General features: G+C 43.9%; 2 protein-coding genes, 1 long non-coding RNA gene and 1 other non-coding gene across 4 annotated transcripts; 2 read left to right on the top strand and 2 right to left on the bottom strand.

Annotated features, from left to right (window-relative positions):
• The first annotated feature begins 214 nt into the window (after positions 1-214).
• Positions 215-60,638, top strand: PROSER2 (proline and serine rich 2). Its single transcript, XM_002820525.6, has 4 exons — positions 215-350; positions 28,741-28,959; positions 49,863-50,115; positions 52,819-60,638. Exons 2-4 carry the CDS (start codon positions 28,822-28,824, stop codon positions 53,730-53,732), a joined length of 1,305 nt encoding a protein of 434 aa, XP_002820571.2. The 5' UTR covers positions 215-350; positions 28,741-28,821; the 3' UTR covers positions 53,733-60,638.
• LOC112135247 (uncharacterized) lies at positions 25,814-52,831 on the bottom strand. The gene is made up of 4 exons (XR_008510281.2): positions 52,695-52,831; positions 39,934-40,047; positions 33,997-34,469; positions 25,814-28,502 (listed from the first exon to the last, which is right to left on the bottom strand). It is a non-coding gene; the product is annotated as an uncharacterized LOC112135247 (long non-coding RNA).
• Positions 60,639-103,948: 43,310 nt separating the features above from the next.
• UPF2 (UPF2 regulator of nonsense mediated mRNA decay) lies at positions 103,949-227,044 on the bottom strand. The gene is made up of 22 exons (XM_024253821.3): positions 226,908-227,044; positions 219,500-219,882; positions 213,211-213,990; positions 198,190-198,350; positions 188,707-188,904; positions 185,868-186,017; positions 184,114-184,217; positions 181,907-181,992; positions 163,211-163,319; positions 151,491-151,604; positions 147,843-147,959; positions 142,950-143,135; positions 140,083-140,286; positions 138,981-139,256; positions 135,829-136,012; positions 132,133-132,272; positions 126,850-126,954; positions 126,454-126,552; positions 120,446-120,613; positions 115,235-115,376; positions 113,465-113,585; positions 103,949-105,233 (listed from the first exon to the last, which is right to left on the bottom strand). The coding sequence occupies exons 2-22, from the start codon at positions 219,862-219,864 to the stop codon at positions 105,224-105,226; spliced, it is 3,819 nt and encodes a 1,272-aa protein (XP_024109589.1). The 5' UTR covers positions 219,865-219,882; positions 226,908-227,044; the 3' UTR covers positions 103,949-105,223.
• On the top strand, positions 107,104-107,211 carry LOC112135296 (U6 spliceosomal RNA). Its single transcript, XR_002916598.2, has one exon. It is a non-coding gene; the product is annotated as a U6 spliceosomal RNA (small nuclear RNA).
• Positions 227,045-251,844: the final 24,800 nt, after the last annotated feature.

Genomic DNA, 251,844 nt, shown 5'->3' on the forward strand with positions numbered 1-251,844 from the left:
TTTCTCCGCGTAGGTCGCTCGGCGATGGGGTTGGGGATTTTCACGGTGATGTCCCCCAACTCGAACTTCACACCTTGACCGAGGGCCCCCGGGAGGCGGCCGCGAGGTCTCCCAGCGCGGCGGGGCCTGGCCCTTTAAGCGCCGCGGGCGCGCTCAGTGCGTGCCTGAGGATTGCGAGTCCCGGCGGCGCGAGCGCGCGGCGGCGGTGGAGCGCGCGCGGGTGGGCGCGCACGGGGAGAGCGCGCGGCGGGGCGGCCCGGGACGGTCTGCGCCGGACGGGCGGCGGCGTGAGGGCTCCGGGTCGCTGGCGCCGCGGACACTTGAGTCCCGGGATAGGGGTCTCCTGCGAGGTGAGTGCGGCCCTAGGACTCCGGGCAGGGCTGGAGCGACGGGAGGGCGTCCTGGCGGCGGTGGCGGCGCTGGGGTCTGGCTGGGACGCCGGCGGGTCGGGCAGAGAGGGGGCGCCGGACCCTGCCTTGCGCGCACCTCTCTCTGACTAGGGGAGCCCGGCGCCGCCGCAGAGGCCACCGGGTGCCCGACCCCCGATCCCGGGGCGTCGCTGTCTCCTCGGGGACCTCGGAGTCGGGGCGCGGCGGGGAGCGCGCTGGGTTCCGAGTTTGGGGCTATCCTGGGGGCGCAGGGGTGGAGGCGGGTTTCCCAGCCTTGGGCGGAGAGCGTCCCCGCTGTCCCCGCCGTCCGTCCCCCAACCCGGGACCCCTGTCCTTTGCGCCGTGGGACGCCATGCGGCCTCGGGGAGAGGGTGCGGGTCCGACACGGCGGGCGGAGCCACCTGTTCCACCCGGGCCCCCAGGTCCTGGAATCACGCGGGGATGTGCAGGGTCTGCCCAGCCCAGCGCGGCGGGAGGGACTAAAATAAAGGAGAAAATGTGGCCCGTGTGATGAAATTGAACAAAAGGCAGTAAATTAAACTCCAGTATTTCTCCAAGGCTTTGAAAGTTTCCCAGTATTGTTTTACGGAGTCTAAATTTAAGCATCTAGTTGTTTGGTGTATTTTTTTTTTCCTTAACCGCAGGAACTAACCTCAGAAAACTTTTAACTCTTTACCAGAACCTAGTGCGTGCAAAGCAGAAAAGTTAAAGTGAGTGAAGGAAAATGAGTGTGTGTGTGTTTTTCCACCCTAAACAGAGTAAAACGTTCAGATCTGTAGGAAGAAGTTTCTTTCTGGCTACAATTTTAATGGAGAACATTTTTTAAAAATCGGTATTTCTGAAAGGTATCGAAAGACCAAACCAGGCATACGTGGAAACTTGAGGGAAATACTCATAGGAGAAAACTTTATTAAAAATACCTTTTACATTATTTTTTAAAAACACTACATAAAAGTGCCCCAGCATGGACTAAAAAGTTTGCCCTCCAAGTTCCGTGTCTGAATGTTACTGATTGTTTTTCTAGGTGGAGGAGGTATTTTCGTTCATGAAGCCAATGTGGAAATACAAACAAATGCCCTATTGACTTGGGATTGGGTGGGAAGGATGGAAGTTGTCTAAAATCTTTCTTGCCAAAGTTGACAGCGTATGTATGGAATCTTGTGTGTTTTCTTGTCCAGACTAGTAATAGCCATGTTAAAGCGACTGGATTATATTCCTTGGTAACTGCACTTCAAATGAGCTTTCTTTGAAAATTTTAGATGCTGATGATTTAAAAGTAACACATTTTCTCCATTACTAGAAATCAGAAATCCAAAATTAGAGTGATAGTGGAGCGAAGGCTGGAAAGAGGAGCGATGCTTTTAGGAAGGTCTGAGCGTGTTTGAATCTGTGGTTGCTGGGGGTGGGGGAGTTGCCCATTAATTCATTCAGGAATATTTGTAGACTGACCACCTACAGCGCACAGAGCAGTGACTGGTCATCCAGCATAGTCATTTCTAGATAACAGCCACATGGCCCAAACTGATTAAAACCAGATCAAGCAAGCCTTCATCGGCAGCTGAAGAGATACCTGGCCTTGGTTCCAAAGTTCTTAGACACCCAAGGCGCCCAGAGTTGGCACTGTGTGTTGATTTGGAAGATCATCTCAGATAACTCCAGGAGTGGAGCCTGGAAACCTGAAGCGGGAGAGAGGAAGGGCCTAGGTAGAGCAGAGCTGAGAACAGGGGAGCCTCTAGAACTAGAAGTTCAAGTGCATCTTATCTGCAGTGTCGTGGGACAGCTGCCAGTGGCACAGAGGCCATTCGGAAGGTGCCAGGCGAATCCTAGGAGCATCCCAGAACCTGAGCTCTTTCCTTTGATGGTGAAGGCCATCGTTGCGTTTCACTTTGCTTTGCACTTGGTAGCTTGCTTCCTAGGTGCCTGTGTGCTCTAAGAAGAGGGCCTTGCAACTCCGCCCCTGATTGACTGCAGCCATCCCCGCTCCACTCTGAGGGGTCTCCTGGCCACCATAGGAAAGCCTGTGTTCATGGAGGCACTGCCCTCTGCACGGGTTATGTCCAGCCAGTGGCATCAACAGCCTGTCTGCGGAACCCACAGTGAAGCTGCTGCTCTCCTTAATGCCCTTGTCCCCTTTCTAGACTGGCAGCATTCATCTCGAAACCTAAGAGTATTTTAGGAAAGTTGGTGCTGGGTTTCTAATCTGTGCATTCAGGATTGGCAGGGAAGGACTGTATGGGGTGAGCATTCTGCCTTGTCGGACAGGGATGGGAGAGCTGTTCGTGAACGTGTCTCTTCGGAGTAGGTATTGCCAGAGACTGTAGCACTGTGAAGACTTGATGCTGTTTATCTTTTTTATTATAGTCAAATACATAGAACATAAAATTTACCACTTTAAAGTGCACAAATCAGTGGCATTAAGTACATTCCATTCCCAGTGTTATGCAATCATCACCACTATCAAGTTCCAGAACTTTTTCATCACTCCAAAAGGAAACCCATTAAGTAGATGATTCCCATTCCCCTCTCCCAACCTCTGGCAGCCACTGATCTCCTTCTGTCTCGGTAGACTTGCCCCTTCTGGATGTTTATACAGATGGAATCTTAAAATCTGTGGCCTCTTGTGTCTGGCGTCTTTGACTTATCACAATGTTTTTCAAGGTCCGTGCGTGTTGCGGCGTGTATCATTGCTTCCCTCCTTTTTATGGCCGAATAATGTTCTATTGTGTGGACAGATCGCACTGTATTTACCCATTCATCAGATGAATGACTTTGGGTTGTTTCCACCTTTTGGCTATTGTGAATGGTACTGCTGTGAACCGTCGCGTATAAGTTTTTGTTTGAACACCTGTTGTCAATTCTTTTGGGTCTGTACCTGAAAGTAGAATTCCCAGGTCATATGGTAATTCTGTGATTAACTTGCTGAGGAGCTGCCAGCTGTTTTCTATCGCAGCTGTACCATTTTGTGTTCCCACTAGCAACGTGTGAGGGTTCTAGTTTCTCGACATCCTTGTCAACCACTTGTTATTTTCCCCCGCCTTTTTATTTATTTATTTATTTATTTATTTGAGATGGAGTCTCGCTCTGTCACCCAGGCTGGAGTGCAGTGGTGTGATCTTGGCTCACTGCAAGCTCCGCCTCCTGTGTTCACACCACTCTTCTGCCTCATCCTCCTGAGTAGCTGGGACCACAGGTGCCCACCACCACGCGCGGCTAATTTTTTGTATTTTTAGTAGAGTCGGGGTTTCACTGTGTTAGCCAGGATGGTCTTGATCTCCTGACCTCGTGATCTGCCCGCCTCGGCCTCCCAAGGTGCTGGGATTATAGGTATGAGCCACTGCACTTGGCCTTTTTTTTCTCTGACATAGGGTTTCACTCTGTTGCCCAGGCTGGAGTGCAGTGGCACGATCTCAGCTCACTGCAGCCTCAACCTTCCAGGCTCAAGTGATCCTCCCACCTCAGCTTCCAGGGTAGCTAGGACCACAGGCACATGCCACCACGTCCAGCTGTGTTTTTGTGGTTTTTGTAGAGACTGGGTTTTGCCATGTTACCCAGGCTGGTCTCAAACTCCTGGGTTCAAGCCATCTTCCCACATCTGCCTTCCAAAATGCTGGGATTACAGGCATGAGCCACCATGCTTGGCCTTCCTTTACAAAAAAAAAAAGAAAGAAATTCTGGTCCTCCTAGTGGGTATGAAGTAGTATCTCATGGTGGTTTTGATGCAGTTCTCGAATGACTTCGATGCTGGACATCTCTTCAGATGCTTGTTGGCCACATCTTCTTTAGAGAAATGTCTGCTGAGAACTTAATTCTCTTTTTGTGTTAGCTTTCATATCGTGAAATTTTGCATGTGGGTAAGTACAGTTATTTGTATAGGGCTTGGTTTGTATATTTTGGTTCCTTCCTAAAGCTTCATTCTGTTGTGGGTTTTTTCCTGCTTTCTCTTTTAGGCTGCTGCTTCTTCTCCTCAGAAGCCAGTTGTCTGACTTGTGCTTTGTCATTTTTAATCTTCTGCCTGTTGTAGTTCTTGGAGGTATTGATCAGTTCATCTGGCAGTACGGTATTTATGGATTGACCACGTACAATGTGCCAAGCTGTTGGGCAGGTCATTGGGCATACAAACATGGAAGTCCTCATTTTTTTTTTTTTTTTTTTTGAGACATGGTCTCACTGTGTCACCTGGAGTGCAGTGGCACAATCATAGCTCACTGCAGCCTCGACCTCCCAGGCTCAGATGATCCTCCCCCCTCAGCCTCCAGAGTAGCTGGGACTACAGGTGCGTGCCACCATGCCTGGCTAATTTTTGTATTTTTGATAGCGATGGGTCTCGCAGTGTTGCACAGGATGGTCTTGAACCCCTGGGTTCAAGCAATCCCCCGACCTTAGCCCCTGAAAGTGCTGGGATTACAGGCAAGAGCCACCTTCTCTTTTTGATATATGTCTCTTTGTGATGTACACAGATTACATTCTATTTTTTTTTAAATTAGGTTAATGGGCACATCGGGAAAAAGAACGGTACTGCCCTGGAATTTAAGGGATCTGCGTCAGGTTTTAGCTGTGTGGCCTCAGGGTTCACCCTTCACCCTTCTGGAGCTTGGTTTCCTGGTCTATAAAATTTGGGGTAAGACTGAATGACTTCTCAGACCTTGAAACTGGAGTTTCACTATAGCTTTCCCTTACAAACCTGATTCTGGGGATATTTCAAACCATTTAGTTTGTACATATTACTTAAAGGAACTCTCTGTGTGAAAAAAAAATGTCTATACTGTTTTGTACTAGACTATAAACAGGTGAGTTGGGTCCATTGCTGCCTCCAAAAATAGTGCAATTGGTATTTTCTATAAATATTCAGAGCATTTTGGCCGGGCACGGGGGCTCACACCTATAATCCCAGCGCTATGGGAGGCCAAGGCAGGCAGATCACCTGAGGTCAGGAGTTTGAGACCACCGTGGCCAACATGGTGAAACCCCATCTCTACTAAAAATACAAAAAATTAGCTTGGCATGGTGGTGCATGCCTGTAATCCCAGCTACTCGGGAGGCTGAGGCAGGAGAATCGCTTGAACTCGGGAGGCGAAGGTTGTAGTGAGCTGAGATCACGCCACTACACTCCAACCTAGAGGACAGAGCGAGACTCTGTCTCCGAAAGAAAGAAAGAAAGGAAGGAAGGAAGGAAGGAAAGAAGGAAAGGAAGGAAGGAAAAGAAAGGAAGGAAGGAAGGAAAGAAGGAAAGGAAGGAAGGAAAAGAAAGAAAGGAAGGAAGGAAGAAAGAAAGAAAGATGCCGAGAGTTTAAAGAGTTGTAGTGAAGATTTGAGTTCCTAACATGCTGGGAATATGGAGGTGACTAAGGCAGTGTGGGCCCTGCTCCCATGAAGCTTTGCTTGGGTAAAGGAGACATTCAGTGTCCAATGTGAATTGATAACAGAGACCCACAGGTGTTTTGGGAGCAGAGGACAGACAGTCTTTCTGTCAGGGGTGTCAGAACACCAGCTGGAGAATCATTTGAGCTGGGCCAACAAGGGCAGCGTCAGGGAAAGTTTAGGCCAACATGGCAGAATTGAGGAGTCAGTTATTACGCTGCAATGGGTTAGCCTTCCAGTCGGGGGCATGGACCAGTGAAGGTTTCTGAGTATGTTGCAGTGGCAGATCTTGTTTCCCAGCTCTCCTGTGAAGTAGACATTTACATATGGAGGGATTAACTTGAAGTTGAACAGGATGTTAGGGACTGAGGAAGGCAGCATAGAAAAAGGAAGATATAACATGGTATGAACAAGGGGAAGACACCTGGGGATGTCAATTGTCGAATTGAATTTTAGGTACAAAAAAAAGTTTTTTTAAAAGTATTACATACCCGGGCATGCTAGATCAGGCCTGTAATCCCAACACTTTGGGAGGCCCAGGTGGGAGGATTGCTTGAACCCAGGAGTTTGAGACCAGTCTGGAAAACATAGGGAGACCCCATCTACAAAAAATTAAAAAATTAGCCAGGTGTGGTAGTGTGTACCTGTAGACTCAGCTACTCAGGATGCTGAGGCAGGAGATGCTTGAGCCCAGGAGGTTGAGGCTACAGTGAACTGTGATTGTGCCACTGCATTCTAGCCTGTAAGACAGAGTGAGACTGTCTCAAAAAAAAAAAAAAAAAAAAAAAGTATTGTGCTAGAGTAGAAAGCTGGAACCAGTTCTATCAGACTTGCCGAACTGACTTAGAGGCACTGTACCGTAGTTTCTACATATGCCACAAATTTTCCTCCATCTACACCGGGTAACCAATGAATTTGTTGCATGAGCTCCTGCTAATGCCAGCAGTATCACTTTAAGAATGAGATGGCACTAAAATGTACATGAGGTGAGTCTGCTCTGTTAATTTTCTTTTTTTCTTTACTTCTGATTTTTTTGTTTTTTTTTTAGACCGAGTCTCGCTCTGTCACCCAGGCTGGAGTGCAGTGGCGTGATCTTGGCTCACTGCAGCCTCCACCTCCTGGGCTCAAGCAATTCTTCCATCTCAGCCTCCGGAGTATCTGGGACTACAGGCATGTGCCCCCATGCCTGGCTAATTTTTGCATTTTAGTAGAGACGGGGTTTTGCCATGTTGGCCATGCTGGTCTCGAACTCCTGAGCTCAAGTGATTCACCTACCTCAGCCTCCCAAAGTGCTGGGATTACAGGTGTAAGCCACTGTGCCAGCCACAATAGGCAGTTTTTCAGCCCTCCTCTCCCCTCTCCATGGACCTTCCCGCCTTTTGGAGTCTCTCCCATGTCTCTTATTGCACTCTGTGCATTTATGTGGACCCATTGTTTAGTTCCCACTTGTGAGAACATGCAGTGTTTGACTTTCAGAGTTAGAGTTTGACTTTCACTTAGGATAATGCCTTCAGTTCCATCCTTGTTGCTGCAAAAGACATGCTTGCATTCATTTTTATGGCTGAGTAGTCGTCCGTGGTGTTTATATACCACATTTTCTTTATCCTGTTGTCTCTCGATGGACGCCTAGATTGATTCCGTGATGGTTACTGTGAACAACGCCGCGGTAAAGGTGCAAGCGCAGGTGTCTTTTTATGTAATGATTTCTCTCCCTGTAGGTAGATAACCAGTAGTGAGATTGCTGGGTCCTGTGGTAGTTCTAGGTTTAGTCCCTGAGAAATCTCCATTCTGTTTTCCGTAGCCGACTCCACCCTTGAGCTACTTAAAGGTGTCCTGATTTCTCTGAGAGAGGTTGATAGGCATTCCTTGGACTTCTGAAAATAGTAACATGGAAACTGTTAGTTGGAGTCTTCCAGTTTTTTCAACAAACATTTGGTGGTCCCCGTTGCTTAAAAATGTGCTAAAAACCCCTGCTTTCTTTCTGCCCTATTAAAACTGGGTAATGCCTTTGTGCCCACAGGCTTGGATTGACTTGAGGAATTTGCTAGCAGGTTCCCCAGAGGTATAGGAAGAGCAGGAGGAGAAGCAGCCTCTAGCTCCTCCCCAGGGAGGAGGTGGTTACTGGCCTTACCTTACTGACATCATCCATCATCCGGCTCGCAAAGAGACTGGTGGAAGATGAGGTTAAAAGTTTCATGCTTTGGATTCCCAGCAGGAGGTCTTGTGTGAGCTTGTTCCACCCTGGTGTGGATTTAAATCTGTTCAACTTGAGATAAGATATGTAAATCAGACCACGGCTGCCAGTCTAATCAGGTGTTATAAATACAGTGCTAAATGAATATGATCTAAGCCAGCTTTCTTTTCACTGGGAGCATGGATTAAAAATTCAGCCAAGAATTTTGAGCTTCTTGGGGTGGGGGTGTTGGGGGAACACTGTAGAACCCTATAAAACAATAAGGTGTAATAATTCCTTCCTAGCAAGAAGTACTACATTTATCTCATTAGGGAAGCACATATTGGGTGCTCACTAATATTTGCTAAGCAAATAAAGACAAAGCATACAAACTTGTTTCACAAAAGCAGAATGACTGGAATTTTCTTCTATCCATAAATAATTTGCTCAGGAATCCAGAAATGTAATAGACATACCAACTGTCCGTTTTTCAAAAAAGAGCTGAGTAAAAAATGCACAGTGTCTCTCTTCACAAACATTTCTTTTTTCAATTTTCATTATTTTCCAAAACCTCGGAGATTGATACCGGTTTGCAAACATTGCATCAGTTAGAACTGCTCCCCCAGCTAGGCTAGACTCTGCTCTGTTTGACTTCCCTCGCCTTCCTTCTGGGTCATTCGTTTTTGTTACTAGGACCCAATCAGATGTCTGGTCAAGATTGTTTTCGGGTGAGATTTTACTTTAGGAAAATCTGGTTTGGTATCTTTTTCAGTGATGGCGAACCGACAGTAGGAAACTTCTTCCCTCAGGGCCTGTTAACCCAGCCTTTCTAGGTAAGGCGACCTGGTGAACTTGTTTGCTTTAAGTGTGGGCGAATCAATTACTTCCATGTGATGTGTGGCTGGGAGTAAATCACTGCTCCTTTTAACACAGCTGAAACTATTCACAACAGAGACAGTTTGAAATCAACCTTGTTTTCGTACATTGTTCAGAAAGTGCTTTTTATTTTAAAAAAATTAAATTTAAAATTAAAAAAATAAGTGAAAGCGTGATCATTCTTCCAGGAAGTAGAATTACTAGCTTTTTAAAATCTGTGTTTAAGGTTCTGAGTTCTTACGTAAGGCATTTCAGAAGTAAGGGAAATCCCAATTTGGAGGAAAAGCAGAATCATAGGAAAAGGGTGCTAAACCGTGACCGCATCGACGTTTCAAAACTCCAGAACAAAACTGCCCACACTCCCAGCAGCCAACTTCCACCTGGATCTTTCTTTGATCTTCAGTGCTGGGATATAGTCCTAGTTTGCTTAGGGAGAATTTTTGGAAGCATTCTTTTCTTTCCAAGGTTTTTTTCTTGAAATTGAGAAATAGTGCAGACTAAAGAGTAGTTGCTTCATATGCTTCATATTTATTTTACTGCAGCCTCTGTATTTCTGTGGAGGCCCATTTTTAAGATTAATTTTGGTCATGGATTACACTTGTAGATGCATACACATTCATACTGATATGGATTACCTGTTAATATTGGGAGGCGTTACTGGGTTAGTGTGTGTAATGTTTATTGGTGTCAACTTTTTAATACATCGTTATTTATGAAGCTGGGTTAAGCATCCTTTCTACTGCTGTGTTTAAAGTCACTCCCCTCAACCACCCCATTTCCCGATTTAAATGCATAAATTGGATGAGATTAATTTCTCCTAAACTGGAAGGACTTGATCTATAAATATGGTGGAGAGGGAGGGATAATAACCACACTGATGTTAACATGTTTGAAACTACTCAAGTATTTAAGCTTTTCTTTTAGATCCAAGGTCTGTTTTTAGGGTGCTCTATCTTTTTTTTAATTAAGATGGTTTTAGAGTTTTGTTTTTGAGACAGGGTGTCACTCTGTCACCCAGGCTAGAGTGCAGTGGCTCAGTCTTTGCTTAGGGCATCCTCCACCTCCCAAGTTCAAGCAATTCTCCCACCGCAGCCTCCCGAGTAGCTGGGATTACAGGCACACGCCACCATGCCCGGCTAATTTTTGTATTTTTTGGTAGAGACAGCATTTCACCTTGTTGGCCAGGCTGGTCTCAAACTCCTGACCTCAAGTGATCCACCCACCTCAGCCTCCCAAAATGCTGGGATTACAGGCATGAGCCACTGCACCCGGCTGGTTTTAGAGTTTTTAAATATGAATTTTGGTTAAGTAACAAATAGTGATTAAGTCTGTATTTTGTGACAAGTATTATACAAAATGTTGTGGCTTTTTTTTTTTTTTTGTCTTTGCTGGGTGCAGTGGCTCACACTTGTAGTCCCAATTTAGGAGGCTGAGGCAGGAGGATTGTTTGAGCCCAGGTGGTCCAGGCCAGCCTGGGTGATGTAGTGAGACCCCATCTCCAAACAATTTTTTTTAATTAAAAAGCTTTGCCAGCTGGGTGTGGTGGCTCACTCCTGTAATCCCAGCACTTTGGAAGGCCAAGACGGGTAGATCACCTGAGGTCAAGAGTTTGAGACCAGCCTGGCCAACGTGGTGAAACCGTATCTCTACTCAAAATACAGAAATTAGCTGGGTGTGGTGGCTGGTGCCTATAATCCCGGTTACCCTGGAGGCTGAGGCAGGAGAATCGTTTGAACCCAGGAGGCGGAGGTTGCAGTGAGCCGAGATTGCACCATTGCACTCCAGCCTGGGTGACAAGAGTGAGGCTCCATCTCAAAAAACAAGAAAAGAGCTTTACTTACGAGGAGTTTATCATCTAATGGAGGAAAATAAGAATTACATGCAGAAACCTTATGGGATCAATTGTATCCAAGTGGGAAAAATGGCACATAGAGTGAGCAAGCAGTGGGTATCAACAGCAGGCACGGGAGTCTGGCGGGGAGGCCAGTGATGAGGGAGTCACGAAGGCTTGACCGTGTTCGGTAGAGTTTTTGAGCTAAGCTTTGAAGCCTGGGAGGAGGGTAGCAGGGAGGCAGTGGGAAGGGGTTCCCAAGTGAGTAGCTCTTTCTTTCTTTCTTTCTTTTTTTTGAGACAGAGTCTCACTCTGTCGCCCAGGTTGGAGTGCAGTGGTGCAACTCAGCTCACTGCAACCTCTGCTTCTCGGGTTCAAGCGATTCTCCTGCTTCACGTTCCCATATAGCTAGGATTACAGGCACTCGCCACCACACCCAGCTAATTTTTGTATTTTTAGTAAAGACGGGGTTTCACCATGTTAGCCAGAATGATCTTGATCTCTTGACCTCGTGACTCACCTACCTCGGCCTCCCAAAGTGCTGGGATTACAGGCGTGAGCCACCGCGCCTGGTCATGAGTAGAACTTTCATAGGAGACCTGGTTCAAACTGTGGAAAGGGAGGTGGAAGAGACAAGGCTAGGCCAGATTCTAGAGAGACACTTTTTAAAGCCTCGTGTTCTTACAGATCGGCTCCTTGGCAGTACAGATGAGGAAAATGAAAACTCAGCCACCTGGCAGGGCGTGGTGGCTCACGCCTGTAATCCCAGCACTTTGGGAGGCCAAGGCTGGTGGATCACCTGAGGTCAGGAGTTCGAGACAAGCCTGGCCAACCTGGTGAAACCCTGTCTCTACTAAAAATACAAAAATTAGCTAGGCGTGGTGGCAGGTGCCTGTAATCCTAGCTACTTGGGAGGCTAGGAGAATCATTTGAACCCAGGAGGCAGAAGTTGCAGTGAGCTGAGATGGTGCCACTGCACTCCAGCCTGGGCGACAGAGTGAGAATCTGTCTAAAAAAAAGAAAAAGAAAAAGAAAAATGTTAGTTATTGAAGTATCTGGTAGTTTACACGTGGGTGTGATATGAGTGTTGGTTTCTTTTGATCTTGGAGGAAGAAAACGCTCTAGGAGCCCCAGCTCCTCTTACCGCTGTCTGAGGTAAGCTCTGTGCATTTGTGTCTGAATGTGCAACTTTGGTGCGGCAGGGACAGGGATGACGTGGACATTGGGCTTGGTGTGTGAATGTAGAGAAGGAACCGGGCGTGTGCTCAGAGCTCTCGGCTGTGTCACGATAACTAGGGTAAAATCCTATTTTTACGAAAGTAGTCTGTAAATTATTTTTAGAGTAAAAAGGAAATGGTTAATTTAGTCTAAGAGTTTTTGTTTTTTAAAGCCCTAAGTTGAATAATAGAAAACAAAGAATGTGTGGACTCAGTTTTCTTTAATTTATGAATTGAGTTTAAAAAACTATGCAAGAGTCTTGACATCATTCATTGCTTCCTTTTCCAGTACATTTCCTATTATAAAACTCATTTTTGTTAATACACAATTACATAAAAATAGGAAGTAACACAGAACCAGATAGAAACTATGAAAAAGCAAGACTCTCTTCTTCGTTTGAGTAAAATCAAAGCAAAGTGCCTGTCATATAGAAGACACTGATGCCTGTTCACATGGATGAATGTTGTCAAGATCCACTAGCATTAGGGCCAACAATGGCTGTTTTGTGTTTACTGATCTTTATTTTCACCCACCGCTTGCCCATATGAAGAAGCCCACTCATGGTAATGAGCGGGGTGATTCAGAAAGAGTTCCCACTATGAAACGCTCTCATTCACGGTGCTCTTGAAGATCAAGGAAAACACAGCTTTTTGAAAAGGGCTTGGCTGTTAAGTCACCATATAGGGATTTTTGGGGGATATGGCTTTATTTATTTATTTATTTATCTAGAGACAGAGTCTCGCTCTGTCGCCCAGGCTGCAGTGCAGTGGCACAATCTTGGCTCACTGCAACCTCTGCCTTCTGGGTTCAAGCGATCCTCCTGCCTCAGTCTCCCAAGTAGCTGGGATTACAGGCGTCCACCACTATGCCCGGCTAATTTTTTTTGTTTATTTTTTTGAGACAGAGTCTCACTCTGTTGGCCAGGCTGGTGTGCAGTGGTGTGATCTCCGCTCACTGCAGCCTCCACCTTCCAGGTTCAAGCGATTCTCCCATCTCAGCTTCCCAAGTAGTTGGGATTACAGGTGCATACCACCACACCCGGCTAATTTTTGCATTTTTGGTAGAGATGGGGTTTCACCATTGTTAGCCAGGCTGGTCTTGATCTCCTGACCTCAGGTGATCCTCCCACCTCGGCCTCCCAAAGTGCTGGGATTACAGGCGTGAGCCACCGCGCCTGGCCAGGATGTAGCTTTAAAGACAGTTTCTTTCCTAAGATATGTTTATTCTATATTTTGGAACAAATCTTCACAAAATTCATGGTGTGCACGCCGGCCCTTCCTAGGGTGTAAGTGTGCACTTTGACCCTGCTGTAGTACGTAAGTATGCTCATTGACCTCTGCCCTACTGTGTATCCTGACACAGGAAGGGGGATGTCTTTTAGAAGCTCATTTCTACCTCTTTCCCAGCTCAGCTGTGCTTGTCTTGACTGTATCTTCAAAGTGCTGGTTAATAGTGGGTGTCTGGACAAGGTAGGAGAGTCTATAAACCTATACCGAAGTCCTCTCTTACACACGGTTTTGCCTTCCATAGTTTCGGTTACTTGCAGTCAACCGTGGTCCAGAAATATGCAGTGGAAAATTCCAGAAATAAATCCTTCATAAGTTTTAAATTGTGCACCATTCTGAGTAGTGGGATGAAATGCGTCGTTCCGATCCATTGCCTCCTGCGTGCGAATCCTCCTTCGCCCGGAGTCCCCACCTGCCCATCACTTAGTAGCCAACTCAGTTCTCAGATCAGCTGTCTATGTGACAGTGCTTATGTTCAAGTCACTTTTATGTAATAATGGCCTTGAAGCAGAAGAGGCATGATGCTGGCTGGTAATTGGTATATGCTGAAGAGAAGCTACCAAGTTCTTCCTTTAAGTGAAAAGGTGTGAAAGTTCTTAACTTAGAAAAGAAAAAAAATCAAATGCTGAGGTCGCTAAAACCTACTGTAAGAAAAAATTATCTTCTGTCTGTGAAGGTGTGAAGAAGGAAAAAGAAATTTATATTAGTTTTGCTGTCACACTTCCTACTGTACAAGTTATGGCCACTGTGTGACAAGTGCTTAGTGACATTTGTAGGTAGAAGATATGAACACAAACAAGCTCCGATTGCTGGCAGACAGGTTGGGATCCGTGCTGTCTGCAGTTTCAAGCATCCACTGAGGGTCTTGGAACATACCCCCTCAGATAAGGGAGAACTGCAGCAATATAGGTACATGGGGTTGAGTCTTCAGACCCAGCCTGGACCTGTTTTTGTGAAGTGTTTGCAATGGCAATGAGTTGGGACAGCTCTCTTTTTAAAATGTAACATAGACATGCTAAGCAAGATTGGTTCTACATCACTTGGTTAAGGGGAATAATTTTTCCATTCACATCCAGAACTACCAAAGACAGTAATTACCTTGTGATTTGGTTGAAGCTGTCTGTAGGGAATCCAAGTCTTATAAGACACGATTTCCTTCCTCCACATTTACTCGGTGCAAAACCTAATAGTAGAATGTGAGAAACTTCATATTATTTGTTCCAGCTTAGATTCTTCAGTAAAGTGCATTGGGTTAACCGTTCCCTGGTTAGTTTTGAGCTGAACTGTGATGCTAGAAAAGGTTACCTTCGGGGTTTTTCCTCTTCTTGTTACTACACCCTTGCGGTCTTTGGACTTCCCTCCTGAATTGCCCCAGGGTTTCTAGGTGGTGCCTGTCTTTTCTTCCCTCATTAAATCATAACTTATCTGCCTGTATCATCTCCTGACATACTGGGTCTTTCAAAGGCTCCAAGGTGCTGAAATGACCTGATAAATCATTTCTTTAACCTCCAGGAAACCTTCCTTTTCTGTGTTGGTAGCAGCCAGACTCAGGTGCCCTCCGGTGAGTGAGGTGGGCGGGTGTCTATTTTAGAACAATCAGGTCATGCCCCCAACACACACTCACCCCCCAGACTCACCAGTGGCATTCGAGCCTGGCTATGCATGTAAAATACAGTGCTGGGTTTTGAATGTACATGAATAGAATTGCGCTAAGAATCTAACTCTGACTTTTCATTGAATGCTTTGAAGGTCTGTGCATGGCCTCATCCAGCTGATCTAACTGATGTGCAGTATTCCGTAGTAAGCATTTACCACGTTTCTACTTATAGAAAGTTCATGGTAGGCGAAAAACCTGGACTGCCACCAACTGTTCTCAACAGCAAGCAACACCGTATACCCATCCCGGCACGTGTTTCCGTATGTTCCTAGTAGACATCTCCCCTGGAGTGAAGGCTGAGCAGCGGAATGTGTGGCTCGTAGGACACACTTAGTTTCTCTAAGTACTGCCCAGTTGCCCTACAGAAAGGTCGTGTGAATTCACTCCCAGCAGGTTCACAAAGGTTGACCCACATTCTTGCTGACACTTGTTATTTTTTGTCTAATTTTTGCCACTCCAGTACGTATGAAATAATGTAGTAGTTTTAGCTTACACTTTTTTTGTTCACTAGTGAGGTTGAACATCTGTCTCGTACTTCGTAATCATCTGGTTTCCTCGTTTGTACACTGTCTAATCATATTCCTTGTTCATTATTTTTTTCTGAGTTTCTTATTAGTTTAGAAGGTTTTCTTATATTCTAGCTATCAATTCCTTATACGTGTTAGACATAGTACATATCTTCTATGAGCTGGCAGCTTTTCTCTTAATATGTCTATGGTGTCCCTAATTTTTATGTAGACAGATGCATTGAAATTTTCACCTTATAACTTGTATTTTTTGAGTCCTAATGAATAGAAAGATTAATAGAGCAAAATAGGAAATTCAGAAATAGAACCAAAAATATATAAACATTTAGTACAAATAACATTAGTATTTCAAAACAGTGGTAAAAGATGGGTCCTTCAGTTCTTGGCACTTGAGCTGTCAGGTAACCTTCTTGGCTTGAGGGCAGGGAACAGGTCTCTATTCCACACATTACACTAACGTAAATCTATTCCACACATTACACTAACGTAAATCCAAGGCAGATCAGATATTTAAATATGAAAAGTGGAACCATAAAAATGCTAGTAGAAATTTGAGAGGTATATTCTATATTCTTAGAGTAGGAAAGGCCTAAATTTGCAAAAACACAAGCTATAAACAAAAAGATTGATAAATTCAACTACATAAAAATAAATTCTTTAGGTCATATTACAAATTAAAAAAAAATACTTGCAATTTATATCAAATGATTTCTGTTGGATAGAAATAAAACTTTCCAATCTGTTTCACTGCTGTCTATCCTAGTACCAGTGCCTTGTGTTTTACTTACTGCTACTTTATAGTAACTCCTTGGCCGGGCGCAGTGGCTCACGCCTGTACTCCCAGCATTTTGAGAGGCCAAGGTGGGTGGATCATAAGGTCAGGAGTTCAAGACCAGCCTGGGCAACATGGAGAAACCCCGTCTCTACTAAAAACACAAAAATTAGCTAGGTGTGGTAGGGGGCACCTGTAATCCCAACTACTCAGGAGGCTGAGGCAGGAGAATCGCTTGAACCTGGGCGGCAGAGGTTGCAGTGAGCTGAGATCATACCACTGCACTCCAGCCTGGGCAACACAGTGAGACTCTGTCTCAAAAAAAAAAAGACTTAAAATACAATATGGAATAGCAGTGGTGAAAATAGGAATGGTTTTTAATATTTTCCAGTAAGTGTGGTGTTTGCTGTCATTTATTTTTTTTTTTCATTTTATTTATTTATTTATTTATTTTTGAGACAAGGTCTAGCTCTGTCACCCAGGCTGGAGTGCAGTGGCCACGATCTTAGCTCACTGCAACCTCAGCCTCCCAGTCTCAAGCGATTCTCCTGCCTCAGCCTCCCAAGTAGCTGGGACTACAGGTACATTCCTCCACCCCTGACTAATTTTTGTATTTTTAGTAAAGATGGGGTTTCGCCATGTTTGCCGGGCTGGTTTCAAAAGCCTGACCTCAGGTGATCCTCCTGCCTTGGCCTCCCAAAGTGCTGGGATTATAGGTGTGAGCCACCACGCCCGTCCTCATTTGTTGTCATTAAAAAAAAAAACTCTTATTTAGTTAACAAAAAAAAATCCTCCTTATTTGTGAAGTTTTAAAAACATTTCTGCATAATTTTAAGTTTCTCAAATGCTTCTTTCATCATCTATTGAGATGATTGAATGGCTTTTCTCATTTAACCTGTTAATGTGCTACATCACATTGGAAAATTAATGTTATGCCAACCTTACAATCTTGGGATTAACTCTTCTTTATCATTATTTGGTTTATAGACCCAGGTTACTAATAATTTTATTTGGGACTTTTTGCATCTGCATTCTTAAATGACTGGCTTGTCATTTTTCCTTTCTCATATATTCTTTGGGTTTTGGTGTCAAGGTTTTAGTAGCCTCAAAATTAGATAGTGGGGGCCGGGTGCGGTGGCTCATGCCTGTAATCCCAGCACTTTTGGGAGGCCAAGGTGGGTGGATCACCCTGAGGTCAGGGGTTCGAGACCAGACTGGCCAACATGGCGAAACCCTGTCTCTACTAAAAATACCAAAATTAGCTGGGCGCGGTGGCTCACGCCTGTAATCCCAGCTACTTGGGAGGGTGAGGCAGGAGAATTGCTTAAACCAGGGAGGTGGAGGTTACAGTGAGCCAAGATTACACCGTTGCACTCCAGCCTGGGCGTCAGAGTGAGACTGTCTCAAAAAAAAAAAAAAAAAAAAAAAAAAAAAAATATATATATATATATATATATATATATATGAATGATGGTGGGGGTTGCTGCTTCTTTTTCTCTTCTCTGGAAAAGTTTGTGTAAGGTTGGAGTTATTTGTTCCTTGAATGTTTGGTAGAACTCTACAGCAAAACTTTCTCACCTGCTTTTCACTATTGAAAGATTTTTATCTGCCGATTCATTTTCATTAGTGGTTATAAGACTTCAGATTTTTTATTTTATTCTTGAATAAGCTTTAACGAGATATTCTTCCAGGAACTTGTCCATTTCGTCCATGCTTTCAAATTTACTAGCATAAAATTGTTCATAAAAACCTTTTCAACATCCATGGCACCTACAGTTATGTCCCCACTTTTTATTCTGATATTGTTCATCTATTTTTTTCCCTCAGTTCTGTTGAAAGTTTGTCAATTTTATTAATATTTTCAAAAACCAATTTTTTGTTTTATTTTTCTCTACTGTATGTTTTTCTATTTAATTTCATGTTCTTTTTCTTGTTGATTTTGTGTTTATTCTTTTGGGTTTTTCCTAACTTAAGTTAGATGCTTGGTTCATTAAATTTCAGCCTTCTTGCCTAATGTCACAGGCATTTCAGTGATGTTTCAGCTGCATCCCACAGGTCTCGATAGGTAGCGTTTCTGTTGTTTACTTATGAGTATTTCTCAATTCCCAATATTGTTTCTGAGAGTTATTTAGAAGTATAAATTCCTAGTGCCTACACACATGGGTTCTTCCAGTTACCCTTAGTCTATTGATTTCTAATTTAATTGCTTTGTAATAAACAAATGTATATTTGATACCCGTCTCTTAAAATTTGCTGAGACTTGCTTTCTGGCCCCATGTCATCAGTTCTCCTATGTATTCTGTATGAGTCTGAAAGAATGTGTATTGTGAAGCTGTTGCATATAATGTGTTGTAAGTGTTGATGAGATCAAACTTCCCATTATATTAAGTCTTCTATATTCTCATGCTTGATACATCAGTTGCCAAGAAAGGTGTGCGAAAGGCCAGCTTCCTGGCACTTTGGGAGGCCGAGGCAGACGGATTGCCTGAGCTCAGGAGTTTGAGACCAGCCTGGGCAACATGTGGAACCCCATCTCTACTAAAATACAAAAAATTTGCCGGGTGTGGTGACATGAGCCTGTAGTCCCAGCTACTTAGGAGGCTAAGGCAAGAGAATCGCTTGAACCCGGGAGGTGGAGGTTGCAGTGAGCTGAGATCGCGCCACTGCAATCCAGCCTGGTTACAGAGTAAAACTCAGTCTCAAAAAAAAAAAAAAAATCCTGTGTGACAATGTTTTTCTTTTAACTGGATCATTTTCCATTAAATGTAATTATGCAAATATTTAGATTTTTATCATAATTTGTGCTTTTTATTTGTCCTCTTCTGTTTTGTCTTTTGTCCTTGCCTTCTTTTGGAATGATTTTTTTTTTAATCTTTCATTTATCCCCTCCTCTAATTTAGATGGTAAATATTCTGGGGTTTTTTTTAGTGGTTTCTCTAGAAATTTTAACATGAACGCTTATACAGTTTTAAAGTTGGTCAACATTTTAACTTCCTCCAAAACTCAAATCCCCTCCCTCCCATGTGTGTGCTGTCACTGTGGCGTGTTTCAGCTCTGCCTTGTAGTAGAAAACAAGACTGTTTGATATACTCAGTGTTTGTTTACATTTACTCGCATTTTTAGTCCAAATCTTTCCTCCCTGAAATAGAGCCTTTTTAAAACTGTGCTCTATTGGTAGCAGACTCGCTCTGTTTTTATTTATATAGAAATTTATAACATTTTCCCTTGGTCTTTTTTTCCAGAGACTTTTTTTAATCTGCGGTACAGGTTTTCAGCAGTTATAATCTTTAGCAGTTTTTCCCAAATATATGTATATATACATGTACATATATGTGTGTGAATGTGTGTATTTTTCAGCCTGTCTTGGTTTCAGATGAAACAGAACTCCTAGAAATTTGCATTTTCTATACTATTTTGCCATTGTTCTTTTTTTTGTTGTTTGAGATGGAGTCTTGCTCTGTCGCCCAGGCTGGAGTGCTGTGGCACGATCTCGGCTCACTGCAAGTTCCTCCTCCTGGGTTTATGCCATTCTCCTGCCTCAGCCTCCCGAGTAGCTGGGATTACAGGTGCCCGCCACCACACCTGGCTAATTTTTTGTATTTTTAGTATAGATGGGGTTTCACCGTGTTAGCCAGGATGGTCTCGATCTCATGACCTCGTGATCCACCCACCTCGGCCTCCCAAAGTGCTGGGATTACAGGCGCAAGCCACCACGCCCAGCCTTGCCATTGTTCTTGAAAGAATATTTTTATAGGCCAGGTGCAGTGGCACACGCCTGTAATCCCAGCACTTTGGGAGGCGGAGGCAGGCGGATCACCTGAGGTCAGGAGTTCAAGACCAGCCTGGCCAACATGGTGAAACCCCATCTCTACTAAAAATACAAAAAAAGGTCAGGCGCGGTGGCTCACGCCTGTAATCCCAGCACTTTGAGAGGCCAAGGCGGGCAGGTCATGAGGTCAGGAGATCGAGACTATCCTGGCCAACATGGTGAAACCCCGTCCCTACTGAAGATACAAAAATTAGCTGGGCGTGGTGGCACGCGCCAATAGTCCCAGCTACTCGAGAGGCTGAGGCAGGAGAACTGCTTGAACCTGGGAGGCAGAGGTTTCAGTGAGCCGAGATCGCACCACTGTGTTCCAGTCTAGGCAACAGAGCGAGACTCTTGTCTCAAAAAAAAAAAAAAAAAATTAGCCCGCCGCGGTGGTGGGCTCCTGCAATCCCAGCTACTTGGGAGGCCGAGGCAGGGGAATCACTTGAACCTGGGAGGCAGAGGTTGCAGTGAGCCAAGATCGTGCCACTGCACTCCAGCCTGGGCGACAGAGCGAAACTCCATCTCAAAAAAAGAATATTTTTATAGTACATATAGATTTAGGTTGAGGGGTTTTTTTCTTCTCAATGTGATTGTTTCCATTGTTGCTGTTTCAAGAAGTCAGTCTAATTATCACTTCTTTGAAAATAATCTGTCTTTTCTTTGAGTGCATTTGATTGATTGAGACAGGGTCTTTGCCCTGCCCCCCAGGCTGGAGTCCAGTGGCATGATCACAGCTCACTGCCACCTCCAACTCCTGGGCTCAAGTGATCCTCCCACTGCAGCCTCCCCAGCAGCTAGGACTATAGGCGTGCACTGCTGTGCCTGGCTATTTTTTAAATTGCTTATAGAGATAAGGTCTCACTATGTTGCCCAGGCTGGTCTTGAACTCCCAATCTCAAGAAATGCTCCCACCTCAGCCTCCCAAAGCACTAGGATTACAGGTATGAGCCACTGCACCCAGCCACTTTGAATATTTTTACAGTATCTTTAAGCTTTTCAAAAGGTAATACATTCATATGGTTAAAAAAGAAAAGGTAATTATATTTCTAAAAACTACATTTAACTCTTGTCCTCAACTCACTTCTACCCCTCACACCCAACAATTGTTCTTGACTTGTATATCCTTCCAAAGTTTCTTATGCATGTAATAACAAATACAAATAGACATTCTTAATCTGTAATCTCTCGGTTTTACACAATGCATCGTATTTTATATATAGTCCTAGACTTTGCATTTTTTTGCTCAGTAATATACCCAGAGATCTTTAGTCATCAGTCCATGGAGAGCTTCCTCATTCTTTTTTATTTTTGAGATGGAGTCTCACTCTGTCACCCAGGCTGCAGTGCAGTGGCACGATCTCAGCTCACTGCAACCTCTGCCTCCTGGGTTCAAGCGATCGTCCCACCCTAGCCTCTTGAGTAGCTGTGATTACAGGCATGAGCCACCATGCCCGGCTAATACTTGTGTTTTTACCAGAGACAGAGTTTCACCATGTTGGCCAGACTGGTCTCAAACTCCTGACCTCAAGTGATCCATCCACCTTGGCCTCCCAAAGTGCTGGGATTACAGGCATAAGCCACCACTCCCAGCCTTCCTCATTCTTTATACAGCTGATTAGTATTCAGTTACATGGATGTACTCTATTTAACCAGCCCCTTATGTTAGACACTTAGGTTATTTTGGGGATTTTTGTTATTTCAGACAATCCTACAGTGAATAACATTATAAGGTTGGTGCAAAAGTAATCACGACTTTTGCCATTGAAAATAATGGAAAAAAACCTGATTACTTTTGCACCAACCTGATACATATGTCCCTGTGCGTGTGTGCAATTTCTCGGTAGGATAAATTTCCCCAAATGGAATTGCTGGGTGCGTGGGAATATATTTTACATTTTGATAGATACTATGCGGTTGCCCCCAGAGGGGTTATGCCAGTTTACACTCCCACCAGCGGAGCCTCGGAGCACCTTGTTTGCCCACAGCCTTTTAACTAAGGTTTTGAGGCTGCTTTCAAGATTTGTAGCTGCTTATAACTTTTTCTTGTTTTCAGTGTTCTGTGGTTTCATTTTGATTGTCTAATAGTACATTTAAAATTTTTATTCTGTTTGGGATTCATCAGAATTGCTCTGTCTGTGACTTGATGTCTTTATCTGTAAGCAGGATATAGAGGATACACACAAAAATGAATAATCGAGGAAAGTTTAATAAATAGATTATTTACAAAAAATATAGGCAGGGTTAGGGAAAGCAACAGAGGATGGTTCGGTACCTAGAGGACAGCAACACTCGGTAGCTGTTAGCACCCCTAGGCCCTGGGGGAAAGGGAGGGAGCCGTGGAACCTGGGGAGGGAGCTGAGAGGAAGGGCAGAGGTTGGGGTCCTCGGCAAGACCCACCAGCCTGCAGGGAGCTGGCAGCCTGCCTTTTGTGCCGGGGTCTCATTGGCTGGACTCAACCAGCAGCCCCACAGCAAGGGTGCCCATCTGATATATTCCTGCTCCTGAGGCAGAGTGTGAGGCTAGAGAAAGATGGAGAATGGTTCTGGTGGGGGGACCCTCAGACTGAAGCTATACCACCTAGTATCTTTCATCCATTGTGAAACACGCTCAGCCATTGTCTCCTTAAACATTACTTCATTCATTAATTAATTCATTCATTTTGGAGATGGAGTCTCACTCGTTTGCCCAGGCTGGAGTGCAGTGGCACGATCTCGGCTCACTGCATCCTCCACCTCCCGGGTTCAAGCGACCCTCCTGCCTCAATCTCCCAAGTAGCTGAGATTACAGGCGTGCCCCACCATGCCCGGCTCATTTTTGTATTTTTAGTAGAGACGGGGTTTTACCATGTTGGCCAGGCTGGTCTCGAACTCCTGACCTCAAGTGATTCACCTGCCTCGGCCTCCCAAAGTGCTGGGATTACAGGTGTGAGCCACCACGCCCGGCCTTGAACATTACTTCTGCCACATCAGCTCTCCTCCCCTCTGAGAAACTCCAGTTAAACACAAACCTTAGACATAGACGTAAACCTTCTCAACCTGTGCTGGGTCTCTTAACCTCTGATTGGTTTTCACATCTCTCTGTGCTACAATCTGGACAAATGATAGGTTTCTTCAGATCATTTTTCTTTCTGTCATTCTCTCTCTAGCTATATTTGATCTTCTGTTTACCCCATCTGTCGAGTTTTTTCATTGTTATCAATTTTTTCTTCGTAAAAAGTTGTATTTGGTTGTTTTTCACATTACTCTGGTTATTGTTTAGGATGATAGCATTTCCTCCTGCCTGTCGCTGGAAGCGGGGAGTCACAGGTGTTTTATATTTCATCCAGCACTGAAACAGCTTTGAACACGCCGGCCAGGCCATGGAGTCTGTCTAACTGCCAGAGAGGAAAGTTTCTGGGATTTGGTTTGGTTTTTGTTTGTTTGTTTTAGAGATGGCCAGCTCTGTCACGCAGGCCGGAGTGCAGTTGTATAATCATAGCTCACTGCAGCCTCAGATTCCTGGGCTCGAGCCATCCACCCACCTCACGAGACTACAGGCACGCACCACCACGCCTGGCTGATTTTCCTATTTTTGGTAGAGTTGGGGTGGGGTCGGGGGGCATCTCTATGTTGCCCGGGCTGGTCTCGAACTCCTGGCCTGAAGCAATCCTCCCACCTCGGCCTCCCAAAGTGTTGGGGTTACAGGCGTGAGCCACCACTCCCAGCCTGTCCAGGGTTTTACCTTCTCTTTTCCCCAACTTTTTCCCGTAGCTCATGACTAGGCTCAAGTGTCTCCTATTCTTAAAGGAAAAAAAAAAACCATAAATATGTGTATATATATATGAATCCAAAATGCTTTTCTTCAACCCCATTTTCCTCTACAGCTATTGCCTCATCTCTCTTTTCCCTTTTCACCCCAAATTCAAAAACCACTAACCATCTGCTTCCAGGATTGCTGTTCCCGGCACAGCCCACTGCAGTGATTTCTAACCCGCCTTCACAAGGTCACCTTAGTTGATGGAGTCAGTGGCTGGTTTTTAGTCCTTATTCTGTTTTGTTTTGTTTTGTTGTTGTTGTTTTGAGACGGAGTCTCGCTCTGTCACCCAGGCTGGAGTGCAGTGGCGCAATCTCTGCTCACTGCAACCTCCACCTCCCATGTTCAGGCGATTCTCCTGCCTCAGTCTCCCGAGTAGCTGGGATTACAGGTGCCTGCCACCATGCCTGGCTAATTTTTTGTGTTTTTAGTAGAGATAGGGTTTCACTATGTTGGCCAGGCTGGTCTCAAACTCCTGACCTCAAGTGATCCGCCCACCTCGGCCTCCCAAAGTGCTGGGATTACAGGCGTGAGCCACCGCGCCCAGCCCTTATTCTGTTGTGAATTTCTGTGGCTTCTGTTACTTCTCTCACTGTTGAGATGTTCTCTTCCCTTACGTCAGCCACTAAAACTGCGTGGATTCTTTCTCTTTGATCTCACAGCTTTTCTCTTCTTACCTGACAGCCACTGCAGCTTTCACATCTTCATCGTCTCTTTTGTGAACTGATAAAATAACTTGATAACGGTTTTTATTACCTCTTAAATAATCTGTTGAATAGTTAAGATGTGCAGCATTCCAAAGATAAGGAGATCATTTGGTAAGAGTGCGTGTCCCTCCATTCTCGTCTTCACCCATTTCTCTTCCCAGAGTCAGCCATGGTCATTTTCCTTGTGTATCTTTTCAGAGGTTGTTTGCGCATAAAACCATTCACACGTATATTTTGTTTCCCTGTCAAAGTGGGAGTGTGCCCCACTCTGGTTTGTTTTTTTGTTTTTGTTTGTTTGTTTGTTTTGTATTTTGAGACAGAGTCTCACTCTGCCGACCAGGCTGGAGTGCAGTGGCACGATCTCGGCTCACTGCAACCTTTGCCTCCTGGGTTCAAGCAATTCTCCTGCCTCAGCCTCCCAAGTAGCTGGAATTACAGGCACCTGCCACCACGCCTGGCTAAATTTTGTATTTTTAGTAGAGATGGGGTTTCGCCATGTTGGCCAGGCCGGTCTCGAACTCCTGACCTCAGGTGATCCACCCACCTTGGCCTCCCAAAGTGCAGGGGTTACAGGCATGAGCCACCGTGTCTGGCCCCCCACTCTGTTCTTTCCCTTGCTTTTTTCCACTCACAGAATGTCATGGAGATGGAGGGGCCGCCTCATTCTTTTTTAAGCCAAATGTGTGGTGTTCAGTTAGCCTCACTGCTTTCAGGGCCTTCTCCTGGTTCTGCCCACCCTTCAGACCATGGCCAGAGTCATCTTTCTAAACTGTAAGTGGGTCCTGTCCCTCTGCGGGGCGTAAACCTCCCTTGGTACCCCCCTACCTGTCGGCAAAGTTCAGAAATCAAAGCTGCTTTTACTGAGGTCCAGCTGACCTCATCCCCCCAGTTTGCACCTCTCTACCTGTTTTGCAACCGTATTGTATCTTGTGCTTGAGCTGAGTTCACTGCTTTATCCTGAGCACTCGCCATTTTTCAAACAGGCTTACATTTCCACATCTTTGTTGATTCTTTTTTCTGTTAGGAATGCCCATAGGAGTGGGTGACGTTGAAGTGGTGTTTCAAGAGTTTGTTTAACGAGCCAGGTGTGGTGGCTCACGCCTTTAATCCCAGCACTTTGGGAGGCCGAGGTGGGCGGATCACAAGGTCAAGAGATCAAGACCATCCTGGCCAACATGGTGAAACCCCGTCTGTACTAAAAAGACAAAAATTAGCTGGGCGTGGTGGCGCACACCTGTAATCCCAGCCACTCAAGAAGCTGAGGCAGGAGGATCGCTTGAACCTGGGAGGTGGAGGTTGCAGTGAGCCGAGATCATGCCACTGCACTCCAGCCTGGGCAACAGAGTGAGACTTCATCTCAAAAAAAAAAAAAAAAAATCCAAAAATTAGCCAGGCATGGTGGCGGGCACCTGTAATCCCAGCTACTTGGGAGGCTGAGGCAGGAGAATCACTTGAACCCAGGAGGCAGAGGTTGCAGTAAGCCGAGATTGCAACATTGCACTCCAGCCTGAGCGGCACAGCAAAACTCCGTCTCAAAAAAAAAAACAAAAAAAGAGTTTAACTAGCTGTCTCCTTAAATCTTAGAGCCATGGGCACTCCTGGACTCCCTGTAATGGCGCTGAACATTATTACATATCTGTCTTCCCTTAGAGTTGGTGCTATGTGGCAGAATCACTCGTGGAACTCCTTAAAAACACACACACTCCCAGCCTTTACCCCCATAAATATATCCTGTAGATCTGGGTCTGAGTTCCAAAGAGCTTCTGATCCATTGCCTGGGTTAAGCATCAGTGCATAGATGGGCTCCTCTCTGGAAGGGAAGCCTCTGACTCATCTGCCTTTCTCTAGTACCTGGAATCTCCGCAAGGTGAGGTAGGAAAACAGTAAGCATCAAAGAATATGCTTAGGCTAGAAAGGAAGATGGGGTTCATATGGAAGCAGGTCATGACTGATTGGCTGCAACTTTTATCCTCAAGCCTGTTGGGAATGGGTTAAAGTTGACTGCTTTTGGGAGAGTGGTGACAATTAAGTGGTGTTTCGAGATTAATCCAACTGGAGAATCTGGCAGAAGTGTAGAGAAGAGGGAGAAGGCAAGGAGGACAGCAGGTGGCGGCTGTAGTTGGAACATGTATCCCAAAGCTCATGTGTTGGACACTTAATCCCCAGCATGGCCATGTTGAGGGGCAGGGACAGGAAGAGGTGGTTAACATTTTAACGTTGTTATTGCAGGAGTAGGTTCACTATAAAAGCGAGTTTGGCCCTTTCTTGTGCTCTCTCTCTCTCTGTCGCCAGTGATGCCTCCCGTTATGTTACGGTACAGCAGGAAGGCCTTCAGCAGATGTGGCCCTGGATCTTGGATTTCCCAACCTCCCGAACCACAAGCCAAATAAGTTTGTTTCTTGTACAGCAGCACAAAACAGATGAAGACAATGGCTGTGGCAATAACATAGGCACGTGCTAAAATGGTCCTGAACTTGGGTGTGGGACCAGAAGGGAAGTGGATACAACTGATGTCGTAAAGGAAGAGTCTGCAGGGCTCGGCAGCTGGCCGTTTGTGAGTGGCAGGGAGGGGAGGAGTCGGAGACGTCTCCATGGCTCATTTGTGTGATGAGGCTGCAAGCCCCTGTGTCTAGGGATGGGCGCTGATTAACATAATGTGGCTCTGGCGTTTGGCAAAACCAGCCCTTTCAGGGGAATGGCGGGAAGACCTGGTTGCTTGAGCTGCTCCGTATACCCGAGTGTGGCCATTTGCTCCTGAGATGATGGCGGGATGGGAAAAGGAGGGCTTTGTGTGTAACACCATCTAGGTCATTCTAGGACCTCCTGGAATGTACAGGGAAGATGAAGGGAGCTGCCTTTCTCTCCTGGCTCCACAGCCCACCAGCTCTCCTAGGACCATTGACTTTGTCTTTTTTTTTTTTTACTATTAGGAATAGTGGCAACTTTATGTACATGCATATCATCTTCTGGTTTCCTAGCCTTGCTCTTAAATCGCCATTTGATGTGTACTGATTGAGCAGAAATGTGTTTCTTTTAAAATCTGTTTTACAGAGTTGTCTGTAAGGTTTCTCAGAGGAGGTTTTCATGGTAATGCTTGAAGTCTTAAATGACAGGTTCCCCTAAAGGTGTTCAATGCAGATTGCACTTTCTCCACAAATGGTCATGTTTCCATTAATCAGCAAGAGGCTTATTCCTATGAGTCTTCTTTGGTCTTCTAGGAGGCTTTGTTGAACTGTCTAACATGCCGTTCAGGGGCTGGGCTGGATTTCCTGCTAAAAGGGTCAGAGGACCAGGCATGGTGGCTCACGCCTATAATCACAGCACTTTGGGAGGCCAAGGCAGGCGGATCACTTGAGCTCAGGAGTGACTCCTGAGACCAGCCTGGGCAACATGACGAAACTCTGTCTCTACAAAAAATAAGCCGGGTGTGGCAGTGCACGCCTGTAGTCCCAGCTACCCAGGAGGCTGAGGTGGGAGGACTGCTTGAGCCCATAAGGTCAAGGCTGCAGGGTGTTGTGATTTTGCCACTGCACTCCAGCCTGGGAGACAGAGTGAGACCTTATTTCAAAAAAAAGTAGCCAGGGTTCGGGGGGCGGTCAGAGGACTGTATGAAATTAAGGGGCTTACAGGGGACAGTTTCAGTGTCTTTGCTCCTGGAAGTAAAGATGGGAACTTCCTCAGTTTTAACCTGGGGTACTTTACTTTTGATGTACACATTGCAATAGCATGAGGCTTCCATAGAGTCTTCAGTTTCAGAGATGTCAGCCAGGCTCCCTGTGGTAACATGTTAGCTCTTGTCACCTCCCCTCAAGTCCAAACTGTAACAGAGCTGGAGAAGCAACCACAGTTTATGGTGTCTGAGGCAGAAAAGCCAGGAAGAGCCTGAATGTGAAAGAGCTTGGAAGTGCAGAGGAAGATGCCACATTATTCTGTCATATTTCCAGCAGCAAAGTCATCTTGAATATACCCATCTTTCCTTCAGATTATTCCGGCTGGGCATGGTGACTTGTGCCTGTAATCCCAGCTACTCAGGAGGCCGAGGCAGGAGGATCATTGGAGCCCAAGAGTTCAGTGCCAGCCTGGACAACATAGCAAGACTCTATCTCTGAAAAAAAAAAAAAACAACTTTTAAAAATTATTATTATGTGTTCAGAACGGTTAACAATATAAAGGAGAAGTGGCAGTCAGCATCCTCAAACCAGCTGACTTAGTGTTTCCCAATCCCCTTTACCCTAATGGTCGAGTCTGAGAGTGGAGATGAATCTAAGCCATGTCTTTGAGGGATTGAGGCGTTTTACAGTCCAGGCTTACTGACCATTGTCATTCGTGTTTGGTGTCTCCAGGAGTGAGCTGTTGCCGCAGAATGGGCTGCTGGCTCCTGCCCTGCTTCCTGTGATCGAGCTGGCCCTGAGGACTCTGTGGAGATGCCTGTAACACACCGGAAATCAGACGCATCTGACATGAACTCGGACACGTCCCCCAGCTGCAGGCTCCGAGCCTTCAGCAGAGGCGGCAGCCTGGAGAGTCGAAGCAGCAGCTCTCGCTCCAGAAGCTTCACTTTGGTGAGTGACAGTTTTTCTTTCATGCTTTCCTGTGCCTGGGTCAGTGGATTTTGCCTCAGTCCCTCTCCCTTGAAGGAATATCTTACCAGGTCTTTTTGGGTCAACTAGCTTGATGTTTTGGAATACTTCTTTGTGAAGTGGTTCTTTATTTTTAATCATCTTAAATTTTGCACAAATACAGAGCATTATCCATAGCCATGGAGCAAATCCCTCGCTGTGGCCAGTAACTCATGGCTGCTTAGACCTAGACAGGACCAGGCCTGGGGCAGAAACCAACCCAGGCAGGAGCACTACTGAAGAGCTCACACGATAAACACAGTTCACTCTTTTTTTTTTTTTGAGACAGAGTCTCACTCCGTCCTCCAGTGGCGCGATCTTGGCTCACTGCAACCTCCGCCTCCCAACTTCAAGCAACTCTCCTGCCTCAGCCTCCCAAGTACTGGGATTACAGGCACATGCCACCACACCCGGCTAATTTTTTTTTTTTTTTTTTTGTATTTTTAGTAGAGACAGGGTTTCACCATGTTGGCCAGGCTGATCTCAAACTCCGCCCACCTCAGCTTCCCAAAGTGCTGGGATTACAGGCGGGAGCCACCGCACCCGGCCTCCCAAAGTGCTGGGATTATAGGTGTGAGCCACTGCGCCCGGCCACTCAAGCTGATGTTTCACTCCTGTGCAAGTAAAGATGCTTTTGTATCCTTCTCAGAATCCAGACCCTTGCATAGCTTTGGGAACTTTACAAAAAGAGTTTGTGAAGTTAAGAAGATCTCGTACCTTCCCCAGTGAAGACATTCATCTTTCAGGAGAGGGGAGACCATGACACTCACTCCTAGAGGGAGGAGCACAGGAGAGAAATGGCCCCCTGGGCCTCACTAGGAACCACTGGGGGCACCTCTCAGGTCCTCTCCTTCCAGTGGGAACACCAGTTTCCCTCAGAGACACTGAGCCATAAAATTAGCCTCAGTTATGCTGAAGCTAGATAGACTTGGTATGGGGTAGTTATTAGTAATGACAGAATTTTCTACACCCCTACTTGCATATTTTCTTTTTTAAAACCATTATGGTAATATGCAATAAATATTATTTGATTGGCCGGGCACAGTGGCTCATGCCTGTAATCCCAGCACTTTGGGAGGCCAAGGCAGGTGGATAACCTGAGGTCAGGAGTTTGAGACCAGCCTGGCCAACATGGCGAAACCCCGTCTCTACTAAAAATACAAAAATTAGCCGGGCGTGGTGGCAGGCACCTGTAATCCCAGCTACTCGGGAGGCTGAGGCAGGAGAATCACTTGAACCAGGAGGTGGAGATTGTAGTGAGCTGAGATCGCACCACTGCACTCCAGCCTGGGCGACAGAACGAGACTCCCTCTCAAAAGAAATGCCCAGCACCCAAGCAGCACTGGTGCCGGCTTCTCCTTCCCTGGTGTCCTGTTAGTGTCCAGGTGGGGCGCCATTCCCCTTCATCCTGCCGCTGCCATCTTGTTTGGATCCATGCTCCTCCTTCCATCTCTTTCTCTTCTCCGTAGACGTTTAAATTATTTTTTCTTTGATCACTAAAGGTGAGGTGTTCAAAGGGAACATTCCTTCCTCCTCCCTGTTGCACACATTTCTTAATTCTACCAGTTTTATGGGCATGAGTTTGATTTTAAATTAAAGGATTCTTGTTCTACCCAGTTCTTTCCTATCCAGTAAATCATCCAGTAGCACTCCTGTGGTACATGTGATGTCTCTGTTCCCCGCCGTGTCTGTCCCTGTATATCATAGGGTAGAATAATGGAAACAGCATTGTAAAGCCCACTCATAGGACGCCCATAATTAAGTTACGTCTACATGGTGTGTGTTTGGGATCACAGAATTGTGCTGCATATCCAGCCTTAGACCTGTTCTCCTCCCGATGTTGGAGGAATGTTCTGGTCGCGTGTCCTTGCCTTCCCCTCAGGCCTGTTAACTGTTTTCAGGCATTTTCCTCCAGGGAAGGTTATTGAGCTAAGTTTACTTGTCATCTTATTATTTCACAGTTGTGTACTTTCCTTTAGAACTAGCAAAATGAGAAAATATGGCATTTAACTTTAAATGACAACTAAAGTGGTTTTTTGTTGTTTTTGTTTGTTTAAGACAAGGTCTTGCTCTGTCACCCAGGCTGGAGGGCAGTGGCACAATCATAGCTTACTGCAGCCGTGGCCTCCTAGGCTCAAGTGAGCCTCCTGACTCAACCTCCCAAGTAGCTGGGATAACGGTTGCAGCAGCGCCACACCTGGCTAATTTTTTAAATTTTTTTGTAGAGATGAGGTCTTGCTATGTTGAACAGGCTGGTTTAGAATTCCTGGCCTCAAGCAATCCTCCTGCCTCAGTCTTCCCAAGTGCTGGGATTATAGGCATGAACCACCACACCCAGCCTGCTAAAAGATTTTTTTTTTTTTTTTTTGGCAACCTCTGCCTCCTGGGTTCAAGCGATTCCCCTGCCTCAGCCTCCCGAGTAGCTGGGATTACAGGCATGTGCCACCATCCCCGACTAATTTTTGTATTTTTCCTACTAATGTTTTTTAAACAGTCACATGACACTTGATTTTCACAGAGCCGCACTTAGCAGCCAGTCCCTGTCACAGCATTACAGCGTCTTTAAACGTCATACTCCACTTTTTTGGAAGTGTAAATTCTCAGAGTAGCTATAAGTTTTATTCTAACTCATCAGGTTTTTTTTTTTTTAACGTGACTTTTCTCTTTAAAACAAAAATCAACCGTAGCGGTGTCTTCAATTAAGTGGTGTCCTTTAATTCCCAAGGTCATGAAAGATTAGTCAATCAACAGCGTTTTTAGGCCTCTAGGTTGTACGATATGTAAATGCACCTCTTAGAAGGCTCTTTAAGTAAAACATAACCTAGTTAGGCTGTGGGTTTCTTAAGAAAGAAAGAAAACCTCGTTCTCATTTATAGACGTTTTTTTTTTTTTTTTTAAGCAAATGTTATTCTTAGAAGAAGATAAGGCCGGGTGCAGTGGCTCACGCCTGTAATCCCAGCACTTTGGGAGGCCGAGGCAGGTGGATCACAAGGTCAGGAGATGGAGACCATCCTGGCTAAGACGGTGAAACCCCATCTCTACTAAAAATACAAAAAATTAGCTGGGCGTGGTGGTGGGTGCCTGTAGTCCCAGCTACTGGGGAGGCTGAGTCAGGAGAATGGTGTGAGCCCGGGAGGCAGAGCTTGCAGTGAGCTGAGATCGTGCCACTGCACTCCAGCCTGGGCGACACAGTGAGACTCCATCTCAAAAAAAAAAAAAGAAGAAGAAGATAAAAGATGAATGCCTGATTTTAATTGAGAGTACCCTAAAGTTTTAAGTGCTAGTTGGAGTGTCACCTGGTATATAACAGATCTTTGCTCATTAGAAACTTTTCTCCTGAGCCAGTGCAAGTTAAAAATTTAAAAAGCGTCCAGGTTTGGTGATGCACAACTGTAGTCCAAGCTACTTGGGAGGCCTGAGGCAGGAGGATCACTTCAGCCTAGGAGTTAAAGGCCAGCCTGGGCAACATAGCAAGACCTCTGTTTCCACACAAAACAAATACGTAAATTCTAGAAGATGATCTCGAATATTTTTTAAAGTTAAAATAGCCACTTAAATAGGATTGTTGAGGCTATCCATATGGCCACAGTTATGACTGAGGCTGTTCTAAGAGGGCAGTGAACATGAAGTTTTTATTTCTCAAGAGGCTAGTTGTGTGTGTGCATGTTTTTGGTAAATAATCCTGCCTGTGAACATTTTTTAATGAAAGGTATAGGTAGAACTAGAATGAGTTGTCCAAATCCTAGAATATGTGGCCACAAAGGCCTCCCTTGAATTATGTCTTTTCATTTGAAACATGAGGGCAGCTTTGATGTGTGTGCAAAGCGGTGCTTCCTGACAACGCTGGGAGTGTGCTTGTGGAGCTTACTACCTCGAGAGGTGATGCAGGCACAAAATAAAAGGCCTGAGAAGGGCTGGAGACATCCATATGTGACAGCTCTCCTCTCCATGGCTGCTGCAGGCAGCTCTGGGTGTTTGGTTACCAACGTCACCCTCTAAGGCCTGTGTCTCCAGGGCTCACCTCGTCTCACAAAACCCCCTGGGTGCACGGCGAGGGCACGGTGCTGCCTCACACCAGTGTTCCCAGGCTCTCCCTCTGAATGGAGTCCTGAAGTCGGGTCTGCCTTCACACATCCCGAAGCTTCCTCTAGAAGAACATAGGATTTGGCTGCTCGGAAAGGGCAGAGAGCTCTCCATTTGCATGATTCTCAAGGAGCGGAGCTGGAACACCATGGCTGCTTTTGTGAGGGTGGCCGGGGACATCCCAAGTCTACCTCTTATTTGTTTTTACCTCTGGCTTGGGCAAAAACAGTGATCCAAATTTATGAACAAGTTTTTAGGATTTAATATTTGATGAACTGTCTTGAATCCCCCTCTCCCTACGCCCACAAGTGCTGTGGCCCTGAAGTCACACAGCGGTCTGTGACCAGGCAGCAGCCAGCAGCTCCTGAGCCACCCTGTTGCTCCAGAGCACTTGACACCTTTGGCCCCACACATGGCTCATGGACTAAGAAGGCGCGGCAAGCACTGGGGGACTTCCCACATGGCCGGGCTGGAGCAAAGTCTGAGGAGTGTGCTAGAAATCCGATGTGCTGTTTACTCTGTGACTTCAGGAGGGGACACTGAACCGGAGGAGCCGCCCCGTCAGCCATAACCCCGCCCTTTCATCCTACCTTCTCACCCAGCTGAAATCCAAATGATCCTGGTCAAACAGCTGCTTTAAAACATAACTCAGTAGCTTTTCTAAAAGGCCAATTCAGTCAACATTTCATAAATGCCTACTGCATATAAGAACTGAGAGGTGATGAGATAAGACTCAGTTTGCCCCCTTTTAGGAACTCACAATATAGTGGTGAGGCAGCCATAGAGGACCCAAGCTCATGAGGGTCTCAGAGCTCCTCAAATGCTGCACACTTGGAGTGTGTCTGTCTCAGTCAAGATCTCTGTGAGAGAGAGAGAAGAAGGCAAGATCCTTATTACCTGTTTAAAGACACTGAAGGCAGCCCAGGAGCCCAGCCGTCATCTTGTGAAGCCATTATCCTTTGGTTTTATAATCAAAACTGTACACGTATCTCATTCTTCATGGGCTTGTGTCTCTTTCCTGCCGGAAGTACAGGTTTAAGTGAACCATCTTGAAACATGCCAGTAGTGTCTAGCTAGAAATGACCATAATTGGCCGGGTGCGGCGGCTCACGCCTGTCATCCCAGCACTTCGGGAGGCCCAGGTGGGTGGATCATCTGAGGTCAGGATTTGGAGACCAGCCTGGCCAACATGGGGAAACTCCGTCTCTGAGAAAAATACAAAAATTAGCCAGGCGTGGTGACGCATGCCTGTTATCCCAGCTGCTCCGGAGGCTGAGGCAGGAAAATCACTTGAACCCGGGAGGCGGAGGTTGCAGTGAGCCGAGATCGCACCACTGCACTCCAGCCTGGGCAACAGATGGAGACTCCATCTAAAAAAAAAAAGAAAACATAATTAAACGTTTGTCCCAAAACTGTGAGACGCTCCACCTGCACTTACAGTCTCTTCCGAGGTTGCCGAAGTGGGCGCGGCACTCAAAGCTGCGCAGGAAGGGGCTGCCTGCATTTTCTTCTCTCTGCCCCTATTCTGTTTCAGCTCTGAGGGGGTGTCTCATCAGGTTGGATTATTAAATCAATAAAGCATTGCTCGAGTGTCAGAGAGCTAACTGTGGTGCATGTAAGAAGACATCACATCACACTCTGCCCAATACCTCAGTACCAGCTAGCCCAGGCTGCCGACCGAGGACACGGGGGTTCAGAGACACCTGGCTCATCTCCAGACATTTTCTTAGCCATCGGCAGCTTTTTTATGATTTTTTTTTGGTCTAGACTAGAGATGAGTTCTGCTGCTTCACATTTTTTTAATCCCTCACAGGGAGTTGCCACAATTGTCTTAGTCTGCAGTTAAACTAAATTTTTTTTCCCCCAAGATGGAATCTTGCTGTGTCGCCCAGAGCTGGACTGCAATGGCACAATCTCAGCTCAATGAAACCTCTGCCTCCTGGGTTCCAGCAATTCTCCTGCTTCAGCCTCCCAAGAGGCTGGGATTACAGGTGGGTGCCACCACGCCTGGCTAATTTTTTTTTTTTTGTATTTTTAGTAGAAACGGGGTTTCGCCATGTTGGCCAGGCTGGCCTCGAACTCCCGGCCTCAAGTGATTTGGCCTCTCAAAGTGCTAGGATTACAGGCGTGAGCCAGCCTCTCAAAGTGCTGGGATTACAGGCGTAAGCCACCACGCCCAGCCAATTCAGCTGTTTTTTAGGTAGGGGTTACTTCAGTACACGTATTTTAAGCCTTCTCAGCATTTTTGTTCAACCAACCAAAGATTTTATTCTACCGTTTCTCTAAAAACAAAACTCCTGTCCCAAATCTGTGCTGGTATAGGAATAGCTAGGACTGTTGACTTCTCGACCTGTTGCAGTTTTTTTAAAAAGTTGTCATCTAGCTTTTTATTGGGCTGCTGCCCTCAGAGCTTGAATGGGGCTTGGATAGACCTTTTTTCTGCCATCTCTGTGCAGGAGTCAACAGAGATCAGCTAGACTGGGACTTTGTTCTCTACGTGGGGGCTTGTTCTGGTGCATTATAATTACCTTAGTATGTTCAGCATTTTGAATTTTCTGGTTTGAATGCACTAGAAATTCTCTCTTCAAAATCATATCTCATATATTAGGGTAAAAATACATTGCTCACATTCTTGAAGCAAAGCAGTATTTCCTTCAGAGACTTGTCATTTCTTCAAGTCAGCATGGTAGGATAGGATATGTGAGGGATGGGCCCGGCGCAGTAGCTCACGCCTATAATCCCAGCACTTTGGGAGGCCGAGGCGGGCAAATCACAAGGTCAGGAGTTCGAGACCAGCCTGGCCAATATGTTGAAACCCCATCTCTACTAAAAATAAACAAGTCAGCCGGGAGTGTTGGCAGGTGCCTATAGACCCAGCTACTCAGGAAGCTGAGGCAGGAGAATCGCTTGAACCCAGGAGGTGGAGGTTGCAGTGAGCCGAGATTGCATGACTGCACTCCAGCCTGGGCAACAAAGCGAGACTCCGTCTCAAAAAAAAAAAAAAAGTGAGGGATGGTTTTCTAGCCTGTTCTTTTAACATCTGAAGATGTGTAGCCTTAAGGAACTGCCATTTACTCCAGAATCCAAACTGGTACATTAAAAAACATCATTTGGGCCAAGCACGGTGGCTCATGCCTGTAATCCCAGCACTTTGGGAGGCTGAGGCGGGCAGATCATTTGAGGTCAGGAGCTTGAGACCAGCTTGGCCAAAACGGTGAAACCCCATCTCTGCTAAACATACCAAAAAATAAAAAAGGCCGAGTGTGGTGGTGCAGCCTGTAATCCCAGCGACTTGGGAGGCTGAGGTGGGGGAATTGCATGAACCAGGAGGCGGAGGTTGCAGTGAGCCAAGATCACACCACTGCACTCCAAGCTGGGAGACAGAGTGAGACTCTGTCTCAAAAAAAAAAAAAAAAAAAAAAAAAATTGTGAGAAGGGAATTTTCTTTTCTGCTGTCCGCCTTCTTCTGCCTTTCCAACTAATAGGGATCAACTTAGGCTTTCTCCAACTCACCCTTGCCCAAGAAAGCGACTATTTTTGCTTCTCATTTCCTATCGACATAGTTCTTAGGGACCTGAGTCATTAGCAAACGCCTCTTCCAATAGCACCTAGCCCTGCAGGAGCCTCCACTGTGGGCTCCACCTCTCTCCCGCCGCCACAGACCACCAGGCGATGGCTTGTGCTTTTGGATTTTTTACTATAACAGCTTTATCGGGATACAAGTCACATAGCATACAGTTCACCCATTTAAAGTATACATTCAATGGCATTTAGTGTATTTACATCCCCACAGTCCATTTTAGAATGTTTTCATCTCCTGAAAAGAAATCATGGCCCATTTGCAGTCACTGCCCATCCCTGCCCCTGCCCCTGCCCCTGCCCCTGCGCCTGCCCCTGTCCTCGCCGCCATGACCTGCTCCCCCAGGCCATCTCTTTCTTTTGGGCATCTCCCGAGGGAGAGGTAGACAGATTCTCCCTGCCGAGGGCCACAAGCCTCTTTTCTGACCCTGAGGCCCTGATCCCTTCCCCACCGGCTCTCTCTGCTTCTCAGAGCCTCTCTTCTCCTCCCCTCCCAGGGAAGGCAGATCCGGGTTCACTGTGGAGGGTGGCTTCGTCCCCCAGGATTAGGCAGCAGACAGCCCACAGCATGGCTGGCCCTGCCTTGGGACTCAGGGCACAAGGCCAGGCTGACCACAGAGAAGGTGCTTGGGATACACACCAGGTGCCCAGCACTCACTCCAGCCCCACACCCTAGAGGGGCTCGGGTAGGTTGAGGATGTGAGAATCTCAGGCTCCCAGGACCTGGGAAGCTGCTCACCAACTGGCTCGGTGAAAATGGATTTTTGGGCTGGGCACGGTGGCTCACACCTGTAATCCCAGCACTTTGGGAGGCCAAGGTGGGTGGATCACGAGGTCAGGAGTTCAAGACCAGCCTAGCCAGCATGGTGAAACCCCGTCTCTACTAAAAATACAAAAATTAGCCAGGCGTGGTGGCGGGTGCCTGTAATCCCAGCTACTCGGGATCCTGAGGCAGAGAACTGCTTGAACCCAGGAGGCGGAGATTGCAGTGAGCCAAGATCTTGCCACTGCACTCCAGCCTGGGTGACAGAACGAGACCCATCTCAAAAAAAAAAAAAAGAAAAAGAAAATGGATTTTTGTCTCGTTTTATACAAACAGTAAGTAAGCAGAGGAAGAAAGAACCCTGAGGTGAGACTGTGAGCAGAGGAACTCTGGGATGAAATGTATGAGGCCTGCGTGGGGATCCGAGCAAGGGTCCGTTGATGCTTGTTAGTGTGTGATGGGAAACAACAGAACAAAACCAAAAGCAAGTATGCAGCTGGGTCAAGGCCAGTCACAGTGGCTCATGCTTGTAATCCCAGCACTTTGGGAGGCCAAGGTGGGTGAATCACTTGAGGTCAGGAGTTCGAGACCAGGCTGGCCAACATGGCGAAATCCCATATCTACTAAAAGTACAAAAATTAGCTGGGCGTGGTGGCGTGCACCTGTAGTCCCAGCTACCCTGGAGGCTGAGGCAGGAGAATTGCTTGAACCTGGGAGGCAGAGGCTGCAGTGAGCTGAGATCGTGCCACTGCACTCCAGCCTGGGCGACAGAGCAAGACTCCTAAAAAATAATAAATTGTTTCCCATATTCAGTATTTTCTGCACTATAACCAACATGATCTTTCCAAAATGCTGTGTGGATGACTGTGTCTTGTTCCTTGTTGCTTAACTCTCATCCAGTCCTTTCAGGTTATTGACTGACATATCATTTCCTCTCTGAAGTTTTTCCTGCACAGACCCCTTTCCCTGGAAGTGTGGCTTGGTAACCATGCACGCTGTGTTTCCATCACACCCCAGGCTCACCTTGTCATAGGAGTTCCACACTCTAGGGCAGTGCTGATGTTCTTATCTAAACCCTCGTTGGGTGGTAAGTTCTAGAGAGCAGGAGCATGATTTATACTGTGGTAATGGATTGTGTGCTTAGCAGGTGCATGTGTGGCTGTGATTCAGGGGATGCTGTGGGGGTGGGCTGAGGTTTGAAATCTGGCTGTGAAAGTAGGTGAGATGCAGCCGTGCACAGATGGGCGTCGCTGCCTTAGAAGCCTACATAGGAAGAGCCAGTGATGGACTTGAGTAGGGAGCAAGAAGTGACAAACCATAGCCTGTGGCCCATAGCTGCCCCCACTCCTTGCTTTTGTAAATACAGTTCAATGTAACAAAAGTGAGGCTCATTCCTTACTTTGGTAGAGTTGAGTAGCTGCTACCCTAAAGCCTGCACAGCCCAGAATATTTACTACCTGGCCCTTTACCAAAGAGTTGGCCATGCCTCCCGAGGAATATAAAGGAGAGAATGGTGGAAAGTTAACTGTGAAGGGTAGGCAGAGCCATAGCAAATACCTAGGAAGACATAGGGCAGAAAACGTGCAAGATGTCTACGCTGGAAACTATGAGAAATCATTGAGAGAAATTAAAGAGTCAGGTCTGTGCATCTGAAATGTCAGCGCATCAGACTCCCTGGAGGCTGCGTCCAACACAGACTGACAGGCCCAGCGCCTGAGAGTTTCTAATGCAGCAGGTCTGGGATTGGACCCAAGAATGTTTCTAACAAGTTCACAGATGCTGCTTCTGGTCCAAAGACCACACTTTGAGAGCCACACATCTAAATAAATGAAGCCATGAGCCATATTCATGGGTCAAGAAAAGACTGCAAAGACATCAGTTCTCTCCAATTTGAGAAAGTTTTATGCAAATCCCACCTAAAGTCAGAACAGAGGTATGTGTGTGTTTATGTGAATATGGAAATTGACAAACTGATACTAAAATTTATGTGGAAATAAAAAAGGACTAAGAAAGCTAAACAGACTTAAGGAAGACTTTAAGAACTCCAACAAAACTGGAGGACTTTGCTAGATACCAAGACTTACTATAGAATGGGCACAGTGGCTCATGCCTACAATAACACCACTTTGGGAAGCTGAGGCCAGAGGACTGCCTGAGCCCAGGAGTTCAAGATCAGCCTGGGCAATATAGTGAGACTTTGTCTCTACAAAAAATATATAAAAATTAGCTGGGTATGGGAGTGTTTGCCTGTAGTTCCAGCCACTGGGGAGGCTGAGGTGGGAGGATCACTTGAGCTGGGGAGACCTAGGCTGCAGTGAGCTGTGATTGCACCACTGCACTGTAGACTGGGCAACAGAGTGAGACACGGTCTCTAAAAAATCAACAGAAGGCATATATGAAACATCAATATTTCATTATGTATATGCAAATATTTCAAAATATGAAAAAATCCAGAACACTTCTTATCCCAAGCATTTCCGATGAGTACTCACCTGTATTATGGAGGAAAAAAAGCTCAACATCATTAGTCTTCGTGGAAATGACATTGAAAATCACAGTGAAATATGACTGCATTCCTCTCCTTCGGGGTGCTAGAGCAACCAGCCCTGCTGAAAGCAAGTGTCAGTCAGTACAGCCACTTCGGAAAGCTGTGTCCACCCACCCAAGCGGACACACATCTTCAGACCGGGCCATTGTGCATAGGTTTATATCCAACAGGTACGCATTGCTTATCCTTCCTAGCAATGTTCTGCCTGCCTGCCTAACCCATGCCTAGGTATCTCTCCTTTTCCTGAGCCATCCTTCTTTCAGGATTAAGCTAATAAGACCAGGCTAGCTTGAGAAATTTGCATATGTTCTTGTGTTTTCATCCCCAAAACAACAGTGTACTATGCTTTCAACTATAGTCTCTGAAATTGTTTAGACCACAGGCTCTGTATGGGCCTGGGAGTTAGATGCTTTGGGTAGGTGGGCATTTGAATACCTCTCAGATCACAGTGTGGAAAGCATCGGACTGCACCACATGGATCAGCTCTTAATCACTTCTGATAAGACAAAAAAAATACATTAGCAGAGCACAGACATGCACCTGTAGTCCCAGCAACTCCGGAGGCTGAGGCAGGAGAATCGCTTGAGCCCTGGGGGCAGAGGTTACAGTGAGTCAAGATCGCGCCACTGCACTCAACAGCCTGGCAACGGGAGTGAAACCATCGCCCCACCACAAAAAAAAACAAAGTACAGCAGAAGCAGAGTCCAAGCTCATAGTATTATACAGTCAAATAGTCTATAAGGTTTATAAAAACATGAGTCCGCATGTACCACCTCCATTTCCTACTCAATGGGAGGCAACAGCTCTTAACTCTACCTATTTGTTATTTACCTCCACTATTGACATATTGCTATATATCCTTTCAGTTTTTTTCATGTGTCTGTATTAAGTATGCACAATTTTAATCTGAGACAACTCTGTTATGGTGTCGGTGTGTATATTGCTGTACACAGATGATGATAAATGCTTTCTCTCATTAGTTTTTCTGTGGTTGATCATGGTTTTGCTTTTGCTTGCATGGTTTCCTTCCCCCCCTTGGGCTTGCTGTGAACTAGACTTGCTGAGCGCACAGGTGGCTTCCTGGGGAGCCCTCGTTATTCTGGGATTCCCTGCAGCTTTCTCATGTGGGTGCTCCCGTTGCCTGGCTCCGTGTCTTCTGTCTGGGTTTACTCCGTGTTTAGAGGAGCAGCTACCCTTCCTGACTACCCTGCAGTGGCTTCCTCAGACAGGCTGAAGTGGGAGATCAGATTGAAGACCTTGCGTGACTTAAAAACACCTTTATTCTTCCGTAGTTCTAATTAATAATCGGATTATGTATAGGATTCTAGTTCACAATTTATCCGGGTTTTGAGCCCCCATTTGTCTCCCAGCTTCTGGTGTTGCTGCTGAGAATTCTGTTGCTGTTTTCTGATTCCTGATCTTTTGTTTGTTTAAATTATTTGGAAGTTATTTCAAACTTAATGAAGTTGTAAGAATAGTACAGAGAACTCCCACCTACCCTTTAATTAGATTCACCAATTTTTAAATTTTTTCCACATTTTAACATGCGCGCTCTCTATATACACAACACACGCACACTTTATTTTTTCTGAACCATTTGAATGTAGTTGCTACATAATGCTCCCCTCAATACTGAAGTACATTTTAAAAACAAGGATATTATTCTCTTACATAACTTACACAGGCAGTTATCAAATTCGGATTTCTGATTTTTTTTTTTTTTTTTTGAGACAGAGTATTGCTCTGTCACCCAGGCTAGAGTGCAGTGGTGCAATCTTGGCTCACTGCAACCTCTGCCTCCCAGGTTCAAGTGGTTCTCCTGCCTCAGCCTCCCGAGTAGCTGGGATCACAGGTGCCTGCCACCATGCCCGGCTAATTTTTGTATCTTTAGTAGAGACAGGATTTTACCATGCTGGCCAGCCTGGGCTCGAACTCCGGAGCTCGGATCCACCCACAGTACTGGGATTACAGGCGTGAGCCACCGCACCTGGCCTCTGATTTCTGATCTTTTGTATGTGACCTGCTTTTTCACTCTGAGAAGCTTTCCGGATTTTTTCTTGGCTTGGAATATTCTGAAATGTCACAGTGATGCCTACCTTGGCATGGGTGTGTTTGATTTTTATTCATTAGGTTGTACACGAAGGACCCCTTTCAGTTTGGAAACTCACGTGTTCCTGTTTAGGGGCATTTCCCTGAATTATTTTATTTTATTATTTCTTCCTCTCATTTTCTCTGATTTCTCTTTCTGGAACTCTCATTATTCACATAGTGGCCCTCCCAGATCTGTCCTTTGATTTTCTTCTCCTTTCTTTTCATAAGGAAGATCTATCCTTTGATTTTCTTATCCTTTCTTTTCATAAGGAAGATCTATCCTTTGATTTTCTTCTCCTTTCTTTTCATAAGGAAGATCTATCCTTTGATTTTCTTCTCCTTTCTTTTCATAAGGAAGATCTATCCTTTGATTTTCTTATCCTTTCTTTTCATAAGGAAGATCTATCCTTTGATTTTCTTATCCTTTCTTTTCATAAGGAAGATCTATCCTTTGATTTTCTTCTCCTTTCTTTTCATAAGGAAGATCTATCCTTTGATTTTCTTATCCTTTCTTTTCATAAGGAAGAAAGGAAGATCTATCCTTTGATTTTCTTATCCTTTCTTTTCATAAGGAAGGAAGAAAGGAAGATCTATCCTTTGATTTTCTTATCCTTTCTTTTCATAAGGAAGAAAGGAAGATCTATCCTTTGATTTTCTTCTCCTTTCTTTTCATAAGGAAGATCTATCCTTTGATTTTCTTATCCTTTCTTTTCATAAGGAAGAAAGGAAGATCTATCCTTTGATTTTCTTATCCTTTCTTTTCATAAGGAAGGAAGAAAGGAAGATCTATCCTTTGATTTTCTTATCCTTTCTTTTCATAAGGAAGAAAGGAAGATCTATCCTTTGATTTTCTTATCCTTTCTTTTCATAAGGAAGAAAGGAAGATCTATCCTTTGATTTTCTTCTCCTTTCTTTTCATAAGGAAGAAAGGAAGATCTATCCTTTGATTTTCTTCTCCTTTCTTTTCATAAGGAAGAAAGGAAGATCTATCCTTTGATTTTCTTATCCTTTCTTTTCATAAGGAAGAAAGGAAGATCTATCCTTTGATTTTCTTATCCTTTCTTTTCATAAGGAAGGAAGAAAGGAAGATCTATCCTTTGATTTTCTTCTCCTTTCTTTTCATAAGGAAGAAAGGAAGATCTATCCTTTGATTTTCTTATCCTTTCTTTTCATAAGGAAGAAAGGAAGATCTATCCTTTGATTTTCTTCTCCTTTCTTTTCATAAGGAAGAAAGGAAGATCTATCCTTTGATTTTCTTCTCCTTTCTTTTCATAAGGAAGAAAGGAAGATCTATCCTTTGATTTTCTTCTCCTTTCTTTTCATAAGGAAGGAAGAAAGGAAGATCTATCCTTTGATTTTCTTCTCCTTTCTTTTCATAAGGAAGGAAGAAAGGAAGATCTATCCTTTGATTTTCTTCTCCTTTCTTTTCATAAGGAAGGAAGAAAGGAAGATCTATCCTTTGATTTTCTTATCCTTTCTTTTCATAAGGAAGAAAGGAAGATCTATCCTTTGATTTTCTTCTCCTTTCTTTTCATAAGGAAGAAAGGAAGATCTATCCTTTGATTTTCTTCTCCTTTCTTTTCATAAGGAAGAAAGGAAGATCTATCCTTTGATTTTCTTCTCCTTTCTTTTCATAAGGAAGAAAGGAAGATCTATCCTTTGATTTTCTTCTCCTTTCTTTTCATAAGGAAGAAAGGAAGATCTATCCTTTGATTTTCTTCTCCTTTCTTTTCATAAGGAAGAAAGGAAGATCTATCCTTTGATTTTCTTCTCCTTTCTTTTCATAAGGAAGAAAGGAAGATCTATCCTTTGATTTTCTTCTCCTTTCTTTTCATAAGGAAGAAAGGAAGATCTATCCTTTGATTTTCTTCTCCTTTCTTTTCATAAGGAAGAAAGGAAGATCTATCCTTTGATTTTCTTATCCTTTCTTTTCATAAGGAAGAAAGGAAGATCTATCCTTTGATTTTCTTATCCTTTCTTTTCATAAGGAAGAAAGGAAGATCTATCCTTTGATTTTCTTATCCTTTCTTTTCATAAGGAAGAAAGGAAGATCTATCCTTTGATTTTCTTATCCTTTCTTTTCATAAGGAAGAAAGGAAGATCTATCCTTTGATTTTCTTCTCCTTTCTTTTCATAAGGAAGAAAGGAAGATCTATCCTTTGATTTTCTTATCCTTTCTTTTCATAAGGAAGAAAGGAAGATCTATCCTTTGATTTTCTTCTCCTTTCTTTTCATAAGGAAGAAAGGAAGATCTATCCTTTGATTTTCTTCTCCTTTCTTTTCATAAGGAAGAAAGGAAGATCTATCCTTTGATTTTCTTATCCTTTCTTTTCATAAGGAAGAAAGGAAGATCTATCCTTTGATTTTCTTCTCCTTTCTTTTCATAAGGAAGAAAGGAAGATCTATCCTTTGATTTTCTTCTCCTTTCTTTTCATAAGGAAGAAAGGAAGATCTATCCTTTGATTTTCTTATCCTTTCTTTTCATAAGGAAGAAAGGAAGATCTATCCTTTGATTTTCTTATCCTTTCTTTTCATAAGGAAGAAAGGAAGATCTATCCTTTGATTTTCTTATCCTTTCTTTTCATAAGGAAGGAAGAAAGGAAGATCTATCCTTTGATTTTCTTATCCTTTCTTTTCATAAGGAAGAAAGGAAGATCTATCCTTTGATTTTCTTATCCTTTCTTTTCATAAGGAAGAAAGGAAGATCTATCCTTTGATTTTCTTCTCCTTTCTTTTCATAAGGAAGAAAGGAAGATCTATCCTTTGATTTTCTTCTCCTTTCTTTTCATAAGGAAGAAAGGAAGATCTATCCTTTGATTTTCTTCTCCTTTCTTTTCATAAGGAAGGAAGAAAGGAAGATCTATCCTTTGATTTTCTTCTCCTTTCTTTTCATAAGGAAGAAAGGAAGATCTATCCTTTGATTTTCTTCTCCTTTCTTTTCATAAGGAAGAAAGGAAGATCTATCCTTTGATTTTCTTATCCTTTCTTTTCATAAGGAAGGAAGAAAGGAAGATCTATCCTTTGATTTTCTTCTCCTTTCTTTTCATAAGGAAGGAAGAAAGGAAGATCTATCCTTTGATTTTCTTATCCTTTCTTTTCATAAGGAAGGAAGAAAGGAAGATCTATCCTTTGATTTTCTTATCCTTTCTTTTCATAAGGAAGAAAGGAAGATCTATCCTTTGATTTTCTTCTCCTTTCTTTTCATAAGGAAGAAAGGAAGATCTATCCTTTGATTTTCTTATCCTTTCTTTTCATAAGGAAGAAAGGAAGATCTATCCTTTGATTTTCTTCTCCTTTCTTTTCATAAGGAAGAAAGGAAGATCTATCCTTTGATTTTCTTCTCCTTTCTTTTCATAAGGAAGAAAGGAAGATCTATCCTTTGATTTTCTTCTCCTTTCTTTTCATAAGGAAGAAAGGAAGATCTATCCTTTGATTTTCTTCTCCTTTCTTTTCATAAGGAAGAAAGGAAGATCTATCCTTTGATTTTCTTCTCCTTTCTTTTCATAAGGAAGAAAGGAAGATCTATCCTTTGATTTTCTTCTCCTTTCTTTTCATAAGGAAGAAAGGAAGATCTATCCTTTGATTTTCTTCTCCTTTCTTTTCATAAGGAAGAAAGGAAGATCTATCCTTTGATTTTCTTCTCCTTTCTTTTCATAAGGAAGAAAGGAAGATCTATCCTTTGATTTTCTTCTCCTTTCTTTTCATAAGGAAGAAAGGAAGATCTATCCTCTGATTTTCTTATCCTTTCTTTTCATAAGGAAGAAAGGAAGATCTATCCTCTTGATTTTCTTATCCTTTCTTTTCATAAGGAAGAAAGGAAGATCTATCCTCTGATTTTCTTATCCTTTCTTTTCATAAGGAAGAAGGGAAGATCTATCCTCTGATTTTCTTATCCTTTCTTTTCATAAGGAAGAAAGGAAGATCTATCCTCTGATTTTCTTATCCTTTCTTTTCATAAGGAAGAAAGGAAGATCTATCCTTTGATTTTCTTATCCTTTCTTTTCATAAGGAAGGAAGAAAGGAAGATCTATCCTTTGATTTTCTTATCCTTTCTTTTCATAAGGAAGAAAGGAAGATCTATCCTTTGATTTTCTTATCCTTTCTTTTCATAAGGAAGAAAGGAAGATCTATCCTTTGATTTTCTTATCCTTTCTTTTCATAAGGAAGAAAGGAAGATCTATCCTTTGATTTTCTTATCCTTTCTTTTCATAAGGAAGAAAGGAAGATCTATCCTTTGATTTTCTTATCCTTTCTTTTCATAAGGAAGAAAGGAAGATCTATCCTTTGATTTTCTTCTCCTTTCTTTTCATAAGGAAGAAAGGAAGATCTATCCTTTGATTTTCTTATCCTTTCTTTTCATAAGGAAGAAAGGAAGATCTATCCTTTGATTTTCTTCTCCTTTCTTTTCATAAGGAAGATCTATCCTTTGATTTTCTTATCCTTTCTTTTCATAAGGAAGAAAGGAAGATCTATCCTTTGATTTTCTTATCCTTTCTTTTCATAAGGAAGGAAGAAAGGAAGATCTATCCTTTGATTTTCTTATCCTTTCTTTTCATAAGGAAGAAAGGAAGATCTATCCTTTGATTTTCTTATCCTTTCTTTTCATAAGGAAGAAAGGAAGATCTATCCTTTGATTTTCTTCTCCTTTCTTTTCATAAGGAAGAAAGGAAGATCTATCCTTTGATTTTCTTCTCCTTTCTTTTCATAAGGAAGAAAGGAAGATCTATCCTTTGATTTTCTTCTCCTTTCTTTTCATAAGGAAGAAAGGAAGATCTATCCTTTGATTTTCTTATCCTTTCTTTTCATAAGGAAGAAAGGAAGATCTATCCTTTGATTTTCTTCTCCTTTCTTTTCATAAGGAAGAAAGGAAGATCTATCCTTTGATTTTCTTCTCCTTTCTTTTCATAAGGAAGAAAGGAAGATCTATCCTTTGATTTTCTTCTCCTTTCTTTTCATAAGGAAGAAAGGAAGATCTATCCTTTGATTTTCTTCTCCTTTCTTTTCATAAGGAAGAAAGGAAGATCTATCCTTTGATTTTCTTATCCTTTCTTTTCATAAGGAAGAAAGGAAGATCTATCCTTTGATTTTCTTATCCTTTCTTTTCATAAGGAAGAAAGGAAGATCTATCCTTTGATTTTCTTCTCCTTTCTTTTCATAAGGAAGAAAGGAAGATCTATCCTTTGATTTTCTTATCCTTTCTTTTCATAAGGAAGAAAGGAAGATCTATCCTTTGATTTTCTTCTCCTTTCTTTTCATAAGGAAGATCTATCCTTTGATTTTCTTATCCTTTCTTTTCATAAGGAAGAAAGGAAGATCTATCCTTTGATTTTCTTATCCTTTCTTTTCATAAGGAAGGAAGAAAGGAAGATCTATCCTTTGATTTTCTTATCCTTTCTTTTCATAAGGAAGAAAGGAAGATCTATCCTTTGATTTTCTTATCCTTTCTTTTCATAAGGAAGAAAGGAAGATCTATCCTTTGATTTTCTTATCCTTTCTTTTCATAAGGAAGAAAGGAAGATCTATCCTTTGATTTTCTTCTCCTTTCTTTTCATAAGGAAGAAAGGAAGATCTATCCTTTGATTTTCTTATCCTTTCTTTTCATAAGGAAGAAAGGAAGATCTATCCTTTGATTTTCTTATCCTTTCTTTTCATAAGGAAGGAAGAAAGGAAGATCTATCCTTTGATTTTCTTATCCTTTCTTTTCATAAGGAAGAAAGGAAGATCTATCCTTTGATTTTCTTATCCTTTCTTTTCATAAGGAAGAAAGGAAGATCTATCCTTTGATTTTCTTCTCCTTTCTTTTCATAAGGAAGAAAGGAAGATCTATCCTTTGATTTTCTTCTCCTTTCTTTTCATAAGGAAGAAAGGAAGATCTATCCTTTGATTTTCTTCTCCTTTCTTTTCATAAGGAAGAAAGGAAGATCTGTCCTTTGATTTTCTTCTCCTTTCTTTTCATAAGGAAGAAAGGAAGATCTGTCCTTTGATTTTCTTCTCCTTTCTTTTCATAAGGAAGAAAGGAAGATCTGTCCTTTGATTTTGTTCTCCTTTCTTTTCATAAGGAAGAAAGGAAGATCTGTCCTTTGATTTTCTTCTCCTTTCTTTTCATAAGGAAGAAAGGAAGATCTATCCTTTGATTTTCTTCTCCTTTCTTTTCATAAGGAAGAAAGGAAGATCTATCCTTTGATTTTCTTATCCTTTCTTTTCATAAGGAAGAAAGGAAGATCTATCCTTTGATTTTCTTATCCTTTCTTTTCATAAGGAAGAAAGGAAGATCTATCCTTTGATTTTCTTATCCTTTCTTTTCATAAGGAAGAAAGGAAGATCTATCCTTTGATTTTCTTATCCTTTCTTTTCATAAGGAAGAAAGGAAGATCTATCCTTTGATTTTCTTATCCTTTCTTTTCATAAGGAAGAAAGGAAGATCTATCCTTTGATTTTCTTATCCTTTCTTTTCATAGTTTTCTGATTTTACAACTTTATCTTTTAGGCTTTTATTTAGTTTTTCATTTTTTTCTGCTGTTAGTATTTTTTTTTATTTCTAAGGCTTCTTTTGTCCTGTAAAGAAAAAAAATCATGCTGTTTATGGATTCAGTATCCCCTCTTATCTGACAACTGATGATAACCTTTTTGAAGTTTTCCATCACTCCACATAGTTCATTTCCTGTAAGTTGCTTTTTTTGTCCTTTGATTTTGATAGCTGTTTCACGTTAACAGTTTTCCTCAGATGCTCGGTGGTTATTAGATAGCTGCGCGTACTCCAGAATAGGACAGTAAGAAACTGCTGCGCAGTTCTGCACTGGGATTCATTGACTGTAATCTTTACCTGTGGATTGATCTTGCTGGGGAACCCTTGGGATCAGCCTTTTTTGGCTCTTGGATTCCTCGGGTTCCCCAGAGATGACGTGCACGGTCCTCCATCTGGAGGGCGGTCACTTGGCTGCACTGACGGCCCATACTGTTAACACAGCACTCCACTGTCAGCTCTGCTCCGTGACCCCACTTCAGGGTTCCTCTGTCACCTTTTTCGAGAGTAACTGGCGAGTTTTGTGCCGGGATGAGCTCATTGCTTCTGAAAGAGACTTTCAAACAGTTCAGCTCTCTTCACCGTCACCTTGCCCACACTTCCGGAGCCGCCCAGCACCTCCAGGGCCTGAGCTTCTGGGCAGTTCTGCGGGACGCAGCGGGTGGGTCACTGGCTTTCCTGGGCCTTCTCAGTCAGTTTCCACCTGTCCTGCTCTGCGGCTGCCCTGCTTTTGGCTCTTGGAGTCTTCAAGTTCCCCAGAGATGACGTGTGCTCCACCATCTCTCTTCCTGTTATTTTGTCGTCGTGATTTGTGCCTTAAAAAAAAAAATCCCTTTGTTTTAGTAAGGTTTCTGGTGAGAAAGGAGATAAATATGTGAGTTCAATCCACCATCTTTAAGCAGAGGTTTCCCGTGATTATGGAAAAACAAGTGTGTCGGATAGCAGTAGGCTGACTGCAGCTCTCCAGTGTGCTCCCAAAAGGGTGCTTTTTGTCATTGACTTGCTAGGAACCCCAAGGCGAGGGCCCGTTATAACAGATTTGAGGCTCTGTTATTTGCTCTGCCTTTCGGAGCACGTTCTCTTCCGTCTGGGTGATGGAGAGGCACACACAGGCACTGTGTGGCAGGGTACTCTCGGGACACAGTGAGTTCCGCCCTGGGCTATGGACCAACCCCAACTTTGCTTCAGCTTTTGTCTCTTTAGTGAAGCCACTGTTTGTTTTCTTTCTTCCATTCCCAATCCCCAAACCTGTACTCTAGGATGATGAGAGCCTGAAGTACCTCACCCATGAGGAAAAGGACGTCCTCCTGTTTTTTGAGGAGACGATTGACTCCCTAGACGAGGACTTTGAGGAGCCAGTGCTGTGCGATGGGGGAGTGTGCTGCCTCTGCTCCCCGTCTCTGGAGGAGAGCACCTCCAGTCCCTCTGAGCCTGAAGATGTCATCGACTTAGTGCAGCCAGCACCTGGCGCTGGGGAAGCCGAGGGTATTCCAGAAGGGACCCAGGCAGCAGGTGAGGGAGAAGACAGGCCATCCCTGGGACGTGGTTTGCTGGTGTCTGTGAGACCCAGAGATACTTCTTTTGTGCTCCCCTGTGTTTGCCAGTAGAAGTTGTTGAGTCTTACCAGATTTTTATAGGGGAAAATAATCCTTGGCAGTTTCATCTTCCAGCAAAGGGAAATGCCAGAGGGACTAGAATAAAGAATGGAATGGGCCGGGCATGGTGGCTCAAGCCTGTAATCCCAGCACTTTGGGAGGCCAAGGCAGGTGGATCACGAGGTCAGGAGATCGAGACCATCCTGGCTAACACAGTGAAATCCCGTCTCTACTAAAAAATACAAAAAATTAGCCGGGCGTGGTGGCGGGCGCCTGTAGTCCCAGCTACTCGGGAGGCTGAGGCAGGAGAATGGCGTGAACCCGGGAGGCAGAGCTTGCAGTGAGCCGAGATTGTGCCACTGTGCTCCAGCCTGGGGGACAGAGCGAGACTCCGTCTCAAAAAAAAAAAAAAAAAAAAGAATGGAATGAACTGGGCACATAAGCGGAGTTTACATTTTTTTAAATACACAATGCATACATGCACAGAAAGAAAATTGGAAATGGCTTCCAGGTAATTATTCTGTTTTACAGGCTGGGCGCCATGGATCACTTGAGGCCAGGAATTCAAGACCAGCCTGGCCAACACGGTGAAACCTCATCTCTACTAAAAATACAAAAATTAGCTGGTGCACACCTGTAGTCCCAGCTGGTCCGGAGGCTGAGGCATGAGAATCGCTTGAACCTAGGAGGCGGAGGTTGCAGTGAGCTGAGATCATGCTACTGCACTCCAGCCTGGGTGGCAGAGCGAGACCCTGTCTCAAAAAAAGAAAGAGAACACCACTGCTGACGTGGCAGGAGGTGGAGCTCGGTAATGCGAGCCATGGGTAGAGGCTGTAGATACAAATGAAGCTTCGCTCGCTCACCACTCACATCCTGCTGTGTGCCCCAGTTCCTAACAGGCCAGACCAGTACCAGGGTTGTTGGGGATCCCTGAGCTGGAGGGAAATGGGCAGAGAGAAATATCTTCCAGTTTTTTTCCCCGATTGGAAAGGATACTGGAAACAAATGTGGCCAAGGGGTTAACATTGGAAGGGATGAGGAAAAATTATTTTTGCTCTGGTAAGGATAAAATACTGTCATTTGTCTTGAGCCACTAGAAATAAAGTGTGTGCATGTGTGTACACATATATGTCTTTTAAGCAAGGCTATGTATTACTCAGAACTTCACATACTACGGTTATGGATTCCATGTAAATATGGAGCTTGGTTTGCAGCCATCTCTTCAAAGAGGAGAAGTAATGTACTGTACATTTTTACTGTACTTCTGCTTTGAAATAGAGTTCCAAAAGTAATTTGAACCAGGCGATCCTTTTAAAATGTGAGATCACGTAGTCATGCCAAGGAAAACACTCTTTGAAAAATCAGCTACACCTGTCCATCAGTTCGCTAACAAACATTATATTTTCATAACAATTTTTCTTTCATTTTTCTGAGACAGGAACTTGCTCTCTCACCCAGGCTGGAGTGCAATGGCACAGTCCTGGCTCACTGCACCCTCCAACTCCTGGGTTCAGATGAGCCTCCCACCTCAGCCTCCCAAGTAGCTGGCACTACAAGCATGTGCCACCATGTCTGGCTAATTTTTTATAGTGATGGGGTCTCACTATGCAGCCCAGGCTGGTCTCAAACTCTTGGGCTCAAGTGATCCTCCCACCTCAGCCTCCCAGATTGCTGGGATTACAGGTGTGAGCCACCACACCTGGCATATTCGTAACAACTTTAAGTGCCCACAGAGTACAGCAGAACATAAAAAGATATGAATTTCAGGTTTTTTGGTTTTTTTTTTTTGTCTTTTCCTGAGACAGAGTCTCACTGTGTCGCTCAGGCTGGAGTGCAGTGGTGCCATCTCAGCTCACTGCAACCTCCACCTCCCAGGTTCAAGTGATTCTCCTGCCTCAGCCTCCGGAGTAGCTGGGACTATAGGCACACGCCACCACGCCCAGCTAATTGTTGTATTTTTAGTAGAGACAAGGTTTCACCACGTTGGCCAGGCTGGTCTTGAACTTCTGGCCTCACGTGATCCACCTGCCTCGGCCTCCCAAAGTGCTGGGATTACAGGTGCAAGCCACCGAGCCCGGCCCAGTGTTGTATTGAGAGACAGATGCATAAGTACAGCAGTGCCAGGTGATCTGTGACTGATACATGCTATGTAAGGACTCAGAGGCAACCCTGTTAAATTCTCTGTCATAGAGGAAAGTGACACAGCTACATGTCCTTCATCCAGAAAGACCTGCTGATGTCGGTGTGTGCCACACACTTTCTAGCCTCAATTTCCCCTTTGTAAACTCCCCTGATGAGTTGGTCACTACTTGCGGCCTGTCCCAGCCTCAGGGGCTGGAGCCTTAGCAGCCCACATGGATGGAATGTCTCCTAGGTGTGGACTGTCTGACTTGCAGGGCTATCGTGATTTGTCCCTTATCAGCGTGAGGTCATGAGCATGACATACCACCTTCTCCTTCCCTAGTCCCGGGAACAGGGAGAGAGGAGTTGACTCACAGGCAGCACCGGGGAAGTTGGTGTCAGGTCCGGGTTGAGGCTGTTTTCAGTTCAGCGAGAGGGAACTTCACGCATTTACTTTCACGTGGGCCGGTGGCTCACAGGCTCCTCCCTCGTCTTCCAGGGCCTGCACCTGCTGGGAAGGAGCACAGGAAACAAGATGCTGAGACTCCACCTCCGGACCCCCCGGCTCCGGAGACCCTTCCTGCGCCACCACCCCTGCCCAGCACCCCCGATACCCCCAGGAGGGAGCTGCGCGCCCCCTCCCCGCCGGTGGAGCACCCCAGACTCCTGCGCTCTGTTCCCACGCCCCTTGTTATGGCGCAGAAGATTTCCGAGAGGTTGGCGGGGAACGAAGCCCTCTCGCCCACCTCCCCGTCCAGGGAGGGCCGGCCCGGGGAGTGGAGGACACCGGCCGCCCGGGGGCCCCGCAGTGGAGACCCCGGCCCGGGGCCCAGCCACCCGGCGCAGCCCAAGGCACCCCGCTTCCCCAGCAACATCATCGTCACCAACGGCGCGGCCCGAGAGCCCCGCAGGACCCTGTCCAGGGCGGCCGTCAGCGTGCAGGCGCGCAGGGCGCAGGTGTTGGCCACCATCCACGGCCACGCCGGCGCCTTCCCCGCCGCGGGGGACGCGGATGAGGGGGCCCCGGGAGGCGGCTCCTCCCCGGAGCGGGTGGCGCGTGGCCAAGGCCTGCCGGGCCCCGCTGAGAGTCTCCGGGCAGGGGGTCAGGCTCCGCGGGGCCCGGCGCTGGCCAACGGCTTCCCAAGTGCGCACGAGGCCCTGAAGAGCGCACCCAGCGCCTTCGCGCCCGCCGGGAAGTCCCTCTGCTTCCGCCCCGGCCCGGCCCTGCCCAGCACACGGGCTCGCCAGAGCTTCCCCGGGCCCCGGCAGTCCAACGGCGCCCAGGACTGGCGCCGCGCAGACTCCCTGCCCCGGCCCCAGGGCATCACCGTGCAGTTCGCGGGCCGCGGCTCCTCGGAGGAGGCGCGCAGGGAGGCCCTGCGGAAGCTGGGGCTGCTCAGGGAGAGTTCGTGAGGGCCGCGCGGGCTCCGGTCCACCCTGTTTCTCCCCACCCTGAAGAGAGGGTGAAAGAGTCGCTGCACCCAGGAGCTGTTTGGCCTAAAATGGAAGTGACAGCGGGAGCCCCTGCCCTCTGTGGCTCATCAGTCTAGAGGTGCCAGACTGGGGCCTCCTGGCTGAGCCCGCACCGCAGGCTCCAGCCACCGGAACAGAGAACTCTTCCCTAAAGGAATCTGGCCGGGGGCTTGTCTCCCTTTTTCCAAGAACTGAGAGAGAGAATAACTTGTTATACCCACAGGTTTCCGTGATGTGTAAATGCCATCTTTTGGGGGTTGGGAGGAGCAGGACTGGCCTGATTATCATTCTTGAGTCTCATCTACCCTTTTCTCGAAGTACATGACATGAAAGTTCAGATCCTCCTACTCAGGATTCTCGCCGCCTTTTCTAAGAAAATAATAAAAATGCTTGTTTCATTTTGTAATGTCTTAATATACTTGCTTTTGTTTTTGAAGGGTGAGGCATCATGGTACTTTGCTTTTGTTTCTTGACGTACTTTAGTTTGCCCAGTTTTGTTTTTTACTGAAAACTGAAATGAAACCTTTAGATTTTGAGTTTTGGGAGTGAAATGGAAAGGTGGTAATTTTGAGAAAGCAAGTCTTCTCAGACTCTGAGGTCAACACATACATGCATAGGTATCCTGTGTGTCCACATGCATCATTATTACATAAATAGAAATTTCAGAACACCCTCCTAAGTCACTACAGGATGCCAGCGCTTCCTATTCTTGGGTAGACAGAGCCACCTCAGCGTCCTGATGGATGGTACAAGAAATTGTTACTTCCTAGTATGGAAGTGTCTTAAGGACACGTCTCCATGATATTTTGGTGAACCCAAAGTGCTTTTTCCTCAACAAAACGTTCCTCTGTTCCCAATTAAAGTAATATTCCCTGCTTCCAAGTAAGCAAGACTGTTCACTAAAGGAGGAACTTTTTAGAAAACTAATCTCCTTTATCATCTAATTTTAGTTCTGCATGTTCCAAGGTAGCCAGTCAACAGAAGGAAGCAAAAGATTCTTAAAGATCCACCAACTGTCATGTTCCACAAGCAAGATCTCAGAGTAGGGAAAAACCAGTGAACAAGGTTACACAGCAGGAAAAGAACCGGTTTCCTCCCAGACTATGTCTTACACGCTGAGTTATGCCACAAGCGTTATTATCAAAACTATTTAAGGCTGGAGTCTTAGACCTCTAAAAATAGACAGGAAGGGCTGCCCTGAGCAGTCACACCCTTGTGTTTTTATGTCTCCACCAGCGCCGTAACAGAGCCTGTTTCTTTCCCATTGAGTATTACTTAAATTCAGACTTAAATGTGCTGTGAAGGGCATTTTTCATAGTATTCCATTTGCCTTGTAAGTTATATAAAGTGCATGACTATATTTTTTTCCTTAGAAATGCAATATTTAGTTTCATCCAGCTCTTATTCTCATGAATAATAACCTCATAGATTCTTGATCTTAATTTAAATAGGTGCTTTAATTTTACAGCTTTCAAAAGTAGTTACTGTAAATTTTACTCCTGTTAATGCTGGATTGGTTTAAAGGATTTGTAAGGGCTGTGTTTTCTCTTTACAAAGCAAGATGCCATACAGTGTTCAATAATAGAAGGTCTTGATACAACCGGCATTTTAAATATTCTTTATACACGAGAACTGCGTGTTTTTCACTGACCCTATGATTTCACTGTGAGTAGGGTGAACTGGACTGCATATTAGTTTATTTGTTGCCATAATCACATTTTTGAAAAATAAATTTAAGAGTTTTTTCTTAAGTAAGCTTGTTTTTGCATTGCATGCTATATTCTCAGATACTTTCTTTTAAATGGTTATACCCTTTCCTTCTATTTATTCATAATTTCTTCTCTTTATTCATAGTTACACTGACTGTCACTCTGGTCATTTCTTGTGTCTAAAACCCTACTAATTATAGCCATATGTTTTGTACAAAGTTCAAATTATAGCTGCTGCTAAACTAACGTTTAGGTGCACTTACGTCAGCAAACCCAGTTTGTGGAGAGGCTTTAGTTTCCTTGCCGTAATTACATGATGTGATTTCTTCAAGGTCATCTGGTCCACGGTAATTTGAAGGACCATGCATATCTCAAAGCAAAACCATAATGGAAAGGAAAGATGAATTGTTAAATGCCCCACTTTTTTCCCCAAGTGATGCTTGAAATCATTCTCCACTTTTACAAAACTCTTTATCTTAATGCTTAAATCAGAAAAAAAAAAAAATTACCCTTTTTTTTTGAGATGGTCTTGTCTCCCTCTTCCCAAGAACTGAGAGAGAGAATAACCTTCGCCCAGGCTGGAATGCAGTGGCGTGATCTCGGCTCACTGCAACCTCCGGCCTCCCGAGTAGCTGGGATAATAGGAACGTGCCACCATGCCAGGCTAATTTTTGTATTTTTAGTAGAGATGGGGTTTCACTATGTTGGCCAGGCTGGTCTCAGACTCCTGACCTCACGTGATCCCCCCGCCTCGGCCTCCCAAAGTACTGGGATTACAGGCGTGGGCCACTGCCCCAGCCATATCTTTTCCATTTCAAAAGCTGTGTGCAAATGGCCAAACCAGAGTCCCATCGGCAGATGGCAACACCAAACACAAGATCACAGCATCAGCCTCAGTCCTCTCCTCCTCCTCCCCTGTCTGATACTTGGTTCCTAGCATGCACACCCAACTTCGTGAGATTGGCAGAAATGTTGATCTTTGCTTCTCCCCTGCCCACATTCTCCTGTAAGGCTGGCTGAGGAGAGAAGGGACAGGAAAGACAGAGACACAGATCCTGGGATGCTTTCATCAAGAATTCGGGGGACAACTTCTCCATGGTGTTTAATGATAGAGCCCTCGGCTTCATGCATTATTGACCAAACTCACAGGCATCTGAGGGCGGCCCCAGACACCGGGCTCACAGCCTATACTGCCTGCCTGCTCTTCAGCCCCTCCTGGGCTATACAAGCTGTCTTCTGACTCTAGGATTCCTCACTCAAAATTCCTGGTGCAGAGTTCCACTGTAGGACACCCATTTGAAACCAGCTGTAAAGAGCTGAGCAGAGGTGATGAGTAAGGCCTTATGGAAACCTTAGGATTGACTGTTTCATTAAAAAACAAAAAAATCGGAAATACATTTTCTTGGCCGGTGGCTCATGCCAGAAATTTGGGAGGCCGAGGTGGGGGGAATCGATTGAGCCCAGGAGTTCGAGACCAGCCTGGGCAATATAGTGAGTTCTTATCTCTACCAAAAAAAAAAAAAAAAAATAGCCCAGCCTGGTGGCATGCAGCTATAGTCCCAGTTACTAGGAGACAGAGGTGGCAGTACTGCTTGAGTCTGGGAGGTCAAGGTTGCAGTTAGCCGAGATCTTGCCACTGCACTCCAACCTGGGCAACAGAGCGAGACCTTGTCTTGAAAAAAGAAAAAAACGGATTCTCTTTAAATTTCCACACCTCTGGCTGTGAGGATTCTGACTTGTCAGAGGATGTGGTGGGGTTTTTTTAATATAGAATAGGTAATCTAAGGAGATCAGTTATTTAATGGTTAATAAAGAGGAATGAAAGAGAAAGATAAAATATGACAACAATTTACTTTTATCGAGAAACTCCTGCCGGGCGCCGCAGCTCACGCCTGTAATCCCAGCACTTTGGGAGGCCGAGGTGGGCGGATCACGAGGTCAAGAGATCGAGACCATCCTGGCCAACATGGTGAAACCCCGTCTCTACTAAGAATACAAAAAGTAGCCAGGCGTGGTGGCGGGCGCCTGTAGTCCCAGCTACTCGGGAGGCTGAGGCAGGAAAATGGCGTGAACCCGGGAGGCGGAGGTTGCAGTGAGCCAAGATCGCGCCACTGTACTCCAGCCTGGGCGACAGAGTGAGACTCTGTCTCAAAAAAAAAAAAAAAAAAGAAAAGAAAAGAAACTCCTAACTGCTGTGCTGTTTTCCCAATGGTGACTCCCCTAAGGAAGGCACTGTTTCTCTGCGTGTATTTATCGCTGTGACGTGGTGAGATTAATAAACTTGTTTTCCCCTAAACTGCTTCCCTGGGTTCTTAAACTTCTGTCATCAAAGAATGGTGAACTCTGAGGGAGCAGTCGCCTTGTTTTCCTGTTTCTTCTCATCCTGCCTGTTGTCCCCGCCAGGGCTGCTGGGGGGAGGAGGAAGGGGAGGAGTTGGGAGTGCTCACCTGGAGAGGTTTGTGTTTTCATTGAAACGACAAGTCACCAAACAGGTTTTGTGTCTTCTCTTCACAAGGCTTTTCTCTCCCCTGCTTTTAAGTAGGGGGAACAAGTTCCATCTCCTTTTCTAATCTGCTAGTTGGACAAGCCCTGCTTTCAAATAGCTGAGGAACGAAGACAGAGCTGCAAGCTGCCGTTTCCTGGGAAATCACGTGCTCTGTCATTGAATTTGAAGCGGAGGCGTGGCTGGGAACCCAACTCCACGTGGCCCACCTCCCCCAGGCCTCTGGGGCTTCTCCCTCACCGCTAGAATCACCACTTTCTCTCGGCTTGAAAGCTTTGTTGGGGGATCCAGCCTTCCAGAGAAGAAAAGGCCCAGGGGCCCTCCCACCCCACGCTTTTCACCATGGCAACAGTCCTCCCTGGCGTTTGACAGATAAAGGCTTTCTGAAAGGCCTCTTCCAAACAAGATAGCAGAACTCAGCCCTCTGCATTCCAAATTCACAAGACTTATGAAATGCCCATCACTCAGCAAAGCAGGCTTCATGCTTCCTCCTGGGTATTGTCCTGGGGGGAGACGGGGAGCCAACTCCAGCCAGCCCAAAAGGGTGTCCTCCAGGCTTGCTTTTTATGTAGACTGTAGGAGCTTCCTATGCAACAACCAGCTAAGAAGGGGCTGCATGGTGACTCCCAGTAATGACCTAAACAGCCTCAAAACGGCAAACTCCAGACTAGGGGAGAAGTACCCCAATCACCCTGCAGAATGCAGTGGGGTCACAGCGCCCCAGCGTTGCCTGGATCCCACTGCAATCCCCAGATCTGAGTGCAGGGTCCACAGACAGACCTCTCTGCCCTGGGCACAGGAGGATCTGGAGCCAGGCAGGGTTGGGCTGGGTCCCCTCTAGCTTCACTGCTTGGGTTTCATGCAGGTTTTCCTGGCTCCTAAGGCTGCTTTAAAGCCCTGGTCGCCCTGTTCCCCACTGACCCTTGCTTTTGAGGTTCGGGAGCATCTGGAAGTACAACCCGCTCTAGGCATTCTCAAAGCCCCAGGTCTCTCTGCTGCAGCCTGGGCAGATGGCAGGAACCCCAGGCCAGCATGCGACCCCCACCCCCATGTCCCCTGCTGCAGTGAGAGCAGTCGCTGTGACCAGCCCACCCTAGCCCAAGATAAGAATTCACATTTGCAAGCAGAGGCTGCTGGAACTCAGCGGTTGATAAACAGGTCACCCTTCATAAACTTTAACCTCAGAGTGTTTGTGTATGAAGCAACGCTGCCAACAGTAGTGACCTAAATTCTGGAAATGCCTTTCAGGGGTGGGGCTGAATGAACAAGGGAGCTGCGTGCCGGGCCTCCACAGCCTGTGCGCATGACTAAGGGACAGCTCCCATTCAGGCCCAGGCCCCTTTGGCTGTGGGGCCGGCGCGTTGCCTTTCACCCCATGAACTTCCTGTGAGTGTGAGGATGGCAGCAAGGGACTGCCCTTGTTCCTAAAGACACCCTGGCCCTCTGTGGCCCTTATGCAATGGCCCAAGTCCTCATGCAACCCATGTCCCTGACAGGTTACAGTGCCGGCAATGCCACCTGGCCACCTTTGGTTTCCAACCGGTTCTCGGACTGTACAAGTTTCCTGGTCCTTGAAATCAGACAGACTGTATCCCTTTTACCTGGCTATTCACTTGGTGTCTGGCATATTGAATTTGGGGAAAATAATCTCTGCTTGGGAAGATGGTTTTCAAAGAGTAAGAAGGCTTAAGAAGGCCTGGCCGTGCCCAGATATCGGAGCAGCTGAGGTGCCCCATCTCCTGCGCCTGCCTTCCCAACTCAGGGCTGAGGGGCTCACGTGGCCGTGACTTCCCTAATTCATCACCCACGTGACTGTGAAGCTTTCTGTGAGGCTCTTCATTCTTCAGCCCAGTCTTTGTTTTTTTTTTGGTTTTTGGTTTTTTGTTTTTTTTTGAGATGGAGTTTCTCTCTGTCATGCAGGCTGGAGCGCAGTGGCGCCATCTCACCTCACTGCAATCTCTGCCTCCCGGGTTCAAGCAATTCTGCCTCAGACTCCCTAGTAGCTGGAACTACAGGCGCCCACCACCATGCCCAGCTAATTTTTGTATTTTTAGTACAGACAGGATTTCGCCATGTTGGCCAGGCTTGCCTTGAACTCCTGACCTCAGGTGATCCACCTGCCTAGGCCTCCCGAAGTGCTGGGATTGCAGGCGTGAGCCACTGCGCCTGGCCCTTCCGTCCAATCTTAAAAGCCGCAGGAACTGAATTTAAACATCTATCATGTAAAACAGTTGGTGGCAGTGGGGAGATGCCAGATATGACAGTCTTATTCGTTCATTCATGCATTCAGCCAATCTTTGTGTGCCTTCCATATGCTGACACCAAGGGTGCTAGATGGTGACTCCTTTCTCCCTACGGCCACCTGGCAGGTGGGGCCGTCCCAGCAGCTTACACATGGAACAGGGAGGCTTCACTTCTCTCCTCGGGTCCTCTGGGGGCTTGCTGAGGGTGCCCTGCCCTGGCGGCCAGGCTGCACCCTCCAGTGTGTCCTGCCCTCTTGCTTCCCTTCTTTCCTTGCCACCCACGGAGTCACTTCCTGAACGAACCTGGCCCCCTTCTCCCTATAGTTCCTCCTGATCTTTAGGTAGGCTTCAGGGGCATAGTAATAGGGACGGGGCCACTTAGAGGGGTGACAAGAAAAGGCAGCTGAAGGCTGGGCCATTTGAGGGCAGGCTTGGCAGGAAGAGGGAGCGGGGGCAAAGGGCAGCTTCCAAGAGGAAAGGGAGGTGGGGGGTGAGTCTGGGCCTGAGAAGGGCCCCCAAGGCAGTGGGTGGGGGAGGTCCTTGATATCTGGTGCCTGTGACCTCGGCCTTGGGGACCCAGCTCCAGGCAGATCCTTTGGTGGCCTCTGTCTCCCTTCCCCCACTTAGGAGCTGGTTCTAGAACCTGGAATTGCCTGTAGGAGTTTCCAGCGCCCTGACATGCAGGACTGCCATGCACAACACGGCTATACAAGCTCCCGGGGTTGCCTGATCCGCTCCTTGGCAGGCCTTTGAAGCCGTGGTTGCTGCTAGAAAGGCAAGGAGGCTTCCGTGGAGAGTCCAGGGGCCTGGCTCCGACCCAGCAACTGGGAAGCACTGCGCTGCCCTGGCCTGCCTCTGCCTCCACCCCAGCCCCAGCTCAGGGGGCAGCAGGGACCAGGTGGTATTTCGCCTTACACGTTTCCAGCTACAGCTCCATCGTGACACAGGTACCCTACAAACTGTTGGCCCCCTCCTGCCCTGTCACAAGTTATCACAATTCCGCCAATATTCCTCAGTGGCACTGCTGACATTTTTGTCTCCGTTTTATTGGGTGTGCCGGCTCTTAAGGAACTGAGGTCTCCTTGCCTTGGGAGGCCCCACACTTTAGTAACCTTGCTCTCATTTCGATTATCTTTTGTACATTTCTCTAGGAATAACTACTTTCAGTGCCAGTTTAGGCCAGGTTTGTTTTTTTTTTTTTGAGATGGAGTCTCACTCTGTCGCCCAGGCTGGAGTGCAGTGGCGCAATCTCTGCTCATTGCAAGCTCCGCCTCCTGGGTTCACACCATTCTCCTGCCTCAGCCTCCCGAGTAGCTGGGACTACAGGCGCCCGCCACCACCCCTGGCTAATTTTTGTATTTTTAGTAGAGACGGGGTTTCACCGTGTTAGCCAGGATGGTCTCAATCTCCTGACCTCGTGATCCTTGGCCTCCCAAAGTGCTGGGATTACAGGGGTGAGCCACCACGCCCGGCTAGGCCAGGTTTTTAAAATCACTCAAGTTTTCCTTTTAAACCAGATTTTTGTTTTTTTTCTCAGCTCAGTCATCCACCTCATACAGTTTTGATTCCAAGGGACTGCTTGCTGTTTGTAAAAACCAGATCCTCCTGGTTTCAAAGATACATTTTGCTGTAAGTGTACCCTGCTGGATTTTCAATTCCACATTGAAGCCTGCAGCTTCCAGAGGAGCCCAGAGCCAGTGGAAAGCACAGAGCACACTGACCCAGGAAGTACAGACAGCTGGGAGGTTCCAAAGGCTGAGGGGCCGTTACACTAGATCATTCTGTGTGGCCACAGAGACGACAGGTGGAGAGATTTCGACTCAGTCCGGGGAACTGCAGAGCACTCAGACTGCCTGGGATGGAAAGAGCCGTTCATAAGAACATGGTCTCCCCTCCCTATGGCGCACAGAGCCAGGGCCAGGGCTGGGGAGAGAGACTGTCCTCAAGGACCGGCCTCAGCAACACCAGTGTCAGGTGCTTGGCATGTGCCTGGCTCACACCTTCCTCATCCCCATCATCACTGCAGGGAATTCCTACATGGCCCTGGGAACTCGGGAGCAAGACCAGACACAGGAGTGAAAGCCCATGGGCCTGGCAGCCCCAACCAGGGACAACCAGCCAGTCCCAACCAGGGACAACCAACCAGCCCCAACCAAGCACAACCAACCACCCCTGACCAGGCACAACCAACCAGCTCCAGCCAGGGACAACCAACCAGCCCTGATCAGGGACAACCAACTAGCTCCAGCCAGGGACAACCAACCAGCCCCTGCCAGGGACAATCAACCAGCCCCAGCCAGGCACAACCAACCAGCCCCGACCAGGCACAACCAACCAGCCCCCAGCCAGGCACAACCAACCAGCCCCGACCAGGGACAACCAACCAGCTCCAGCCAGGCACAACCAACCAGCCCCAGCCAGGGACAAACAACCAGCCCCGACTAGGTACAACCAACCAGCCCCCAGCCAGGCACAACCAACCAGCCCTGACCAGGTACAACCAACCAGCTCCAGCCAGGCACAACCAACCAGCCCCAGCCAGGGACAAACAACCAGCTCCAGCCAGGCACAGCCAACCAGCCCCAGCCAGGGACAACCAACCAGCTCCAGCCAGGGACAACCAACCAGCTCCAGCCAGCGACAACGAACCAGCCCCAGCCAGGGACAAACAACCAGCCCCAACCAGGCACAACCCATCAGCTCCAACCAGGCACAACCAGCCAGCCCCGACCAGGGACAAGCAACCAGCCCTGACCAAGGACAATCAGCCAGCTCCGACCAAGGACAACCAACCAGCTCCAATCAGAGACAACCAACCAGCTCCTACCAGGGACAACCAGCCCCCACCAGGAACAGGCAGCCCCAGCCAGGCATAACCAACCCCAGCCAGGCACAAGCATCTCCGGCCACCCTGCATTGTGGGCCCCTCCCTGATAGTGAGGACTTCAGCAGAGCAGCCAGTTTTACATTTAAATTTCACCACCCCCTGAGAAACAGAGCTTTCCCAGTTTCCACAAATATGTGTCCAGAGTTTATTTTCCTTCTCTGGGGCTGGGCAGGCCTGGCTTCCTGCTCAGAGACAACACGGGAGGAAGCCGCCCACCCCAGCACAGGTTTTTCCACGTTCCCTTCCTTGCCCGTGGAAATACGGAGCTCTTCTTGGAGCCGGCCCCTCCCTGTGCCTCCCTCCCAGCCTCCTTCTGATGAGACGGCACTGAACCTGGACCAGCCTGGCCCAGTCCAGGGACACTGGAGACTATGAGGCCCAGAGTCCCACGGCCACCTGGGCTGGCACAGAGGAGGTGATTGTGTGAACTGCAGGGCCACAGGCCCCAGCCTGGCCATCACGCACAGCACCCTCAAGCCAAGGCTGCCCTGACCTCCCACTGAGGCCTCCCCAGCCGCTGAGGGAGAGGAGGACCGCCCAGGAGGGAGCGCCACCTGCTCCTCCTCTGCCTTCTAGGTAGGGGTCTCGGGCCCCGCCCATGAACTGCTCTGCCTCGGCCCATCCTGCCAAGCTAGTGCTCCTTCCAGAACGGAAGGCAACCCGCCACACTGCCTCCCAGACATGGCCTCCTCTGGCCTTTCTCCGGGAAGCCTCCACCAATTCCCCACAGCTTCCCCTGGCCGGGCCCCACAGCTCTCCTAGAACTCTGATGGCACCGGAAACTGTTCCTGTACCACCCGGTGCCACTAGGAGAGGGCAGCGTCCAACAGGAAGACCTGGGCCCAAGACACAATGCCGACTCTCCCCTGCTGTGTGCACTGAAGTTACCAAGGAGAGGGAGGCTAAAAGACTAAATGATTAGGTCATGGATGTGCAGCACTCGTGAAAACTTCCAGCCTAGGACAGTCTAGGGCAGGGCTTCCGAGTGCAGGCCCCTGATGGCAGAGTATGCACCGGGGAATCTGTGAGACACACACACGATCAGACTCGCCTCATGCCTGATGGATCAGAAACTCTGGGGTGGGCCCCAGGAAGGTGGGATCTCAATGCACTGGGCTGGCAAACAGAACCCAGCGCGCTCCCCCGAGGTGCACAGGAGGAGATGCATGCTCAGGCGCAGCACAGGCATGGGGCTGTGACCTCCTGGAGGCGGGGCCCCACTGTGCTAATCTCTGCACCCCCAGTACCTAGCATGGCATCTGGCACATAGTAGGTGTTTAATAAGTAGCTCTTAAAGTGAATCACTGTGTGAACACTGATAAACAAGAGGGGCTCAGAAGCGTCACTGTGAGCATGTGTCACAATTTAGGAAGCAGAGTGTCCAGCTCGGATGAGAGAATAGTAGACCCAGGCTACTTTCTAGTCCTGAGCATGACCACTGATGTCCGGGGCAGCTTCAACCTGACACGGAGCCAGGCCACACTTCCTGCACACCCGTACATGACCTCCGGGTGTCCCTCGAGTAGCTCACAAGGCCACACCTGGCTGTGGCCAGCTATTCCTTGGTTCGTCCTTCTAGCATGTGGCGCCTGTTATGCGTGTCCAAGGCCATCCTGAGGATACGGTGGGGAGCAGGACAGACACGGCCCCACACTCCCCAGGCTCGAAGTCCAGGGGAGGGGAGAGGACAAGTGATCAAGCTACTTGCAAGAAGGTGTGGCAGCACTGTGACAGGGGAGACATGGGGCTGGGAGACCGAGTATGGGGCAGTGGTTAGGGAAGGCTGGAAGGACGCCAAGAGGAATATTCTAGGTAGAGGGCACAGCCTGTGCAGAGACCTAGAGCCAGTCAGGAGTCAGAGGCGTGAGGAAGGGGGGGCTACCCACGTGGCGCTGTCAGTCTCTACAGTCCCTGGATAGAGCACTGTGCCATGAGTGGGGGCACCCTGCCCACACAGGCCTCGCAGTCTAGCAGTCATTCAACAAACACTCAGGCACCATCCTAGACGCTGAGGATACAATATAACAAAAGCAAAACACGAAGCAAGACTCTTCTCTCGAGGAGCTTGCGTACTCTCGTGGTAAAGACAGAAAGCAAAGCCAAGAATGGTGCTTCAGGGTCAAGCAGAAGTCACGGCTGGAATCCCTGCCCAGAAGAGGCTGCGTGGGGCCAAGGAAGCTGAAGGCCAGTGTCATCACCAGGTAATCAGGAGTTAGGAATGTGCCAGCTCACCCAAGTCACAGCCCTGATCTGGCCTGTGTGACTTCAACCTGATGGTTTCAGCCTCCCCGTTTGCAATCAAAGGGAAGGTAGCCAGGCTTTCAGGAGAGGAAGGAACAAGGCAGAGAAGACTATGTGAATTAAGCTTATTATACTGTACCACCATATTGTACCATGAATATTACGCATATTGTACTGATCTATGACATTATACTGGACATATATTAGACTTACACTGTACTACAATTATGCTACACATATTGCCCTATACTAGGCTACACTATATGTACTGTACTACAGTAAACAGCCTAATGCCTGACTCGTAATCCACATTTAAACTTTCTGCAACTAAGCTGAGGTTTTTTTCAGCTGAGAATAAGGAGCCATTTGTCCTGCTTGGCATTTGGGGCCTGAGAGAGTGTCATGTCCAAAGCTGGTTTTCCATCCGCCCAAGTACCAGATCTGGTCTAGATAAACCAAAGGAAGTGGTAAATGACAAGGCCAGGGAGGCTGTTTGTGGGTGAAACCTCACCGAGGCTAAGGCTAATAACACTTAATGGGAGCCTGAATCCCAGACATCAGCCGCCCCGGCTGATCCTCTAATGACAGGCTGTGTGGTGAGTGTGCCTCCTGGGTTGGCTGCCATTGGAGGCATCACCATGCGTGGGTCCTAACCAGGTATTGTCTGAAATAGGGCTTAGAACAAAACCCACCTCAGATTCACACTTTATTCTGTATTTCCAAAAAAGTGTTTAGGAGGGAAGAAATGGCCAGAGGTAGGAGGTAGAATGACAATGAAGATGGGCTCTGGGCTGGGCCTGCCACTTAACAGAAGGTGAGCCTGGCCCAAGTCACCTCCATCGCTGGGCTTCAGCGTCATTGGATTAGTCAGGATGGATGAGGCTATGCAGTGGTAACAAACAGACCCTGTGGTCTCAGTGGCTTAACAAAATAAGCTTATTTTACTCACACTTTGTGGGCCAGGCATCCTTTTTCTACCCTGTAGCTACACTAGCAGGAACACGTGGCCTCTGATGCTCCCAGAGACTGCAGGGAAGGAGAGGGATTTGGAGGGTCTCATGGATTCACTGGAGGGCAGGCCTGAAGCTGGCTGGCATCACCCTTCCACGTATCACTCACCACACGGCCACACCCACTGCAGAGGGACCAGGAAATGCAGTCACCTCTCCAGGAAGCAGCAATGCTATAAGGGAGAGCATGATCCAGTCCTCACCCACTCAACTGTTCAACCCCTTCATTCACTCAGTTTGGGGAGGGCACCTAATATGTGCCAGGCATCATGTTAAGTGCTGGAGCCACAAGGTCACTCTGTCCTCAAGAAGTTCAGTAAGTGAGACACACGAAGTGGTGCCACATTAGAGTTCTCGACAGGTTTCTGTGGGAGCAGCAAAGAGAGGCACCAACCCAGCCCAGGCAAAGGAGGTGGGCAGCAGTGTGCTGGTAACTGTTCAGCAGCTGGCTCTCTGAAGAAACATGTTTACTTATAAATTTATAAATTCTAATGATACAAAGGATACAGAGCACACAATTTACAAATAATGTTAAAAATCCAATTTCACATAACAGATTGATGCTCACAGAATTTTTATTTTTTGCCAAATATATTCAGCCATGCTTTGATAGAGTCGCATCTTACTCTGCTCTTTCCCCAAGAAGTGTCCTTAAATCCAGTAAGTGAACCATTCTCGCCTTCGTGTTAATTATTTTTATTAAACTGAAGCCTCTTTTTGGCTTTGACAGCATGTATTTCTGAACTTGTCAATGACACAAGCAACTTCTTTGCTGAATCACAGAATAATTTCCAAATGCAAGAAAAATATTTCCTCCACTTTTTGTGTTATTCACAATGGAATGGCTACAGGTACAATGCACTGTTAAGTTTAATCTGTATTACTAACATCACTGTGAAGAATAATCAACAGAACCATAAATCAAGCCTTGATTTATAGCATTTGCCAATTGCAATGGTGTAAATATTCTCACCGTGGCCCATTTCCAGCTATCAACCTGATGGTGTCGAGCTCAGAGTCAGGAAGAGACACGCACGAGCAAACCATCACGTGGTGGTCTCCCTCCATATAGACACAGTGGACATACGTAACATCCAAAGTATAGAAAATAGTGATATTGGCCAGGCACGGTGGCTCATGCCTATAATCCCAACACTTCGGGAGGCCAGGGCGGGCAGATCACTTGAGGTCAGGAGTTTAGACCAGCCTGACCAACATGGTGAAACCCCGTCTCTGCTAAAAATAGAGAAAAATTAGCCGGGCATGGTGGTGCACGCCTGTAATCCCAGCTATTCAGGAAGCTGAGGTAGGAGAATCGTTTGAAGCCAGGAGGTGGAGGTTGCAGTGAGCCGAGATCATGCCATTGCACTCCAGCCTGGGCAACAGAGAGACTCCATCTCAAAAAAAAAAAAAAAAAGTGGTATGATTAGGAAGTCATTAATTTAGAGTACTTATTACCTTTGTCTTATTGTTTGATTGTACATTTGCCTAATTTTAAAATGATGGCTGTGTTTAACACCTGGCTTGTAAAATTCCTGAAATTGTACCCATCAGTTTGGCCAGCCTGGACAAGCTAGCTCCAGCAGTCAGAGAAGACAGGGCCCGGCCTACGCTGAGTGACTGGATGCCTTGGAGTTAGTGATTCCGGAAGGAAAAGGCAGGCCAGTGCAGATCCAGCAGCCAGGGCTAAGCCGAAGGGCAAAATGTTCCAGGCTTGAACAGGGTGACCACACAGCCTACTCACAGACTGGCCAGGGCAGTCCTGGTTACGCTTGGTGTCCCCCAGCCCCTTTTAGTTTCAAAAGCATCTGTTTAGGATGGACATTACATACTTTCCCTGTGAGACTTGCAGAGCTATGGCCCTCTGGGTCCCTAGAACTGGCTGAAGAGGGGATGGGCCGGGCTGGTGAGCAGAGGCCAGACTGGGAGGGCAGGGGTGAGTGCAGACGTAGGAGGCTGAGCTGGGAGGGGATGGGTGGGTGGGGATGGAAGAGGCCGAGCTGGGAGGGGATGGGTGGGTGGAGATGGAAGAGGCTGAGCTGGGAGGGGATGGGTGGGTGGAGATGAAAGAGGCCGAGCTGAGAGGGGATGGGTGGGTGGAGTTGGAAGAGGCCGAGCTGAGAGGGCAGGAGTGGGTGGAGATGGAGGAAGCCAAGGGAAGGAAAAGGTGGTGACAAGAGTGGCAGGCACTTTCTGGGAAGCTGGAATAAGGGAAGGCTCTGGGAGCCATCCGCTGGTGCCAGGGAGAGTTCTGTTACAAGGAGCAGCTGAACTCAGCTGTCTCCAGAGCCAGGGGCTGGGTGGGCGGCTTCTCCAGGGGAACAAGGGTGCCCCCCTGTCCCTGATCAACTAGGGTGTCTGTCATTCATTGCTGGCCTCACAGAGCTGGTGAGGGAACAAGAAAAAAAATGCACACGAAGTTCAAGTGCTTCTCACCTAGCTTTCCAACACATGGGAGGAGACAGCAGGAGGGGTCAGAATCCCCCACCTGTGGGAGGCCTGGGACTCCTAGGTCTCAGCCGGAGCCCCCCAGATAAGAGCCCCCTCGGAGACTGGCGGGGGGGTGGGGTTGTTCTAGCAGCCAGTTCCTGTCACTCTCCCCCAAAGCCAGCAGCCTCCTGAACGCCCAAATCCCGAATCTCTCCTGGCATCCTTTTCCCCCCAGTGGGGACAGGGCATAGCTGGCCCGTCTCCTGGAGGACAGAGCCAGGACCAGGCCAGCAGGCCCTTCACTTCCTCTGCTGCCAACGTGCGAACACACCCGTGTGTGGTGTCCAAAGCCAAGCCACTCTCTGGCAAACCAGCGAAAGACAGAAGATCCCCAAACCCAAATGTTCTGAAATCTTTTCCAGGCTTTCAAACCTTAGCTAAACAAGGCAAAGGAGCTAGGGAACAGTCTTTGGCCTTGAAAGATGAGAAGGTCGAGGGCTCTCCAGGATGCAGGGCAGATGCCTTTGATGGCAGCATTTTATAGAGAGAGAAATAGAATACAGCTAAGTGGTGCTCTGAAGACCCTCTCTTTGAATATCAGTATTAGGTTATTTCCTCTTCACATGGAGCCTGTGGAGTAGGTTCTACTGCAGGAAACTGAGGCACGGAGCAGGTAGGTAACTTCCAGATCCCATAGCTGATGAATGTCAGAGCTGCGACATGGACCCAGGCTGCCTCGCTCTCAGCTGCGACGCTGAGCCGACCCCTGCACAAGGGCCTTGTTCTCAGTCCTTTCCTGCTGGGAACTGGGAGCCTGGGAGTTACACTGTATGTGACATCAGAGCCAGAGCTGGCCCAGGTCACAGGGCCTACAGCTTAGATGCTTCGAGGGACACTTCTTAAGGTCAAGACTATAAAACTGTGACTGTGAAGAGCTCAGGCTTCAAAGCAGCCCAGGCCAGCCAGGGAGGCTGAGCTGGAGGCTTCTCTAGCCTCGTGGTAGATGGGCCCTGCCTCAAGGGACCTCCCCGCTGATCTACGCCAGGGCTTCCCAGAGCCCCTTCTCCTCCAGGCAAGAGAAGCCATTTCCCGAAAGCCCCGCAGGAGGGGTCTGAGGGGAAATCCAGAAGCAGCCCGGCCTCTTGTCACGCACCACTGAGGCCGACACCCGGGTGTGGCCCGGATGCCGAGTGATTCAGGGGAGGCCCTGGCAGCCCGCCTGCCCCCAGACACTCGAGTAACCAGGGCAAGATGTGGAAAACCCCCTGACCAGAGCCGAAACCATTGGGAACGTTCAAGTTTAACCCACCCAGGGTCGGGAACATGGCCTGAAGCCAAAGTAGAAGCCCTGGAGGAGAAAAGGGCCCATTTCTTTCCTGGGCACCGCCAATGGCTTTTCCTTTTTAAGAGGCATAGACAGGGTCACAGATGGCCCCAGGCAGATGCCTTGGTGTGGAGGGACCAGTCCACTGCAGGCCCTATCTTGGGTTTTGAAGATTCAACCACCACCAGCACCACCGACTAGAATGTTCTGTGCCATCGAAGGCCCTTATTGGCCACGTCCCTCTTGCTTCCTGAACAACGGCTGGGCAAGGCTGGGGTCTGCGGGGCAGGATGGCCTCTGCAGAGGAAGGCATCAGGGCCCAAGTGAGGGAAGCCTGGGTCCTGGGTCCAGAGGCCCGGTGTGGCATGGCAGAGTCCAGGTGGGATGAGGAGAGCTACTGGGCAGCATGGGGCCTGGTGCTGGGTCTCAGAGCCGGGGGCAGTGTGGGGAAGGCAGCGCCCCCAGGGAGGAGGCAGCATGGGATGAGGCCAGTCACAGACGAAGGGAGAGACCCAGCACGTCCAGAAGAACAAATGAACTCACCAGGGCGCAGCTGCTCACGCCTGTCATCCCAGCACTTTGGAAGGCTGAGATGGGAGGATCGCTTGAACTCAGAAGTTCCAGACCAGCCTGGCCAATATGGAGAAACCCTGTCTTCACAAAACAAACAAACAACAAAAAAACGAAAAATTAGCTGGGCATGGTGGCACACACCTGCAGTCCCAGCTACAGGTGGGACACTGATAGATACAGAAGCAAGCATGGATGTAAAACACATACATGCGTGTGTATCCCCAGCTCAGTCCACTCAGGGCTGAGGGCTGGGATACCCAATATCCACGAGCACAAACGGCACCCAGACACTGACTTCTGAATTTCCATCCTCCACTAAAAAAGAATCAGGGAGGCCGGGCGTGGTGGCTCACGCCCGTCCTCCCAGCACTTTGGGAGGCCGAGACAGGAGGATCACTTGAACCTAGGAGTTTGAGATCAGCAGGGCAATACAGTGAGACTCCATCTCTATAAAAGATGAAGAAATTAGTTGGGCAGGGTGGTGTACACCTACGGTCCCAGCTACTTGGGAGGCTGAGGTAGGAGGATTGCTTGAGCCCGGGACTGCACCACTGCACTCTGGCCTGGGCAACAGAACAAGACCATGTCTCTGAATAAATATATAATTAAATTAAAAATTAAAATAAAAGAATCACAGCTCTTGAGAGAGATGGTTGACTCCAGAGCTTGGGCAGGGAAATGACAAGATGAGCCTGGAACATATTTTTGGGCCAGAAGGTAAGGAAGTGCTCAAAGAATGATGGAGACAGGTCAAAATAACACAGAAGTCAGCTTGAAGGGACTCCCGCTGACCAAATCTGGCCTAATTTGAGCATAAAATAAATAATATAACAACAAATAGATTGTAACCCATTACAACCCCATTGAATAAAATGGGACACCACATAAGGCCACACCTGTATTAATTATATCCATTAGTTATATTATTAACTATAATTATTTCATGAGCAATGAGATATTTATATAGTTCCAGAGTACCTCTTCTTGAAACATTTAATTACAAAGGAAAAATAACATTAACTGGAGAAGCCTGGCCAGTTCTACCTTCATCGAGTGATGGAAGTGACACCAGGGAAGGGGCAGATGAAAATGGTGTGCCTGGCTGGGCGCGGTGGCTCACGCCTGTAATCCCAGCACTTTGGGAGCCCAAGGCGGGTGGATCAGAAGGTCAGGAGATCGAGACCATCCTGGCTAACACGGTGAAAACCCATCTCTGCTAAAAATATAAAAAATTAGCTGGGCGTGGTGGCAGGTGCCTGTAGTCCCAGCTACTCAGGAGGCTGAGGCAGGAGAATGGCATGATCCCGGGAGGCAGAGCTTGCGGTGAGCGGAGATCGCACCACTGCACTCCAGCCTGGGTGACAGAGCGAGACTCTGTCTCAAAAAAAAAAAAAAAAAAAAAAAAAAAAAAAGGAAAAATGGTATGCCCGTGGAGAGGACCCCATGACAACACACTACTACTTACTACTGTTCCTACCAGAGACGAAACCTGCCTCCAAGCACAAGAAGACCTCAGAAAACCCCACTTGAGGGGCATCCCATAAACACCTGAATTTCAAAGCTTCAGACTAAGATCATGCAAGTCAGCTGGGCGTGGTGGCTCACACCTGTAATCTCAGCACTTTGGGTGGCCAAGGTGGGCATACCACCTGGGGTCAGGAGTTCAAGACCAGCCTGACCAACATGGTAAAACCCCGTCTCTAAAAAGAAAAAAAAAAAAAAGAGTATTAGCTGGGCATGGTGGTGTGCACCTATAATCCCAGCTTCTTGGGAGGCTGAGGCAGGCGAATTGCTTGAACCCAGGAGGCGGCGGTTGCAGTGAGCTGAGATTGCGCCACTGTACTCCAGCCTGGGCAACAGAGTGAGACTATCTCAAAAAATAAAATAAAATAAAATAAATAAAGATTGCACAAGTTAATAACAGACTGGGGCCCTCTCCCAGGCTGAAGGAGTCTAAGGAGATACATCTGCATGAAACTACAGGCGACGCGTTTCTACACTGGATTCTGTTGTGAAAAAGGACATCATGGAGAAGACTGGAGAACCTTGAATAGGCTGTGAGGAGTGGCTGGTGGTGATCGAGCAACACTAATTTCCTACCAAAGATAAAACCTGCCTCCAAGCATTAGAGCACAGGTTTTGTCTCTGGTAGGAACAGCAGGAAGTGCTGTCACGTCCTCATGGTGTCCTCTCCAGGCGCCCACCATTTCTGTCGGTTTTTTATACTGGTATTGTAGTTCTACAGAATGTCCTTCTTTGTAGGAAACACACACCAAAATAGTTGGAGGTGCTGGGGCACCATTTCAGCAATTATTTCCCAAATGATTCTGGTGGGGGGATAGGGTGCGGAATGTTTACTGTACTTGTATCTTCTCTGTAAAAGTTCGAAGTTGTTTCTAAATCCATCTATCAGTCTTCCATCAAATTCTAGGTCTCAGAGATGGCAGGGAACTCAGGAGAACCTTCGGGCATGGAAGGGTTTTATTATTCCCATTTTACAAGAGAGATTGTTGAGACAGAGTGGGTAATGCAGCAGGCCTTTGGCCACTTATTTAATAAGTGGGCTGAAGGTGGAGATGGCAGGAGCCTGGCATAGAGTGGCCCAGGTTCCCAGACAGCCCTCTGCAGGTGTACCTCCCACCAGGACCTGGTGCTTCTGCAGTGGAGGCCATTCCCAATTAGGTCATTTCCACCTTAAAAGATCAATGCTGGCTGGGCATGGTGGCTCACGCCTGTAATCCCAGCATTCTGGGAAGCCAAGGCGGGTAGATCACCTGAGGTCAGGAGATCGAGACCAGCCTGGCCAACGTGGTGAAACCCCGTCTCTACTAAAAATACAAAAATTAGCCAGGTATGGTGGTGCATGCCTGTAATCCCAGCTACTCAGGAGGCTGAGGCAGGAGAATCGCTGGAATCCAGGAGGTGGAGGTTGCAGTGAGCCGAGACTGCGCCACTGCACTCCATCCTGGGCGACAGTGAGACTCCATCTTAAAAAAAAAAAAAAAAAATCAATGCCATCCCAAGCAGAAAAGAAAAAGCCATAGAGTATTAGGCATGGACTTGATGATCAGAGCTAAACTGGGATAGCTGGGCCCGTCTATCTATTTATAAAGTCCTCTTTATAAACAAAATCCTCCCTCGCAGCCCCTTCAGTTCCCCTGAGGGGAGAGGGCAGGGCAGGTGGAGAAGGAATTCATCAAGTAAAGCTTTCCCCAGGAGAGAGGTAGGGGCCACTCATGAAAGCACAATGAGACAAAGACATTTATTTTAAGGGAGCGAGTCCCTTGCTCAAAGATATGAAGATGAAGAAATAGAAGGTAAGAGCAGGAATTCTGTGGGAAGCAGAAGCGGCGCTTGTTCTTGCCCTTGAAGGTCATGAGAGATGCTCTCGTCTGTGCCTGGACAAGTAGGCCCCAGGGGACCACCTACCCTCCCCACAGCACAGCACAGACCCAGCTGGACACCAGAAGGCCAAGCTCATCACTGAGGTGAGAAATCAGGAAGGCTGCCAAGCTCCCCTGGTGGGTGTGTGGCAGCACCAGGGCCTAAGCGTAGGCAGGCTGTCCCTTGGGACACAGAACTGACGCCATCTGAGTGGTTTTCCACTTAAGTCAAACTACGAGACATCAAATCAAAGATGGTCGCCGTCTCTGAGAAATGCAATCCACCACAGACTTGAATTTAAAAGTTTCCCCAGGTTCCTGAGCATTATGGAGGGACAATGATGTTTGTTTTTACAAACAGAGAAACTGGTCTAGACCCACTCCGTGACAGAATCTTTTCCCCCTGCCCTCAGTTTGAATGAAAGAACCAGGGTCAGCTCCCCTTTCTAGAAGCACTGGCCAGTCTGCCCACCTTCAAGTGGCCACAGGCCCGCAAGGAAGGAGGCTGCCTGGAATAGCTTTCTTTTGTTTTCCTACAAACTGACCCCAAGATGTAGTCCCTGTGACCCCAGGCAGATGAGACCCAGCATATGCTGAGCCCTGTAGCGTGGTGTTCCATATGCATGAGGAATTACAAAACCACTGCACCCAGAGCGAGAGCATCCGGAGCCCCGCTGAGCTCTCAGCTGCGGTAGTAGCATCGCAGCTTACCTCTGTAATAAACAGACCCGAACAACACTGGCTTAGACAGAATCGGTACCACTGCCATGCTGAAGTTCCAGTGGTGGACAGAGCCAGTATGGCAGCTCCACAACCATCAGGGATTCAGAACCCCTCAACTTACAGTCTTGAGCTGCATAACGATGGCACACTGGCGACAGACTGCATATACAACGGAAGTCCCGTAACATTAGAATACCGTATTTTTACTGTACCTTTTCTATGTCTAGATACACAAACACCACTGTGTTACAACTACCTCCAGTATTCAGTGCGGTCACACACCGCCCAGGTTTGCAGCCCAGGAGCAATACTCCGCCATATAGCCTGGGTGTGTAGCAGGCTCCCCGGTCTAGGTGTGTAAATACATTCTATGTTGTCCTCACAGCAAGAAGATCGCCTGGTGACTCATTTCTCAGAACTCATCTTCGTCATTAAGTGAGGCGTGACCTTATTTTCTCCGCCATCCTCAACACGTACTTCCATGTTGGGACCCAAAATAGCTGTTCCAGTTCCTGCCATCATATTCAGAGTCAAGCAAAAGGAAGGCAGCCTAGAAAAAGGTGAGGGCACACCACTTCCTTTCAAACACACCACCCAGAATTCATACACATCTTGTTCATTCCCACTCCATGAGCCAGGATTTCTGTCACACGGTCACAGCCAGCGGAAGGTGAGGCTGAGAACCTAGCAACTCTAGCACTATGTGAAAGGGTGAGAATGCACAGTAGGGCATCAGTTAGCAGATTCCAGCACAAGAGTTGTGCATTTTATTATTATTTTTTTATTTTGAGACGGAGTCTCGCTCTGTCGCCCAGGCTGGAGTGCAGTGGTGCGATCTGGGCTCACTGCAAGCTCCGCCTCCTGGGTTCACGCCATTCTCCTGCCTCCGCCTCCCGAGTAACTGGGACTACAGGCGCCCGCCACCAGGCCTGGCTAATTTTTTGTATTTTTAGTAGAGATGGGGTTTCACCGTGTTAGCCAGGATGATTTTGGTCTCCTGACCTCATGATCCACCCGCCTTGGCCTCCCAAAGTGCTGGGATTACAGGCGTGAGCCCCCGCACCCAGCTGAGTTGGGCATTTTAGCTGCTAGCATCAAGAACTTCCTTTTCTGCCACCCTAGCACAGCCAGGTCTAAACTGGAGCCAATTTTCTTGGCTAAGAAGTGCACACTGGACCTGATCCAGACTAGACCACAGTGTCCCCTCAGCCTCTCAGGAATTTTTTTTTTTTTTTTTTTTTTTTAAAAAAAAGACAGTCTCACTCTGTTTCCTGGGCTGGAGTGCAGTGATATGATCTCAGCTCACTGCAACCTTCACCTCCCAGGTTCAAGCAATTCTCCTGACTCAACCTCCTGAGTAGCTGGGATTACAGGCGCCCATCATCACACCTGGCTAGCTTTTGTAGTTTTAGTAGACAAGGGTTTTCATCATGTTGCACAGGCTGGTCTGGAACTCCTGACCTCAGATGATTCGCCCGCCTCGGCCTCCCAAAGTGCTGGAATTACAGGCCTGAGCCGCTGCCGCCCCAGCCCAGAATCTACTATTCCACACTCTCTTGCCTGTTGGCTGGGTCCGTCCCTTCTGCTCAGGAGGATCAGGCCTCCCAGCCTCCTGCTCTGTCACTGGGGAGTCAAGCTCCTGGGCATCCACCTCTACACGGTGAGCCTCAGTCTGGCCAGCAAGGATGAGAAAGGAGGGTAGGAACAGGCAGTGGGCCCCCAGGAGAACCAAGGCTCTCTTGGCCGAGGTCAATTTTCAAGCTCATCAACCAGTACCAGCATTGCCTACAGATGTGGAGGTGAGGGCAGCCCGGGCTGCGGGCCCAGCCTGAGCCAATGCTGCTGGCAGACAAAAGGCAGAAATGCCTCATGCCCACCAGCAGACCCAATGGGGGAGTCCCGAGAGACTGGGTTATGGTCCTCCAGTAGCCAGGCTGCACGTGTCGCTGGCAGTGGCATCCCTGGGGCTCCTTTCAACCCAGCTGGCTTAAAGCAGCTCTAGGGCCCACAGGAGGGGCCATCTGGCCTGGGCATTCGGGCAGCTTCAGCAGGCGGCAGGGACGGGGAACTCAGCCCACGCGTCTAACAACTCTGCAGCCTGGAAGGGCCACGGAGCCTGGTGATAACATAAGGCTTCAGTGTCGGAGTTACTAGACTGGGTAGCTTGTGGCGGGCGAGTTACCTGATGCCTACACGTCCTGGTTTCCCATCTATGACACGGAGACGGTCGTTCCTGTGTGGTGGATGGCAACACGTGGCGCGGAGGGAGCCCTTGCTATACCCGCCGCTGGCATAGCGCATCTCTGTGCCTCAGTTTCGTCACGCAGACAGGCGAGCCGACTGTCCACCCGACACGGCAGACGAGGAGGGCACCGGGCCCAGCATGCCTCCTCCTTGCTTCTCCTCTGCGGTCCCAGGTCTCGGCTTAGCTGTCTCCTGCGGGGAGGCCCGTGCTGGCCCGCCTGCTCCCGGGAGGTCGCACTGGCCTTCGGTGCCGAGGTGGGCGCGCCATCTTCTTTGCGTGTCTTGTCCCTTCTGCTGCGTCCTGGCCGATGTCGTGACCCGCCGTGATGGCAGGGGAGGCAGAGCCGAAAGGCCCAGGCAGGGTGCTGCGCTCCGTGCTAACAGCAAAGGCTTCTGGCAGTGGAGGGCCGGGTAAGCAGGGGGCCACCAGCCCAGCAGCCGCACGTGGTGCTGTCCTGCATGCGACTGAGGCCCACCGGAAGCAGGGAGCACTTCAGCTTAAGGGGAGGGAGGAGGCCCGCCGGAAGAAGGGGGAGGGGGCCCACCGGAAGTGGGGGGAGCTTGTCCTCCGGAAGGCGGGGGAGGAGGCCCGCTGGAAATGGGGGGAGCACGCCTGCTGGAAAGAGGGGGAGGAGGCCTGCCAGAAGTGAGGGGAGCATGCCCACCAGAACGGAAGGCGGCGGCCCAGCAGAAATGGGGGAGCACGCCCACTGGAAGGGAGGGAGGAAGCCCAGCAGAAAGCGGGGCAGGGAGGGGGCATACCTGCCGGAAAGCGGAGCACACCAGCCGGAAGGGGGAGGAGGCCCGCCAGAGAGCCAAGAGGACGCCGCCAAAACAGGGCAGTGTGGAGGAGCATCCCCACCAGAAGTGGGGAGCATGTCCAGAAAGAAGGAGCACTTCAGGAAGCCAGGGGACTGACAGGGGAAGAAGAATTCACAAGGATAACACGACAGTCACCCTATGTAGCAATGGTCCAGTCACTGGTCACCTTCCAGAAACAGGGCTCCCATGACCAGCGAGAGGCGGAATCCCCAGCAAAGCCACAACACGTCTCGCCCGCTCATTCCCCATCACCGTTCAGCTCACGGTCCAGGGGACAGTTAGGAACCGCGGGTTCTGAGGTCTCAGAGCAACAGACAACCGCCTAAGAGCAAACAGAAGTCTCAGAAAACAGAAGCAGATTCTGTCAAAAGTCTGTTGACGTGTCTTTGACACCACCAGACATTAAGGACCTTGTGTTTTTATTTTTATGTATTTTCTTTTCAGATGTTATTTTAGGTTCAGGGGTTAAATGTGTGGGCTTGTTACATGGGAATTAGGTATACAGATAATTTTGTCACCCAGGTAAGAGCACGGTACCTGTAGTTTCTCGATCCTCTCCCTCCTCCAACCCTCCACCCTCAAGTAATCCCCAGTGTCTGTTGTTCCCTTCTTTGCATCCATGTGTACTCATCGTTTAGCTCCTACTTATAAGTGAGAACGTGCAGTATTTGGTTTTCCTTCCTGTGTTATTCATTTAGGATAATGGCCTCCACCTCCATCCACGTTGTTGCAAAAGACAGGATTTCATTCTTTTTATGGCTGCATAGTATTCCATGGTGTATACGCACTGTATGTTCTTTATCCAGTCCACCATCCATGGGCATTTAAGTGGATTCCAAGTCCCTGCTATTGTGAATGGTGCTGCAATTAAGGCAAGTGTGCATCTGTCTGGTTTTTTATTTATTTTTATTTTTTTGAGACAGTCTCACTGTCGCCCAGGCTGGAGTGCAGTGGCACGATCTCGGCTCACTGCAAGCTCCACCTCCCGGGTTCACGCCATTCTCCTGCCTCAGCCTCCGAAGTAGCTGGGACTACAGGTGCCTGCCACCACGCCCAACTAACTTTTTTGTATTTTTAGTGGAGACAGGGTTTCACCATGTTACCCAGGGTGGTCTCAATCTCCTGACCTCGTGATCTGCCTGCCTCGGCCTCCCAAAGTGCTGGGATTACAGGCCTGAGCCACAGTGCCTGGCTTTTTTTTTTTTTTTTTTTTTGAGACGGAGTTCCACTCGTTGCTCAGGCTGGAGTGCAATGGTGCAAGCTTGGCTCACTGCAACCTCCACTTCCCGGGTTGAAGCCATTCTCCTGCCTCACCCTCCTGAGTAGCTGGGACTACATGTACCCACCACCACGCCCAGCTAATTTTCTGTACTTTTAATAGAGACGGGGTTTCACTATGTTGGCCAGGCTGGTCTCAAACTCCCAGCCTCAGGTGAGCCACCCACCTCGGCCTCCCAAAGTGCTGGGATTACGGGTGTCAGCCACTGCCCGCGGCTGCATGTGTCTTTTTGGTAGATGGACTTATATTCCTTTGGATATATACCCAGTAATGGGATTGCTGGGTCGAATGGTAGCTCTGTTTTAAATTCTTTGAGAAATTTCTAATCTGCTTTCCATAGTAACTGAACCAGTTTGCATTCCCACCAGCAGTGTATACGTGTACCCTTTTCTCCATAACCTCCCCAGCATGTCATTTTTTGGCTTTTTAATAATAAGTCTTCCGACTGGTATAAGATGGTATCTCATTGTGGTTATGATTTGCATTTCTCTGTTGAGCATTTTTTCTTATGTGTGTTGGCCGCATGTGTGTCTTCTTTTGAGAAGTGTCTGTTTGTGACCTCTGCCTGTTTATTTCTCCTTCTAAATATGAGAAGTAGCTTGGAGCAGATAAGGGTGCAGAATGAGGCCTCAAGCAAGGGTCAGCACAGGGTCCCTGGTGGTGAAGTGGGTCCCGCAGTGTCTGTGACAGCTGCTGTACCCTCCCATCAGCTCCTGGGCATGACCTATCTGATGAGCATTTCTCCTGGCTTCCAGGCACTTTTTTTTTTTTTAATAAAATATTCTTAGTCCCCCTTCATGGTCCTTGTAGAATTTTGTCCTTGTGGCATGGGCTCTCCCCCGCTATATTTTGCTGACTTTTTCTTGTGATTTCTCAGAGTTTTATGCTTGGTTCAGTCCTGTCTTTACTTCTTAAAACTTTAAATCTTTTAGGTAAACAGATGCAGAACATTCTGCGGAATGCCCTTTGCTCCGGGTTAGGTTCATAATGAGTAACATGGGGTAACACTGATAGAAATTTTAACATTTGATCTTTGTTTACTGTGAGGTAAGCAAAAAAATGTTTAATTAAAACAATTTTAAAAAGAAATTCTAACCTTAATTTCAAAAATATGATGTTAGTGTTTAGAAAAGCTTATGTCTGGTATACCAGCAGTCACTACTAAACCGGCACCTGTAATTCAAGATTACAAGTGACCAGCCGGGCGTGGTGGCTCACGCCTGTAATCCCAGCACTTTGGGAGGCTGAGGCAGGCAGATCACCTGAGGTCAGGAGTTCGAGACCAGCCTGGCCAAGATGGCGAAACCCCGTCTCTACTAAAAATACAAAAATTAGCTGGGCATGGTGATGCATGCCTGTAGTCCCAGCCACTCAGGAGGCTGAGGCAGGAGAATCACCTGAACCTGGGAGGCAGAGGTTACAGTGAGGAGAGGTCATGCCATTGCACTCCAGCCTGGGCGACAAGAGCAAAACTCCGTCTAAAAAAAAAAAAAATTATAAGTGACCTAGAGGGCTGTCATAGGATCACAGGATACTTCTACCCATCAGGGGCTGACGTGATCTGGAGTGATCGTCGGGGAGCTGTGTTCTTCCCAGCCTGGAGGAAGCAGATTTAACCGGCACATAGAGAGAAAACTTTCTGTTTTGTCTTTCCGATGATAGCAACTTCTCTCTCCTCTATAACCTGCTTGTGTTTGTTTTGATAATTGTTGTCTTAGCTAATAAAATTGATGTTCAGAAAGGTGCACCGTGCTATCCTATGGCTTTGTCTAGCCCCCAGCACATCACCAGGTAACCCTAGAGATTTGTGATCCTAGTTTCAGAAGTCCAAGACGAAGGCCATGTCAAGCTTGTTAAAATAACAGAAGAAAAGGGATGGCAGAGCAGCGAAGTGCTGTCAGTCATTTACACTACAGTCTAAATGCACCCCCTTTCCTAAGGAAAGGTTTGAGATGAGGGGAGAAGAGAAAGACCAGGATGAGTGAGGGCAGCAGCAGATGAAAGGGAGGGAAAAAGCTGGGGTTAGCCAACTCAGCCTTCACCTCTGTGCGTCTGGCCCAGGGCCAGCCCTGATTCCTCTGACATCACTGAGCAAGCATTTGTAGCACTCATTACACACCTGTTGGTCCCAGAACATTCCATTCTGAGTCCCGTTGCCGGGAAAGGACTGCATTCTCTGACCGGGAATGAAGCCCCAGGGAGACAGAGACCCCACTGGGACCTGGCTGGAGTTCGTGCCACTGTAATCACAGGGCTGGGTGGCTTCCGCTGAGGGCCGCCTTTATCTCTCATCTTTCATCTCCAGGCTCTTCACGCTCTTCAGTTAGTCCGCCCTCACAGCTGCCTGGACTCCACCCTGGGGGAGGAAGAGGCCCTGGGATGGGGTGGCCAGGAGGTGACTTACAGGCCAGGCTGGAAATGGCATCATGGCCCCCAGCCTTGTGAATTCGTGGTCTCCTGCTCCCACCCTCACCTTATCCTCAAGGCCCAGACACCAAGGCCCACTAAGGCCTGGAGGAGGGGAAGCCCGAGTGTCTCTCCCCTATCTCTGCATCACCTCTGCCCGCCCCTGGCGCCGCTCCGGGGGCTGTCTGCCTTCTGTTTGGAGGTGTCTTAGGGAAGTGGGTCAAGCAGGCTCTGCCCAGGGCTTGTCTGAGTTGAGAGCAGCCGAGACCCCAGGGAGCATTTGGCTGAGGGTGTCTTTGAGCCTGTGGGGAACTGGTGGGCTTTCCCTAACGCCACATGGCCTGTGTCTGCTAAAGGTGTGGCCATGGAGTCCACAAATCCAAGCCATGTTTTCCCCTTACGGAAAATGAAACTCTCTGTAAGGTAAGATGGTGACTGACAAAGCCAAGTCCCCGTGACTCAACTTGACAAGGCGTTGTGGCCCCCTCATGTCCAACAGCCCCAATCAATGCACTCGCACTGTTTTCATCACCAAGGAGAACAGCGGGCCTCTGGGACTCCGGCCGACTCCACCTTGGGATGAGCGAAGGGGGAGGCTCAAGACTGACAGTCAATAGAGGCAAAGCGTGGACCTCTGCGCAACAGTTACCTGGCCAAGGGCCGTGTGCTAATTACCAATTCATTCAAATGACAACTTCATGAAGTAGCTCCCATTGTCATCTCCGCTGCAGGATGAAGAGGCTGAAGGTCAGACGCCACAGAGAGAAGGTATAAACCAGTGGCCCCACTCTACCAGCCCCAACCCCATCTAGACCATCTAGATCCAGCCAGGTACAGCGAGCACACCCCAGGACCACGCAGTAGGCTAAAGCCCACTGTGTTGTTGAGTCGCACGGCCACTGCCCAGGCCAGACAGCGGGGTCCCGTCCCTGGCATCGTCCACATGCCCTGTGTTCATCTGGGTAGGCACTGAAGAGGTGATGAGAAGCCATCCTGCTCTCCACCCTCACAGCCCACGACCCTCAGCCAGTGCCCCAACAGGGAGGTGAAGACTCAGGGGCTCACGGGAGCCTGCAAGTCCTAAAGCATCCTTATTGAGCCCACGGCCACAGCAAGTCCATCCTAAGAACAGGAGCAGATCCTGCCCTGCCAGGAGGGAGATCGGCTGCCTTCTACAAGGCCATTCAGTTCTTTTTTTTTTTTTTTCTTTTTTTTTGAGACAGAGTCTTGCTCTGTCGCCAGGCTAGAGTACAGTGGCACGATCTTCGCTCACTGCAACTTCCGCCTCCCAGGTTCAAGCGATTCTCCTGCCTTAGCCTCCTGAGTAGCTGGAACCACAGGTGCACACCGCCACCATGCCCAGCTAATTTTTGTAGTAGAGACGGTTTCACCATGTTGGTCAGGATGGTCTCGATCTCCTGACCTCATGATCCACCCGCCTCGGCCTCCCAAAGTGCTGGGATTACAGGCGTGAGCCACTGCGCCCAGCCTGCCATTCAGTTCCTAAAGACTCATTTCCTGAGTGAGCCCAGTGCCTGCAGAACGAGGCCTACTAACCACATCTCCCAACTCAGCCATCTCCAACCAGGAGCTGCCTCCAGGGACAGCAGAAGTAAGTGTCTCAAGTTAGGACCAAACAAAGCCTGCGTCCTGTGGTCCCTGGACATGACACGCTCCTTCCCTATTTCCACTCACTTCACCCACCCACAAGAAGTGGGCATGGCCAAAATGCACAGAAGCCACACTCCTGCCAGCCCCAGCTCTTCCTGGTGCGGCACCACCACTGGCTGGCACAGGAGCCACACTCCTGCCAGCCCCAGCTCTTCCTGGTGCGGCACCACCACTGACTGGCACAGAAGCCACACTCCTGCCAGCCTCAGCTCTTCCCGGCGTGGCACCACCACTGGCTGGCAGGGGCGCAGGAGTGGCACCTCTTTGCAGGTGTGATTTGAGGTGGAGTCGCAGAGATTCTCACAACCCAAAAAGTCGGAGCCAGCTGGGTGCAGTGGCTCACGCCTGTAATCCCAGCACTCTGGGACGCCGAGGCGGGCAGATCACCAGGTCAGGAGATCGAGACCATCCTGGCCAACATGGTGAAACCCGTCTCTACTAAAAATACAAAAATTAGCCAGGCATGGTGGCAGGCACCTGTAGTCCCAGCTACTCAGGAGGTTGAGGCAGGAGAATCACTTGAACCCGGAAGGCGGAGGCTGCAGTGAGCCGAGATCATGCCAATACACTCCAGCCTGGGTGACAGAGCGAGACTGTCTCAAAAGAAAAAGAAAAAAAGAAAGAAAAAGCCGAAGCCCAGGAACTGATTTGTATTTTGTAAAATGCCTTTTGGAATCTCTAATGAGACGATGCTGTTCACTGTGGCTGTGGAGGCGCAGGCGTGGGTGCTGGGGGTGTGACCACGGTAGCAGGCAGCCGCCCAGTGACAGCCTTCTTGACTTTCCCTTTCTTTCCTAGCGTTCTGAAGTGGGGCAATGGCCTTATTACACTGAGCCAGAAAATACCCAGCAAAGGTCACAATAAGGCTATGTCGAGAACAAACCAGCTTTATTGTTACGTGTTGATGTGGCTTCTCCAAAGACCATGTTCTGTTGCCAGTGGGGCGCGGCCGCGCCCAGAAAGACAATAGCTACTATTACACTGCCAAGACAGGTCTCAGAAGTTCCATTTTCCTAAAAATGACATTTCTGGCTCTGAAAGGGATTGCCCAAAATTTGTTTTTTGATAAAAACATGTTTTAATAAGAACGTTTTTCTTGGGGTTCAAAAACATGTCTTTTTGGCCTGAGGCAGCCCAGAAACAGCAGGGGGGCGTGCAGTGGGGAGGGAAAGAGAAGTTCCAGTAGGTGGAAGGCAGAGGGAAGAGGCCCCTGCAGTGGAGATGGGCTCTTGCCCACCCTCCCCACCCCTTCGAGAACCGTCTCCCAAGGGCGGATCTTGACCAAGGTTGTGGTTCCTGCTGTCTGCTCTTACCTTGCCCACCAAAATTTTGGCCCCGTCTGCAAATAGAAACAGAACGGATGCCTTATCTGTGTTGCCTAATGAAGGCAGGCTGCCCTTCACATGCCCAGGTTCCTGCCCTCACCCCCAAGGCCGAGCTGCTGGCCCACACATGTGCCCAGGGAGATTGTTTTTCTGGCGGCTGGTTCCTCCTGTCAAGACTTATCCCGGATTCAGGAAGTTCCGTTCAAGAGTTTCCTCACTGCCATCATAGAAACCTAAGTCTGGAAGGATCTCTAAGCAGTTACGAAGTCTATTCCCAAACATCGCCAAACTCCCTGCCGTTTTCAGAGGCAGAACCCCCCATCCCCCGACAGCTGCCAGCCACGCTGTGACTCACTTCTTCCACCACTTCGTGAGGTCTTAGCTAAGCTCTTCAGGTTTCTGGGGGGCCCTGCTCCCGTCGGCTCTTGTCTCTCAAGTGAACAGAACTGTTTCTGAAGGGCACACGTAGGGCAGGTGTCCCCACCCACACTGTCCTTCCAGTTCTGGCTGGGCCAGATTCTCAAAGCCCACCCCAGACCCACTGAGTCAGAATCCGCATTTTAACAAGATCTCAGGTGAGTCGCGTCCTCATGAGAGCCTGGGGATCACTGCTGTAAGGGGGCCCAAAAGCGCCTGTCAGGCATCTGCTGTCAAAATCCTATACGTCTTTTAGGGCTCAGCTTGACTGTGCCCTGCTCCATGTCACCTCCCACTTGCCCTAACCGCACCCTATGTGCACGTGTGCGCACGCACACACACACACACACACACACACGCACACACACACACGCACACACACACACAGATGTACTGCTGCCTTTCCTGCAGTGACCAGATCGCTGGGTCTCTTTTAGCCCAGAGCTCACCCTCTTTCCTGAAGTGCATTTGAGACTCTCCCTCTGCTGTCAATTATAGCTGTGTGCTGAGTGAGGGCCTTGTTAATCTATCGAATCCCACGCCATGCCTCGAGAGATGCCGTGGACAGAGCCTGAACAGCACAGATGCATGAAGCAAATGAATGGAATAATGGAGGGAAGAACAAACAGAGGTCAGGCTCTTAACACAGGAAGGTCTGCAGGATTCCACTGGCAGCACTGTACCGGACACCCTGGGGTGAGAGTTTCACAAGCTTGGACCCAGCTTTCTTCCCTTCAGCAGTGGGGAGCACCTTAGTTTACCTGTCCCCATCTTGGAGTGACAGGAAACGAGACACACCCTGGGGTGTGCCCAGGAGCCTCAGAGGCCATTGAGGCTGTCCCTGTAGGACCAAAGAGGACAGGGGCATCTGCCTTGCCAGAGGACGCACAGCAAAGCCTGCATTTGCTGCAGGAGCCCGAGCCTACCCTCTTCAGTGGCCAGCTCCAGCACTGGGATGTGAAGGCAAACTCACAAAAAGCTGTCTTCCTATCTGCTCATCTTCTAGGAAAGCCTTCCTGGACCGCCTTACCCAATCTCCCTTTTCTCAGGATCCTGGCACTTAGTGGGTATATGATTTTCTCTGTTGATACTGCAGGGTAAAAAAGAACACTTTCCTTCTAAGACTGGAAATGAGGCAGCCGTATCACCCCCACCACTTTCATTGATTATTGTGCTGGAGAGTCTAGCCAGTGCAGTCAGGTAAGAAAAAGACATAAAAGACATCCACATTGGAAAGCTGGTACAGCTGCCGTGATCCCGGATGAAGAAAATCCTAAGGAATGTACAAAACCACCACTAGAACTAATGAAAGAGTCCAGCAACATCACAGGATACAAGATCAGGGTAGAAATATCAACTGCATTTCTACGTATTAGCAATGAACAATCTGAAAATGAAATTAGTGGCTGGGTGTGGTGGCTCACGCCTGCAATCCCAGCACTTTGGTAGGCCAAGGCGGGGGTGGATTATTTGAGGTCAGGAGTTCGAGACCAGCCTGGCCAACATGGTGAAACCCCGTCTCTACTAAAAATACAAAAACTAGCCAGGTTTGGTGGTGGGTGCCTGTAATCCCAGCTACTCGGGAGGCTGAGGCAGGAGAATCACTTGAACCCAGGAGGTGGAGGTTGCAGTGAGCTGAGATTGCACCACTGTACTCCAGCCTGGTGACAGGGTAAGACACTGTCTCAAAAAAAAAAAAAAAAAACGAAGAAAATGAAGTCAGTAATTCCATTCATAATAGCATCAAAGATAATGCTATTCCTATCAAAATCCCAGCAAGATATTTTGCAGAAACAGAGAAGCTTATTCTAAAATCTATATGGAAAGGCAAAGGAACTAGATTAGGTAAAAACAAACCTGATGAAGAAAAAAGAGGGAGAAATCACTGTCCTCAGTCTCAAGGCTTACTCTACAGCCACAGCAACCAAGTCAGTGTGGTATTAGTGGAGGACTAGACAGACCAAAGGCACAGAACCCAGACCTAGGCCCACACGAGCATGTTCAGATGATTTTTTGAGATGGAGTCTTGCTCTGTCACCTAGGCTGGAGCGCAGTGGCATGATCTCAGCTCACTGCAACCTCTGCCTCCTGGGTTCAAGCGATTATCCTGCCTCAGCCTCCAGAGCAGCTGGGATTACAGCAAGCGCCACCACACCCGGCTAATTTTTGTATTCTTAGTAGACACGGGATTTTGTCATGTTGGCCAGGCTGGTCTCAAACTCCTGACCTCAGGTGATCCGCCTGCCTCAGCCTCCCAAAGTACAGGGATTACAGGCATGAGCCACCGTGCCCAGCCTGGTTTTTTTGTTTGTTTTTAATCCAGCAAAACTCTATTTCAAAACTGAAAACAAAATGATACTTCCAAATGAAAAAAAGCTGAGAGAATTTGCTGCTGGCAGACCTGCCTTATAAAACATACTCGTGTCACCTGATTTTTGCCAATGGTGCAAAAAGCAATTCAACAGAACAAGGAGAGCTCTTCAACAAACGGGATGAGACTGGACGTCCACAGGTGAAAGTGATCCTCGACCCAAACCTCATACCTGATACAAAAAGTCGGCTCAAAATGAATCATGGACCTAAATGTAAAACATAAAACTATAAAACTTTTAGGAAAGAAAACAGAAAATCTTTGAGACTTAGAGCTAGGTGAAGACTAGAGTTTTTTGTTTTTTGTTTTTGAGACAGTCTCGCTGTGTCGCCCAGGCTGGAGTGCAGTGGTGCAATCTTGGCTCACTCTAGCCCCTGCCTCCCAGATTCAAACAATTCTCCTGCCTCAGCCTCCCAAGTAGCTGCGATTGTAGGCATGCACCACCACACCTGGCTAATTTTTGTATTTTTAGTAGAGACAGAGTTTCACCATGTTGGCCAGTTTGGCCTTGAACTCCCGACCTCAGGTGATCCACCCGCCTCAGCCTCCCAAAGTGCTGGGATTACAGGTGTGAGCCACTGTGCCCGGCCAAGAGTAGAGTTCTTAGGCATGATATCAAAAGCACAATCCATGAAAAAAAAAATAGATTGGACTTCATCAAAATTTAAAACTTGCTGAGTGAAAGAACTGTTAAGAGGATGAAAAGACAAGCTACCTACTGGTGAGAAATGTTGAAAAACCACATAACTCACAAAGGACTTGTATCTAGAGTACATAAAGACTTCTCAAAACCCAATGGTAAAAACACAGATGAAGGTCCTGCTTCTAATTAAATTAGAAAGCCAGGCCGGGCGTGGTGGCTCAAGCCTGTAATCCCAGCACTTTGGGAGGCCGAGGCAGGCGGATCACGAGGTCAGGAGATCGAGACCATCCTGGCTAACACGGTGAAACCCCGTCTCTACTAAAAATATTTTTAAAAATTAGCCGGGCGTGGTGGTGGGCGCCTGTAGTCCCAGCTACTCAGGAGGCTGAGGCAGAAGAATGGCATGAACCCAGGAGGCGGAGGTTGCAGTGAGCCAAGATCACACCACTGCACTCCAGCCTAGGCGACAGAGCGAGACTGTGCATAAAGCACATTCAACATCCTAGCCAGCAGGAAAATGCCAATGAGAACTACAAGAAGATGCCCCCAAGCACCAGTTAGAGCAGCTACAATAAAAATACTCCTAACAGCAGGTGCCAGCAACGTCAGGGAGAAACTGGCTCTCTCAAACACGGCTAGTGGGAATGTAAGACAGTACATTTACTCTGGAAAACAGCTCAGCAGCTTTTTCTTAGAAGACAAAACAGGCACTTTCCATGTGACCCAGCAATCATCCTCTTGGGTGTTTGTCCCAGAGAAATGAACACTTTTACATTTACACAAAAACCTGCACCTACCCAGAATTGAACACTTAAAAATGGTTACAGGCCAGGCACAGTGGCTCACGCCTGTAATCCCAGCACTTTGGGAGGCTGAGGCAGGAGGATGACTTGAGCTGAGGAGTTGGGACCAGTCTGGGCAACATAGTGGAACCTCAGCTCTACAAAATAATAAATTAGCCAGATGTGGTGGAACACGCCTGTGCTCACTTGAGCCCAGGAGATCGAGGCTGCAGTGGGCTGTGGTTGTACCACTGCACCCCAGCCTGGGTAAGAGAATGAGACCCCATCGCAAAAATCAAACAAAAAAGGCCAGTCATGGTGGCTCACACCTGTAATCCCAGCACTTTGGGAGGCCGAGGCGGGCAGAGTGCTTGAGATCAGGAGTTTGAGACCAGCCTGGCCAACCTGGTGAAACCCCATCTGTACTAAAAATACAAAAATTAGCCAGGCGTGGTGGCAGGCGCCTGTAATCCCAGCTACTCAGGAGGCTGAGGCAGGAGAATCGCTTGAACCTGGAAGGTGGAGCTTGCAGTGAGCTGAGAACACACCACTGCACTCCAGCCCGGGCAACAGAGCAAGACACCATCAAAAAGAAAAAAAAAAACTTATCTTTTCACAAAAACCTATATATGTACTAAATTGTATACTTAAAGGTTACTGGTGCCCGGGCACAGTGGCTCACGCCTGTAATCCCAGCACTTAGGGATGCCGAGGCAGGTGGATTACCCAAGGTCAGGAGTTTGAGACTAGCCTGGCCAACACGGTGAAACCCCATCTCTACCAAAAAATACAAAAATTAGCTGGGTGTGGTGGTACCTGCCTGTAATCCCAGCTACCTGGGTGACTGAGGAAAAACAAAAACAAAACAAAACAATAAAAGGGTTACTGGTAAATTTTATATTACATATATTTTACCACACAAAATCTGTACATAAATATTCATAGCAGCTTTATTCAGAAGAGCTAAAAACCGGAAGCAACCCAAACGTGCTTCCGTGGGTGGATGGTTAAACCAGCGCTGGTCCATCTAGCCACAGAATTCTACTCAGCCATAAAAAGAAACACACAACACGCACAGCAGCTGGCGGGGCTCCCAAGGCCATCGCAGAGCCACACTGTACGACCCCATTGACATGAACATTCTCAAAATGACAGAAGAGTAAGGATGGAGACCGGATTGGGAGTTGCCGGGGGACAAGGACAGTGGTACTGTGAATACAGAGGGTTCCTCTATGGTGGTAGAAGTTCTGTATCTCAACTGCACGGAGTTACAGGAACCCATACATGGGATCATGTCTCATAGAACCACACACACGCACGCACGCACGCATATGTGAAAGTGGGTGGAACTGCGTAAGGTTCGATGTCTGATCAACAGCACTTGAACCAATGTCACTTTCCTGGTTGTGACGTTGGGCAGTCGTCCTGTAAGATGCCACCATTGGGAAAAGCTGGTTGAAGGGTTTGTGGGACTCTGTTTTATGTTTGCAACTTCAGGTGCATCTGTAAGTCTTCCTAAATCAACAGTTTTTTTTATTTTATTTATTTATTTATTTTGAGAGGGAGTCTTGCTCTGTCGCCCAGGCTGGAGTGCAGGGGCGTGATCTCGGCTCACTGCAAGCTCTGCCTCCCGGGTTCACGCCATTCTCCTGCCTCAACCTCCCGAGTAGCTGGGACTACAGGTGCCCGCCACCACGCCTGGCTAATTTTGTTTTTTTTTTGTATTTTTAGTAGAGACGGGGTTTTACCATGTTAGCCAGGATGGTCTCCATCTCCTGACCCCGTGATCCGCCCACCTCAGCCTCCCAAAGTGCTGGGATTACAGGCGTGAGCCACTGCACCTGGCCATAAATCAACAGTTCTAAGTTGTAAATGTGATCAGGAATGTTCATCCTTATTTTGCGTCTCCTCGCCCAGTAACACAGGGTGTTGCTGCCTTCTGTGCATTTGACCCCCACGCTTGGATCCGATCGGGGACGGCAGGGCTGGGTGCTCTTGGAGCCCAGGTGGGGCGCACTGGCTGATCGTGGAAGGAGGAAGGACACCAAAGCCCCACAGGGCTGGCACCAGTGATGTAAACACCCCCCACCTTCAGCCTCTGTCCCGCCGGGCCCCAAAGAGGGACCTAGATGGCTTTCTCCTGAGGGGCTGAGTTAGGGTCACTGCCACGGAGCCTCAGCAGGCGTTTCTCTGCCCCTCCTGCTGTGGGCGGTGAGGCAGGCGGCAGGGCAGGGGTCAGGGCCCCGGCCCAAGTGGGCGCTTCTCGCCTGCTGCTGCGGGAAGGAAGCTTGCTTCCCAAGCCTCGGGTCTCAAAGAAGACACAGCGCAGCAGGCTGTGGCCGGGCGCCCTCTGGCCTCCCCAGGTGTGCGACGTTCTCCACTGTCCAATGCCAGCAGCCCGGACCACCACGGTCACAGCTCCTGGGGCTCGCTTAGGAACAATGCAAAGCACATGCCCAGCAAACAAACAAAGTCAAAGCAGAAGGAAAGGAAAATCCGGCCAGGCAGAACAGAGGGAGGCACCAGCTCACAGCCAGCCCCTCTCCCCAGCTCCTGTCCCTGCTGGGGCGCTCCCTGCACTCCTCAGACCCCAGCCCCAGGCCTGAGGATCCCAAGTGGCTCTGGAAGCATCTTCGGTTACCGCGGTTCTGGAGGGGAGCCTCCGTCCCACACACCCCAGTGCCTCCTTTGCCCTTCCCAGAGCAACGTGTGACCTCCTCAGCTCCCTGGCCAGACCTCTGCCTGCCAGCTGCAGACCGGGGGCCTCCAGAAGCCAGGTCCACCTGGCAGGGGCCATTCTCCCTGGCAGCAGTAAAGCCATGAGGCCATGCCAGGCACGCAGACCAGGAGCGGTACACGGCACTTAGGCAGCTCATCCTCGCCCTCCTCACAAGTGGCACCACTGGGGGTTTCCCACACTCTACCACCCACCCAGTCGCCAGGCCAGGAGCCCTGAGTCCCCTCACCCCACCTGCTCCTCCATGGAGCCCATTGCCCAGGCCTGGCTGCTCTGCTGGGAACACACGCTCGAGCCTGTCTGCTCTTTTCCTCCCGTCCACCATCCCCGCAGCGTCCCATGTCCAGGGCCTCGCCCTCCTGACTCCACCTCAGCCCCTACCATCTGCTCCCCACCCCACAGCCAGAGCGAACCTTCAAGTCAGATCCAACCAACCCCGTAACACTTAAAAGGAAACGTAGAAGTCCCACTGGCGACCAAGCCCACTCCAGCACGGGCCCTGCCCTCACACCACTTCCACTGCCGGCTGTCTCCACCTCCCGCCGCATCCTCCTCGTTCCTCAAAGGGCCACGCTCAGTCCTTTCCTTCCGTCCTCTTCTCCTGCACTGTGTCCCCCAGTCTGGGGCTGACCCCCTGTCAGCTCTTAATTCTCTCTTGGCCTGGAGGACTCCTCCTCCACATATCCAACCTGGAGTAGCCAACAAGCCACTGAGCTGTGGTGGGTACGATGGCTCAAACCTGTGATCCCAGCACTGTGGGAGGCCAAAGCGGGAGGGTTGCTTGAGGCTAGGAGTTCAAGATCAGCCTGGCCCACAAAGTGAGACCCTGTTCCGCAAAAAATTTTTAAATAGTTAGCTGGGCTGGGTTGCATGTGCCTGTAGTCCCAGCTACTTTGGAAGCTGAGGTGGGAGGATCACTTGAGCCCGGTAGGTCCAAGGCTGCAGTGAGCCGTGATCATGCCACTGCACTCCAGCCTGGGCAACAGAGCAAGTCACTTACTCCAAGAAAAAAAAAAGTCACTAAGCCGTGACATGGGCCCAGCAGCAGCTCCCAGGAACCCTCCAGTGAGGACAGCCCTTTCAAGTCACCTTGACTTGGGCAGAGGCATTGGCCCTCGTGCTCCCACACTGACCAGCGTTCACATGGGGTGTCCCCAGGCCACCCCCAGCCACATCTGCAGCTGAGACCATCCCAGGAGCTGACAGCTGGAGGCTGCCTGCCAAGAGCACTCCTGGCAGCTCCCAGCATGAGTCCTCCAGGGAAGGCAGTCTGGGCAGCAGGCACAGTCTCCATCAGCAGTGACCTCTGTGAGACACTGTCCTTAATCACTGTTTATGTGTCTCACCCTCGGAAAACATAAGCGCCACAGAAGCAGGACTTTCTCTGCCCTGCGTATCACTGTAACCTCGTTTATTACCCATAACTAGCACGCAGGAGGGCTGAAGGAATTTTAGCTGCCCAGGACTGGAAGCTTTTTCCATTCTATTTTCACCATCACCCTAGAACTTTCAAAAATTTATTCTCATTATACAAATACTTTAAAGAGGCTTCAGTTATGAAACTTACCTGGTAAGTGGCAGGAGCAGAACTCACATCCAGCCTTGCTTGACCCACAGCCAATGTTACCGAGGGACACGCTTGCTGCCCCACACGCAGAAAAGCCAGTACTGTGGCACCGGTGTTTGCGAGTCCCCGGCATGGAGACAGAAAGCCACACTCCCACCCATCTCCCCAGTGTGAGGTGGGTCAAGCCCACCTGGCTGTTCTAACTAGTCTCAGCTGATGGCAATGCAGCCGGTCCGCCAGGCTTGTGGTGTTAACAATGAGGATGTCAAACTCTTCCTGCTGTGCGTGCCTGGCAATTTTGGCTCTGTCACCTGTAACAACTTAAGAAAAAGTGAATCGGTGTGAGCTGGTCCTGCGGGTACACCGGCATCCCTGCCACTGTACCGGAAGGATGGCAAAGGAGCAGTCAGTGGTCAGTCCTGTGTTGAAGGATGAGGGTACACATTCCAGATGGGTAAGGATTTGAGCAAATCCCTACAATTCCTCATCCTCTCAGTGTTGAATGCAATGCTCCCGGTATCATAGAAGTCATAGTAAATGTGGGCTCATTGATTTGAGAACCGACCCCCGCATCCGCTTGTTCTAGGCACACAAGCCAGGGGTCAAAACTGATTATTCAAATCTTCTTCCTGCTTTGCTTCCTTCACTTATTCTTTGCCAATCCTGTCTCATCGAAGCCCTGCAAAAATCCCACCTTCAGTCTCAAAATGATTCTGGAGTATTGTTCTGGCCCCACTCTACTGAAAGAAAAAGTCACCAGCCTGTGGGGTTTAAGAATTCCCATCTTGCTGGGCGCGGTGGCTCACACCTGTAATCCCAGCACTTTGGGAAGCCGAGGTGGGCGGATCACCTGAGATCAGGAGTTCGAGACCAGCCTGTCCAACATAGTGAAATCCCGTCTCCACTAAAAAATACAAAAATTAGCTGGGCGTGGTGGCAGGCATCTTAATCCCAGCTACTTGGGAGGCAGAGGCAGGAGAATCGTTTAAACCCGGGAGGCGGAGGTTGCAGTGAGCCAAGATGGAGCCATTGTACTTAAGCCTGGGGGACAAGAGCGAGACTTCTCTCAAAAAAAAAAAAAAAAAAAGAATTCCCAAATTCCCATCTTTTCAGCCAGGCGTGGTGGCTCACGCCTGTAATCCTAGCACTTTAGGAGGCCGAGGTGGGTGAATCGTGCGGTCAGGAGATTGAGGCCATCCTGGCCAAGATGGTGAAACCCCATCTCTACTAAAAATACAAAAATTAGCCGGGCATGGTGGCACATGCCTCTAATCCCAGCTACTCGGGAGGCTGAGGCTGGAGAATCGCTTGAACCTGAGAGGCAGAGGTTGCAGTGAGCCGAGATCGCGCCACTGCACTCCAGCCTGGCGACAGAACTAGACTCCATCTCAAAAAAAAAAAAAAAGAATTCCCATCTTTTCCAAAGGGCACCTTGGATTTTGTTGGTCCTGACCACCATCCACGATATATCTCAGAAACTAACACCTGGGGTGGTTTGACTGATGCCAGTTCCTGTCCAGGCCCTTTGCAGGGCTCAGAAGCTGCCATGATACTTTTTGGATGAAGGAATCATATAAACTGGGAATATCACGTATTTCTCCTTGATATTCAATAGCCTCCCAACATTATTGGGAGGGAAGAGCATACAGAAGAAACATTAATGAGAATAAAAGATCTGTGCCTGAATTTAAGTGTTCAGTGGTCTCTGGGGAGGTGGGGACATTGTCTCTCTACTTGGCAAGGCCATATTCCCTGAAGAGTGGCATTCTCGTGGTTCCCACCACTGTTCAGGTAGTTTCTACGCACAATAAAGCATAGTTGTTGAAAGTCGTGTGTGTGATTTAACTGCCCAGTTCTGAACCTGATATTGACTGTGTACACCTCAGGGGTTTCTGAGGTCTTCAAGGACAGAGCCTGCTTGGTCCACTGTGCGTTCAACACTGTATCTGACACACAGACACTATGATCATGATAATACTAATAGTTAACCTTCCTTGAGCACTTACGCTATAACAGCCACTGTCCCTGGCCGGGCGCGGTGGCTCACGCCTGTAATCCCAGCACTTTGGAAGGCCGAGGCGGGCAGATCACGAGGTCAGGAGATCGAGACCATCCTGGCTAACACAGTGAAACCCCATCTCTACTAAAAATACAAAAAAAATTAGCCAGGCATGGTGGCGGGCGCCTATAGTCCCCGCTACTCAGGAGGCTGAGGCAGGAGAATGGCGTGAACCCGGGAGATGGAGCTTGCAGTGAGCGGAGATGGTGCCGTTGCACTCCAGCCTGGAAGACAAAGTGAGACTGCGTCTCAAAAAAAAAAAAAAAAAAAGCCACCCTCTCATGTCCTTTATCCCATTAACTCCTCATACAACCCTACTAAGTTATCCCCATCTTACGGATAAGAAAACTGAGAGTCAGAGGTCAATAACTACCTAAGGTCATAATGGTAGGAAGTGCTGAAGCTGGGGCTCAATGTGCATCTAATGAGGGGCCCTTCGCTCTCCTCTGACTGTAGCAGGTATTTCTTGCCTCTGGGCTTCTGCTGCAACAATGTTCCACAGCTGAATGCTCCCTAGTGGCAAGTGTACATGAAGCTTGTCTGTTCATCTCATAGATTACAAACAAAGCTAACAGTTTGTGGCAGTAGGACAGCGTTCTCTGCCCATCAGTCCAGGCAAGCTATTTCCTGCCAGCACTGACACCAGCAGGCTCTAAGTGACCGTGCCGCCATCCAGAGTCCATGTGAACTGGGGACGTGGTGACTAGCAAGACCTGCCTTTATTTCCCAAATTCCTGAGCTCCTCTGGTGGAGCCAGACTAGACAAGTGACAACTCACCAGCAAGCCTGAGGTCAGGCAGCGTTTGGGTCAAGCATGGAAGCCCTGTTCCAAACCAGGGCAGGGCCGATTCCCTCCAAATCTCCATAGTCCTGGGAGGTGGGAGGGAGCATTTGTTGAGCATTTCCCAGGGCACCCCCATTCCTAACCTTAGACTCCTGTACATAGGTCAAGCTTGTTTCTTTTGCAAGACAGCAGCCAACTAACCACCCTCCCTTTAAATTCATCCCTCCGCCAGGGCTGCGGGCAGGCAGAGAGACACCTCCTACAAAGCTCAAGGGAAGGAGCCCCTAAATCACGCAGGGGGCCCAGAGGACGGCCACGCATTTCCAAGAGGTGGTGCTTGAACTGAATCCTGAAAGGCAAGGGGCATGAGCCTAGGAAACAGCACACGCAAAGGTGTAATTACAGCAGCGGCCACTAAAGGAATCCTTCCTACGTGCCAAGCCTTGCTCTAAGCACTTCACAGATACCATGGCTTAAATTCACTGAATTGTTCACATTTCTCGTCTGTTTCCCCTGCTGGAAGGATGTTAGTTCCTCCAGGGCAGTGACTGTCCCTCCACCTCTATCCTCAGGGCTTATAACAGTGCCTTAGCATATAGAGCGAGATCAATAGGTATCTGTCCAATGAATCTCTGTTTTCCCTGGGTCTCCAAGTATTCATATAAAAGTTTAAATCCGGCCAGGCACAGTGGCTTATGCCTGTAATCCCAGCACTTTGGGAGGCCGAGGCGGATGGAGCACTTGAGATCAGGAGTTCGAGACCAGCCTGGCCAACATCTCTACTAAAAATACACAAATTAGCCAGGCATGGTGATGCACGCCTATAATCCCAGCTACTTGGGAGGCTGAGGCGGGAGAATCGCTTGAGCCTCGGAGGCAGAAGTTGCAGTGAGCAGAGAACATGCCACTGCACTGCAGCCTGGGCATCAGAGTGAGACTCTGTCTCAAAAAAAAACAAAAACAAAAAAATCTACAAGACACATTGGGCTCCCAATAGCTGAAAGTTTACCTCTGAATATATAAAAACTTGAAAACAATTTTTTTTTTTTTGGAGACATAGTCTTGCTCTGTCGCCCAGGTTGGAGTGCAGTGGCGCGATCTCAGCTCACTGTAAGCTCCGCCTCCCGGGCTCACGCCATTCTCCTGCCTTGGCCTCCAGCTGGGACTACAGGCGCCCACCACCACGCCCGGCTAATTTTTTTTTGGATTTTTAGTAGAGACGGGGTTTCACCATGTTAGCCAGGATGGTCTTGATCTCCTGACCTTGTGATCTGCCCGCCTCAGCCTCCCAAAGTGCTGGGATTACAGGCGTGAGCCACCGCGCCCGGCTAGATGAAAACGATTTTAGAAGGGAACCTAAGACATGTTGCATCTCTGCCTTTTCCAAAGAATATCTTGAGTTTTTCACTCTGAGTATCATGAAGATATTACATGATATGGTTGGAGTTAGGAAATCTGCGGTCTCACCTCTCTATCGTAGGCCTCACTACTCCAGGACTACAGTTGACTCTTGAATAACACAGGTTTGAACTGCATGGGTCCACTTATACATGGATTTTCTTTCACCTCCACCACCCCTGAGACAGCAAGACCAACTCCTCCTCCTCACCTACTCAACGTGAAGACGACGAGGATGAAGACTTTTATGACGATCCACTTCCACTTAATAGTAAATATACTTTCTCTTCCTTATGGTTTTATTTAATTATTTATTTATTTAGAGACAGGGTCGCACTCAGTTGCCCAGGCTGGAGTGCAGTGGCACAATCTCTGTTCATTGCAGCCACAAGCTCCATGGCTCAAGTGATCTTCCCACCGCAGCCTCCAAAATGCTGGGATCATAAGCATAAGCCACCATACCTGGCCCATGATTTTCTTAATAACATTATCCCTAGCTTACTTTATTGTAAGAATAAAATATGTAACATATAACATACAAAACACGTTAACTGACTACTTATGATATTGCTAAGGCTTCCAGTCAACACCAGGCTATATTTGTAAAGTCTGTGGGGAGTCAAAAGTTATATGCAGGCCGGGTGCGGTGGCTCATGCCTGTGAGCCCAGCACTTTGAGAGGCTGAGGCAGGTAGATCACCTAAGGTCAGGAGTTGAGACCATCCTGGCCAACATGGTGAAACCTCATCTCTACTAAAAATACAAAAATTAGCCGGGCATGGTGGCACATGCCTCTAATCCCAGCTACTTGGGAGGCTGAGGCTGGAGAATCGCTTGAACCTGGGAGGCAGAGGTTGCAGTGAGTCGAGAGTGTGCCACTGCACTCCAGCCTGGCAGCAGAACTATACTCCATCTCAAAAAAATAAAAATAAAAAATAAAAAAAATTTCCCATCTTTTCCAAAGAGCACCTTGGATTTTGTTTGTCCTGATCGCCATCCACAATGTGTCTCAGAAACTAACACCTGGGGTGGTTTGACCCAGGCCAGTTCCTGTCCAGGCACATTGCAGGGCTCAGAAGCTGCCATGATACTTTTTGGATGAAAGAATCATATAAACTGGGCATACTACATATTTCTCCTTGATATTCAAATGGCCTCCCAACTTTGGGAGGGAAGAGGCATGCAGAAGAAACATTAATGAGAGAATAAAAGGTTTGTGCCTGAATTTAAGTGTTCAGTGGTCTCTGGGGAGGTGGGGACATTGTCTCTCTACTTGGCAAGGCCATATTCCCTGAAGAGTGGCATTCTCGTGGTTCCTACCACTGTTCAGGTAGTTTCTACGCGCAATAAAGCATAGTTGTTGAAAGTCGTGTGTGTCGGCCGGGCGCAGTGGTTCACCCCTATAATCTTAGCACTTTGGGAGGCTGAGGCGGACGGACGACCTGAGGTCAGGAATTCGAGACCAGTCTGACCAACATGGAGAAACCCTGCCTCTACTAAAAATACAAAATTAGTTGGAAGTGGTGGTGCATGCCTGTAATCCCAGCTACTCAGGAGGCTGAGGCAGGAGAATCACTTGAACCCGGGAGGCAGAGGTTGCAGTGAGCCGAGATCACACTACTGCACTCCAGCCTGGACGACAGGGCAAGACTCCGTCTCAAAAAAAAAAAAAAAAAAAAAAAAAAAAGGCTAGGGGCATGAGCCTAGGAAACAGCACGCGCAAAGGTGTAATTAGCGGCCACTAAAGGAATTCTTCCTACTACGTGCCAAGCCTTGCTCTAAGCACTTCACAGATACCATGGCTTAAATTCACTGAACTGTTCACATTTCTCGTCTGTTTCCCCTGCTGGAAGGATGTTAGTTCCTCCAGGGCAGTGACTGTCCCTCCACCTCTATCCCCAGGGCTTACAACAGTGCCTTAGCATATAGAGTGAGATCAATAGGTATCTGTCCAATGAATCTCTGTTTTCCCTGGGTCTCCCAAGTATTCATACAAAAGTTTAAATCTGGCTGGGTGCGGTGGCTCACGGCTTGTAATCCCAGCACTTTGGGAGGCCAAGGCAGGTGGATCACCTGAGGTCAGGAGTTCAAGACCAGCCTGACCAACATAGAGAAACCCCACCTCTACTAAAAATATAAAATTAGCCGGCGTGGTGGCGCATGCCTGTAATCCCAACTACTTGGGAGGCTGAGGCAGGAGAATCATTTCACTTGAACCTGGGAGTGAAGAGGTTGCGGTGAGCCAAAATCGCGCCATTGCACTCTAGCCTGGGCAACAAGAGTGAAACTCTGCCACAGAAAAAAAAAAAAAGAGTTTAAATCCATAAATCCAACATAAAACGGACTATACACCCTGAAAACAAAAAATTTTCCACTATCCTACCGGAGGCCAAACAGTAAAAACATTAGCATTTTCACACATACAAACGTACACTCAACAGAATCTGATGTGCTTTTCCCAGTAACTATACAATTAGAACAGCTTCTAAAGAAACTAACATTTAAGTGATAATCCAACAATTTTCAAGGTTACTCCTCCAGAAAGAAACATGTCTATTGAGACAACAGAAGATGACTGAATGCCCTTTGTACTTCCAAAGGTTTAAAAAAACTCATTTAAATTAAGAATGCATGTATGTGGGTTACCAGAAGGAAAAAAAAAAACCCAGAATGCCAAAAATGTGCTTTTACTCATAGCATACTAAGTCTTAAAATTTTAAATTGATTTCACCTCTTTTTTTTATTTTTATTTTTATTTTTTTTTGAGACGGAGTCTCGCTCTGTCGCCCGGGCTGGAGTGCAGCGGCGCGATCTCGGCTCACTGCAAGCTCCGCCTCCCGGGTTCACGCCATTCTCCTGCCTCAGCCTCCTGAGTAGCTGGGACTACAGGCGCCCGCCACCACGCCCGGCTAATTTTTTGTATTTTTAGTAGAGGTGGGGTTTCACCGTGTTAGCCAGGATGGTCTTGGTCTCCTGACCTCGTGATCCGCCCGCCTTGGCCTCCCAAAGTGCTGGGATTACAGGCGTGAGCCACCGTGCCCGGCCTAACTTATTTTTATTCAAAACAAGCTTGCTGGCTGGGTGTGGTGGCTCACGCCTATAAACCCAGCACTTTGAGACACCAAGACGGGTGGATCACTTGAGGTCAGCTCAAGACCAGCCTGGCCAACATGGTGAAACCCCAGCTCTACTAAAAATACAAAAACTAGCCAGGTGTGGTAGTGTGCACCTGTAATCCCAGCTACTCGGGAGAGTGAGGCAGGAGAATCGCTTGAACCCAGGAGGTGGAGGCTGCAGTGAGCCCAGATCAGCCACTGCACTCCAGCCTGGGCGACAGAGTGAGACTCGGTCTCAAAACAAACAAACAAAAAAGAAGTTGCTAATTGGATACCTTCCACTTAAACTAAGAAACACATTGGGTGGTAGGCGCCGTGGCTCATGCCTGTAATCCCAGCACTTTGGGAGGCCAAGGCAGGCAGAGCACTTGAGGTTAGGAGATCAGCCTGGCCAACGTGGAGAAACCCCATCTCTACTAAAAACACAAAAATCAGCCGGGCGTGGGGGTGCACGCCTATAATCCTAGCTACTTGGGAGGCTGAGGCGGGAGAATCACTTGAGCCTGGGACAGGGAGGTTGCAGTGAGCGGCATCATGCCACTGCACTGCAGCCTGGGCTACAGGGTGAGACTCTTGTCTCAAAAAAAAACAAAAAGAAAAAAATCTACAAGACACATTGGGCTCCCAATAGCTGAAAGTTTACCTCTGAATATATAAAAACTTGAAAACAATTTTAGAAAGGAACCTGAGACATGTTGCATCTCTGCCTTTTCCAAAGAATATCTTGAGTTTTTCACTCTGGGTATCGTGAAGATATTACATGATATGGTTGGAGTTAGGAAATCTGCGGTCTCACCTCCCTATCGTAGGCCTCACTACTCCAGGACTACAGTTGACTCTTGAATAACACAGGTTTGAACTGCATGGGTCCACTTATACATGGATTTTCTTCCACCTCCACCACCCCTGAGACAGCAAGACCAACTCCTCCTCCTCACCTACTCAATGTGAAGATGAGGATGAAGACTTTTATGACGATCCACTTCCACTTAATAGTAAATATATTTTCCCTTCCTTATGGTTTTCTTATTTATTTATTTATTTATGTATTTATTTATTTATTTATTCAGAGACAGGGTCTCACTCAGTTGCCCAAGCTGGAGTGCAGTGGCACAATCTCTGTTCATTGCAGCCACAAGCTCCATGGCTCAAGTGATCTTCCCACCGCAGCCTCCAAAATGCTGGGATCATAAGCATAAGCCACCATACCTGGCCCATGATTTTCTTAATAACATCATCCTTAGCTTGCTTTATTGTAAGAATAAAATACATAATACATATAACATACAAAACATGTTAACTGACTACTTATGATATTGCTAAGGCTTCCAGTCAACACCAGGCTATATTTGTAAAGTCTGTGGGGAGTCAAGTTACATGCAGGCCGGGTGCGGTGACTCATGCCTGTGAGCCCAGCACTTTGAGAGGCCAAGGCAGGTGGATCACCTGAGGTCACGAGTTTGAGACCATCCTGGCCAACATGGTGAAACCCCATCTCTACTAAAAATACAAAAATTAGCCAGACGAGGTGGCAGCCACCTGTTATCCCAGCTACTTGGGAGGCTGAGGCTGGAGAATCTCTTGAACCCACCAGGCGGAGGCTGCAGTGAGCCGAGATCACACCACTGCACTCCACCCTGGGGACAGAGTGAGACTCCATCTCAAAAAAAAAGTTCTTTGTGAATTTCTGACTGCACGGGGGGTCATAAACCCTAACCACCAGTGTTCAAGCGTCAACTGTATTCCTTCCTATAATGAAGTTACTAATATTTCTGCTCATTATAAAAATCCTGAAACCATCAATTACTCATTGTACTGTACTGAATGGCATTAACACACCTCTCAGCATGATTCCTTGACTATAAAATGAATGTTTCTTCCAATCCGAATCTTCTATGTTCTAGGGTTAAGAACATACTGAGCTTCTCAGGTTTTTGCTCTTTTGTGTGTTTGTGCCTGGCTTCTGTTTGGGTTTTTGTTTTCTCATCATGATCCTTGCTTCGCTCTCCTAGCCACTGTGCACTTTCTGCACCCTCTGTCAGGCTGCTTGGTTTTGCACACCTCAGGTCTGCAGTAGCTGTATGTAAACGCAGAGTGTCCAAGGGCCTGTGAGGCTCCCATAGGGAAGTAAGGGGACTGACCTTGAGACAGATCCTGAGGCTGCCGGGATGCCTTTCCAGCTTATCACTCCCCCAAAAAGAATCAAAGGCTCAAAGGAAGAAGTCTGACAGCCAGATGTGTTAACACCTGCTTACCTCTGCTGATCATGAGGGGGAAAAAGGAGGCCCAAAAGACTGACAGTTATGAGAATCATAAACATTTCCAAAATTCAGGGGGCTTGTCCTTTCGAACTGAAGATGCAATGTTGTGAAGAATCTAATTTGGCCCACTTTCTGGTTCCCAAACATATTACACCTGCTAGTGACTTTATTCTTTCTAGATGAAAGGTGAATAAAGGTAAATCATCACCATGCACCTGATTTTCACATTGTCTGCCTGTGTATGACATGAAATTTAAAGGGTGAATTTAGAATTATCCTGGCTCCCTGTAATAAATAATCTGACACCTAGAAGTAATATAAAAATGATAAACTTGTAAACCCAATAAAAGGACAGTGAGTAACAGTACACAAGTCAGTGATGAAGATGGTGATAAGGGCTGGATGATAAGCTTCCAAGTAAGTGAAATCTGGAAAGTTTTTTAATAAATCCTTGTTTTTTTTCAAATGATAATAACTCTCAGATCAATTTTTGAAATTTTAGCAATGGTGATTACAGTAACTCCGTTTGGAGTGTGTAAATCAGCCTTAAAATTAACACCTGGCAAGAGATGACCAAGAGTGGTTCTTGCTGTTCCTTTGTGTTACCTGCTTTGCAGAGGCTCTACCCACACAAATCACAAATGCTGCCCCAGGCTGAACCACGCTGTACCATTTCCCATCTTCACCAGTATTCGGCCTCTTCTAAAAATGTGCATTCTATTGGTCTGTGTAGGCTACTTTTTTTTTTCATTAGCCCCAAAGGTACATTAACTCCGGCACCTAAGAAAAGCCATGCAGAGATGGAATCCTTAAGGTGAACACAACACTAGTCGTCTGAGAATGTATTTTTTTTTTTTTTTTTTTTGAGACGGAGTCTCGCTCTTTCGCCCAGGCCGTAGTGCAGTGGTGCGATCTCGGCTCACTGCAAGCTCCGCCTCCCAGGTTCACGCCATTCTCCTGCCTCAGCCTCCCGAGTAGCTGGGACTACAGGCGCCCGCCACCACCCCCGGCTAATTTTTTGTATTTTTAGTAGAGACGGTGTTTCACTGTGTTAACCAGGATGGTCTCGATCTCCTGACCTCGTGATCCGCCCGCCTCAGCCTCCCAAAGTGCCGGGATTACAGGCGTGAGCCACCGCACCCGGCCGAGAATGTATTTTTAAAGCACAAAGATTTAAACTGGGAGATACCAATTTACCCGTTCAATCGGTTTCCAAAACCCAAACCAAATAAAACAACACCACGCCAAATCTAATGACAACACTTTATTGCAGCATTGGCAAAGGTCAGATTTCTGAAGCTGGTGAAGATTGGGCAGCATTTCCATGTGAAATGTTACAACTTTACAAGTTTTGTTTCTTATTTAAATCTACATGCAGAAACTGAAACATGGTAAAAGAAAAAATGCAAAATAGCTAGAAAAAAAGATGTAATCAAGTTGTAGCATACAGATGTGCTCTTCAACTAAATGTACTATGCCTACTGGAAAGCAAACGAAAGACAACTATCCTAAGAAATTAACAGATTGTCAGAAACAGACTAAGAACCCTCATTTCTATTTAGTGGGGGAAAACAAAATGAAACAAAACAAAAACAAAAGCAAAATAAAAGCTCTACTTGTTTCCATACTTTGTTTAGAGACAGAGGCTGTAAACCCATGAAGGTCAACAAAATATTCTCATCCACTTCTTCTTGTCCTTCGTTCGTTTTCTGTGACATGCTGACTGGCATGTTTTGTTTTCAATGATACTTACAATGGGCTCAACTAGATCCCTGTTCTTGGGCTGGTATCACTTTTCTAAGCCATCTGAATTAATGCTCTCTGTATACTAAAATAGTCTCCACATTTTTCTTTTACCTTAATAGGCAATTTTATATCACTGACTCTGATGGATAAAACGGATTTTTCTCCCTCATCCCTTGTTCCTCTTGAAACAAATTCCTAAACAAAAGCCTTCCTGGTGGATTATCTGGTATTTGGATATCTTTCATCATTTTGTTGTCCTGCATGTAAGTTTTACTAGAAGATTTTCCTGCTTGCTCTATACTTTTCTACTGTAGTCCTGGAGCCCCCAAATGTATCTTCTTCCAACGTGGGATGTTCAATTCAGAGACACTGAAACTCAAATCAAGTTTAAAGCTCAAGTTCATTTCCCCCACACCATTACCATCACAACCCGTTTCTTCTCTGGCTCAATCATCTCCTTCACGCTCTCCTTGGTGTAACTGCTCAGTAGTCAAGTGAACCATCTCATTTCTTGACTGCCATTCTCAAGAGAAGATTAACCCTCGCGAGATTTCCATTACAAAAGGCCTTTTCCGCCTTGTCTGGAAGCGTCGGCTTGTTCCGGTGTTGGCAGAGGCTGGTGTTTCTGCCTCCTGGCCCCAGCCTGTCCCAGGTTTAGATTCGCAACTCTCTAGACCGACCTGCTGAGATGTGTCCACTGCTCTCATTCAATTGCTGGAGGACTCCACTATCCACAACATCAGATACAGGACCTAATGAAATGACACGTGCTGCTGGATCAACGTCTCCTAAAGGAACAAACAGGGTCACATCAGAGAGCTTACTGCCACAGGACAAAGTCCAGCAAGACGGCGTCTGCAGCACCACCCACCACCACCAAGTAACTCCCCCAAGTTACAGTTGGCCCTGGCATCTGCGGGTTCCACATCCATGGATCAAAAATATTCAGGAAAATAAAAACCCAAACAATAAAAAATAACATAAATATTAAAAACAATACAGTATATCAACTATCTCCACAGCATCTACACTTTATTAGGTATTACAAGTAATCTAGAGATGATTTAAAGTACATGGGAGGATGTGCATATGTTATACATAAATGCTACACCATTTTTTACCAGGGACTTGAATGTCTGTGCATTTTGGTGTCTGAGGGCGTCCGGGAAGCAACCCCCTGTGGATACCGAGGACAACCGTAGTGCTTTTTTGAGAGCATTCGTGCTCTCTACTGGACTACAACTTAACCAGAGCCACTGGAGCAATGGCTGGAGGGGTGGCTCTGTTCTCTTCTACAACTAATTCTTAAGATGCTAAGAATTCACAGTTTGTGTTATGGTTCAGTTGTGTATCCCCAAAATTCACATGTTGACACTGAACTGCAGACCTCAGAATGTGACCGTATTCGGGAACAAGGTTGCTGGAGATGTAATTACTTAAGATAAGGCCATACTGGAGCAGGGTGGAGCCCTAATCCCATATGACTGCATCTCTATAAAAAGGGAAATCTGCACACAGACACACACAGGCAGAAAAGGCCAAGTGAAGACAAAGGCGGAGACCAGGGTGAGGTATGACAGGTATGGAAGCCAAAGACTGCCGGCACCCCCAGCAGCTAGAAGGCAGGCCTGGAGCAGTCTTCCTCCAGGCCTCAGAAGGAACCAGCCCCGCTGATTCCCTGACCTCAGGTTTCCTGCTGGCGGCCTCCAGTGCTGCGAGACAACAGACATCTGTTGTTTAAGCCACTAGGGCTGTAATATTTTGTCATGGCAGCCCAAGCAGATAAACAGTTTGTTTTTCACAGAGCAAGCTACCTTAGCAAGAAACTTTCAAAGCGTTAAGACGCAAATATGGAAAAGTATATCCTCAGCTGGATAAGATCCATAACTCTTCCAGAAATGAACTGATGGAAAGAACACAAGTATTCCCTGAGAGAATGAAAGAGAAGATTTAAGCATCTCTCCTGAAGTCAAGAAAAGGCAGCTATCTAACCTAGAATACTTTAAATAAATGCAGTAAATGACAGGAAAAAATGTTCAAAATCTTTGCTAAGTAAGGTACAGTTATATCACTAGTTATAGTGTAAGGTGTCATTCGACTGGTTTATAGGCAAACAATCATCCTGAGTGACTCAAAAATCTATCAGCTCAAAAACTGTTTATTAATACAATATACACTTTGGATTAAATGCAATTCTACAACGGACTCTATTTTATAACAAAACTATCACTAATTTAATCTTACTTAAAGATATAAAAAAAAAATCTGATGAAAAAATGCAGACTCTACTTAAGATAGGTTTACAGGAGTTCAAGACCAGCCTGGGCAACATAGTGAGACCTCGACTCCACTAAAAATAAAAAAAATTAGCCATTTGTAGTGGTGTGTGCCTGTAGTCCCAGATACTGAGAGGCTGAGGCAGGACTGCTTGAGCCCAGGAGGTCGAGGCTGCAGTGAGCTGTGATCACGCCACTGTACTCCAGCCTGGGTGACAGAGCAAGACCCTGTCTCAAAAACAAAATAAAACAACAACAAAATCATTTTTAAAAAGATGGGTTTAAAAGTCAGATAGTAACCTCCTATGCCGCTAAGTGTAGGCCACACACCAGCAGCTCTGACATCACTGGAGATCTTGTTTAAAAGTAACCAGAGCTTGTTGTGCTCACTTCAGCAGCACATATACTAAAAATTGTAGTGATACAGAGAAGATTAGCACGGCCCTGTGCAAGGATGACACGCAGGTGGGGTGCAGTGGCTCATGCCTGTACTCTCAGCACTTTGGGAGGCTGACGCAGGCAGATCACTTGAGGTCAGGAGTTTGAGACCAGCCTGGCCAACATGGTGAGACCTCATCTCTACTAAAAATACAAAAATTTGGCTGGGCGCGGTGGCTCATGCCTGTAATCCCAGCACTTTGGGAGGCCAAGGAGGGTGGATCATGAGGTCAGGAGTTCAAGACCAGCCTGGCCAAGATGGTGAAACCCCATCTCTACTAAAAATACAAAAATTAGCCAGGCGTGGTGGCAGGTGCCTGTAATCCCAGCTACTCGGGAGACTGAGGCAGAGAATTGCTTGAACCCGGGAGGTGGAGGTTGCAGTGAGCCAAGATCAGGCCACTGCAATCTGATATAGTGACACTCTATCTCCAAAAAAAAAAAAAATTAGCTGGGCGTGGTGGCACATGCCTGTAAATCACAGCTACTTGGGAGGCTGAGGCACAAGAATTGCTTGAACTCAGGAGACAGAGGTTGCAGTGAGCTGAGATCCCGGCACTGCACTCCAGCCTGGGCAACAGAACAAGACTCCATCTCAAAAAACAACAAAAAAGAATGACACGCAAATTCATGAAGCATTCCACAATAATAAAAAAAAGTAATAATAATAAAAGAAACTAATCAGAACTTGCTTTTTATTAGTTAATATGTATTTTAAAGTTTAAGTTTGAGAAGCATTGAAATAACCTGTATGAATTACTAGCATCTAAGCCATATAAGTAATAACACTGGCCAAAAATGTTAAGCTTCACAGTTTTTCAATACTAGTGCATTAGAAAAACAACCTTGCTCTGCAATACAGAAAACCCTACATAATCGTTTTACTTACAGCACTGCTGCTGTTTCAACTCATTGTAAGCAAATGCCTCTTATTTGTTAAAGGGCTGAAATTTTAATTTATGTCCTTATTTCAAGGATCTCCTGGTTAGAAAATATACAAATACAAATTAAAATCTGGGAGTCCATCAAAAGCTACAGAGAAAAATAGTTTATGCTGGGCGTGGTGGCTGACACCTATAATCCCAGCACTTTGGGAGGCCCAGGCAGGCAGATCACCTGAGGTCAGGAGTTCAAGACCAGCCTGGCCAAGATGGCGAAACCACGTCTCTACTAAAAATACAAAAATTAGTCAAGGGTGGTGGACTGCACACCTGTAATCCCAGCCACTCGGGAGGCTAACAGGAGAATCACTTGAACCCAGGAGGTGGAGGCTGCACTGAACTGAGACTGCGCCACTGCACTCCAGCCTGGGTAACAGAGCAAGATGTCGTCTCAAAAAAAAAAAAATTTTTTTTTTAACTACTTTTTTTTTTTGAGACAGCGTCTGGCTCTGTCGCCCAACCTGGAGTGCAGTGGTGTGATCTGGCAGTCTCTGCTTCCTGGGCCCAAGCGATCCTTCCACCTCGACCTCCCAAAGTGCTGAGATTACAGGCATGAGCCACTGCTCCTGGACCTAAACTACTTTATAATCAGTTTCCAAATAAATTTCCCTTTATCTGCCATATAACATTACCAATATTAATAACTGTTTTTTTTAATAGAGTTTCGCTCTTGTTGCCCAGGCTGGAGTGCAATGCGCAATCTTGGCTCCCTGCAACGTCACCTCCCAGGTTCGAGTGATTCTTCTGCCTCAGACTCCTGAGTAACTGGGATTATAGGTGCCCGCCACCACGACCGGCTAATTTTTCTATTTTTAGTAGAGATGGGGTTTCACCATGTTGGTCAGGCTGGTCTCGAACTCCTGACCTCAGGTGATCTGCCTTCCTCGGCCTCCCAAAGTGCTGGGATACAGGTATGAGCCATCACAACCAGCCTTAAAATGTAAATTTTAAAAAAGGCAAAGAACATCTGGTCCTCTAAAGGGTAAAATCTCATGTTTCCATGTTTGTTAGTCTACCATGTTTATTGCACCTATACTTTAGGAGCACTGACTATAAAAATTCCATTCGTGATACTTTACAGAGTGCTATTCTTAAGACTGATGGACAAGTTAGGTTTTCTTTTTTTAAGGTGCTATTTAAGAAGAGATTTTAAAACAGGTTGAGTGGCTAGCTCAAGAGCTGGGACTCTTACAAAAAAGAAAAACAGAGGGAAGAGCTAGGGAACAGAACTGGAGTGAGAATGTTTATTCAGTGACTGAACACAGACTGTGAAAAGTTCTTTTGTCCATTCACCAAGTATTTACTGAGCATCTACTAGGTGCCAGGCACCAAGAGCTATGAAGGAGACAGAATGGAAACAACATGAGACTTAGTCCCTGCCCTCATCGCCTGTAATCTCATGGGGAATAGAGACAAGCTAAGCGGCACTTAAGGAGGACAAGGTCTGCAGAAATACCGTAAGTCACGGCAGCAGATCCGCACTGATCTATGTCAGACTCGGGAACACCAAGGCAGACCTGAAAGAGCAGGAGTTCTCCAGGGAAACAGCTGGAGACTGTTCCACACAGAGGAGGCAAAAAGAACACAGAACTAAAGGTCAGCTAGGCTGCAGCACGGGAAAGAACAGCAGGAGATGAAGCCAGTAACGTATGTCCACCTGCACCACGGGGCCAAGTCTAAACTTGAGGAGTTTAGACTTTTTATCCTACAAGCCACGAGGAGTCATTGGATGATTTTAAGCAGAAGGGCACATGCAGACACCAAATTTATATTTTAGAAAGAACACTGGGTCTGTAGGGAGAGAATGAATTGGAAAGGGTTGAAGGGTTGAGACGGAGAGGCTGATGAGGAGGCTGAGGCAGCAACAGCAACCCAGGCAAGAGGCGACGGTGGCTTGACCCAGGGTCTTGGCTATGGGCAGAGAATAGGACAGGCAAGAGTGAGGGCCATTTGGGAGCAGAATGCAGAGGATTTGCTAGTGAACTAGATCTAGGGATTGAGGGAGGAGGAGCTGTCAATAACACAACTTCCTCTTCTTTTGTGGACAAGGGGGCAGACAACGCTTCCTCTCCCTGCACTGGAGACCCTAGGGAAGAGGGGTCTGGGGCAGGGGCACGAGTCTTCCATCTCTGAGTCACAGGTGGGTGGAGAGTCAGAAATGAAAATGTGAGATCTCGGCTGGAGACCTGGATGGAAGCCAGGCCACTGGGAGGGATGACACCTCCTTTGAGAGTGCAGAAGGAGAAGAGGGCCCAGGCTGAGCCCAAGGAACACAGACATCCCTAGGCAGGGCAAGTGCAGAAAGGAGGCAGCATCAGCAGCAGGAGCTGCAGTGATCAGGGGGAAGGGAAAACCCAGAAGCCAGCAGAATCACAGACGCCAAGGAAGGGTCTGTTGGGAGAACAAGGAGGGCCCACAATGCAAAGTGCTGCTGAGATGAGGCCAAGAGATGGCAGGTGGGGATGCCAGCGACGGTAGAAGCTGCCTAGACCTAAGGACTGAGAAGGTTAGAGGAGTCAATAATGAACCTTTCTTTTCTAGCATAGCCACTGGGGTGGGCAACGCCTCCCACTGCCAGCTGTGAATTGGCAGGGGTAAGCCACCCAAGTGGGAGCAAGGAAGAAGGGGCAAGTGTAGCCGATTCTTCAAAGGAGGAATGGAGGGAGGAAGGGAAAATAGAAAGTGAAGGAACTCTGCAAAGTGACTAATACGGTAACCAGGTTAAGAAAGGCTTACCTCTGTTCACACGCACGTCGATGACAGCACACATATGCTTACATATCTCCTGCCTGGTCCTTAACAGACTCTTACCCAAGGTGTTTGAAACAGACAAATGAAGAGGGTGGAATTATCTTTCAAGTACCTGTACTTGGCTTCCCTATTGGACCATAACTTTGCAGGTAAAGACCCTGTCTTGTACTCCATCTTCCACAGTGCAGTCCTGGATGAGTGTACACTGAGGGAGGCAAATCCTACTGGATGCCCCTTATGTCATCCAACTCCACAGTGAGTCTACACAAATTACTAAGACACTATACTTGCAATACATGAATTGTGAAGGGGTTAGGGATTAATAAAAACGTGCTATTCAGAGACGTTAGGCTGCAATATGAACAGGTGAAGATGATGAAAACATCAAGATATTATGCTGGTGCAAAAGTAATTGCAGTTTTTCCCATTAATTTTATTGGCAAAAACTGCATTACTTTTTACCAACCGAAATACAAATATTCTAATAGTTTTGGTCTCTGATGATGAGACAGGAGGGAATAGATGTTATCAAGAACACTGTGGCATATATTTAAAGCTACTCTAAGAAAATGCAAAAGCAGGAAATGAACATTTTTCATTGCCTGTTAACCTAGCTAGTGTCTACATTTTAGCAGCAATAAAACAGGCTTAATTAAAGGACTTTAATAAAGTTTGGATAATTAAAAATAACCTAATATCTTATTATGCCTAATTAGATGGATTTACAGGTCATTTCCTACTTGGATTTTTTTTTTTTTAATTATACTCAAGAGATGCTAAAGAACAGATCTCTAAACTGTCTTGACAAGCCAATTTTCTACATTACAATTTGATTAGTTATCTGAGCAAACAGTTCAAAGAAAGATGCCACCAGAACACATGAATATGTTCAGTGATGTCCAGCGAGTAACAAACACAGGCTCTGATGACTACATTTTCCCCCATGCTACCCTCCTGAATCATGATCTAATTCTGCCATCCCCAGCACACTCCCCATCTACACCTGCTCCCCTGCTCCCAACAACAAAGTGACATCTTGGGCTGTTGTATTGTAGAGCCTCGGTGTAAACACTAATCCACTAAGTGAGATCGGTAAGGGCAGCAGAAGCCACTGTCACTTTAACTTAACCGCCAGACAAAATTAATTGAGGTGGGTGGACCACCTGAGGTTAGGAGTTCGAGACCAGCCTAGCCAATATGCTGAAACCCCATCTCTACTAAAAACACAAAAATTATCCGGGTGTGGTGGGTGGGCACCTGTAATACCAACTACTTGGGAGGCTGAGGCAGGAGAATCACTTGAACCCGGGAGGTGGAGGTTGCAGAGAGCCAAGATCACGCCGCTGCACTCCAGCCTGGGTGACAGAGTGAGACTCGGACTCAAACAAAAAAAAAAAAACAAACAAAGAACAAAATTAGTTGATGATATGGATCTTTAGATCATGTCCCAGAAAAACTTTAAATTACTTACCCTTAAAAAACATAAAAGAGGTCTTATTAGGGAATATCTTCACTTTCAAATTCTTTATAGACTTTTAAATTATCTTACATTAAACAATTTAACTTTAAATGGAACTGGTAGGAATTCCATCAGGAAATTTTATAATTTTAAAAAACAGGCTGGGCGTGGTAGCTCATGCCTGTAATCCTAGCACTTTGGGAGGCCGAGGCAGGTGATGACCTGAGGTGAGGAGTTCGAGACTAGCCTGGCCAACATGGTGAAACCCCAACTCTACTGAAAATACAAAAATTAGCCAGATGTGGGGGCGTGCCCTGTTGTCCCAGCTACTTGGGAGGTTGAGGCTGGAGAATCGCTTGAACCAGGAGGCGGAGGTTGCAGTGAGCCGAGATCACGCCACTGCACTCCAGCCTAGACGACAGGGCAAGACTGTGTCTCAAAAATTAAATAAATAAATAAATAAATAAATAAATAAGAGCTTAGGAACAAACTCTACTTACATGGTTGAAAGTCTAGAAAATAGATTTTTAGTTTTTGTAAACATCGGTATTAATTAACCCTGACCTGAGAACTTCTAACACAAAGCCTATGATGTCTCTCTTGCTCATCTATAACAACTCCTTCCTATTAAAGCAAAAGAAGAAAAAAGAAGTCCACTCAGAGAGGGCAAAAGCCAAGATCTAGCTGAAACCAATGTCTTTGTAAGAACAGCCACATGGGCAGATGGTTTGAACTCAGGAGTTCGAGACCAGCCTACACAGTATGGCGAGACTCTGTCTCTACAAAAGACATACAAATTAGCCAGGTGTGGTGGTGCATGCCTATAGTCCCACCTACTTGGGAGGCTGAGGTGGGAGAATCACTTGAGCCCAGGTGGGTGAGGCTGTAGTGAGTTGCGATTGTGCCACTGCACTTCAGCCTGGGCGACAGAGCAAGACCTTGTCTCAAAAAATAAAAATAAAAATAAAAAAAACAGAACAGCCATAACTATAGTATAAAGCAGGTTTTTTCCCCTGAAATATCTATAATTCAAAGATTTTTCTATTTTGCTAAAAATCAGGCCTTTGCCAAAAACTATAATCCAGAATTCTCTAATTTATTCTTATGGACATCATGAAAACAAACAGCTAAGGAAGAAGTAATGACTGCTTTACCTCCCACCAGTCTTAAAGATTAGATCTGCATTAGGTGCTCCCTTCGGATGTTGGTAGCGAGGCCGCCTCTCACGATTGGTGTTTGCTGGAGCTGGGCGCTGTGCAAGAGACTGCAACATTTCTGTAATTAGGAGCAAAAAAAGAAAATGCTGTTAACTCTTAGAAATGTACTCCTCCTACAGAGTGAATGAAATGTTGGGGAGATTAAGTTTATTAGTCCTGTCAGGGAGCTGACTAAAGAAAAATAGCCATTATACAGACTAAAATGATTAAGAAGTTTTAAAAGAGCATTAAGAGAGGAGACTCTTTTAATACCCAATGTTCCCTTTACTATGAATTTGGCCACCACATAGCTATCTTATGAGGCAGTAAAAAAGCCTAAGAGGCAGTGCATTGCAATAGCTAAGAGTATCGTGTGTAGAGCGAGACTACTGGTTAATATCCCAGCTCTGTCACTTTCTAGCTGTGGGACTTTCGGTTCAATTTCCCTCAATGTAAAATGAAGATAACAACACTTATCTCAAAGAATTGTTATGAGGATTATATGCTTTGAAAAAGTACATAAAACAGTATCTGGCCAAAGAGTAAGCACTCAGTGTTAGCTATTATCATTAAGAATGTTGGAGCCGGGTGTGGAGGCTCCCGTCTGTAACCCTACCACTTTGGGATGCAGAGGCGGGAGGACTGCTCAAGCCCAGGAGTTCAAGATGAGCTTGGGCAACATAGCAAGATCCCCTCTCTATAAAAAATTAAAAATTAGCCAGGTATGGTGGCACATGTCTGTAATCTTAGCTACTTGGGGGGCTGAGGCAGAGGCAGGAGGATCACTTGAGCCCAGGAGTCTAAGGCTGCAGTGATTGCGCCACTGCACTCCATCCAGCCTGGGTGACAGAGGAAGGCTCTTAAAACAAACAAAAACACTGTTGGGTATCAACTGGGAGAGAACATTCTACAAGTGAGATTAGAAGATTAGAAACCACAAATACTGATTTACACACACTCTCCTGCACAAACAGCGGTTTGTTCAGTACAGTGCTGTATAAACAACTGTTATGGCTGTAAAATCTGCATACCACAGGAACACCAAAACGCTAGCTTATTAAGTCTCCATGGCCTCGATATGTAAGGTTCCAATTAACCGAAAAATGCTGGGTATGTATGCGTAAAACAAGAATCCTAATTTGAGTATTTCCTCAAATCTGAAGGAACACAGGTTCCTCAAGACCAGGACTCCAAATAGACAAAAGGAGGTAAATACAGTCGTGTACCGTGTGACCATGTTCCAGTCAATGGACAGACACTATACAATGGTGGTCCCATCAGCTCATAACGGCTACACCATACAGCCTCGGTGTGTAGTAGGCTACACCATCTAGGTTGTCAAGTACACTCTATGATGTTTGCACAATGATGAAATTGCCTAATGCCACATTTTTTAGAATGTATCCCTATCATTAAGCAATGCATACTGTTTGTTAAATGAATCTGCACACAACTGGCTGGCAATGTGAAGCAATTAAAAATTGATTATCACCTTGTTTGCAACATAGCCAGCAGTTTGTACTCTAATTTAATTAGAGCAAAATATGGTGAAAATTACATTATTGTTATTTTACAAATAAGTGAAAGAAAAATAAACACGGTGGGATACAAAATGAATTTCTCAGCATAAATATGGAAAAATATGACATGAGAAGGTGAGACAAAATAACAATTTTGATGCTCAAAAGGCAACAAAAATTTCCACTTCTCTTATAGATGATTTTATACCTTGATAATCTTCTTGTTCTTGCCGTTCATTGATATCTAGTGTGAGCTTTTTCATTCTCATCCTCTCTTCTTGTTCTGCCTGTTGCTGGTTCCAATGATTTGCAGCAAGTTGAGAGGACATGGGTACATTAAGGATCTTAAACTGGGAGAAAATAACAAAGGAGTTACAAATAGTTCGAGAACACTGAGAGAAAGAAAAAACAGACTTCAAATAAAATAGCAAGTAGAGGCTGGGCACGGTGGCTCACGCCTGTAATCCTAGCACTTTGGGAGGCCGAGGCGGGCGGATGATGAGGTCAAGAGATCAAGACCATTCTGGCCAACATGATGAAACCCCGTCTCTACTAAAAATATAAAAATTAGCTGGGTGTGGTGGCATGCACTTGTAGCCCCAGCTATCCGGGAGGCTGAGGCAGAAGAACTGCTTGAACCCGGGAGGCAGAGGTTGCAATGAGCCAAGATTGTGCCACTGCACTCCAGGCTGGGCAAAAGAGCAAGACTCCAACTCAATTAAAAAAAAAAAAAGTAGACAGATAATTTCTTAATCATCATGAACTGGAAGTTGCAACTCTACGATGTTTTTATCTAAACACTCAGAAATAAAACAGGGTGGCCATTTTTCCCCCTTTTTAGATTCTTGACAATAAAATTTGAAATTTCCTTCATAATCCACTAATAATAAGCCTAATGATGATGGTACTAATCACAATAATAAAATAGTATAAAACATTGTAAAGAAAATTTCATAATATGATCAAAAAAGGTGAAAAATACAGGCTTTCTTATTCATTTGTAAGATTAACAATTTCTTCGTTTAGTTCTTTTTTTTTTTTTTTTGAGACGGAGTCTCGCTCTGTCGCCCAGGCTGGAGTGCAGTGGCACGATCTCGGCTCACTGCAAGCTCCGCCTCCCAGGTTCACGCCATTCTCCTGCCTCAGCCTCCTGAGTAGCTGGGGCTACAGGCGCCTGCCACCACTCCCGGTTAATTTTTTTGTATTTTTAGTAGAGACGGGGTTTCACTGTGTTAGCGAGGATGGTCTTGATCTCCAGACCTCATGATCCTCCCGCCTCCGCCTCCCAAAGTGCTGGGATTACAGGCGTGAGCCACCGTGCCCGGCCTCGTTTAGATCTTCCAAAGGGAAACAATTATAAATAAAAGATGAACAAAAACACATTTTATGAACTCTGAGACAAGTTCTACAAAAGGCAAAGTTCTCAAGTATTATGTACTTAAAAAGAACATAAAAGAGACAGTAATAAATACAGGGAAATGAAGAGACAAATTTACTGATGGCCACCTTTGCCTACTGCCTTTACTGCAGAGCTGCTAAGATACTATTAACAGAGACACACTACTTTATAGCAAATTAGATGATAAAAATATTGAAGTCACTCAAACTAAATTTCCTGAACATAATAGCAATGAAGGTGATTTAGCTGATATTTTGCAGCTACTCCATGACTGTAGCTAAAATTAAAAAACATATAATCCCAAGTTACTATGGCATGTAACTATCAATTATTCTAGTCAAAATATAACAAATCATAACTCCTTATGTAAATATTAATTGCAAAAATGGTTTGTCTGCCAGTATTAAACTATACCATGTTATGCATTTGTTTGAATAAAAAAGCTTTTTAAAGCATTTTATAACATTTATATTACATTAAAACTTGTTTTAATTGAAATTCATTATTCTAATTCATAAATATTTAAATCTAGAAAGAAATAAATGGCTAAAAGCATTATCTTTTTCTTTCTCTGCAACTACTCACTTCATTCGTGCAATTTTGTTTCCCCTAATGACCACAACAGAAAGTTATTTCTGAGTACAAATTTGATGCACAAAGAGGTCTTTCACTTAAAAACCAAAGATTCCTATAAGGCAAGACATTTCACATTTGTAGAAAAACCGTTGCACCAGAAGGACCAACACCCGAAAGCCAAATAAAGGAATAAAAATCAGAACAAAATCTACTTTCTTTTTCAGACCACAACATACCAGCGATGTTTCTTCAAATAATGTTCCAAAAACTGAACATTTTCCAAAATTCCAAATAAAGTTTAGAAGCATTGAAAATTTACTTAATAACCAAGTACACTGAGTTTTCATTTCATGTCTGCTAATATTTTTAAAATTTAGTAACAATATATCCTTAAAAATTAAAAATTAAACTAAATGCTACATTTTAAGAAACAAGGACTTCAAATTCATTTACATAAAATTACATAAGCCACCCAGTTTATAACCTACCTACTTTGAACCAAAAATATTCCTTCTAAAATACACATAATCTTATTTTGACTCATACAATTTAGAATTTCAGACTGTTGGGGTATACTTATTTTCCAAAGCCCACAAGTTTCTTTTAAGTAGGCATTGATTAATTTATTTTCAATTCCTACACGTTCTATAAGGGCCAGATGGGGTGTAGAGTTTACAAAGGTGATAATGAATATTCATGTACTTCATGAAAGGGAGGAAGAAAAAAAACTCATTATTTACTGTTGTGCAATCTGACCTTCAAAAAGAGATATTCCTAAGCTCTCCTCTAGTTAACAAAAATCATGGCCTTAGTGTGCTGAATTAACAGCATCATCTAGCAGCTGTGCAGGGATAGAGACCAAAGGTATATGTAGCTGAAGCTGCCATGTACTGCCCTCCACAATTCAACAGACAGATACGTGCACATGTGCATGCCTTCCAACTTTACAGCCTAATTACCTTTAGAAACTGTGTGCCAGGAAAGCTGGTGATGGGGGGAATGGAGGAGGAAGCTAAGAGCTTTTAAAGACAAAGAGAATGAAGGAGATCTAAAATGTGATAACTGAAATAGTAAAGTCTAGTTCAGAGAACTAAATAGTCCCTAGAAAAGCAAAAATGCTGGGATTTGTGAATCCTCGTAACAGTGGCGAATTAGCATTTCCAGGTGCTCTGAGGACAGCAGTCTTGGCAAAGATCTCAGGACAATGCCAAATTTAGGGCCTGATTTTTTAAAAAGCTCTCATTTTCCTCACAGATAGAGAATGGAGAGTAAAGGAATGGGGATGTGCCAGAGCCCAACCCTGGTCGAAGGTGGGGAGGGGTGTGGCTCTCCTGAAAGCACCAGGAGGCCTGACTGGAGCCTGGACTGGAGGCAACGCCGGACATGGCAGTGTCTGAGGAAGATTCAGCAATGCTCTGATCCTGTCAAAGTTAACTCTCAATACATGAGTCATGCCGTGAAGTCTTTGCCAGCTCCATACTCCATGATTATTTTATTTATTTATTTTTTGAGACGGAGTCTCGTTCTGTCGCCCAGGCTGGAGTATAATGGTGCAATCTTGGCTCACTACAACCTCCACCTCCTGGGTTCAAGTGATTCTCCTGCCTCAGCCACCTGAGTAGCTGGGATTACAGGCACATGCCACCACGCCTGGCTAATTTTTGTATTTTTAGTAGAGACGGGGTTTTACTATGTTTGTCAGGCTGGTCTCGAACCCCTGACCTTGTGATCCACCTGCCTTGGCCTCCCAAAGTGCTGGGATTACAGATGTGAGCCACCATGCCCGGCCACACTCCACGATTCTAATTGGTATATAGGTGGTATCACTGCAGCAAAAAGTAGTATACTGCTCAAGTATATCACTTTCATGCTGCACAATTATATCATTTGAATACTGCACAAGTATACTGCACAATTTTGATCACGGTGTACATGAGAAGTTGCCTGACAAATGCAAGGATAAAATTTAGGCATCATCTGTTTGAGGTTGTGCTAATGGGGAGGACGTCTCAGATGCAATTTATTGTAGGGTCTTCCCTGATCATCCTACCTAAGAGGCAGCCTCCCTCTCCTGGCATCTCATCATCCCTGTCTCTTTCCATCCTCTTACCCTGCTTTATCCTCCTTGGTAGCCACCCCAACATGACTTGGTGTATTTCTCATATGCCTCCCAACACCAGAATGAAAGCTCGCAAGAGAGGAGGGACTCTGGCTAACTGCCTCTATGTTCTGCACACAGAAGTGCCTGGTGTGTAGCAGGTAAATAATAAATACTTGTTAAATGACTGTATAGATGAATGTGGTATTGGACTTGTCTAAGATAACTGTGGCAGCTGCCATATACAACAAAATCTAACATTCTATTAATTCTAAGATATACCATTATTTTACTTATCACTAAAGCAGAAAGAAATGCTGTCAATTATCACAGGATTTCATGGACTCTAAGAAGCAACTTGATCTCAGAAATGTTGATGTAAAAAATTTTTACAGAATTGACCTAAATACACCTAAAGGTGTATCTGAGAGCTGGTCTATATTCTCTTCATACTATGTTTCACTATCTGCAAATATGTGCATGTGTCTCTCTCGCTCTCTCAGTAGGAGATAAGTTCCACGAGGGCAGGAACATTGTTCTGTTTATCACTGTAGCCTCAGGACCTGAAATAGAATAGTACCTGGCACGTGGTAGATGCTCAATGTTTGACAAATCAACTATGAATCCCTAGATTAACAGCCTGGTAGAGGGGGAAATGGTTTTGAGGGACCATCTTGTATGAAGGGGGAAAGAGCAAACAACAAGAATGGAGAGGGATATGGAGAAGGGTTGGTGTGATTTTCAAGTGACGGCAGCCGAGCCTCTTCCTGAGCTGCATCAGTCGCCATCCTCCTTTCCTTCCCGGCCTGGGGCTTGCTTGTGGAAGTTTGTGCTAGAAGTCAAGGTACTTACATATTCTTACAAATATATATGATTTAAAACACAGAAGGGGCCAGGCACAGTTGCTCACGCCTGTAATCCAAGCACTTTGGGAGGCCGAGATGAGCGGATCACCTGAGGTCAGGAGTTCGAGACCAGCCTGGCCAACATGGTAAAACCCCGTCTCTACTAAAAATACAAATATTAGCCGGGCGTCATGGTGGACGCCTGTAATCCCAGCTACTCGGGAGGCTGAGACAGAAGAATCAGTTGAACCTGGGAGGAGGAGGTTGCAGTGACCCACGATCCTGCCACTCCAGCCTGGGCGACAAAGTGAGACTCCATCTCAAAAAAAACCAAACCAAACCAAAACAAAACAACAAAAAAACCATATAAGGGATGAAATTATTCTACCACTGAATGCTTTAAAACTGTCCAACCCTTATCCCCTTGTAGGTCAAAGATAAGTTAAAACCTAACTGGATAACTCACAATCAGCTATAATTACAGGGCGGGCAGTTTCTTACCTGCTGTTTATTGCCTTTTCTTGTTAACATGACAAACGGCATTGTGTCTGCAGACTCAGCCTCTCCTTCCCCACCTCCCAGTGGGGGCCCTTTCCTCAGCTGGCTTTTGAGATGCAAAGGAATGGCAACATCTAGTTGGTGCACTTTAACAGATTCACCACTTCGTTGCTAAAGGAAATTAAAAAAGATATAATAAACACTCCAAGATATATACGGATATATGTCAATATAAATTGCAAACCCATCCAATGCTGTATTTCTTAAAACACAACAATCATAAGAGCCATAACAGTCAACAATTACAATGACCATAATACTCTTTCTGGAACGTGGATAAATCTAGGGAGTATTTCTCCCTTCACCTAACACCTCTGCCTATGACATGGAAGGAAATGTGGGACTTGGCTGCTGTTGACTGCTCTAGCCTCTCCCAAGCAGGCAGTGCTGCAGGTTCTACCGAATCCCCCTGCTCCTCAAATACACTACACCCTTCTATTCATCTTCCTAGATCACATCTTCCTTCATAATCACCAGGCAAGGTGGGCTCATCACTGCATCCCTTTCTCCCAAGGCTCCCCAGCAGGGCGTTACCCACAGCAGGCGCTCAGGGAGTACTGAAGAATGAATGGAATCTATGACCATTTGGATTAATTCCTTGGTTGGTAATATCAATTATTTTTAACATTTACACTGAATTTTCCAACCAATGAATTAAATGAACCTTCACTGAAGACTTGCCATGTGTTACAGGTTTGGAGATAGTAATGTTAAAAATACTTAGCCTCTACCCTCAAAGAACTCATAAGTTTGTTAAGACAGATACAGAAACAATTATGATGATACATCATAGGTGTATAGCACCTGTGGAGGAGATGAAGTGACTACCTGTACCTGGCTGGGAGTGGTTGCGTGCCTTTCATGAAAGGCTGAATAGAAATGGCACGTTTGAGAATGTTAAAGACTTCATCAACTTCTTCCAAGCAGATGGTAAAAGAGCAGTTTGGGGGATGTGGAGGGAATCGAGGCAGGGGAAGAACAGGTGCAAAGCAAGGACATGAACCAGCATGGTACACTTAGGGAAATGCAAACACATGACTGATGAATGAGCAGCAAAGAGGGACGAGCTGAATGTTCCACGAAGGTAGGCAGGTCATGCTGAAAGGCCCTCAATGTCTTGGAAACTGCTCTACCACCATTTAAATAGTCTTCTGATATAGGCCCCATATATTCAAGAGACTTGCAAATCAAGCGAAATCTTGTTTTATTGTTTCTTTTTTAAGGTCTAGTTTATCATAATCTGCTTGAAGTCTTCCCAGGTTCGTAAGATTTATAAAGACTTTTTACTTAAAATTCAAAAGGATCACAATAGACAAATCTTGATTTTTCTCCCTGATTATAAAATTAACAGATTCTCTTCATAAAATATTTAAATACAAAAACGTATTGGTAAGTATGTCCATACTAACTCCTCCAGCGACTTCCCACTGCCCCAACCCCAAGATGCAATAATTATTAAGAATGGAGTATTTTTTTTTTTATTTTTTCAACTATTAACAATGGAGTATGTTCTTTCGGATTTTTTCTTGCATATACTAATAATATATACATATAGACACAAGCAACCACTATGCATATTGCTGTATACTCAACATACGTATTTTTTCTTATGTTTAATCCTATATCTTAGTTATCTTTCTCTTTGAGTATATACAGAGCTAATTACATTGATATGCCCTTATTATGTAATTATTGACAGGCAATTTTTTTTTTTAATGCTCATTCCCACACATGGAAGGACTTTCTTTCCCATCACAATGTGACATCTTTGTATATTTAGCTTTATAAAGAGAATTACTAACTAGGGGTAAATTTTTAGACCAACTGGCAAGCCCATTCGGCAGGTTTACTGAATTTCCCTCTAAAAAAGCTGGACTGATAGACATTTACAAATACGTTTACTCAAACAAAACCACACTGGATATTATCACTTAGTAAATCCCAATATCTGATGGTCTGATAAGTGAAAAGGCTCATCTTAATTTGCATACTATTTTATTACTCATGACCTTTGGCATGATTTTGCCACTACCTTTCCCACAATAAAAAAAAAAAAAAACTAGATCATTCATCATTTCTCATTGATTTGCTATAGCAGAAGCAGTAGGCCTTTGTGTAGACCATAAATATTTTCTTCCTGGCCTGTCATTTCTTCAAGTTTCTTACAGCATCCTGTGCTAGAAGGCAACACAGTAAAATAGTTGAGAACAGACTCCACCACGTCCTAGCCATGTGGCCGTAAGCAAGTTTTTTGTTTTTTGTGTTTTTTTTTGGAGATTGGAGTCTCACTCTGTTCCCCATGCAGAGAGATTGTGCAGTGGCACAATCTCAGCTCACTGAAACCTCTGCCTCCTGGGTTCAAGTGATTATCCTGCCTCAGCCTCCCAAGTAGCTGGGACTACAGGCGCCCACCACCACAACCAGCTAATTTTTTGTACTTTTACTGGAGACGGGGTTTCACCGTGTTAGCCAGGATGGTCTCGATCTCCTGACCTCATGATCCTCCCACCTCGGCCTCCCAAAGTGATGGGATTACAGGCGTTGAGCCACCGTGCCCGCTCAGCAAGTTTCTTGTCTTTCCAAGCCTCTGTTTCTTTAGCTAAAGCAAAGGAATACTAACAGTATCTGACAGCACTAAGCAAAGAATAGATATAAAGTGCTTGATGCAGGGCCCAACAGTCTTCAAAATTATTGGAGTGTTTGATAGATTTGCAATTAATCCTGCTGTGGAAATAAAACAGAACGTCAACTTTATTTTTGTTTATTGTCTGTTTTCCCTTAACTGATTTGCAACGTTATCTTCATCACATTACTAAACGGTCATGTTTTGGGTCTCCCCAGGCTGGAGTGCAATGGCGTGATCTCGGCTCACTGCAACCTCCGCCTCCCAGGTTCAAGTGATTCTCCTGACTCAGCCTCCCGAGTAGCTGGGATTACAGGCGCCTGCCACCATGCCTGGCTAATTTTTTTGTATTTTTAGTAGAGACAGGGTTTCACCATGTTGGCCAGGCTGGTCTTGAACTCCTGACCTCAGGTGATCCACCCGCCTCGGCCTCCCAAAGTGCTGGGATTACAGGTGTGAGCCACAGTACCCGGCCATGTTTTCATATCTTGTAGAGCATTTCACTCATTTCCTGAAAATCTGTTAGCTATTTTGCTTATTCTTACAGATATTTTAAGAAATAATTTTAAATTCATTCTGCATTGATCTCCCTGCTCTTCTCTTTCCCTTGCAAAAACAAAACAAAACACCTTCCTGGTGTGATATAATTAGGATTACACCAAGTTTAAGGGCTTGATTTATGGAAAATTAGTATCTCTAGGATATTGCATCTTCCTATGACAATTTCATCAAAACAAAGAGACTCTGTACGGTTGTTCAGTATTTTGATAATGCTTAAAAACTAGGGCCTAATATAGAATTAAGTTTTTCTCCAGCACAAAAAGCACATCTGCAAAACTGTGAATCTGAACTTCCCTCCTCGATTACATCTTCCCATCCTTCCAGCTTGCTTCTTCAAGAACTGTCAATAAGCAAAAATTATTGGACCATATAAAAAACTTCTATTCCTTTGACTTCATCAGCTTTTCTACCTTATTTCTAAATGTTAGGGTTCTTCAGGGCTCAATCCTGACCCTGCTTCTCTTCTCTGTCCACACTTTACACCGGGGATGAATCATTTGTTCCGATGCTTTCAATATACTCTACCCATCACATTTCTGTTTTCACTCCACGTAGCCCTCTGATCTCCATACATTTCCATTTGGACACCTCAAAGGCTTCTCAAGTGGAACATGGCCAAAGGGGAACTTTTGCTCCTTGGTCCCTTGTTTCCTGTCCCACAGATTAGCCAGTGGCCCAATCTGGAAAACCAACTATCATCTTTGATGCCTCGCCCGCTACACACCCATATCCAATCCAGCACCAAATAAGCTAGGTCGTTCTACCTCCGAAATAGCTCAAATCCAGACTTCTCTCCATGTGCCTTGCCATATGCTAGACAGCTGACCATCATCTCTCACCTGAGTCACTACAACAGCCTTCTGTCCAGGCTCCCTGCTTTTAGTCTTGCCCTGGTGGGTACCTCTGCCCTCCCACACAAGATCGTGCCCCGCCCTCTAGTAGTGCTGGCCTTCTTTTAGTTTTTTAAATACAGGTTCTTTTCTCCCTCAAGACGTTTGACACATTGTTCCCATCTTCCCTTAAATTTTCACCTGGATGGTTGGCTCCACTTTACTTTGCCCTGTTTGAAATTCATGACCTCAGAGACTTCTTCCCCATTATCCTATCTAGGAATGTCCTTCCCTTAATCTCTACCAAAGCATTCTGTTCTTAGCATTTATCACAATTTGAAATGATACATTTGTTTAGTTGTTAAATATCTACCTTCTGTTAGAAGAGGAACCACCTCAGTTGTATTTATCACTTTATACTTAGCCCGATGCACACTGTTAAGCACACAATAGGTACCCAATAAACATATCTGCTAAAGAAATGAGTGGCTGAGTAAATGGCTACTGATTCATGTAAGATGGGAAGTTTCTCAAAGAAGTAAACTATTCTCTCCTCCAAGGGATTATAATGATTATGTTTTATTTGATTGCTTGTGCTCCTAAATAACATAAATGTAAGACTGATTTCATAAATTAGGAGCTTTCTGGATATATGAAGACAGGTTATTTTAATATATAAAGAAAGAAGATCACCTAAGACACCTATAACACTAATTTGTACTTGATCATACCTTTGGCTGTAGCAGCATCAAGGAAAGTAAAATCCAATATTTCAACTCTAAAGGACTGCTCCATGAGCATATAAAGATTCCATAATATCTTCTACCTTTAAAAAAAAAACCCTGTCTTTTAACTCTATTCTATGACCTTCTCTAGCTACCTCCCCGTTTCTCTTCCCTTTCTGGCAAAACTCCACAAGACTTATCTATATCTAGTATCTTCACTCCCTCCCTTCCCATTCTCCACCAAACCCACCCCAATGGGGCCTGCATCCTGCCATTCGAACAAACCCACTCGTCACATCACCAAAGGGTTAACAACAAGTACATATAGGGCTGAAGTAAGCAGTCTAAGATTTTGCCTCTAACTCTAGAAAAATATAGTTACTTGAAATTACTGTGGCATTCAAAAAACTGCTAGATAGTGTTTTTTAGAAAATCCAGTTTATTAATGTTATGAATACATTAAACAACTAGCATTTCTTTAAACATTAAATAACAAACATTTTTCCATTAACATAGAAGCTATTCAACTAATAAATGTAAGAATTTACTGAATTAAATGACCCCAAATGTCTATCTTCTGCACAGTTTGGCTTCCAAACAAACTGCAAGAAAGAAGTCTTAGAAATATGACTTAATAGGCCAGGCACGGTGGCTCACGCCGTAATCCCAGCACTTTGGGAGGCCGTGGCAGGAGGATCACCTGAGGTCAGGAGGTCGAGACCAGCCTGGCCAACATGGTAAACACCGTCTCTACTAAAATACAAAAATTAGCCCGGGGTGGTGGCACATGCCTGTAATCCCAGCTACTAGGGAGGCTGAGGCACAAGAATCGCTTGAACCCAGGAGGCAGAGGTTGCAGTGAGCTGAGATCGTGCCAATGCACTCCAGCCTGGGCAACAGAGTGAGACTCTGTCTCAAGAAAAAAAAAGAAAAGAAATACGACTTAAGAAATAAAAGGCAAAGATTGGCACAATGAAATTATTCTGTTCCAAATCTTGTGTGTGTTGCATTTTCACCGACTCTACCTCATGCAAATCAGGATGTGGGATGCAAGAAGAACAAGAAGCTGGCTGCAAGCTGTCTACACATGATCTAGCAAAAGCTGCTGCAGAAGAGACACTTAGATAGGAGAGGCCTTCACATGAACCACAATGTAATGGGCTGCAATGTTTTGTATTGAGAAGAGTCTTTGAAACAAATGACATTTAATACCTGTAGATTTTCTAGCATCATTTTATCCAGAGCTTGAATGAAGTCCTCATCTTCTACACAAGGTACATGCTTAAGTCCACCTCCTTTAATCATTACCTCCTTATTAAAACAAAACAAAAAAATCAGACCGGAAATTTTAACTGTAATGTTTTCTAGGGCAAAGCCTTTTAGTATTGACAACTTGTTTAACATAACTCAAGGAGTAAAGTGAGTAAAATATCTAACATTATTCAATGTTAAAAGAATTTAAAGAAAATGGTTAGGAAAACAAATTGAAAATGAATTTCTAAAGAAATATTTTTCATAATCAAAAGAAACAAAAGTTTAGTGACTAAAATTCAAATACTATAAAAGTGTTGCACAATTTCAAAAAGTATATTTTTCAGCCATACGTACAGTATTCTCTTCATCGGTTTCATTTTCCTTATTGGAATCTGTAAGGTAATCTGTATTCTCTTCCTCCTCTTCTTCTCCCTCATCATCATCATTATCAGAACCCTCCTGAAATTATTGAACATTAGAAGATTAAAGAACTTTTCGAAGTGTAACCATATTTTACATGCCTTAAAAAGATTTCAAAACTTCCGTATAATTGTTTATTATTCTCAAGTTTTAGCTCTTTATGTAGTTGGTTTCCAATGGGAGGGCAAAGTCAGCTAGCAACATTTAAGACAAATCAGTAGTTGAAAACCCATCTCACTACCTTCAACTGTCTAACAATACAGAGATCTATTGTAGAAGCTCTTCCTTGAATTCCACAATGAAGAAGTTTCCTGAGCCTTTTGTGTTCTCCTCCTCCTGAAACAAATCTGGAGAGGCTGAATGTCTCACAGTAGTTCTTTAATACCCATCTAACTGCAATGGAAACCAACAAAAGTTCAAATGTAACAGCATTACCAGCTGAAAGCAATGATACAGCATTACCTTTTACAAAGCACTTCGATTTGGAAGGTGTTCTCATACACTTCATTTTGTTTGCTCTACCCAAGTCTGAGGATGGAAGGACAAGCTTTATTGTTCCTATTTTACACATGAAAAAACTGAGGCTCAGAAAAGTTAAGTGACTTGCCTAAGGGCACACTGCTATTAAGCAGAAGACCTGGCCGTTCAGCTCCCCTAACTGGTAGTTTTCAAGGACTACTTCACCCCATCCTCACAGTCAGTCCCTGCCCCCTCCACTTCGATCAGCTGAAATTTCTTGTCAAACAGAAGATGGGGCAGAGCTCCGAGAGATTTTCAAAGGGCACAAAGCACAGAGTGGAGCTTCATTTACCTCCACTCCAGTATCCCAAGTCACCCCCACATGGTTCCTTAAGAGTAAAAAAAAAAACAACAACAACAACAAAAACCAAAACCCACTAAACCCAGCTGCTTCTCACTGTGCCAAGATGGCTGAGAAATAATTCCTGGAACAAATACTTAAATGTGTTACATTATCTTTAGTGTATGTAGCAATTAATTCCAAAACCTCAACAGTGTATAGACAGCTGATGATTCTGAGTTCTTAAAATGAAAACGTTTCAAAAATGTATACCAATGGCCCGCGCCATGGCTCACGCCTGTAATCCCAACACTTTAGAAGGCTGAGGTCAGGGGATCACTTGTCAGGAGTTCAAGACCAGCCTGGCCAACATGGCAAAACCCCGTCTCTACTAAAAATACAAAAATTGGCCAGACGTGGTGGCAGGCACCTGTAATCCCAGATACTCAGGAGTCCGAGGCAGGAGAATCACTGGAACCTGGGAGGCAGAGGTTGCAGTGAGCCGAGGTTGTACCACTTCACTGCAGCCTGGGCAACAGAGCGAGACTCCATCCCCCACCAAAAAGAAAAATGTACACCAATACATTACCTTTTTCCCCCCAAATGCATTAATGTTTTCTGAATTAATTTTATAATTCAAAATTAAATTTGCAATAGAGGTGCTCTTAAATTTGCTCTTGAAAAAATGAATCCTTTCTCAACAGTTAGAAGACACTTCCCATTCATAAACTAAGCTAAAATACATTAACTTTTCCCCTCTCTCCATCCTTTATGTTTCATATTACTCAGGGAATGTAGCATGCATTAATTTTTCAAATTAAGATTTTGAACAAGAATTTCATTTGTCCTAATCCCAGTGTACACTGATATAATAATGGGTGGAATTAAGAAGTGCTTGTCAATGGACCACAAAACCTAAGCAGGCTAGGGAAAGCAAGAGGAACAGTGTAGCAAAAGGCAAACTGCCTGAGTTCAAATACCGGCTCTGCCATCACCTGCTCTATGATCTTGGGCAAATTATTCAACCTATCTGTGCCTTCGTTTCCCACCTACTGTAAGGGTAGTATGAGAAATGGTAATACAAATACAGCACTTAGGGCAGTAACCATGAACAATAAATGCTCACTAAATAACTATTATTGCTATTTTAAGAATGAATCTTGTACTTTCTGTTGATAAATTACATAATGCTAGAGAATATTGGAGTTATCACAGAAGAACATTTAATTTAAACAGTTATCTTTAACTTATAGAGCTGATATTTAAGAGAAAATGTTCAGGTTGTTAGGTGCTCAAAGTCACCCCCACTCTTCAAAAGGTCAAATAGAACTTTAAACAGCTGAAGACCAAGATACAAACAGAACACAGCATTTGTTTTTAAGAGCTGAATTCGAACCCTTCTGTCTCAAAATAAATAACTGGAGAATATCCACTGCTCTTATTACTCATTACTAAATTTCTTCTCCTTGTGTTTGCAGGGCGGTCATGGGAAACTGGTCTCGGGGTGAAAGAAGTGAACTATTCCAACCCCCTTTCTCACAAAGTGAACCAGAGTCCCAGTTCACTTCTCCCACACACAAGCACTTGGAACCTCCCTCTGCACATTTTGCTTGCATTTTACGTAGCAAACACACATGTATCCTGTGCAATATGCATTCTCCAACTGGAAAAGTAAGTAATGGTTACAAATGATATAACTATCAAAATTATAAAGTTCATGTCTAAAAAGGAGAAAATGCCCTTAGAGGAGGAAACATATCAGAACTCTTCAAATGAGAAATTAATAAGAAAATGAGCGCTCCTTAATATCGTATTTACCAACAATGCTGGATTTATTAGATACTGCTCATGTAATTAGTACAGTAGCCAAATCCAAGACAACCATAAGATTAGTCTGAAAACATGAAATGGAAATACTTTCTCATTTCCCTTTGTTGTTATAAAATACTTAATAAAGTCAACTTGAATTCTATTACTGAATGTTTCTATTACAACCTCATTTTGAAAACAAAGCAATATAATGTTTATCTAGTATACTGAAGCCAATTAAAGAAACATATTCCAGCTCTGAATTTTTACTCACTTATTTGTATCTAAGGAAGTTCTAAGGTTGTCAAGAAAAAGTGGTAGCAAATAACATAAATACTTCATGGTGCATTTCTCCTGCCTATGAATACTAGCCAATTAGGAAAACCATACATTATTGCCTATACAGTCTTTTCACAACCAATCCTTTTTAACTAATGGCAAAGCAATTTGTTATGCAGTTAAACCATTCCAAATATCCAATAAGTTACAAAGCTTTAGGGCTAAAGGAAACACAGCCTTATAGATTTTTACATCTGACCGTAGAAAACTTTAATCACCTTAAATTATGAGTCCTTTCTCTTTAATTCTAAATAAAGCTTTTTAAAAATCCAGTTTGCAAATCTGTCTTATGAATGTCATAAACAATTAACATTCCTTTAAACATTAAACCCACATTCTCAAAATATTTACATCCCATTTACTCAAATAAAAACTTTAAAAGTGAAATTAAATTTCCCCAAAACACTTAAGTATTGACTGCAAATTTAAACTTTTTTCAATATTTAATTAAAATCATACTTCCAGTGAAAAACTGCTAATTTCATGACTTACATTTTAATTTCATCAGTATTCTAATCGCAACTTTACTCATTCTAACTTTTTAAACTCTCATTTTGTTTCTTCTATACCCTAACCCATTCCCCAATCTACCTCGAGATTATAAAGCAAATCTCAGACATCCTTTTATTTGACTTTTTTTTTTAATTTAAAGAAACAGGGTCTCACTATGTTGTCCAGGCTGGACATGAATTCCTGGGCTCAAGCAATCCTCCCACCTCAGCCTCCCGAGTAGCTGGGACTATAGATGTGCACAGCTTCATGGAACATTTAAACGTAAGTGAGTTTGGAAGAAAAAACTGAAGAATCATGGGCCAAACGTGGTGGCTCACGCCTGTACTCCCAGCATTTTGGAAGGCCGAGATGAGGGGATCACTTGAGGCCAGGAGTTCGAGACCAGGTTGGCCAACATGGTGAAACTCCATCTCTACCAAAAATACAAAAATTAGCTGGGCATGGTGGCACACACCTAAAATCCTAGCTACTTGGGAAGCTGAGGCACAAGAATCACTTGAACTACGGAGGTGGAGACTACGGTGAGCCGAGATCATGCCACTGCACTCCAGCCTGGGCGACAGTGAAGACTGTCTCAAACAACATCAACAAAACCCAAAGAATTAAAACTGCTAGTTTTAATCACACAGAAATGACATTTTGCTAAGTCAGAAACAGTACAAGAATAATTTCATATGGTTTAACTTAATAGTCATAGATACAAAAAGGGTGTATCAATTACTATCGTATATGTTGAATTTCAGATTTCACATAACCATGAGATCTGGGAAAAATAAAGCAAAGCTCATTAATATCTAGCCAGTAATTTTGTTTTGAAGAGTATAAAATCCACTGACTAAAAAGTCCATATTCAACAGCGAGATTAAGATACACAAGAAGTGGGGTGCAATGGCTCACACACATAATCCCAGCTCTTTGAAAGGCTGAGGGAAGAGGATTGCTTGAGCCCAGGAGTTTGAGACCAGCCTGGGCAATATAGCAAGATCCCCATCTCTACAAAAAAAACCAAAATAATTAGCTGGGCATGGTAGCACGTCCACGTGGTCTCAGCTACTGAGGAGGCTGAGGTGGGAGGATTGCTTGAGTCCAACAGGTTGAGGCTGCAGTGAGCTACGATCACACCACTGCACTCCAGCCTTGGCAACAGAGAGAAACCCTGTCTCAAAAAAAAAAAAAAAAAAAAAAAAAAAAGACGTGGAGAGCAAACAATTTTTTTCTTTAAATTGCTTATTAAATAAAAATGCTATAATCAGTATTTTATTACTTTCTTTAAAAACTTTTAATTAAACAAGGGGTTTTATGATAGAAACATACTGCTAGTTACATTTACTATAATAAAACTAAGGAGAAGGCCAGGTGCGGTGGCTCCCGCCTGTAATCCCAGCACTTTGGGAGGCTGAGAGGGGCAGATCACCTGAAGTCAGGGATTCAAGACCAGCCTGGCCAACATAGTGAAACCCCATCTCTACTAAAAATACAAAAATTAGCTGGGCGTGGTGGCACACGCCTGTTATCTCAGCTATTCGGGAGGCTGAGGAAGGAGAATCACTTGAACCCAGGAGGCAGAGGTTGCAGTGAGCCGAGATTGCGCCACAGCACTCCAACTTGGGCGACGGAGCAAGACTCTGTCTCAAAAGAAAAAAAAGAAAAAAAAAAAAAAACAACTGAGCTCTTATGTATTAAAAAAATTTTGGCTCATATAATCAAAATACTCTTATACAAATGTACTCTATGTTGCTATATATAAAAGTCATCACCTCTTCTTCTGGCTCATTTACTTCACTTTCATTTCCAGACTGTTCTTCTGTTTCAGCCCCACCTTCTTCTTCTTCTTCATCCTCTTCAAGATTTTCTCCTTCTGTCATAGACTCTTTTGAGTCTTTGTCATTTACTAGGCCTTGAAATGAGAAGGTGGAAATGGAAAAATACATTAAAAATAGATACAGGCTAGTTTTCTATACTATACCAATTCATGTAAAAGTATGCATTAAGAATTCAACAGCCATTTTCTCAGAACAAAGGTAAAAGAATTAAAAAATATGGTGAGAAACATTTTAAAAACTAAATGTGTAGGCCTACATTTCAACAAAGAAACACCACTAACAAAAAGCGAGAAAAAATAAGTGTGTGTGTGTGTATACTTTTCCCTCTTTTCTTACAGCTTTAAATACTTGGATGATCTTGTATATCTCAGTCTTGGACAAAGGTAGAAAACAGTAACAGATGAGGTACAGTCTCAGCCATACGTAAGATAGAGCGTTCGCCACACTCTTTACCAAATGAGATTTACAGAGTCTCCAAAAACTCAAAGACATGAAAAAAATCGTGCCACTTTAATGGAGAAATCATATTTGGCTATCAATTTGAATGTATGCAAATTAAGACGGGGGGAATGGGGCAAAACGCCATAGCAGCTTTGTCACCATACAGACTAAATTTTTTTCTTCAATAACAGCATTCTCCTCCTAAGCCTAATGGAACTCCCTGGCCTGAATTTGCTTTCACCTCCTGTGTCCATCCCACATTTTACTGCCCAGTCAATTCTTCTTCCTGTTGGAATTCCAATCTACCCTCTCTACTTTTGGTATGCACACAATGTGGTCTCATCTGATCCCACTGATCTGCTACCCACTCCTCTCTCCTAAGCCCTCCCCTGAAGTTGCCTCAGACGTCTCCTGTCACAGAACACACTGCTTTGAGATCTTGCTTGCCCAATATCCTTCTCAATAGAGAATACCCTTCAATATGCACTTTCAAATCCCATCCACTCTTCAAGTTCAGTTTCAGTTTTACTTCCTGCATGAACTGTCAATGAGTACTTCAATCTATTACTCTTTCTCCTGTTTGCTCCTAAAGCATGTGGAGAACTTACAGCATCTTACATTTGATGATATACCACGTTGCTATTTTTTCCTAATGATCTCATAAATATTACATCAGATTATAAGACCCTTGAGGACAAAGAACTTGTCTTAAATGCTCAAAACTTAAGACAGCCCATATATTAATAAATACACAGTAGGTGTTAAATAAATACCTGTTCATGCATAGAATATTAGAGGATTCAAGCAGGAAGAAACTTTAGTGATAATGTGATTTAACCCTCTCATTTCATGAATACTGCTTTGGACACTTCCAAACCAGAATTAAATAACATTGCCTATTACCATTTTAGTTTTGTTCTTAAATTAAAATAAAAATCGGAGCTAGTAATCTTATCTATCCTGAGAAAATCAGAGGTACACTAAAAATGTTATTTACAGTGGTATAAAACTAGAATCAACCTAAGAGTGAAACAGCTGTATTAAGTAAATTATGGCACACAGATACAAATGAATACAGCCAATTAAAAAACAAAAAATAAAGCTTTAATAGAATATGTGTAATGTCAAGATAAAATTTCATAATTTATTAAGTATAACCAACTGGTTATAAAATCACAAACACATAAAAAATTTAAAAAGAGTAGAAAAATATGTATCAAAATATTAACACACGATTATCATTCTGTATGGAATATTGGTATTGTTTTCTTGGTTTTTAAAAATTACTGTCATGAACACACTACTTTCAATACTATTAAAAGTTATTTTTAAAATATAATAAAATGGTTTTAGTGTTTTCCTATTAACTATTATGTTAATATTGGGATACTATAAAACTAACATGAGACAATGAATTTTCAGGTGTCTGAAAACAAAAAACTACCAAAGGCACAATACTGTATTATCTTCTGGTTTATCAGTAGGAAACTGATTTAATATCGATTTTTCTGCATACGTCTTCTTCCTCAGCCAGGAAGCAAATGGAGACGGGAGTGCACTGATTGCGGCTGCTACCATCTTTAGAGTTTCATTCATAAACAGCGATCTATTTTTACCTCCATATTCTAAACAAGGACAGAGTCCTCACAAGAAGCCTGCAGTCCTTTAGTCTAGCCTTTTGATCTACAAAGGACAAAGCACAACTGTTCTCTTTTCTGTCACCAAACTAGGTGTCACACTAATATTTACTCATGTCCACTATACAGAGAGTACCATTCGTGAAGGTTTTTGGGAAACAAGGCTAAGACTTAACAATTTTCCAAGGATCCAAAGCAAGTGAAATAAGTTCATAAATACTCTGCTTGATATGAGATCATGTATTCAATTAGAAATTTCAAAAGGAAAAGAAAGTAGGTAACTTGGAAAAAGGTTCAAAGAACAAAAAGAATCACATATGCCTTCACGGGTTAAGTTGTAGAAAAAGTTAATACTTGCACAATCAGTAGCAGCACTTATAAAACCTTTACCATGAAAAGTGGTTCTTCAGATATGCGATGTAGTAAATTTATATAATTTGCATAACTGGTGAAAGTAAAGATCCCTTAATGACAGACAGGAATGTACCAAGTTCTAGTGGGAAATCAAATACTAGCTTAATAGTCTGAAAACGCATCACTTTTTATTTATTTATTTTATTTTATTGAGATGGAGTTTCGCTCTTGTTGCCCAGGCTGTAGTGCAATGGTGTGATCTTGGCTCACTCCAATCTCCGTCCCCCGGGTTCAAGCGATTCTCCTGCCTCAGCCTCCTGAGTAGCTGGGATTACAGGCGTGCACCACCATGCCTGGAAAATTTTTGTATTTTTAGTAGAGATGGGGTTTTGCCATGTTGGCCAGGATGGTCTCGAACTCCTGACCTCAGGTGATCTGCCTGCCTTGGCCTCCCAAAGTGCTGGGATTACAAGCGTGAACCACCACACCTGGCCAAAACGTGTCACTTTAAAATGACTACAATAAAACATGCTAATAACTATCAGCACATAAACCAGAATGGTATGGCTATACCTTGTACTGGTTATTTCTGAAGACATACAGGTTCCTGCAGCTCTGGCGGAAGCTGTTCAGGAGTTAACTCTTCTCCCCAAAACAACCTCAGGATACTAAAGTATATAGAGAACCTTCTAATTATCTCTAGATTTTCTCTAGTCCTTAGAAACAGAAGCAACTCTGCCAGTGGGTAAGCTCTGAAATCCTGTAGGGTAGTTCCAAACTTATGACAGGTACTCCCTTCTACAGTTTCTTTGCTTGCACTTTTTAGGAAATAATGCCTGTTGAAAATATACACGCAAAAATGAGAAATGCTTTAATAAAAAATAGATTTTATATTAGCAACCAAAAATTCTAAAATTAAGAGAGGTAGACAGGATTGTGGTGTTTTTTTATTCCCCCATCACTGTCACTTGCTTCAAGTCCTGTCCTGTGAGTCCTGCATAACTGTTGTCCTCCAGTTTGAAATTACTTAGTGAAATCAAGCACACCACACAGGCATTACCTAACACTACTACATAACACTCAACACTGAAAATAGAAAAGATACAATGTAAACTCTGACTGGTAACATTATAAAGCAAATTCCAGAAATAATCTGCCAAATATCACCTTCATTTTCTGTCTGCAATCAATTGCTTACCTAGTTTTATTAAGAATTCTCGTTCCAAGTCTTGTACCTGCCTGATGGATTCTTCCAGAGAATTACAGAGTTTGATCTTTGGTCTTAGCAGTTCTAGTGTATCACTGATCATGTAATCTATATCAATAGGAAATGGATGGTCTTTTGTCCAAACCTCCAAACTTTTCTTCCACCAAACATAACGCTGATAACAAATGAAAAATAAATTTAGCTATAAGAAATTAATAACAAAATATTTAAAAATAATAAACTATATTGTGCTGTTTCCTAGTTATAACTACTAAGCTAAAAGGTTGTAAAAGACACCTACCATTTCTATTAATGGTCAACAGCAATGATCCTATTCCAATCATTTCCCTCTGTCTATACAGGTTTTGAGCTATTTGGTGAATTTATTAAATATCTTTTTTTTTTTTTTTGAGACGGAGTCTCGCTCTGTCACCCAGTCTGGAGTGCAGTGGCGCAATCTCAGCTCACTGCAAGCTCCGCCTCCCGGGTTCACGCCATTCTCCTGCCTCAGCCTCCCGAGCAGCTGGGACTACAGGCGCCTGCCACCACGCCCGGCTACTTTTTAGTATTTTTAGTGGAGACGGGGTTTCACCATGTTAGCCAGGATGTTCTCGATCTCCTGACCTCGTGATCCGCCCGCCTTGGCCTCCCAAAGTGCTGGGATTACAGGAGTGAGCCACCGCGCCCGGTCCTAAATATCTTTTCATTATAACTGTCACAGTTTTTTAAAGGCAAGGAAATATTATAAATAAAATACCAAATAAATTTTCAGGTACTCCAAAACAAGGCACTGTTTTCCCACATTTAATTTTACAAATTTAACCAAATTCAAAGCCATCATTGTGATAAATGTTCATTATTTTCTCTGTGCTACTTGCTTTGATTTTTGAAGAGTTAAAGTATCTGAAGATATGGTGTTTGAGAAATATATAAAAATCACTAATCATCAACAAGCATTTATTGAACATCTACTGTGTATATGGCATGGTGTGGATATTTTCCCTCTCTACTCCAAGTCTGGTTCCCACATTCTATTTTATACTTGTTTTAATTCCTAAATTTACATTAACTGAAAGCACAACCCAAGAATTTACTAGTGTATGAACAGGTATTCCTCTGGGAGTTTTACTCTTCCTCTCCAGTTTGTTCCAGGTCCTTGCTACTCCAAGTGTGGACCTCATCTGGGAGCTTGTTAGAAATGTAGAATCTCAGGCCTCCCCCTAGGTCAAATGAATCAGAATCTGCATCTTTACAATGTCCCCAGGGGACATGGATGCACAGGAAAGTTTAGAAGCACTGCTCCAGGTGATCCTTTCTTCCTGACCTTCTAATACTAAACTGTACACACCATGTTCTGGGTGGAACACACAGACCTCATCACCCAGGCCTCACTCACTTCTGACTCCAATTCCTAGGTATGGCTCTGCTACGCATTTTTGTCTGTTAATCAGTTTGGAAAATATTTTTGTCTCTTTTGGCTCCTGAATATTTCTGAGTGTTTCTTTTCTCTCAGCCTAAGATGTCAGAGTGAATCCAAAGGAATCTCTTCTGAGAGATATTCTACTTTGGATGCTGTTATAGCTGCCATTTTGCAGCAAAACTCTGGCTTTTAATACAGTATCCAACTTAAGATGGTCCTTACATACAACAGGGACTCCAACCCTCAAATCTGCAAGTCCTTTTCCCCACTTATTGCTCATCAATTCAGAAAGTAAGGGAGTAAGTTTCCCTCTATTGCAAAAGAATAGTGGTAGGAGCAAGCTAACAGACCGCAATTCCCCAAGAAAATTTACCCCCAACTTAACACATGCCACCATGTGGATGTATTTTTGATACTTCAAAGTTGTAACATTAAACTTATTTTCTTCATAATGGGTAAATGAAAATACTAACAATTGTGATTATATAGAATCGAATGGTACTATCACCACTTAGTAAAACTTAAAGCACTTGATAGTGAGTTGTTCACCCTAATTGGCACTTAGAAAATTGTATTTTATGGGAAATAGTAATTGGGCTCCAACTAATCAACCTATAAGTTAACGTCTGAAATATAAACTTTATAGAGGTTGTAGTACTGTCCCTATATTTGTGTATGAATTTAATTTATATTGTGCTTGGTCTAAATCACAAGTTTATATAATTACCCAAAATTAAGATATGGAAAACACAACCCAAGAATTTACGAATAAATGAACAAATATTCTTACTGTATTAAAAATAACACATTTTCCTCAAAAATGATAGGTTTTCTTTTTAACAAAAAAAATTAGGCTGGGCACAAGTGACTCACGCCTGTTAATCCCAGAACGTTGGGAGACGGAGGTGGGCAGATCACCTGAGGTCAGGAGTTCAAGACCAGCCTAACCAACATGGTGAAACCCCTTCTCTACCAAAAATACAAAAATTAGCTGGGTGTGGTGGAGTACACCTGTAATCCCAGGTACTCTGGAGGCTGAGGCAGGAGAATTGATTGAACATGAGAGGTGGAGGTTGCAGTGAGCTGAGATTGCACCACTGCACTCCAGCCTGGGTGACAGAGCAAGACTCAGTCTCAAAAAAATATATATATATACATATATATATCTTTTAGAAACAAGAATTTGGGCTGGGCGTGGTGGTTCATGCCTTTAATCCTAACACTTGGGGAGGCTGACGCGGGAGGTTTACTTGAGGCTAGGAGTGCAAGACCAACCTGGCCAACATAGCAAGACCCCATTTCTATTAAAAAAAAAAAAAAGAAAGAAACAAGAATTTGAGATGTAAACCAGAATATATATGAGTGAGAAGAGAACATTAACAAATGTATTACAAATCACAAGTAATTTAATTAATAAATTACTGTATTAAATATCACGGTCCATAAATTACTAAACCATATTTATAAACTGTATGAAAATGACTCCCAAAATTAACGAGTAATCATTATCAATCATAAAAGTTACATGCAATGAGAATGTTCATATAATAGAATCCATCATATATCTTTAAATTTCCAAAAGCATTCTTACATGAAGAATATAATCTAATTATGAACATATATATAGTATATGAATACCATAACGTTTCTTCTCTAATAGTATTCTTTTAAAACACATGCAATGTGTTAAATGATGCCAAACTGAATATTTCAGCTTATATACCTGAAAATATACAAGGAAACAATCAAGTTTTCGTTTACTGGAACCTCTGTCAAAGTACTGGCCACATGTGTCCAGAATAGTGCATACGAGTCTAATTCTGAAAAGATGCTCAGGTGGGTCCAGGGAACTTGGAGAGCCATCAGGATTAACACCAAATGAGGTAAAAGAATACAGAGTTCTGAAAATAACAGCTGATTCCACCATTCGGTAATTGTAAAGTTCTCCTAAGAACTTGGCACTGCTGATGCGCCTCTGATTAAATTTAGGTTGATTAACCTAAAAGGCAACAAAAACACAGATTTTCATTAAAGAGGAGTACTGTATATGAAAACAGGTTAAACTTGTCTCTGTAACTTGAAAATATCAATTACTGAAAGAACACTGAATAGAGAAATGACAGATCTTTTCTAATAAAGTGGTCACTTCTAGGTGTCCTTTTCTCTCTCTAGGAAATGGTTATCTTTAAAGTGTTTTCATAAAAAGAACATGTTAGGTATTAAATTTAGCTATCATTACATGAATTGTTTCTAAAACAGTTAAAATGTAATTCTACCCTTAACCTATTTTCTCTGCCATCAGTGAATTAAGGAAACAATAAATCTGGGTTTTACAGTAAGAGGAAACTGTTAGGCCAGGCGCAGTAGCTCATGCCTGTAATCCCAGCACTTTGGGAGTCCAAGACAGGTGATCACCTACGGTCAGGAGTTTGACACCAGGCTGGCTGACATGGCAGAGCCCCATCTCTACTAAAAATACAAAAAACTTAGCTAGGCGTGGTGGCATGCACCTGTAGTAGTCCCAGCTACTTGGGAAGCTGAGACAGGAGAATTGCTTGAATCCAGGAGGCAGAGGTTGCAGTGAGCAGAGATTGTGCCAGTGCACTCCACCCTGGGTGACAGAGCGAGACTCTGTCTCAAAAAAAAAAAAAAAAAAAAAAAAAAAAGAGGAAAGTGTTTACAGGAAATGCTTATAAAATGATTATCAGCTTTTTTTTTAATTAATAAATTTACAGATTCCTATAACTTGGGTCTCAATAGTAACCTAGAAATAATAAATTCTCCACAAATTCCAGTTGTGTGACATTAAAGAAAGTCTTGTTTACCTCCATTCCTAATCGAATATCTTCTAACACTCCATCCACAACGTGGATCCCAACATCCTCTTGGTAGAGCACTAGTCCTGCTAAGAGGTTGGCTACACAATGAATACTATTATATTTCACATTCCAGATGTTTATCATACAACAAATAACATAGTCTTTCACTTCTTGGTCCTGCCAGGGCAGCTTTCGCATCTGTCTCAAAACCTAAATAAAGAGAATTTTGTTTAAATTATTAAGATAAGTACACAGTAGTCTGACCAAATAATATAGAAATTTTGCTATGATTGTGCAGAGAACTTTTGAAATAGAAAATACATTAGAAATCCTCTATCAGCCTCTTCAGAAATAGAAAAAATGAGACTTTCTAATTATGATAAAATGTATTATCATCTTTCCTAAATCCTTCCATAGTGCTCTCAAATTATCTAGAGTTTTCAGGTCTTCAATCTAGGTGACTGTTCTCAGGTCATTAAAAGAAATATCCAATCAGGAGTCTGGAGTAGGTTTTTTTGTTTTCCCAGACACAGTCTCCCTCTGTCGCCCAGGCTGGAGTGCAGTCGCGCAATCTCGGCTCACTGCAAGCTCCTCCCTCATGGCCCCAGCAATCCTCCCACCTCAGTCCCCCAGACAGACGGGACTACAGGCACGCAATAACGCAACAGCATGCCTGGCTAATTTTTGTATTTTTTTGTAGAGGCAAGATCTCCCTATGTTGCCCAGGCTAGCCTCAAACCCCTGACCTCAAGGGATCCCTGTGCCTTGGCCTCCCAAAGTGTTGGGATTACAGGCGTGAGCCACCATGCCCAGCATGGAGTAGGTCTTTAAAAACAAAAACGGGCCAGGCGCGGTGGCTCACGCTTGTAATCCCAGCACTTTGTGAGGCCAAGGTGGGTGGATAATCAGAGGTCAGGAGTTCGAGACTAGCCTGGCCAACATGGCAAAACCCCGTCTCTACTGAAAATACAAAAATTAGCCAAGCACGGTGGTGGGCAACTACAATCCCAGCTACTACGGTCGCTGAGGCAACAGAATCACTTGAACCCGGGAGGCAGAGGTTGCCGTGAGCCAAGACCGCGCCACTGCACTCCAGCCTGGGTGACAGAGCGAGACTCCATCTCAAACAAAAACAAAAACAAAAACCCAAGGTTTATGAAAAATAACATGTTCTCTTTGGTGCATCATTTGACATAAATAATCTCGCTTTGTTTCTTTCTTTTTTTTTTTTTTTTCTTGAGACGGAGTCTCACTCTGTCATCCAGGCTGGAGTGCAGTGGCATGATCTCAGCTCACTATAACCCTCCGCCTCCAGGGTTCAAGCAATTCTCATGTCTCAGCCTCCCGAGTAGCTGGGATTACAGGTGTGCGCCAACACACTCGGCTAATTTTTGTATTTTTGGTAGAAATGAGGGTTTCGCCATGTTGGCCAGGCTAGTCTCAAATTCCCAGCCTCAAGTGATCTGCCCATCTCGGCCTCCCAAAGTGTTGGCTCATAGGCATGAGCCACTATGCCAGCTAATAATCTCACTTAAAAAATAAAATCATTAATTTCCAACAAATAAACAAACCCAAAGTCAACTGGCTAAAAGATCCCTTAAGGTGGAGGACACTGTATCAAGACTGACGCTGTACAACCTCAATTTCCTCATGTGTAAAACGGGGGATAACAAAAAAGTACTTACTTCCTAGTTTATGGTAAAGACTAGACAAGTTAAAAATACGTGAAGTACATAGAAAAGTGTCCGGCACATTATAAAAATGTTCGTGGCCAGGTGCAGTGGCTCACACCTGTAATCCCAACACTTTGGGAGGCTGAGGTGGGAGGAGGATTGCTTGAGCCCAGGAGTTCCAGACCAGCCTGTAGAACATAGCAAGACCCCATCTCCATGACATTAAATTGTTTTAAAAAGTTAGCAATTACTATTTCAAAGCCTCTACTATAACAAGATAATCAGCAGAGCTCTAAACCATAATCAAAGTCTTTCCATTTCTCTCCTTATATAAAATGGATACTATTAGCCAATTGCAAAGTAAGCCTTTCATCTCTACTCTCTATTATCATCCACAATTCATCTTTCAAACACTAAACATGACTCTGACATTTCCAATGAAGATGGTATGAGAACTCGTTTAACCATTCTATGCTTTTCAAACTTTTAGCCAATTCCAAAACTATTTGAAACAACTACTGCCTCTGACTGAGGAAGCTGGTTTCAATTTTCAAAACTGCAACATCATTCCTTATCACCTTCCATCCTAAAAAGAAAAAAATTCTACACTGTATTATATCTCAAGTTGTAGAGTTCACCAAGAAATGTTTTGTTCAATATATCTTACTTAAAAGCAAAGTTTCTAACATGGTAACTACAATTATTAAGATAATAGGTCAGTGATTCTTTACCTTCACTGAAAATTAACCCCTGTTGAGAATCTAAAGAAAGCTGCAGACCCTGTTTCCAGAAAAATACAAATAGCCAGAGACGTTCAAAATTATGAGATTTCAGAGGGATCATGGGCCTCTTAAAAAGTCTACTAAAGGTTAGGATCCTGTGTACTGATGCAAAATAATATTTAAGTACAAATTTATTATGGAATACCAGAGAGAAAGTAATAATTTCAAATATATACATAAAGTCAAAATTTACTAGAGTTACTATTTCAATTAAAACAAAAAGTTATCATAAAAGGAAAACAAAACCTATGTCCCAAATATTATATATCATCATAAGAATTCCTTCTTAGGGTGACTTACACAGAGCCGATTGTAAAGGAACTTGAGCTCTACCCCCACTTCTCCTAGACTCTACATAAGCTTAGCACTACCACAAATCTCACGTTAACTATTAACTACATGATTTCATAAGACTTACCTTCTCGGTGGTAACCTTAGAGAGATCTTTGTACAAAAGTTTCCGGACATATTCCTGGAGAGGAGGACGTTTCTTTTTCACGGTTTTTTCAGCTGGAGGAGGGTTGCAGTAGTAATATGCATTCTCTACCATTGTGACGTATCTCGCATCAAGATGCATTGCTTGCTTCTTTCTCATCATTTGCTCCTGAAATAAAAAGTCCAAATTAATCAAAACACTTTCCTCCTTCTAAGATTCCTTTACTCCTAACTAAACTTCTATTCTCAGTGATTTGCTATTTCAAAGTAATGGGTTAGAAAGGCAAAGAAAGGACCGGGCACTGTGGCTCACGCCCATAATCCCAGCACTTTGGGAGACTGAGATGGCAGGATCACTTGAGCCCAAGAGTTCAAGACTAGCTTGGGCAACATGATGAAACCTCATCTCTACAAAAGATACAAAAATTAGCCAGGTGCAGTGGCGCACACCTGTAGTCCCAGCTACTCGGGAGGTTGAGGTGTGTGGACAGCTTGAGCCCAGGAGGTGGAGGCTGCAGTAAGCCATGATTGGCACTGCACTCCAGCCTGGGCAAGAGCAAGACCCTATCTCTTAAAAAAACAAAACAAAAACACACAGAGAGGTGGGGGTGGCGACACAAAAACAATCAACGGGCATATCAAAGAGCATGTAAGCACACTAACTGTTATACTACTTATCATTTTTAGAACATACTAGCCCATGACTACTTAGCCTTAGGTTTCATCCAATAAAATACTAGAGAACTTTGCTACCAAGGGAACTTCTTTCATAACTTTGCCAAAAAACGTGAACTTTAAGGAATGCAAGGCTCGAATATACAAGTAAGTGACGATAAGGACTAAAAATATAAATAAAGGGCTGACTATAGCTATTCAAAGTACAACTAAGAATTCATTTCTCAAGGCTCCAATGTTGTATCAGATACCTGACATGTCTCTACAAAAAGCTAAAAGTCCCCAAGGTCTTATAATGTGTCTAGGGTTGCTCAGTATCAGCTCAGAAGAGGTAACTAACAAATACAGATCTAGTCACTCACCGTCTACTTCATGGTTTCTCAGCCTCAGCACTACTGACATTTTGAATTGGATAATTTGTTGTGGGGGATTATTCTGTGCCTTGTGGAATGTTTTACAGCCACTCTGGCCTCTACCCACTAGATGCCAGTTGAGAACCACTGACAAGCTGAAGATCTTTAAACAGCACACCTAATTCTTAAAACAGCATCATACCAAGCATTAAGATTACTGAATAATTAAGTCATTTTAAAAACATCTGCTGGGCGCAGGAGCTCAAGCCTATAATCCTAGCAACTCAGGAAGCTGAGGTGAGACAGTCCCTTGAGATCAGGAGTTTGACACTAGCCTGGGCAACAAAGTAAGACCCCATCTCTACATTAAAATAAAATAAAGTAAAATAAAATAAAATAAATAGCTGGGCACAGTAGTAGGTATCTGTAGTCCCAGCTACTCGGGAAGCTGAAGCAGGAGGATCACGTGAGCCCAGAAGCTCGAGGCTACAGTAAGCTATGATCATGTCACTGCACTCCAGCCTGGGTGATGGAGTGAGACCCCATCTCTAAAATAAAAAATAACAGAATAAAAGAAAAGTAAAGTAAAAAATTACCCAGGCAAGGTAGTGTGCACTGTCATCTCAGCTACTCAGGAAGCTGAGATGAGAGGACTGCTTGAGGACTGCCTGAACCCAGGAGTTCAAGGCCGCAGTGAGCTATGATCATGCCATTGCACTCCAGCCTGGAAGACAAGCTTAAGACCTTATCTCTTAAAAAAAAAAAAAAAAAAAAAGAAAGGAAGGAAACTAGCCAGGTGCACTGGCTCATGCCTGTAATCCCAACACTTTGGGAGGCCAAGACAAGAAGATCACTTGAGGCCGGGAGTTCGAGAGCAGTCCTAGCAACGTTGTGAGACCCTGTCTCTATAAAATAAAAAAATTATCCAGGCATAGTGGTGTGCATCCATAGTCCTGGCTACTCGGGAGGCTGACGTGGAAGGATCACTTGAGCCCGGGAGTTGGAGGCTGCAGTGAGCTATAATCACACCACTGCACTCCAGCCTGGGAAACAGTGGGAGACCCTGTCTCAAAGAAAAAAAAAAAAAAATTACTTGGTACTTATTAGTGTTATGCACTATGGCAGGTGCAGGAAACTCATCAGTGAACAGGACAGACATGATTCCTACTTTCAAGAAACTTAACAGTCTGGTGTCAGAAGACAGAATAAAATCAACAAATAAATCAACTACTATTCTTTTCAATAATAATTGCAACAATAGTATGAACAGTAAGTACTGAGATCCAAAACAGAGAACCTACTTTAGTTTGGGGTGGGTTAGGGAAGGTTTTTCTGAGAAAGTGACACTTAAACTAGGATCTGAAGGATAACAAAAGGCTGAAGAACCACAGGAAGAGCACGCATGCAGAGGCCCAAGGAGAAAGAAAGGCAGATGTGGCACGGAACAGAAGGCCAGTGTGTTCCTAGCAGGGAGCAGCAGAAAAGGGAAGAGGAGGTAGGGGCCAGGTAATAGAGAGCACTGCACACCAAGGTGAGAAGGCTGGGTTTAAGTGTGCAGAGGGAGCTCACTGAGGAGCTTCAAGCGGTGTTGTGGACTGGGGTGCTGGGTGGTGGTGGATTTCAACTTCTGTGTGTATGTCAGCTCGAGGAGGGCGGGGGCTGTATCCTTTCCACTGTCACATATGTAGCACCTAAAACAGTACCTGACAGACATGCAATTCATATTTAACGCATGAATAAATGAATTAATTTTTAAAAACATATTCACTCTTTCCTATGGACTGCTTTTCTATCTGCTCAAAATCATCATATACTAGAAGAAAATTTTGCTATTTATAAGTTCAACTGTGAGTATACCGAGTTTCGAAACTGTTTCTCTTGTCTCCTAGGATTTCTATAGTACACTGACTGTAGCTAAGCTCCTATACTGACGAATCTTTGTACTATAATTAGTGAATGCCTGTTAGATATTCAGTCTTCCAAACAGACAAGAAAACACTCCCATGTTTAAAAGAGCTAGAGATTTAACGACCACACCCTATAAGTTCTTTGGACAAAACAGAATGCATCATTTAACTTATCACTCATACACAGATAATCCAGCTTTTAATCTCAATTAGTCTCAACCTGTTAGCTGGCCTGCTTTAGAACCTTTTCCCCCTGATGTGCTTCAAACCAAACTCATCATCTGTTCCCTCCCCTTTATTCCCTCATGTCTGTGACTGGCACCATCATCTGCTCAGATGCCCATGGCAGAATTTTAGTCTTATCTTAGAGTACTTTCTGTTTCCTCATCCCTTATATCTCACCACCAAGTCTCCTCAGTTCTACCTCCTAAAAATTTTCATATAGCGAGTCAGAATTCTCCAGCTTCTCCCCAACCATCCATACCCCAATTCATTTCTTCATTGTTGTCCCCCTAGGTTTCTGAAACAGCCTTTTGACTGTTCTCTCTACTTCTGGTCTCAGCAGTTATCACCTCCATACTAATCTTTCTAAAAACGTGAATCTGATCATATCCACCCTATCTGCTTAATTAAAATCCTTCAACAGTTATTCACTGCCACCAGGAAAAAAACTCAAGCTCCTTAGCATGGCACTCTGGGCTACTTATAAGCTAGTGTGTGCCTACCCTCCTCTCCAGTTTTACCTGCAGCTGTTTTATTCAACTGGTTTCTCTTTTCTGCCTTTAAGACTCAGCTTAGGTCTCTAAAATAAAAACTGCTTTTTCCAAGAACCCTTTCCTGATATAGTAAATTAGGTGCCTCTTCTACCTACACCCAAAATACCCTAGGCTTATACATTTACCATAATGTATTTTTTTTTAATTTCCCATAATGTATTTCAATTCTCTATTTATTTGTCTGACTGTCCTATTAGGCTATAAACTACGTAAGGGCAGAAACTCTTCCAACTTTATATTCCAAGGGTCTAGCACAGAGTTCACACCCCATAAATACTATCAAGCCATTAGGGGAGACCTTTCCTACTCTCAGTCTGGTTTAAGTACCTTCTCCATGAGCCCACAGTATCCTCTGCAGCCCTCCATTACAGCACCTACGACACTGTATTAGAAGTACGTAGTTAACTCTCACCCATTAGAGGTGAACCACTTTGAAGATGATAATTATATTTCATTTCTTTTTATCATCCCTCCTATCCAGCTGTGTGAGTATTCATTCATTCACTCATTCATTCAAAACAGGGTCTCATTCTGTCGCCCAGGCTGGAGTGCAGTGGCGAGATCACGGCTCCTGCAGCCTTGATCTCCCAAGTTCCAAAGATCCTCCTGCCTCAGCCTTCTGAGTAGTTGGGACTACAAGAAAGCGCCACCACGCCTGGCTAGTTCTAAAATGTGTTTGTAGAGAGGTCTCACTGTGTTGCCGAGGCTGGTATTTTGTAAGTGCTGGGAATACAGGCGTGAGCCACTGCACCTGGCCTTAATTTTAAAATTTAATATATTTAAGCTTACATTTTGTGTAATTACATGACACATGAATAACAGTTTGAGATGCACCAAAACATTCATAACATAACAAAAACATTCATAAACATGGCTCTAACAAAACAGTATTGGGTGCCTGCTCATCTGCATCATTTGTTAAAAGTGTTACAGGTTGAACTTAATTACCCCTTGCAATACTGTGAACTCGCTGGTAGCCAAGTGAGAAAAATGTCTACAGCTCTCCAGGGATGGCAACTCATATGTATGGGATGTTCCAGTTTAGGTAGAAATATTTGTATTCATATGAAAGAATAAGATAACCGGCACTGGTCAATATTTTCATCCTCTGAAGCACAGGTAAATCAAGAACCTCTAGCTCTTACCAGCATCCTCAAGCCCTTACCAAAAGTACACTGGTCCTCAGGTGAGATTCTGGTGATCTGAAAAGAAACCGTCCACATGTCTCCAGCAGGGTGCATGCCATTTCAATATGGTGATGAGAGAAGTCTGACAGAAGCATCTGCAACAGGAAGAATGATGAAAACTACAAAGGCAACTCTTCAATCCTAGTAGAGAAGAAATTATCATACATCTAATGTGTGTAACAACTTGGAAAATGTAAAAAACAGAAGTGAGTCTACTTGGGTTCACTGCTGAGCATCTTTTGTGTTCTGCCATTAATTTTTATTGAAAAACTTCATTATATTTGACGTCTTTCACAGAAAGATATGTGGAAACGAATGTCAAAGCCCTTTCTATATTTATTATTAGATGTTTTGTATTTAAACACATGCCACATACACAGCAGACATTTTATCAATGCCTTTTGTCTTGGTCTATATATTTATTTTCCAAAATTCTCACTACAAAAGTATTATTTGCTCATTATATGAAATACAGATACAACACATCACTAGAACATTTTAGTATTTACCCTCCTAATCATTTACGCATATTTCTAAACTAAAACAGATTGAGACATTTGAGAACTTGGTTTCTATTGTATCATTTAATCACTTGGTTTTTCTGGCTTACTAGGAAAATTTTTTTGTGTCCTTTTTTGTCCTTCTATGGCATGATTTGCAAAGTATATAGTACTACATAATATGAACTAGATTAAAACTTACTTGATTCTTATCCATTACCCCAATTGCCTTCCATTTCTTGCTACAGGTGAAGTATCCCTTATCTGAAATGCCTGGGACCAGAAATGTTTCGGATTTCCAATTTTCTGAGATTGTGGAATACAGTATTAGCACATATACAATGAGATAGCCTGAGGATGGGACCCAAATCTATACACAAAATTCATTTATGTCTCATATAACCTTATAAACACAGCTTGAAAGTAATTTTATACAACACTTTATATATTTTATATGAAATAAAGTTTTGACTGTGTTTTGACTGTGACTTGTCACATGAAGTTAGGTGACATGTGTCATAATGGTACTCAAAAGTTTTGAATTTTGGAGGATTTCAAATTTTGGATTTTCAGATTAGGAATGCTCATCAACCTGTATTATAAAAATGGTGGGACACACATCATTGTAGAGAAATCTGTGGACATATTTATGATTATTTCCTTAAAATGAATTCCTGGGAAAGAAATTTCTGTGTCAAAAAAATGTATATTCTTCCTATATATTTTTAAGAATTAGTACAAAGAAATACACCAATACACTTAAACAATTCACAGCATATTCCTTTCAATTTCAGAACTCAGAACATTTTCATAATCCCTTCTATAATGCTATCTGGAATTTACCTAAATATACTTATCAGTATACTAGTTTCCAGAGATGCTCTAAGAAGGATTAGGAAACTTATCCTTTCAATATTTACAATACTTATTAGTATTTTATTTATTTATTTATTTATTTTATTATTTTTTTTTCTTTCTTTCTTTTTTTTTTTTTTTTTGAGACAGAGTCTCGCTGTTGCCCAGGCTGGAGTGCAGTGGCGCGATCTCGGCTCACTGCAGGCTCTGCCCCCTGGGGTTCACGCCATTCTCCTGCCTCAGCCTCCCGCGTAGCTGGACTACAGGCGCCCACCACCTCGCCCGGCTAATTTTTTGTATTTTTAGTAGATACGGGGTTTCACTGTGTTAGCCAGGATGGTCTCGATCTCCTGACCTCGTGATCCGCCCGCCTCGGCCTCTCAAAGTGCTGGGATTACAGGCGTGAGCCACCGCGCCCGGCCTGTTTATTTATTTTTGAGACGGAGGCTGGCTCTGTCGCCCAGGCTGGAGTGCAGTGGCGCGATCTCGGCTCACTGTAAGCTCCGCCTCCCGGGTTCACGCCATTCTCCTGCCTCGGCCTCCAGCTGGGACTACAGGCGCCTGCCACCACTCCCGGCTAATTTTTTGTATTTTTAGTAGAAACGGGGTTTCACCGTGTTAGCCAGGATGGTCTCGATCTCCTGACCTCATGATCTGCCTGCCTTGGCCTCCCAAAGTGCTGGGATTACAGGCGTGAGCCACTGCGCCCGGCCTCTATTAGTATTTTAAATACTCTAAGAAGTCACGCATTAAAAAAAAGCTGTTTAATTTTGTTTACCTCAGGATGTTCCAAATGTATTTGAATCCATGAGACCTATTTTGTGTGATATATCTATTAAGATCTCAAGGAAATCAAGTTGATGAAAAATTTGTTACAGAAAAAAACAACCTTAGTAATGGAATGGTCAATTTCAAATACAGAAGAATTATTCCATCTATTCTCCACCAGCTTTACCACATATAATTAATTACTGTTACTAATTAATTTCTACTTTAATTCTATTTGCACAAAAAACTTAATCTGAGTAATTTCAATCTTCTAAGACTTTATGACTGATTTTGGTAAATAATCCATAGGCATTTGAAAAGATTGTAAATTCTGCTGCTGTTGGATATAGTATAAATTAGATCACCATTGGTAACTGTGTTGTTCCAATTCTGTATATACTTACTTATTCTGTCTGCCTGTTGTTTCAGCTATTGAGAGGTGTTTTCAAGTCTCTCACTATGATTGTAAGATATTTATTGTTACTTGCCAATTTTTGCTTTACATATTTTGAAGCCATGTTATTGGTTGCATACTGATTCAGAAAGGTAATCTTTTCCTGTTAAAATAACCTTTTTATCATTACAAACCAGCCTTATTTCTTTTTTTTTGGAGACGGACTTTCACTCTTGTTACCCAGACTGGAGTGCAATGGTGTGATCTTGGCTCACCACAACCTCTGCCTCCTGGGTTCAAGTGATTCTCCTGCCTCAGCCTCCCGAGTAGCTGGGATTACAGGTACGTACCACCACACCTGGCTAATTTTGTATTTTTAGTAGAGACGCGGTTTCTCCATGTTGGTCAGGCTGGTCTCGAACTCCCAATCTCAAGTGATCCGCCTGTCTCAGCCTCCCAAAGTGCTGAGATTAAAGGCGTGAGCCACCATGCCCAGCCCTTTATTTCTAATAATACTTCATGCCTTTGTCAAAAGTGTTACAGGTTGAACTTAATTACCCCTTGTAATACTGTGAACTCACTGGTAGCCAACTGAGAAAAAATTTCTACAGCTCTCCAGGGATGGCAACTCATATGTATGGGATGTTCCAGTTTAGGTAGAAATGTTTGTATTCACATGACAGAGTAAGATAACTACCACCAGTCAATATTTTTAACCTCTATGATAATACAGAGAAACCAGCTTTCATTTTATTAATATTTCTATAGCATATTTTCCCCATCTTTTTATTTAATTTTTCTCATATTTAACGGTAACTCTGTTGTAGATAGCTCCTAGTAGTTGTTTCAATCAAGTTTTATATTTTTAAGGCTTTTACTTGACGTATTTCACCCTTTTTAGATTTCATGTAATTACTCGTAGAACTGCATAAGTATCTAAGATCTTACTACTTGTTTTGTATTTTGCACACCTGTTTAATGTAACTTTTTCTTCCTTTCTTGGTCTTCTTTTGGATTAATCAAATATTAAATTATTTCACTTTATCCACCATTTATAATTAAAACTTTAAAGTTTTCAATTAAAAACAATCAACTAATTCAGCACTAACCTTTAAACAATGTAGTGTGTCATTTTTGGTGAACATCTTAAACTTAGTTAGTTCTCCTATAAAACGAACAGTTTTATTCTTTGTTTCAATATTGATCTGGTCCTTTTTCCGTACCTAAAAATTAAGAGAGAAAAGATAATGCTTAATCAACATTTTGAATCTCTGTGATAAAAACTATTATTTTAATGCACTCTAATTCACTCCTCCAGATTTTTTTTTTTTTTTTTTTGAGATGGAGTTTCGCTCGTCACCCAGGCTGGAGTGCAATGGTGCAATCTCGGCTCACTGCAACCTCCACCTCCTGGGTTCAAGCAATTCTCCTGCTTCACCCTCCCCAGTAGCTGGGATTACAGGCACCCACCACCACACCCGGCTAATTTTTTGTATTTTTAGTAGAGATGGGATTTCATCATGTTGGCCAGGCTGGTCCCCAACTCCTGACTTCAGGTAATCCACCCACCTCGGCCTCTCAAAAAGTGCTGGGATTAGAGGCGTGAGCCACCGTGCCCAGCCCACTCCAGATATTTTTAATACATATGGGTAAAATTTCTTGCTATAGGCCGGGTGTGGTGGCTCACGCCTGTAATCCCAGCACTTTGGGAGGCCGAGGCGGGCGGATCACGAGGTCAGGAGTTCGAGACAGCCTGGCCAAGATGGCGAAACCCTGTCTCTACTAAAAATACAAAAATTAGCCAGGCATGGTGGCAGGCGCCTGTAATCCCAGCTACTTGGGAAGCTGAGGCAGGAGAATTGCTTAAACCCCGGAGGCGGAGGTTGCGATGAGCCAAGATCGTGCCACTGCACTCCAGCCTGGGTGACAAGAGCAAGACTCCATCTCAAAAGAAAAAAAAAAATTCTTGTTATATTCAAACTATTGTAAGTTAAAAAAAAATTGCTCTGTATAACACCAGTCCTAAGATGTGCTCTGCAAAACAGTTCCACGGTCAAGTAATTTGGAGAAAAAAATGAATTTTACCCGGCCTAAGGAGGCTCTTAAATAAGGAAAACTTTAAGTCAATGTTTTTCAAATTTATTTGGCAACACGAACCTCCTTTTTGAAATGTTAACTATTAGTTAACATCCCATTAAATTAATACTATACGGAACACACTTCAGGAAATGCTGCTTTAAAAATAAGAATGCCAAGTGCTCACCTAAGCAAAACTGGTATTAAGGCTGGCTAGTGCATCGTAATTATAAACTATGCTGCATTTTTATTATAAATACATTACAAGGAAAGAGCCAATATAATCACTGTTCTTTTTTATCACCAGTCATGGTTGTATGTCAAAGTTTAAGTCCTTTGCACATGTAAGTCCTCTAGTTAGGCACAAATTTCAAGAATTATCAGACGCAACAAAATCCTGCTGCAACAGTACAATGCAAACAGACACATCAAGAGAAATGTAATTGGATTTAACCTCAGAATTCCATTTTCATCGGAAAACCAAACCTACAGTCTAGAAAACTTTCATTTTAACACCAGTGACCATAATATGGTGCCCTGAATTAGTTTAGCGCTTTCTTTTCTTGTTTTCTGAGACAGTCTCACTCTGTCGCCCAGGCTGAAGTGCAGTGGCACAATCTCGGCTCACTGCGACCTCCACCTCCTGGGTTAAAGAGATTTCTGTGCCTCAGCCTCCCGGGTAGCTATGATTACAGGCATGTGCCATCACGCCCAGCCAAATTTTTGCATTTTTAGTAGAGATGGGGTTTCACAATGTTGCCCAGGCTGGTCTCAAACTCCTGGCCTCAAGTGATCCATCCGCCTACGCTTCCCCAAATGCTGGGATTACAGGCGTGAGCCACCACAATCGGCCTAGAACTTTTTTTTTTCTTTTTTTGAGACAGAGTCTCACACTGTTGCTCAGGCTGGAGTGCAATGGCACGATCTCAGATCACTGCAACCTCTCTGCCTCTTGGGTTCAAGTGATTCTCCTGCCTCAGCCTCCCGAGTACCCGGGATTACAGGCGCCTGCCACCACGCCCGGCTAATTTTTTGTATTTTTAGTAGAGACGGGGTTTCACTATGTTGGTCAGGCTGGTCTCGAACTCCTAACCTCGTGATCCGCCCGCCTCAGCCTCCAAAAGTGCTGGGATTATAGGCGTGAGACACTGCTCCCAGCCAGAACTTTTTTTTTAATGACATCATTTAAGCATACAAAATAGTTTTGCAATTAGAGACAAATACAAAATAGAATGTCTCATTTTCAATATTAAACAAAATGATACTGAATAAACTTGACTGCTTATTATTAGCCTTGTAATTTAGAAAGTACAGCCTTCATAAAGAAAGAAGCTTTCACAAATAAATGTTTCATATACATGCACATAAAAAACTTCTCTTATTAATTTACCTTATTCTCTGAGCTTCGAGGATTGATTGAGTGTGCACTGTGGACCAGTTTTGCTGGATTTCAATCCCAGCACTATTACTTACACTTACTGCCTGTTACTTAACCTTTGTCTCAATGGCCTTATCTGTAAATTGGATCTAATAGGGTTGTGAGTCTTAAATAAGATAATACTTGTAAAGCACATAAAACAGTGCTTTGGACCAGTAAGGGTTCACTAAATATTAGCTATCACTAATTTTATCCTTCATTGTATATTTGTATCTCTAATACAAGGGCATTAAATAAATGTTTGCTGAAAAATAACTGAAAAGCTAAAGCTTAATATACATATTGCAGTGACATGAAAGAGCAAAAGTTCTAGAGTTAGAATGTCTGTGCTCTTAAGATCACTTTATGGGATATATTATCTTGAGCAAGTCATATAAACTCCCTGAGCCTGTCTGCCCACTTGGTAAAGTAAGGATAATGATGATGATGGTAGTGACTACACATCACTTGGTACTAAGCAATTAATGTACAGGACAAAAGAAGATTATACAACTTTTAAAATGATGTTTAAGGAGTATTTTAATGACACGGTAAAATGCTTCTGAGAAATAACAGAAAATTATACATAAAATATAATTCATTCATGAAAAACTATAGAGAAAAAAAGATAAAAATAAAACTAAAAAACAAAAAACCACCAAAATGTTAAGAGTTTGCTACTAGTAATGAAACTGGGATTTTTCTTTCTTTTTTTTTTACTTTAAATGTTTTCTAAATTACACTGACCTTGTGTCTTTGTTTGGGAAAACACATAAGAAAGCACATCAAAAACTACACACTAAAACTGGCTAGGCATGGTGGCTCACACTTGTGATCTCAGCACTTTGAAAGGCCAAGGCGGGTGGATCACTTGAGGTCAGGAGTTTGAGACCAGCCTGGCCAACATGGTGAAACCCTGTCTCTACTAAAAATACAAAAATTAGCCGGGCATGGTGGCACGTGCCTGTAATCCCAGGTACTCGGGAGGCTGAGGCACAAGAATTGCTTGAACCTGGGAGGGGGAAGTTGCAGCGAGCTGAGATCATGCCACTGCACTAAAGCCCGGGCGACAGAGTGAGACTCGAACTCAAAAAATAAATAAATAAATAAATAACAAAAAACTATATACTAAAACTAAGTCTTTAGGGTCAGAAGGGTTGGGAAATACATATATATATGTATTTTTTAAATCTCCTTGGATGACGTTGGATGCATATCCTCTTCATCATCTGCTATGGAATATCACACCATTTTAAGCATTACTAAGCATTCTAGTTTTCAAAACATGTTAGCATCCTGTATCATCCACATCATATATTTACATTAATTCTAATTATTCTGAAATATTATAAAGGTTAAGGAGGTTAGATCTAATAAAAATGATAAAATTATACAATATTTAAATGAAGTGTTATAAATCAATGATCTCACTCCCTCATTTTCAGATGAGAAAACTGAAGGCTTTTTAAAAGGTTGTAACTTATAAAAATGGCTAACATTCTCACTCCTCATTCAACATTTTTCACTCTCATTTCTTTTTTTTTTTTTTTTGAGACAGAGTTTCGCTCTTGTTGCCGAGGCTGGAGTGCAATGGCACAATCTAGGCTCACCGCAAACTCCGCCTCCCGGGTTCAAGTGATTCTCCTGCCTCAGCCTCCCAAGTATCTGGGATTAAAGGCATGTGCCACCATGCCTGGCTAATTTTGTATTTTTAGTAGAGATGGGGTTTCTCCATGTTGGTCAGGCTGGCCGAACTCCTGACCTCAGGTGATCCACCCACCTCGGTCACCTGCTGGGATTACAGGCGTGAGCCACCACACCCGGTCTTCACTCTCATTTCTTAAAACCTTATGATCAAAAATATGTCAAAACACTTCTGGATGAATTCACAATGTAACATTTTCTATATATTTGTAGCTCAATAATGCCTCTTGTAAGATTTTACTTATATAATCAATCATCCATATCAAAAATGTGGCTTGCAACTCCGCTAAAGACAACTAAAATTTAGATTAATTGAATAACAAAGTTTGTATATACTAATTAAAACTCTTCAGGCTGGGCACAATGGCTCATGCCTATAATCCCAGCGCTTTGGGAGTCCAAGGCAGGCGGATTACTTAAGGTCAGGAGTTTGAGATCAGCCTGGCCAACATGGTAAAACCCCGTCTCTGCTAAAAATACAAAAATTGGCCAGGTATGGTGGCCTGTGCCTGTAGTCCCAGCTACTTGGGAGGCTGAGGCAGGAGAATCACTTGAACCCAGAAGGCTAAGGTTACAGTGAGCCAAGGTTGTGCCACTGTACTCCGGCCTGGATAACAGAGCAAGACTCCATCTCAAAAAAACAAAAATAAAACAAAACAAAAAAACACTCTTCAGATATGTCAACACACATGAACTGTAAGGATTTCCTAAGGCCTATCATTTACCACTTTCCTACAGAAAGAACCCTCTGTTCTAGTCAAGCTGGCCCCTCTAGAAAGGCCAAATAGATATTCACCCAAATAGAGATTTTCTATCCTCCATAATTTGCTCACTTTGTTTTACATGAAGTTTATTCATTCATCAAACTTTTCTGAAAACCTACTGTAGGCTAAACATAAAATCAGTACTGATTCTATAAATAAGTAAATTTGCCTTGGCATAAAACTCTTTTTTTTATTATTATTATACTTTAGGTTCTAGGGTGCATGTGCACAATGTGCAGGTTTGTTACATATGTATGCATGTGCCATGTTGGTGTGCTGCACCTGTTAACTCGTCATTTACATTAGGTATATCTCCTAATGCTATCCCTCTCCCCTCCCTCCACCCCATGACAGGCCCCGGTGTGTGATGTTCCCCTCCCTGTGTCCAAGTGTTCTCATTGTTCAATTCCCACCTATGAGTGAGAACATGCAGTGTTTGGTTTTCTGTCCTTGCGATAGTTTGCTCAGAATGATGGTTTCCAGCTTCATCCATGTCCCTACAAAGGACATGAACTCATCCTTTTTTATGGCTGCATAATATTCCATGGCATACATGTGCCACATTTTCTTAATCCAGTCTATCACTGATGGGCATTTGGGTTGGTTCCAAGTCTTTGCTTTTGTGAATAGTGCCACAATAAGCATACGTGTGTGTATGTCTTTATAGCAGCATGATTTATAATCCTTTGGGTATATACCCAGTAATGGGATGGCTTGGTCAAATGGTATTTCTAGTTCTAGATCCTTGAGGAATCGCCACACTGTCTTCCACAATGGTTGAACTAGTTTACAGTCCCACCAACAGTGTAAAAGTGTTCCTATTTCTCCACATCCTCTCCAGCACCTGTTGTTTCCTGACTTTTTAATGATCGCCATTCTAACTGGTGTGAGATGGTATCTCATTGTGGTTTTGATTTGCATTTCTCTGATGGCCAGTGATGATGAGCATTTTTTCATGTGTCTGTTGGCTGCATAAATGTCTTCTTTTGAGAAGTGGCTGTTCATATCCTTTGCCCACTTTTTGATGGGGTTGTTTGATTTTTTCTTGTAAATTTGTTTAAGTTCTTTGTAGATTCTGGATATTAGCCCTTTGTTAGATGGGTAGATTGTAAAAATTTTCTCCCATTCTGTAGGTTGCCTATTCACTGTGATGGTAGTTTCTTTTGCTGTGCAGAAGCTCTTTAGTTTAATTAGATCCCATTTGTCAATTTTGGCTTTTGTTGCCATTGCTTTTGGTGTTTTAGACATGAAGTCCTTGCCCATGCCTATGTCCTGAATGGTAATGCCTAGGTTTTCTTCTAGGGTTTTTATGGTTTTAGGTCTAACATTTAAGTCTCTAATCCATCTTGAATTAATTTTTGTATAAGGGGTAAGGAAGGGATCCAGTTTCAGCTTTCTACATATGGCTAACCAGTTTTCCCAGCACTATTTATTAAATAGGGAATCCTTTCCCCATTTCTTGTTTTTGTCAGGTTTGTCAAAGATCAGATGATTGTAGATGTGTGGTATTATTTCTGAGGGCTCTGTTCTGTTCCATTGGTCTATATCTCTGTTTTGGTACTAGTACCATGCTGTTTTGGTTACTGTAGCCTTGTAGTACAGTTTGAAGTCAGGTTGCATGATGCCTCCAACTTTGTTCTTTTTGCTTAGGATTGTCTTGGCAACGCGGGCTCTTTTTTGGTTCCATATGAACTTTCAAGTAGTTTTTTCCAATTCTGTGAAGAAAGTCATTGGTAGTTTGATGGGGATGGCATTGAATCTATAAATTGCCTTGGGCAGTATGGCCATTTTCATGATATTGATTCTTCCTATCCATGAGCATGGAATGTTCTTCCATTTGTTTGTGTCCTCTTTTATTTTGTTGAGCAGTGGTTTGTAGTTCTCCTTGAAGAGGTTCTTCACATCCCTTGTAAGTTGGATTCCTGGGTATTTTATTCTCTTTGAAGCAATTGTGAATGGGAGTTAACTCATGATTTGGCTCTCTGTTTGTTATTGGTGTATAGGAATGCTTGTGATTTCTGCACAGATTTTGTATGCTGAGACTTTGCTAAGTTGCTTATCAGCTTAAGGAGATTTTGGGCTGAGACGATGGGGTTTTCTAAATATACAATCATGTCATCTGCAAACAGGGACAATTTGACTTCCTCTTTTTCTAATTGAATACCCTTTATTTCTTTCTCCTGCCTGACTGCCCCGGCCAGAACTTCCAACACTATGCTGAATAGGAGTGGTAAGAGAGGGCATCCCTGTCTTGTGCCAGTTTTCAAAGGGAATGCTTCCAGTTTTTGCCATTCAGTATGATATTGGCTGTGGGTTTATCATAGATAGCTCTTACTATTTTGAGATACGTCCCATGAATACCTAATTTATTGAGAGTTTTCAGCATGAAGGGCTGTTGAATTTTGTCAAAGGCCTTTTCTGCATCTATTGAGATAATCATGTGGTTTTTGTCTTTGGTTCTGTTTATATGATGGATTACGTTTATTGATTTGCATATGTTGAACCAGCCTTGCATCCCAGGGATGAAGCCCACTTGATCATGGCAGATAAGCTTTTTGATGTGCTGCTGGATTTAAAGAGTTTTTAAACTCTTTAAAAACTTTTGTGAACCAGTGATCTCCAAAGTAGAGTGCATAAGACTATTTACCTACTTGGAGTAGGGAGGGGAAACTGAAAATTCTATTTACATGTTTTATCTCACACATTTCTATTTGTTTTTGTATGGTTTATAATGCACAAAAATATTTGGTACAACTGCCAAGGTATATAATTTTGAAATAAATATACCTATAGTGGGGGTATGTAGTCAACTTATTTTAACAAATAAAACTTAATCAAAAAGTTGGAAGATGATTAATTTTTTAAATGTCAATGACTGTAATTTGCTTAGGTTAAATAAAAGTTGTCTCCCCAGTCAGGCGTGTTGGCATGCGCCTGTAGTCCTAGTTACTTGGGAGGCTGAAATAGGAGGATTGCGTGAGTCCAGAAGTTTGAGGCTGCAGTGAGCTATAATCATGCCACTGCACTCCACCTTGGGTGACAGAGTAAGATACCATCTCTTAAAACAAAACAAAAACAAAAAGCTGTCTCCTTCATCACTAAAGAAGTAGGCCGCACTGAAACTTTAGAGAACACAGAAAATTAGAACGGAAAAGAATTCCTCATGTTCCCACCATCCAAAGATTGCCATGTTAACATACTGATACGTAATTGTTTTCTCTTTTCTACTTTCTAAGCATTTTAAGTGTACGTTTATTATATGTAAGATTTTATATCTCGCTTTTGAAAAAAAGCACTTTCTGATATAAAAACTTTGTTGCTGTTGTTGTTGTTTTTTGAGATGGAGTTTCACTCTTGTTGCCCAGACTGGGGTGCAGTGGCGCAATCTCAGCTCACCGCAACCTCCGTCTCCCGGGTTCAAGTGATTCTCCTGCCTCAGCCTCCTGAGTAGCTGGGATTACAGGCATGTGCCACCACGCCCGGCTAATTTTGTATTTTTTTTTTTTTTTTTTTTTTTTAGGGAGACGGAGTTTCTCCATGTTGGTCAGGCTGGTCTCGAACTCCTGACCTCAGGTGATCCACCCGCATTGGCCTCCCAAAATGCTGGGATTACAGGTGTGGGCCACCGCGCCCCGCCCTAAAAACGTTTTTGTAAACATCAATTCTAATGGCTCTCCATCATTTCAGCATTGTGATTAGATGGCCATTTTATTAATCCACTGTTGGGCTTTCAGATGATCAGTTTTCCCTATTAGAGTCATACTGTGAATCACGCTTTTCTGGTACATAGATTTGTTTACTTAGGACATGTCCTCATAGCTGTCCAATGTGTGAATGCCTCTAGGGCTCTTGAAATCTAGTGCCAAACAGCTTCACCTGAAGTATTCCCACCTGAAGTATCTGAGAATGTTGGTTTCTCATTTCTATTACCTTTTCTAATCGTCAGTTAAATTAGCAAACCCATTGTTTCAACTAGAATTTCGTTAACTGCCAGTGACATTTCATACGGCTTTGTTAACCTGCTTTATTTCTCAGCTGAGGTTCTTAGGGGGAAAAACATACCAGACTGCAGAAATATACTGGATCTAGGTAGAAGACAGAGACAGGAAAAGCTTGTTAAAAATCTACTATCATAACTCCAGGTATGGAAAATGAAAGACAGTAGCAGGAGGTATGAAGAGGAGATGCTAGATTTTAGCTGTTTTAGAAGACAGCAACAAATGAATTTAGTAAACAATGGCTCCTAAATGTCTAGGTGCAAAAGTAGAGGTATTTATCTCAGTAGTTGGATAAAATGCATTGTAAATTTACATGGGAAATACAGAAGCAGATTCAAGGAAGTAAAAGACATTTTTAAGAAGAAAATAATGAATTTGGTTTGGGGACTAATTTAGCTCAAAGTACATGAAAACTTTCTAAGTATCATAAGAGAGATTCTGGCAAGATATGTATATTTGGGGTTGTTGAGAAATGATGTGAATTAAAGGCCAGGTAAATGCATCCCATTAAAAAGGAGGCTGAAGGAAGAAAGCTGAGCCAATCCCAACAAAGAAACTCAGCTAGGAAAAAAGGTGGAGGACATTAAGAATAGTAACACAAGTAAGAACCAGGAGACAATGGTGGCATAGAAGGTATAATTATTATTAAAATAATATTTATGTACAGATGCTATGTGAGGAGCTACATGTGCATTATTTCATTTAATCCTTAAGAACAATCCTATTTTAAAAGATGCAATTATTAACCCCACTTGGTAGACATGGAAACCAAGGTTTAGAACACTTGAGTAAGTTGGCTAAAGTTACGATGCTAGCATGTGGTGGAGCCAGAGGCAGGCTTCCTAAAAAACCAGAGTCCGGCAGTTTTGAGTCTGCAGAGACACCAACAGGCAACTGGAAAAACACTGGTGGTCTCTGCCAGGGTGCTGCTATGATGGCGAATCAAAGAATAAATGTCAGGAGAAACAGAGACAAGTATACTGTAAAATATTTCAATAAGAAGGAAATGAAATAGTTGCGGCGGGGGGAGGGGCAGGGGATGCTCAGAAAAGGTGTTTGTTGCTGTCACTTTGATTTAAGGATGTTGAGTGGTGAACGTGTTTCTGCCTAATAGAAAATCGTTGGCAAAGTCTATAGATCCTGGAGGAAGCAGAAGGTGATCAAGTATGTAGAGTGCTCTTTCTTCTCTCCTCCGAGAGCCCTGGGTCCCAAAGTATGCTCCTGGAGTTCTGATATTCTTCCTTGTAATGAAGCATTGCAACAGTACAATAAAAATGCCAATTCCCCAGCTCTCACCCCCATTTTCAAATGAGAGAGTACATATAGACAGAATTTTCTTAATTTAAGTTTTTCACCAAAAGCGCTAATTATGCTTGGTCCAGTAACTTGTGTTTTAATTTGGGGATTGGCTGAGGGGTATAGGCATATAACCAATATAATAACTCATACTGTCCACTAGTAAAACAGTTCCTTCTTTGTACAATGGGATTAAACATATCAACAAGAATATCACAGCTTCTGCTACATCTGTCTCTGAACTAGCAGCATTTATCAAAGTGTGTTCTTTGAGGGGTTCCATATTCATGCCCCTCCAGGAGATTCACAGAGCACATTACCATATTAACGCTTTGAGAATTCTTACAACAAAACAAAACAAAACCATTTAACTTTATTGAGTTCAGTGTTTCCAACCTCTAAACACAGAAACCTTCCCTTAGGTACTACTACCTATGAAAATCTGAAAAACACTTTAGCAAAAGTTGGCCCAGAAAAATCTTAACCACAAATCTCTTAATAACAAGAAGTGCTTACAGACCATTCTCCTCTGCAAGAGACTCTCTCCTTCCTTCGCACTCAAAGCACCCACTCTCCAATAATTCACTTGGCAATTCAGCAGGCAATTCCTTACAGCTATTATATTTAAGGATTAATTTTTATTTAAACCTTATGTCCTCAACTACATTGTGAGTTCCTGACCTCGGAATTGTGTCTGTTCTTCAGAGAGCTTAGCAATACTACTGACTGGTGCATAGTGAGTGAGAGAAAGCACGTGCGGACATTTCCCGTTTTTATTTGCATTCTGAGCAACTTATGATAAAGTGAAGTTTTGTAAACACCACATTTCCATTGGCTAACAATTGAATTTCATGTTTTTTCACAGTCTAACAATGTCCACTTTCAGTCACCTCTGGCGGTATCATTTCCCCACTATCAAGCCTGTATTTGCAGCAGAAGCACCTCCGTGAAATAACTGGGTAACATGGGTTGGGAGAACTACTAACACATAGTTTGTTCATACTTCTAGGGTTAGAGAGGAAGGGAAGCCATGTGGTAACAGGCCCCTGTTATTTCCCAGGGTGATCTTTAAAAAGCTCACCACGATCCAAGGTAAAATTTCTTAAGGCAAAATCAAAGAAACACAGGCTATGGCAGCACTTGCTAGTATCAGAGTATTGATGGAAACTTGCAGACGCCACACATTTGGACCCAAGCACCTAAAGAAGCATATCCTATGCGGCACCACACCCTGACTCATGGCAGCCAATGATGTTTCTTTTAGAAACACCAGTTAAGGCTCTGGCTGTCTTGACCTTGGAGAATCATTTCTACCTTAGATAAGCAAAAAGTGCTGTTCCTGCAATGGGGGAACAAGGTAGCAGCAACGGCTCACCTCCCAACCGGAATATCACTGATCAATTTCAAGCTTCGTTAAGTAAATCACATTTCAAAAATTTAGAATGCCGTAAATTCTAAACTGTTATACCACTATCAAATTTCAAGAATATGCTTACCAACAATTACATTCTTAAAGAATCCTCACTCAATGTATAAGAATATATATATTACAAAATAAATGCTTAAATACATACATGAAATCTGAAATCCCCCCTCAGCATGGAACAAAGATCCTCTGCTACATCAGACATGCAGGGATGCAATGTAGCAACCAATCTTGCATAAAATGGTAGCAAATCCAACCTGCAAAAGTTATATGTGATATGTGTCAAAGGAAAGACATATCAAAAATAATTCATTTTAAAATTTAAACTTTTCAGATGTATTCACACATTAAATGATCTTAAAACTCATAATCATACAGACATGCCTATTTATTGCCATCATAAAGAAGTGTTTGAAAATTCAATGAGCCTTCTAAAATTTTATTAATATTCTGGCATTTTCCATTCCGTGAATTTACCGCACATCTGTAATTTTCTTATGTAATTTTGATGAAATATGAAACACCACGCACAAAAAAACAGTATGTTTTGACACGACTTAAATTTTTAATCACATAATCACTGAGTAACTGCATATTTACAAATCTCAAGGTAACTTCTTTAGTGCAAGACAAAATCCTTTAAAGCCATTTCCTTCATTTATCTCAGGGCAAGTTATTTGGAAACCTCAAGGTCTAAAGCAAAACGGTAATCAATAGGCTGGGCGTGGTAGCTCACGCCTGTAATCCCAGCACTTTGGGAGGCCGAGGCAGGCAGATCATGAGGTAAAGAGATCAAGACTATCCTGGCTAACATGGTGAAACCCCGTCTCTACTAAAAATAAAAAAATTAGCCAGGTATGGTGGCATGCGCCTGTAGTCACAGCTACTCGGGAGGCTGAGGCAGGAGAATTGCTTGAACCCAGGAGGCGGAAGTTGCAGTGAGCCCAGATCACGCCACTGCACTCCAGCCTGGGTGACAAAGCAAGACTCCATCAAATAAATAAATGAATGAATGAATGGTACTCAATAACTGAAAAAACCTCTACAAAGGCAAAACAATACTACAAAATCTAAATACTAATTTATGGATTTCACTCATTACAGAACCCACTCAGATCTTCATTCAGGATCTTAATTTGGACAGTAAATGGCAAATATGTGGCACTCACACTGCCACCCTCTTCCATTGTCAGAGCACTCTTTCCCATTACACAGGAATGATGCTCCAGAATCCTGCTTAGCACAACACTCCAGGTGGCCACTACTAGCTGGAATCAACACACAAGCTAAAATTTATTTTCCATTCCTGCCATAGATGTTATTTTGTAAAACCTGATTAATCAATGATTCAACACTCAGCAGATCAGACTCTGAAGATGAGAAGTAATGAGCAACTGATAAAAGCAGCTGAACCGACAGCAGCAAATAATGGAGCTGACAGTGAGAGAGGAAGCTAAGAACTATAAAATTACAAGAGCTTAAAAATTATGACAGCTTGAAGCCAATTAGAACAGAAACAAATAATCATACAAGTCTTAATTATCGCTGAGTGGAGGCCGGGCACGGTGGCTCACGTCTGTAATTCCAGCACTTTGGGAGGCTTAGGCAGGCAGATCACCTGAGGCCAGGAGTTTGAAATCAGCCTGGCCAATATGGTGAAACCCCATCTCTACTAAAAATATAAAAATTAGCCGAGCGTGGTGGCAGGTGCCTGTAATCCCAGCTACTCGGGAGACTGAGGCAGGAGAATCACTTGAACCCAGGAGGCAGAGGTTGCAGTGAGCCAAGATCGCACCACTGCAATCCAGCCTGCGCAACAAGAGCGAAACTCCATCTCGAAAAAAGATTATTGCTGAGTACATCACTGTACCATACAATAATATATGAAAATGTTTGATCATCAGGAAAAAAACCGCATAATTCGATCTGGAAAGCTCCTCAGATGGATACATTAACCCTTAGCTAAAGGGACACAGTGAAAAAAGAAGGATGGAAATAAATTTGAAAGGTATGGTTAGGCTGGGCATGGTGGCCAGTAATCCCAGCACTTTGGCAGGCTGAGGCAGGTGGATCACCTGAGGTCAGGAGTTCAAGACCAGCCTGGCCAACATGGTGAAACCCCCATCACTACTAAAAATACAAAATTTAGCTGGGTGCGGTGGCACCTGCCTGTAATCCCAGCTACTCTGGCCTGGGAGGTGGAGGTTGCGGTGAGCCAAGTCCATGCCACCGCACTCCAGTCTGAGCCACAGAGCGAGACTTTGTCTCAAAAAGATTTTTTTAAAAATTGAAATAAAGAAGAAAAGTATGCTTAAAGGGAGGAAACTGGCTAAATACATACCTAAAAGCCTCAAAAACATGGTACTCCTCAAAAACTTGGGCTACTATAATTTCTAAGCAAGTTAGTTTTTACTAATGTGCTGGGCCCTGTCCTAGGCCTCTTACATATATAACTCAACTTGTTAAACCTAATAACCACTCTATAAGGTGGATATTACACTCACCATTGCAGCAATAAGGGAACAGATGCTGAGAGAAGTCGGCAATATGATAGCTTTGTAGTAATACCGCAATTTTTTTTTTAAATAAATCATATCTTTCTTTAAAGAATCAGCGAAAACTACAATCCATTATATAAAAACATTTAATGATAAAATTTAAATGTTGATTTAAAATATTTTAAGGTTTTATCAATTAAAGTCTAAGTTGCTGTCACATGGAAAATGCACATAAGTAGGTCCCACCACTCTCTAAACATATTACAAAAATAAGCTGTTCTTGTAAGGTACTCTTTTTTTTTCTGAGTCGGAGTCTCGCTCTGTCGCCCAGGCTGGAGTAGAGTGCAGTGGTGCAATCTCAGCTCACTGCAACCTCCGCCTCCCGGGTTCAAGCGATTCTTCTGCCTCAGCCTCCCAAGTAGCTGGGATTACAGGCGAGCACCACTGTGCCCGGCTAATTTTTGTATTTTTAGCAGAGACAGGGTTTCGCCATATTGGCCAGGCTGGTCTCGAACTCCTGACCTTGCGATCCATCCGCCTTGGCCTCCAAAAGTGCTGGGATTACAGGCACGCACCACTGCGCCCAGCCCCTATAAGTTACACTTATAAACATGTAATAATTTCCCTACTGTTCCTAGTGTTAAAAATAAAAAAAAAAAGGCCTGGAGCAAATGAACATTTAATGTTCTTACATAATAGATTAATTTACCTTAATATTAAATTTACAAATTTTAGTTAGAATATTAGGTTCTTCATTCATTTTCCACATCCATTTCAACAAATAAAGTATTCTTTTTCAGCTCATGATCAATTATCAAATTCAAATATAGGATTTAAATCTATGCGGAGGTTCTTTTGCTGCCATTGCCACAATTTCGGGTCAGAAAAGTACAGGTACAAGAGCAAAGGTAACAAGATGGCAAAGCAACGCACTGGGAGTGAGGAGGCCCAGGTAAAAACCTTACAGCAGCAAACAGCATCTCCATGACCTCAGGGACTGATCCACCCTTTTCTCCCATACCTCCCAGCTTGCCTGCACCAGGCCCATTGGCTCCTCACTGATGCTCTGACTCAGGGCCTCTGCAATGGTCCTTGCCTTGGGCTGGAATATGCTTTCCCTAAACATCCATATATTTACTCCCTCCCTAAAGGGAGTCCCAGTCTCTATGTTTTGACCCGTTCCGAATACTCCAAGGAAACTGCACCTAACCCATCATACCCCTCCCAAAGCATTTTGTTTTTTTTTGAGACAGAGTTTCACTCTTGTTGCCCAGGCTGGAGTGCAATGGCGCCATCTTGGATCACCACAACCTCTGCCTCCCAAGCAATTCTACTGCCTCAGCCTCCCAAGTACCTGGGATTACAGGCATGCACCACCATACCCATTTAATTTTGTATCTTTAGTAGAGATGGGGTTTCTCCATGTTGGTCAGGCTGGTCTTGAACTCCCGACCTCAGGCGATCCACCCCCCTCAGCCTCCCAAAATGCTGAAATTATAGGCATGAGCCACTGTGCCCAGCCCTACCTGCACTACTTTTAAAAATGGAATTTACCACTTAACATAGTAAATAATTGATTTGTTATGGTTAACTCATTTGTTACTCCTCCCCACCAAAATTGTTCAGTTCCGTGGCAGACAGTTCACCAGCACTCAAACAGTGCCTGGAACATAGGCAGGTGCTCAATATATACATTTGTTAGATAAATGAATATCTCTGGTAACTCACTCTTAAGTACACTGTTAGCATTTAGTCTAAGACATTCTTCCCCATATTAAGGAAGTAGCATCTTATTGTTGTAATAACATTACATTTTATCAAGCAAAAGCTAATTTATCAAATATCTTTTAGCAGTTAATGGGACATTCACATAGTTACTTACTCTCCTACTGATGTTATATATATTAATAGATTTCCTATGTTAGAGTATCCTTCCATTCCTAAGATCAATCTTCTTTGGTCATGCTGGATTCTTATTTACTTATTTTTTTTTTTTAGATGGAGTCTCGCTCTGCTGCCCAGGCTGGAGTGCAGTGGCATGATCTCGGCTCACTGCAAGTTCCACCTCCTGGGGTCATGCCATTCTCCTGGGTTCACACCATTCTCCTGTCTCAGCCTCCTGAGTAGCTGGGACTACCAGTGCGTGCCATCACGCCTGGCTAATTTTTTTGTATTTTTAGTAGAGACGGGGTTTCATCATGTTAGCCAGGATGGTCTCGATCTCCTGAACTCGTGATCCGCCTGCTTCGGCCTCCCAAAGTGCTGGGATTACATGCATGAGCCACTGTGCCCGGCCTTGGATTCTTATTTTTAATATACTATGTATTAAATATGATTTGCTAGTGTTTTACTCGGAATTTTTTTATTGACATTCAAAAGTGAGATTGGTCAATGCTTGTGATTTTCTTGCTCCTTCTTCTTAGAATTTTTAATGTATGAAATAACAAGTTTCCTATGCTCGGGAACAAGTGATATTTCCTCCTTAAAAGGCTAAAAATACTCAGTTAAGCTTCCTAGTTTTATTCTATTTAAGATGAAATTAATTGATAACTTTTTTTTTTTGAGACGGATTTTCGTTCTTGTTGCCCAGGCTGGAGTGCAATGGTGTGATCTCGGCTCACCACAACCTCTGCCTCCCGGGTTCAAGCAATTCTCCTGCCTCAGCCTCCTGAGTAGCTGGGATTACAGTTATGCGCCACCACACCCAGCTAATTGTGTATTTTTAGTAGAGACAGGGTTCCTCCATGTTGGTCAGGGTGGTCTCGAATCCTGACTTCAAGTGACCCGCCGACTTGGCCTCCCAAAGTGCTGGGATTACAGGCGTGAGCCAGTGTGCCTGGTCAATTGATAACTTTTAACGCTTTCTTCCATGATTACTGTTCTATGTAGGTATCTTATCTTGAATGAATTTTGAAAATGTGTATATTTTTCAAAAAATTATGTTTCACTTAGATTTTGAAGTGGTTTTAAAATATTTTAAGCATATCATCTGCTCATTTCTTAAACTTTTTAATGTTCTTTTTCTTTAAAATATATTTTCTACACACTTCTCTATTTTGATTTTTCCAAGAACCAGATCTTGAATTTCTAAAACTTTTATCTTAGTTGTCTTTTTCAATGTATTTTTCAACAAAGTTTGTGACAAAACAGCATCAAATATTCTTAAACGATGTCATTTCACTTTTCTTCTTTTTTTCCTTCCTTGTGCTACCTAGTCTAAGATCGTTTCACTTTTCTTCCACTTGTTGGTCTGTCCCTTGCACTTCACTTCATTTTCTTCTAAGTAGCCCAATCTACTTTGAGACTTTTTCTGAGTCCCCCACAAAAAGGCAGATATAGCCATTTTTTTTTTTTTTTTTTTAAGAGACACAGTCTCACTCTGTTGCCCAGGCTGGAGAACAGTGGCAGGATCTCAGCTCACTGCAACCTCCGCCTCCCAGGTTCGAGTGATTCTCCTGCCTCAGCCTCCCGAGCAGCTGAAACTACAGGTGCCTGCCACCACGCCCGACTAATTTTTGTATTTTTAGTAGAGACAGGGTTTCAACATGTTGGCCAGGCTGATCTCGAACTCCTGACCTCAAGTGATCCACCCGCCTCGGCCTCCCACAGTGCTGGGATTACAGGCGTGAGCCACTGCGCCTGGTCCAGCTATGCATTTTAGAGCAAGACAGTTTTGTGCTACCTGTTCAGGCACAGATCATGAAGTAACAACACGGGAAAATGGTTTCAGCTTTAATAGGGACTTTTAAAATGAGTTAAGGAAGTTATGAGTTAAGGAGTTACGGAAGTAAAGTTAGATACTCCATTTTCTCGGGATCCTCTACCCCTAATAAAAAGGATAGTTGATACAAAATACCTCCCTGCTCTATTTAAATCTTGAAGTCCTGTGTCTGTTCATCCATTACTTCACAAAATAAAATCCTTTATGTTGTAAATAATCAATTACATAGTTGTTCAATGCTAGTCCTGCTTAAGAATGCTTTCTGCTGGCCGGGTGCAGTGGCTCACGCCTATAATCCCAGCACTTTGGGAGGCAGAGGCTGGCGGATCACGAGGTCAGGAGATGGAGACCATCCTGGCTAATACGGTGAAACCCCGTCTCTACTAAAAATACAAAAAATTAGCCGGGCGTGGTGGCGGGCGCCTGTAGTCCCAGCCACTCGGGAGGCTGAGGCAGGAGAATGGCGTGAACCCGGGAGGCGGAGCTTGTGCCACTGCACTCCAGCCTGGGCGACAGAGCAAGAGTCCGTCTCCAAAAAAAAAGAATGCTTTCTTCGTGTTCTGCCTTCCAAAGGGCACACAAGCTCAAAAAGGGGATGGAGTGCAAAATGTCACATCAGTCACATGAAAGTTATTAATAACACAAAATAAAATATTTTCATCAACATAAACTGCAAATTTGTGCTAAAATTTAAGCCAGATGGATATTTCATCTAATTTGAGTGTTCTGAAAAGCAACTGAAAAATACTTAGATCCTTCCTTTTTTTGAGACTTAGTCTCGCTGTGTTGCCCAGGCTGGAGTGCAGTGGCGCGATCTCCACTCACTGCAAGCTCCACCTCCCGGGTTCACGCCATTCTCCTGCCTCAGCCTCCCGAGTAGCTGGGACTACAGGCGCCCGCCACCAAGCCCGGCTAATTTTTTGTATTTTTAGTAGAGACGGGTTTCACCGTGATAGCCAGGATGGTCTCGATCTCCTGACCTTGTGATCCGCCCGCCTCAGCCTCCCAAAGTGCTGGGATTACAGGCGTGAACCACCGCGCCCGGCCTGGATCCTTCCTTTGAAAACAGAATTCTATAATCTTATAAGATGGTCACAATTACGTTTACTAGCAATGAACAATGAACCACTTTAAAAGAATGCTATTTTCCCTTAAATAATAAAATCTTGTTTATGTTTTTAAGGTCTCCTGAATCACACATTTAATGATTATGAAGTTAGTAAACAGTCTCTAACTACAAGTAAGCAGAAACAACAAGAACGCAGAAACACACAAACACTTTTGTTATTGAGAGGGAAAGAAGAAATTCTTATGGGTTTTTATCTCCTAATCAATTGGCTTTCTAAAAGAAATGTCTAGCTCTCTTTTTCTCTTTAAAATCTAAAGAATTTGACTGTTGAAAGCTATTTAATTTTATCTCCGTGCTCAAAAATGCCTGGAAAAAAATGAATGTGAAAGAACGCTGTTATGGTGCAATTAAAGAATACAAAGGATTTCATAGGAAACACTAAAGCAGAAGATGATTCCTAAACAATGAAATATAATAAGCAAAAGACTGGGGTCATTTACTCTGAAATCGACAACCAAATGCCCTGTTGACATTTCCACAATGTTGCTGTTTCCAACACAACAGCGCCACCAAGTGGTGCAACATACTAACAGATTTCACGAAAACATTCTCTCACAGTTCCAAATTGAGTGAAAGAGGAGGTCCAATCAGAAAATCTCTTACAAAAAGTCCAGCAAACTCTCCTAAAAGCTAGATAGGGGAAGAGCTGTTCAAGAATCAAGGGCAGCACTTCACCTCTGAAGAGTATTCTGTTTACATGAATCTAAAGAGCCAACAACACTTGGCTAAAACAATACCAAGTGCATCTATACTTTAAACATAAGGAAAGAAGAGATTCTTACGTACTTTCCCTGATATTGATTGACTTTAAACTTAAATTTTGGCTTAGGTGAGGGGCCTTCTGGGATGCTGGGAATGTCATATATCTTGATCTGAGTGATGGACACATATGTATACTTTAGATACAAACACCTCAGGAAGAACAGTTAGTGGAGGCTGGGTTTAATACCTAGGTGATGGGATGATCTGTGCAGCAAACCACCACAGTACATGTTTACCTATGCAACAAACCTGCACATCCTGCACACGGACCCTTGAACTTAAACTTTAAAAGTTGAAGACAAAAAAAGATATAAACACTTAATGTGAAATCTCAATTAGCTGTGTGTATAGCTATGTTATAAATTACCTATAAAATAAAATGCAAATATCTAAGGGGATTTCTACATCTCAGTGGAGTCCAAATTAATAGGCTAAGAGAGGCTGGGCGTGGAGGCTCCTGCCTGTAATCCCAGCACTTTGGAGGCCTAGGCGGGTGGATCATTTGAGGTCAGGAGTTCATGACCAGCCTGGCCAACATGGGGAAACCCCGTCTCTACTAAAAAAAATATATAAAAATTAGCCAGGAGTAGTGGTGCATGCCTGTAGTCCCAGCTACTTGGGAGACTGAGGTGGGAGAATCACTTAAGCCCAGGAGGCAGAGGTTGCAGTGAGCTAAGATCACACCACTGCACTCCAGCCTGGGCAATAGAGCAAGACTCTGCCTCAAAAAAAAAAAAAAAAAAAAAAAGGCTAAAGGATATAATGATAGTGTTTTGAGATTTTTTTCATCATTATTTATTTAATGAAGGAAGAATGCAACTGAAAAACACTGCTTCAGATCAAACCTTTAAGAACTGTAAAGATGAACTACATCAAACTTTAAAAACTGTGCTGCAAATTATACTACCAAGCAAGTGAAAAGACAACTCAGAAGATGTGAGAAAATACTTCCAAATTATGTATCTGATAAAAGATGTGTGCCCAGAATATATAAATAACTCTTAGAACTCATTCATAAAAAGACAAATACAATTTTAAAGGGGCAAAGGCTGTGAATAGATACTTCTCCAAAGAAGATATGCAAATGGCCACTAAGCACATGAAAAGATGCTCAACGTCATACGTCATTAGGGAAATACAGTCGTCCCTAGGTATCCGTGAGGGACTGGTTCCAGGAACTACTACCGCCACCCAAAAGATACCAAATTACTTATAATGCCTAACACAACGTAAATGCTATATAAATAGTTGTTATGCTGTGTTTATTTTTGTAATTTTCTTAGAGACAGGGTCTCACTGTCACCCAGGCTGGAGTGCAGTGGTGAGATCAGAGTGCACGAACTTCAAATTCCTGGGCTCAACTGATCCTCCCACCTTAGCCTCCCAAGTAGATGGGACTACAGGCACATGTCACTATGCCTGGCTTATTTTATTTTTTGTAGAGGATGGGGTCTCACTATGTTGTCTAGGCTGGTCTCAAACTCCTGGCTTTAGGCCATCCTCCTGCCTTGGTCTCCAAAAGTGTTGGGATTACAGGAGGGAGGAAGGAGCATGCCAGAGAGGAGGACGAGAATCTGACTAAAGGAGTCCCAAACAGGCTGGGTGAGTATGGGTGCAGGACGAGGCCAGGATGCCAAAAGGTGACAGTATTTCCTTGCCCCCTCTCCCAAAGTGTTCCAGCCTGCCCCAAGTGTTCCAAAGACTCAAAGTAACTAGCTACCTCCAATACCACTTCACTGCCTACCCAGAAGAATATCCCAGCCTGCTTACTCTACACTCAACTCTCTTCACTCCCCTTATCTCCCCACTTGAGGGCTATCAGTCATCACTATCACTCAAAGGATAGAGAAAGCTGTGTGAATATATGGGGTCTGGAAGAATCAGAAATGGGATGACAGGGAATTGATTGGCACTTGATTACTATCTTTCTACTCCAGGCTCCGTAGGGATCAAGCCGTCCCCATCAGGGATAAGCCAAATCCTGCAGGTAGGGTAGAAATGCACCTGGGAGTGAAGGACAAAATAAGACCTTCAAAATGAAAGGCTTTTCTGATCAATAAAAATATACAGACAACCAGGAAATGTCAACCTGGTCCAAGTCCCTCCCTATTACCTCATTTTACAGATCTGTAAACAGAGGCCTTGGCTTTCCAAATCCCACAGTAATGAACTTTAAAAAGACTGAGAAAGTTTAATTTAAACCTGAAAAGACTACACAGAGTACTATTAACATGAGAAATGTATAAAAATTAGAAATCTACTTGAACAAATTATAGCTCAATTGATTAAAACCTATATAAAATATAAAAATGTGCCAGGCATGGTGGCACGTGCCTGTAATCGTAGCTACTCAGGAGGCAGAAGCAGGAGGATTGCTTGAGGCCAGGAGTTCAAGAGCAGCCTGGGCAACATAGCAAGACCTTGTATCTTAAAAAATAAGTTAATAGAAATGTAAAGAGTAACAGTCAAAGCTATGTATAAATTACATCCTTCAAAAGACTGTCCACTACCAGACAAACCATGAGTATTTCTTTTATTGTTTTCAACAAGGTAACTTACTAGAGAAATATTAACACAAGTCTACTGACTGAAAACAAATACCTGTATTTCCGTAGCAAGGGACGCAATGTTACCCCAATGCTTCACATGCTTCTCTACATTTTCTAAATGCTCTTGTTGTCCTAGACAATAGGCTAAGAATAAAAATGACATGGCACTTCTTGTCCCAAGTATCTAGGACTAAGCTGAGTTCACACGCTTGCCTCCCATGCCACGGCCACCTAGAAGCCATGCTAGTGACATAGATGAAAGTGGTCTGGATCCTTGAGTCACCTCCTGAAAGGGTACTCTAGGGAGCCCACCAAACCCAGAGAACTTCGAGAACCTCAGATTTCAGAGGTTTGTTGTTCCTTCAACATCCCTAACCTATCCTGGCTTATCCATTTTCTCAGGAAAAGTAATAGCCCACACCAATAAAGCTGAAAATAGTTTTTCTGTTATAGGAAGCTAGAATGATATTAATGTAAGAAAACATGAACTTCGAAAAAAAAGTCTGACTGAAGCCACCCAATCTGTCCAGATTTGCTTCAAGGTAAATTACAGCAGGATACACAAATAAAAAGAAAAGGGAAAGCTGGCCCAAACTGCCAAAAAAAAAGGGCAGATCATCAAATATGCAATCAACATGCTTCTTTCAATGATAAACACATATTGTTTCTCTATAGTTTGACCACTTATCCTCAAGTTCTACCTTTCAATGATAAACCCATATTCCTGACATACAACAAACGCTTAGCATCTGGAAAGGCAGGGCAAAGACTGAGCAAAAGCTCCATGAGGAGATGCAATGCCCATGCAGAACAGGGAAATGGCCCCCAAAGCAACCAACATCAGAAACAATAGCAAAAACACGACCTTAAAAAAGGTTAGGAGGCCGAGGCGGGTGGAACACGAGGTCAGGAGATCGAGACCATCCTGGCTAACATGGTGAAACCCCGTCTCTACTAAAAATACAAAAAATTAGCCGGGTGTGGGGGCGGGTGCCTGTAGTCCCAGCTACTCGGGAGGCTGAGGCAGGAGAATAGTGTGAACCTCGGAGGTGGAGCTTGCAGTGAGCCGAGATCATGCCACTGCACTCCAGCCTGGATGACAGAGCGAGACTCTGTCTCAAAAAAAAAAAAAAGGAAACCTGTTGGCTGGGCCCAGTGGCTCACACCTGTAATCCCAGCACTTCGGGAGGCTGAAGTGGGCAGATCACTAGGTCAGGAGATCGAGACCATCCTGGCTAACATGGTGAAACCCTGTCTCTACTAAAAATACAAAATATTAGCTGGGCGTGGTGGCAGGCACCTGTAGTGTCAGCTACTTGGGAGGCTGAGGCAGGAGAATGGCATGAACCCAGGAGGTGGAGCTTGCAGTGAGCCAAGATCGGGCCACTGCACTCCAGCTTGGGCGACAGACAGAGCAAGACTCCATCTCAAAAAAAAAAAAAAAAAAAAAAAGGAAACCTGTTAATAACAAAGCTGAGCAAATCTAACTATCTAACTCATGATACGTAATAAAAAGAGGGTAAGTACAGCATCAATGCAAAGGTACTGTCAATTTTTTTTAATTAAAAAAATAAGAAAGAAAAGAACAAAGTCCTCAAAACCTACCAAACAAAATTCTCCAGAAACATACTGCCATGAAACATATGAAAATTCTGGCCAGTTTTCCACGCATTTTTTAAAGAACTGAATGAACTGAAAGAAGAAATGAGAAAACGAGTAGTAGAGGGAAAAGACTTTGCAGAATGCTGAGTAAGAAAAAGACAACACTGAAAAAAGTGATTGGTAAGAATAAAATAGCCAGAAAACAACCAAAGCACAGTCAACATATGCATCATTGGGGTACCTAAAAAAGAAAGCCAAAACAAGAATAGAACTAGTATTTAAATATATTTGAGGAAATAAATAAATAAATAAAATTCCCTGAATTTTTCAATATGAAAATGGAAAGGGCATGAAGAAGGATCCAGAATGACAGAATGATCAACACCAAGAACTCTCTATCCTAGGAAAGTTATTGGATTTACTTGATTAATTGAGAAAAAATTACTTGGGCAGCCATTTAAATGACCAAGTCAATTTTAAGAGACGAAAAAAAAAAAGGCCAGCTTGCCTAGATTTCAACACAGTAATGGCAAATGCCAAATGACCATTGAGTGACACCTACACGATATTTAGGGTTAAAAGGTATGAGCTGTGGATTCTCCACTATAACCAGTCAAGCAGCCATTCAAGTAACATAGCCCCAATTCTGAACATAGAGAAATTCAAGGCATATTTTTTCCCCAAGAACACTTTTTGAGAAAACTATTAGAAAATGAACTTCAGGCCAGGCGCGGTGGCTCACACCTGTAATCCCAGCACTTTGGGAGGCTGAGGTGGGCGGATCACCTGAGGTCCAGGGTTCGAGACCAGCCTGGCCAACATGATGAAACCTTGTCTCTACTAAAAATACAAAAATTAGCTGGGTGTGGTGGCGGGCGCCTGTAATCCCAGCTACTCAGGAGGCTGAGGCAGAAGAATCGCTTGAACTAGAGGCAGGGGTTGCAGTGAGCCAAGATTGTGCCACTGCACTCCAACATGGGCAATAGAGCAAAACTCAGTCTCAAAAAAAAAAATGAAAATGAACTTCAGCAAATAAGGGCATTAGAGCAAGAAATTTTAATATAAATGTTTTATTCCCTATCAGGATATGTCATCAACATAAAAATAAGTGAAGGGAGATGGAAAAGCAGACAGGAAGTCAGGTGTGCCGCTTGCCTACTTGTAATGCTGAAAGTTAAATATCACTCAAATACAAGAATAAGTACATTTAAACGTAAAAAGGAAAATATTAAGGAAGAAAACATTCTTAACTAATATCAGATGAGTGACTAAAGAGAGTAAGAAAAGAAGATACCACAAACTAATCTTACCATTGCTCATGGTAGAAAACAACAGAGACTGTCTAAATAAATAATCGCTAAGCAAACTTACAATCATAAAGTACTAAAATAATAATGCAAAGCTTCCTAAAACCAAGAAACACACACTCATGCAAGCACACTAAATTAAAAAATATAAAAGACCACATAATGAAAGACTTTTAGGAATTAAACCAAAACGGAAAATATTACAGAACTCAAGCCAATCATAAATAGCCTAAATTACTTTCATTAAAAGAAACATACTTTCAGAATATGTCTGAGAGTAAAATTCAATTCAATTGTACATAAAAGAGACTCAACTAAAATAAAATGATTCTGAAAGACGGAATATAAAATAAAGGGCACAGGTATACCAAACCAAACGCAAATAAAAAGAAAGCAGTGGTCAAGCGCAGGTGGCTCACACTTGTAATCCCAGCACTTTGGGAGGCCAAGGTGAGTGAATCACTTGCGGTCAGGAGTTCAAGACCAGCCTGGTTATTATGGTGAAACCCCGTTTCTACTAAAACTACAAAAAATTACCCGGGCGTGGTGGTGCACACATGAAACCCCAGTTACATGGGAGGCTTCGGCGGGAGAATCGCTTGGACCCAGGAAGTGGAGGTTGCAGTGAGCAGAGATCACACCACTGCACTGCAGCTTGGGTGACAGAGTGAGAATCCACCTCAAAAAAAAAAAAAAAAAAAAAAAAAAAAAAAAAAGGGCAGCAATCATAATCATTAATATCAGATGAGTTGGAATTCAGGCCAAAAGGCATTAAATAAGACCAAGAAGAACACTTTATAATGATAAAAGATGTATGTAATTCACAATTAAGTTTTATCTATACAACAAATAGCACAACAGTAATATACAGAAAGCTGGAATCATAGTAGCTATTAGGAGAAACGCAACACATCGGGAGTCACAGTCTTTAATCCACCTCTCAGGCCATGACCTCTGGGCAAGTGGCCAAAAATGTAAGAAAATAGATCTGAATCATTATTTAATCATGTAAACCTGATCGGATACATTTACTGACTATATAATTAGAGACAAAGTAAACTTCAAAAATTCCAAAAAAAAATAAAAATAGTATTCTCTAATCAAAATGCAATAAAAACATGAATTATTGACAAAGCCACAAAACAAGAAAAAAGCCCCTGTACCTGGAAATTTTGAAACTCCTTGGGTCACAAAGGAAATAAAACTAAAATTACCATGTCAGAACTAACAGATGGCTGGGCACAGTGGTTCATGCCTGTAATCCCTGCACTTTGGGAGGCCAAAGCAGGAAGAGCTGCTTGAGCCCAGGAGTTCAAGACTAGCCTGGTCAATATAACAAGACCTTGACTCTACCAAAAAAAAGAAAAAAAAAATTAATTTAATGTAAAAATTAGCCAGACATAGTGGTTCATGCCTATGGTCCCAGCTACTTTGGAGGCTAACATGAAAGGATTGCTTGAGCCTGGGAGGTTGAGGCTGTAGTGAGCCGTGATCTCACCACTGCACTCCAGCCTAGGCAACAGAGCAGGACCCTGTCTCTAAAAAAAAGAACCAAGAGACATGGCTTAAACTATGCTCAATGGACAACTCATATACAAAGTGCCAGAAAAGAAACAAAATAAATGGAAGAAACCCAAAAGAAGAAATTAATAAAGAACAAAGCCAAAAATAACAGTAAGAAAATCAATAAAGAGAATAAATAATAAATCTAAAAGCTGAGTTTTTTTGGTAGGAAAAAACTAGGTAAACCACTAGCTATCATAATCACGAGGAGAAAAGAGGAAGTACAAATTCAAATATGGCACTGTTTGTAACGGCAAGACTGGAAAGTCTGAAACGGTTAAATATAGTACATTCATCAAAAGAAACACTGCAGCTTTAAAATAACGAACAAGGGAAATCTTTATGTCCTGAGATGAAAAGATATGTATCAGCTGCCCACTGTGTTAAAAACAGGAAATAAGAATCTATAATTGTATTTTCTTGTACACGCAAAAGAATCTTTGGGAGAATACATAAGCATCAAGATACTGATTTCCTACTGAAAGGAGTGGAAATTGGGTAGATGGGAAAGCAAGGATAAGAAGGATAATTTTCATCATATAATGTTTTCTACTTCGGGATTTTGAGCTATAGAGCCTTATCATTTATTATTTAAAACTGCATATGACCAAGATTAATTCATCAAATATTTTAAGCTTGAACTATATGCCAAACACTATACTTGGTGTTGGAAATGCACAAAATGAAAAGATCGAGTCCTCTTTCCTAAAGAGTGACCATTTCCGCCTATAATCCCAGCACTTTGGGACGCCGAGGCGAGTGGATCACGAGGTCAGGAGATCGAAACCATCCTGGCTAACATGGAGAAACCTCGTCTCTACTAAAAATACAAAAAATTAGCTGGGCGTGGTGGTGGGCGCCTGTACTCCCAGCTACTCGGGAGGCTGAGGTAGGAGAATGGCGTGAACCCGGGAGGCGGAGCTTGCAGCGAGCCGAGATCGCGCCACTGCACTCCAGCCCGGGCGACAGAGTGACAGAGTGAGACTCCATCTCAAAAAAAAAAAAAAAAAAAAAAAGAGTGATAGTTTCAAGTCTGGCAGAGAGACAGGAAGCAAACCAACAATCGGAATATGATGTGCCTAATTCTTCGTAAGAAGACATGAGGTACTATAAAGAACATCTCTATCTACACAAGGGAAAAAAGGAAGGCTGTTCATAGAGGATAGCTCTTGTTAAAGACCTAAAGGTGAGTCAAAGATTTGGACATCCAGATAAAATATTTGGACATCCCAGATAAAAGCAGAAAGCAGCGGCAAAGGCATGGGAGTAGAGAGAGAAAACAGTATTCGAGAAACCATTACAGATCAAGATTCTGCAGGAGGAAGAATGGCTAGAATTAAGACTGAAGAAATTGAAAACCAGCTAGCTAAGAAAGGGCATTACATATCATGTTACCTAATTTTATCACCTTTTACATGACAGGCATTGTGCTATGTGCCGGGTATAAAGCAGTAAACATGGCCTCCTTCCTGCAGTTTACAGTCTAGAGGACAATGTCAAAGAATTTAAGAAAGAGGTTTGGCTGGCGCGGTGGTTCACACATCTAATCCCAGCACTTTGGGCGGCTGAGGCGGGCAGATCACGAAGTCAGGAGTTCAACAGGAACTGGAACTCCTCTTGGCCAGCAGCCTGGCCAACAGAGTGAAACCCCGTCTCTACTAAAAATATAAAAATTAGCCAGGCATGGTGGCGGGAGCCCATAGTGCCAGCTACCCGGGAGGCTGAGGGAGGAGAATTGCTTGAACCCTGGAGTCGGAGGTTGCAGTGAGCTGAGATTACACCACTGCACTCCAGCCTAGGCGACAAGTGAGACTCTGTATCAAAAAAAAAAGAGGTTTTACCAAGAGTTTGATGCCATGACCTTTCCTGTCTCTGACTCCCTGCACATACTGTTGCCTCTGTCAGCAATGCTCTCCCTACATTCCCAATCCCCACCCATCCCTTATCTAGTCCATTCTTCTCAGGCCTCAGATTAAATGACCCTTGTTCCAGGCAGTCTTCTCTGACTCCTCAGACTCAATCAGTCAGTTCCACTTGGCTCTATGCTTCAAAGCATGCTGCACTTCTTCTTGACAATGGCACTTAGAATTACTCCTCTGTCTTCCTCTCCAAACTGTAAGCTGTATGAATACAAGAACTAATATGGTCTTGTTCACCCCTGTACTGTATCTCCAGCATGGATCACAGTACACAGCAGACCCGTAATGAATTATTTAATGAATGAGTAAATTTTAGAATAATATAACAATCTTTCCTGATTATCAGGCTGATTATAATACACTTAATTGTATTTATATACTGCAAGTATATAAGACTATGAGATCTATTTCTCGTGGCTCTAGAATTCTCGCATCTTTTTAAATACTTACGATAAACTGTCACTTCATTCGACCTTTTTTTCTGAGATGGACTCTTGCTCTGTTGCCCAGGCTGGAGTGCAATAGCATGATCTCGGCTCACTGCAACCTCTGCCTCCTGGGTTCAACCGGTTCTCCTGCCATGGCCTCATGAGAAGCTGAGTAGGGGCATGCGCCACCACACCCAGCTAATTTTGTATTTTAGTAGAGATGGGGTTTCACCATGTTGGTCAGGCTGGTCTCGAACTCCTGACCTCAGGTGATCCACCCGCCTCAGCCTCCCAAAGTGCTGGGATTACAAGCCTGAGCCACCGCGCCTGGCCTGAAGTATGTAATTTTACGTTATAAAAATATTCACCCATATGACTTCTTCAATTACACAATTCTTAATTACCTACTCACTACATGAACACACTCCCTCTCCCTTGCCCCACTAAAATGAATAATGCTAACAGGAGATTAAAAAACTAATATGAAAGAAGAAAGGCAAGTAGTGATTTGGTTTCACTGAGAAATCTTACCATTATCAAGAGATCATGGACTTCCATCAATGAATGAACCACATTAAAATTCTGCTCAAGAAACCTTCAATGAAATCCCTCAGAATCCTTATCTTTTGGGGAGAGTATCTGTCTTAGCTATGTCATATGTAATCACCTTAATAGTTAACAAAATTATTTAATTATTTATTGTTAAATAAACAGAAATAGATCTCCTCCAGGATTCTAAGGTCAACAGTCTATGAGTGGTCCTGAAATGTTCAGGTGAAGTAGAAATTTTAATTTAATGTAATATAATGCGTCAGAATTCTCTAAAAGTGTTATGCAACTGAATGTGTGTCTTGAATCACTAGCAACATAATCATTAATGTGATTTCCAATTCTATCCGATGAGTCTCTAGGCAGGCTATCATACCTCTAAACTATCATAATTACCTAAATAACTTGAAATTTTTCATTTAAACATAAATCTGAGAACTAGATATATTACATTAGCCTGATCTTTGCACAAAATAAAAACTCTCCAAAAAAATTATGTTCCATTTATTACTTTTTCCTCAGAGGCAAAAATGCAAAACAATTGTTTCTAGCAATTCTTCTTATTCTTCTTAAGCTACTCTTAAACATTTTCTTTTAAAATAATTAGATAGCAGAAGAAATATTCCCATTAGAGCTAACAAGCAATGAACAAACATTAATGGGAAACAAGTTCTAAAAAATATGCTAATAATGCTAATGACCTACAGAGTGAATAAAATCAAAAGCAATATTTTTAAAGAGGTAAGTAAGAATTTTGATCTTACAACCAGCACTACAGAGTAAAAACACTAATAAATTTCTCTTTTATTACACTTACCTTTGTCTAGGAACTATGAAGAGTGCCCGTACCAACTTCTTCCTGTTTGCTTTTGTGTTCATGTTCATGCAAAAATCCATTGCTGCCTATTGGGAAAAAGTAAACTTTTTCTTTAAAAACCTCTATTTAGTTACGGAGAGCAGAAATCCTGCCTACTACAATATTTTTATTTGTTCTTAAACATTTCAAAATGGTTTTAAGAAACTAGTATTGTTAGTATCAGGAAAGTTTTCTGATAGAACTCAAAAGTAGCAAGAATAGTTACCAAGAGCCAAGAAAATTACTAATGCTAATAAGGATAACCAAAAAGCAGTAAAGGTGGAAGACACAGGCACAAATTATACCCAAGAAGATGGAAGAAGAAGTATGCTCCCACATTCACTAAAAAAGCTGAGTGTCGACAGTCAGATATGGTAATGTTAGGGTTTAGAAAACAATACCCCAAAATATGGCTCTTTGGATGCTGAGTACTTCATTTGAACTAAGAAAACTGGAAAGCCTGATAAGCAGCCTCAGTCAAGGTCTCTCTGACCATCCCTTGTTTCTCTTCACAAGTGCAGGAAATGGCGCTCAATCTCTCTCCAAGATGCCTTAACTGACAGAGGAGAATTCTTCCAAAAGAAACTCAACTGCCTTCAATCCTCTGTCTAAAATTTCATAAAACAGGGAATTTATCTAGATGACCATTACCACCTCGACAGACTCTTATTTTGAGACAAGGTCTCACTTTGTCACCCAGGCTGGGGTGCAGTGGCGCAATCATGGCTCACTGCAGCCTTGCTCTCCCAGGCTCCAGGGATCCTCCTGCCTCAGCTCCCGGCCAAGCAGCTGAGACTACAGGCACGTGTAGTTAAGGTTGAAACATAATAAAATTCGCTCCTTGGCTGGGCACGGTGGCTCACGCCTGTAATTCTAGCACTCTGGGAGGCCGAGGCGGGCGGATCACCTGAGGTCAGGAGTTCAAGACCAGCCTGGCCAACATAGTGAAACCCCGTCTCTACTAAAAATATAAAAAATTAGCCGGGCATGGTGGCGGGCGCCTGTAGTCCCAGCTACTCGGGAGGCTGAGGCAGGAGAATGGCGTGAACCCAGGAGGCAGAGCTTGCAGTGAGCCGAGATCATGCCACTGCACTCCAGCCTGGGCGACAGAGCAAGACTCCGTCTCAAAAAATAAAAATAAAAAAATTAGCTGGGCGTGGTGGTGCACGCCTATAGTCCCAGCTACTCAGGAGGCTGAGGCAGGAGAACTGCTTGAACCTGGGAGACAAGAGGTTGCAGTGAGCCAAGATCGTGCCACTGCACTCCAGACTGGGCAACAGAGCAAGACTCCACTCAAAAAAAAAAAAAAAACTCATTTGCATGGACTCAACAAGGAGACTTAAGTGAAAGTGGCACTGTTTTTTTAATTGCAAATGCATGGTGAAAATATAATGGTACTAGTATAATTTGGTACCACTACCTTGAATCATGATAAAATGCTAGTAGCTCTACCCACCATCACTTTTGCAAATGTCAAAACAATAAAAAAGAAAAAAAAATCGGCCAGGTACGGTGGCTCATGCGTGTAATCTGAGCACTTTGGGAGGCCAAGGCAGGCGGATCACAAGGTCAAGAGTTCAAGACCAGCCCAGTCAATATGATGAAACCCCGTCTCTACTAAAAATACAAAAAAATTAGCCAGGCGTGGTGATGCATGCCTGTAATCCCAGCTACTCGAGAGGCTGAGGCAGTAGAATTGCTTGAACCTGGGAGGTGGAGGTTGCAGTGAGCCAGGATCACACCACTGCACTCCAGCCTAGGCGAAAGAGTGAGACTCCATCTCAAAAAAAAAAACCACACACACGAAAAAAAAAACTTAGTATTATCATCAAAAGAATTTTTGACCTCACAGAACCCCAGGAAGTGCCTCAAAGCCATTAAAAATCCAGAAACCATACTTTTAGCACCTTTGATCTAAAACAATATTTTCCAAACTATGGGATCCATATATGAACAGGACAGGATGCTACAGCCAATTCTATACCCAAACAGAGCATCTATGAATTACATCCAATTTTGTCTGCTTATGCTGAATTCCCATCTAAGACTTTATTTGAAGAAATGGTGGACTTTATAGCTCAAATAGTCTAAAAACCATAGACATTCCTTATGAGAGGACTCTTACAAGGTCCATGTGCTTGAATAAAGTTACACAGAGATACCAATACCTTGTCTATCAGATCTCGGTTGACACAGTTGGGCAACTGCTGTAGGAAAGCATCTACTATGAGCTTGAGATGAGATCCAGTGCTGGCTTCCTCATCTTCTTGTTCTAATGTAAAATTAGTTTTTAAATAGGTTAAAAAAAATACACAGAGAACACAGAAGAAAAACATCCAATGATGAATTATTTGGAAAATAGATAATCTAGACCAATTTTTGTGCCCAGGAAAACATTAGTCATTTTTTAGAATATTATCCTAGAAAGTTTAGGTAACTCTAGAATCATAACATCAATTCACTACAGTCTTTCAGGTATCAACGATAAAAAGTCAAACTTTTTGCATTAGGCACAAAAACTTGGTCAGAAAAAGCATGCAGTGTTATGGTAAATGTTATTTGTGTCTGCCCGGCATCCCTTCCCCTATGTTCTTCAATTAACAGCACTCCCAATTCTTGCCTTTGAAGAACTAAGCCTCCCTATTCCATGTGATTCTAAGGAGGGTGGCTGGTTTACATAGAGAAAGAATCTGCAGTAAGATAGGGTAAAGCCAACAGAGAGAAAAGCAATATTGACAGAAGGTATCCTTCTAATAAAGAATCTTGGCCAGGTGTGATGGCTCATGCCTATAATGCCAGGGCTTTGGGAGGCTGAGGCAGGAGGATCACTTGAGGCCAGGAGTCCAAGACCAGCCTGGGCAACATAGCAAGACCTTGTCTCTAAAAAATATAAAATAAAATGAAATAAAATAAAATAAGCTGGGTGTGGTGGTGCACGTCTACAGTCCCAGCTACTTGGAGGTTGATGCAGGAGGATGACTTGAGCTCGGGATTTTGAGGCTGCAGTCAATTATGATCATGCCATGGCACTCCAGCCTGGGCAAGAGTGAAACCCTGTCTCAAAAAAATAAATAAATGAAGGAATCCTAGCTAATCAACTCAAAACTCGATAGGAAGCATTTAGGGAACAAATGTAATATTTGTATTACTGAATACAAAACACAACTCAATTATAAAGACAGATAAAATAAATAGATGAACTGATAAGCTAGTCGTATTCCCACCTAGTAATCATTTCAGAATAACTTTCAAATACATTTATGTTGTTTGTAAAGATTATGTCATAGTATTAAATCAATCAGGAGAATGCTATCAAGTTCTCAGAAAAGTGTAAGTATCTTTATTCCATCATAGAAGAGGTAGCGAGAAAAGTATATTTTAAGATATTTAGGGCCGCGTGTGGTGGCTCATGCCTGTAATCCCAGCAGTTTGGGAGCCAAGGCTGGCGGATCACCTGAGGTCAGGAGTTCGAGACAAGCCTGGCCAATGTGGTGAAACCCCATCTCTACTAAAAATACAAAAATTAGCTGGGCCTCGTGGTGGGCAGCTGTAATCCCAGCTACTCGGCAGGCTGAGGCAGGAGAATCGCTTGAACCCAGGAGGCAGAAGTTGCAGTGAGCCAAGATCGTACCATCACACTCCAGCTTGGAGGACAACAGTGAGACTTAGTCTCAAAAAAAAAAAGATTATTTAGAACTAAGGTATTTAAAATGTAGATGATCATTAAAGTTTGTAGACACATAATACTGGGTATGTAGTGTCCTGTTATAAATCAAATTCCAAAAACAGTGATGGACTGAAAACAACAGAAAAACAAGGGATTAAAAAATACAGAACTAAGGAGAAAAGATCTATATTCTTAGGCAAGAGCTCTGTGTGTAAAAACCAATTAAAAATGAAAGCTGGTAAAACAGTTCTTTACCTTGTTCATCAAGAAGTTTCTTTGTAAGATCTTCAGCTTCATCTCCACCCTCTAATTCTAAGGTGTCATCATTAATTTCTAGATTCTCCAACTCAAGTTCCAAATCATCGGGACTTGATACCTCCTTATTATCCTTAGATTCTTTTGCCTCTGTTGAAAAACAAACAAGTATACCTAAATTCAAAGTCATATTAAAATCCTGCTGCACAAAAGTAGATTAAGACTCACAAAATCTGCATCACTTCTTTCAGAACCTGCATGTATACCCGGCAACTGAAGTTAATATATTTAGATTTTATAAAACACATTATACTCGGCTGGGCATGGTGGCTGACCCCTGTAATCCCAGCACTTTGGGAGGCCGAGGAGGGAGGATCACCTGAGGTCAGGAGTTTGAGACCAGCCTGACCAACATGGTGAAAACCCATCTCTACTAAAAATACAAAAATTAACTGGGCATGGTGGCGTATATCTGTACTTCCAGCTACTCAGGAGGCTGAGGCAGGAGAATCGCTTGAACCCAGGAGGTGGAGATTGCAGTGAGCCGAGAGAGCACCACTGCACTCAAGCCTGAGCAAAAAGAGCGAAACTCAGTCTCAAAAAATATATACATTATGCTCATTGAGAACGAAGGCTATATCTTCTCTGATTATGTATACCATTTGTTAACTGAAAAGATGGATGGATGACTGGATGGAGAGAGATATACGTGGACAAGGACTTACATGGCGTGAGGATCTATCTATGCTAAAGATGAGGGGGAAAAAAGGCTGATTAAAGTGGACTCACATTAAGAAGGGTGTCAAACTCCCAGATGAGGAGTTGAGACTTTCTCCTTTATGCAAGGGATAACATTTAAAAGGGATCTGATGTGAAAATTAACTTAGCAGCAATATATAAAATCAATTAGAAAGTCAGAAAAGGGTAGATGTAGAAAGACCAATTAGGAAAATATCCTTATCATTTCAATGTGAAGGGTTAGAGAAAACCAAAAAATGAGACACAACAAAGGAAAATGGCCATTAATTGGTAAAAGGCAAAATAGGAAGAATAAAAAAGAAAGAGAAACCAAACCTTAACTGAATAAGACTGACAAAATATTAATAATTGAAGTTGAGTGATAGGTAAATGCAAGTTCACTATACCAGCCTTCTTTTGTGTTTTTGCAAATAAAATAAAATTTTCGTAAATAAAAAACAAAAGCCAATAAAACCTGAGTTCAAGAATGTATACTTAAATTGAAAGTATGGTATTTCTCAGCTTCATCTCTTATAGTCTCTAATCTCCTAATTTCTGCATTGAACACAGAAATGTCTTACTGATACTTGATGTCATATCTTATTTGGGAGGATGAAAACTCTAACTAGTATGAATCAGTTTTGCTACCTCTAGATGAAAACAGACTACTACTTTCTCATTCATTCATCTTTTCATTCTACTTTTATTGAATTCCTACTATGTGCTAGGTATTGTTCTAAGCACCAGGAATATACCTGTGAGTACAGCAGAGAAAAACTCCTGCCCACATGGAGCACGCATTCACTCCCCAATGTCCCCTGATGTCTGGCTACTAAAACATCTACTAATCAGCTACGTGTTCAGAATGATGCTAAGCTGTCAAACATTCTGAAAAAAGTTTAAAATGTGACCCTTGCTCTCAAAAAACATACAATTTATCTGAGGAAATTAAACTAATATGCATAAGGTAGTCAAACAGGGTATGGTGGGAGAGGGTTCCAACCAGAAAACAGAACAATGCAGGAAGGCAAGAAGGCAAGAAGATGGGCCCATTTCAGAGACTGAGAAGGATGGCAAACTAAGGGTAATAGAGTTGTAATGGCAAACCTGAGAGAAACTATGCAGGGTCCTAGAGACAATGTTAACAATTTTAAATTATATTCCAAGTACATGTAAAGTTATTCAAGGACATTAGGTAGGCAGGAGAGTAAAATTAATGTTTAGGAATGCATAGGCTGAGCGCAGTGGCTCACACCTGTAATCCCAGCACTTTGGGAAGCTGAGGCAGGTGGATCACTTGAAGTCAGGAGTTCAAGACCAGCCTGAACAACATGGTGAAACCCCATCTCTACTAAAAATACAAAATTAGCCAGGTGTGGCAGCACACTTCTGTAATCCCAGTTACCTGGGAGGCTAAAGCAGGAGAATCACTTGCACCTGGGAGGCGTAGGTTGCAGTGAGCCAAGATCACACAACTGCACTCCAGCCTGGAAGAGCAAAAACTCCGCCTCAACAAAAAAAAAGAATGCATAGAAGGAAACAGAGCAAATACAGGGCAACCAGGTAGGAGGTATTACAGTAACCCAGGTGAGAGAGGATGGGAGTTAGATTAGAATAGCAGCGGCAAATATAAGACAAACCTGAGAAACACGATGTAACTGGCATTCAGAAACTCCCACTCTGTTAACGACCTAAAAGCTCTGACTTCTCTAAAGTCACTCTTCTTCACAGAGTTGGTTCTATCTAGCCTAGAAAGGGCAGTACAGGTAACGAGCATCATAGAGCTAACACCTGCCCTAACAATATGATACCTGGGGGAAATGTGTGTCTTACCAAGACCTCACTTGAATTCAATACAAGACATTATAAACAAACACTTTCAAATTAATTCACATTAACTTAAATGTATTAGCACTGTTAAAAGTATGTCAATTATCATCCTTTAATGCTCCATCATTCCATATAATTCTGTCACTCATTTACTCTAATGACTCAATGTTCATATTACAAAACTAGTAACTACAACTTTTTTTTCCACAAATACTATTTTGAAGCTAATTCTTGTAGCACTTAATGTAAATATTTTTTCTCTAGAATTTACCTTTGGTATCATCTTTGTTGGACTCTTTATTCTGACAACTTTTTTCATTGTCTTTAAACAAGATGGCTGGGACAAAAGCCTTCAAATCAATGAGGTTCTCATAAAAATTCCGAGCATCTTCATCTTCCCATATACCACCTTCCAAATCATATTCTCCAGGTTTACCAGGTGTGAATATATCAATTCCAGGCCCATGTTCTACAATAAAATAAATCACAAGTAATTAACATAACTTGAGGTTATAGCATGATAAACACAACATAAGTTATTTTTTCAGTTTTACATCTATTGAATCTTGAGTGTTTCAACTGACAGGAACTTCTTCAATTAACAAGCACATGTGACCGTTTTCAACACCAAATCACAAACTGTGTTTTAAATAAACCCCTAAAATAAAACAGACTAGAGAACAACATAAAGAATTTTTTCTCTTACATTTGTTTTAAGCAATTAATATGAGATTAAGTAGCCATTTGATAAATCAGGTCTACTTTCATGAAACTTAAAATAAAAAAATAAAATATATAAGCCTGGCCACTCCTAAGACATCCGTTTAAAGTCCCACCTCCCCCATGAGTATTTTTTTTTTTTTTTTGGCAACTCATAATCCTCTATACTATTTACATCATACTTATATACCATTTATATCTCCAAAAACAGACCATAAACCTTTAATTAAGAAGCATCCCTCCTTTTGGCATAATCCTTGGCACATGGTAGATTGCCACTGTCAACCTAAAATAATCAAAAAGGTCAGAATCTAGTTTTAAAGAGTTTATTCAATTGCAAAGTTTGAGGACAGCCTCCCAGGAAGCAGAGATTCCAAAGAACAGAAGTCAGTGTTCCAAAGTGTAGAAGTTTGAGATTGTTTATCTAGAGAAAGTTTAGGTAATTTCAACAGCTTTCCACATAAGGTGTAATGCACAGTTACAACAATCTGATTAGTAGAAGTCATCTTTTTTGGGAAAGATATATACAGGATATGTACTTCAGTCTCCAAGGCTTAATTTCCCCCTTGCTATAATAAATTTAGAGGGTCCTGAAATTTTATTTTTTTTAAACAGTCTTACTCTGTCACCCACGCTGGAGTACAATGGTGCGACATCAGCTCACTGCAACCTCCACCTCCCAGGTTCAAGTAATTCTCCTGCCTCAGCCTCCCAAGTAGCTGGGATTACAGGCACCCGCCACCACACTTGGCTAATTTTTTGTTATTTTTAGCAGAGATGGGGTTTCGCCATGTTGGCCAGGTTGGTCTCAAACTCCTGACCTCAGGTGATCCACCTGCCTCAGCCTCTCAAAGTGCTGGGATTACAGGTGTGAACCACCATGCCCAGCTTTTATTTTTTATTTATTTTTTTGAATTGAGACAGGGTCTCACTCTGTTGACGAGACTGGAGTGCAGTGACATGATCATAGCTTACTGTAGCCTCGAAATCCTGGGCTCATGCAATCCTCCTGCCTCAGCCTCCTGAGTAGCTGGGACTACAGGCATGCATCATCAAGCCCAGCTAATTTTTCTATTTTTAGTAGAGATGGGGTTTCCTTATGCTGCCTAGGCTGGTTCTCAAACTCCTAAGTTCAAGGGATCCACCCGCCTCAGCCTCTCAAAGTGCTGGGATTACAGGCATGCGTGACCACACTCAGCCTTTATTTTCTTTTATGCCATAAATGTCAGTCAATTGATAACTGGAAAAGAAGGGAAGAAAGATGAAGTGTACAGATCTCTTATTAGAGAATGGAAAGTATGTACCTATTTACACACATGCAGTACATACAGCCATAGATCATAAACTCAGAACACTGAAAGTAATTAACTTCCTACTTTATGACTATGAGCCCATTCATGAACTTATCTACTCTCACATACTTCTCTCCAAATGAAAATTATAAATAGAGTGATTATGTAAATTAAAATTAACCCTAAGTTAGATTATTCATTAAATGTGATTTATGAAAATAATAACACCAAAAACAAAACACTGGCTCCTTCAAACTCCTTACTTTCCTTACAGAAAATATATTTAAACACAGACTTATTAGGACACTAAACCCATACACCAAAAAGAAAAACACTGACATATTTACAACTTCCATTTAATGAAAAGTATAAACAAAAGCAAAAAACAAACTAGAAGACAAAATTGACAATATTCAAAGAATACATCCACAATATATAGAGCATAGTATAATAAATATATTTGGTGTTTGTCCTTGGTTCCTGGCAGACCTCCTAAAACCCTTGGAATTTCCTGAGTGAAAGGAATGTATTTTGTTATTCATAACAAGCTTTTTGATCCTACCTCAGCTGATGCTAATGGGGTGACTTAGGGTGGAGTCTCTGGATAGTCTCAGGATGGAGCCAGTCACCAGAAAGACCAAGTGATTACAAGATTAGAACTTTCAGCCCCACTCACCCACCCATCTATGAAGCAGAGTCCTTGCCAGACACCAACTTGGCTGGCACCTTGATCTTAGACTTCCCAGACTCCAGACAGGAGGAATAAGTTTCTGTTGTTCATAAGTTGCCCGGTCTAGGGTATTTTGTTACAACAGCCTGAAAAGACTAAGACAACTATGTAATATTAATCAGGTGTTAAAAGGAATGAGATGTATCTACAAGAACTGACTCAGAAAGCTCTCAAAATAATAATTGAAACAATAAAGGAAATCATGCAAAATATCTCACCTAAGTTAATGAAGCTAGAGATATCTGATTATATATACTTTGTGGAAAAAAGTAAAGTCTGGACACATTACTATCAAGCTGTTAAGAGTGGTTAACTTGGAGAATGTAACGCATCTGACAGTAGACTTTCACTTTTTAATCTATAATATGCATAAATATTTTGTGTATCTAAAAAATAATGTAAATCATAAAAAAGAAATTCAACTTTTGAGAGGTAAAAATACTACCAAATCAAAAGTAATAAAAAATAGGAATATCACAGGCACAGGACAAGAGAAAAACAGAGGAGTGATAGTTGCAATGCATATAAAAAATATAATTTCCGTCAGCCGGGCACAGTGGCTCACGCCTGTAATCCCAGCACTTTGGGAGGCTGAGGCGGGTGGATAACGAGGTCAGGAGATGGAGACCATCCTGGCTAACACGGCGAAACCCCGTCTCTACTAAAAATACAAAAAATTAGCCGGCCGTGGTGGTGGGCGCCTGTAGTCCCAGCTACTCAGGAGACTGAGGCAGGAGAATGGCGTGAACCCGGGAAGCAGAACTTGCAGTGAGCTGTGAACGCGCCACTGCACTCCAGCCTGGGCAACACAGCAAGGCTCTGTCTCAAAGTAATAATAATAATAATAATAATAATTTCCTTAATATACAAAGTGCTTTTTTTTTCTCTCTGATATGGAGTCTCGCTCTGTCACCCAGGCTGGAGTGCAATCTCAGCTCACTGCAACCTCCGCCTCCTGGGTTCAAGCAATTCCCTCACTTCAGCCTCCCAAGTAGCTGGCATTACAGGCGTGCTCCACAATACCCGGCTAATTTTTGTATTTTTAGTAGAGATGGGGTTTCACCATGTTGGCCAGGCTGGTCTAGAACTCCTGACCTCAAGTGATCCACTCACCTCAGCCTCTCAAAGTGCTTTTATAAATCAATTTTTTAAAAAGATACAGGGGAAAAAGGACAGGGGGTGGGGGTATAAAAGATTCAAATAGGAATTTCACAGGGAAAATAATACATTTATAAAACAGCCAATAAACTTAAAGATGCTAAAACCTGACTTCAAATTTAAAAATTAAGAACTGCAATGTGGTAAGAGTGTAAAGAAACAGTCATTCTCGGGCCAGGCACAGTGGCTCACACCTGTAATCCTAGCACTTTGGGAGGCCGAAGTGGGCAGATCACGAGGTCAGGAGATTGAGACCATCCCGGCTAACATAGTGAAACCCTATCTCTACTAAAAATACAAAAAATTAGCCAGGCATGGTGACACATGCCTGTAGTCCCAGCTGCTCAGGAGGCTGAGGCAGGAGAATCGCTTGAACCCAGGAGGCAGAGCTTGCAGTGAGTTTAGATCGCACCACTGTACTCCAGCCTGGGTGACAGAGCAAGACACCATCTCGAAAAAAAAAAAAAGAAAAAAAAAAAAAAAGAAACAGTCATTCTCATATACTTAGTGGCATGTAAATTTTTTTAAGTTTAAGTTCCAAGATACATGTGCAGAAGGTGCAGGTTTGTTACATAGGTATACATGTTCCATGGTGGTTTGCTGCACTTACCAACCCGTCACCTAGGTTTTAAGTCCCGCATGCATTAGGTATTTGTCCTAATGCTCTCCCTCCCCTTATCCTCAACCTCCCAACAGGCCCCAGTGTGTATTGTTCCCCTCCCTGTGTCCATGTGTTCTCACTGTTCAACTCCCACTCACGAGTGAGAACATGTGGTATGTGGTTTTTTTCCTATGTTAGTTTGCTGAGAATGATGGCTTCCAGCTTCATCCATGTCCCTGCAAAGGACATGAACTCACTCTTTTTTATGGCTGCATAGTATTCCGTGGTGTATATGTACCACATTTTCTCTATCTAGTCTATTATTGACGGGCATTTGGGTTGCTATAAATTTCTTTAATAGAAAATATGGCATCATATATTGAAACTTAAAATGCATATATCCTTTTAACCCAAGAATTCTACTTGTAGGAATGTACCCTGTAAATACTAGCACACATACAGAAAGAAGCAGGTTCAGAGATTTTGTTACAGCACCGACAATAACAGCTAAAAGCCAGAAATATTAAGTGTTAATCAACAGAGGACAAGTAAATTACAGAACAACCATACAACACGATATTACTATGTAGCAATTAAAAATAATTAGATGGCACTAATGTATTAAAATGAAAAAAAATCTAAGACATGTGATTAACTGGAAAAAGTGGCTATAGAATAAAGGATATTCTGATCACTGGACAATGTAAGCCTCTTCTGGACAAGATGAAGTACTATATCAGTGACCCAAAATAACTAAAGATTCAAGCAAACAATATTAAAACAATGATTTTCAAACACTGGACATCAGGCAGTATAGGAAAATAATCCGATAGAGAGCAGACAAAAAACTCAGCTCTACAATTGCCCCAGCTTACTTCATAAAGAGATTTTTCCAGGCTGTGGCCAAGTAAGAGAGAAGCCAGGCAGTCTTCCTGAGTTGAGGATGAGAGCTGAGGGTCTGGTAATACTCTACCCAAGGCAGGTAGAGTTCCCAGGACACAGTACCAGAGAGGAGAAACCAGCACAAAGACAGACTTCAAAAGATTTGCAGAGTCTCCTTGAACATTCAGCTGAGTACTGATCAGTTCCTATGTATACGGAAACAAAGTGTTCACCTGAGTACTGATCAGCCTCTATGTCTGAGGAAACTAGGTGAGACTGGGAAAATAACTACTGAAAAGAATTAAGACTCACAGAGAGGCTCATGGGACCAGGAACAGTCTGTATACCCACGAGGCTGACTGGAAGAATCTTCTATGACTCTACTTTATCAGAAAGAGTCCAGAAAGATACTGCCTTAATATTAGGAAAAATTAGCCTTAGATTAAAGGCTGCTCTGGTACCTCCTAACAAAGCATCCTTTCAAAGATGAAACTGTTTCCAAGTAACTTAACTGCACCCCAGGATGACACTTAATGATATTTGTAAGAATACAAAAATATCCAGGACACATCCAATAAAACATGAGCAGGCAGCCAAAGAAGTAGAAAAATGACCAGACATGCAAAGGAGGTCAAGCAACTGTAATCAACTGAAACCAACTCGGAAATCACACAGATGACAAGATTTGTAGACAAGGACTTTAAAACACTTATTGCAACTGTATTTCATATGTTCAACAAGCTAGAAGATTGAACATGTGAGATACAAAGAAAGTATGACAAGATATAGAGATAAAAAACGACTTCTCTAAATGGAATTAAGTTATTAGACCCCGTAGAAGAAAAGATTAGTGAACTTGAAGACGTAACAACACAAACTATCCAAAAGGAAAGGCAGGAAAAAATAATGAAGAACAAAAAGGACAGGACATCAATGAACTGTGGGACAACTGAACAACCTAAAATATTTGTAATTGAGTCCCTATAGGAGAGGTGACGAAGGAGGAAAAGAAAACACAATTGAAAAATAAAGGTCAAGATTTTCCTAATTTGATGGTAACTATGCACCCATAGATCCAAGAAGTTCAAGGAACCTGAAGTACAAGAAACGAAGAAAACCATACCAAGCTACACCATAACTAAGTTGCTTGAAATCAGCGATAATGAAAAAATTTTAAAACAATGAGAGAAAAAAATATAGATTATATAAATAAGAACAAAGGTAAGAAAGGTAGGAGCATTCTTGATGGAACAATGCAAGCTAGAAGACAGAGAAGTAACATCTTTAAAGTACTGAAAGAAAAAAAAAAAACTCTCGCCCTTAACTTCTATGTCTGAAAAAAAAATTTTTTTTAAGAGATAGAGTCTCACTCTGTCACCCAGGCTGGAGTGCCTGGTGTGATTATTATCTAACTGTAACCTTGAACATCTGGGCTCATGCAATCTTCCCACCTCAGCCTCCCAAGTAGCTAGGACTACCGGTTTGTGCCACATGACTGGCTAAATTTGTTTTATTTTTTAAAATTTTTTGTAGAGACAGGGTCTCGCTATGTTACCCAGGCTAGTCTCAAACTCGCCTCAAGCAATCCTCTGCCTTGGCCTCCCAAAGCCCTGGTATTACAGGCATAAGCCACCACGCCTGGCCAAGAAGATCTTTTAAAAACAATGACAGGGCTGGGCACAGTGGCTCATGCCTGTAATCCCAGCACTTTGGGAGGCTGAAGCAGGCAGATCACTTGAGCTCAAAAGTTCAAGACCAGCCTGACCAACATGGTGAAACCCCATCTCTACTAAAAATGCAAAAATTAGCCGGGCTTGGTGGCGCATATCTGTAGTCCCAGTTATTGCTTGGGAGGCTGAGGCACAAGAACTGCTTAAACCTGGGACGCAGAGGTTGCAGTGAGCCGAGACTGCACCATCGCATTCCAGCCTGTCTCCAAAAATAAAAATAAAAATAAAAACAATGACAGAATTTTTTCAAGGTCTATTAATTCTGGAAAATGTCTAAAAATACATTTAAAGTCATGACAGGGTGCAGTGGCTCACGCCTGTAATCCCAGCACTTTGGGAGGCTGAGACGGGCAGATCACCTGAGGTTGGGAGTTCGAGACCAGCCTGACCAACGTGGAGAACCCTGTCTCTACTAAAAATACAAAATTAGCCGGGTGTAGTGGCACATGCCTGTAATCCCAGCTACTCGGGAGGCTGAGGCAGGAGAACTGCTTGAACCTGAGAGGCAGAGGTTGCAGTGAGCTGAGATCGCGCCTTTGCACTCCAGCCTGGGCAACAAGAGCGAAACTCTGTCTCAAAAATAATAATAATAATAATAATAATAATTCATTTAAAGTCATTTAAAATGAAAAGAAAAATTAGCTTAAATTTCAGTATGACAATTAGAGAAAAAGGGTAAAGAAACCAACTAAATCAATACCCAAGTATGCTAATTTTTTTTTTTTTTTTTGAGACAGAGTCTCGCCCAGGCTGGAGTGCAATGGCGCAATCTTGGCTCTCTGCAACCTCCGCCTCCTGGGTTCAAGCGATTCTCCTGCCTCAGCCTCCTGAGTAGCTGGGATTACAGGCGCACATCACCATGCCCAACTAACTTTTGTATCTTTAGTAGAGACACGGTTTCACCATGTTGGCCAGGCTGGTCTCGAACTCCTGACCTCGTGATCTGCCCGACTTGGCCTCCCAAAGTGCTGGGATTAGACGCGTGAGCCACCGCGCCCAGCCATATGCTAAATATTATAAAGAGATTTTGGTTCTAAAATATCTTAACAAATATACTGAGAAAGTTCTGAGAAACAAGCCAGGGTCAACCAAAACACAAATTCTATGATGAAACTTTTTTAAAACATTTAAAAAGTTTGGCCAGGCGCAGTGGCTCACGCCTGTAATCCCAGCACTTTGGGAGGCCAAGGCGGGCAGATCATGAGGTCAGGAGATCGAGATCATCCTGGCTAACACGGTGAAACCCCGTCTCTACTAAAAACACAAAAACTTAGGCGGGCGTGGTGGCGGGCACCTGTAGTCCCAGCTATTCGGGAGGCTGAGGCAGAAGAATGGCCTGAACCTGGGAGGCGGAGCTTACAGTGAGCGGAGACCGCGCCACTGCACTCCAGCCTGGGCAACAGAGCAAGACTCCATCAAAAAAAAAAAAAAACATATTTAGAAAGTTTGAGAATGAGTTTTGAGATACTGAATAGGAGGCTGGGTGCAGTGGCTCACACCTATAATCTCAGCACTTTGGGAGGCCAAGGCAGGAGGACTGCTTGAGCTAAGGAGTTTGAGACCAGCCTGAGAAACATGGTAAAACTTTGTCTCTCATTAGCCAGACATGGTAGTGCATACCTGCAGTCCCAGCTACTTCGGAGAATGACGCAGGAGAATCATTTAAGCCCAAGAGGCAGAGGCTGCAGTGAGCCGAGATTGTGCCACTGCACTCCAGCCTGAGCGACAGAGCAAGGCTCTGTCTCAAAAAAAAAAAGTGTAAGAATTATGTACATTATTACATATAAATATAATAAATGCATTCACAGTATATAATAGGTATTTCTTACTGAGGATATTAAATATAAATTTTTCTTTAATTATAAAAGGATATTTTACAAATACTTCACCCTTAAATTTTTTTTTTTTTGAGACAGGGTCTCGCTCTGTCATCCAGGCTGGAGTGCAGTGGCACATCTCGGCTCACTGCAACTTTTGCCTGCCAGGTTCACGCAATTCTCCCGCCTCAGCCTCCTAAGTAGCTGGGACTACAGGCACGTGCCACCACACCCAGCTAATTTTTCTATTTTTAGTAGAGATGGCGTTTCAATGTTGGTCAGGCTGGTCTTGAACTCCTGACCTTGTGATCCTCCCGCCTTGGCCTTCCAAAGTGCTGGGATTACAGGCATGAGCCACTGCACCTGGCCACCCTTAAGATTTCTAAGTAAACAGAATTGCCAGGCAATTCAAAGATATCTATCTATTACACAAGAACCTGAATGAACTCATCATATTACCATATGAGTTAATTATTATTTTCTATGTCCAGAGACTCTTCCATTCAGGGATCATTTCAAATAGCTTTTCAAGGTTATCAACAGGTTTTAATACCATTTCTTTATTTAAAAAAAATTTTTTTAAATAGAAATGGGGTCTCACTATGTTGCCCAGGCTGCTGTCAAACTCCTGGTCTCAAGCGATCCTCTTACCTTGGATTCCCAAAGTGTTGAGGTTACAGGCATGAGCCACCATGCTTGGCCCATTTTGAAAATGTTGAAGCCATTTTAAAAACTTAAATTCTCAATACTGCACATCTGACAAGCCTAAAGGTAAGTGACAGTGCTTATAGAAAACACAATGTTTGTCTTTAAGGATATCTTACCTTCTGGTGTTGGTTTGTCTTGAGGAAGATCTGGCATATTTTCATCCAAAAGGTCTGCTAAGGATTGAGAATTTGCCAGCAGCTTCTGGTAAGACATAGCAAATTCCTCATACTGTTTATGTCTATCTTCACTGAGCTCCCCTTTAGAATGTAGAATGCGCCTATAAACAAATGAAATCATCTGACAGTCTTATCAAAATAGATGTGATCACAAATCGTTATATATGGGAAACATTCCATAATTTGATTTTCTCATATAAATTTAGTATAATCTTCATTTTTATTTAACATTTGAATCTAATATTTTCAAAATGTATCTGAAATGTATAATCAAATTCACCTGAACATTTAAATTTTAACACTGGTTCCTCAAAGACTATGAAGCATGCTTGCTGAAATACAATATTTAACAATATATATCTAAATAATTTTAAATTATTCAGTATTTTATTACAGTCACACTCTTCTCAGATACAGTTAACCAAAACTAGCACAACTACACAAGCCAATTTTCAAAAGCAACAGGTTATACAAAGAATCAATTATTCTTAAACCTCCATGATTTGAATCAGAAATATCATATTTAACAATATATCACAAAATAATCAAAAATTATTTGGTTTTTTATTACTGTCATACTCCCCTCAGACATACAGAGCTAACCAAAAATATTTAACACAACTACACAACTCAGTTTTCAAAACCAACAGATTTTGAATAGGTTCAAAAGCAACAGAATCAGTTATCCTTAAACTTCCATAATGATTTGAATCAAGATTATCTTTTGAAAAAGCCCACAATCTTCCCCACAGCCAATTCTCAATCTACTGTGCAAGTACTGGTTATTTATCCAGGTAACAAATACTGAGAAGTCTACTTACTCAGGCCAGCCCTTATCAAGGAACTAAGGACATAACCACTCTTCTACTTTGCAAGAATACACCAATAAGCCCCTAACTACAAATGCAAAACTACTGAAAACACCAAAATGTACAGAGTAAAAGTCTTATTATATTCCTATAAATCACTGAGACTTATATAGCTGGATCCAATTTTTTACATACAAAATATCCATGTGGTACTATAATATTTGAAATTTATAAACCATAATGCAAATACATTGTGTTTCAAAAAGTCAATTATAAATTATAAATAGTTATTTTTACAAGTAATACTTAGAAGTTTTTTATTTCTTGTTATTTGCGTTGTCTTATGAACAGTGAAGAAAACGAGGCTTTCTGTAATGCCATCTTCCATCTTCCAAAAGTTACAGAGAAAAAGGCAGAAAAATAATGCCTATACTTATTCTTCCCAGATTATTTGAAACAATGTCAAAACTTTCCCATTTTACCCTATTTCTACTCACATAAGCTTTTGTTTAAGTACTATAACAATTCAGCCGGGCATGGTGACTCACGCCTATAATCCCAGCACTCTGGGAGGAGGAGGCAGGCAGATCACCTGAGGTCAGGAGTTTGAGACCAGCCTGGTCAACATGGCAAAACCTCGTCTCTACTAAAAATACAAAAATTAGCCAGGTGCAGTGGCGGGCGCCTGTAATCCCAGTTACTCAGGAAGCCAAGGCAGAAGAATCGCTTGAACCTGGGAGGCGGAGGTTGCAGTGAGCTGAGATGGTGCCATTGCACTCCAGCCTGGGTGACAGAGCCAGACTCTTGTCTCATAAATAAATAAATAAATAAATACTATAACAATTCAAGTAACAATATTTTCAATTTTCCGAATATTAGTTCCCATTACAAATCCATCAGTGCATAGATTCATGAAATCCAGTTACTTCCTCTTTTCAAATCTGGTCTATTAGGGTCTAAAATGAGAAATTTCATTTTCTTATGATTTAAATATACATTAGGTATCATTCTACCAACACATTAGTAAAATGTTGAAATAGTTTAACCATAATAATCCAGGCTAAAAAGTGCTTCTCTAAAACTATTGTCATTAGAGAGCATGTTTCCCCCTCTTCAAACATGTGTTTCAGACTACTGTTACAAACACAAACAACATTTTTTCAGTAATTTTGCGAATGAATTTTAAAAATTAAAACAAAAACCCATATCATTTTAACATATTCATACCTATGAAAGACACAACATTAGCACTCTGAATGAGCTTATTAAAACTTTTAATCAGAAGTTCTAATAGAACTCATCTTGGAAATGAAAAGTCATTAAAAAAAATTTTTTTAAATTTACTTTTATTTTTCGTAGAGACAGGAGTCTGGCTATGTTGGCCAAGCTGGTCTCAAACTCCTGGCCTCAAGCAATCCTCCCACCTCAAACTCCCAAAATGTTGGGATTACAGGTGTGAGCCACACACTCGGCCAAAATTAAATAAAATACTCAAATAAGTAATGCTCAGAAGTAGGTTACTTAGGCTGGGCACGGTGGCTCACACCTGTAATCCCAGAACTTTGGAAGGCCGAGGTGGGAGGATCACAAGGTCAGGAGTTTGAGACCAGCCTGGCCAATATGGCAAAACCCTGTCTCTACTAAAAATACAAAAATTAGCTGGGTGTGGTGGCAGGTGCCTGTAATCCCAGCTACTTGGGAGGCTGAGGCAGGAGAATCACTTGAACCTGGGAGGCAGAGGTTGCAGTGAGCCAAGATTGCACCACTGCACTCCAGCCTGGGCGACAGAGCGAGACTGTCTAAAAAAAAAAAAGAAAAAGAAGTAAGTTACTTAAAAATATCTGCAATGTAGGGCCGGGCACGGTGATTCATGCCTATAATCCCAGCACTTTGGGAGGCCGAGGCAGGCGGATCACCTGAGGTGAGGAGTTCAAGATCACCCTGGCCAACATGGTGAAAACTCGTCTCTACAAAAACATAAAAATTAGCTGGGCACGATGGTGGGTGCCTGTAATCCTAGCTCCTTGGGAGGCTGAGGCAGGAGAATCATTTGAACTCAGGAGGCTGAGGTTGCAGTGAGCTGAGATTGCACCACTGCACTCCAGCCTGGGCAACAGAGCGAGACTCCATCTCGGAAAAAAAAAAAAATCTGCAATGTATTAAGAAAAATGTTAACAGGTAAAAATTGAAGAGTTTATTCCATGGCACTTTAGTTTGAAAAAAAATTAAAGAACAAAAACTGAAGAGTTTATTCTGAAGCAAATTATATTAAAGGGATAATAATGGTTCTAAGAGATTTCAAAACCCCTAATGACAATTACTATGCAACATTATTTCATATTTGAAATCAGAAAATATATCTCAGAATAACATAACCCAAAACTTTATTTCTCCTAACAAGTTCTGACATTCTGGTCATCCAAAGAACAAACATCCCGTCCATTGAGATACATAATAATCACACTAAGGATTTCCAACATATAAGCAGTAGCAAGGTGATGACTACCTTATGAAAACAAAAATGAACTGTCCTTTACCTCACTTTCACATGTGGATTTGCCTGTGACTTTGCGCTGAGTCCGTTAAAAGTGATTTCATTCTATGATGGTTCCCTGAGTCTGCTTTCCAGTTCCTCTCCAGTCCTGCTGGAACCAAACTAAAACTTTAAAGCTTCACTGATACGCCTTACCCTCCCCTTGATTCCATGATCAAATGCATTAACAGCACTAACTTACCTAACTAATGAGTGTGTACTTAAGTTACCATTCAGTGAGAATAGTCCTCAAGAAAAGTTTAGATTTTGGGTTTTGTTTGTTCATTTTATAGCTCCATAAGCCTTTTACTCCCATTTTTTTTAATATTATTATACTTTAAGTTCTGGGATACATGTGCAAAACGTGCAGGTTTGTTACATAGGTATACACGTACCACGGTGGTTTGCTGCACCCATCAACCTGTCATCTACATTAGGCATTTCTCCTAATGTTATCCCTCCCCTAGCCCTCCAACCCCCAGATTTTTTCTTTTGTTTTGTTTTGTTTTTAATGATATCTTATACTGAGCCCTCGGTTAGCAGGACAGAATACCAATTAATACAATATGACTTCTGTTATATATAAAATTGACATATGTAGCCATATATCCTTTCTTTGACATCTAAGTAATACACATTTACTGAACTGACTAAATCCACAGCATGCAGTAAGACAATATACAGACGAAGCAGAGAAACAACTCATTATAGTGCCTGAACATTTAAAAACCCAAGGATCAGCCAGGCACAGTGGCTAAAGCCTGTTATCCTAGCACTTTAGGAGGCCAAGGAGGGCGGACTGCTTGAGCCAACAAGTCCGAGACCAACCTGGGCAGCATGGTGAAACTCCATCTCTACAAAAAATACAAAAATTGGCCAGGTGCTATGGCTCACACCTGTAATCCCAGCACTTTGGGAGGTTGAGACAGGTGGACCACGAAGTCAGGAGTTCAAGATCAGCCTGACCAACATGGTGAAACTCCATCTCTACAAAAAATACAAAAATTGGCCAGGTGCTATGGCTCACACCTGTAATCCCAGCACTTTGGGAGGCTGAGGCGGGTGGACCACGAAGTCAGGAGTTCAAGATCAGCCTGACCAACATGGTGAAACTCCATCTCTACAAAAAAATACAAAAATTGGCCAGGTGCTATGGCTCACACCTGTAATCCCAGCACTTTGGGAGGCTGAGGCGGGTGGACCACGAAGTCAGGAGTTCAAGATCAGCCTGACCAACATGGTGAAACTCCATCTCTGCTAAAAATACAAAAATTAGCCAGGCATGGTGGCATGCACCTGTAATCCCAGCTACTCAGGAGGCTGAGGCAGGAGAATCACTTGAATCCGGGAGGCGAAGGTTGCAGTGAGCCAAGATCGCACCACTGCACTCTAGCCTGGGGGACAGAGCAAGACTCCGTCTCAAAAACAAAAAAAACAAAAATCAGTTGGATGCAGTGGTGGGCACCTACAGTCCTAGCTACTCAGGAGGTTGAGGTGGGAGGATCACCTGAACCCAGGAGGTCGAGGCTGCAGTAAGCCATGACTGTGCCACTGTGCTGCAGCCTGGGTGACAGAGTGAGACCCTGCCTCAAAAAATAAATGAATAAATAAATAAACCCAAGGATCATTTAGAAATTCTAATGAAATTAAACATGTTTAAATGTAGGTACTAAAAATGTCAGGGTATTTTTTGTAACTTTATGAAACTCATAGGAAAAGGTTTTCAGTTTAATTGTTTTTGAAAACCCATGTGAGGGAACTAAATATTACACAACACATCTGACCAACAAGTATCTCTGCTTTACATCAATGTTATCAAAAAACATGACCAAAATTTCTCATGTGAATTCCATGGGAATGTATCACTGAAAATATAACCAAAATCAAGCTGAAAATATGATCTCATCACATATTTTAATTATTGCCTTTTTAGAAATACATCAATTACATAAAGCTGAATTTAAGCCATTCTTTTGAGAATGTCATAAAGTAGAGGTCAGCAAACTTTTTCTGTAAAGGGCCAAACAATACATATTTCAGTCTCTGCAGACCATTTGGTCTTTGATGAAACTACTCAACTCTGCTAACGTAACACAAAAGCTGCCACAGACAATATGTAAACAAATGAGGGTGACTATAATAAAAATTTTATTTATGAACACTGAAATTTGAACTTCAAATCATTTTCATGCTTCCCAAAACATTCTACTTTTGACTATTTTTCAACCATTTAAAAAAGTAAAAACCATTCTTAGGTGACAGGCTGTAGAAAAACTAGTCATAGGCTTAATCTGGCCCACAAGCCATAGTTCGCCAATGCCTGTCACACTACTACATGTCTTATAAATTAGTGCATTCCCTCCTGCAGTATCATTGCATACTAGAGAGGTACTTGTCCCCTTTTACAGATATAAACAGTAAGTAATGAGAACAAAATTAATGCCAACTCTTACGCTTTGTTATAAAAATACAAAAAAAAATTGCCCTCCTTTCTGCAACATACGTGAGACATCACTGTCCAGAAGAATCTCTAAAATACGTCAGTCCTTGATTTTATGGAGTGTTTCTTTTGTTTTGTTTTTGAGATGGATTCTCACTCTGCTGCCCAGGCTGGAGTGTAGTGGCGCAATCTCGGCTCACTGCAACCTCCGCCTCCTAGGTTCAAGCAATTCTCCCTGCCTCAGCCTCCCACATAGCTGGGATTACAGGAGCCTGCCACCATACCCGGCTAATTTTTGTATTTTTAGTAGAGACGGGGTTTTGCCACGTTGGCCAGGCTGGCCTCAAACTCCTGACCTCAGGTGATCTGCCCACCTCAGCCTCCCAAAGTGCTGGGATTACAGGCATGAGCCACCATGCCCAGTTGAATGTTTTTTATATTACTAATTTAATATTATAAAACCAACCAAAAAAACCAGTCAATTTTTGAGTCAAGCATTATACATCATAAATAAGAAAATTCATTAATGCCTAAAAAATTCTAATATTAAGAGAACTTTTTTCTTCTTTTCCATTTTTTCATTTTTATTATTGACTTTTTAATATTTCCTTCATTTTATTAATTTTTGCTTCGTATTATCCTAAAAAATAAATTTTTATTTTTTTAAATTTTTTTGAGACGGAGTTTCGCTCTGTCACCCAGGCTGGAGTGCAATGGCATGATCTTGGCTCACCGCAACCTCTGCCTCCCGGGTTCAAGCCATTCTCCTGCCTCAGCCTCCTGAGTAGCTGGGATTACAGGCATGCGCCACTACGCCCGGCTAATTTTTTATTTTTAGTAGAGACGGGGTTTCTCCATGTTGGTCAGGCTGGTCTCGAATTCCCGACCTCAGGTGATCCGCCAGCCTCAGCCAAGCTACTAAAGTTTAAGAAGTTTAACATAAAAATGTATAAAATCGTAAAAAGACAGAAAGAGAAATTCTCATTCAAATGTCTTTCAGAAAGGTCAGGCAGGCAATCTATTAATAAAAGCTAACTAACATTTACTAAATACTTACAATGTGCCAGACACTGTTATTAAGTGCTTTTACACATATGAATTCACTACATGATTCACATTTACCTCAGCGTTACAGAACTATTGTTATGCCCATTTTACAGATGGGAAAACTGAAGTGCAGAGATGCTAGGCAACTTGACCAAGATTGCAGAATGTGCAAATGACAGTGCTCTATCTAGCTCCAGAGTCCACGCTCTGAAATATTGGACTATGCTGCCTTTCAAATTATAATTATCCACTTTGTACGTTATAGTGAAGTTAAAATGTCTCTCAAACACGTCCATGAAGGCAAGCCTTCACCACAGAACTGCTTATTTTATTTCCTCTTTTGGGTCCCTCTCTCGTTTGGATTTGACTTGGTAAATACTGAGCGGCTAACATATACACTGTACACTTCAAAAACAAGTGCTAAATGTAAATATGGATGGATATTAAATAATTGTGAAAAGTACAGTATGAAGTGGAAGAAAAGAACCTGACTGTATCACTCACTTTCCATGTTATATTGGGCAAGTCCTTTAATACCTTTGTTTTACCATCTTCAAAGTATAGGCATTTATATAATATAGGTACTGTTAGGATCAATTAAGATCACATAGGCCAGGTATGGTGCTCATGCCTGTAATCTCAGCACTTTGGGAGGCCGAAGCGGGAAGATAACTTGAGCCCAAGATATCAAGAGCAGCCTGGCCAACATAATGAAACCAAGTCTCTACAAAAAAAAAAATTTTTTTTTAATTAGCCAGGTGTGGTGGTGCATACCTGTGGTCTCAGCGACTTGGGAGGCTGAGGTGGGAGATATCGAGGCTGCAGTGAGCTATGACTGCGCCATGATACTCCAGCCTGGGTGACAGAGCAAGATCCTGTCTCAAAAAAAAGGATCATATGTGTGATTTATTATGTTAATGTAAAATGGTATTTTCATGAGAAAAAAAGTGCCAAAGCCTAATATAGGAAAGGCAAGAACTTCAATGCCAAATTCTATTAATCATTAGCCAAATTAAAAAGGAAAATAGTCTTGACAAACATACAGAACATTCATTTTAACTTTGCCCTTGTGCAGTCATACAAAATTATATATAACACATGGACATAATCTTTAAAAGAATGATCATGAAGAAGATCCCAGAAAAACTGCTGGGTTTTATATCTCCTCCAGCGTTCTGTCAAATTTTAATAAAAATTGGCCTTAGAATTATCTTAGATTTTCTTGGCTGGACGCGGTGGCTCACGTCTGTAATCCCAGCACTTTGGGAGGCCAAGGCGGGCTGATCACTTGAGGTCAGGAGACCAACCTGGCCAACATGGTGAAACCCTGTCTCTGCTAAATATACAAAAATTAGTCGAGTGTGGTGGCAGGTGCGTGTAGTCCCAGCTACTCAGAAGGCTGAGGCAGGAGAATCACTTGAACCCAGGAGGTGGAAGTTGCAGTGAGCCAGGGTCGTGCCACTGCACTCCAGCCTGGGTGACAGAGCGAGACTCCAGCACAGTGGCTCACGTCTGTAATCCTACCACTTTGGGAGGCCGAGGAGGGCAGATTGCATGAGCTCAGGAGTTCGAGACCAGCCTGGGCAACACGGTGAAATCCTGTCTCTTCTAAAACATAAAAAATTAGCTAGGCGTGGCGGCATGTGCCTGTGGTCCCAGCTACTTGGGAGGCTGAGGCAGGAGAATTGCTTGAACCTGGGAGGCGGAGGTTGCAGTGAGCTGAGATCATGCCACTGCACTCCAGCCTGGAGACAGAGGGAGACTCCATCTCAAAAAAAAAAAAAAAAAAAAAAAAAAAAAATTATCTTAGATTTTCTTTTGGTTTCATTTTAGAATTAATTTGTTTATGGATGTCTCATAATCTTATAAAAAGACTCTAGAACATAGCAAAGCAAAACTGTACCCATTAAAATGGGTACTACTACAGCAAAGTCATTTAAACACAATTAGAATATCTAGGAGATAATTTTAGAGCTCTTAGAACATTACAGCTATAACACTAAATCTAAAGTACAGAGAAGTAACATCTTAATTGTGCTTAAATACTACCACTTAATTAAACAACCTACCTGTGAAGCAAGGTACAACTCACCTGGAAGGAAAGTGAAAGTAAAAGCAGTACCATTTCATTATTGGCTGATGTGTTTTTAAGTTTCAGTATCAGTCAATAATGCCTCAAGAATTAGCATTCATAAAAGAAACTTCTGACTTTTTTTTTTAACAACAGGCAGACGAAAAAGTCTGCATTCTACTTAAATGTTTTTTCCTGAACTTTGTCAACTCACTGCTGTTAGACTAAGCCTGCAATCATGAGGGTACTAAGTCAGGGGTGCTGAAGAGAAACTTGTTACCACTTCCACCAATTAGGGAGAAAAAAAGGAATAAAGATATTTTGAGATTATTCAAACAAGAATTCTGGCCTACTACCTGAATTCATGATTTCACTATACAGAAAGAAACAAATTCTGTAACATAATTGAGTTATAGCCATGAAAATTAAATCATTTCTTCATCCAATTAAATGCCCAAAATATACTAACAGGACCTCTACAATATTTCAAAGTACAAAGCATTTCAAAGCATACAAAGAGCACTTAACATTATAAAAGGCAAAACTCACCGAGAAAGTAAGGCTATTAATTCCAAATAGGCAAACACTACTGGATGACATTTTTAAATTTATAATAATTATAACTCACCAAGTCAATCACTTAACCAAAATGTATAACAAAAAATAATATTCTGCTGGGTGTGGTGGATCACACCTGTAATCCCAGCACTTTGGGAGGCCAAGGCGGGCAGATCACGAGGTCAAGAGATAGAGACCATCCTGGCCAACATGGTGAAACCCCCTCTCCACTAAAAAAAAAAAAAAAAAAAAAAATACATAATTAAAATTAGCTGGGCGTGGTGGTGCATGCCTGTAATCCCAGTTACTCGGGAGGCTGAGGCAAGGGAATCGGTTGAACCCGGGAGGTGGAGGTTGTGATAAGCTGAGACCGTGCCACTGCACTCCAGCCTGGGCGGCAGAGCAAGATTCCATCTAAAAAAAAAAAAAGATATTGGCCAAGCACAGAGGCTCATGCCTGTAATCCCACCACTGTGGGAGGCCCAGGCAGGCGGGCGGCTTGAGCTCAGGAGTTTGGGACCATCCTGGGCAACATGGAGAAATCCCGTCTCCACCAAAAATACAAAAAATTAGGCAAGTGTGGTGGCTCGTGCCTATGGTCCCAGCTACTCAGGAGGCTGATGGAGGAGGATTGCTTGAGCCAGGAGGTGGAAGCTGCAGTGAGCACTTCAGCCTGTCACTGCACTTCAGCCTGGGTGACAGAGTGAGACCTTGTCTCAAAAAAACAAAATAAAATAATAAAAGATATTGAATAAAAGGCTTAAAGAAATTTAACTACGTAGGAATCTTAAATATCAGCTAGCTTAGTTTTCTTGCTTTATCACACCTCAGCGAAACCTTACTGGAAGAACTATTGCCCATTATTTAGTCCTATGACGTAGAAAAACCTCAAAACACCTACTAGATGAGAAGTGCAGTGGCTCACACTTGTAAACCCAGAAGTTTGGGAGGCCATGGCAGGAGGATTGCCTGAACCCAGGAGTTCGAGGCAAGCCTGGACAACAGTGTGAGACCATATCTCTATGTTTACAAAAATTTTTTTAAAGGTTGGGATGGGGGCGGGCACAGTGGCTGATGCTTATAATCCCAGCACTTTGGGAGGCCAAGGCAGGCAGATCATCTGAGGTCAGGCGTTCTAGACCAGCCTGGGCAACATGGCAAAACTCCGTCTCTACTAAAAATACAAAAATTAGCTGGGTGTGGTGGCATGTGCCTGTAGTCCCAGCTGCTCAGGAGGCTGAGGTAGGAGAATTGCTTGAACCCAGGAGGTGGAGGTTGCAGCGAGCCGAGATCACGCCACTGTACTCCAGCCTGGGCAACACAGTGAAACCCTGTCTCAAAAAATTTATTTATTTATTTATTTATTAATTAAAGGTGGGGTGGCACCGAGCACAGCGGCTCACACCTATAATCCTAACACTTTGGGAGGCCAGGCGGGAGGATCGCTTGACCCCAGAAGTTTGAGATCAGCCTGAGCAACATAGGGAGCTCCCTCTCTGTAAAAAAATTAAAAAATTAACCAGGCATGGTAGCACATGCCTGTAGTCTCGGCTACTTGAGAGCCTGAGGTAGGAGGATCCCTTAAGCCCCAGGAGGTCAAGGCTACGCTGAGCCATGATCACACAACTGCACTCTAGCCCAGGTAAGAGGGAGACCCTGTCACACACACACACACAAAAAAAAAATTAAAAAAAAAAAAAAAACAACACAGCTACTGGATAATGACTGGGAGGGACAAAATGATCATTTTAGCAGAACACCATAATGTACCCTCGCAGAAGGTAGGAAACTATCATTAGGCCAAGTAGGGATTGTGCACTAATCCATTCCTCACGTCTTTTTCACTCAGTCACGTATCTGCATCTTCTCTATAGTGGCTGCTCAAGTTGAAGCTATCCTAAGGCATGAGTGATTTATTAAGCCATATGCCAATTATTTTCTACATGGTGATTAAGATTCTCACATCCTCAAATCATTACATCTAAATGAGCAAAGTCTCCCATCATAAAAAGGCCGTGATGGCTGGGCACGGTGGCTGACACCTGTAATCCCAACACTCTGGGAGGCCGAGGTGGGCAGATCACCTGAGGTCAGGAGTTTGAGACCGGCCTGGCCAACATGGCGAAACCCCATCTCTACTAATAATGCAAAAATTAGCTGGGTGTAGCGGCGCAGGCCTGTAATCCTAGCTACTTGGGAATCTGAGGTAGAAGAATTGCTTCAACCCGGGAGGCAAAGGTTGCAGTGAGCCAAGATCATGACACTGCATTCCAGCCTCGGAGACAGAGCAAGACTCCATCTCTAAATAAATAAATAAATAAATAAATAAATAAATAGGCTGTGACCATACTAAGGTCAGTTTACACTACGTAAGTAAACTTCTCAAATAACTGTGGATTAATAGTTCTGTATCAAATGGATAAAAGTTTCTAAGGAAAGGCCACAAAGCTGTATTCTTAACTACATCCTTTTCAAATTTTTATCAATGACTTGAATAATAAAATAGAAAAGCTGCTTATCAAAGCTGAATGTGACCAGAAGATAAGCACTATTCAGTTTTTGTTTCGAGACAGGGTCTCTCTCTGTTGCCCAGGCTAGAGTGCAGTGGTGCGATCATGGCTTACTGCAGTCTCGACTTTCCAGGCTCAACTGATCCTCCCACCTCAGCCCCCAAGTAGCTGAGACTACAAGCGCATGCCACCACACCCAGCTAATTTTTATATTTTTTGTAGCAATGGGGTTTCAGCATGTTGCCCAGGCTAGTCTCAAACTCCTGGGCTCAAGCGATCCTTCTGCCTCAGCCTCCCAAAGTGCTGACATTACAGGCGTGAGCCACTGCACCCAGCCAGTACTATTAATAATACACATGTATTCAATATCCAAAGCTTTCATAAAGCTAAAATAATATACCAAAAACATCTAAATAAAGTTTAACAGAGATAAGCAAGTACACATTTAGGCTTTAAAAATTGTATTTCACTAGTTTAAGGTGAAGAAGAAGTAGCTTGTCAGCAGTTCATATGAGAAATAAAGCTTTAGTGCAAATAAGTTTAACAAAAACCAAAAGAACAACAAGGTAGCTATAAAAACTAAGGCAATTTTAGGTCACAGATAGAAAAGAATGCATCCAAAACACGTATCCTAAGAGTAGTGAAGTGTCTGGAAATCATGGAGCAAACTGAAATAACTGGAGGTTATTTATTTAACATGGAGAAGAGAAAAGGGAAACATCACGGCAGTCTGAATATCTGAGATACTGTCATGGGAATAAAAGTGGACACATATGTCCTCTACCGGTGTTCCTCAAACCATCTGTGGTAAAGGGCCACCTTTCCTTCCCCAACCATTGGACACTTCTGTAAAAATACAGTAAGAATACCATGACCACTGAAAATTCCTATAAACTTTATTTTATTTTATTTTTTTAGGACGAAGTCTCGCTCTTGTCCCCCAGGCTGGAGTGCAATGGCACAATCTCGGCTCACTGCAACCTCCGCCTCCCGGGTTCAAGTGATTCTCCTGCCTTAGTCCCCCACAAGTAGCTGGGATTATAGGGGCCTGCCACCATGCCCGGCTAATTTTTGTATTTTTAGTAGAGACGGGGTTTCACCATGTTGGCTAGGCTTGTCTAGAACTCCTGACCTCAGGTGATCCACCCGCCTTGGCCTCCCAAAGTGCTGGGATTACAGGTGTGAGCCACCGTGCCCAGCCTGAAAATTCCTATAATAATTTCTAAATGCTCACTCTCACTTTCTGTGTTTCATTAAATTGTGAACAGGTTAAAAGTTCATAGATTTCCTACTTCAAGTACCTGTATTCCATCCAGACCAGAAAAAAGAATCAAATCAAAGGGAACCATTTTGTGGCAAGTTAAATTTCCACCTGATGTAACAAAGAATTTCTAGCCCATAAGTGTTTGGCACCAACAGTACAATGGCACCGAGAGAACTGAGCTCCTTTGGGAAGTATTCAGAGGAAAAATAATCTTATCTGTTAGATAATCTATAAAATGTATTCCTACTTTGGAAAGGCGAATGGATTGGATTAAAACATCGTAGAATCTCTCCGCTCTCCAAGATTCTGAGTCCAATCAAAAGCAAATACACACACATACACCCTCAAAGTAGCCAAGAACTAATCAATCATTAGCATACTATTAGCATATTCACAAATCAGTTATGATGTATTAGGTAGAATGTATGAGCAAAGGACTATGAAATTCACAAAGCATATGGAAATCATAATTAAGCCCTAAGTAAGTGAGAAGTATGAATAAAGCACCACCATAATCCTTTTTAGTCCATTACTGATGGTACAAGTACACTCTCAGGTTGCCTCTTCAAAGTTTAAACCAGTCCTCGCAAATCAAAACACAAAACAAGGATAAGCCTTTTCCTTTTTCCTAAAAGAACTACTGATAACACCACTGCCATTTTAAATTCTCACCTCTGAGTGACCTTAGCCACAAAGATGTAACCACACAGTCTCCACCTTGAGCCTGCCCTAACTGTACTACTGGCATACACTATTCCTGTTCAATCTTCAGGTCAATCATCTTCTAGTGGTAACTACTTAAACCACTCCTCCCCTACCACAGACTTATGAAACTAGAAAAGGATCTCCTCCTACACAAATTTCTGATCAACAGTAATTTCAGATTCTCAACCATGCAATATAACTAGTTGTAGAAATATTAAAATAGTTTAATACTCAGCCACGTGCTATGGCTATTACCTCTTTTCTATACTCCCTCAGCCCCCCTCCAAATCCATCCTCCATAGAAATTGACCTAATGCCCAGCAACTCCATCAACTTCTAGCTTCTTGTTGCTCCTCAGGTACAAATACTACACAGTAGTCTACAATACCTTGTAACAATTAAAATTGGCCCCAAAGTCAGGTCTTTTCACCAATTACCACAGGCACAGTACATTCCTCCTTTAGAATTTTAAATGAATGCCCCCAGGAAGAAGACTCCTACAAATGAGTTTTGTAGTTGCATTTAAGAAATTTTTTCACAGCTAATTTTGTGCATTATTTCCCAAAACTCTAATCTGAAATACCACTGGTAATTAATGACTCATTTTAAGAGCAACAGTGACATAAAGAACTTAAAATACAAAACAATGAAAGCAAACCTGTTGTAGAGAGAACGTTAAAGCACACAGAAAAATATTAGCAGGTAAGTTTAAGTGACAGAAAAGGAAAATTTACCCCTCAATTATTAAGAAGTGTTTAAAATCACAGAAAGAATACACATCCACAAAGCGAAAATCACCATCTACTTGGCAGATTTTTTTTAAATCAGCAACAAAATCTATTGTAGACTCACATTAAAACATGAGTACTCAGACTGTTCTACTTTGAAATTTTCCTGGAATGTTAAGAAATCACCTGTAAGGAGCCCTTTTCCATAAGTTCTTTCAGTGGCATGAAGACTTTAAACATTTTTAAGTATGAGCTCCAAAATAAATTCTCAACTCTGAGAAACATTTGAAAATCACCTGTTTTGTCTCTCAGTATTCTGGAGCTCCCTGTGGTCCCTTTTCAGGTGTTTGGTCAAAGATGTAAAGTACTCTTTTAAAAGATTCTGGAAGGGCTGTTGTTTCTCTGGACTAATTATCTCACTAGGAGGAAAACTCAAATTAAACTTCTCTGCAGCACTCTTTACTTTCCTTGGTACAAGTCCAGCAATATCATCTCCACAATGTCGACAGAAACTAATCACTACAGAGACATGAGTGTGGGACTCCCGATCAGCATTAATAATATTTTTTAGCTGTTCATAGATTAAGGAAAGACCTTCCTTGTCAGTGAAAATCCCAACTATTGTCAATTCTGCAATAAAACGCAAATCTGTTCTTAACTTGGTGATGTTAGGTGTTTTCTCCTCTTTCCTTGCTTCAAAATGTTTCTTCCAGACCTGAAGAAGTGATGGGGCAAAGTCAGCATAACGCTGGTGAAAGAGAGAGCAGAGGTGCACAGCACAGTTCACATCAGAGATTTTTAGTTTTGCTTCCACGATAGAAGCTACAGCTTCTGCAATGTATTTGCTTAAATTTAGGCCATTAAAATCATGGGACAAGGAGTCTCTCTGTTGTTCCGTAATAGTTTTTAGTTTCTTGACAAAAGCAGTATTTTTCTTCAAACTTGAGTCAAGGCGGCTAAAGAAGTTTTCCTCTGGCCGGCTGTCTGGAGCATTTTGGTTTTTGCTACGAAGTTCCTTTCTTAAATGATGTCGTTCCCAAGCTTCCTGATGAAGCTGAACGGATTCTTCTTTTTCTCTATATAAAAACAAACAAATAAATAAAATACTCTCTATATTTTGAAGCATTATACACAAATCCCCTAAGAGTAAAAAGCCAATGAAAAAAATTATCTAAGTATAACAATCTACAAGATTCAAAAGGCCTTTCACTACTTTTAAAGACATTTTACTGGCCGGGCATGGTGGTTCATGCCTGTAATCCCAGCACTTTGGGAGGCCAAAGCAGACAGATCACCTGAGGTCAGGAGTTCAAGGTCAGCCTGGCCAATATGGCGAAACCCCACCTCTACTAAAAATACAAAAATTAGCTGGGCGTGATGGCGCTCAGCTGTAGTCCCAGCTACTCAGGAGGCTGAGGCACAATGCTTAAACCCAAGAGGCAGAGGTTGCAGTGAGCCAAGAACGGGCCACTGCACTCTAGCCTGGGTGACAGAGCAAGACTCAAAAAAAAAAAAAAAAAAACACATAAAGACATTTTACTAACGACTAACGATAACAAGTATTATCTTAATGAGAAGCCCAGTACTGTAGGTTGATAACAAATGTCGTAGAGCAGAGGATACTGACTAGATTAAAATTAAAAAACATTCTGCCAACTGGCAAGCTAACTAGGTAAGACATATAATGCTACTATGAAAAATATAGTATGTTTGGGAAGGATATAAAATGTGAAACAAATAAAAGCAATGGGCAAAGAGAAAAAAAACAATTATACACAAAGAATTATTTAAAGAATTAGCACTATAAGACCAGCTGTGGTGGCTCCCAGCACTTTGGGAGGCAGGTGGATCACCTGAGGTCAGGAGTTCGAGACCAGCTTGGCCAACATGGTGAAACTCCGTCCCTACTAAAAATACAAAAATCAGCCAGGCGTGGTGGTGGGCACCTGTAATCTCAGCTACTTGGGAGGCTGAGGCAGGAGAATTGCTTAAACCTGGGAGTCAGAGGCTGACGCTGCAGTAAGCCAAGATCTCGCAACTGCACTCCAACCTGGGCAACAGAGTGAGACTCTGTCTCAAAAAAAAAAAAAAAAAAAGAATTACACTATAAAAGAACGCATTAAAGATGTTTTGAGGCCCGGGCAGTGGCTCATGCCTGTAATCCCAGCACTTTGGGAGGCCAAGGCAGGCAGATCAGGAGGTCAGGAGATCGACACCATCCTGGCTAACATGGTGAAATGCCGTCTCTACTAAAAATAACAAAAAATTAGCAGGGCGTGGTCGCACGCTCCTGTAGTCCCAGCTACTCGCGAGGCTGAGGCAGGAGAATCGCTTGAATCCGGGAGGCGGAGGTTGCCATGAGCCAAGATCATGCCACTGCACTCCAACCTGTGCGACAGAGCAAGACTGTCTCAAAAAAAAAGGCCGGGTACGGTGGCTCACGCCTGTAATCCCAGCACTTTGGGAGGCCGAGGCGGGCAGATCACGAGGGCAGATCTGTTAGCCAGATCGAGACCATCTTGGCTAACACAGTGAAACCCCGTCTCTACTAAAAATACAAAAAATTAGCCGGGTGCAGTGGCGGGCGCCTGTAATCCCAGCTACTCAGGAGGCTGAGGCAGGAGAATGGCATGAACCCGGTAGGCAGAGCTTGCAGTGAGCCGAGATAGTGCCACTGCAGTCTGGCCTGGGCAAAAGAGCAAGACTCCGTCTCAAAAAAAAAAAAAGTTTTGCAACGTTAGATATTGTTTTTCCATACTCAGCACACTAGCCAAACCTTTAACAAAGTACCTTGCTAGGTTTGGGCTCTTAAAAATTCAAGTGATTTAGAAAATTTGGAAAGGAACCAGAAGACAACTATCAAATAAGAAACTTAATAAAAAGTTAGTAGACTTAGTTTATACTGAAAAGAATAACCAAAAACAAATATACCTGTTTTTTCACTAAAAAGACAGAACAAGTTTAAATTGAAGAAGTAATAAAATAGGCAGGAGTGAGGGGTGACAATCTGATTTTGAAGTTTATTGAAGTTTTTGAGATAACAAAATATATAACTTAAATCTCCACTTTGTGAAGCTGAGGTAGGAGGAGCCCAGGAATTAAGACCAGACTGGGCAACACAGTAAGACCCAATCTCTACAAAAAATTTTAAAAATCAGCTGGACATGGTGGCACATGCCTGTAGTCCCAGTTACTTGGGAGGCTGAGACAGGGGGATCGCTTGAGCCCAGGAGGTTGAAGCTGCAGTGAGTCATGATCACACCATAGCTCTCCAGCCTGGGTGACAGAGTGAGGCCCTGTCTCAAAAAATTATACACATATCTATAAATCTCTAAAAAAGTAGATTTTCATCTTTCTGAGATAATCACCCGAGTTACAAGATAATTATTTGATTTTTCCATTAAAAGCTACAATATATTAACAGAAAGGTGGCCTCTATCACTAAGAACATGGACAGCTGAGTATCTCTTTGAAGTCTCCCAGCAACACACAAATACAAAATGAGCAGTGAAAGTACATTTTAAGAAAGTATGTACAAGGCCGGGTGCCGTGGCTCACGCCTGTAATCCCAGCATTTTGGGAGGCCAAGATGGGTGGATCACCTGAGGTCAGGAGTTCGAGATCAGCCTGACCAACATGGAGAAACACTGTCTCTACCAAAAATACAAAAATTAGCCAGGCGTGGTGGCGCATGCCTGTAATCCCAGCTACTCGGGAGGCTGAGGCAGGAGAATGGCTTGAACCTGGGAGGCGGAGGTTACGGCGAGCCGAGATCACACCATTGCGTTCCAGCCTGGGCAACAAGAGTGAAACAACTCTGTCTCAAAAAAAAAAAAAAAAGAAAAAGAAAAGAAAATATGTACACACATTAAATAACTCAATTTTCAGCTGCACTGAAAACACTTTAAGATATATAACGGAGTTTTTATGGGTAAACGCTATGATGCTTTACAATACTCCAGGGAGAAAAAGTGGGTAATTACTGATGCTAGGTAGATGGGAGACTAGTTCACTATACTATTCTATTTTTGCATATATCTGAAATTTTCCCAGGAGCTCAGGAGTTCAAGACCAGCCTGGGCAACACAGCAAAACCCCATCTCTACAAAAAATACAAAAATTAGCCAAGTATGGTGGTATGCATCTGTAGTCCCAGCTACTCAAGAGGCTGAGGCGGGAGGATCGCTTGAGCCCAGAAGGCAGAGATCGCAGTGAGCCAAGACCAGGCCACTGCACTCCAGCCTGGGTGACAGAGCAAGACCCTGTCTCAAAAAAAAAAAAAAAAAGAATCTCTTAAGAATCATGGTTCTGAATATTCCAAAACTAGGCACTACTATAGCTTTGCAGACCTAAGGCTTCTGTTCTTTATTAAAAGAGGTCCTGGCCAGGGGTGGTGGCACGAGCCTGTAATGACAACTACTCAGGAGGCAGGAGGAATCACTTGAGCCCAGGAGTTGGAGACTGCAGTACGTTATGATGGAACCTGAGAATAGCCACTGCACTCCAGCCTGGGTAACAACAGCAATGCCCCCATCACCCCCCCAAAAAAGGGAAGAAAGTAGAAGTCCTAAAGAACAACTCTGAGAAGAAAGGCGGCTGTTCTAGAGATCTATACAAAATTGTGCTTGCAAAAAGCTTTTCAAATTATATATTTGGCCATGCACAGTGGAGTAGTCCCAGATACTAGGGAGGCTGTAGTGGGAGGATCGCTTGAGCTCAGCAATTACAGACTAACTTAGACAAAACAGAAAGACACCGTTTCCAAAAAATGATTTTTTAGTCCAGGCATGGTGTCTCATGCCTGTAATCCCAACACTTTGGGAGGCTGAGGCAGGAGGACTTCTTGAGTCCAAGAGTTCAACACTAGCCTGCGCAACATGGTGAAATTCTATCTACAAAAAGTACAAAAATACCCAGGTGTGGTGGCATGCACCTGTAGTCCCCGCTACCAAGGAGGATGTGGTGGGAGGATGGGTTGAGCCTGGGAGGTCAAGGCTGCAGTGAGCCGGCATTGCACAACTACACTCCAGCCTGGCTGGAGTTTGTTGAGCTCTTGCTACGTTACCAGGCACTGTTCAAAATGTATTAGCAAATATCCTTAAGACAGTACCAATGAAGTTAAATTCTACAAGCCTCATTTTAGAGATCAATAAAATGAAGCTTTAAAAGGGTAAGTTGCCCTCTTAAATTAAAAAAAATTTTTTTTAATTAAAAAATAAATAAGTTATATATTTATTCTTTCCCTTATTTTTCTTCACAGAGACAGAGTCTCGCTATATTGCCCAGGCTGGTCTTGAACTCCGGAGCTCAACCAATCCTGCCTCAGCCTCCCAAAGTGCTGGGCACCATGCCTGGCCTAATAAGTTTTATATTTAGAGAAGAGCTTATACTATTCAACAGTAGTCACTGCTGATGCATTTCTGGTGTTTCTCCTATAAGAACTACATTTTTCACTAGTTTATTATTTACTTGCACAGATTTACAAGCTTAAAAATAGATTTAAATAAAGATAAGAATGGAAGGCACTGTGGAATTGTGCTTAATGAATAGTCAAAAGTTTTAAAGCCAGACCAACCTAGCTTTAAATCCCAACAGCTCTACTATTTGCCGTGACCTTAAGCAACTCACCCTCCTTAAGCTTCATTTTATTAATCTGTAAACTGAGGATCATGAAACTCACTTCACTGGGATTGTCCTAAGGATAGATGCTAATATATTCTGTACAACGCCTGATAGATAAGAACTCAACAAACATCAGCCAGCTAAAGGGTTTCCATTTTTTTAAAAAACGGAGTATTATCACACCATGAAAAAAAGTTTTATTTTATTATTATTATTATTTTTTTTTTGAGGTGCAGTCTTGCTCTGTCACCCAGGCAGGAGTGCAATGGCACAATCTACACTCACTGCGACCTCCACCTGCTAGGTTCAAGCAATTCTCCTACTTCAGCCTCCCGAGTAACTGGGACTACAGGCACGCGCCACCATGCCTGACTAATTTTGTATGAAAAAAAGTCTTTAAAAAATAACAGCCAGGCGCGATGGCTCACACCTGTAATCCCAGCACTTTGGGAGGCTGAGGTGGGCGGATCACCTGAGGTCAGGAGCTCAAGACCAGCCTGGCCAACATGGTGAAACGCCATCTCTACAGAAATACAAAAATTAGCTGCATGATGGCAGGTGCCTGTAATCTCAGCTACTCGGGAGGCTGAGGCAGGAGAATCACTTGAACCCAGGAGGCGGAGGTTGGAGTGAGCCGAGATGGCGCCACTGCACTCCAGTATGGGCGACTGAGCAAAATTCCGTCTCAAGATAAATAAATAAATAATTAATTAAAAAAAAAAAAAAAGATTACCCAGTACCTCAAACAGTACTCATTAAAGATTGTTACTATTATTTAATTTGAATAATTAACGCACCTTAAGCATGCCTCTAGTCAGTGAAACTAACAGAACAAGTAAATTAAGATACTCCCAATTCTTAAAGAGCTGCACCCAGGACGCTATATTTCAAATAATGTTTTTTTCACAAAATATTCCAATCTTCCCATTCCCTCAAATCAATAAATACGATCAACTGCCTTACTTCATCTGAGCAGCTGCTTCTTCTTCTTGCTGACGTTTGGCCTGCTCTTCTTGCTTCTTTCTCTCTTCCTCTTGATGTTTCTTTTTTTCTTCCTCTTCTTTTTTCTTTGATTCTTCCTCTGCCTTCACCTTTTCTTCGTCTTTTTTCTTGCGTTCCTTGTCTTCCTTTTTTCTCTTATCATCTTCCAGTCTCTTCTTCTTGTCTTCAGGGGCCTTGCTGACCTCCTTCTTGGCAGTGAGCTTGATATCGTCTTTTGGCCTCTCCTTGCTGCTCACTGGCCGCCTTTCACTGCAGTCTTTTTCCTTGTTGTTTGGTAAAGAGTCTTTTTCTTCCATACTTGCTGGCTTTTTACGCTCAGCTGGCATTATGTGACCCAGGACAATCTGTAAGAGGGAAAGAATGTCAGTACCATAGATGCAGTGACTTTTTTAAATGATATCACACTATTTTTTTAAACAGAACATATTAATGCAACTTGGCAATTGTAAAAGCGTAAATAAAGGCATGTAAAATGAATACTATTTCTGTGACAAAATAAGTTATTCGTCACATTCCACATCCTATCATTATTAGTTAGGCCTATGTCTAAGTACTTGTTTTTTACTGTTTACAAGGAAAAATCAAAGCCCAGACAGAAGTAGAGAGCATAATATAAGGAACCTCCATGTACCCATCACTCAGATTCAGCTACTATCAACTCCAAAACAATATGTCATTTAATTGTAAATACTTCAGAATGTATCTGTGAACATTTTGAGTCAGCTTTAACCCTAGCATTTGACAACCGTGAAAGATGGTGGTTCACTATTTCATATAATATTCAATGTCAGTATTTCAGCTGAGAAAGGAAACAAAAATAAGCCCTTGCCTCCTATATGTCAACGGACAAAACAGAACAGCGGACTCACGAATCTCACTTCATTGCTCTAACCTTACCATCAAACTTTCAGATACAAAAACTATTATCTCAAACTAGACTTTTAACTTCTTCATCTGTATTAGTTAAAGTTAATTTATAAATAAACATGAACCTAAAATCCATATGTTCTGTGTTATATCTGTCAATACAGAGTAGCTATTAGCCCAGGGTTTCTAAAGTTCAGCACCGTTGACAGTCTGGGCAAAATACTTCTTTGGTTTTAGAGGGAAGGGGTCACCACGTGCTCTGTAGGAGGTTTAGCAGTGTCCCTGCCTGCTATGCAGTGCATACAAGTAGCTCCTCCCTCATTTTGACAACTAAATATAACTCCAGACATTGCTAAATATCCGTTGGAGAAAAAATTATCACCCAAAAACTGCTACACTGGTCATATGCGGTTACTTAAATGTAAATTAATTAAAATTAAATAAAATTTGAAATTCAGTTCTTCAGTCAGTATCTGTATTTCAAGTGCTCAATTCCACATGTGACTAACGGCTTCCATACACAGCAGGGCAGATACAGAACATTTCCACAGAAAGTTCTATTGGATAGCATTGGCCTATAGTACAGGCTTATAGTTAACCGAAAGTAACTGTGGAACAAAAAACTATACTTTGCAAGAAAACTCTGAATTTTTCTTTTCTAAAAATATATTTCTCTACTCAGAACTAGTTGTCTAATTTCTTTTAGGCACGGTGTTTCACGTTTTAACTCCTAAATTATCTAAGAGTTGTATATAAGAAAATCAAAATTCGGCCGGGCACAGTGGCTCATGCCTATAATCTCAGCACTTTGGGAGACCGAGGCAGGTGGATTACCTGAAGTCGAGAGTTCGAGACCAGCCTGATTAACATGGAGAAATCTCATCTCTACTAAAAATACAAAATTAGACGGGTGTGGTGGCGCATGCCTGTAATCCCAGCTACTCGGGAGGCTGAGGCAGGAGAATGGCTTGAACCCGGGAGGCGGAGGTTGTAGTGAGCCAAGATCACGCCATTGGACTCCAGCCTGGGCAACAAGGACAAAACTCCGCCTCAAGAAAAAAAGAAAATCAAAATTCTATTTTAGAAGTAGAAAATTACCTAAATTTCTTAGTTTTATGTTTTCTTTTTGAAACAGGGTCTCACTTTGTCGCCCAGGCTAGAGTGCAGTGGCATAATCACAGCTCACTGAAGTCTCGACCTCCCGGGCTCAAGTGACCCACCTGCCTCAGCCCCCCAAGTAGCTGGAACAGTAGGTGCTCAACACCACATCCAGGTAATTGTATTTTTAGTAGAGATGGGATTTCCCCACGTTGACCAGGCTGGTCTCGAACTCCTGAGTTTAAGTGATCCATCCACCTGGGCCTCCCAAAGTGCTGGAATTACAGGCATGAGCCATTGTGTTTTTGAGACTTAGTGTTTTTGTTTTTCTTTTTTTTTTTTTTTGAGTCTCGCTCTGTTGCCTAGGCTAGAATGCATGCAGTGGTGCGATCTCAGCTCACTGCAACCTCCACCTTCCGGGTTTAAGTGATCTTCCCACCTCAGCCTCCCAAGTAGCTGAGATTATAAGTGTGTGCCATCACACATCACACTCAGCTAATTTTTGTATTTTTAGTAAAGACAGGTTTCGCCATATTGGCCAGGCTGCTTGAATTCTTGACCTCAAGTGATCCATCTGCCTTGGCCTCCCAAAGTGCGGGATTACAAGCATGAGCCACAGTGCCCGGCCAGCCCTTCGTTTTTTTTTATTAAAAGCAATAGTATCCTTAAATATTTACTCTTGTTTACTCCCTTGTTCTATGCATTTATTTTGACAGTGACACCTAAAAGCTGTAGTTAACCCCACTGGTAAAACTCAGAACAACCACAAAAAAGCTGTTGGTCCTATTTTTAAAATCGTCATTAGGGGCTGGGTGCGGTGGCTCATGCCTGTAATCCCAGCAATTTGGGAGGCCGAGGTGGGCGGATCACCTGAAGTCAGGAGTTCGAGACCAGCCTGGCCAACATGGTGAAACCCCATCTCTACTGAAAATACAAAAATTAGCTGGGCATGGTAGCAGGCGCCTGTAATCCCAGCTACTGGGGAGGCTGAGGCAGAACTGCTTGAACCCAGAAAGCAGAGGCTGTAGTGAGCCGAGATCGTGCCACTGCACTCCAGCATGGGCGACAGAGTGAGATTCCATCACACACACACACACACAAGTTACCTTTAATATATGAAAAAGCAGGCTGGGCACCGTGGCTCATTCCTGTAATCCCAGCACTTTGGGAAGCCAAGGCAGGCGGATCACTTGAGGTCAGGAGTTCAAGACCAGCCTGGCCAACATGGGGAAGCCCCGTCTCTACTAAATATACAAAAATTAACCAGGCATGGTGGAGGGTGCCTGTAATCCCAGCTACTGGGGAGGCTGAAGCAAGAGAATCGCTTGAACCCGGGAGGCGGAGGCTGCAGTAAGCCGAGATAGTGCCTCTGCACTCCAGCCTGGGCAAAAGACGGAGACTCCGCCTCAAAAATACAAAAAACAACAACAAAAAAATAAAAAGCATTTCTACACCAAGACAACATTAGCATTTATATTATCTATTGTTTTACTTAAAAAAAAAAAAAAACTGTTTTAATAAAATACAGACAAGGTCTCAGTACGTTGCCCTGGCTAGTCTCACACTCCTGGGCTCAAGGGATCCTCCTACCTCGGCCTTCCAAAGTGCTAGGATTACAGATATGAGCCACTATACCTGGGCAGCATTTCTATTATCTAGAAGTGTAGTTATTGATTCTTATACATTTTCAATTAAATATCCAACTTTAATGTGAAAACATCATGGCCTTAAAGCAAGCAAACTTTCAAAGAGACTATAATACTAATACACTACTCATGGTACCATACTAAACATTTTACATATATTATCTCATTTAATACTAAAATCTTTATGAGGTGGGTATTATTTTCCCTATTTTATAAATGAGTAAACTGAGACTTGACCAAGTAACTTGACCAAGGCCTGCACAGCTGGTGACAGAACGGGAATCTGAACCCATTCTCTGAACCAAAGAATCCTAAGAGTACCAAATTGTGAGATGGGAGACTTGCTTGTAAATACTGACTATAGCAACCCATAGAATTATGAATCTCAAGACTAGAAAGAATCCTTCATAATGGTTAAGCAGTTCTCATATAATGTTTTTTTTTAACTTTTAGCAGACTCTGGCTGAAACATATGGGGACAATTTAATATCTAAGGTAATAACATGATCTTATTGAGGGATATTAATCATTAAATGAAAAAAAATTTATATAGATTTCACATTTTCTGATGTGACACATCAACAAGTAACATTTCAGGACCACAGGAATCTACAAAGAATGGCATCAGAACTTACAATTCATGTTTTTTTTTTTTTTTTTTTTTGAGATGGAGCTCACTCTGTCACCAGACTGGAGTGCAGTGGCACGATCTCGGCTCACCACAACCTCTGCTACCCGGGTTCAAGCCATTCTCCTGCCTCCGCCTCCTGAGTAGCTGGGATTACAAGCATGTGCCACCATGCCCAGCTAATTTTGTATTTTTAGTAGAGATGGGGTTTCTCCATGTTGGTCAGGCTGGTCTCAAACTCCTGACCTCAAGTATCTGCCCGCCTTGGCCTCCCAAAGTTCTGGGATTTACAGGCATGAGCCACCGTGGCTGGCCTTATGTCTCATTCTACAGATAAAATAAAATCTTAAATTCTTCAAAGAAAAGATTAAGAAATTCATGTAGTATCTGACAAATTACAAAGATCATCATTTATTAGTTCAACAAAGTCCCAAACTTTTATGACTCTTTAATAAGATTCATTTGTTCATTAAATTTTAAGTACTTAGTATATGAAATAAAGCTATAGTAGGCATGTAAGAATTAGACTCGGGGCTGGGTACGGTGGCTCATGCCTGTAATCCCAACAGTTTGGGAGGCCGAGGCAGGCAGATCGCGAGGTCAAGAGATCGAGACCATCCTGGCCAACAACATGGTGAAACCCCATCTCTACTAAAAATACCAAAATTAGCTGGGCGTGGCCGCACACGCCTGTAGTCCCAGCTATTCAGGAGGCTGAGGCAGGAGAATCACTTGAACCCGGGAGGCGGAGGTTGCAGTGAGCCGAGATGGCGCCACTGCACTCCAGCCAGGCAACAGAGCAAGACTCTGCCTCAAGAAAAAAAAAAAGGATTAGACTGTACCCTACAGCATAATAAAACAGATTATCCATAAAACCCTTAAGTCCTGATACTGGTATCTTCTTTCAGCCACTTCATCCTTACATTACAAGCATACACCCAAAGTATACTTGGAACTAAATTTCTGCAAACAAAAAAATAAGACAAAAATCTAGAAGTTCATGAAGAGGCAGCAATGCAACTTGTGAAAACGACATACATGGGCTTGGAAGTCGGACTGATTTTAAATCTGCATCCCAACTCTACAGCCTGATAGCTACAGAAATCAGGCAACAACTTCTCTGAGTCCACATATTTATCAGTAAGATGGATATACTGCTATCTATCGTAGAGTTCTTAAAATTCTAGCATAGTAACTAGCATGAGGGAGGCATTAATAAATGTTCTGTCACAAAGAACACCGAGAAGTTCAGCATACAATGAAAGATTTGTAAAGTCAGATAAAGACTATTAGATCTTATCTACTTCTATCCTCAATTTTTACATTCCAAGGATAGCAGCAGAGTCACCTCCCCAAGATTACAAGTACAGCTAGTTTCCGTGGCTGGACCAACACTCACTACCCAGTGCTCTTTTTCACTACCTACACTAAAACGAATAAAATATACAAACACCATGATTCACCTCAATACACGTTTGTTTTATGTCGACTTAAAAAACTGAGCACTAAGTGATATTTAATAAAATGCTAAAATTCTTATTTCAATAACTTCAAGCTTTAACAGCCAAACTTTTCATCTAAAGTGTTTCCAAAAGTTTTTCAAGTCCAAATACAATTTGAAATAGGTCCTTTCTCAAGATAGTAAGGAGAAAAAGTCGTGATCTTTTCACTGGAATCCGATTAGCTGTTACAAATTAGTTTGCTGAATACAATTATATTCAGACTACCCTTAAAAGGAAACCATGCTTTAAAACCACCTTCCTAGCTCCCAAAATAGTGTCCTGTCACTTGAACTGTATATTTTATTTGGTATTCTAAATATATTCTGAACCTCCAAAAGAAAGTAAAACTAATTTACTAGCAAAAGTACCAATGGAGTGTATTGGGGGGAAGAGGGCACAAAAGGGGGTGTTTCCCTTTTAAAGACATTCCCTTGCAAAGTACCATATGGATTATGTATGAAATCCCAATCAGAGTGCTCTGAAAACACCCCAGAGTGAGAGAATGCGGTTTTACCTTTCAATTCTCTTATTCAAAATGCTGTAAGGACAGAACAGCACAGGAACACTATCTCCCAGTTTCTGACTTTATTTTTTAAACAACATCCTTAGTATAAAGGACGTGTTAAGAACTGTTAGAAATTGTACCAGCTCACAAATGAGGAGACTGACGATGTTAAGGAACACCTAAGAACTATGGAAATGAGATAAAAGCGTCAGTGAGGGTTTCACTTTGATCTGATGCATCACTTCGTGTCGTGTAAGTCCTCTAAGAAGAGCAACAGACCTGAAGGTCCGATCACCCCAGCGTGGACCCAGCTGGCTCTGCTCTGCCAACCTGGGGACCAAATATCCTGTGATCACTTCCTTAGTCCAACAGTCCTAGCAAGAAGAGAGTGCTTGGAGCCTTGAAGAGGTGAAGGTAAAGTGAAGAATCAACCAGCCTATGTAATTAAAAGGAAGTCAACCAAACAGCCCATGCCCACCATCCCCAGATACACCCCAAGCCCCTTCCCCTACACACACCTCTCCTACAAACCCCTGCTCTGATGATGCAGGAACCTCTACACCCACCACACTTCCCCGCCACAACTCCCCTTCCCACAGGTATCCACGGTCACCTTCGCGGACCGTCGCTGCCCCAACCCCAACTTCTCGCCCCACACTCCCTCGCCACAGAAGCCTCCCCGGCCGGTCTCCCCACTCCGCAGCCTCCCACACACGCGCCCTCCCCACTTTCTCGCCCTCGCTTCCCTCCCGGCTCTCGAGGAGCTTCCCCCGACCTCCCCTCGCTCTCCTCCACGCCCCCGAACACCTTCGCCCCTCCACCGCGGGCTCCCCGCCTCCAGCCCCGAGGCCCGGCCCAGGCATGTGGGGCAGGCACCTCCTCCACCGCCCCCCAAGCATGGCCCGGCCCGGGGGCTCCCGCGTTGATGGGAGCCTCGGAGACAGGGAGTCTGAGGAGAACGACGCCGGACCCGCGGTCCCTCCACTGCTCGCCGACCCCGGAGAGCTGGAGTGTGGAGTCGCCTCTGGGGTCCCCCAGGGAGTAGGAGTCTAGGCCGGTGCCCCCCAGCCCCGTTTCCTCCCGATCGTTGGAGCGGAGGGGAAGGAGGATCCCCGGGACTCACCTCGAGCCTGTTGTCAACATTAGCCCCGGGTTTCCCAGCACCAACTCCAGCGCTCGGGCTCTCCCCTCCCCTCCCCCCACCTATCTCGCAGCCGAGGGCCCGCCTTCCCTCAGCTCCCCCTCCTCCCTCCGCCCGCCGGCCCTCCCGCCCGCCACTCACCAGCGCGGCCGGGCTGAGAGTGGGGGCGGGGCGGAAGGAGGCGAGAGGGAAAAGGCCGTCCACGCGACTGCCCGATTAAAAACAGTCCTGATCGTCTTCCCCGCTGCATGACGATGCCCTCGGCTTGACTCTGGGGTGGCGGATCCGGGGCAAAGGCTCATGTGAGTGCCACCCACTTAACGGTTCTTCCAAATTCTCCAGTCTATGAGAAGAGCGAATTTTTCAGACAGGCAATGCGTAAGGTAGCCACTACCAGTACCTCAAATCAGGGCCACAGCGGAGGGGTGGAGTGTTCCGAGGACCCGAGGCAGGAAGTGGATTGGTCGCCAGGAAAGGGAAAGCTCCTGAATTGGAGCTGCGCAGGCGCAGGCGCTTCGCGGGGGATGGGGGTGGGAAGCGCGAATGGGGCGGGGCGGAGCTCACGGGAGGCGAGGAAGGGTGGTGGAATAGTGGGAGGGTTACGGAGCGCCATTAAGGACAAGCCAGGCCACGTGATTCTCCTGGGAGTTTCCTGGTGCGAACCTAAGGAAGAGGTCTAAGAAGAGAAAGTTTGATTGGACTAATTCGAGGGGAGACGTTGAAGATTTAGAAAATTGGAAACTGGAGAAACTAAAGCATATGGCTTGTTTGGGAGGTGGGAGTCGCTTAGGAATGGGTCTAGTTTTAAGAATGCCCTAAAAGACATCGAAAGTCCTGCGGGGGGGATTTCCAGAAGCCCTTCTAGATGTTCGACGTAAAAACCACCCAGAGCGAAGAATCAAGGCTTTTTCCATACACTTCTTAGAAAGTACCCGGTTCTAGCAAGCAAATTTTTAAAAATTACAGTGGCAAGACCTCCCTGAGTTATCAAATCACCCATTTAAAAAAAAAAATGGCTAGCGTCGATATTTCTTCTGAATGCGAACCCAGGCCGACTTTCAAAAATGGGTATCAGTTTATCCACACTGCTTATTTCCTCCTGAATTGCTGAAATGGTGCATCTGGCCTTGAAACAGTACTGGGTTCTGCCAATATGATCCGAGTAGGTGGCTCTGGCTGGTCCGGAGCTAGAGGAAAAAGGGTGCGAAACTGGTCTTGACGTTTGCTTGACTTGAGGGGGCTCCACCTGGGGTCCAAGCCCACGTAATGAACTACTACCAAGCACAAATACTTCAGGCAAGTCTAGGTTCCCTATGGCTCAACCTTTGCCCATTTGCCTCTATTTACTGTTTGCTTCCCCATTTACTCAGCATGCAAATTATCCTCTCATACTGAGTGTTGCTGCTTCCTGTATTTAAAAATATAAATTTTTTATACACTACACATAGGTCAGTCATTTAAAGGATAGTAAAAGAGAACGATGAATACTGCTATTCTGCAGCATTGATAAACAATTATGAGAACTGCCCCAAATACCATATTGGTGATAGCCACCCACGCTTCTCTTCAAGGTTTCCTTTTTCCATTTCGTCGGATTACCTTAAGAAGCTTTACTTCTGGCTGGCGCGGTGCCTCATGCCCGTAATCTCAGCACTTTGGGAGGCCGAGGCTGGTGGATCACCTGAGGTCAGGAGTTCCAGACCAGCCTGGCTCCAACATGGTGAAACCCGGTCTCTACTAAAAATACAAAATTAGCCAGATGTGGTGGCGAGTGCCTGTAATCCCAGCTACTCGGGAGGCTGAGGCAGAAGAATCACTTAGAACCCGGGAAGCAGAGGTTGCGGTGAGCCGAGATAGCACCACTGCACTCCAGACTGGGCAACAGAGCGAGACTCTGTCTCAAAAAAAAAAAAAAAAAGAAAAAAGCTTTACCTCTTTGTTAATAAATATAATAAATCCTTCTCATCCTAAATCAAGTCAACCTTTGCCTTTAATCAGGTGTTAAAAGGAAATCACTTAAAATCAAAAAACAGGAGGGCCTTTTTGTTGAGCATTTGCTATTTTACATTTGTGATTTCAGTTAATCGCAATCACCGTTTTATAAAAATTGAGTCAGATTAATTTACTATCACAAAACTAATAAGTATACTATCTGGTATTCTACTCAAATCTAACTCCAAAAACCCAAGTTCTTTCTGCTATGTCTTTACGCAAACTTTTACATAAACTGAGAATGCTGCCAATCATTTTACTTCCAAAGACCGATGTCAAGCTAGCCACCAAAAGCCTGATGTGGGAATATCATTGTAATCTCTTAACTAGAAAAAACACCCCACTCTGAAGAAGCCATCATTTTTTTATTCGGATAGTAATTCAAACTTCATGATTTTCTGAAAATACATTCTCAAGATGAATTTTTGAGAAAAGTCTCAAAAATGTTCATTGTTCTTTTTGCCTGCTCCAGTTGACAGAACTGTTCTATATGGGGAAAAAAGAGAATGAAACTATTTAGTTTTTATTTAGACCTACACGATACTACTCCCTACTTAAAACCTACCTAGTGGCAGCTTCACAGACGAAAGCAAAGGCCAGGCAAAGAGATTACAATTACAGAGCAGGACAAATCCTGAGTTTAAGGAAAAGAAAAATGCATCAGATGAGGCCAACCAGCCATAACTACAGCCTCTGCCCACTGACCTCAGAGAACTGGGAGTGTTCTGTTCCATGAGGAAATCCAGCTTTGATCTTTTAGAAGCCGATGTTTAACTAACCTAGTTTAAGCTGCTTTTTAAAAAATACCCACCTCTTGGTATATCTCTGGTAGAAATTTTTTCAGCGTTTCCTCTATCTGCTTAACAGTTTCCAAAAATAAATGTGTTGAGGTGTGTCCCTTCAATATGAAACATAAGCATTGGCCGGGCGTGGTGGCTCACGCCTGTAATCCCAACACTGGGAGGCCGAGGCGGGCGGATCACCTGAGGTCGGGAGTTCGAGACCAGCCTGGCCAACATGGTGAAACCCTGTCCCTACTAAAAATATAAAATTAGCCAGGCGTGGTGGTGTGCGCCTGTAATCCCAGCTACTCGGGAGGCTGAGGCAGGAGAATCAGTTGAACCCAGAAGGCGGAGGTTGCAGGGAGCCGAGATCACTCCATTGTACTCCAGCCTGGGCAACAAGAGCAAAAATCCGTCTCAAAAAAATAAAGAAAAAAAAAGAAATGTAAGTATTGAGGGTGCATTTAAACAAATATAAACATATGAAACATATTAGTACTTATTACCAAATCATGTTGGAATTTCTTGTGGAACTGTAAGATGAAAATCAGTTTACTAACACTGGCTTCTCTGAATTCCACCAAAATAGAACACAAGCAATGTGAGATTAAGCTGTCTTATTTTTCACTTTTAATATGGCTAGTCAAAAAAGTAAATTAATATTGGCTTGGCTGGGCGCCATGGCTGACACCTGTAATCCCAGCACTTTGGGAGGCCAAGGCGGGTGGATCACCTGAGGTCAGGAGCTCGAGACTAGCCTGGCCAACATGGTGAAACCCTGCCTCTACTAAAATACAAAAATTGGCTGGTCATGGTGGCGGGCGCCTGTAATCTCCACTACTCAGGAAACTGAGGTAGGAGAATTGCTTGAACCAAGCAGGCAGAGGTTGTAGTGAGCCAAAATCGCGCCACTGCACTCCAGCCTGGGCAACAAAGCGAGACTCCCTCTCAAATAAATAAATAAAATAAACAAATCAAATGATAAGACTTATAAAGTGCTTTGAACAGCACTTGGCAAGTAGTGAAAGTCCGATGGGATGAGATTACAATCTAATGCAGGAGGTAGATCGTAAATAAACAGATAAAAACTGTGATGGTGAATAAATGCTCAAAGGGAAAAAGGGTAATGTAATGCAGAGTAGCAGGAGAGAGGGAAGAGGGTGGCTGTTTTATAGTCAGGAAAAGGCTCTTGAATGATGTAAAATTTGAGCTAAAACCTGGGGAATTGGAAGTTCCTAGTTATGCAACTAGAAATGTCAAATGGGCACTTGGAACAGAGGAGAGAGCTCCAGCCTAGAGATGAAATTTTGAAAGTCATCCATACAGACAGTATTTAAAGCCATAAGAGTGGATGGGTTCAGGCCAGGCGCAGTGGCTCACGCCTGTAACCCCAGCACTTTGGGAGGCCGAGGAAGGCAGATCACTTGAGGTCAGGAGTTTGAGACCAGCTTGGCCAACATGGCAAAACCCCATCTCTACTAAAAATACAAAAATTAGCCAGGCATAGTGGCACACACCTGTAGTCTCCACTACTCCAGAGGCTGAGGCAGGAGAATGGCGTGAACCCGGGAGACAGAGGTTGCAGTGAGCCGAGATGGTGCCACTGCACTCCAGCCTGGGGAACAAGAGCGAGACTCTGTCTGGAAAAAAAAAAAAAAAAAAAAAAGAATCGATGGGATCACCCAAGAAACTGCAGCAAAAGAAAAAGGTCCAGGACTCAGCCCTGAGAAACTTCCACATACAGAGGTTAAATATCTAAAAAAGAGACTGAATAAAGAAAGGGAAAACCAGGAGATTGTGACGTCATGAAAGCCAAGAAAAGAGGTTCTTCAAGAAGGGAAAAGTGGGAAGCTGTCTTCTGTGTTACTAGGACAGTGAAGAACATGAGGACAGAGAAGTGCTTGTTGCATTAACAACGTGGGAACCGATGCTTACCTTGCAGATGCAGGTCAGTGACGTGGTGGGGACAGATTGGAATGGTTGAACACTAAGTTGGAGATGGAAACAGTGGAGTAATATTTGAGAAATTATGTTGAGAAGAGCAGCAGAAAAATGTAGCCATAGGAAAATGTGAGAAAAGGGAGGAATCTGTTTGGTTTTGCATCTTTTACTTTTGTATCTTTTTGGTATTTTTACATGACAGATAAAGAGGATATGTGAGGGTTTTTTTGTTTGATTGTTGATTTGTTTGAGACAGAATCTTGCTCTGTCACCCAGGCTGGAGTGCAGTGGCACGATCTTGCCTCACAGCAACCTCCACCTCCCAGGTTCAAGCGATTCTCCTGCCTCAGCCTCCCGAGTAGCTGGGACTACAGGGATGTGCCACCATGCCCAGTTAATTTTTTTTTTTTTTTTTTTTTTTTTTTTTGAGATAGAGTCTCACCCTGTCATCCGGGCTGGAGTCCAGTGGCACGATCTCAGCTCACTGCAACCTCTGCCTCCCGGGTTCAAGCAATTCTCCTGCCTCAGCCTGCCCGGTAGCTGGGACTACAGGTGCACGCCGCCACGCCTGGCTAATTTTTTGTATTTTAGTAGAGATCGGGTTTCACTGTGTTGCCCAGGCTGGTCTCGAAATCCTGAGCTCAGGCAATCCACCCACCTGAGCCTCCCAAAGTGCTAGGATTACAGGCGCCCGCCACCATGCCCGGCTAATTTTGTATTTTTAGTAGAGACTGGGTTTCTCCATGTTGGCCAGTCGGGTCTCGATCTCCTGACCTCAAGTGATCCCCCTGCCTGGGCCTCCCAAAGTGCTGGTATTACACAAGTAAGCCACCACGCCTGGCCCTGGATTTCGTTCTTAATCATTACAATTTTTCAGTGAAATTTGAGGCACGGTCATCAGCTAAGAGTGAGATGAGGGAGACAGTTGGGCAGGTTTGAAAAGAGAAGAGAAATGTGAGAGAGACTGAAGAGTGTTGAAAGCCAGTGAGCTGCCTCTTAGGGATTTCCAGGTTACGCTGAGCAGCTCCTTCAGCTCTGAGGTCATGAGTTGAAAGTAAAACCAGGGCCAGGCACGGTGGCTCACGCCTGTAATCCCAGCACTTTGGGAAGCCTAGGCAGGTGGGTGCATCACCTGAGGTCAGGAGCTCGAGACCAGCCTGGACAATATGGTGAAACCCCATTTCTACTAAAAATACAAAAATTAGCCAGGCATGGTGGTGAGCACCTGTGGTGTCAGCTAACCAGGAGGCTGAGCTAACCAGGAGGCTGAGGCAGGAGAATCACTTGAACCCGGGAGGTGGAGGTTGCACTGAGCGAGATCATGCCACTGCATTCCACCCTGGGCAACAAGATGGAAACTCCATATCAAAAAAAAAAAAAAAAAAAAAGGAAAGTAAAACTATCCAGCCTCACATGCCAGTTTCTTTGTTTTTTTCTTTTTTTTTTTTTTTTGAGACAGAGTCTCAATCTTGTCACCCAGGGTAGAGTGGGATCTCAGCTCACTGCAATCTCTGCCTCCTGGGTTCAAGCAATTCTCCTGCCTCAGCCTCCTGATAGCTGGGATTACAGGTGCCCAATGCCATGCCCGGCTAATTTTTTTGTATTTTTAGTGGAGACAGGGTTTCACCATGTTGGCCAGGCTGGTCTCAAACTCCTGATCTCAGGTGATCCGCCCACCTCGGCCTCCCAAAGTGCTCGGATTACGGGCGTGAGCCACCGCGCCCCGCTGGCACATGCCAGTTTCTCCAGAAGATATGGAAAGTTAGGTTTAATCACAGTTGGGCTTTTTTTTTTTTTTTTTCATGACGGTAATGACAGACAAAGAGTAAGGGAATCGAGAGTGTTTGCAAGAGAATGATTAGAATGGAGGATCATGGAACCTAAGCTGGGCGAGGAGGGAGGTGAAGGGAAAGGAGGAATGCATGAGTGTGGATAGGGAAGATGGACAGACTGGAGTAAATAAAAGCTGCAAAGAGGCCGGGTGTGGTGGCTCATGCCTTTAATCCCAGCATGTTGGGAGCCCAAGGCGGGCGGATAACTTGAGATCAGGAGTTTGAGACCAGCCTGGCCAACATGGTGAAACCCCATCTCTACTAAAAATACAAAAAGGTAGCCAGACGTGGTGGCACAGGCCTGTAGTCCAAGCTACTCGGGAGGCTGAGGCAGGAGACTCGCTTGAACCCGGGAAGCAGAGGTTGCACTGAGCCAAGATCATGCCACTGCACTCCAGCCTGGGCGACAGCAAGACTCTGTGTCAAAAAAAAAAGAAAAAATTCTGCAAAGAAGACAGTAAGATCCCAGCTACTCGGGAGGCTGAGGCAGGAGAATTGCTTGAACCTGGGAGGCAGATGTTGCAGTGAGCCAAGACCGTGCCACTGCACTCCAGCCTGGGCAACAGAGTAAGCCTCTGTCTCAAAAAAAAAAAAAAAAAAAAAAGAGAGACAGGAAGGAGCCAAAACCTTTAGTGAATGAAAGGGGACAGAATTGGACACCAGCAGATGATTCTGAAGAGCTATGGGAGTATAGGGAGAAAGAACGAGTCCAAAGGACCCAAGGTTTTTGAAAGAGGACAGAAATGACCAGGTCAGGAAGCGAGGAACAGGCAGCTGTGCACTCAGACTGCACGAGTTCAAACTCTGATTCCAATATTTACTCACTATTTGAACTTGGGCTCATTATTCAACCAGTTTAAATAACAGCTTTTTATTCTTAACAATCATGATAATAATAGTACTCTTTTGTGGGGTATTGTGAAGAGCAAAGGAGGTAACTGAAATAAAAGCACTTAGCACCATGTTCTAGAATGTGCTCTGTAAGTGTTGGCTATTACTAAATCATGCTGGAAACCACAAACGTGATCCAAATAGCTTTGCAATTTGAATAAATACTACTTCAACAGCCCTTTCTTTGCGTTTACACTGTTGAGAAACCAATGCATCTGAAACCTTTTACTTCAAGCATTAGGAATCTGTGCCAAGACATTGACGATTAAATGAAGATTAAAAAAGAAGGGCTTACAGCTGGGTGCAGTGGCTCAATGCCTGTAATCCCAGCACTTTGGGAGGCCGAGGTAGGTGGATCACCTGAGGTCAGGAGTTCAAGACTAGCTTGGCCAACATGGTGAAACCTCGTCTCTACTAAAAGTACAAAATTAGCTAGGCATGTTGGCACATTCCTGTAATCCCAGCTCCTCGGGGGGCTGAGGCAGGAGAATCGCTTGAACCCGGGAGGTGGAGGTTGCAGTAAGCCGAGATGGTGCCATTTTACTCCAGCCTGGAAAACAAGAGCAAAATTCCATCTCAAAAACAAACAAACAAACACACACAAAAAAGAAGTGGTTACAAATGAAGATGAAAAAGAAAGGGGAGAAAAGAGGAAGAGTTTTCTTAGCTAAGCAACTGATAATGACAGAGGTTTGTAAACTCTTTCTGCCAAGCCACTTTGGAAGCCACTGGCTTACAGGGTACAATTCAGAGTCCTTAGCAGGAGCTCTTAATCATGGGCTCTTGTCTATACATCTGGTCTCATTTCTTGCTACTTCCCCACATGTCTAATTTCCGGCCATAACAAATAACCTGCATACACAGGACTTCCTCTTCCCTTAGTGCACATTATGCCTTTGCCTAGAATGTCCTTTCTCCCATGAATATTTCCAGACTAGTTAAGTCAAGCATTATTTCCTCAGGGAAGTCGTTTTTTATCACCACCAGCTTACAAATACTGAGGTCCCAGCCCCCAACTGGGTTCCTGCAGCAGCCTCTGATCACCCATCTTACAACATTCATTATCTTATATTGGAATACTCTTTAAAATATCTGTTTTCGACCTGGTGCAGTGGCTCATGCCTGTAATCCCAGAACTTTGGCAGGCCAAGTCTGGCGGATCACAGGGTCAGGAGTTCGAGACCAGCCTGGCCAACATGGTGAAACCCCGTCTCTGCTAAAAATACAAAAATTAGCCGGGTGTGGTGGTGGGCGCCTGTAATCCCAGCTGCTCAGGAGGCTGAGGCAGGAGAATCACTTGAACCTGGGAGGTGGAGGTTGCAGTGAGCCGAGATCACGTCACTGTGCTCTAGCCTGGGCAACAGAGCAAGACTCCATCTCAAAAAAAAAAAAAATCTGTTTTTCTCATGAGACTGTAAGCTACTTGGGGCTATAATTTGTATCTCACTAATCCTTGTGTCTTATGGAAAGCACTTTGTAACATTTTGGTAGAAGGATTAATATAAATGAATGTTTTCTTTGGAGAGGATGAGAAACTTGTGTACTGAAGCAGGAATGTGTAGGATTTTTTTTTTTTTTTTTTTTTTTTTTAAAGACAGGGTCTCACTGGCCTGGCGCGGTGGCTCACGCCTGTAATCCCAGCACTTTGGGAGGCCGAGGTGGACAGATCACGAGGTCAGGAGATCGAGACCATCCTGGCTAACATGGTGAAACCCCATCTCTACTAAAAAATAGAAAAAATTAGCTGGGCACGGTGGTGGGCGCCTGTAGTCCCACTACTCGGGAGGCTGAGGCAGGAGAATGGCGTGAACCCGGGAGGCGAAGCTTGCAATGAGCTGAGATCACGCCACTGCACTCCAGCCTGGGCAACAGAGAGAGACTCTGTCTCAAAAAAAACAAAAAAAAACAAAGACAGGGTCTCACTTTGTCACCCAGGCTGGAGTGTAATGGCACCATCCCAGCTCATTGCAGCCTCAACCTGCCAAAGTTCAAGCAATCCTCCTGCCTTAGACCCCTGCCCCCCACAAGTAGCTGGGACTACAAGCTTATACCACCATGTCAGGCTAAGTTTTATGTATTTTTTGTAGAGATAGAGTTTTACCATGTTGCCCAGGATGGTCTCGAACTCCTGAGCTCAAGCAATCTGCCTGCCTTGGCCTCCCAAAGTGCTGAGATTACAGGCATGAGCCACTGTGCCTGGCCAAGAAAGGATATTTTGGAGGAAACCATTATATTATAGCCTAGAGTTTCATTTTTATTTACCAAGTGATATACTAACTCTTAACAGACTAAACACACCCCTTTTGGTGATTTGCATGAAAGCTATTCAAGTTTTTATCAGTGAGAGGTTGAATGGACACCTCTATCTTAGTATGTGTCAGGCATTAATCCATCTAATGCTTCTATTTCATAGGTGCTATTTTCCCTATTTTTACAGATGGGGCAAACGCGCTTAGCATAGTTAAATAGTGTGCCCAGGATTACACAGCTACTAAATAGAATCTCAACTCAGGGCTGTATGATGACAAAGTTCACACTCTTATATAAGATTTCCTTCCATTCTAAGATGTTTCCCCCACCTTATACAACTGACTACTACATACAGTGGTAATACAGATATCCCCATTAACATAATCAGAATATGGAATAAGAAAAGACACGATTTTACAGCATTCTGGGAGGCTGAGACGGGTGGATCACGAGGTCAAGAGATCGAGACCATCCTGGCCAATATGGTGAAACCCCATCTCTACTTAAAAATACAAAAAATTAGCCGGGTGTGGTGGCGGGTGCCTGTAGTCCCAGCTACTCGGGAGGCTGAGGCAGGAGAATGGCGTGAACCCGGGAGGTGGAGCTTGCAGTGAGCCAAGATCACGCCACTGCACTCCAGCCTGGGCGACAGAGTGAGACTCCGTCTCAAAAAACAAAACAAAACAACAAAAAAAGAAAAGACCTGATTTTATAATCCAGTTCAAACAAGACAGACCAATATATACAATAAAACAAGAATGTCTGCCTGGGTCACACCAGTGTGTTGCTAAATCTATAACCATGATAATAAAAAGGAAAGAAGGCTGAACTGGGAGTGAAAGACGTTTGTCTAGGCTTAGAGCCCAGCCAGGGCACGTGCAACCCAGCGAAACTAGGGCAAGTCATTTGTAACTGCTCCGTGACTCAGAGCCCTCATTTTATAAATCAATGGACTAGACTTCACCGTCCCTAACCTTATTACTTTAATTTAATTTTGGGATGGAGTCTCACTCTGTCCCCCAGGCAGGAGTGCAGCGGCAGGATCCTGGCTCACTGCCGAGGCTGGAGTGCAGTGGAACAATCTCAGCTCATTACAACCTCCGCCTTCTGGGTTCAGGCAATTCCCCTGCCTCAGCCTTCCGAGTAGCTGGGATTACAGGTGCCTGCTACCACTCCTGGATAATTTTTGTTATTTTTAGTAGAGACGGGGTTTCACCATGTTGGCCAGGCTGGTCTCCAACTCTTGACCTCAGGTCATCTGCCCCATTGGCCTCCCAAAATGCTGGGATTACAGGCATGAGCCACCATGCCCAGCTGCTTCCAAACATTTCAGAGTCCAAGTGAAAAGTGGTTGCATGGGTAGAGTGCGGCTCATGCCGCTACTTCCCCACATGTCTAAGTTCCGGGCATAACAAATAACCTGCATACACAGGACTTCCTCTTCCCTTAGTGCACATTCACTTCTTGTGTCAGTTGCTAAGAGTAATAATGTAAAGAAATAGGTGTCATTTCTAGCTGATTCTGGAAGTTTCTAGTTTCTTCTGGAAGGTATACTGCAGACATAATAATATATGCATAATATATCCCTAAAGTTTCTCCATGGAAGCTTGAACCTAGGAGGCACAGGTTGCAGTGAGCCAAGATCATGCCATTACACTCCTGCCTGGGCGACAGAGTGACTGCTTGGTTCGCTGCAACCTCCCCTCCCAGGCTCAAGTGATTCTCCTCTCTCAGCCTCCCAAGTAGCTGGGATTACTGGCACGTGCCATCACGCCCGGCTAATTTTTGTATTTTTAGTAGAGACGGGTTTCACCATGTTGACCAGGCTGGTCTTGAACTCCTGACCTCATGATCTAACTGCCTCGGCCTCCCAAAGTGCTGGGATTACAGGCGTGAGCCACCACGCCCTGCCGGCAGTTCTATTTTTTTTTTTTTTTTTTTTTTTTTGAGACAGAGTCTCGCTCAGTCACCCAGGCTGGAGTGCAGTGGCGCAATCTCGGCTCACTGCAAGCTCCGCCTCCCAGGTTCATGCCATTCTCCCGCCTCAGCCTCTCGAGTAGCTGGGACTACAGGCACCTGCCACCGTGCCCGGCTGATTTTTTGTATTTTTAGTAAAGACAGGGTTTCACCATGTTAGCCGGGATGGTCTCGATCTCCTGACCTCATGATCCACCCGCCTCGGCCTCCAAAAGTTCTGGGATTACAGGCGTGAGCCACCGAGCCCGGCCATTCAATTCTATATTTTTAAGTGACTTAATTATGTAATCCTCACAATAAGTTATGTGGTAGGCACTTTTTTTTTGAGCCTGAATTTCATTGTCACACAGGCTGGAGTGCAGTGGCTCAACTCAGCTCACTGCAACATCTGCCTCCCGTGTTGAAGTGATTCTCCTGCCTCAGCCTCCAGAATAGCTCTGACTACAAGTGCGCACCACCACACCTAGCTAATTTTTGTATTTTTGGTAGAGACAGGGTTTCACCGTGTTGGCCAGGCTGGTCTCGAACTCCTGACCTCAAGAGATCTATCTGCCTCGGCCTCCCAAAGTGTTGGGATTACAGGCGTAAACCACCTCGCCCTGACGTAGATACGATTATGAAGCCCATTTTACTGATGTGAAAAATGAGGGTTAAAGAAGTCAGGTAACCTGCCTAAGCTCACACCTAAGTGCCAGAGCTAGGATTAGGAATCAAGTTCTTTAGATTAAAAGTGACTTAGCCAGGCGGGGCACGGTGGCTGACACCTGTAATCCCAGCACTTTGGGAGGCCGAGGCGGGTGGATCACCTGAGGTCAGGAGTTCTAGACAAGCCTGACCAACATTGAGAAACCCCATCTCTACTAAAAATACAGAATTAGCCGGGCCTGGTGGTACGTGCCTGTAATCCCAGCTACTCTGGAGGCTGAGGTAGGAGAGTCGCCTGAACCCAGAAGGCGGAGGTCGCAGTGAGCCGAGATAGCACCATTGCACTTCAGCCTGGGCAACAGAGAAAGACTCCATCTCACAAAAAAAAAAAAAAGAGTGACTTAACCACAACCTTATGTTAGCTTTCTCTAAGATAGGCTTCTTTATCTCCATTTTACAGCTGGAGACCAAGATACGATCCCAGGTCACATAGCTGAGAACTCACAAAACACATTCAAACCCTCATATTTCTCTCCCAAGCCCTGTTTCCTAAAAGTTATGTTGCTCCTTCTCATTCTCCTTTGCTGGAACTCCTCATCCCAACCTTTAAACTTCTGAGTTCTTCGGCGTTACGAGTCTAGGCTCTCTCTTTCATACTGAGGACCTCAAAAATATCTTTATTTTATTTTTTTGAGATGGAGGCTCACTCTGTTGCCCAGGCTGGAGTACAGTGGCGTGATCTCAGCTAATTGCAGCCGGGAGGTGCTCCCAGGTTCAAGAGATTCTCCTGCCTCAGCCTCCCAAGTAGCTGGGATTACAGGCAGTCGCCATCATGCCCTGCTAATTTTTGTGTTTTTAGTAGAGACGGGGTTTCTCCATGTTGGCCAGTCTGGTCTCTCGAACTCCTGCCCTCAGGTGATCCGCCCGCTTCGGCTTCCCAGATTCTTGGATTATAGGCGTGAGCCACCGCACCCGGCCAAATTTTTTTTTTTTTTTTTTGAGACGGAGTCTCACTCTGTCACTCAGGCTGCAGTGCAGTGGCATGATCTTGGCTCACTGCAACCTCCGCCTCCCGAATTCAAGCGATTCTCCTGCCTCAGCCTCCCGAGTAGCTGGAATTACAGGCACATGCCACCGCACTGCTAATTTTTGTATTTTTAGTAGGGGTGGGGTTTCACCATTGTTGGTCAGGCTGGTCTCAAACTCCTGACCTCGTGATCTGCCCACCTTGGCCTCCCAAAGCGCTGGGATTACAGGCAAGAGCCACCGTGCCCAGTCTCTCTCTCTGTCTCTCCTTGCTTGCTCTATCTCTCTCTCCTTACTCTCCTGTCTCTGTCGTCTCTCTCTCTTCTCCCTGACCCCTCCCCCCTCCTTTCTCTCTTCTCTGAGGAAAGCAAGCTTCCATGTTGGGAGCTGTCCTTTGGAAAAGCCCACATGGCAAAGAACTGAGGGTGGCTTCTGGCCAACAACCAGTAAGGAACTCATGCCTGCCAACAGCCATGTGCCTGAACTTGGAGACCAGTTCTCTCCCAGCTGAGCCTTCAGATGGAATCACAATCTCACCAGAAGTGCAACTGCCTCCTGAGAGGCCTTGAGCCGGAGGCCCTAAGCTAAGCTGTCTGGCATACTGACCTGAAACTGTGTGATAACATATGGCTGTTGTATCAAGGCACTAAGTTGTGGGGTCATTTGTCACACACCAATAGATTACTAGTACAATGATAATCATTATTTTAATATTACCTATCAGCCGGGCATAGTGGCTCATGCCTATAATCCCAACGCTTTGAGAGGCTGAGGCAGGAGGATTGCTTGAGCCCAGGCGTTTGAGACCAGCCTGGGCAATATAGTAAGACCCTGTCTCTACAAAAAAATACAAAAATTAGCTAGGCGTGGTGGTGCACGCCTGTGGACCCGCCTTCTTGGGAGGCTGAAGTGAGAAGATTGCTTGAGCCCCGGAGGTCAAGGCTGCAGTGAGCCATGATCATGCCACTGCACTCTGGCCTGGGCAACAGAGCAAAATCCCATCTCAAAAAAAAAAAAGAAAATTACTGTCATATACATGTACTTATATTCATATATTTTTGTAAGTATGATACATTTCACAATGAGGGTGTTTAAACGAGGAAAAAGAGATGATCATGGGTATAAGCCAGAAGAAAGAAAAGAAGTCATCATTTAAAAAATGTTATATATGTATTTTAATTTTATTTTGTGAAATAGAGACAGGATCTTACTATGTTGCCCAGGCTGGTCTCAAACTCTTGGCCTCAAGCAGTCTTCCTGCCTTGACTTCCCAAAGTGTTGGAATTATGAACAGGAGCCATCACTCTTGGCTGAAAATAAGTAGTTTTTTGTTTTTTTGTTTGTTTGTTTGTTTGTTTTTTGAGACAGAGTCTCACTCTGTCGCCCAGGCTGGAGTGCAGTGGCTCTATCTTGGCTCACTGCAACCTCCACCTCCCGGGTTCAAGCGATTCTCTTGCCTCAGCCTCCCGAATAGTTGAGATTACAGGCAACTGCCACTAGGCCCAGCTAATTTTTTTGTATTTTTAGTAGAGCCGAGGTTTCACCATGTTGGCCAGGCTGGTTTCCAACTACTGACCTCAAATGATCCGCCCGCCTCAGCCTCCCAAAGTGCTGGGATTTCAGGCAGGAGCCATCATTTTTTAAGGAATTTCTATCAACCAAGGAAGAAATGAGAATAAGTAATAGCAATAGCAAAAGGATGTTTTTGTCTACCCTAAAGAGTTGATTTGAATAAATCCCATCTTCTCGCCCTTCTGAGTCTGAATAGTTGGTCATGTATACCCTACTCTTCTTAAAACTCTAGTAAGCCGGGCGCAGTGGCTCACGCCTGTAATCCCAGCACTTTGGGAGGCCGAGGCGGGCGGCTCACGAGGTCAGGAGATCGAGACCATCCCGGCTAACACAGTGAAACCCCATCTCTACTAAAAATACAAAAAATCAGCTGGGCATGGTGGCAGGTGCCTGTAGTCCCAGCTACTCGGGAGGCTAAGGCAGGAGAATGGCGTGAAGCCGGGAGGCGGAGCTTGCAGTGAGCCGAGATAGTGCCACTGCACTCCAGCCTGGGCAATACAGCGAGCGAGACTCCGTCTCAAACAAAAACAAAAACAAAACTCTAATTAAAGTGGGCAGGGGTAAGGAAAGCAAGTGAAATTAGTCCTCTGTTGTGATAAATAAATTTTGAGTTACATATCAAATTCAATAATACATGTACATGCCCCATCATCATGATCATTTGAGAATTTCTATTAACAAAAAGTTGTTGGTAGAAAATACGGTATGTGGCTGGGCGTGGTGGCTCACACCTGTAATCCCAGTACTTTGGGAGGCTTAGGTGGGTGGATCACCTGAGATCAGAAGTTCGAGACCAGCCTGGCCAACACAGTGAAACCCCGTCTCTACTAAAAGTACAAACATTAGCTGGCCGTGGTGGCGCGCACCTGTAATTCCAGCTACTCAGGAAGCTGAGGGAGGAGAATCGCTTAAACCTGGGAGGCAGAGGTTGCAGTTAGGTGAGATTGCACCAGTGCGCTCCAGCCTGAGCAACAGAGCGCGACTCTGTCTCAAAAAAGTTTTAAAAATAAAATAAAAAAGTATAAATTCTAGATGGGTGTGGTGGCTGGCAGGTGCCTGTAGTCCCAGCTACTCAGGAGGCTGAGGTAGGAGAATCGCTTGAGCTCCGGAAGTCAAGGCTACAGTGAGCCATGGTCATGCCACTGCACTCCAGTGTGGGTGACAGAGTGAGACCCTGTCTCATAAATAAATAAATAAATGTGTTATCTTATTTTATTTTATTTATTTATTTATTGAGACAGAGTTTCTCTCTTGTAGCCTAGGCTGGAGTTCAGTGGTGCCATCTCAGCTCACTGCAATCTTCACCTCTCTTGTCCAAGTGATTCTCCTGCCTCAGCCTCCCAAGGAACTGGGACTACAGGCACATGCCACCACACCTGGCTAATTTTTGTATTTTTAGTAGAGACGGGGTTTCACCATGTTGGCCAGGATGGTCTTGAATCCTGACCTCAGGTGATCCACCAGCCTTGGCCTCCCAAAGTGCTGGGATTACAGGCGTGAGCCACCACACCCGGCCGTTAATTTAAAAAAGTGTAAATTTTAGCATGCTCAGTGCTTTAAAAAATAAATCAAAGAGTCCAAGCAAACACCTTTCTTCAAAAATAAAATAGTCCTGTGTCTAGCCTAGTGAACTGACCATTCGCATATTTGAACACTCTATTAATGAGGAAAAATAAGCCAATACCTAGAATATTCCAGCCCAGACGAGTGCAGTGGCGTGATCATGGCTCACGGCAACCTGGGCTCAAGTGATCCTCCGACCTCAGCCTATGGAGTAGCTGGGACTGCAGGTGTACACAACCACGCCCAGCTAATTTTTTTTTCCTTCTTTGCTTTGAGATGGAGTTTCACTCTTGTTGCCCAGGCTGGAGTCCAATGGCACGATTTCGGCTCACTGCAACCTCTGCCTCCCGGGTTCAAGTGATTCTCATGTCTCAGCCTCCTGAGTAGCTGGGATTACAGGCACATGCCAGCACGCCCGGCTAATTTTTGTTTTTTGTTTTTTGTTTTTGAGATGGAGCCTCGCTCTGTCACCCAGACTGGAGTGCAGAAGCGCTATCTCGGCTCACTGCAAGCTCTGCCTCCTGGTTTCACGCCGTTCTCCTGCCTCAGTCTCCCGAGTAGCTGGGACTACAGGTGCCCACCACCACGCCCAGCTAATTTTTTGTATTTTTAGTAGAGATGGGGTTTCATCATATTGGTCAGGCTGGTCTCTAACTCCTGACCTCATGTGATCCACCCGGCTTGGTCTCCCAACGTGCTGGAATTACAGGCGTGAGCCACCGCGCCAGGCCTTAATTTTTGTATTTTTTGTAGACACAAGGTTTTTCTGTGTTGCTTAGGCTGGTCTGGAACTCCTGAGTTCAAGCGGTCCACCTGCCTTGGCCTCCCAAAGTGTTGAGATTACAGGCGTGAACCATCATGCCTAGCCTCATATTCCTATTCTTACACCCAGTCATTGCTAATTGTCTTGCACCCTGACATACAGATTTGCTCACGGGGCCTCGTCCATGTTCAAGATCATTAAATCCCAGGAATCATGCCAAGGGCCACTGTCGTGAATAAGACCTTGTTATAATAATAGTTAATATGCCTTAAGTACTTACAATATGCCAGGGACTGTTGTAAAGTGTTTTACATATAGTTACACCAAACCTATCAGGTAGGTACTATTACAACCCCATGTTACTTTTTTATTTATTTATTTATTTTTATTTGCTTATTTTTGAGACGGAGTTTCACTCTTGTTGCCCAGGCTGGAATGCAGTGGTGTGATCTCAGCTCGTTGCAACCTCCACCTCCCTGGTTCAAGCAATTCTCCTGCCTCAGCCTCCCAAACAGCTGGGATTACAGGTGCACAACACCACACCTGGCTAATTTTTTGTATTTTTAGTAGAGATGAGGTTTCACCATGTTGGCCAGGCTAGTCTGGAACTCCTGACCTCAGGTGATCTGCCCACCTCAGCCTCTCAAAGTGCTGGGATTACAGGCATGAGCTACCGTACCTGGGCACAATCCCATTTTACAAATAGGGAAATTGAAGCTTAGAGGGTTTAAATAACTTCCCAAGGCCCCACAACCGTAAGTGCTAGCATCAGTACTTGAATACAGGCAGTCGGGCACTGACATCCATACGTTCATTGGGCAAATATTTACAATCCACCTATTTTGTGGCAATCACTATTCTAGGCACTTGGTTCTTCAGTGATCATCTAGGCACAGTGATCAGTTCATCCAGGCACTAGGCTCATAAGCTCATCAGTGAGCAAGTCCTACAGAGATCTTTACCCTCATGGAGTTTACATGTTAGTCAGGGGAGACAGACAAACAATGATAAGCAGATTATGTAGTATATTAGGAAATAAGTGTGATAATAAAAATAAGAAGTACAGCAGAGGCTGAGTACAGTGGCTCATGCCTGTAATCCTAGCACTATGGGAGGCCGAGGTAGGTGGATTGACTGAGCTCAGGAGTTCAAAACCAGCCTGGGCAACATGGCAAAACCTTGTCTCTACCAAAAATACCAAAAATACCAAAAAAAAAAAAAAGAGCTGGGCATGGTGGCGAACACCTGTGGGTCCCAGCTAGTTGGGAGGCTGAGGTGGGAGTATCGCTTGAGCCTGGTAAACTGAGGTTGCAGTGAGCCAAGATCACATCGCTGCACTCCAGTCTGGGTGACAGAGTGAGACCCTGTCTCAAAAAATAAAAAATAAAAATTTAAAAATTAAAAAAAGTACAGCAGAATCAGGAGACCAGGAGTATAAGGGGTGAGACAGCTAGTTGCAATTTTAGGAAGAGCAGGTAGACCTGGCTGAGAAGATAACATTTGTTTCTTTTTTCTAATTTTGGTTATAATTTTAAAAATAATTTTAAAATGCTGAAAAGCACAGTAAATAAAACAAATACCCATGTTCTGTCTACCTACAATGTGATAAATGTTAACATTTTGCTATATTTGGTTCAAAATATTCTAAAGAAACTAAAGCAGGAGTGTCCAATCTTTTGGCTTCCCTGGGCCATAATGGAAGAATTGTCTTGGGCCACAGATAAAATACACTAACACTATTGATAGCTGATGTAATATACACATATACATATTTATGGAGTTTTTTTGTGATTTTTTTTTTCTCAAGTATATATATTTGAGATGGAGTCTCCCTCTGTCGCCCAGGCTGGAGTGCAATGGCTCAATCTGGGCTCACTGCAACCTCCGCCTCCCGAGTTCAAGCAATTCTCCTGCCTCAGCCTCCTGAGGAGCTGGGACTACAGGTGTGCACCACGATGCCTGGCTAATTTTCGTATTTTTAGTGGAGAGGAGGTTTTGCCATGTTGGCCAGGGTGCTCTTGAACTCCTGGACTCAGGTGATCCTCCCGCCTTGGCCTCCCGAAATCTTGGGATTACAGGTGTGAGCCATTGCGCTCTTTTCTCTCTCTCTGTCTTTTTATTTTTATCCCTAGTCCCGCAGTCCTTCTTTTGTCTGACCACTTGATTTCCCAACTGTTACCAATGCATTCATCAGACAGGGATGTACTGATGGCTTATTATGTGCTAAGACCACAATACCAGAGTCATTTCCTAGAAGGAAGGAATGGTTTTAACATCTGTGCTTCATCACTTTCAATCCTGAAATACTTAATTTTGTGGAGAAAAAGATTAAAAGAAACTATTTGTAGTAGCACTAATATAAGACCTTGACTTCGGTTATGGTAAGTAATAGAGAAAGACCATTTCGACGGATTTTGAAATCTTTACATTCTTTTCTGAATCCTAGACCCAAAAACCCATCTCTGTTGAATGGAGCAAGCAGATGAAATGGAGTGTAACATGAAACTGTGATACTGTGTATGTCAGCGGAAACTGATGGGTCTTACGAGTTCAAGATTTGCAAGTCTAAACACTTGAAAAGTATGGCCACCTTAATTGTTTTGTGATTTAGCTCCTAATCCTCCTCAAGCAGTATTTATGCAAAAGCATTGCCAGCAGCAGTTGGGAGTTCTTAATTTTCATCCTGTTTTGCTTTATCCTAAAGTACGAATGAACTCATGTAAGAAAGAGGTTTCTCAACCAGGCATGGTGGCTCATGCCTGTAATCCCAGCATTTTGGGAGGCCGAGGCAGGCATATGACTTGAGCCCAAGAGTTCAAGACCCGCCGTGAGCAACATGGTGAAACCCCATCTCTACAAAAAGTACAAAAATGAGCCTGGTGTGGTGGCATGCACCTGTATTACCAGGTACTCGGTGTAAGGTTAGCTGAAAGAAAGGACGAGAGAGAGACCCAAGGTCAGGCGAGTAATTTTATTAACCTGCCGGGCTGCTCCACCACCATCAGAGGAGGCAGCCCTGAGCTTACAAAATGAGGGGTTCGTATGGGGGAGACAGACCCTGGGGTTGTTTGTTGGTTAACTTTACCAATATCATCTTGTGAACGGCTTACAATACATTATCTTGTGAAAATAGGAATTTACAAGAGGGTGTAATTTAGGTTTATCCATGTTTCTTGTGACCTTCCCCATGCTGCCTGCAGGGCTGTAATAGCAAGTCTGGTGACCTTGCTGTGGTGCCTAGATAAGGGTTCAGGAATGCAGCTGCAGAGTATTCAGGGTAAGGGCCAGCTGCATTGAGGTGGGGGGTTCCTGGGGCAGCTTGTCCCTAACACTCAGAAGGCTCAGGTGGGAGGATCACTTTAGCCTGGGAGGTTGAGGCTGCAGTGATCACGCCACTGCACTCCAGCCTGGGAGAAACAGCAAGACCCTATCTCAAAAAAAAAAAAAGGAAGCAGCTCATTATTTATTGAATTGGAACAATTCCTAAGATATATATATGTGTGTGTGTGTGTGTTTGTGTGTATGGCTATATATATATATATATATTTTTTTTTTTTTTTAAATTTAATTTTTTTTTTTTTTTTGAGACAAGGTCTTGCTCTGTCTCCCAGGCTGGAGTTCAGTAGTGTGATCATGGCTTACTGCAGCCCGGACCTCCCGGGCTCAACTGGTCCTCCCACCTCAGCCACTTGAATAGCTGAGACTACAGGTGTGTGCCACCACACCCCGCTAATTTATTTTTATTTTTTATAGAGATGAGGTCTCCCTATGTTGCCCAGGCTGATCTCGAACTCCCGGCCTCAAGTGATCCTCCCAGCTCAGCCTCCCAAAGTGTTGGGATTATAGGTGTGACCCATTGTACCCGGCCATGCTTTGTTCTATTTTACAACTCTATAGTATTCCATTGTATAGGACTTTTATGTAATCCCCTATTTTTGGATATTTAGGTGCTCACAATCTTTTCTTTTCTTTCTTTTTTTTTTTTTTTGAGACGGAGTCTAGCACTGTCGCCCAGGCCGGAGTGCAGTGGCACGATCTCGACTCACTGCAAGCTCCACCTCCCGAATTCACGCCATTCTCCTGCCTCAGCTTCCCGAGTAGCTGGGACTACAGGTGCCTGCCACCATGCCCGGCTAATTTTTTTGTATTTTTTTAGTAGAGACGGGGTTTCACCATGTTAGCCAAGATGGTCTCAATCTCCTGATCTCGTGATCTGCCCGCCTCAGCCTCCCAAAGTGCTGAGATTACAGGCGTGAGCCACCGCGCCCGGCCTCACAATCTTTTCTTTCAATTATAGACAATGCTACAATGAATATGTACAAAATTGTGTGTGAATGTATACATGAGAGTCTGTTCTTTGTATGAATTCCTAAAGGTGGAACTGCTGGGTCAAACAGAATGTATTTTATTAATTTTGTAAGATATTGACAGTCTGCCCTCTATATAGTTCGTACCACTTTACATTTTTACCAACAATGTATGAGAGTACCTATTGCCCATACCTTTACCAACACAGTGTGCTATCAAACTTTTAGAAACATTTTGAACTCTGCCAATCTACATCAAGTTTTCTCACCTGAGGTCCATAGGCCTCAAGAAGAGGTTTCTCTCCCTGTAGTACCAATGTCCGCCTTCCATACAAAATCTCAGTTTCAAGCATCCCACTATCTCACCACCAGTTCACTCACACTAGTGTCTGCACTTCAAACTCTCTGCCTCTTGTTACCCACAATCCACTGGTCCTATCAGTTTTTCAGTGTCAACCTCCCTTTTGCTTGTCCCCTTACCCAGCCTAGTTTCTATGGCTCAATGCTGTGAACACTCCCTTGCCTAATGTCTTCATCAAACCCGCTAAGCAAAACCCTGTTCTTGGGTAAATTCATCTCCATTCTGCTCTGTACCTGCAAAGGGAGCTGAATATATCTGGAGAAAACTCGCAATCATTCTGACTGGTCTTGAAGCCTCAGTGGGCTGTTGGCAACCCCCAAATCATGACTGTTCCCAATAAGTACACTCTCTCAGCCCATTGTCTCAAAATTTTTTCTTCCCTTTCAAACCTCTTCCCATATCTCCTCACTCCCTCTTTCAGCTGCTGATCTTGCTTTTTCACCAAAATTAGAAGCAGAAAAGAACTCCCATATCCTTCCATGCTCAAATCTATCAATGCACATGAGTATGTGTCTGATTCTTTACCTTTCCTTCTTTTTTTTTTTTTTGAGACGGAGTTTCATTCTTGTTGCCCAGGCTAGAGTGCAATGGCAGGATCTCGGCTCACTGCAACCTCCACCTCCCGGGTTCAAGCGATTCTCCTGCCTCAACATCCCGAGTAGCTGGGATTACAGGCGCCTGCCACAACGCCCAGTTAATTTTTTTCTATTTTTAGTAGAGGCGGGTTTTCACCATGTTGGCCAGGCTGGTCTCGAACTCCTGACCTCAGGTGATCCACCTGCCTCAGCCTCCCAAAGTGTTGGGATTACAGGTGTGAGCCACCGTGCCCGGCCTTCTCTTCTTATGTCATATAAAATGTCCATGCCCCTGACTAAGATTATCTTTTCGTTTGTGGATCAACTCGAGGGACATTGATCCTGTAATTACCCCCTCCTTTCTACTCAAAGCTCTTTAGATCATCCAGTTATCCCATATCTACTTTTCACTGCCATCTCCTTGGTGTGCTCTTGTCTTTGTACATTTGCCGAACTCCTCATGCCTCAAGATTCTGTTCTAATGTCCCTTCCACTTGCAGGTTCCCCTAACACACTCAGATCTCAGAAATTTTCTTTTCCCACAGCTCCACCTGTCCAAAGAGCTAGGTTCCCACAAGTTCACAACCAAGGAATAAAAAAGACAAGTCCGGCCAGGCGTGGTGGCTCACGCCTGTAATCCTAGCACTTTGGGAGCCTGAGGCAGACTCATCACTTGAGGTCAGAAGCTCAAGACCAGCCTGGCCACCATGGTGAAACCCCATATCTACCAAAAATACAAAAAATTAGACAAGGCTGGGCATGATGGCTCACGCCTGTAATCCCAGCACTTTGGGAGGCCAAGGTGGGTGGATCACCAGAGGTCGGGAGTTTGAGACCAGCCTGACCAACATGGAGAAACCGTGTCTCTACTAAAAATACAAAAATTAGCTGGGCGTGGTGGTGCATGCCTGTAATCACAGCTACTTGGGAGGCTAAGGCAGGAGAATCACTTGAACCTGGGAGGCGGAGGTTGCAGTGAGTGGAGATCTCGCCATTGCACTCCAGCCTGGGCAACAAGAGAGAAACTCTGTCTCAAACAAACAAACAAACAACAACAACAACAACAACAAAAATTAGCTGGGTGTGGTGGCAGGCGCCTGTAATCCCAGCTACTTGGGAGGCTGAGGCAGGGGAATTTCTTGAACCCGGGAGATGGAGGTTGCAGTGAGCCGAGATAGCGCTACTGCATTCCAGCCTGGGCAACAGAGTGAGACTCCTTCTCAAAAAAAAAAAAAAAGAAAGGCCAAGCCCTTCAAAAACCAGATCCAAACTAGCAAGATGGGGAGGCCACCACAGTGTGGACCTAAGGGGTCCCAGCTATAGTAGCTGTGCTGGATGACGCTCCCGTGCTTGCAGGGGGCACTTACATGTGCCTACATTAAATAATCTATCATCCTGTGTGCTGAGTTCTATCTACAGCTAGACTGGGAACTAAGGGCAGAAACTGTGCCTTATTAATCTTTGTAACCCAGCAGAGTGCTTTATGAGTGTACTGGTTGAATGAGTAAGAAGGAGGATGTCTTGGGCTTGTATGTATAATATTCCTAGGAGTTTGGGGTATAGCTGCACAGTTTACTGGAACGAAGGATGACTGACCAGGTAAGGATGCAGACTGTCTCCCCTACCATACTGGCAAAGTTAAAAGTAAGCCACAGAAAAAAATCATTTGGGAAACTCACTCAGAGGCAGACCAACTAATCGTTCATGTCCAATTTCTTTTGACTCTTATCCCTTTCTTCCCTGCTCCCTTTACCCTATTTCCTTCTTTCTCTCTTAATGTTTTTTGTTTGTTTGTGAGACAGAGTCTCGCTCTGTCACCCAGGCTGGAGTGCAGTGGGCACGATCTTGGCTCACTGCAACCTCTGACTCCAGGGTTCAAGCGATTCTTCTGCCTCAGCCTCCCGAGTAACTGGGACTACAGGCACCTGCCACCACACTCGGCTAATTTTTGTATTTTTAGTAGAGACGGGGTTTCACCATAGTAGCCATGATGGTCGCGAACTCCTGACTTCGTGATCCGCCCTCCTCGGCCTCCCAGAGTGTTGGGATTACAGGCGTGAGCCACTGCGGCCTGTTTTTTTTTGTTTGTTTGCTTGTTTTTGTTTTGTTTTTTTGAGACGGAGTTTCGCTCTCGTTGCCCAGGCTGGAGTGCAATGGCACCATCTCAACTCACCGCAACTTCCGCCTCCCGGGTTCCAGCGATTCTCCTGTCTCAGCCTCCCGAGTAGCTGGGACCACAGGCACCCACCACTATGCCCGGCTAATTTTGTATTTTTAGTAGAGACGAGATTTTTCCACGTTGGTCAGGCTGGTCTCGAACTCCCGACCTCAGGTGATCCGCCCACCTCGGCCTCCCAAAGTGCTGGGATTACAGGCCTGAGCCACCGCGCCCGACCTAATTTTTGTATTTTTAGTAGAGATGGGGTTTCGCCATGTTGGACA

The sequence above is a fragment of the Pongo abelii genome, chromosome 8 (genome assembly GCF_028885655.2).
Source record: "Pongo abelii isolate AG06213 chromosome 8, NHGRI_mPonAbe1-v2.0_pri, whole genome shotgun sequence".
Classification (NCBI taxonomy): Eukaryota; Metazoa; Chordata; class Mammalia; order Primates; family Hominidae; genus Pongo; species Pongo abelii.

Excerpts from the sequence above, each read along its gene's own strand:
- PROSER2 (XM_002820525.6), top strand. The coding sequence starts at position 28,822 with ATGCCTGTAACACACCGGAAATCAGACGCATCTGACATGAACTCGGAC. Across the intron at positions 28,960-49,862 it reads GCTCCAGAAGCTTCACTTTG|GATGATGAGAGCCTGAAGTA; the intron begins GTGAGTGACAGT and ends CCTGTACTCTAG. Across the intron at positions 50,116-52,818 it reads AGAAGGGACCCAGGCAGCAG|GGCCTGCACCTGCTGGGAAG; the intron begins GTGAGGGAGAAG and ends CTCGTCTTCCAG.
- UPF2 (XM_024253821.3), bottom strand. The coding sequence starts at position 219,864 with ATGCCAGCTGAGCGTAAAAAGCCAGCAAGTATGGAAGAAAAAGACTCT. Across the intron at positions 213,991-219,499 it reads GAAGCAGCTGCTCAGATGAA|AGAAAAAGAAGAATCCGTTC; the intron begins GTAAGGCAGTTG and ends GTTTTTATATAG. Across the intron at positions 139,257-140,082 it reads ATATTCGATTAGGAATGGAG|GTTAATCAACCTAAATTTAA; the intron begins GTAAACAAGACT and ends GTTGCCTTTTAG.